At 47.7% G+C, this 282,854-nt stretch overlaps 10 protein-coding genes across 16 annotated transcripts in view; 3 read left to right on the plus strand and 7 right to left on the minus strand.

Moving 5' to 3' along the window:
- Nucleotides 1-1,038: 1,038 nt before the first annotated feature.
- On the minus strand, nt 1,039-5,084 carry AS3MT (arsenite methyltransferase). The gene is made up of 11 exons (XM_059477204.1): nt 5,050-5,084; nt 4,671-4,711; nt 4,039-4,166; nt 3,782-3,932; nt 3,573-3,709; nt 3,334-3,403; nt 3,020-3,101; nt 2,802-2,933; nt 2,564-2,706; nt 2,053-2,187; nt 1,039-1,244 (listed from the first exon to the last, which is right to left on the minus strand). Coding segments are annotated over exons 1-11 (1,125 nt in total). The 5' UTR covers nt 5,051-5,084; the 3' UTR covers nt 1,039-1,139.
- A 613-nt stretch (nt 5,085-5,697) lies between these two features.
- BORCS7 (BLOC-1 related complex subunit 7) lies at nt 5,698-8,907 on the minus strand. The gene is made up of 5 exons (XM_059477047.1): nt 8,762-8,907; nt 8,322-8,384; nt 7,826-7,869; nt 7,388-7,408; nt 5,698-6,928 (listed from the first exon to the last, which is right to left on the minus strand). The coding sequence occupies exons 1-5, from the start codon at nt 8,900-8,902 to the stop codon at nt 6,877-6,879; spliced, it is 321 nt and encodes a 106-aa protein (XP_059333030.1). The 5' UTR covers nt 8,903-8,907; the 3' UTR covers nt 5,698-6,876.
- An 814-nt stretch (nt 8,908-9,721) lies between these two features.
- LOC132076247 (steroid 17-alpha-hydroxylase/17,20 lyase) lies at nt 9,722-13,192 on the plus strand. Its single transcript, XM_059477229.1, has 8 exons — nt 9,722-10,045; nt 10,532-10,670; nt 11,186-11,415; nt 11,619-11,705; nt 11,796-12,005; nt 12,235-12,404; nt 12,491-12,594; nt 12,839-13,192. Exons 1-8 carry the CDS (start codon nt 9,722-9,724, stop codon nt 13,105-13,107), a joined length of 1,533 nt encoding a protein of 510 aa, XP_059333212.1. The 3' UTR covers nt 13,108-13,192.
- Nucleotides 13,193-17,858: 4,666 nt separating this feature from the next.
- On the minus strand, nt 17,859-76,980 carry WBP1L (WW domain binding protein 1 like). 3 transcript variants are annotated; one of them, XM_059477033.1, is made up of 4 exons: nt 76,862-76,980; nt 32,420-32,522; nt 21,563-21,724; nt 17,859-20,176 (listed from the first exon to the last, which is right to left on the minus strand). In XM_059477033.1, the coding sequence occupies exons 1-4, from the start codon at nt 76,946-76,948 to the stop codon at nt 19,437-19,439; spliced, it is 1,092 nt and encodes a 363-aa protein (XP_059333016.1). In that variant the 5' UTR covers nt 76,949-76,980; the 3' UTR covers nt 17,859-19,436. The 3 variants fall into 3 exon arrangements, with proteins under 3 accessions (XP_059333016.1, XP_059333017.1, XP_059333018.1); XM_059477034.1 differs by lacking the exon at nt 76,862-76,980 and adding an exon at nt 42,246-42,454; XM_059477035.1 differs by lacking the exons at nt 32,420-32,522; nt 76,862-76,980 and adding an exon at nt 61,597-61,657.
- A 3,046-nt stretch (nt 76,981-80,026) lies between these two features.
- Nucleotides 80,027-87,090, minus strand: SFXN2 (sideroflexin 2). The gene is made up of 12 exons (XM_059476844.1): nt 87,003-87,090; nt 85,813-85,985; nt 85,338-85,508; nt 84,349-84,447; nt 84,121-84,196; nt 83,958-84,043; nt 83,221-83,281; nt 83,056-83,122; nt 82,470-82,519; nt 82,133-82,182; nt 81,846-81,893; nt 80,027-81,455 (listed from the first exon to the last, which is right to left on the minus strand). Exons 2-12 carry the CDS (start codon nt 85,971-85,973, stop codon nt 81,356-81,358), a joined length of 969 nt encoding a protein of 322 aa, XP_059332827.1. The 5' UTR covers nt 85,974-85,985; nt 87,003-87,090; the 3' UTR covers nt 80,027-81,355.
- Nucleotides 87,091-87,357: 267 nt separating this feature from the next.
- ARL3 (ADP ribosylation factor like GTPase 3) lies at nt 87,358-117,521 on the plus strand. The gene is made up of 6 exons (XM_059476845.1): nt 87,358-87,426; nt 97,434-97,577; nt 98,677-98,793; nt 102,886-102,936; nt 104,900-105,085; nt 113,472-117,521. Exons 1-6 carry the CDS (start codon nt 87,424-87,426, stop codon nt 113,517-113,519), a joined length of 549 nt encoding a protein of 182 aa, XP_059332828.1. The 5' UTR covers nt 87,358-87,423; the 3' UTR covers nt 113,520-117,521.
- Nucleotides 117,522-124,312: 6,791 nt separating this feature from the next.
- TRIM8 (tripartite motif containing 8) lies at nt 124,313-154,635 on the minus strand. Its single transcript, XM_059477521.1, has 7 exons — nt 153,489-154,635; nt 152,546-153,201; nt 128,636-128,731; nt 127,615-127,848; nt 127,213-127,244; nt 126,528-126,643; nt 124,313-125,865 (listed from the first exon to the last, which is right to left on the minus strand). The coding sequence occupies exons 2-7, from the start codon at nt 153,113-153,115 to the stop codon at nt 125,258-125,260; spliced, it is 1,656 nt and encodes a 551-aa protein (XP_059333504.1). The 5' UTR covers nt 153,116-153,201; nt 153,489-154,635; the 3' UTR covers nt 124,313-125,257.
- A 17,005-nt stretch (nt 154,636-171,640) lies between these two features.
- Nucleotides 171,641-253,943, minus strand: SUFU (SUFU negative regulator of hedgehog signaling). 3 transcript variants are annotated; one of them, XM_059476870.1, is made up of 12 exons: nt 253,745-253,943; nt 247,971-248,105; nt 230,317-230,453; nt 211,581-211,723; nt 209,177-209,262; nt 207,032-207,104; nt 202,270-202,423; nt 200,670-200,781; nt 190,003-190,137; nt 188,399-188,537; nt 175,328-175,396; nt 171,641-172,136 (listed from the first exon to the last, which is right to left on the minus strand). In XM_059476870.1, the coding sequence occupies exons 1-12, from the start codon at nt 253,924-253,926 to the stop codon at nt 172,047-172,049; spliced, it is 1,455 nt and encodes a 484-aa protein (XP_059332853.1). In that variant the 5' UTR covers nt 253,927-253,943; the 3' UTR covers nt 171,641-172,046. The 3 variants fall into 3 exon arrangements, with proteins under 3 accessions (XP_059332853.1, XP_059332852.1, XP_059332854.1); XM_059476869.1 differs by having other exon boundaries at nt 202,270-202,426; XM_059476871.1 differs by lacking the exon at nt 253,745-253,943 and adding an exon at nt 250,938-251,063 and having other exon boundaries at nt 202,270-202,426.
- A 1,938-nt stretch (nt 253,944-255,881) lies between these two features.
- ACTR1A (actin related protein 1A) lies at nt 255,882-270,295 on the plus strand. Its single transcript, XM_059476634.1, has 11 exons — nt 255,882-256,002; nt 261,618-261,682; nt 262,575-262,650; nt 263,392-263,517; nt 264,303-264,427; nt 264,730-264,946; nt 265,846-265,938; nt 266,679-266,853; nt 267,273-267,334; nt 267,705-267,745; nt 268,117-270,295. The coding sequence occupies exons 1-11, from the start codon at nt 255,955-255,957 to the stop codon at nt 268,217-268,219; spliced, it is 1,131 nt and encodes a 376-aa protein (XP_059332617.1). The 5' UTR covers nt 255,882-255,954; the 3' UTR covers nt 268,220-270,295.
- A 639-nt stretch (nt 270,296-270,934) lies between these two features.
- The window catches only part of MFSD13A (major facilitator superfamily domain containing 13A), a 14,650-nt gene continuing 2,730 nt past the window's right edge, over nt 270,935-282,854 (minus strand). For 2 of the 3 annotated variants that reach the window (XM_059477535.1, XM_059477536.1), the window contains 8 exons: nt 278,311-278,579; nt 277,782-277,861; nt 276,531-276,980; nt 275,655-275,772; nt 274,600-274,696; nt 273,691-273,862; nt 272,947-273,140; nt 270,935-272,739 (listed from right to left, as the gene is read on the minus strand). In XM_059477535.1, coding sequence (XP_059333518.1) covers nt 272,486-272,739; nt 272,947-273,140; nt 273,691-273,862; nt 274,600-274,696; nt 275,655-275,772; nt 276,531-276,980; nt 277,782-277,861; nt 278,311-278,475 — 1,530 coding nt within the window. In that variant the 5' untranslated portion in view covers nt 278,476-278,579 and the 3' untranslated portion in view covers nt 270,935-272,485. The remainder of the gene's footprint in view (nt 272,740-272,946; nt 273,141-273,690; nt 273,863-274,599; nt 274,697-275,654; nt 275,773-276,530; nt 276,981-277,781; nt 277,862-278,310; nt 278,580-282,854) is intronic. The other variant, XM_059477537.1, reaches the window with a different exon arrangement.

A 282,854-nucleotide genomic window follows, 5' to 3' on the forward strand; every position in this document is an offset into this window, starting at 1 on the left:
AGCGGGGATCTCGCTGTGGGTGCAGCTCTTCCCAGGCAAGTTGAAAGGCCATGCCAGGGACTCATGCCTTCTTAATGAAGGGATTTGCAGGTAGGACCCCTCCTCACCCCACCTGCTCTTCCCTTCCCACTGGGAAGGCTGCCTTTGATAGCAGGAGCTAATTGCTGCAAACCTCCCAGTATGAGCTGTTTGGGGACTTGGAAGAAGTCTTTGTAAGTAATCTAGGAAGAGGGCTGGGGGTGGGGTGTGTGTATTAAACAGCTCCTTCCTCCCAAGGTCCCATCAGTAAGGTCATTCCACACAATTTCAGGTGTCCTGAACACCTGGACCCTCCTCAGCCACTGCTACTGCTATGGCAGAGCGTCCTTGGCATTGGCCTGTTTCTTTTTGAACCCAAATTTTATTGGGTTCTGCTTCTTAACTTCCCCCATGCCACAGCAAGATGATGCTTAAATGGCAGAGATAGGAAATTTGGCCCCTCCTGTAAAATTACTGTGTGAGGAGGGGTGGAAATGGTCCTTTATTTCCAAGTTTAGCTGTTCAGCAGCCCCCAGCCTTTCCCAAGCACCTTCTGTGGGCCAGGTCCTGTGGGATTCATGCTGGGCAGCAGGAATGCAGTCCATCACCTCCCACCACATCCTAAAAGCCCTCCCATCTTGCTCTTTGCCTGCTGTGGGATGCAGCTGGATGTGTTTCTGCTTTTCCAGAACTGCTGAATTTCCTTGCAAAACTCTGCAGGTGAGATGCCTGCAGGGACTCGGGGCTTTCCAACTAGATGGAATCTGGGGAAAACAGAAACCTCAGTGGTGCTGCAGAGGGAAAGAGAGAGCAAACCCCATCTCCTGGAAGAGGCTGCAGGGCTGCAAGTGAGACAGAGACTGTCCCTGCCTGTGTGCCCAAGCCACACAACCAGTGTCAGCCCCACAGTGAGGGGACTCACAGGACACATCCTCACTGCAACCAGGCACAACCTGCCCCACCAGCCCTGCCAGGGAAGCACAGCACCCACGGCCCTGTGGCAGCTACAAACACACAGCCTTTGAGCTCAGACATGTGTTTATTTGCTCTCCGGTGGGAGGCGTCACTGGGGCCAAGGCCTCTCACTCCACTGACTTCCAACAGGGGTGTAGGGACACCACTTAAGACTGAGCAGCACCCTGGAGACCACAGGTGCCACCAGGACACCTGGCAGGACCTGGGGCTCTCAGCCACTCCAGCAGCTGGAAGGGATCACAGATCTTCTCCTGAAGGACAGAGAAAAACCCAGGGCAGGATCAGGCCAGTGGGAAGCAAGAGCCACCTGAGAAAGTGGCACTTAGCACTTCCCTAGCTATCATGGGGAGCAGCCTCTGGGTCACTCCAGCTGCTTTTTCCTGCAGCAAGGAAGAAGCCAAGAGCTTGCCTGGGACTTTGGCTCTGCTTTTATCTGAGAAATGCCTCCTGCTTGGACAGAGTCCTGAGAAAATCTCCCCTTCCTAAGCACAAGGCCGTATTTCAGGGATACACAGCTGCAGGGTGTTATCTCCCTTGTATCTCCTGGCCCATCTACAGGCTGCAGGAACCACCAAGGAGAAGAGATAGGCTTCCAGCAGATAGAATGCTTTGTGCTGTAGGGTCAGGGTTGGCAACCAGGGCCAACCTGCTCTTCCATCAGCAGCCGGGAGAGCAATGGACAGGAAAAAACCATGGGGATGGGCCATCATCTCCCTGGGGCAGGCTGTGCACAGCAATCCCCTCAGAGGAAGGATGACTCCCCTTGGGAGACCTCAGAGAAGTCCAGCTGTCAGCCTCAGCAGTCCCCATGGACATGTTGGGGTGGTGAGAGCAGATCCCCCTTTGGAGGGCTCCAGCTTGGGTAGGGGTACAGTTTGTCCTGACTCAAGCAGCAGGCACCACTCTTGGTGTCCCATGAGCTCCTGCCCAGCCCAGAAGGAGTCAGGTGTCTTGGTATCATGTGACAGCCCTTCTGACACCTCATAGCAACTCTGATGGCCTGGGACACCCATGTCCCAATTCCTCCATGTCCCAGGCACGGAGCTGCCCTCTACCAACCTTCAGTCCCTTGCTACAGCAGCCCTGTGGTGCTGCAGCATTGGCTCCACCAGCTCGGATCAGGAACTTCTCTGCAAACCTGGAGCTCTGCAAGATCGCAGCCATCTCAGCATCCACGTTCACCACCTCTCCTTCCTGGGGACAGAGGAATGGTCACAGGTCTGGGGTCCTGGTATGTGTCCCAGGGGACTCCAGACACCCAGCCAGATGACGGGGAGAGTGAAAGCAGGAGCACATCTTGGCCCAAAATCTGAAGAAACACCCACAAAACCCAAGCATCAGGCTTCAAACCATGCTGGGAAGCCACCATGGGTGTCCTACTTCTACTTTTTACCACAAAACAATGCATGCATCTGCCTCCCTTTGCTGGACATTTGCTCTCCCCTGGGTTTACACAGCCCCTCGGCTCCCCCTCCACCAAAGCTTGCCCCCCAGATCACAGAGGATGCTGCTGAGTAGCAGCTTCATCAGCTTTAACTCTTCCCTAGAGCCCTAGCCTGCCTCCCCAAACCTTGAAGGTGAAGTTGGCATCAAACACCAGCTCTCGCTCGTGCCCCACGATGCCGCCATTGTAGGTGACCTGTGCTGGCCCGGTCCGGCTGCCAGCCGGCACCTTGAACAGGCGGTAAGTCGCAGAAACAAAGCGGCAGTCGCCTGCAAGGGAGAGGTTGGTGGCTTGGCCACTGAACACCTGGGCTGGGATGCCAGCAGAGCCTCCCAGAGCTGGCACTCCCTGGCTGGATCCTCACCAACAATGCCCTCCAGCTCCTTGTCGCCAATGGTGATGGGGCTGGCGGTGACCAGGCATGGGGGACTGAACCCCACCTCCTCAGCAATGCTGTACAGGTCTCTCCAGTACAGGGCTCCTGCCAGGCATTCTCCTGGAACGAGACCACAGGCATGGGGGATGCAGGCAAAGGTCCAGTCGCCCCATGCCATGTCACCCCCGTCCCACAGCCCTGCGCACCCCACAGCACCCGGTGCTTCCGGATGGTCTCACTCAGGCGCTGGCTGGCATAGACGTCACTGAAGTACATCTCTCCCCCGGGCTGGAGGGCAAGGAGTGAAGGGAAGCCTCAAGAAGCAAAGATACAAAAGGGGCAAGGAGAATTGGGAACCCCCTAATCCTACCCTGCTTGGGACCCTCCGCAGAGGCGCCCTCCCCTGACCCCATCCTGCATCCATGCCTTGCCAGATCCCATTTGCTACTTCTCAGTGGCACTCCAACAACAGAGCCACCCCAAGCCTGCTTTGCTGCCACAGGAATGAGCCCACCATCACCTTCAGCACACGAAAGGCCTCCTGCAGCACAGCCCTCTTGTCAGGGGCAAGGTTGATCACACAGTTGGAGCTGTGGGGGAGGAGACCAAGGCTTATTTGCACGCTCTTGCACATCTGGCTTGGGATTTCCCTTTTTCTAACACGTGCTTCTGAAGCAGTGACCCATTGGGATGCAGACCCAGCTAACAACCCCAGGAAGCAGCAGGGCTCGGGGTGACTGTGCCCTGCATGGCACCTACATGACAATATCGTAGCTCTCGTCAGCCAGTCCGGCATCACCCAGCTTCTCCATGTAACCATGGAAGAACTCCACATTCGGCTTTCGGTAGCCAAACTTATCCGTATGGTAGGCAATGTGCTTCTTGGCCACCTCAACCTGGCAGGAGGAAGGGAATGATGTGGGGGGGCTGCTGGAAGGGTGAGAGGGAGCCCCAGGTCCGTGCCGTACTTGGCCCTCGGTCATATCTATGCCGGTGACGTGGCCCTGCTCCCCAACCAGCTGGCTCAGCAGGTAGCAGTCCCTGCCGCTGCCGCTGCCCAGGTCCAGAATCCAGCACGATGTCAGGCACTCAGGGATCACCAGACCGCAGCCGTAGTACCTGGGTGGATGCTGAGCTGAGCTGGGTGCAGGTGCCCCATGGCACAGCCAAGAAGGGGCTGCAGCCCATGGGGATGCGGCAGTGGAGGAGAGACCCTGGGGGTTACCTGGCCACCACCTCCTCATGGATGCGCTCCAGAGCATCTCTCACCAGCTTGGAAACGGGCCTGGCTGAGGTGATGCACGCATTGGTTTTGAGGTCCTCTGACTTCTGCAGCTCTTTGCCATAGTAGTCCTGAGATGGGAAGGACAGAGGCCACTGAACTGTGCCAAGTTGAGCCCTGGGAGCTCCCTATGTTCATAAACATGGGGGCCATGCCTGCACTCAGCCTGTACACGTGTACATGCCCTCTGGCACTGGCACTCTCATTTCCACCTAGCCAAAAACCACGGTAAGATCAGGCATCCCTTTGCCCCCATCCTCCCCAGCTCCCTTTGCTCACACGCATTGATGTGCTTGTGCAAGAGGGAATTCCCATTTTCAGTAAATTTGCAGGCTGCAGCCACCATTTCCCTGGCTGAGAAGGGTAGAGGGAACAAGGGCAGGGAAATGCCAGGTTGCTCCACCCCCCATTCCTGTGTGAAACAGGAGCAAAGCTGCCAAGTCCACCTGGAATTTTTATCCGGGCCTGGAAACAACCTTTACCCTCTAATGGCAGCAGGAAATCTAGCACAGCCCAGGCATGCACCCCCTACCCAGCTGCCCCATCCCTCCCCAGCTCCCTTCCACACTCCTCACCTGCACCTCCTGGTGGATCTGCTGTCCGATGGGAGTTGCCACTGAAATGGGAATGTGGGGCTGGTGGCTGACACCACAGAGATGGGCACCACTCCAGGTCCTCCCAACAGTTATGAATCCCCCTCTTCCCCCAGATACAGCAGCACTTTTTGCTCTCTCCCAGCAGAACCCTGAGAATCCCCCCAAACTTGCAGTCTAATAGGATGCCCCAGGAGGCACCTGACAACATCCCTCCACCCCAAAAATCCAATCCCAGCTACCCCAAAGAGATGAGCCCCTAAAGCATCCCAGCAGGGTAAATCCCCCTACCCTGCTTTGCAGAGCCCTTGGCCCCAAGGGCAGCCCCAGCACCCCCGGCAGAGGCCCTGGGCTGTCTTACTGCCTCCAGTCGCAGGGCGCCAGTCGGACTCTGCCCAGCTCCTCCCCAGTAGCCTGTGCTATCCCAGCAGCCCACACGGCCTGGAGCTTGGCTTCCATCCCAACAGTGGCTCCTGCCTGCCCAGGCCCTTGGCACACGGCCCAGCAGGACACGGGCACAGGCACGGCGAGGCCGCTGGCTCTGTGGGACATGGGCACGGGCACAGTGAGGCCGCTGGCTCTGTGGGACATAGGCACACAGCGAGGCCGCTGGCTCTGTGGGACATGGGCACACAGCGAGGCCGCTGGCCCTGCTCCTGTGCTGAGCATGCTGCCATCATTCACGGTTCTTGTGGCACCCACACCCCCAAAACCCACCTTGCTGCTTGTTCCCCAACAGCTCTGCATCTCCACAGTGCAGCCCTGTCCCTGCTTGCCCCAAAGGCAGGGAGACACAAATTTAATGCCACGGGACTGCTGTAGGCTCTGCAGAGGACAGGACTTTGGAAGAGACAAGCCACCTGCAGTAAGGTCACACTGCCTCTGCAAAGCCCTCTGAGCTGAAGCAGAATGGGGGATCCTGGGGGGGCAGAGACCCACCATCCATCCCAAAAAGTCTCCTCAGTGCACAGGGACCACTAGAAACAGAATCCAGGACAGACTGCTGCAGTTTGGTGGTGTTCAGGACAGGTTTTATTCTCAGCAAGAGAGCCACAGGGAAAACTCTCATTCCCAAAGTGCACCTGCAAAGCTGGGGTCAGAATGTCACCCAAGGCAAAAATACTGGCAGGGATGGTGAAATCTAGTCTGAGAAGGCTCTGCAGCACAGGAACCAGACTCCAGCAGCATTCCAACAGGAATGTGGCAGGCCCATGTCAGCTCTCAGCCTGCCTGCTCCTATCAGCTGGTGAAAAGCACACTCAGGGAAACAAGTGCTTCCCGTGCACTCCAAGTGCTCCAGATAAGTGACTCACTAAAAACAAGACACAGTATTTATAGCTGGTCCTGGATGTGAACAGCTCACTAGTCTTCAACAGAGCAGCGTAGAACTGAGCACACCAGCTCCTGATGCTCTCTTGCCTGCTTCCCAAGAAGGCCTTTGGATACCTTCCCAACCAGATACAAACACACACCACAGCCAAGGCTGCTTCATCAAAAGCTGGAGCAGCAGCTCAGGAGAAGGAATGCACTTGAAGGCCAAATGCAGCACATATGGGCTGGCAAAGGGATGATGTTCCAAACTCTGGCAGAGAGGAAAATAAGATAACCTCTGAGGAGGATGATGGTCAAACCACATCCAGCTAGGCCACTGGCAGATGTGTATGCTTAGGTTCCTGGTTTCAGAAATTCTGTGCTGGGACTGGCACCTCAGCCTACACTGAAGTACCCCTCCACCCACCCAGGCACTTGCAGCTCACACTGATTAAAATGCCCTAAATAAACTGCACTCTGTGCCACCTCTGTGGCTAAATACAGACCAGTGGCAAACTGCAGGCACCTGCATTTAAATGCCATGCCTCAACTCTGCATTTCTTGCCGAGGGTGCTGGGGTGGGCTGAGCACTTCACGCTACATGGGAAGTAAGCAGACACAGGGATTATTGGGAAGAGCAAAGTTTCAGGGAAGTTTGTTTCAGCCAGGTGCAGGTGTGCAGGTGAGCATTCTGGAGCAGAGGTGTGGATGCAGGAACACGAGAGGAGGCCATGTGCCCAGCAGCACAGACTCTGCACCTATCCCAGCTGACATCCAGCTTCATCCAGACATAGTTCTGAGCCCCAGGGGCTGGAGGAGGGAGAACACTTCACTCCCTCAGTGCTGGTTGAGATTTCCTCAAGCCTTCAGCTCCCCTTCATTTCAGCAAGTGACTCAGCTGGTCCTGAAGGTTTGACGAGCGCTCAACGCTGGGCACCAAGCAAGAGGAGATTCATGGTGAGATCTGCTCCCAGACTGTGCTGTGCTGCCTGTGCCCAAGGCACCAGAGCAGCTCTAGAGCTGATACTACAGCAAAGAGAAACCCTGGGGTCCCCTGACCCCCCTCTGTGTCCCCACAAAGGAAACCTCACTTCATGCACCCTGCTGTACACAGCTCTGCTCCCACCACCCTTATCTCCTCTCACAAGCAACCTCACATGCTCTATCACATCAGTGGGCAGGAAGGAATCAAAGGAAGCTTGGGTATGAATCCCATCTCTTCACTCAAATTCCCATTTCTTCACAATACTGAAGTGCTATCCTGCTGGGCCAGCATCTGCCTCAAAGGCAGATGCAAAAACCTTTCCATCCTGCTTTCCCCCATCCAACTCCATCACCTTCCCCTTTCTACCCTCACAGCATGTTCCCCAGGTCCTCCCAGAACTCACTTCTTTTGAATTGCTTCTTGCCTGGAGGAGAAAAGGAAAGAAAAAAAGAGCATTAGAAAAACAAAATCTCAGTCATGATTTATGTTATGCCAAACAAGGGCTCAAGAGGCAAAAACTCCAGGATGTTTCTGGATTAAGTTCTGGGGGACAGAAGCAGCACTGGCTTCTCCTTCTTAGTCCCAGGTGCATCATACACACGCATGGGAGATACAGTGCATGGCAAACAGGAGACAAAAATTTCAGCTCCCACCCCAAAACAGCCTGGAAGAGGGCTGGAAAATTCCAGCTCCAAGGCCTGCTCAGCTTTGAAGAACTGCAAAAGAGGGATCAGTCTGAGCTGACAGCTTAATGCAAAGTCTTTAAGGAGAACAGAGAAGGACTGAGGGATCCACTCAGCCCCCAAGAGAGAACACCTACTTACTGGTGTCCCATACTTACTGGTACTGTAGATGAGTAGTTATTATGGCCATTTTTCTTAAACTCTGTGGAGAACAAAACAAAGAATGAATGCCTACAGAGATCACAGAGCAGCTGTCCTAATGCCCTGGGCGTTCCTCCAGCACAGCCACCACTGTATTGCTGTACTGCCTCCAAAACACCCTCACTGGTATCTGTCACCAGTGGCACACTTCCTTCTCCTTTCCCAGGGACAGGCAGAGACACAAGTGCTTTATTTCAGCCCACAGTGCCTCAAGCTTTCTGTCAGAGAGGGCACAGCTTGAGGGCTGGCCGGCCTGCAGGACATCAGGAGTCCAGCAGCACTGGGTCTGAGGAAGCACTAAGTTATTCTGGCCACCAGCCCTGCTGCCTGAAGTCATGTATCTGACTCCAGGGCTCCGGGAGCAGTTGTAGCACGGCTGCAAACCATTCCTACCACCCTCCTCTCCTCCCGTCCCCAGAAACGCTGCTGCTCCAGCACAAGAACACAGCTTACATCTTCCGAGTGCAAGATGGCATCTTCTTGCATCACCATGTTTCTGGCAGCTTGACCCAGCAGCTACAAGGCAAACGTACAGAGCAGGCTGAGACGCTGCACCTTTGCGTTTCCCGAGGCCCCCGTGACGGCTGGCAGGGTGACACTCGGGGTGACACCGCCGTGCCGTGACAGCACATCCGTCGGGAGCGCCTGAGGCACCGCTCCCACCTGTCCCCGGGACAGCTGGCGGTCACCCTCCCTCCCGCCTGCCACCGCCGGAGTCCCGAGGCGCTGCCCAGCCGTGCCCGCGCTCCGCTCCCGCTGTCCCCGTCCCTGTCCAGACACAAGGATGTGTCCCCTCCTCGGACTACAGCTCCCAGCGTGCATTGCGCCGCCCTCCCCGCTCCCAGCTCCGCTCCGGCCCTGTAATCGGCCGCCCGCCGGCACCCACCGCTCACCTCGGCGCTACGAGAGCCCTTCAGCACCTGCTTAGTGAGAGCGATCACGTCGGTGCCGCAGCTCGTCACCTTCTCGGTCAGGAGCCCCTTCACCGAGTGGCCAAAGCGCGCCTGGGCATCCGCCGCGCCCCCCGCCGCCATCTTGCCCCGCCCGCGCCCGCCCCCGCCCCGCCTTTCCCCGGGAGCTGCTACGGCGAGCGCCGGGGGTCTGAAGGCTCGGGAAGGCGCAGAGTCCGCGGTGGTCGGGGATGCTGCAGGGAGGGGCTTCAATTCCCAAAGGACTCCCCCAGCACACCTCATCGCCTCGGCACGGACACCCACAGGCTGCCCAGCACTGACAAGCACAGGCCAGCCCTGATCAGCCTTTCTCAGCCCTGGCCGGTACTTGCCTGTACTGACCAGGGTTCACCAATAGTACCAGGGGCTGACCGGCGCTCACCAGCATTGCCAAGCGCTGCCCAGCAGTGTCCAGTGCTACCTGCGTCTCCCAAGCATTGACAAGAACTGATGATGAGGGATGCTCCGCGCTTAATATTGCTCAATATTTCCAGTGCTGCCCATTCCCTCCCAGATCTGTCGAGGCGCTCCCTGGCTGGGGATGGATTCCAGTGCCCCGCCAGACCCCCCAGCTGTGCTCACAGCACCCACGACAGACCTCGAGCTGTCCCCACACCCCCGGCCCACCACAGGGCCCTGGGGATGGAACCCCAAGGACGGATCCGACCCTGGGCATCCCCTGGCCCCCAGTGCTAGAAGCAGCTCCCCCAGGGCGGCCGTGGCCCCGCTGCCCTCGCCCCCCGCCATGTGCCCACAGCTGCAGAGCTGGCCACGGGCCCAGCGCTCGGCTCCCCCCTCCTCGTCCCCCCGATAAGGAGCCGAACCCGCCTCAGAGTCAAGGAGACGACCCCGCCGCCGCTATAAGGGCCCCCCGCGCGCCGCAGCCCCGCAGCCGGCCCCGCCATGGCGCTGCTGGGCGCCCTGCTGCTGGCCCTGGCCCTGCTCTGCACCTGGCGGCTGGCGCGACGGAGGGACACCCTGCCGATGGCCACGGCCACGGGGCTGGGGCGCCCACGGAGCCTGCCGGCCCTGCCGCTGGTGGGGAGCCTGCTGCAGCTGGCTGGGCACCCCCAGCTCCACCTGCGGCTGTGGCGCCTGCAGGGCCAGTACGGCAGCCTGTACGCCCTCTGGATGGGCTCCCACTACGTGGTGGTGGTGAACAGCTATCGGCACGCCAGGGAGGTGCTGCTCAAGAAGGGCAAAGACTTCGCCGGACGGCCCCGCACCGTGAGTGGGCAGCAGCTCTTGGGGACCCCTTCCCACTGTGGCGTGGCGTGAGGAGGGGGACACTCCCAAGGCACGCAGCGGGGTCCGTGTCCCCTCCCCATCCTGCCTGCAGCAAGCCGGGGCAGGGCGGCCCCTCCGTACCCTGCTCCCCAGGTATTCCCCAGGGTTCCAGCCCTGTCATCCTCCGTCCCAAGGGTGCCTGTTTTCCCTGCGGCTGGCTGCATCCCTGGGCACGGGGATATGGGTTCAGGTATTACCTGTACCCCATAAGTTCCCTGGGCATCCTAGAGCCCCTAGCCTTCACATCTGTCCCCGGATCTCTTTATCAGTCCTTGAGAGGGAGAAAGCAAACCTCATGTTCTGTGCTGTGCCTGCCTGCATTAACCTCTAGCTCCCCGGACCATTTCTGGGATGGGGTGAGATGATCGTCCCTCCCCCGCGGGGCTGCCCTGCAGCGGGATGACCCTGGGACTGCCTGTCCCTCAGGTGACCACGGACCTGCTGTCCCGGGGGGGCAAGGACATCGCCTTCGCCAGCTACGGGCCCCTGTGGAAATTCCAGCGCAAGCTGGTACACACTGCCCTCTCCATGTTCGGTGAGGGCTCGCTCGCCCTCGAGAAGATCAGTAAGTGCCTCCCCCTGCCCCAGGCTCCCTCCCAGCTCTGGCTCCCTCCCACGCTGTACTTTGTCTTCTTAAGTGCCCCGATTCCCTGGGAACGAAGGAAAGACAGTGGCTCAGCCTGTGTCCCCTGGTGTCCCCTCAGCCTGCCAGGCAGGGGCTCTTTCCCTCTCCTTATATGCCCTGTACTTTACCAACACCTCTCCGTGTGTTTTCTACACTGAACTTTAGTTCCCCTCTCTCACAGATGGGGAGACTGAGGCATGGAGCCAGCTCCCCACTCTGCCCAGGACATCCTTGCACATCTCCATTCTCTCTGCTCGCCCCCCCCACCACCCAGCATTGTCCCTTCTGCCCATCCCAGCCTCTCAGGGCCCAGCCCTGTCTGGGGGTGCCCTCTGCAGGCTGCACACGCTGTAGGAGCAGGGGACCCCTCCTTCCAGCCCCCCGCTGCCCCTTCCCCCCCCTTGGCTTAATCACCACTCCCTCATCACCCCTGGCGTGGCTCTGCTCCCCCCCAGTCTGCCGGGAGGCCGCGTCCCTGTGCGAGACGCTGAGCGCTGCGCAGGACACGGCCCTGGACATGGCCCCCGAGCTCACACGGGCCGTCACCAACGTGGTCTGCTCCCTCTGCTTCAACTCCTCGTACCGCCGGGGGGACCCCGAGTTCGAGGCCATGCTGGAGTACAGCCAGGGTATCGTGGACACCGTGGCCAAGGAGAGCTTGGTGGACATCTTCCCCTGGCTCCAGGTGAGCAGGAACATGGGCACCGCCCATTTCTCTCACCTCAGATGAGAGGAAGAAGCTGGGATGTGTCCTGTAGGAGCACCCCTGAGTTAGGAACATCCCCGTCCCGGTGACCCACAAGAGCCAGTGGGCATAGGGTGACTGCCTGGGGGCTTGCAAGGGCTTGGCTGAGCTGCAGACTGTTGTAATGTGCTTTTCTCCCTCAGATATTTCCCAACAAGGACCTGACCCTGCTGAAGAAATGCCTCCAGGTCCGGGACCAGCTGCTGCAGCAGAAATTCACTGAACACAAGGTGCCAGCAGGGCCAGGATAGGGAGATGCTGGAGCTGGGGCGGTGGGCACTGTGCCCAGGACAGCCTGGCTCATGCGTGTCCCTCGGCAGGAAGCTTTCTGTGGAGACACTGTGAAGGACCTCATGGATGCCCTCCTGCAAGTGAGGCTCAGTGCTGAGAACAGCAGCCCTCTGGAGCCAGGGCTGGAGCTGACTGATGACCACCTCCTCATGACAGTGGGGGACATCTTTGGGGCCGGTGTGGAGACCACCACAACTGTGCTCAAATGGGCTGTGCTCTACCTGCTCCACTACCCTGAGGTAGGGTCTGCACTCCACAGTGGGGGCTTGGGTTCCTTCCAGCACCAGGGACACCATGGGGAGTTTTAGGGAAGGCAGGTGCCAGAAGAGAAGTCAGGCTCTGCAGATAAGCACGATCAGGCTGTGGGCACTTCTGCCCCACACAAGCTGACAGGATATGCTGATGATGCTGGGTGCACAGGGCATCTCGCTCCCTGGGCTCCCACAATGGTCTTTGCTTTCCTCCCAGATCCAGAGGAAGATCCAGGAGGAAATGGACCACAAGATCGGCCTGGTGCGTCACCCCCACCTCAGCGACCGCCCGCTGCTGCCCTACCTGGAGGCCACCATCAGTGAGGTGCTGCGCATCCGGCCTGTGTCCCCCCTGCTCATCCCACACGTGTCCCTTGCTGACACCAGGTGAGACCCCCCTGGATGGGGCACATCCAGCTCATGGGCAGAGACTGGGCAGGGAGCCACTGCCTCACTCTGTGTCTGCTTTGCAGCATTGGCGAATACTCCATCCCCAAGGGTGCCAGGGTCATCATCAACCTCTGGTCTGTGCACCACGACGAGAAGGAGTGGGACAAGCCCGAGGAGTTCAATCCTGGTGGGTTGTGTGATCCTCATCCCCTCCTAGGCCAGGGCATGGCCGGGTGGGTGCAGCAGGAGAGGCGGAGGCCTGGGGGAGGCTTGGTGCTGGGAGGTTGGATCCTGATCCTGCTCCTGCCTGCCTGGGGCATTCACACCTCTTGCTCCTGCAGCTCCCAGGAGGGACACACATGGTGAACTCGGGCAGGTCTCAGGCAGAAGGGTCAGCCTGCTGATGCCAGTGGTGCCCCTTTCCCTTGCAGGCCGCTTCCTGGATGAGCAGGGCCAGCACATCCATTCACCCTCACCCAGCTACCTCCCCTTCGGAGCTGGGATCCGTGTCTGCCTGGGAAAAGTCCTGGCCAAGATGGAGCTCTTCCTCTTCCTGGCCTGGGTGCTGCAGAGGTTCACACTGGAGTGCCCTGAGGACCAGCCCCTGCCCTCGCTGGAGGGCAAGTTTGGTGTCGTGCTGCAGGTGCAGAAGTTTCAGGTGAAGGCCAGGCTGAGGGAGGCCTGGAGAGCAGCCTCGTGATGGGGAGGAGCCCTGGATCCCAGGCAGGGGGGGTGGGACCACAGAGGCTGCCCCATGGATGGGGGGTTATCCTGATAAAGCTGTTCCAAACACAGCATGGCTCCAGCTATTATTTGGGCACGAGACGGAGGACAGGGTTAAATTTGAGATGTGTGGTGGCCCCACAACTTGCTGGGAGCACTGGGCTCAGCTGGGAGGCTGTGGCCTCTCTGCAGCAGCGTGGCAGCTCCTGCCTGCTCACTATCCTGGGCACTCCCTGCCTGGCTGGATTTTGGCCATGGCTCCAGCAGCAGCAGCAGCAGCACAACCTTCCTGTAACGCAAGGGGCCGTGTTTGCTTTGCTTTTGCCAAAAACTACTGTGCCATGGAGGGCAGCATGTAATTAGGTTTCTGGTTCTCTATTACTTGACCTCTTAATATTTAACTAAATAGCTGCACAGCCATGGCTCAGGGCCCCTGGAGGGAAAGCAGCCAAGGCAGAGGGGAAAGCCCCACAGAGCCCCAGCACAATGTGACACCCCAGCCCTGCACACCCCCTCATTTTCCCCCTGCCTTCTCTCTTGCTAACAGGCAGGAAAACAGACATCCCCACCACTGAATCTCCTGCTCAGTGTGTGTGAATTCTTTCAAACCCTCAACACTTGGCTTTCATGCAGCCCCTTCAACACCAGCATCAGATGCCAAATGGGTCCTGTCAGCCTGTGGCATGAGGGTGATGAGGAAGGCAATGCATTTGCAGCCTGGCATAGCACTGGGAGCATCCTCCCTCCTCCTAGTCCATTTTCCTGGGGGCTCAGGTTGGTAGGGAAGAGCTGGAGGAAGAACTGCCATGCACATACCTGTCCCAAGGGCAATCCTCAGGCTGATTTGAGCAGCTGACCCACCAGAAGCTGGTGCACAGAGTCACTGATGGCTTCTAAGGGCTGAGCCCCACATACCCTCCTACTTTCCTGCCTGTTTCCATCACACCAGGGATGCCACTACTGGTGTGTAGTGGCAATCCCTCTACTTCTGCTACACTGTATGGGTGAAGGGGGACAGGGCTCAGAACGGGCTTTGGGAAAAAACTTGGCTAAACCTGATGCCCTAGGCTTCTCTGGGGATTGGCACCTCCATGCCAGCACTGTCCTTCCCCTGCCCCAAATCCTGTCACTGGCAGCACACACTGGCAGGGAGGCTCTACTCCAGTCTCTTGAAACATTGCGATGCCTCCAGGAGCATCAACAGGACCTCCAGCACATTTGCACCCCTTTGCCAAGGCATTTGATTTTCCTCTTGGTAAGGGAAAGGATTTTCTCCTTGCCAAAATCAACAAGGGGCTGACACCTTGTTGTTTGCCAATGCACCCACACAAGCGCTAAATGCACCTTGGGGCAGAAATGGGGACCTCTGAACCAGGGATGTTTCTAACCTGGAGAATGCCTCCAGCCACAGCCTCTTGCAATCCACCTTTCCCATTTGCCAGGGCTGGCATGTGCTGTCCTAGGCTGGGAGACCAGCACATGCTGCAAATCCCAGCAGCCCAAGCTGGGCCCTGCTGCAGGGTGTCCTGCCCCCCACCCAGCCCACGTCCTCCCCACCAGGAGAAGATGCTGCTGGGGAAATTCAGAGCCCAGAACCAGCTGCCTGGCACTTTGTGAGCTGGTAAACAGCCCCCGGCACGGCTGCTCCCTGCTCTGGGAGTGGGCAGACGCACTGCTGAATCACCCGGCTGGTATTTCTATCCTGACAGCTGCTCCGGGGCTGTGCTGCTGCACCCAAACCCCTGGCTGCACCAGAAAGCTTCACCTGGGCCACTGGCTCCAGCTCCCTGAGGCAAAGGGGGTCTGCAAGGGAGGAACTGGTGACAATGGAAAGAATGAAGGTTTTTCATTTCCACACTGTTTCTTGGGTACACCATGAAGCACATGCACAGGTTGCTGAGGGCACTGGGCAGAGCAAGCCCGAGCCTTTCCATTGCACAAACTCATTTTGGGGGGCACAGCCACCCTCAAAGCACTTGGCTGACCCAGCTGTGTCACAGGGCTCAGCTCAGAAGCCCTCCAAGTTTGAGAGGCTTGTCTTTGCACCAGGCACCGGCTGGCCCTGCACTGTGCCGAGACTGACGGCCAGCCCAGGAGGAGCAGGAGACGCTTGGAATACCTGCGGGCTCTGCACCGGCTGCGGGGCCAGGAGAGCTGAGTAAGCACAGACCTCAGGACACAGCTGTTTGCCGGTCGAAAACAAACGGAGAAAGGAGCCGGCAGCCTGTGCCCCCCCCCCCCCGCCCCGGCACAGAGACTGCAGCGCTTGCACCACCGTCGCGACGGCCCCGAAGCGGGCACCCGTCCCATCTGATAAAAACAGATCTGTGCTGCAAGGATGGGGGGAACCAGCTCTGACCAAGAGGCAAACTCATCCTGGCCTTCCCAGGCTGCCCACTGTGGGATGCTGTGGGGCTTGCCTGAGCCAGGGGCTCCCTGTCTGCCCCCTCCCGGCCTGGCTTTTCCTATATAAACTAAAGAAAAAAAAAAAAAAAAAACAGCAGCAAAAGCCTCCCTGGGATGTGTTGCACTGGTGGTGATGGGGGGGCACGAAGCAGCAGCCTTTGGGGAGAAACACTCACTCAGGACAGCAAAGGAGTTTATTCACTGGAGTTGTGCCCCAGCTCCCTGCCAAGCTCTGCCTGGAGCAGGTCAGGCTGGGATGAGCCCAGCCAGGGCATGCAGAGAACCAGAGGAGATACAGCTGGGGAGCCCTGGCTGTGCAGAGCAGAACTCAGAACCACTGACTTACATCCCCGAGTAGTGAGGGATGCCCAGGGAGCCCCAGAACTCAGAACCACTGACTCACATCCCTGAGCAGTGAGGGGTGCCCAGGGAGCCCCAATCTCCCATCACTCAGCAGAGCAGCCTCATGCTGGCAGTAGAGCTGCTCATTCTGCTTCTCTCCAGGCTTCCTGCCCCAGGAAGCTTTTGATGACTGTAACACAGAGGCTTAACTGCACCTCTGCTTTCCTTAGCCTCCAGTTAGGCAGGCAAAGCTCTGAGAGCAGGCTGCCAGCAAGCATCAAGACACAATTCCCTCCTCGTCCATCTTCAGCCAACACCCATCCACAGGGTTGTACAAGCATGCAATGATATCTGGCAGGAAGATCACACCAGTGCTCCCAGTTAAAGAGTTTGCATCACTGCAGAGGTGAAAAGTCCCTTGGAAACACCAAGGAGATGCTGCAGTACCCACTGATCCCAGGAGCCCCCTTTTGCCCAGGGGACACTCGCTGAGCCACCACACTGTGCTCTTCACCTGTCCCCAGGCAACATAACCCCAGCCCACCACGACACCTGCTGGATCCTTGCCCTCCCAGCTTCAGTGGCCAAAAAACATTCCATGTAAGCAGCTCCACATGGCCATGGACTCTAGCAAAAACAGACTTCAAGGAGTACTGGCAGCCACACCTAGAGCACATTGTAAGCAGAACACTGAACACTAGATTGACACTAATTTGCTGTAAAACCTGCTGCATTATTGCAACTCAGTTTGGAAAGATGCATTCATGACTCCCAATAAAACACCCCTTATAGCTGGGAATGGGTGGGGTTTGGTGTTCCAGTGCTGGAGATAACACATCTGCCCATGCCCTCACACTTCCAGCATTTTACAGTGTGCATTTGGAGAAGAGCTCTCTGGGCCACACTAGCCTCCTACACAAACATATATGGGAGGGTTAAGCACCTTTCTAAAGCTCCAAAGGTGGAGCTTTGGGAGTCCTCTGCCGCCTGAAGAGGCAGCAGCCAGGGTATATGCAAGGAGCTCACGTGCCCCATATCCTGCCCTGCACCACTCCTTCTCCCCATACCAGCTGCCCCTTGGCTGCAGGTCTAAAATCCTAAAGCACTGAAAGCCATTAACAGTCCTGCTCCTCAGACACTTGGAAGCTGAAGAGACATGGTTTGTGCCCCATTTATTTATTGTTTCTAAATGCCTGAAAAACCTCCAGGAGTCATAAGAGGCACCACTGCTTCTTCCAGACTTTTTAAAATTAGACACATCAGCTTGGCTTACTGGTACTTACCTCCATGTCCAGAGGATTCTCCTGCCGTTAGTGGGATGGCAGGAAAGCAAATATGGAGATTCCTTATGCCACATAAATGCTGACAAAGGGTCCCCCACTGGCACAGGACCATCCCCAGGACTTACAGCAGTAAGCCCCATTCCTTACAGACTGATGTCATTTTTTTAGCTTCCTCTGTGGTGCAAGGAACAAAACCAGGTGCCAATATGTACAGAATTCCTGGGGCTGGCGCTGGGGATCTTTGATTATCTTCTCAAAAGATACATGTGGTCAGTGAACACAACTGCAAGTGACCAGCCCCCACGCAGCCAGGCTCTGGGGCACATGCAGCCTCTCTGTCACCACTCATCCAAGTCTCCAGGCTCCAGACATCCAGGAATGAGGTCTCTTGAATCCAAATCAAAGTCCTTCAGTTTTAAGAGCACCCTAAGAACCAAACAGAAGAGCTGTCCTTATCTGCTGTTCTAAGGAAAGAGAAAGGCTGTGATGGGCAAAGGAGTGAGATTCTTCCAAACCTTGTAAGGTAAGAGTGCGCTCCTCAAATGTGCAGGTAAAATGCTTGCATAAGCACCACTTCCCTTGCATTGCAGCCAGCCAGTGCCAACACACCTCCAGGTAAAATAACAAAACAAATCCACAAACTAAAGACAAGATCATGTTCTTAGCTCACAAAATGATACACATACACATGGACAAGTTATCAGAAAAGGCATTATATTTTGGTTTCCACCTTAGTTAAAACTGATTTTGGTTTTCAATCAATCAAATCTGAGTATGTCCAAGTTCAGGTTTCAATGTTTTTTTCCCCATAACAGTAATGATCTGGACGACCATAATTATAAAAGGGACAGGGAGAAATCCCAAGAACAAGTTACATAGTCTGAACTGTGCTCTCTTCCACATGAGCACTCTAGGGAATGTTAGTTTCAGTTCTTCCTTTTTTTTTCTTTTTTTTTCTTCCTTCAGGTTGTTACTAACAAAACTCTCTACTGTTTATTAAAGCAAAGCTACAGTAAATTCTTGCAGTCTTACAGCAGGTTTTCATATTACCAGTAGGACTCGCATGCATGGATTGCAGTCACACACACACGCTCACAGACATTATACAGTAGCCAGTTGCCACCATAAAAAAACCGAAAAGAAAGAAAACAGACATTCATTTCTTTAAGTGGTCATCATTAGAATCGCACCAAATTTTTGGATAAAAAAAAATACTGCACAGGTCTTCCACATCTATAAGGTAAATCATCCCTTTCACAATGGACGGAGCTCTCATCTCCATTTGTTCAACATGCATCGCTAAAGCTTGAAGGCACGCTGGCCAAGGAGAGCCCTGTTCTTTTGTCATCTGAACTCCAGTGTGCTGCTAGCGGGGTGCAAAAAAAGGACAAAAATAAAGCCAAGCCCTTTTGCAGCACACCGGGAAAAGGTCATTTGGAGACCACAGTACTTGGAAGGCAGCCCAGCTGCCTGGATTCTACTGCTAACTGTGCTCTTGGAGGCATTGAAGGAACACACTTGTGTTTAAAAATGACACATAAAGGCAAATTTCTGCAAACCCTTTATTTTCAAACTGCCTAAGGTACACTAACACTCCTTCTAGAAGAAACTGGTCCTTCAGTCACCAGCCTCAAGTGGGAAACTTCCTACCTGCTGTATTAAACACTGAAGCACCAGAGGTTATAGGGCTGATGTGTTTGGGCATTCACCAGCTTCAGGGAAACTTAACATTAGGAAAGAAAAAAAAAAAAAAGAAGGAAAAAAGATGAAAAGAAATCCCCAATGCCTCAAGAGCACTATATCAAACCAGAACTCTTGGGCTACTGACTGCCGGCACTGTCAGAAGCTGCTTGCTTCTGGGAAGACACCTGGAGGTTGAAGCCTTATGGTGATCTGGTATCCTCCCAGGGTGAGATTTGCTGAGTTTTACTGATTGCAAGATAAAGCAGTGTTTCGGAAAACTAAAACCAACAAACTCATAATAACCATCACCAAAATCACCGTTGGAAAAATTCCATTCTTTAGAAGGTCTCATTGAGAAACATCAATCCCTGCTCCACGAAGCAGGGCAGATACAATTAACAAAACCCAGAGTGACCCGTCCCCCACAAGCTGGGCCTTCAAGGTCTAGTCCCCATATTATATTGGAGGGGAGAAACAAAAATAAACAAAAAAAAGAAGGTTGTATCACCTTTTCCTCCTGTTAAAGTTTTAATCCTCTTATTCCATTTTTATTTGTTTTTTTTCCCCCGATTCTCCCTTCCACTCTGCCACCTTAGCTGGGGGAGTTATTGGTACAAGAGTTTGGAGAGTCCTGCTCATTTATTGTGTTCAAGAGTACACACACCGGCTGCCGGGGCAGGTGGTGGTGGCTGTGCTCGCGGTGCTGCTCCTCCGTGGCACTGAAAAGCCCTTCCTCCTCGTCCCCGTGGGGACGGCCGCTGCAGCTGTCACAGAAGTCCAGGGGCCCGTCCAGAGCGTCATCGATGAGCCCGTCAAACTCTTTGAGGTCGTCGTCGTGGTGGCCCCGGTTGCACACGCAGACTTCTATGCCCGAGTCGCCGGTGAAACGGCGCTGCCTGCCCGGGGTCTTGTCCTTGGCGTCGGGAATGGCGCTGCTCTGCTCTAAGCTCTCAGAGCTGTAACCTTTCAGCAGTTCCTCCTTGCACTCTGTATCCTTATCAGGAGCAGCCCTCTCCACGAGCTCAGCTCCCGTGCTGGTGCTGCCGGGCTCGACGCTTTGCATTTTGGTGACGGCTCTCTCGTCCAGCACGGTGCTGGAGGGCTCGGAGTCCCCGCGGCCGGGCGCCCCGGTGCTGTCAGTACTGCTGATATTGCTGCTGGGTGCTGCAGAGCTGCTCTGTGCTGGCTGCAGGGCCCTGGGCGGGTCTGGGATTGTGCTACTGCTGCCTGCTGGGACACACTGCTGATGTAAGGCACTGTACGGGGGCGGGGGGGTCGGCGGTCGGTTCACCACTTCCTCATAGGGAGGTAGCAAATAGTTTGGCAAAAACCCTAGAAGTGGGAGGCAAGGAGGAGAAGTTATTTCAGGAGCAGTTTATCTCAGGAAACAAGTCACTAATACAGGTCAGTATGGCATTTATCACCTACCAGCACCTTCCCACTGAACAGCACAACAGGCTCTACAAAGGGGTGCCAGAACTTGTCTCAGGTGAGGTGTGGCATGTTTTAGAGAAGCAGCAAACACGGCAGAGGAGGGCACCATTACAGGAGGAGATGGACACAACTGGGAACAGCAGCCTGATCTCCTGGCTCTCTATACTTACCAGGCAAACCTCCCTGGACCATGTACCTCAATACAGCCCCATAAACCACACTGGGGAATGGCCTGTGTTGGCTGGAGGGAACAACTGCCCAGCCCTCTCCAACACTGCCTTCTCAACCGAATTTCCACTTTCAAGAGCAAAGATTTCATCTCACAAAGCATTATGCAAATATGAAGAGACATGGGCAGTTACAATGAACTTGAAGATCCTGGCTTTTGGTTGCTGTTTTAATGCTGGATTCAATTCTTCTGGTGCAGTCAGAATAAATTGGCAGTACTGGCAAAAGAGTTTGGCTTATTGTACTTACAGCCTTTCAAACCCATGAAAAATTTTGTTTATTTCTTAAGAGGCAACAAAATAGTCTATATAGACAGAATGTACTTAAACACTGGAAACATTTAAGGGTAGCACTGCAATTTTCCATGTGCAATTGCATATCCCTGGGGCTGGGGAGGGAAAGGCTGCTGGGGATGATTTCTGAGGTGACTGCCAGAGTTTAACAAGAAAAGCGAGTTCATACATTCAATTCAACAGTCTGTCAGAGGAAACTCAGCTGTGGTACCTCCAGTCAGAAGGAGACTTGCTGCTCTAGCACAGCACAGCAGAACACAAGGAGAGCACAAAGTGATTGTACTTTCCCTGAGTTGTGGGCAACAGCTCCTTCATGCAAAGTCCTAGGGCTGCTCACCAGCAGTGTGGCCTGGGAACCACAGCACAGGGTGGGAGCCAGCAGAGTCTCTGCTGAGACTCCCCTTTCTTCCAGCCTGTGTGACCAAATTTTATGAAGCCACATCTCATACCTCACTCCCACCAGCATCAAGTCCAGGCTGGAAAGGAGGAGTCCTGAATGACGTACGTAAAGAACCTTTGCAGAAAAACACCCAAGGAATCCCTACACTCTCAGGAGTGGGTGTGAAGGTGCTGTAGTTGGTGTGGTTCAACTCCAGACTCAAGGGCTTTCAAGCGCATCCAACACCATCTCCTCTCTGCACACCATGGTGAGGCAGCAAAGCCCGCACAGCCTCTTGCTGAACCCAATTGCTGCTCCCTCCCTGCACCTAACACAGGCCCCGGCGGCTGCCGTGCTCCCCAGGCCGGCAGTGTGAGTACGTACGGAAATAGAAGGGCAGGGCTGAGTAGTTGTGCGCCTCCCGGTAGGCGATCAGGTTGATCTCGTGCTGCCGCTGCTGCGCCTGCAGCCGGTGCTTGGTGCGGCGGTGATGGCAAACACAGCAGCAGCTCAGGATGATGATGATGGTCCACACCAGCCAAAACCCTGCAGCAGAGAGAGGACAGTGAGTGTTAGCCATTGTGTCAGACCTGCATCCAAATGCAGGACACCCCAAGAAGCCAATGGAGAAGATAATCTGAAAGTCTGGATCTGAACCGGCACTGCTCTAAAGGCAGAAATATGTGTAGGCCAGGAGGCTTCAACACTGCCTGTGTGTGACACTGTGACTCCAACAGCCTTGCCACAAATGGATAACTCTCAACACACTTTGGTACAATGTATGTTCAATAGGTACAAGTCTGGAGAAGAATCAAATATGGAGGGCTCCCCCTCCATTGCTCCTACCCTTTGGTTACCATTTCTTCTAGCCAAAAATGAACAGAGCTGTGAATAGCATTGAGCTTGCCTCCCACAGTCACTTTGGTTTGAAAATAACAATCAAGACACAAAAGACACTCTGCAGATTGACCACAGAAGAAGAGAAAAACCCCAAGCACTATGTTTTGCTTTTGTTTGCACTGCTCTTTAATTTCCAGCCCAAATCTTTCATTGTTATGTTTAACAAAAACATGCTCTTTTTTTCATAAATGTCTCAAAATATTTTTAAAACTTATTTTTGTATTCAATGTCTTAAATTATCCAAAATTAAATTAAGCTAGCCTCCCTCTCTGAATCCTCAAGAAACCTAACTTCTGCTCTGTTTGTGGTCATGGCTGGTTTCTGTGCACTGCTGTACCATATGTACACTGCTCCTTAAAAGGGAATTTTAAAACACCACTTCCTGAATTTTACCCACACCCTCCAACATGTGGAATAACTCTCCCTTTCCACAAATTTCTCACTTGCATGCACTACAAAATGTTTCCGAGACACACTTCAAAAAACTGGAACATCCACTCCAGATTAGGCTTTTGTTTCCTGCAATTGCAGCCTGCAGCTTGACCTATCCCCAGTGTCCGTAAGCTCTTTTTTAAGCTCAGTTTTTGCATCTAAAGATACTGGGAGCACTTTTCCTTTAGAAACACATAGGCTTGGCAGCGACTGCTCGCTAGAAATCACAACACTGTTTTCTTTCTGTAACACCTCTGCCACTCTTCACTATTCCCCAGCAGTAAAAATGGAGATTCCTAATGCCACAGCCCATTTTCAGGCAGGCCAGTCTATCCTGTGGTATCAAACTGCTCTTCTCTCTCCACTAAAAACCTCTAGTCATGCCTTTACAATATCTTGATGTTTTCAGCATCCCCTGCTGTGTTTGCTGTGTTTTCTCTGCTAAGAGCTAGGTGGGGAAAGGTGAACAGTTTAGGAATTTGAAGAATGAAAGGCATATTGCTCTGGCTCAGGACAAAGAGCAATTGTATCATCCATCTCAGAGACCTGCACTGGGCTGCTGCAGGGGAACTGGATGCGCCATATCGAGTCTCTGAGCATTTTGAGTGGGGACTTTCACCTCCCTGTGTCGTAACCCAAATTCCTCATGTATTTTGGCACAGCAAACTGAAATCTCTCTCCTGCCTTGTGCAATCTATTTCCCTATTCAACTGGAACCTGCCTTACCACCAAACTTATCAAAACCTTCCATCAAATGAAGGTGTTACATATTCTCCCACCCCCCCTTTTTTTTTCTTGGCTGGAAATGAAGGTTCCTGGGTAGTTTCTCTGGCCAGCCTGCTCAGCTGTACCATGCTGATCAGAGAAGAGAGTGAGATCTTCACTCCAGAGAAGCAAAGAAAAAAGTACTCAAGATGCTCTCTACACTTCCCAAACCAAAACGAGAATGTGGCCACTGACCTCTGAATACCCTCCTGTTTCTAAAAAAAGCCTTTTTATATAAACTAAGAGGAGTGATCCAGTCCACCCTTCACTCCAAAGCCAAACATTTGCAACAATTTCTGTAGCCTCTATCACTACCAAAATCTTGGTACACAAATGCAATACTTCAACTGTCTCACAGTTTGAAGACTCTCTCCAATAAATACACTTTATTTCTCGCTAAGAGACTGTCCCTTGGCTCTTGCTTGCTGAGGAAGCAAGAATACACTCATCAAAACCAGGTCATTGGCACAGCATGCCACCATGCAGGCCTGCAGTTCATCTTCTAAGTACTCCTTATTTTCAAAGAGCAGTCCATGATCATGAGTTCAGTAACAATGGAAAATTACACCCAGCTATCCAGGGATTTTAGCTACAGTTATGAAAACAGATGCTTTTTAACACATTTGATCAAGTCCTTTCCCAAGGAGTCTAGATGCAATGGTAGTAAGCAGCACTTAATTAGTTAAGATGTCCTGGAGAACTGCCACTGTTAAGCAATCTCAGCTGCAGCAGCCAAATATTTCTGCAGGGAATAACTGCTCCCACCCAAGCCTGCATCCAGAAGATTAAAAAAGTATTTCTTTAGAAAACTTCTCTACCCATTCCAAAAAAAAGTCCCAAAGTGCTTTGCACACAAACTGATGCACAAGCTCGGAGTAGGGGTCAGAGTAAGCTCAGCCATTCCTGCAAAGAGGTGTGGCAATTCTGTTAACACGCAGCAACAACACACGACAGCTTAGGATAATAAATTAATGTTGGAGCCTACTGAAACCGCAGGTGGCACTGAAGTAAACACACCATAATTTAGTGCACTGCAATTTGGCCTCGGTGCCAGGAACAACACCTTCATTCTCCTGCAAAGGGTCTGTGCACGCTCGCAACTGTGAGCAGATGAGATCTGTTGTTTTTCATGAGAACTTCCAGAAAAAGAACCCACTAATACCACATTATTGCCTGGTTTCATTAACCACTGACACTTCCTAGAGCTTCTAGGAATTACTCAAGCCCTGACTCAGCATGAGCCTGGATGGAGGACTCAGCACGAGCCTGGAGGACTTGCCTGGATGATCACAGGAGATAGCAGCGTGTGCCCACCAGAGTCATTTGCTGGCCTGGCTTCTGGCTTCCTCTCTAATGGCTGTGTCCCCACCCTGGCACCCAAGAGCACGTCTGCCCTGCAGGGCTGGAAAGCCCCCAGTGCATTGGAAGCAATAGCATGGGACACCCATGGGAGCTGAGGCACATGAGGGGCTCCCTGGCTGTCACTTGGGCAGAGGTGCCAGTGCTGGGAGAAGGACTGGGTGCAACTCTGGTTGCAAGCCCAGTACCAGTGCAAGTGCTGGGAGTTCAGGGCCCCCATAAAAAGCTCTACAACACTCTCTTGCCAGGAGTTTGGGCACAGCTGCAGTTTTGGCTGCAGAACAGAAAACTGCAAAAGCCTAGAAAATATATAGTACGGTCGTTTATTTGGAATAAAGCTATGCTCCAAGGCCAAGTGCAATTGTAAATATTATGTCTAAAAGTATGGAGTGAACAGTGAAGATGTTCATGACTGAGCTGTGCATTTGTACACCTGGTGAGGGCTTGGCTTCAAACCAGCAGCAGGGAGGTAAGCTGAGCAGACCACTGGCGTGTGCAGCCAGCAGCTCATTTGGCAGGAGGGGAATTGCAAATTCACCCAAAGACAACAAAACATGAGCAGGAAACGCAGGGGCCAAGCAGAGCAGCAGTGCACACTAACACCTCCTTCAGGGTAAAAACAGGTACCAATTCTGCCTTGTGATGAAAATGGGTAAGATCTATGGAGGCAACTCAAGTTTGGCATTAAAAAGCCTCTAAAAGCCAAGTAAAACTGAGCTTCTGGTTGTGTTCAATGTTCCCAAAAGCATTCACTGTTGCCAAATGCCTTCCTCTTGCTCTTCAAGAGTTTTTTTCTTCCCAAATGGATATGAGCTGTTTCTCATCAGCATTGTGTTGAGTTACCACTGCACTCACTGGAAAAGGAAAAATGATTGGGAGACACATTCTGAGCCAAATTCACCATTAAATGTCTGATTTGAGAGTATTTTCCACAGCCACCTGGCAGTGACCACTGGGAACAAAAGCTTATGGCAATCTCAGCACAACATGACAGATAAAAAAACAAACAGTGACTTTGGAAATACAACTTCTGATAGATAGCCAGAGCAGAAGTAAAGTACCAGTCTGGAGTGAAACAGGCACCAGGAGACTGCTAGACTTGAAGGCAATTTCAGTCTTGCTCTTGGTTCATGAAGAGTCAGAAGTTGCAACACTCTCCAGCCCAAAAACAACTGAGTCTTGAGAATCACTGCTATCGATATTTTTTTGTTAATGGCGATGCCTCCAAATGGACAGTGATGGAAGCAAAGGTGAAACAGACACAGCCAAGGAGTTGATTACTGCCAAAAGATTTCCCTGCCAGAGCACCAAAACCTTTAATGAAAGTAAAAGAATCAGCACCAATCTGTAAGCTCAGAGCTGTAAGCCTGACATGAGCAGGAAGCTCAGGAAGTCAGAATGGAAGCTGCAAAAACACCTGGGAATGGAATTAGGTCCCATGGAAGCCATCTCTCAGAACCAGAGGAAGTACTGAAGAAAGAGAAGGCTGCTGCTACATTTACAGAATTCTTGGGAAAGGGAGGCCCATCACATGGTCATACACCAGAGATGCTTCCTACCAGCTGTGAAAGAACATGCTTAATGCTTCAAGAAAAACCCCTTCTAGGACACTAACCATAGTTTTGATCAGACTTTACAATAAATAAGAATAAAACAGTTTAATAATTAAAAAAATCAGAGCAGTCCTTCCTCATGAAAAAGGAGGGAGCAATGTTTGCTTTGATGCTGTACTGTATTTTCTGCCTGGGATGTTGTCACCAGCAATGCCGTTGAGGGAAGCTCCTTTTATCCTGTGCAAAATGGAAAATGTTTTCTGGAGTGTTCCAAGGGTATGAACAGAGAAATTTGCCCTCAAGTTCATGGTAAACTTGGGCAAATGCCATGGCTCTGTTGGCAGGAAATCCCCGAAAACCAAGCCAAAACATACTGCAAAGTGCCTTTGTGTCTGCCCGACAAGCATCTGGATAATAGCTTTGGCTCCATGAGAGCTGGTTCTGAACAGAAGGAGAGGTGGGACAATCTCATTGACTAAAAAATGTCCCAAATGGTGGCCTCACAGTCAGTCATGGCTGGAAAAAAATTGTCTTCACAGGGCCAACACTATAATCAAAAAAGGGAAGAGAAATTTACTTGGTACCACAACCTGGATGCGCTGGGGCCTAATCGTGTCCTTTGGCAGAGGGGTCACATCATTTCCTGCCACTGCAGGCACAAGCCTGTACGAGCCAACCCTGCTGCTCAAGAATGCCAGATGAAGGATCCAGGCCATAGGCCCATGAACATTTTAAGAAGGAATAAAAGAAGCCGCTGAATGACGCGATCCTCTCCTGCCTGTCCCAACCATACCTCCTGCTGCTTCCTCCACCTCTTCTTGTGCCGGCACAAAGTTGTGCGCAACTGTGGTTTGAACTGGTTTGAGGAAACCAGAGCAGGTTGAAACTCGTTTGGCAAACACAGCAGCAGCGGCAAGAGAAAGACTGTGACTTTCAGTGACAGTTTTATGTTAGTTTAAGTCATTGGAACTGCAGTCCCAGCCTGACCTCATTGTAGGAAAAAGTTACTGAATATTTGTAGAGTACAATGGCAAAAGAAAAAAGCTGAAGACATCTCCAACTCCTGCTCGCTTGCTCCCAAACTGGTAACAAAAGGAGACACACGTTAACTGCAGCTGGTTTCTAGTTTTCAGAATAGTGCCCACTGTACACCCACTGCAACGAGATAAGATGAAAAAACAAAAGTTTCAGAAAAATCCTTATCCCATTGTGCAATGAGAGTCAACGTGAGGCAGTAAATCTGCAGACACTGCTTTTATGCCTCTCTCCTAGGGAGGGAGCCTTCCAAGGGCAATTGCTCCCATGCTCCAGATGACACATTTTTAAGTCCAGTCCCCCCCAAGACACCAATGTTGGTAAAATGAATGTTGAACAATAGTCTAACAAAGACCAGAGTGGAACATCCAGCTGAGACCACGTCCTGAACATCTGGGAACAACAGATCTAGGTACTTGGTGACAAGCTGGGTTGGAAGTATGTAGGGCAGGGGGTGAAACAACACTAGGAGTCCTCTTGCCTTTTTTCCAGGCTGTTTAGCACAGCACAGGTGGAAGCAGCCACATAGGGCAAAAGTCAGTATCTGCATAGCCAGGCTATGCCAGACAGCTTGCCTTCTGCTTTGGATCCGAGAATTTTACTGAGCCAGACCAAAACAAACTTAAGGTGATTTGGCTGTCTGGATTAGGCTACAAGAAGTCCAAGTAAATCAGGAAATAACTCCCTCAGTGAGCCTATTTATTATAAAGAGTTTCTGCATGGTTGTGACATCTGTTGTTTGCCCTATACTGTTGGTGAGGCTTTGTCATGGCAGGGTTATTGCTGCAGCACAGCTGAGGAAGAACAGCCCAAGGGGAAGTTTGAGACACCTAGGAAAGAGAAGCAAGTAGAAGCCTGGGTGAAAGGCAAGGAGCAGCAAAAATCTTTCTTTGAAAAAGGATGTGGGATAAGACAACATGGGGTAAAGATGAAAACATGGGACTGGTGCATAGTTTGACTGAGTGTTTTGGAGACTGCAGCAAACTCTTGGACATGAATTCCTATTATAAAGCTGACCTCCTGGAATATGTACGTGGTACAGCAGTTGCTTTAGTTTCAGCAACTAAGCAGATCCTTGCCAGAATTTCCTGGCAGCATGCTTTTTGGGAAAAGAACTGTCTAGCGATTCCAAGGGGAAGCGTGCAGAGATGAGCAGACTGCTCAAAATCAGCAAAAACACTGACTGTGCTGCTTGCAAACAGAACATTTTTTCCCATACAACTCTTCTACTAGGACCTAAACAGTCAAGATCTTTTTTCTTTTTTTTCTTTCAGAAACAGAGGGGCTCAGTATCTGCTAAAAAAGACAAAGAAACAAAACAGGCACAAGCAATATATGAATGCTCACTCATTACCAGTGCTGGGCTGCTGTACAGTACCTACATCACCCAAGACCAGCTAAAGTCCTCCAACTTCTAAATCCTCCAACTTTTTGCAAGCAGTGAGCAGCTGCCTGTTTCCATGCTCCATGATTCCTGAAGCATAGTGTACTATTTTTCCAACCACACAATGAAATATATTTTCTACAGCTGTGCTTGCTGTGTTTAGAGCCTCTGGAATAATTTAATGATTCCAAAGGCCAGGAGAGGCACAAGGATGGATGTCAGCAGACCTGGACTTAGTGTTCAGTCCACTTTATACTCTCAAACCTGGCAAAATCCAGAACCTCTGAGCCTAACTTCTTAGCCTGCAAAACACAGGAACTGCATTCCTCGATTACCTTCTCACTTGTATTTCGAAAAGTGGTATTTTGGAATGTCTAAGCAGTAAGACACCTGTCAGGCCTGGAAAAAGGCCAACATTGGAAAACTCCAGCAAATCACAATCACATCACAGAGACCTCAATAAAAACTGCTAGGAAGCAAAATCCAGTGGCAGCTGCCATTCTTCCCCTTGGGGACCATGAGTTCTCTGGGGAGTCCAGCTAAATTGTTCAATGAAAATGCTGACCCAGCTCATCCACCACTCAAACATCTTTTCCTATGTGAGGAAATGCAACAGTAAAGTACATTTTTCCATTTTATTATTATTATGTTCGAAGAAAATAAAAAAGACATAAAGCAGCTTTTGCCTCATCAGGCTACCAGCTACCAAGCTTAAGAACTAATTAGAACTTTACATAGTTATTAGACCTATATCTGTAAATCTGAATATAGTTTTATTATTTGGCAACACAGCACTGTTTTAATTTTTTTTTAAGAGGTGGGTGGGGAATCTGAACTGGGTTGTTATCTAATTTTAAACATAGGCTGTCCACCTGCTTGGCATATCATATTCTCCATTCCTCCACTCCACCCCTTAACAAAATAATACCTTGATTTTACATCCTATTCCACTACCCTCAACGACTGGTTTAAAATTACCACAATCTTACTTGCTGCCTAGAATTGCTGAGATCAGCCATTTTCAAAGACAAACTTCCCTCAAATTCCGTAACAGGGAAAAAGGTCCTTTTTACAGGAAAAATTCCAAGTGGCCACAAAACAGGATCATGTTTCAGAACACATGTCCACCAAAGACCAACTAGTTTTCCTTTCCATTTCAAATGCCACCCTCCTCTGCTTCTTCTTCCCACAAAGCTGTGGTGGTAGATAAATCCAGGATTTAATTCAACAGGACTAGCAAGAAGGTCTATTTTCAGGCACACAAAAGTCTGAAACACACACATTGGTGGTCTGAGAAGGTCAAGAGAAGCAAAAGCTTCTCAAAAGCTACTTCAGTACATGCATATGTTGGTTAAAATCGAAACAGAACAACCGTGAAGCCACACTTAAAAGGTGCTGCTATGTTAACTGCTCATTAACCAGAAGTTATTATTAACTTTTTAAAAGCTGATCTATTCCCAAGCATGTAATGCAGTTGCTCTCAACTGCTCATATTAAGACTACTCACATTTACTATCACCACTTTTCACCTTGAAGGCCTTCAGAGGGCCTCAGCATATGTACCTATCAAAGATGCTCCACAATTGCTGAGCAGCTAAGCTCTCAACCCCTAGAATATGGGTTTAAAGGACATGCTCCCTCTATGACTCCTTCCCATCCAAAGGAAACCTTTTTCTTACCATTTGGCAAAACAAGCTTTGAAAACATTAGCTGATTTTATATCAGTGTTGGATGTTTGCCTGAATTTGCAAAAAGCCTAGAAAACAGGTCTTGTGTTTTAATTACTTCCCTCATTTTGATGTGGTACACAATGCTCCCTGTGAGACAGAAGAAATGTGAACACACAGAAACCTATCTCCCCCAAGGAACCATCCAGCAGTGTGTGTGACCAACATGTTTATTCCATGATCTCACTGTGACCTGTGAGTCTGCTCTAAAAAGAAGCCTTTAACATTCTGCCTCCTTCTAACAAAATCTGGTTTTGTCTTCCAAGAACTTTTATGATGCAGCCAGGCACTGCCAAGTATAAAGACAGTGAAACCATCCCATTAAAATGGCAGGGGGTTACTGCTTGGACCAGAGTGTTTGTATGCAATCCAACCAAGCCTCTCTTTCAAGATGTCCATGGGAGAAACATGGTGACCGTGCCACCAGTTCCACTGCGCAGCTGCACTCCAAACTGCTGCTCAATTTAGATCCTGCTTGCTAAGGAGCCTGTGAGCCTCTGCACACATGCAACTTCTTCTAGATTCCCACCCACACAAATGCAAAACCCGGTTTGACCTTCCCCACTCTGCCCTGTCCATGCATCCCCCTCTGGCCTGAAAAAATTCCTGCCATCTGTCCTGCCTGGGCTGCTGACTGCTACAGTCTGATCCAGGCACTCCAAGGCTCCAATACAGTCACGCCTGTTTCTCAGCCTGCTACAGTCCCTGGAGCTGCCCATGGCTCCCTAACCTGAATTGTTCACTGAACTGTTTGGACATTTTGGAAAACAAGTCTGCTGTAAAAGGTCTGCAATACATTAAAATCCTGCCATAAGTATTGACACAGCAGCCACTGGAGTCTGAGCACAGTGTGTCTTGAAGATGCTTACTACAGAGTCCTGTTCAGTTTATAACCACATCCCCCATACTTCACTGGCTAATTTGAGAAGTAAAAGCATGTTTCTAGACTAAAGGATGAAGTGTCAGCTATTCCTGTCCTTGGATCCAGGTTAAGTAACAGTCTTTGTACGTATAACACATTTCCACACACAAGCTACTTTGGGAAAGTGAAACTGTGGGCACAACAGAGGGATTAAGTAGAAATCATAGTTGCATAAAAACTAGAAGATACCATTGGGTGTGGTAAGAAAGTATCTCCAGTCTCTAATGTAGGGGTACAATGTTCAGAGCACCACATTTCCAAATTCCAGGAGCAGAGACGCCCTCCCAGCCTAGGCTCAGGACAGTACAACAGTACAACATCAATGTTCAACTTTTTGTGTCCCTCCTAGAGAAAGAAGACACCATCAGACTGAACAAGCTTAAGTTTTCCTTTAAAACTCAGCATTTATCACTTTCTTATGCTTTCAACTTCCCATTTTTCCATATATCTTAATCAAGTTTTGCTGACCACCTGCTCTGACCTCCCTGCTGCCATCTAAGGGGACTCAGCAGGTACAGTCACTCAGCCATTTGCTGGAAACTTCGCTATTTTTAAATCTCACATTTTGGGAAAAAGGAGGTAAGAAGGGTTGCAATGGGCAATGTGTGATCCTCACAGTAGAACATTCAGGCACTGCAAACCCACAGGGTTTACCCAAGACTCTCTCTGCACAAGGACTCTGAACGGTCCTGAAGAGAATAAGCACACTGGCCCTCCTCCTTGAAAGGACATCTTTAAAAAGATATACCAGATTTAAACTTGTTGTGCTTGCCAACAAAACCAACAGATAAAACCATGAAACCAATAGATAAGACACTGAATTAATTCCCTGTTGAGTGTGTCAAGCTCTAGTGTTGTGTGTATGGCATTTCTCCCTCAAGCTGGTTTCCTTGCTCCTGTAGAATGTCATCTTGAGTACCCAAATCAGTGAGAAGAGCAAACAAGAGTGGCAAGATGACCCATTACTCCTGAGAAAGCACCCACTGTGACAACCCTATTTCCTTGTCTCATCACATCAGCTCTGGATTGTGCTGCAGTGAAATGCAAAGGCAATGCACAACAAGGGCTGAATACAACACCCCAGGGGACACAAGCCAGACCTGTAGTATGGTACAAGAGCCATGCAGGTTAGGAAGGGAAGCCATACAAAATGGAAGGACTTACACCAGAGTTCATAGTAGTAGTTGCAACACTGGGATTGTCCACAACAGTGGCCCGTTTCACATATGTAACTTTGATTGTTGACACCCATGCAGGTTTCCTTGTCCTAAAATTAAACAGACACACTTTTAAGATGCTTTGTCAGTATCTTTTGTAAATGTTTTACTTGATGATCTGCAAGCATTTGAAAAGTACAAGTTATGGTCTTTGGAAACTCTAAAATACATAAGGAGGTTAAAAGACATCTAAGGACCACCAAAAAAACAAAGGACCATTCAGAAGAAAATCCCCATATCTCCAAACCCATGAGTTACACTGTTTTAGCATCTAGTCAGCACTGCTGTCTCATTATCCCTCTCCTTTTCCACTAAAAGTTACCACAGTTTGGGAGCCAGGCATTCTCTTAGAAGAAGAGATGACATTTATTCCACATTGTACACAATATCACTGTATTACTGGGGCTGAATGCCAAGTGGAGGAAAAGCATTCATAAAGGGAACATCATAATTTGAGAAAAGACTGCTTGGATTCATTTAGATCTAAGTGATAATTACAATATGTTCCTGCAAGATTCCTATCTAAAATGATTTCTTCATAATTAGCCATGTGCTTTATGGAAGATCAGCATTCCTGTAAAACTTCTTCCTGGAATAGAAAGTAGTCCAGAAGCAGAGCCAAATCAGCTGTAGCAAATCACCCAGCAGGTCCTCAAGACACCTAACATGGAAAAGGTCTATGCTGTGAGGTCTCAGTTCCCCACATGGTGCACCACTTCTTAGAAGTCTGTGTTTTCCTGCTAGTCTGAAAATATGGCTGGAAAAAAGTATAAAACACAAGAAAACAAAAGCATTTTACAGGCAGTGGTTTGTACATCCTCTATTAGGTTTTGGAGCAACCTGTGAGTTCAAAGAACACTATGGAATTTAAGAAACAAAAAAATTTGTTTCTTAAATTAATTAAATAATTTCTTAATTCAATTAAAACCACTGTAACAAAGTTTTTATTGTCACTTTCTTTCACTTGAAGTCTATTTCAAGGAAACGAAAATGTGGGTAGGCTTATACTGAAAGCTCTGTTGAAAAAAAAATAATTTTGGAAGTATCAACTTGCAAATAAGAAAACACCAACCCACTAAAGCCCAACAAAACCCCACCAGTAGGTGACAGGGATGCAAATCTGTGGATCCCAGCACTGGCTGAACTGCACTATTCTTCTCATTTATGTGAGTCCACCACAGCCACACTATTCACAAACTTCTATGGAGCCACCACACATGCAAAATACCAAGTGCATTTTAATGCTGAACCACCTCACTGAACAAGTCATGTGAGGCAGCAGCTTCAGTGCAGAAGAGTCCTGCACTACGTTTTCAGTTTATTCGGGGATCTGGAGGAGAACAAGCACTTCCCCACCACACAGCACCCTGGTTGGAGCCACATCTCACCAACACAGGTCTCTCACCTAAGCACCCAAATTACAGAAGCAACATAACTCCTGAGAGCAGAACAACCTCCTGCCATCTTTTCTCCTAAGAAGTCACACCAACTTTTGATCATGTGAGGGCACAATTCAGCTAACACAACTCAGCATATGATGTACTGCTTCCCGTTCTTCCATGGATAGTGTTATTTCCACAAAAGGCTCCAAAAACCACCTTTAAAATGCACCCGAAGAGGCAACAAGCTGGAGGGGTCTGCCTCTATTTTTCAGGAAGAGGCAAACATTTTGCTGGACAGACCAGTCCAGAACTACTACAGGCAGCTAAAGAAACATTTGGTTCTTGAGATGTTGGCATGCCTTGAGATGTTGGCATGTCAAAAGTAAAAAAAAACCACCATTTTCCTATACGGTAAAGAGGTGTTTCCATCTCTAACTGATGGCAACTATTAGGAGACTTTGCTGAGCCAGCACAGAATTTTCTGCTTCAAGCCTGCTACTTATTCCAAAAATAGTAATTTTAGCCAGCAAAAGAACTAGAACTAGGACACATCTATTATCTGCTCTTATTAGTTTATTTACATTTTTCCTCATTTTTGTTTGCTTTGCAGAGCTAATGTAAGTGATGAACAGCATAGATTTTGGCTCTCATATGAAGACAATTGAGAAATTAAGATGCCATTGCAAAACTGCAATCCTGTTGATAATGCTCAAGTCAGAGAATGACTAGCTGAGGTTTGTGGTTGTGACACATGAAGATCAGTGTGACCTGTTGAACCAGCAAATGAATCACATGGAGCTGGTGAAAAACCAGTCTCACAGTGCCATTTTATGATCTTCTCTGCATCACCACACTTGATCCATCCTTGACCACTTCTGGCTTACTCCCCAAAAATTTCATCCACTCAGTTTTGCCTACTTCAAAGAGTAGCAATGAGGACCAAATCAGTGTCTTTGGGGAGCAGCAACTCATAACATCTTCAACTATATTTTTCCCACTTAAAAACTTGGAGCACTACTGATTTCAGAGACTTTCATCGCACCATCCTTTTATTTGAACTTACTGACTCCCTCTTGCCAACTTCATTATATTTGAAATGACTTTTCCACACATGCTTACGTGCAGGGCTGCTCCTTGTTAACCCAGCTGGCCAACACGTGTCAGGACATTCTCAACAGAGGATCCTGAGCAGCTAGGATGGTGTTCTGCAGGTTCCTCCTGGAGATCAAGTCTCAGGCAACATCCTGCTTCCCATCTAGAGCAGAGTTTATATCTTACTGCCCATTCTTTATACACTGACCAAGACAAATGCTCTTCCCCGCTAATGTACATGTGCTTGTACCTCCAAATAGTCCCACAGCTGGGGTTCTGAAGTCCTTGCAGTACCACCAGCCACACTCCTCAAAGTCAAAGCAGCTCATTTTGGAGCCTTTCTGCTGACCTCTGCCAGCTCAGCCACCAAGAGGCTTTTGGGAACATGGAGCTGTCAGACTTGGGGGCCACATGTCACACCCAGAACTGTCACCCTTAATTCTGTGACTTAATTAAGTCACAACTTAATTCTGTGAAACTGTATTTCCAAACAGTTTCACAGAATTAAGGAAAAATTTGGTTTGGAAAGGATCCCAGCAGGTCACATGGTCCTACTACTGAATGGCATGGCTACCTCTTAACACTGGGTTACACAGCCTGGCACAGGGAAAGAGATAAAAGGTAAAGGCCACAGATCTTCACAATTAGAAGTCTACTAGGGAAAGATTCTGGCACAGGGAGAGCATTGTTTTGGGATATGTTATAGGTGACTCCTTTGGAACAAGTGTTTGTCTCCTTTCCTCTTTTAAGTCAAGACTCATTTCTGTGAAAAGCTGAGCCACTGTACAGTTTGCTCCTTTTCTGCAAGTCAAGGAACAGGTTATGTAGAGCCACCCTGGCCATGACAGAGACCATGACACTCTTTGTTAGGAAATTTCTACTTACTTCCAACCTCTTGGATCTGACTTCACTTTCTATTTAAATCTCCGGCTGTACTTTTCATACCAGCAGCATTTTATTATTTCTACTTCCTTCTCCCATGCATTCTTTGTGTGATAGGCTGCCAAACTAACTACTTAAGATATATCAGCAATACAGTTATCTAGAGTCTAAATGTCTCCTGGAAACAATATCCCAAGTGCTTGTGCTATGAAGTGTACTATTCCCTTTTTCACACTAAGAGCCATACACAAGGCACAGGGCTGAAAGAGTAATTTTATAGATAAAGAAAAAATAGATGGTGGAAAAAACTCTCATAGAAGCAAAGCTGGAGCAGTCATATTTTATTGACCTGCCTTTGTTTTTAACTTCCACTGCAAACAGCACTTGTAATGGTAATTTTTAGTCATTCTTACTAGCGTGGAGTTTCTATTAAACTATTACAGAAGGGTTTTGCAATATTTTTAAGGTAGCCTTAGGAAAACAAGGAAGGGGGAGGGCTTCTTTCCAAAAGCACTTTCTTCCCCAACAGCCAGTGGCTATTACATTCCAGAGTGGGCTTCCCTGCTGAAGGAGAGTCTCGTTTTCTTGTTGTCCAGGCAAGCAAGCACATCCCTCCCCACCATCCTTTGTTCAGTTAACTGTAGACGCCTCCAGGCAGGATTACTAAGCAGGATCTACATGGGTCTGCTCTCAAAGAGCATTCAGCCCCATTAGAGCAGAATAGTCTTGTTTCACAACTAAGAAGCCAGAACATGCTGTTCATTATCTCCCACCTGCAAATCCTAGGAGATTCCCAGTTAGTTTCAGGGGATTCACTTTGTTCTGTAAATCAGCACGTACCCTAGGCTGCATGTTGTATCACTGCCTCCTGGTACCACCCTAGGAGTTGGTCTGAGAAACTGGAATCACTCAGTCCCTGACACACAAAAAGCCAGAGTGTTTGGGAGAACACTGCAGACGTGGAGCCTGTGTTCCCTCCCAGTCCAGTTCAACAGAAACAATCTGTGATATGTGGTACAGGCTCTTGTCATGAAACTGGTTGAGCTGGGAAGATCTTACCTGGTGCATTTTGAGAGTCTCTTCATATAAGATGGGGCATTTTGGATTAGTTTTCACATGTCATAAACTTTATAAAGTAACAGTGAATAAGATTCTTTTTCTTAACTTATTTTCTTGTTGATATATGGAATTTGTGATAAACCCACAACCATACTGGCAACTCTGCCAGTAGTCCACTTTTGCTGTCAAGTGCTTTTACAAATAATCCTTAAAATATCCAGCAGCGGCAGATATAAGAGAACTCAAGGCAGTGATGTATGTTGTCACATCTGAAGCCACAGCAAACAGAAACGTCAGTGCCAAGGAAAAAAGCCAATTATTCTCTTCACCTTCCACTCAAGTATTAGACCTTTACTGGAGGTCTGTGTGACAAATTAAAGGTCAAAATCTGGGGCACAATCAAGACAAGAGCCATTCGTGAAGGTCTGAAGGTTGACTGTGCTGCAAGGAAAGATGGAACAGACCTCCTTACCCTACTTTTGTAAAGGTTCTCAGTGGTAAATTGTTGGGTTAAATAGCTGTAAATCTGTTAGGATTTACTATGTCTGAAGCCAATGTTGGATATGAAGGAAAATAACTGATTGACAGTGGAGTTCCATCATAATAAAAGGATCAAGGCACTTCTCTCTTTTCTACTCTCAAAAGTCAGCAGTTAACCTGGGCACATACTGTTGCTAAGTCAGAAGGGAGAAAGATGAAGATGAGCAAATTCCAGGCTAGCATGGCTCTTTTCCAAGCTGAAAATTAATATGTGCAACTGCAGCAACAAACATCACAGCCCACACTCAGAAGTGCATAGTTGGCAGCTAACAGCCTACAGAAGTTGACTCCTCAGTTGACATTAATCAGGTAACCAAAACCAGCAGCAGCCAGTATCACAAAATCTAATAATCATTTTAGCTTTTTGCTCTGTCTCCTCTTTCCACAGAAATCCTGACTCTATTACCCTAAATATGAGCACCTTTATATGACCTCAATGTGTCATTCAAACTGGCAGACTGTCCATTCATCCTAACCTTGGTAATACCCTGGGAAACGCTTGGAAATGTGACTTGCATTTACTTACAGCAGTTTATAGGCCATTCCTGTCTCCTACTATACCCAGTTTTTTTTACCTACTCTAATTCCCTAATTTCTCCAAATTTCACTACAGCATTTGCCAAGGCACTACACAGCAAATTACTATTTTAACAGGAAGAGATGGAGAGTTACTACAGGATGAGAGGAGTAACTAAAGGCCTGAATAAGAGGAATACAGACAGAGGGACTCAGAGAAAAGCCCAGCAACAGGATGAAGGGAGACTGCCAAAATGGCATCTGCAGAAGGGCAAGATACAACTGGTTTTAACAGGGCTTGGGCTCCACGTGTGACCACTCCAGACCTTCTGATTTCACAGCTCTCATAGGGACTTTGGTAATAAGCATCTATTTAATAACAAATCAAGATCCTGACCTAGTTATTTCGGTAATCTCATTAATTGCAGGCAGCAGTCCCTTGCTCTCAGTACCCAGCCACACCCAAAACAAGCAGGATGGATGTAAGCAAGTGACACTATCCTCAGAAAAATGCATTGAAGTTTGTATTTTGAGTAACTCACAATCAGTATTTGAACCATATATATTCTTTAAGCATTCTGAGTAACAGAATGGAAGTGGTTGTCAGTATATTAAATATGTCAGAAACAACTATTTGATATCCACTATTTACCAGTTCCCACTAGGCTGTTACTCAATCTCACATATCAGACTATCACTAGTGTTGGTTAGCAAAGTGCATCAGCAACAGCTCATGAGAATGCAAACACAGAACTACCAAAGAAAATGATCTCTGTCTGATAAGGCACTTAAGGGGTAGTAAGTTAAAACTGCTACTGAAAATACTAGGTTGGAATGCCCAATCTTGCCACAGGGTTTACAACAACTCCTGGTTTACCAGCAGCCCCCCAGTTCCTAATCAAAGTTAATCTTAAACTCAGGAGATCCTTTCGGAGAAGGACAGCAGGTGGGATCACAGCAAGGACAGGCAGAACTGCTGGGGAACCCGGGGTCACCAGGGCATCTCAGGACCCACAGACACCAGTGTGGCTGAGCCCTCAACCAAAGCCTCCAGACATCTCCTGCCTTCACAAACATTACACCTGTGAGTCCTCTGGAACATAAAAGCAAAAATCCACCATCTGAGCAAGTGTCATGCCTTTGGTGGGTTCAATTTAACAAAAACACCCAAGACTGCCACAGATGAAAGTGGCTTTGACTGCTGGGAGTTACTGGAACCTCAAGTGCCAGGCTCTGCCAGCACACCAGGGGATAGATTCCTGTAAGCCTGCCTTATAACAGACAGCTGAGGCCAAGAAATAAATCAAGTCTGGACACTTCTTCTTAAGTCACCCACCACAAATTTTGTTTTGCGGAATGTGGGGGAAAAAAGTGTAGTAAGTGCAAATATGCAAACACTTTAGAAGTATAATAAGTGGGGGAGGAATGATGCCCCTGAGCTGTCTCAGGCACAATAAAGATCTCCAAAATGGGAATTCTAATCCACAACATTTATTGCTTCACTAATGCCAGCATCAGGAGAATTATATTTAGATCACCATGATTAATCAGCCACAGCAGACCCATCCTCACCCCCAGCAGATGCAGAACCTCCAAGGTTTTATTACCTTTATCTGAGGAACAAACTGGTTTGTTGCATCCATTTATCCTGAAGAAATACTCCAACTATCTTTAAAGGGACACTCTCCTTTCACAGATCATGGACACTTTGATATATTTCAATAAGAGCTGGTTTGTTTCATTTTTGTTTACTGCAAGTTTCAATTTCAGATTCTGACAACTACACATTAGTGTTTTAAGCACCATATGTTTACTTCCTCACTCCTTGCTAGAAGCTTCCCAGCTGCAGTCCTCAGCCCTCTCACATTAAAGATACACACTTCTAGACTTCTAGGAAATTACAGCTTTGAGGAGGTCATCTTGCACTTTGTTGGTCTAAACCACCAAACAGAAGACCATGCTGAAAACCTCAAGCAGTTAAAATTAAAACCGAAAGCATTTGGAATCCAACTTCTTCTTTTACTCTTTTTCCTTTTTCATTTCTGCAGTAAACTAGGCAAATGTATTTGAGCTACCGTCTCCAACCTTAGGAGGAAATGCTCACTCAAAACTAAAAGCAGAGATCCCCTACAATCATGTTTCCTTGGATGGGAGCTTTAAACACCCACACTGCACTGATGTCATATAATGCTGACCTAGCTTTTCAGGCATTTAAATATCATCCTCACTGCAACAATAAAAAAAACCCAAATCAACCAGACACCTTACTTTTACCAGGTGTTTGGCAGTCCATCTGCAATGCTACAATGCTGCTGGCTCCCAAAGAAGAAATGAAGGCAGATCCAGGGAAAGCAGCTGTTCAGTGCAGTCCAGGGGTGCAGAGCAAAGGGTGCTGGTCCTGGGGAGCCAAAGGTCTCACTCTGATCCTTCCACCCTCACACACAGCTCATGGGAGGGCACCACACTCAGCACCTCTTCCCTGAGACTGCAGCCCAGGATCAGCATCCCTTGCGTTGAGTGAGAACTACAAAGGGCATCCCAGACAGCCAAGTGTTTACAGTCTGAATGCACCAAGTAAAAACCAAGACACAATGGAGGTGCTGAGATGTTCCTGAATTCCTCCCCTACTTTCAATTAAACAGTACTGTTCAGTAATAATCCTTGGAAAAAGAAATTTCTGAATAATATTTCCACGTAGGACACACTCACAAACACTTTTTTTTTAAAGATTAAAAATTATTAGAACTAAGAAAAGTGCAAGCAGCTCTTTCCCACTATATCCTTTATCAGTGGATAAAAATAGTCAACTTTGCTCTTGTGTTCTTGAGGCAACACCTTTTCTTCCTGCTTCCCGTAAATGCCTCTATTGATGCCGAAAAGTTACCCAGCAGAGAAAAAAGTACCATCCATCCACTGAGACAACCAGATGTTCACTGTTCCAGCAAATGCAGCCAAATTACACCTAACTTCTACTTTTACACCTTATGCAGCACCCCAGCTGCACTGAACGTATCTCTAAAACAAAATGGATTATTTAAAAACAGGAACTTTAGAGAAGAACACATCTGTGAGTCTCAAGCAATCTCAGCATTGAAGCAGCTACATCTCACTGCAATTTGAGAGTTACCTAAAGCCATTCAGCCTTTGTGCCTGAATTTCCCCCTCTGGTTCAGTTCCTAGTTTTTAAGGCAAGTCTCTTTGCTCTGAGTGCTAACAAGTGAACTATTATTTATAGCTATTGCACCAATCACAGAAGGTCATTGTGCTAGAGGTAGTTTCTTATGTAAAACTCTTTCGGATGGGGGGGGAGGGGTGTGGGGGTGGGGAGAGAGCTGCATTTCACCAAAACTGAACTGATAAGGAAAAAGAGACAGCACTGTTTACTCAGCAGCGCGTCGAAGCCTTTTAGCACTGATAAACAACTGAAAGTAGGTGGTTTAAAGCATGTTATGGTCCAATCTCGACTTCTTAATGTTAAATTAGAAACTGCAAGCAGCACTCTGATATAATTCAGTATTTATTGTGGATTACAGATCACAGCAGTGCTGGAAAGAGTTTACAGTTAGATTCTCCTACAGACGTGCCTCCCAAACCAAAAAAAGGGCTTGCTCTCCCCAGCCTAGGAACACATAGTTGGCACCTCCTCCAGCAGAGAGCAGCTGGGCAGTTGCTACCATTTCTCATTCCACTCGATGTTACCAGCTATTAAATTATCCCAAGTTTCTTGTTCAAGCTCAAACTCTCGCAAAACAATTTTAAAATCACCAAGCTGTGGGTCACAGCATGTTGCCATTTTCCATTTGGTGCCTTTTGTTAGAGATGGGACACACACACACGTATATACCTCTCCCTGGGTATTTTCTGGGATTTTTTCCCTGGTTTTTCTTTTTTTTTTTTTTTTTTATCCACAGTTTTACATACAAAATAATGCCTGTACAAGAAAAACGTTCAAAGTTTGGCATGTTTTTAAGAAATGCAAACGCAATTTCATTTAAAGGACTGCGGAAAGCACTCTAAAACCGAACGGCACAAAGAGCCTCCCTGCTCAAAGCCTCCAACAACAACAAGGAAGTTCCTATCCCCGGCTCACAGTTTTGCTCCTTCCTCGCTAATAAAAAGCGTCTCTCACACAACTGTGCACTCGGATCACACACCACGGGTGGGGAAGTGCTGATTGTACAGTTCCGTTTTGGGAAAGTCAGAAATCATATCCTTAGAGGTGGGGGAAATAAACATAAAAGTAATCGGTCACATCCTCCACCTGAGCAAGCAGCTCCCACCGCACTTCAGCCGGTTGGTTACCTGTCTGAGACCCAGGAGGAAAGGCATTCTGCAGGCTCATCCTCCACGCCAGCACATGGGAAGGCAGGAATTTAAAGCCCCACAGCAACCATTTCTTCATCTGCTGTGGGCAGCCCGCTCCTCCGATCCTATTTAAACCAGGGCTTCCTCAGCTGGGAATGCTAAGTAAACAGGGTCCTGGGACACTGCACGCACTCGCTGGCTCCCCCTCCTCCTCCTCCCACTCCCTGTGACATATCTCAGACGCAGCCCAGCCGGGGTGTTTGCAAGGGGGAAATGACATCAGGTCGGGCAGCTCTGAAAAAAAGCCCCAAAAAACAAAACAAAAAAACCCTACCCCAAGCAAAAAAACTAGAACAACCCCCCAGCACAAAAGCACACACATACAAAACCCCCAACACAAACAAAAAAAACACCACGCCCCCACAAAAGGAAAAGAAAAACCCCACCAAAAGGCAGCCCTGATCCTTAAGAGTGCTGAGCTGCTGGGTGACACCAGGCAGGTCGCTGCAAACGGGACCTGTCAGGGAGCCCTGGTGGAGCAGAAGTGCAGAAGCGCTCTCCTCCCTGCTAAGGGGTGCTGCAATGGAGGGCGATCTATTAAAAATGTTGTCATCAGCCACCAGCGTGGTGATGATTAAATCTCGCTAAGCAAAAATAGACAGTTCATCTATTTCTGAGGAGAAAGTCAAGTTTGATGGTGCCTGCTGGACAGCACTGGAGTCCTAGATGCCACCACAATTGTTTCCCCGAGTACCTCCAGACCCTGAGGACCTGGGTAATCTTCACAGATTCAAAGCACTTCCCAGCCACCTTCTGCCTACCACAGTTCCACTTTTTCTGACTCATAGCACCGTTCAACTCTCAGCCCCTGATAACAGCTGTCCCTCTAAAGAAACAGCAACAACTTCCCTGATTTCAGAAGGATCAGGATTGGACCCTTCCAGCATCAGACAGGTGATGGGAAGAGTTTCAAATCCACCTCTCCCCTAGGAAAATCTGACTAGCCCTGTCAAAAGGTTTCTCATTCTACTTGAGCTCATTTCACATTTTCATGCCAAGGGGCAATTAAGCCTTATAAACAAATTTATCATCCGGTGCCCAGGATGGCATGTCTTGTTTGTCCTCCCCCAAGCAAGGAGTACAGCAAGTTCCACAGTGGTGCAGAAGATGACACTGCAGAAGGTAATCTAAATTTAACTTCCTTTTCTACCTCCACTTTGAAAGTTCAGCAACCTCTTTTTTTGTGCTTCTCTTTAATCAGCAGCTGTCCTCGTCTGTCGGAGAGGGGGAAGTTTGGGACACCACTGCCACTCCCATGTGCCCCAGCAGCAGCTCCATGGATATTTGACAGAGGACAAACTCCCCTGGCTTTTGACCTCTTTGGCTTTGGAGTCCAACAAATTAAAATAAATGACAAGGGAAGGAATATCGTTTTTTTGCATAGTGAATTCACTGAATGCCTTTTTTAGTACCAGTTTTATTAGTAATTTCAGTACTTCAGGAGAGAGAATCACATACAATTCTTGCAAATGCTAATTAGAAACGAGAAAAAAAGAAAAGAGGAAACTAAAAAAAAAAGCAGAACAGACACCCCTTGCCACCCAACAGCTATACAGCTTTCAGCAGTGTCAGAAAAAGACACCCATTTTGCACATGCCAGAACCACTCAGTGACCACCACTGCTGCCTCCTCTCAGTCCAGCCCAGAGTGGTTTCCCAAATGAGAACCTCACTCTGTGTGTCCTCTCCACAGCTGGACTGGGAGACTACACACAAGCATTACTTATTTTTACACCAATTTCAAGGTACCATCTAAAAATGCTGTTTAAGGGTAAGCACATCCCTGATTTCCCTAAGAGAAAACAAGCAAGGAAGCAATTTCCTGGAGGATACAAAACATCAGTGTTAAATAGCATCAGCCAGGCAATGGGATTTTCCAGCTTTTGTGCTCTTGGATCAAACTAACTCTCAACCTTTGCTTTTCCAATTCTATGGACAAACAGCAGTGATATAAAAGGGCAGCTTTCTGTTTTAGTAATCTGTTCTGTGGCCTTGCACTGGCCTTTGAAACATCCGATTTTGGCTGTTGCTATCCAGAGCTGTGGACCAGGCAGATCCCAGGGCTGAGCTAATGCAGCAGTTTCTAAATCCCTACTGGCAGAAGAAATCTAACTTTAACCACCCGCCTCTTCCCCAGCACACACTCAAAAGGCAAAGCATCATTCCAGATCTAAGACAACTTGTGAAGGACTATCAAAAGCAGGAACTTGGCGGAAAAGCAAAAGCATCCTAATTTATGTGTGAATTTAGCAATCCTGGAAAGACTGACACAAAAAAGGTGGTTTGCAAGCAGGCATTACCACATTGGACTGCAGCAGGAGCAGCCACCTCTCTTGCAGTGACAGCAGCCAGTAACATGCTCCACAACTCTGCTATAGGCGACTACGGAAAAAACCCTGTAGAGGGACAGAAAAAAAAAAAAGAGCTGGACAAGGTAGCTCATACCCTTATAAAACACTAATCAACACCCTTAGAACCTCTGCAAAACACCTAGGTTCTCCTAATCGTTGCAATTGCTTTGGATATACCAACTGGTATCCTTTTACCCCCTTCTCTTTTAAAAGTTCATAAATTCTTGCCCCAAAGCACTGCCTGGTGGCAGTGAGTTTCATAGATGGTGGTTGTGAACAAATAGTTTCTTTCATCAGGAATGAATTCACCACCTTCTAATTTGACTTTCATATTATTAGCAGGTGGGAACAGAAGTCCTCATCCATCTTCTCACCCATTCATTACTCTGTACCTGTTAGCTATCTTCTTATAAAAGATATCAATCTTCCCTATCCTCTTAATGTAAAATCTTATCCCAAAGCCTTCAGCTGCTCATTGTCCATTTCCAAAACCCTTCTAATTTTCTCCTGCTCTCGGCTTGGGGGAAACCAGAGCTGAAATAATAATTATTTTAATGAAAGCAAGAGCAGCTCTAAGGCAGAATCAGGACGGGTTCACTGCCTTTACACAAACCTGGAATTTAAGATCTGCAAAGGCTACACAAGAGTGCATCTATCTAAGATATAATGACAAAACACAAGTTTTTTGTTTGTTCACACAGTTCCTCAATAAATGACTCTCTTGAGGGCTCTGAAAAGTCAAGACTAATGTCAAGACAGATTATGGGATCTACATTACTTTCAAAATTTGCTTGTTCAGGCAGCCACCAACCATTCTTTTTTGGCATGTCAGCATGGATCCCACCACAGAAAAATGGTGAGCAAGTTTCTACTGGAAAAGAGGCCTCTAGGCATTACCAGCCTGTAATACTGCTCCAGAACATGCCATCTGCCCCAAATATGATGTCCAGCAAAGGATGCTGCTCAGTACCTTCACAGGCCAACACTCTGTGCCTCATGACCTCAGATAGAATGTGCAAGTGAAACACATGATGGAAGTTGTTTGGGCCATTTCAGAGTTGCTTCCCATGTTTGATGGGAGATGCTTGCAAGCAAGTCTGATAACCAAGCAAGGTACAGTACTCATTTTGATACACCCTGAGGAGATCCAGTTGTGATAACACAATTGCAACAAAAATTGATGTTGTGCACCTCAAATCTGTCAGGCTTGAAGCATAGGCTGCTCTCAGTTGCTCCACTATTACAGTCCTAGGCAGAGAGAGGTTTTGAACAGTAAATACAGGTGATGTGTAATATCCTCCATTTAAACTTTAATACCACAGTTCTGCAGCTACATACACAGGTTGACCATAAAGTTGGAACAATTTTATCTAATTATTCTTCCATTTTCCCCAGTGCACTCTGTTATTTTCATGTTGATAAGAGGAGTATTTCTGGAGCACCATTTTGTTAGTCAGCCTGCAGCCCTGGGTGCTAGGACAGAGACTTGATAAATCTGGCACACACTCAAAACACACTGTGAAAGAAGCAACCTCAACGAAGGTGACTTTACCTTTCCCCATCCTGGGGATAAAGAAAAGAAAAAGGAAAGAAACATACAGAAAGGTGTAAAAGCAGATCTCTGTTTCTCTAGAACAAGACAATATCCAGGAACAACTGGATATTGTCTTATTCTAGAGAACAGCTAGGCTCCATCTTGACAGCAAATATTCCAAAGGGACTAGTTTGCTAGCAAAACTAGCATGAGACACTGGAAGATGACCAGTGCTGGAAGAGCAATGCAATGCTAAATCTGCCTACAAACCATTTCTGTCTGCCCACCTGTGCACTTGTAGATCCCTGAAGAGTGAAGGGCAACTTCCCCACCCCAATGATAGCACTACAAGAACATGATGACTTTCCAGTGTGAGGGCCAGGTGTCCTGGGTTCATGTAACATACAGCATTGGCACTGCCTACCAAGAATGCCATCAACAAATTCCAGAGGACCAAGAAGAAGAGGTCAGGCTGGTAACCTCCCAGTACCTGCATGACCTAGAATATCTACTCTTTTGCTCAGGGGACAAATGGCCCAAAACAAACCTTTCACTCTATCTAGTATTACTGTATTCTTTACGAGTGGAATAAAGTGGGTCCCCCAGTCCACATGCACTTCAACTAAAAAAAAGAACACTGACTGGAGTCATTGCATTTACTGTTTTTCAGGCCTAACTGTCTTAATCTTTGTTAGAGAAAGCAAAGAATAATTTCAGGAAAAGACACCATATCTGTTGGAACCGGCGTGTGAGTTAGCACTGCAACCAGTCTGATGGATCAATAAATTTTAACGTGCAACAAAGCACAAGGGCTTGCAGTGGTAAGAAGCTGTGCCTCTTCCCCACAGACCATCACTTCTGCCAGCTCAGTGATTCAGAAGTGCAAAAAACTCTTGCAGGGACAGTGTATTTCAACCGCACTGCTGTTACCTGTCTTTCTCTCTGAGTAACTGGTTGATCAGGGAGGATGAAACTCTATGCTTTAAAATATTCTCAGTGTTACTGAGAGCCCCAACAGCAACAGTTCATGCTTGATTCCAACTGACTCTCAATTCCGACTGAATCCCAAACAGCCATTGTCAGCCAAGCAAGCACAAATATGTGCCACATCTCCACCCAAAAGCCATGTGTAAGCCCTGAACTCAAGTAGTGTGCCCCACAGAGGAAGCCACTACCCACTCCATCATCTGCTATTTCAGTGAGAGCTTGTCCTCCTCTTCACTGCTCCTTTGTGGGTGAAGAAATGCCAGCAGTAAAGCACTTCCCTTTGCACTTTCGTACAGCAAGCAATCCTTCCTCTGAAGCTGCATTTTGTATTAAGCTATCCTAAGGGCACTCAGGGAAAGGGCAGGGAGCAGACAAGGGGTGGTTGTGGAGGACATACCCAAGAGGAGTCCTTTCCAAAACCCGTCTGACAGAGAAGATAAAAGCAACCACATCCAGGCTGTTCAGACACTCCTGCCCACTCTGCTGTTCAGCTGATGGGAGAGTGGCAGCAATGAAAAGTTCAGGCTCTTCTCTGAGACCAAAATAGTTTTTTCTAAGTGTAGCTTGAGGTTTCCAAGCTACAACCTTGTTCCCACTGCTGTTTCTCCATGGAGCAGAAAATGATAGCCACAGGTCCAGCGTGCTTTCCTTCACAGCAACAGCGCTGTGGCCAAACCAATGCAACTGTAATGCCAAAGTCTGTGTGAATCATCTACTTTTGTGTGACCACTCTAACACCCACACTGCCATCCAAGCCCAGGGGTGTTAAAAAAGCTTCAAAGTCCATCACTGAGGCACAGAGGTACTAAAGGCTTGAAAGTGCCCTATTGAGAAGTGATGCTAAGTGCTTCAAAAAAGATTGGGTTGATTCTACCCCTTTAGCATTCCCAGGTTTTTGGGTACCTGAAATGCCCAAATGAAGATGTCAGGCTTCACTTTTAGTCTGGAGTGTGTAATGAAGTCATGGTAAAACCTACTCAGCTTTCTTCTAAGCCTGCTGGGAGGGGGAGAAGGAGGAGGGAGTGGAGAGTTCAGCTGTTAAATATTTGAAAAGACTGCCACAGTGTATCCGGGGTGGTACAGGGACACCAACTTGGCTCCCTGCTTTTTGGCAGTACAGCTCTTGTCTTCCTGATGCCCATGTATGCAAACAGGACTTAGGTAACGGCTCAGGAGGAGAGGATCTGCTCCAGACAGGGAAGAAGGCAGAGTCTGCAGACAGTAACAGGATCCCCTAAGCACAGAATTAAGACGGTAAGCGTCTGTTCTAGTTTTAGAGTCTTGCACCATGTGGGTACCAAAAATACAGTGTGTGCCCTTTGGTCACATCATAACAGACATGCATTGTCCCAGAGATGCTTTACCAGCACAACCTTGATGGAGAACTTGGATGCCCTACTCTTACAAGTGCTATTTGATTTCTCTACAAATGACAGCAACTCACTATTTTTAGTGCTCATCTCATGGTTGCTTGGCGTTTCCCTTGGGCCTCACTTACCCTTGTTTCACAGCTTTGGTGCCAGCTCCCACGAAGCATTTTTTTGATGCCAGAAGGGATCATGCCAAGTCTGTCTGAGTTGATGCCAAAATGGCAGCTGGCTTTACTGTTGAGACAGGATTTGCCAAAACTAACAACACTAGTGCTGGGGTTACTAGAATTGACTTTAAGGTTTTCATCTTCCTTACTCTTCTATTGCCTCTAGATTCCATGGGGTAACACTGCTCTAAATATCTTTTGGGGTCCTAGAAGATGGATTTTTTCATCATAGGCCAAGTCAATAGGCAATTATACAGCAGACAGTCTTAACTTAGAGATCCTCAAAGAGAAGGATACTTTTATACATGAAGCAATTATCAGCACTGCTGCTGCTGGGCCCAACTACACAGGCCAAGGCCTGCTACAGATAAGGCAGGGCATGAACTCTCAGAGCCTGCAAATGTGTTTATAAAGAACCTACCACAAAAACAGACAATCTGGTGAAGATAAGGGCGGCTACATGATTTACCAAGATATACCTACGACAGAGGTCTGGAGTGCACAGGAAGGTCAGGGATCTGCCAAAATGCATTACATTAACATGGGCAAGAAGATAAAATCCAAGCAAGTTAATTGCCCTTTGCCCCTTTTGCACTCTCACAAAGTGCCACTGCGTGAAAAGCCAATATTCAGATAAAATCTAGTCTCACACATGATGCACAAGCATGTTGGTTATGGGAAACACCCACAGAGATAGGAACAGATAGCAGACATGATAGGCAATCACACGTGCAGATGCCTGTGATTTTAGGTGAGGGTATCCCTGCAAATTACAAATGTGATGTTAACCTCTGTTGCTTTTCTTATAAATCTAAAACCCACACCTTGCTCAGAAACAGTGGTGTTAAAAGGGCACCTGATGGCCCAAAGACACTCAGCTCTTGCTTCAGGAATAATGCATTGGTTAACCTGACAAGAGGTAAACAACTGGTTAAAAAACTTTGTCATCAGGTAAGACTTTGCTGGGAGGATCTGTTATGCATATAGTCTGGTCAGATTTCTCTTAAGTTTGTTGGCCTTTCCTGAGCATAAGTTTACATCTTGAAGAAGTTTAGAAAAGCGCCCCTCAAATCCCAGCAGTCTTGTTTTCTGTACCTTGTTTTACAACAAAGAGGCTCTTTCATTAAGTTCTGAGAATTACATTTCTTCAGCAGAACACCACTTCTATGTAGCTTGAACCCATTTTTGGAGGAACAGATTTTTGGGAAATCCTTCAGAAAAAAAAAAACCAAAAACAAAAAACCAAAAACATCAGCAACCACCTCTTTTTGAGCACACTGCTGGATATTATGGTTTGGTAATGTTATACTACAGAGCATAGGCTGAGGTAAATGTCCTCAAGTTGCTCTCTAGAAATGTACACCTTCAAGAACTTTTTATCCCTGGACTTTTCCTTCCAGGCCCTGCTGTGCCTACATGTCCACTGATTAAATGGATTCTGGTTTGCAGGAGACTGCATTTACAGTACTCAAACTACAAACAACTGCTTTAACTGAATCTTCTTCCTCTTAGAAAACACAGGTGTATCACAATATGGTATTCCCAAAATTAAAAGTCTCTCAATTAACCCAATGGGCTGTGCAGTATCTGAGTTTTACAGGATTTCTGTTATCTAGCAGAAACACAAACTCATTCTTACAGCCCCACGTAGGCTGGGGCTCAGAGTTTGGCACAAGCATGAGGAAAGCCCCTCCACCCACACAGCGTGGTGGTCTGACTAGCAGACAGACAGACTTCTCCCCTTCCAAAATGAAGGGCACTGAAGATCACATTTCTTCACACAACCAAAACAAAGAATGAAAGGAAATCACAAGTTTCACTATTAAGAAAGCTCAATACCACAAGCATTTAAAAGATCACAGCAAAACAGTATTAAAGACATCACTTTTAAATCTCTAGACAAAACTCTATGAGAGCTATTCAGTCTTAAACTCCACTCCTAAAAACTTCCTTAAAAATGCAACTTTATGGAAAAAATGCTTCAGAAAACCACATTTTAAACAAAAGATTGTCTTTTCTAACTTGAATTATTGCATTGCTTATGATCTCTCCAAGTATGTGAAATTAAAAAATGAGTAAACAAAAGTAAGGAATAAATCAGCATTGTGTATGGTTAAGGGCAGATTCAAGCTGAGTTCACTGGTATCTGTGAAAGAGAATAAAATATAAAATACCTTAAAGCCTAATCTCTCTCCTATTACAGTACAGGTTCTGTTTTGACTGACATCTTTACCAAGAAAACAATAAAAGCCCCCCAAAAGGCCACCCACTTGTCTGCTCTGCCAACCAGAGAGCAGATGTTTTGAGGGAGCCCTCAGAAAACATGGTGTACACGAACCAGAGCTGATAGATGTAACTTTCCAGGTGCAGACAAAGCTGGTTCCAACCAACCATACAGGGCAAAAAAATCCAGTGCCTCCCATCACCAGCTTCACCATCCTGCTTCATTTTCCCTAACCACAGAAGGGTGACAGCACCTGACGTACCAGAACCACTAGGCTCAGAATGAATTCACTGCTATTCTTTCCATGCCCCGCAGAGCTGCCCCGGCTGCCCAAGCATTCCTGGCGGCTGGGCTCGGGCAGAGCCGCCCCGGGAAGCCCCAAGTTATGTAAGGGACAGGCGGCGGCGAGGAAGCGATGTCCCGGTGTCGCCTTTCAGCTCCGGCCCTGGCATTGCGCAGTTTGCACTTTGCTGAAGCATTAAAGGCACTGGTGGCACCTGCAATCACAGCCAGTTTCTAAATTTCAGTGACAAACCTGCTGGCCAGGAGGCTTTGCCCTTTCAAGGGCAGACACCTCCAACACCCTGTGGTCCCACACATCTTCTTTTCTGGTATCTGTAGGGTTTTCCCCTTAGGTGCACCGCATGTGCAAAGCTTATTTCAGAGAGTTCAGTAATTAAAAACTTAATTCAGTTTTATTTTGGGAAGAAACATTGATAACCACAGCCTGCCTTTATGGGCATTATCTCATCCAAACTGCTATGTTTTCCATTAATGCTTGTTATTCCACTGGAGGATAAAGTGAACACTCCCCTGGCTGCACAGAGCAGAAGAGGAACCAGATGATCCACACGGTTTTAGCTCTTTCATGCACTTCTCTGCAGCAAGGCTGCAGGAAAAGAGAGAAGATCAAGCACTTGCTTTCTCCTTGCTCAGGCCTGGCTCCCAGACATGCATGTGCTCTAGATCACAAAACCAGTGGCCTTTTACTACTGCAAACATTGCTGCTTTTGGAATTCTCCCATAGCATAAACCAAGTGTTCTGTATGAATCAGTATTTAAAAAATCAAAACAGATCAAAACCTGATTGACATCCTACCTTTTTACTGGAAAGTTGTTAGTGCTAAATTAGAGTGACTACAGCAAAACAGTGAATGTAAAAACACCCAGAAAAACACCAAAACAAACCCCCAACTAGCAAAATATTTTCTTCTTCAAAAGGTGAACAATATATATCACCCTCAGCACCCAGAAAGCTCACTGCCCTGTGGGTGACTGTTGAATGAAAAAACTCTAAGACAAGGAAATATTTTCAATTTTTAGAAATACTCACTTCTGACACATCACAGGCTCCTACAGTAGTATTTTTCCCCTGAAAGGGGTAGTTTGGGGAGTAGAAATTCTGAACATCTCCTTTGGAACACCAGCACACCAACCCTCATTTCCTGTCAACAAATGAGAAAACTAAGCACCAATTTAATTTCAGAGACCTAACCTGCACCTTGTAAAGTCATTAGACCATTAAAAAGACATCTTCCAGGTAAAAATACATAAAGAACTTAGGGACAGACAGCAACATTTGTGAGCAGGATTAAGTTACAGATTTAATTACAGACTGACCATCAGACTTGTCCTCCTTTCAGCACTTGTTTCTTAACACAGGCTTCAAAAGTCAGGGCTGTTTAAAAATCAAAGAGGCAAACCCAGAGGCACCAGGCTGTCAAACTGCTCTGGGAACGATTCACTGCACCCAAAGCATCAACATTTCTCTAACCTATTCTTAAGGCAAGTGCAATCACTAGAGAACCCACTGCCTCAACAGGGGATGTACTCCTGTGCTTGATGCCCTTTAAACACAAGGTTGCTCTTTCCCATTAACATTAACTCAGGCCTTAGTGCAAGATAAGGCAGTATTTTTTTTTCTCCACTAAAAACAAGACACCTGATCGCAGGGATCTTCTTAACTTAGCTCACCTGGAAAATTGTTCCATTCTTCTATAAGCTGCTTCCAGAAGACAGAAGAAGTCTTTCTTTTCTAGACTACAAGGATTAAATCATGGTTTTACTGGTTTTCTCACTCTGAAACTTAAACCCATCTTAAAATGTGGGATCCAAAATGGGGCATATCACTTACTAGTGTGGAGTATTACAAAATACCGTACAGGACAATTCTACACTGTTAAAGATTTGGTGAGTTTTTTACTGGAAGAACTGCATTCAATTTCTGGTCTAAAACCCCAGACTATTTCACTTTTTCCACTGCGAAATATTCTGCATTTTTACTTGAGGAGAAGTGAAATAGACTTCAGGCTATTTCACCAACTTGTCCTCCTGTTTTAAAAAACACACACCAACTTCCATCTGCATCTCAAGTGTTTTCTCTTAGTCTCCCAAACTGTTGGCACAGAGGCAGAACAAACCCCTCCAGGATCCCAGTCACCACCACAGACACTTCTCAGCAAATATTCATCACTGAAAGGACCCTCCTGAACACAGACCCTCACTGAGTATCCCGGAACCAACGTGCTGCCTCACTCAGGCTGGGCTGTAAAATATCCATTGAATTAACCAAATTAAATTCATCAGCCTCCTCCCATGAAGCTGTTCCTGATAAATCCACACTGTTCATTTCCTGTTATCTTAGAGATGCTTATAAAACCTTCAGGGTTTTATTCTAGTGCTTCAATAGAGACTGAAGCACTTCACCATTTTCTAACTTTTTCTTATTTTTTTCCTTTTATCTGATCCCCTATACATTTAGTATTTCTTTCCATATGTGCAGATTTACAACTAGGAGTTTGTACACTTTCTGTTTGGGGGTCTTTTCCCTCCAGAACCAAAAAGAGCTGCAAACACTTTCAGTCTGTATCAGTTACTGAGTTATTGTACACTCACTTCATTCATTAGATTTTATATCAATACCTTTCTTTTTCTTTTTTTATATCTAACACTTTTTGCAGAACCTTTTCCTAAGCCTTTGTGTGTTCCTTACTAGCTGCAATATAATTTTTACACCAAAGGTAAATGATAAAATCGTTAAAATTTTTACTGTCCCTTCAGTTTTAGATGGCTGGATTTAGTAGATGGTTTTAACATCAGCAAAACATAATGAAGATGATAATAAATTTCAGAATCCTTTTCAAATGCAGGTCTGGCATGCAAAAGAAAAATGTTAAGAACTTTTACCACATATTCATCTTTGGAAAGAATTCAGCATAAACTGACAGCATGGCTTTATCTTTTAAAAGTGTCAACACACAGTGGACTGTCTACTGCAGTCTAAGCTCACAATGACTTGAAGTCAACATGAGGAAAAATAAGTGACCATCAAAAATGTCCCAACATTCTTGGGAAATTCAAAGCCATGCAAAATCAAAAAAAGTTAAGCCATCTTCTGTAAATGTAAAAACATATTAGTGAAATGGAACTTTTATCTGCCAAAGCAAGCCAACAGAACCAGTGCATTCAGTGCCTCCACCATGCACCAAAAGAGACCTTCAGAGATGCCTGAAGGATTCAGACTGGAAACCAGATGCATAAGAGAGACAAATCAAGCAGCTTTGTTGTCAGACAAAGCACACTGGACCAGGGTGAATTCTCATACATGCAACTAGTGCATTCTTGAATTGTGCAGTAAGATGAAAGTCTCTGAGCTGTTTTGTGCTCCACAGCCCTGTAGCTCTGCACAGCTGAGCCTCTCTACTTCCCATTTCAAGGCAGGCTGGAGCAAACACAACCCTGCTGCTTCCTCATTAGCATGAAGTGATGTAGTCAAATTGTCTGCAGACAGCTTTTGAACTACCCCAGGAACAGCCAGGCCTCCAAAAACTCAACACACACATGGAAAATGCTTCTTCCTAAACTTCCCAAGAGGAGGAAGATGCAGCAGTGGCTCCTACAGTCCCTGTGCTGCAGGTAGCTTGGGAGTGTCTGCAGCTTAGAGCAGTTCTCACCAGATTCTTGTTCAAGTCCTCCACTCTTTGCTCTCATTTAGATGACCTGGAAGAAATTTTGACGCATGCAGATGCCAAGGCCATCCCTTGTGAGCTGAGTCCTTAGGTATGAGAAATGCCACCAAGTCAGGGGTTTGACTGAGAGCCCAGATCTTGCTGTAATGTGATAGCTCTGCCAGAGCCATCCTGCCAGGTCTATTAAATCCCAGTATTTCATAAAGTAACAGTAGAATCTGAAGTAAGTTTAGTTTCTGAAGGACAGAAACACCAGTTTCTGGTGGTCTGGAGGTTTTGTTTTATTTCAGTGTTTCCCTAGGTCAGGTCAGCTGACCACACAGGCAAGGAGCACAGGCTGCTGCTGCACCACTGCAAATGCCAAGCATTCAGTATGGGCAGTCAATGCTAATGGCAGAACAAAAGACAAGACCCTTTTCCCAAGTTCAACAGTCCCCCCACAGACCCAGCTTTACTTGGATTGTGTCTAGGAACAACCATTTCCTCACAGTAGAGACAGATTTATTCTTGGGCAAAAAAAAAAAAAAAAAAGTGGGGAGGGGGGGGTCAGATCTCTCAGAGAGACTCTGGCATCTTCAAGAAAGGTCAAGAACTCACCCCCAACGCCTCTAAGCCTTACGAGGAATGAACAGAAATTAAAGAAACCCTCTATCTATTCAATAGCACAAATTCAGACATTCTGTCAAGATCTGAACACTTTTACCATGTTTTTTTCCTAACACAGCCTGGGGCTCAAAAACATTCTTAAACATGAAGGTTCATATAAATTTACCAAATTAGAGTCAGAAAGACTTTCAAATGTAATTTACAACTCAGCCAGTCAGCAAAAACATGAAAGGGCACTACCCAGTAGATTCCCCCAGTAAATAAACACTCAGAGCAGCATCAGAATTTGTTCTGCAATAATGTCTTCATGAGACAGTTGATCTTTAGTGATCAAGGAAGTTGTGGATAAACCTCAAGACTGAGAATGTTTTCGGTGCATATTCTCATTTCTCCCAAGGGAATCTTGATCTTCTGAGGAATATTAACATGAAGTATGCAAAACATTTTATGGACTGTTTATAACCTAATGACTCCAAGTGTAACCTTAGATGTCATTCTGCAAAGGCTTAGTCATGTTCAGCAATCTGAGCAAAGGGAAAATGCTGGAGCCTCTTGGGCAGATCACTTTTATTGCTCCTTTAGCTCTGTACAAGCAGTTTCACATAATACAGTTAACTTATACTGGTATCAGCAAAACACTGCTCAGAATCAAGCTGACATAAAACTCATGGTTACATTATTAACTAATAAACTCCTTCCAAGGGCTTGTGTTTGGAAATATTTCTTCACATATACAGCCAAATCTGAAAATGCAAAAGATTCTTACTTAAATATTACTTAATAGCATTCTTCTGAAAAAGATTTTGAAATAAATACTGTAATCCTTCAATAAAAGACAAACATTCATACTGGTTCATACTGGGTATGCTTATTGCAAATCAAGTTACCTTCCTGGAAACTAGTATGTATTTGCTAAATGAAAACAAAGCATCTCTTATGGCTTCACAATTAGAATTTAAAAAACAGATGCTACAGGAGTTAGTTTTCTTTACAATGTTACTTTACCAGTTGTACATCTTAAAAACAAGTATTCAAGGAGAAAATATTGCCACAATCTGTGAAGTTAATATTTATGTTAAAAATACTCATGGAAGAATCTAGCTGTTTGCTTTCCAGAAGCCACTATCTGGTCTCTCCTATTTTTCCAATAAGAAGAGGCCTCTGCAGAATTATAAATAAAGCACTGAAACCTCCATGTGACTTTCCCATATGCAGCTTTTCAACAGCCAAGTGATTTCCCCTATCCTATCCCCACTGTTTGCATACTAAGGCAATGTTTGCCAGGTTTTGCCAAGTAGAGAATTTTTAAGCCAAATTTGTAAAACGAAGAAGATAAAGATTTTGTTAATATCCTCTGATCAGAGATAAACATCATAAGGAGACTTAAACTATGGAGAAGAGCAAGAGAAAAAAAGATTTTACATTTTGCCATCAATTTACCAGGAACGTCATTGTGTCAATGTAGAATATGAGCATGCCAACATCAGCTTCTCTGAGTTTTTGAGCCTTACATGTAGCAATCCCACTTCTGCATATGTTCTGAGACATAATACTCTTCACTCATTTAACAAACAAGCAGATCTAACCTGAAAGGTGGAGGAGTTAAGAGAACATATCAGTTTTATTTATCTAGGGCTACTGGCAGATGTAGCTGACAGGATTTTCCTGCCTGTTGCTTTTCTGGTTGCCTTCATTCCCACCACAATATCCAGATATCTGAAAAACCAACATCCAAATGGCTCTCACATCCAAAAAGCTTGTGGAGGTGACTGAAAACCAGGCTTCCAGTTTTCTGAAGGGTGGCACCCGTGACTACACCTACAAGGAACAACACAGCTGATAATTCTGATCCAAAAGGAGATGGCAGGCAAGGCTCGAGCACTTGTACCAGGAGAGGAGAAAGGACTGCCTGCCAGAGGAAAAAGCAGAGGACAAAGTACAGAGCTGGTCATCACTTGAACAAGTAGGGCAGCCCAGCAAGGAATGCAGGAAAGTCACCTTCCACAGAACATTAAGATGCCATGTTAGACTGAATGCCCCACAGCAGAAGTCCAAGACTTATTCTTCCCAGGACACCAAAGTATCTCTTTTCCAGTCTAAGCTGCAGCACAACATTCATTCCCACTGACCTCACTTTTCCCCTTGCATGAGGAACACACCCAAGGTGCTATCTTGATCAATGCAATCACAAAAGGTTGTTCATTACTTGCAACAGTTCAGTAAAGCACATCTGGCAGTATGACAAAAATCTGCACAGGGACACCTTGAAATTCTCCTGTTCTGTTTTATCAACATCAAATCCCACTAATATCTAAACACTCCTCTGTCTCCAGGAGTGCAAGAGCTGTGGCTGTGGGCTGGTGACAACCTGCAGCTTCACTCCATGTGGCCCCCAGCCTGTGTCACGAAAGTCTGGCACCAAGACTTGCATGAAGAAACTGCACACACAAAGGGGATGGAAAATTCTGCTCCACCCTCAAGAAAGGCATTCTCTGGTCCTGCTTACAGCCTGAAAAGTGAGGGGCAAGAGGTTCTGTCTTTACTCTCCACAGTTGTGTTCAGCTGTACTTGATGCCTGCACTCCTCCTAAGTTTATGTTTACTTCCCATTGACAAATATGTTCTTCTGCAGTCTGTTTAATCTATTTTCAAAAAGACAGGTAACACTTTTTGGTTTTTTACATTAGGCAGGTTTCTTGTGCAAGAAAAATTATGACCTCTATACAAAACATAACTGGGATTCCAAATAACTGGTCATCCATTCTCAAACTGTATTGGGCTTCATGTCTGGCAAAGTCACTGTTTTCTATTCTTTCCTTTTCTACTAGCAAAAAAAGAACAGAATTTACTATATCAGAAACAGATGAAGTCATTAATGTTTATAGAGAACACCTATTACTTTACATTACACAAAAGATTTGATGTTTCATTTTTCATTTGATATTTTTCATACTAGTTCAGTATTAATATTTGTATACATACTGAAAACAAGGAGAACTCTTAAAAGTTCACAGGGTTCAGAAGAGGACATTCTGTGATTTAGTTATTTGCAGGTAATAAGAGAAAACAAATACAAAATCATATTGTTTATGAAAACTAGCAATTGTTGATGATGACCATGGTTTTTTTAGGGTCAATCTTTGAAGAACTGGCAGTAAAAAGAAGCATCTTCCTTTTATTTACCCCTGTCCTATACCAAATATCCATACTAAAAATAAATTCTAAAACCAAGACAACTCTATTTTCTTTTATTCTTCCACAGTATCAAGGAGACTGAAAGCATAATTCACTCTAATAATTTCCTGTAAAGGAGGATTTCATTGTCAACTATAGTAAGCAAACATCAGATTTAAATTTTCCCTTGCAACTTGCCAATATTCTCATGACTCAGCTTAAAAAAAAATGGTTTTTTTCCACTTCAGTAACTTTCCTCTTTTGGTCTCCAGCAAAAAGATGGATGACAATTTAGAAAGATTCCTAGCCATGCATCATTTCTGGCTGATATCAGTAACAAGCCAAAAAGTAATCAGAGATTTAAAATACTGGCAGAAATAGTTTAGTGGTTGGTATTCCTTTGATAGCAGAACTTCAATACTGCCTTTATAAAATCAGCATCAAAAGAGATGCAGAAATATGTACTCAGTGCTTCTGACATATTTGATTGTAACTGGACATTCTAAGTAGGAAGCCATAAACACACTACCAACAGCCTCTGAGAAAACCAGCAACATGGCAGCAATAAGTGGCATCAGGATTAAAAATTAATTATCTCATCATTTCTCCCAAAGTGCCAAGAACTCAGATCTCCACATGACTGAAGACTCTTTACAGAGTAACCACACATGAAAACACATATTCCAGGCTCACAGGACTGGAACCCTCATAACAAAGTGTCACAGTGATGACTCAAGTTCTATGGGCAACTTTTTTTTTCATGCCATTAAATATCTAATTTTTCTGTCTCCACACCTCACAATCCACTTTTTGTACCTCAAAATACTGACAAAAGTTACCAGCGATCTCCCATGGCATGAGATACATGGGAAGCTATGCAACAGCCTTTGGGGTGGGAAGCCAGCTCAAATCTTAATTTCTCAACTCAGGAGCACAAAGAAAAGAACACTTGCACCGGCTTTCACATCTCTCTTCTTCACATCTTGACGTCTCTGCTAAGAGATTCTAACAACCAGGACACCAGAATTCATACTTCAGCATCTTCAACTTCTTTCCTGAAGGACTGCAGCTATTGATTCCTGACAACGTTGCCAAGCTGGTCCCTGAAACAAGCCAGAGAGCGCTCAGGAAACAGTCAGGAAAAGGCTGGAAGAAAGAGGTGCATGCAGGCAGATCCCAGCACACAGGTTGGCCCCTGACTGCAGGGATTAGCAAGGCTTTCCATATCACAGCATATCTCAAAGAGACTGCAAGGATTTCCCAACTTCAGAATAACAACTCAAAGAGGACACAAAGAGGAACTGGGAAGCTGCAAAGGCCTGTGTGGCTGAACTGAACACCTGAAGCTCTCTGCAGCCTGGGCAAGGTACAGTCCAATGTGTTATCACAAGTACCAGATGTTACTCTACAATGAAGTGCACACTTCTTGACCAGAAACCTGAATTTAGAGGTCAGATCTAGCAGTGCAGCTTTGTACAAGGATTCTGACATGAATGCTAGAAGCAATAAACAAGATAGAAAGAAATAAAAAAAAGCCAACCAACCATCATTCTTTAGAAGAGCAGCTGCCTGGAAGAATTTCAGAAATACTTCATCCAAAAGTGTTTCAGTTGCCATTCAAAATACTCTCCCATTGCATTTTCAATTTCAAAATCTCTTTGCCTTCAAAGTCTGTATCCTCCTATATTTTATTCAAAAGCTTTTGCCATTTAAAAGTCATAGAAAAGCATACCAAAAATACCAGACCTGACTAAATGCATCCATTTCTCTGTAGCCTTTATTCCTTCTAAAGCTCCATGTGTTCTTACAAGCATATACAGATACACAAGTCAAACAGGATTTTCTGCTATAGAAAGATCTGCTTCTAGTGTTTATTTTCCACTTGAACCGTAATTTTGAATAGCAGATGCTCCAATTTTAGTTTAAGCAAGTAAACATAAATCCTGATGAAAGGCATTAGGGGTATAAAACTGCCCATTACCTCTTTGGACTAGATTTGAACTGGTGACCTAACAATGTGACACTCAGTAGTTCTTCAACTGTGATCACAGAGATTTGCATCAGCAAATACTTAAATCCCAGGAGACGATACTTCCTTGGGAAGAAAAGAAGTCTTCAGAAGTAAGAGTCTACATTTGTGCCATTTTAACAAGCAAGAAAATACAAGTAACAGTCACTTGATTCCTATGGGCTTCTAGAAGATCCTGGTATTACATGTACACAACACATGAATTTGTACCAAAAGCCAGAACTTGCAAAGTTCAGCATTCACTACTATACAGGGGTAAACACAGCAAGTCCCAATAGTCTCTGTCATGGCTTTAGAAATTTACTAAAAATGAAGACACATTTTGTACAAAAATGCACAAATAGATCCACTTTGAGATTACTTACTAGGAATTAAGGTTTTCACATTCTGTTCAACTGCACCATGTACATCTGCAGAGCCTGGCATCATAACACCTACCCCACCAGAACTATCCAAGCTCTTTGCAATCCAGGAGCCTTGCATCAATATCCTGGTGCTGTGGCAGTGCAGGTAGGTGCAGGTCCCAATGAGGCAAGCACACACTCCTCAGCTGGTTTCAAAGAGGATCAGCTGAAGGCAGCTACCACTTCATCTTGAAAAGAACCATTCTCTGATATTTTGTTTGGGTGTAAAAATTTCACAATGGTACATGTGCCAGCAAGGCAGATAGAGCCAAAAGCACAATTAACAATACCCAGCAGAGGGTAGATGCTGTTTAACATTTTTCAAAAAGTACTGCATATGTGCAGGTGCTCCATTTCACTGAAGAATCTCTAAAGCCATCTCCTAATCAATAGTAGTATTTTTAATCTCCCTGATAAAATATAATACTCCCATGAACAGCCAGCAGCCCCTCTCCCCATCATATATGCAAACTCACCCACAAGTGTGACCAATCCTACAGAAAGGCTCTTGAGAAGAAGCATCTGTACAAACAGCAATCTGCCTGCCAGGGGATGGAAGTCCTTTGCTTGGGTTTGCTTTGGAACTACAGATGTGCTTCAGCTGCTCTACTCTCCTTCAGCCATCCCAAAAATACCAGCCAAAACTGTCAGGCCATCCACATGAAGACAGTCACGTTCTCCAGTTGGCATCCAAGAGGTGTGCAATTAAGGACTTGCCAAGAAAAGGTACTTATCATAGGTAATTTTCACAATATCACACTAGCATTAAAATAGCTTCAAGAAAGGAAAGAAAAATGTAATAAAAATTACAAAAGCAGGTGATAAATCTTCCAAAAGCGTTCAAAAAGATCGCAGAAAAAGCTTGTAAGGGTGAGCAAATTGATTTCATAAACATGCTTCTGATTAACCCTTTCACAGCTTCAGAAAGATACCATCTCTGTTGTTCCCAAGCACATCTGCCAGAGCTTGCCAAGGAAAAAATGAGCAAGCAGCTTCAAAGGAAGGGTGAGGTACCTATAGCAGTAAAGCCTAATCCTTTCTGGGGAAACCACGCAACTCAACTTAGTCATAGAAAATGGGATTAGAAATTCTAAAACAAAACAAACACAGCATTGAAGGAATTAGCAGTCATCCCAAAATCATGTTGAAAATATTGAGCAACATTTAAGTAACAACTTTTGTCAGGGCTGATAAAGAGAAGTAAAACTAACATCTTTGACAGGAAACATTTAGTGGATGGGGATAGGAACAGGATATCTGTGTCAGCCCAAAACTTTACACACTGGATGATGGCTTGGCAAAGAGCAGAGGTGTCTGAGAGCACCACAGCCATCACCACTAGAAATTCAAGTGCACAGACCCCTAGAAAAAGGTTTCTGTGATTTGACCATAGGAAACATGGCATTGATGGAAGCAGACAGTGCTTTGACAATAAAGTGATTGCTCATGTGCAAGGCCAGAGGGAGAGTCTCTGGGGAGCAATTGGGGAAGCACAGCCTTATTCTTTCCACAGTTCATAATGTCATTCAAACTTATGTATACAAGAATGTTGCAACTGCTCAAGTGATCATCTCCACTAGCGTCACACACATGGCAGAAATGCAGAGGTCAGGATTTCTGAGGCACTTCCCCAAGGAGACAGTTAATGTGACTTTCTGAAGTTCCCCACGTTTCTTGCACTGGAACTTCCTGGACATCAGTGTTGCATATTTTCCAATGCCCAGATCTAACCCAAATTACATGTTTACACAATCCACATGAAATTCAGTTATGACAAATGTGTGTTTTCATCTTTGAACAAGAGCTGATTTTCTAACTTAAGACAATCTTTCTAAAATAAACCATGTCTGTGCATAGGGTCAGGGTGCCTGGAGAGATCCTAAAATAATTAGTTCAAGTGAGCTTCCCATGCCTTCTCACTGCCAAGCAAGCTTCATTAGCAAGTACCAAGTATTCAAGTCCTGATGGCTTCAACAGATAAAATAGAGAACACAAAGACTTGCATAAGGAAAAGGAAGGCAGTGGAATAAAGTAGATAAGCAAGGAGAGAAAATAATACCTTGAGAAAAAAAAAAGGCAGACCATCATGATCTAAGTGCTAATTAAATCTCCTCCCAATTGGTAAATGAATGTGACCATAAGGCATGAGTCCAGTCTAGCAAGAGAGCATATTTCTCCTTTGATCATTCTCTGGTGTCAATGGAAACCAATTGGGGCTTGAAGAGATACCAAGTCATTGAGAGATGACTATCTAATTTAGCACACAGAAGGTGAGTGAAAGTAAATTCGAGTTTCCACCCAACATCTTCAGGTGTGGGACTATCACTTGCATTTAATGAAGTCAGAGCACTCAGATTTCAGCCACCTCCCTCTGCTTTCTCTCTTCACACTCAACAGTCTCTTCTTTCCTAGATATCAGGCTCTTCTTTCCTTTAGAAAGGCCTCCATGCTTCCCTCTCTCCAAAGTGAAAAGAAAACAGGACAAGACAGCTCACATGCAGCTACTTCTTCATGCCACGCAGCACAGGGCTGTCCAAATTCAGGGCAAGAGCAGAATCACTGTGTTACCTTTCATTTACAACTGACACTGCCATGTGAGTCTTTTCTCCCTTGCAGTCTCATAGATCCCAGCAGAGCCCTGCAGAAGAGTGACCTTGCAGCAACAACCAACTGTACAATAGTAGGAACAATGGGAACCAGGGAGATCGTAAACCAAAAGCTGTGGTAGCTTTGAGTGGAGGAGTTTGGAAACTGCTTATCTAGAGTCTCTGCAGGGAAGGCAAAAAGATATATAAGGACCACCCTGCAGAGCCCCTCTGAAATCTCAAAGGTAACCATGAAGCCAGGAGAACTGCACATGAAGCCAGGAGAACTGTGAGAAAATTCAGCTTCTACCAGTAGCAGTAATCCAATCAACTAGCAGAGCCTCTTTGGTATACCTAGACAAAAAAAAAAATAAAAGAAAGAGAAGATAGGACATTTCACACTCTGCTCAGTATCTTGGAAGAAGAAAGCAAAGAGGGGATTTTTTTAAAGTACTTGCTTAGAAGTTTTGAAGGAAAAGAACATCCCCTAGTTTTCCTTCCATATTTAGGCTGAGACTTTTTCAGTATTTCCACTGTTGCGAAACAAAACACAGAAGAAAACAAATCTTCTTTGACTACACAGAAGTGCCAACCAGAAAATAAGCCACAAAAGCTTGTATAAATACATGCATATCCCAAAAACCAGATGCACCTATCAAAGCATTGTTTAAAGCTTGTCTGAGTTGAGAGTGTAACTGAACTCTCTGTACTTGTTGCTAAGAACAATTTTACACAAAATAATAACCAGGATTCAAACCAAGTAAGAAATAATGAACTTGGGTTTAATTGGTTTGCGAGAAACCCAATTTGCAAGTGCTATCCTTAGCCAGCTATTGAATATGACTGAGCCCAGAAGGCACTGTGATGAGTGACTTAAGTGGAGGCACCCTACACCCACCAACATTCCTGCTGAATGAATGTGAAATCGGCAAGAATTGCTTTTATTTATCTTACTAAAAGCATTTCTTGGAAGGGCTGGAAAAATTTATTTCAGATGGATTTTTCAGCTGAGAACAAAGTTGTATTTATTATAATTATGCACTCTCCAGTGTGGCCTGCCTTGCTGAGAAAGAACATTAAATTCAGCTGTGCACGAACGCATGGAAGTGACCTTTTTGAATGAAAATGCTGCAGCAAGAGACTTGTGGAGCATTCTCACTAAATAACCTACTGTCTGCAACTTGTAGATTAGTGCTCAGACCACTGATTTTAGCTGCTACTTACATGGGCACAAGTCCACATGAGGTCAATCACGGGGTCAAGCTGAGAATAAATCCTGTGTGCTGCAGAATACAGTATAGAGAACTGTACTTGCTCTCCAGTCCAGTATGGATTTATGAACTTTTGTTAACCATGATGTAGAAGCATAACATTGCAAGGCACTTTAAAGAGGTCTTTTCTGCAGGACACCCAGTGTTCACTTTATATAAGAGGATCAAAGGTGTTATTGACACAAAGGGAACAAGCTCTCACTTAATTGAGAGCAACAAATGCAAAAACGAACACCCACCACCCATGCAGAAATAGCCTGCTCCTTCTTTGTGGAAGGACAAGGATTATCTGACAGACTTCTGCTCCATGGAAAGCCCACACACTTGGGGAGAAGACAGGTTAGCACTGAAGAACTAGCAACTTAAACTAGAATGCTCATTTCATCACCAAATGAAAGGTGAAATGTAAAACACCAAGAGTGCAAGACACACGCTTGTTCAGAAATTAAGGATGTCATTTCAGTGTGCACATATAAAATGTCCCACTTAGACCCATCAGATGATCTTACTCTTTGCAGAAAGGTTGGGTATCTCATCCGGTGAAGAACTTAACACAGATGTCTGAGCCTTCCCAGCAGCTGGGCAGTCAAATTCCTGGTGCCAAAGAAAGCAAGGCAAGCTTTCGTGATGACGTGCAGGACATCTCATGGGCAACTGGAAATCATTCCTCTGCCTGCCCAGCCCAAGAGCATCCCACAAGGATCAGGATCTGCTGGCAACCTGCTCCAGGCTCCCTCTCCCTTTCACTCCCAAGGTATGCTCTCGTGGCAGGCTCTCATGGTTCATGGCCATCTGAAGATTTTGGTATGCAGTTCAAAAGCCTAGAAAAGAGACTACCCTGTACTAAGCATCCAGAAGTCAAAATGCAGCTGTAAAAACAGTTTGTGCTGCCAGTTTGGGTTCTGCACTCCCTTTTCAGATTCTGCATTTGCATTTCAGCCAGCTCCCACTGCTCTGCTCACTGAACCTGCTGCTTTGGTTCCAAATCTCCATCTCTGTGTGCTGTTGTCTCCAAGGGGAAATAAGATACAAGAAATTCCATGTTTTGACTTTGTTACAGAACAAATTAACTCAGCTGCAAAAAAGGAAAAGCTTTCACTTGAAGGAATAGTTTTCCATGCACAAACAGAGCACATGCAATTTGTGAGGGGCACTAAAGCTCAATCCTCATGTGTCTTCACATGTTGATTATTTACAGTAATGCTCTCCAGATAAATAGAAGAACAGTCTCCACTCAAGTACAGAAGAAGCCAAGAACAATAAAACTGTATCTTGACAATTAGGTAAAGTTTGACCATAGTACTTGAGGGCATTAAAAACCTTTGGACCAAAACCTTGCAGAAGAAAAGCAAGTGCTTCTTAGTTAACAATTAATAATTTAGACCTGAAGACTTTTAGCCAGACATCCAGCTGAAGAGGAAAATTACACACTATTTATACAGCCAGTACCACACAATCCCCTAGAATTTTGATACAAAAAATACAGTTCATAGTACATTTGCCATTTTAATGTCCACACTGTAGATGAGAAATGTGAAATTACTTTCTTAATATCATGTGGTAAGCCAAGATCACAACTGAAGAGTTCTTGCAAAACTACTTATTCATCAAAGGGAGTACATTGGGGTGTTTAAAAATATTTTAGATAATATTTATAGATTCACTCTAAAAAAACCCAAGACTAAAGCTAAACTCCAAAAATTTTCTACTTTTTCCCCATTGTTGCACTATCTTTTGGGTTAAGTAAACTAGCAAGGCACTTCACCTTCGAGAGCCCTCATAATAAGCATATGCAAGATGCCTGCCGCCAGGATAGGGAAAAAGCTGATCAACACAGAAGCAGTGCAAGACTTGTAAATGAAGACATTATTAGGTTGAACCAGATAAAAGAAGTATGTTTAAGGACCATTTCCTTAATTAGAGACACTAGTTAAAATCACAAACAAGTTTTACCTTGCACCCTGTCCTGAAGGAAAGTGCCTTCAGAAGGACGGTTGGCAGGCAGCGCCCGTGTGAGAAGAGCCACTGATAGTAAGAGCTCTCAGCAAAAGAATACAAATAAACAAAATCTAGGGTCATTCATTTCAGAGTCTGTCCCAGCTTGTGAAGTGCCACTAGAACTTAAGGTTTCCAGACTTGTAAAATTAACTTTTTCTGTGTAATGATAAAGGCTGCCTCAATAGCAGCACTCAGCCAGCCTACAGATAATACTCATGCAAGGTACACAGTTTCATAGACACAAATAAACCCTCCATTTGTTTGGTTCCAAAAGATCAAGATGGCCCACACCATCCAGCCAGGTCACTGTAAACATCTCATCTAGTGCTGCTTTCCTCCCTTGAAGATCTCTACATTTTCCAGCTGAGGCAAACTGTTCACTGCCTTGCATACCCAGATTTAGTCCTGTTTTATTAGGACACACTGAAGGTACTTAATCCATTGGTTGCACTTCTAAAATGTTTTAGAGTAGGATTACAGCAAGAAGAGTTTTGGTTATATACTGTTAGATAACATAACACAGAGAAGAAACCATCACTGTCACACTTTGTGTTGCCCAAAGTTTATCTGCTCTGTTAAAGGCTGTGAAAAAAGAAGATTAGTCTGAGCCTCATCCACACCAGGAATACAGCAAGCCCTTAATTTCACACCAGCCTGAAGTCACATGCCAGCAAAGGTGAAACAAGGCAACAATAGATTTGTCTGGCCCTTAAACTAAAGTTTTCCTGGCACAATGCTTCTCAAAATATATATATCATGCTGAAAATAAAGGAGGACTGCTTCTCCAGCTAGTTCATCTAAGAAAGCAGACTGCAGGTTTTAGAAGAGAAAATTATTGCTCCAGAGCTCCTGAATTCATCTTTGGCAGGATGATCCTTGCACTTTGGAGTCAAATGATGGGCCTAAGAGCACAAAATAGGTCTGAGGAGAAAAATCTCCTAACTTTTGTTTTGACAGCGTAACCACTGGTTTAGTATGAACACAGACTCTGGAAAGTAGAGATAAAAAGAGCAGAAAAGCAAGGAAGTCAGTAAAAACAAAGAGCCACAAACATGAGAGTGATATTAATAACCCAGCATGTGAGATGCAAAAATTCCTAGTGAGATGAGTAGGGAAAATGAGCAAAACAATGAGACAAAAGGAAAACAATACAGCTAGGAAAAAAAGTAGAGGAAAATAAGAGCTTTTATTTTTGACACAGCGATTTAAGATAGGCTCTGTCAGAGTCCAAGTGCTAAGTGTCAGTAAATGGAGACAATCAGCAATGACAGATGTCTGCAAGCTTGTTTTATCTAAGCTGCAGATCACAGGAGGCTGGAGAGTCAAATGCAAGCTGTTTGTGAAGTTTGCATCTTCTAAAAAGACAGAAGTCAAAAAGGACAAGGTAATTTGAAGAAAATTCAACACAGGCTTAACCCTCCTCCTTTCTCCTCTTCGGCATTCACTGTAAAGCAGTCTGCAAACAAATGAGGCAACCACTAAGAAAAAAAGGAATTCATCATCACACAGGAGACCCAGACATGAGTCATGACTTTCACATGTATTCAGGTAGTTACATGCATTCCAAGCAGAGTAAAGGTCTTTCAGATCAAAACTGAGGAAAATTCTTTCCTTCCACCAAGAAGAGAGGCAAGTTTGGTAATTTTACAGTTACAATTGATACACAGGATGCGATGAAGTCAGCCCAGTATGAAGTCAGCCCAGTGTTGTGGCCTTGAAGACTGCCTTCTTCAAAGGTTTTGTTCAGTGTTTACAACACCCCTGTACTATGCCCACCACCTCCTCCAGCCCTTCCCTTACCTCCTGGCTCATTCTGATCTCAGCCCCCAGTTAACCATTTCATTCCACACCAGCCACTCCAAATTCTTGTTTAGCTCAGCTCTAAAATTTGCTTTTACCGACTGCTACCTCTGTGGGACAGATTTTCTGCCCACCACCACTGGGATGGCTGTCACAGGGGATAATTTATGCAACAGCATGGCCTGATCTTCTGCTGGAGACAGAAGACATGCAGTTCCTGTGGGTTCCTGTCAGCAGTCATCCACCACCTGGGATTTAAAGGGGATCTCAAACAGAAAAAGAGGTTTTCAAAACAAACAAGTGACTTCTGATACGGTGTAAACAAATAAAAAGCTTATTACACAGAGTAAGGAATACAGAACTTAGAAGGAAGAGGACTTCTGCATATTTTGCACACTTTCTGTATCAGGCCTCTGGTGTGGCTGCCACCATTACACCACTGTTTGACTGGAAGTATTATCTGAGACTGTCTTTCTTGATTATCAGCTCTGATTCCACAATAAGTTTAAAAGAAGTTCTCTTGTGGACAACAGTACTTGACCTGCTGGTCCTATCTTTGTGCTGGACATGAGAGAAAGGAGTGAATCAGTTCTGCTCACTAAAAAGCCTTTGCACTGTCTGTAGGCAAGTCATTAATGGTCAAGTGTCTTCCCTGCTTCCAAAGGAACACTTGACACCTTTTACACAGGGAAAGCTCAGCATGGCTGGTGAGATTCCTGGCAAAACACACTCTTCATAGCTGCTGCTACAGCTTATCAACCTTTTCACCTTCAATTTGCTCTTTAGCCAGCAGGAGAAAAAATGAAAAATAAAAGTATCTGTGTAACCACTCCCATAAATGTTTTCCACAAGGCTGACTGACTTTGCAGGCTCACAAACTGTGAGCTCCAGTGGAGGCTCTGGTAAGAGGCATGGCATGTATCACGTCAGTCAACCCAACCCAAAAATTTCCCAGTGCTGATAAGCTCACTAGTGTAGCTTCTCACTCAGTGATCCCCTGTTTGGTTGGTTTTTTTAAGGTGTCTTTGTGCCTACCTGTTTCCAGGAATTCTGTTGAAATTTTACGCATCTTTGAGGTATCTTCCTATCAAATTTCATTCAGGTTGGTCAGCAGCTTCAAAATGGATGGGGAGATGGACACTGATAACTACATAAAGCTCACCTTCTTCTGTGAACTATCTTCTTTCATTAATAAAATCCATTTTCCTGCTCAAGTCACTCTCTCCCTTCTCCAGGACATTTAACAAATGTCAGTATCTTGACAAGCTCCCTCAGCCTGAAGTAGAGCCAAAAGAGGGTTAGTTTCTGCTTTTCCCATGTTCCCTCCCAGATATCAAAAAAAAAAAAATCCCCACAAGCAACAAAACAAACAAAAAACCCCAAACCAAAACACAAAAAAAACCCACCCAAACCCAAACAACCAAATCCCATGGACCTCCACTCAAATTGCCTCTGAAATTTTTATTACTGCCTTGCACACACCAAAACTAGAGATGAAATAAAAACACATCACCATTAGAAGTAACAAATTTCCACCTCATAGTAATGGAGAAGACTAAAGAGGAAAGAAGGGAGAATCCTCTTCTTTATTGCTAACAGATCTCTCTTTTCCTGAGTTTCACTCTTTCCTCTGCTAGTCCTAAAGACTGCTGTCAAGAATGCAAGGTCTTGATTCTTTATGAAAAAAGGAAAGGTCCCTGTTGTCTCTTATTCCCTAAACCTAGCACCCTGCAACTTGTCAGTCCCAGCAGCTGCTTGCCACACCCACCTACACCTCTGCAACCCATTGTCAGCAAGAAGCCATTTAAAATGCTGCTGGCCAAAGCTCTGTGCCCTCAGGATCTGCACTGGGAATCTCCTCTCAGTCACTTCCTCATAAGCTTCCTGTGCACTGTCAGTGTTTGGATTTGGCTTACAGTGTGCCAGTATAAAAGTGCTTGGGAAGAAGGAACTGTCAGAAAACTGCATCTGAACCTCCTACACAACCCAGTTCTCATGTCCTTTTTTCTCTGACCAGTTTGGACCAGCCTTGGGCGATGCCAGGTGGAGGGATACTGGCTCAGCAGAGAAGGCCTGCAAACAAGCAGCACCACAAGGTGTCTTCACACAAAATAGTCTCTCCCTTCTATTTGCAGGTGTTGTTCAGGGCAGAGCATGCCAAGGAGCATTGGCTACATTGGCATTAAATGGTTTGTCCTGTTGCATCAGTCTGCCACCATCACCTACCTCACTTTGCACCTAGCAAACCCCTGCATGTGAACTGCTCTGCTGCATTCCAAAAGCAATTGCACAGACCACAGCTATCATCTAAAAATAATACTGGAGGTGGTGATCCCACTGATAATCACATCATTAGTGAAGAATCAAGCTTTTCCTTGTCCAAGCAGAAAAACAGCAGGTCTCTGCAGTACCTTGAGCCTTCCTCTGCAGTGAAACAGTATCTACTGCTGAAATCATGGAAAAAACTTCATTTGTGACTGCCACACCAACACACTTCTTTTAACAAGCAAGGTAAGGGCATGCAATTCCTGCTTGGCAAGCCTGTCCTCTCCAGCCAGCTGTTATTTCAGGTACGTTTGTTACGTGCACTCTTCACAGGCCCAGCCACACAATCACCTGTCACAGCTCCATTGCCACAGCACCCAGGTGTTGGCATCTCAACACATCTCTTCTTAGCTGTGGGCTTTCCAAACACACGTGACAGCAGGGGGATGAGGGATCCAACTTCCCTGTCAGCATCTCTCAAGGAACTCATACAAGAATACCATCCGTCCCCCCGAGCTCTTTTCCTCTGACTCACAAGCACAAACCAAACCCTGGCATAATCAGGCTGCTCTGCAAGGTGCAATGACATCTCTGCCTTGCCATGACTAATGGCCCTTCCAGGACTGTCACCAGCCCAGCCTCACAGACAGCTTTTAAGATCTCTGACAGGCTGAGTCCTTTCCCCTACACTGCAAAAACAGCAGCACAGCTTGCCTGCTTGTCTTGGATTCGTTTGTTTCATTCTGAAACAAATGCAAGCAAGGACTCTGTAAGAGACATAAAGTCCTTGGTTATATGCATTAATAAGCTCAGAGGATTCCTATGCAGCTATCCAGAAAGGGCAAATGCTTACCCTGTAGAGCAGGGCAGCTCAGATCAGAGGAATATCCCCAAACCTGGTACCAAGTACATGTTGTCAGGGGCAGAACAAAAGGCCACATGCAGCTCAGCATTACTGAAACTGCTGGACATGCCTGACAAGGAGACCTTTGCATAGACACAGCCACAACCACAGGGCACATCAGTGACAGCACTGCATGGAGAAGTAGGCCACAGGATCATTAGCCCAACAATAGCTTTTTGCCACAAGCAAAAGTCTGTTCAATCCTGCCAGTCATCCCAATGTGACTTACAGGGAAAAAAGGCAAAAAGAAAAGGTGGGCAGTTTGCATTTACTAAATATAATGCCCATTACCTCAGAGGATGGCCATATGGAGGATCATAAAGAAACACAAACTATTACCAACATTAGTGCCCTTCTAATACCACAGAAAGACAAAGGTGAACATCAACATAACACCACGTTAATACAGGCTGACAGAGCCATATAAAAGAGCAGAGTTTCCATTTTTGCCAGCAGAAAAGCAGCTGTTTAAGATGCTTAGAGGAGCAGCCCTTCTGGGAATGAAAGTGAGGGTTCAGTGGGTGTTTTGGCCAGGTCTGAATAACTGCTGTTGAAATGTGGCTACATCCATCCTCTGCCTCCCTGCCACTGGCAGATGACCACTCTGGGCAGGAGCTCAGAGCAGAGCAGCACCTCATACAGCAGGGCCACTGCTCAGGGACTCTCAGCACTGGATGCTCCCACTAGCCAGATGTGGCTGACCTGGCCCAACAGGCTTGGAGGATGGAAAAATGCCCAACCATAGCAGAACAACTCTGGCAGATGAAACCTTCCAAGTTCCCTTCTCACACACAATTCTGCAACAGCTCGTTCTTAAACAGGTGCTAGCTATATTTTTCTTAACTAATATTTGCAGGGTGGCAGAGAAAGTCTCAAAAAGGCAATGACAGGTCCCAGTCACAGAGATGTCTTGACTTCTATGAAGAAATCTGCCACTCTCCTCCCCAGGGTTCACTGGAGACATTTTCAGACCTGGCTTTCCATCTGCTGCCCAGCTGCAGAGATGCAAGTTGAAAGTCTTACAGAATTTTGTGTAATTATGAGTGCAACTCTCAAACAAAATTTAATCAGCAGGAAAGTGTGCTCTACAGATGAGACACCAGAGTGCACAGTGGTATAATCATCACAGAAAGAGCAGTCCTTAACCCAGCCTGCAGTTATTTAGAGGTTCCTGTTCTAAGCAAGTGCATCACATACTTTGATCTCTGCTGCCTCCTGCCAAAATCGTGGATATTAGCAAGCCAAAAAAACAAGAGTCTCAGAGAAAGATATGGCAGACAAAATACATCCTATGGTACACAAGCAGCTCTCCTCCTGAAGGAACCTGATGCATTTCAGGAGACACATAAGTGGAGTTGTAACTAATTACCTTCACCTTAATGAAAAACGTTGTTTTAAATTTACAGATGAGAAGCCTGTTACATGAGGATTGAAACTTGGCTGTTCAGTTCAGACTACCTGAAGTGATGCTCTGAAAGGGCTGAATCCAGCCAAAACCTTGGATGAAGCATGGTAACTCCACATTGGTGCAATCAGAGCTGTGGTCACAGAAACTCTGTGTGACAGGGGTGTTAGCCACAGTGACAGTCGTGCTGAGCTGTTCCTTAAAGCAAGGATCTGTCCTCTTTGTCACATATGATGAATCATGCCTCAAGTCCTTCAAGCAAACTCTGTAATTTGGGATTAAATCGGTCTTTACAAACATGCTTCTGCCAGATTTTGGCACAAAACCAGCTTATTAGAGAAACACAGATTCCACAGACTTGTCACATAGTTAACATTCACTTAAATCTCTTGTTTTTAAAGACAACAACAGTTGAGAAAACTATGTGATAATTAAGTTGCAGGCATGGGAAGCAGACAGATTATTGAGACGGTCAAATAACATTTATCCTGTCCTGTAGAGACAAACTATGATAGAAAAATTATTAAAGTTTAAAGTTTTTCATTACAAATTTTATCAATTTCATTTTGAAATATATTAATTTCTTATTTCCTTCTGCCATAAACCGAGAAGCACATAGCTAAGGTGTGCTGCTAAGACTCTACTTCTAAGCTGCTACTGAACACAGCTAGATATCTTCTTCCTGTGATGTTTATCCTGATTTTATTACAACATAATTGGAATACTTCTGCCTGTAATTTACTAATAAATGCTTCCACTCGAGTTAACAAAGTTTCATGCTCTGATTACAAGTGAAACTGCAATGAATAGTCATGGAGACAGATAAACCTGGACTTGGGATAGAAGATAATATAATAGCTCATCATTTTCTCTGCGATCCACCTTAGTTAAAAGAAAGGTCTTTGACAATCCTGGGCAGCCTGGACTTATTTTAACCTGAAAAATCAGACACTCCTGCAGAGCACAGTGTGTTCTCCTGAATGTTTGTTCAGTGCTAGGCAGTACAGCTCCACCTCCTGAATTATTTAAAGGACACATTTCTTGCAGCCCAGCCTTAGCCCACCAGGTCTGTGGTACAGTTCTTCCAGGCGAGGGGACACACACCCTGAGCAAGCAGCTCTCCCTGACAGCAGAAGCAATCAGGACATTGCAAATGTCTGCAAGGTAATGGAAGTAGGCAGCAGTCACCAGAGGCAGCAAGGGCAACAGCACTGGAGAGGACAAGAGACAAATGCTGTCAGGGTTTCAGGGAGAAACACAGGAACCTTTGGTGCAGAGATCTTCCAAGTCCAGCACTGCCCCGCTGCAGGTCTTCTCTGTGAGCTCACTGGCTTGCTGTCATGAAATCAGGCTCTAAGGCAACACCAAAGCAGATGAAGTTTTGTTACATGCTAATTTCTCAAGATCCTACGTTACCACGCTGGTTTTTGAGTGGGCAGCTGTCAATCTCTAGTGTGCTGTGAGATAATTCCAGCCTTTTGATAGACAGAGTATACATTTAAGATCTAAAAAAAGCTGGGAGAGTTTTATATAGACAGACTAAGGAAAGGAAATGAGTAAAAGATGCATTCCTATCCAAGTGCTCTTAAAGAAAACGTAGGCAGCCAAACCTGTTCTCCCCCACTCTCATGTATTGTACCACTCAAGACATATTATTTTAGGATTATTTCTGGTGCACTGACTAGAGAGTATATCCACAAGTCACAAATGCCACTATTCCACATGCAATCCAGATGTACAATTGTTTCCATGCCTTCCTCCTTTTTTCTTTCCTTCTTTTCTACTTCCTATTTGTTTGACTAATATATAAACTGTCTGAGGCAGGGAGCATCTTGCACAGTCTTCAAAGCAGGTATGACATTTTTATTAGCATGTATAGGGTTGCAGAGATTCACAGCTACCATACAGATAATCCTACCACCTGACCACTGCTCACAGCTGGGTACCACAACAACCAGAGAGCAAAATGGTTCTGAGATGTGCTTGTTTACGTTTAGTTTATGTACCTCAGCCTGCAGGTGAAATGGAGCAAGCACCAGGACTTCCATCTATTAAAGGCAGTTGAGACAATGTTGAAAACACACAGTTCAACACAGTCCTGCATCTGGCTCCCTAGGGCAGGAACAGCCAAGCCTTAGCCTCAGTGTGGCTGAAGAGGATTTGGAATGGCTCTACCAACAGCAAATTACACAGCTTTTAAAGTAGATAAGGTGCTCTCAACACCTAGAAAAGAGCAGAATTCAAAAGATGCATAACATCTGTAATTATAGACAAACTCCTCACCTCCTCCTCCTGCAGAAGTGTTGAGAAGTATTTCAGTGGATGCCTTCCAGAAGGACACATCCATCTGCATCCCTTTGACAATAGGCACAACGCACCCCATGACACCTGTGACCTACAGTCACAGCTCAGCATCTCATTATCTCTGACCTTCAACAAATGCAAACTGCAATTTGTACTTTATACAGAATACACCATATCAAACCAGAAGTCATCATATTCCATCCATGCTCTCCAAGGGGTGAAAAAGGCATAAGGACTCCATGAATTATAAGATCCAGGTCGTGCACAGGTTGCTTGGCCGAGTGCAGTCCTCACTGAGCATCACTGAACATACACATCACATCGAGGTGGGATAAGTTACAGGTGTCTACACTGCTGGACTCAAGACCACCACTGGAGATGTGAACAGTACAAATTGCAGCATAGACATGAGACAGAGTAAAGAGATGAAAAAGAGGGAGCAAACTTCATTAAAACCCTTCCCCGGCATGACAAAAGTAACCGGGTGGTCAGAGCTTATGAAGACAAGGCCTGGTTCCTCTCATCCCAGCTGTAATAAGCTCCCTCTTCCTTCCTGCTGCTGACAGGTTTGAACCGAAGCTCCTTCTCCACTGTTCCTGCCACGGGAAGACCAGCTCACCTGTCCTGGGCAGCACCACACAAGTCCCACTTTCCTGCTGACCCACCTCTTCTGTCCCATTGCCACCATCCAGCTCACTCTAAACCTCCTTCAGCCCTGTCCCCTCACAGGTCACCTTGCTCCCTGTCACACCTCCGAAAGATACCTGCACCTCCACCCTCAGGCCCCTGTGCACCTGCCAGCTCCAGCCTCCTGCCCTCACTCCAGCCACCTTTCCCTTGTTGTCCAGTCAAACACCTTTCTCCTTCGTCCTGCAGCCACTGTGCCGCACAAAGCCCCTGCAAGCGGCACTGCCACCGGTGCCTGGATCCCTACACCACCTCTCCAACCCCACGGCACACAGGAACCCCCAAAGCCAGGGCTCTGCATCTCCTCCAGCTTCACTCCAGTCACGGGGCTCCCCAAACCTTAGGCGGGCCCCCAAGAGCCTCTTCCCCCTGGCACCTCACGCACACCCGGCCAGCCCCGCCGGAGCCTCTGCCCCAAGGGCCGGCGCAGCCCCCGCAATCACAGCCGCCCCTTTTCCCAGGGGCGCAGCCCCCCGGCACGGCACGGCGCGACCCCAGACCCCCCGAACGGCTCCCCCCTACCTGGGCGGGCTCCGCGCCGGCGGGCAGCCCCTCGGGCAGGGCCTGGAGCAGCAGCAGGGCCATGGCGGCGCGGAGCCTCCTCGCCATGCCCCCCACCCCCCGCTCCCGCCTCCCCGGCCCGACTGCGGCCCGGGACGGGAGCCCAGGGGCACCCCGCGCCCGGACCCGCCCTCGGCACTCCTCTATTGGGCGGCCGGCGCAGCTTTCCGCTTGCCATTGATTCAGCGCGATGTCGCTTATGGCAGAACCGGGAGGGGCGGGGTCTGCGTGTAGGGCGCTGCCATCTTGAGTGTGGCACAGCGAGGCGGAAACCTGAGGGCGCACTCGGGCCGCCATGTTGTGAGTGGCGGAACTGGCTGGAGAGGGGTGCGGGGACTGCGCGCACACACACACTGACACACAGACAGACCCACAGCCTCCCTGTGGCTGCCAGGCACTCATCCTCCATTCAGCTGGTCACTCCTGCTCAGCATGAGCCTTGCTCAGCCTCCTCCCCAGTGCGCTCACATTGCCCCAAACCCCAGCAGCCCGCCCGGACCTGGGGCACACCGGGACATGGAGCGGGGGCTGGCATGGCAGCAGCGGCATGGCTCTGGGCTCAGGGCCTCCAGAGGGTAGCAGTCTATTGGTGCCAGAGGGTAGCAATCTGTTGGTGCCAGCACCACTGGCAGACATAAGCAGCATGGAGAAGGGGATCTGCCCCTATGGCTGTGTCCCAGCATGTCCCCACACAGTGATTGTCCACACTCCCAGCCGGAGTGGGGGCATCTTGAGCACTGGGCATTGATTCCCAGCTCGGCAGAGACAGCCCATGCTCTGGGGCAGTGTCAGAGGGTTTCTGCACTGCCGCTCCCAGCAGAGTACCAGACAGGCTTCATGCCGGATTGGCATGATGAAGTTCATCAGATGATCAGATAACACATTAAGAAAGGCCAGAAAAAATAATTGATTTAGCAACTTATCTCCTGCCCTGGCTTTTTTCTATCCAGATCAGCTCTCCTGCCTGCTGCTAGTGTGGGCCAGCAGGCATTCACCTGTCACACCTTCACCATGCCCTCTCCTCTTCCTGTGGCAGCCAGATCCCGGCCTCCTGCGGCCCTTGGGACTGAAGACAGTCCCTTCCTGCTGGGATTGCCAGTGCTTGAGGGAGCCCAGCAGCCTCCCAGCCCCTGCTCAGGCTCTGCTGCACACCAACGTGGCATCTTTGGTGTGGTTACATTTGAAGTGAGGTTGTAAATATGCTGGAACACTGACATTTCCGCCACACACAGTTATTGAAGGAGCTTTATTCCTGTTCCCAGCTAGCCCTGAAATTAGAGGCACAGCAGGGAGAAGGCATGGAGATCAGGGAGCACAGGCCAAGCTCAGATCAGGTGTGACTCATTGTTGGAGAGCAATTAACACTTGCTGCTCTTCCCAAGCAGGGATTCGTCTGGCTCTGACTCTTTGCAATGAGGTTTCCTTCCTGTTGCAATGGGAAATGGAGGCCAGACTGGCCACAGCTTGCAGCAACTCCTCTGCTCCCCAGTGACACCAAGGCAGGCTGCAGACTTACTGTGGTTTTGGGGAGGGCTGGCAGGCTCTGGCTGCAGTGGCCATGTCCAGAGTGATGTGAGCTGTTGAGATGACTTGAATCCTCGGGGGGAGATTCCAGCTACAACCTAGAAACCCTGCTGAGCTGAACTGTCAGCTGGCATAAATCCATGCTGATCTGAAGAGGGAATCCACTGCTCTAAGCTCAGGGAGGCGGGAGGGAAGCTCTGTCTTGAGCATGGCTTGCCAATTCTATAAGCCCAGAGCAAACCTCTTACTCTGTCCATAAGCAATAAACTGCACCATGTCCCACTCCCCAGGGCAGGGGAAGAGCTGATGCAAGATGGCAACAGCACTTCAGGGGGTCTCTGTGCTCCACTGCCCCTCAGGGCAGGAAAAAAGGAGCAGCCAAACAGCTGAGGCTTTTCTTCCATGGTCCCAAACTTGGCTTCATGTGGCTGCTGCCCCAGAATCACTGCACAAAGAACTCCCTGCCCTGCCAGGACCCCTCCAAACTGCCAAGGCAGGAGGGGTGAACAGCAAGAACAGGGAAAAGGCAGTTTTTGGGTGCTACAGCACATCATTTGACAAACATTGCCATGCTCCCGAGCATGCCAGAGTCACCTTGGTCCAAAAGACTGCTACAGGTACTTTTCTGAAAGCCCTCACGGCTGTTTTGGGTGTAGGACAGGAGCAGTGTGAGCTAAGGACAGTCTCCTTGTGGCTCCTCTCCACTCCCAGATGTCACTCCCAGTGACATCTGTTTTATTTCATGTGTTTATCTATTACTTTAATTGTGCTTTAACAAGAGATCTAATAATGCCCAGGGAACAGATATACAAGTTTTCTTCTTTCTGTTCTGCTGTTAATTCTTTCAGAGCTCTTTTACAGCTTTCTAGGAGTAGCTACATGTGGTTGGAGATTATCCTTTGCCTGTTGCAGCTTTGGCAGGAGTAAACCTGCTGTGGATACTTCAATAAGTACCTTTTGGGTTTGGCTGCTCTCTCTGAAGGAGCAGAATGTGTCTCTACTTGGGCACATGGCTGATGTGAGAATGCTGCTGCCCTAGAGATCTGACACATATCCCTGACTGGAGGGAGGAGCATGGATCATCCACTGGGCCATGGGACTCTTGGAGCAGCCATGATTGAAAGCAGGGGCTTTAGGACTTGGGCTTCTTTCTCCCCCAAACTAGGCTGCAGCACGCTCATGCTGCTCTCCTTTGGGGTGGGAGCAGCCTCATGGCAGACCCAAGATAGCACCATGAAACTCTGCCTGGCCATAAACAGCACCCATGGGTGTAGGAAGGCTCTCCCAGTGTTACCCTCTCAGGCCCCAGAAGAAGATGACTGTCACTGTGAGCAGAGCACAATCACCTTTGTCACTTGCCATGGGACCTTGCAGCCCCAAGAACCTCTTGGGGAAGGCTGCCATTGAATGCCCCAGGGTTTCAGAGCTCATGCCATCCCTTACACTCTTCTTCCTTCTCCTGGCCCCTTTGCTCACCCTCACCCTGATGCTTGGTCAGTCACAAAGCCCACACTACTCCCTTCCAAAGCAAGCATGAGACCCACATACCAGCCCAGCCCAGAGAACCAGAAACAGAGATCAGCCAGAAGCACAACCCACAGATGGTTTTTAAAAATCATCACATTTATTTTTCAACCTTCCTCTGCTGTTTGCAGTGCAACAGCAGTGACTGAATTCAGAGCCTGAGTGAATGCCTTGACAGCTCTGTGACAAGAAAGAGAGAAGCTATTGGAGAGTGTTCAGTGGAGAGACAGAAAGATGATGAGGGATTTGGAGCATCTCTTATGAGGAGAGAATGTGAGAGCCAGGTCTGTTCAGTCTGGAAAAGGAGAAGACTGAGAGGGATCTCATCTATGCATATAAATGTCTCAAAGGCAGGTGACAAAAGGATGGTGCCAGGCTCTTTTCAGTGGTGCCCAGCAACAGGACAAGGAACAATGGCCATAAACTAAACCACAAGAAGTTCCACCTCAACATGAGGAAGAAATTCTTTACATTGAGGATAGCAAAGCACTGGACCACGCTCCCCAGGCAGGTTGTAGAGTCTCCCTCTCTGGAAATACTCAAAACTCACCTGGATACATTCCTGTGTAACTTGCTCTAGTGACTCTGCCTCAGCAGGGGAGCTGGAATAGATTACCTCCAGAGGTCCTTCCAACCATAACAATTCTATGATTTCTGTGTCTTCTTCCCCATGTCAAAGGGGGCACAGAGACAATTGTTCCCTAAAGTTGCAGTTTCATGCTTTCACTGTGGGGACCAGAGATGTAGGACAAGGGTGACAGAGCTCAGAGGAATGAAAAAAATTAGAGCTAAAAACAATTAGCTATTTCTTTCCTGGCTTGTGGCAAACACAGAGTGAATAGAACCTGAACCTGAGAGCAAGGAATGCACAGTCCAAGCATTGATCTCTGGACTTTGGGATGGTGAGTCTCATGGTGCAGAGAGAACTGGTCCCTTCACACCTGCCAAGACACGATCCATCTCTTGGGAAGAGGCTACTGTGGTGGTTTAAGGCAGGAATGTGGTTTGGTTGCTGGTACAATGGCAGGATATCTGCTTTTAGAGGTAGAACTGTGCTCTGAGCCCCAAGGGAGAGAGCCTCATGCCTCATGGGGCCAAACCCAGTGAGGCCCAAACAGGCTGGGCAAAAGGAAGGCACAGGAAGCACAGGCATCCCTCAGGGCAAGAGAGACATGGGAAGGCTGAGACATGGCCAGCAGCAAATGGGCATGGGTCAGGACAAGCCAAAATGCTGCAAGCTGGACACAGAGTCAGACCCTGATTCTACAGTGGAAGAAGGCTGCAGAGAAGGTGCTGGGTGGGGGTGCAGATCTGGGCTGGACTGTCCCTCTGACCCTGCTCAGGGGATGTGGGAATGGTGGTGGTAGGAGGCCAGAGGGGTGTGATGGCTCCTGAGGTAGTCTCCATTCACAGTCCTTTGTTAAAATAGACATATGGCACTTGGTCCCCGTGCTTGGCCATGATACTGTCACGCAGCTCCACCTCAAGGTCAGCCAGTGCAAGGGAGCTGTGGAGAGGGAGATACACACTGAGAGCCAAGATCCTCCTCTCCAACCACCAGTCAAACCACCCTCCCTTCCCATTGCCATTTGAGGCCTCTGCAGTCCCTGAGATCTTGCAGGCTCTCGGCAAGACCCACCACCCCTCCCTCCCAGTGCTGGAAGGCAGAGAGCTGCCCATGCAGCCAGGTATCCTGTTGGTCCCAGCACAGAGCTCACAGAGCAGGGCAGGCACATGTTTTCCTGCTGCCCTGGGCACCAGTGTGTGTAGGCAAACACTGCTTTGGGTTGAAGGGTGGGTGCCCATCCTGCTTCTCCTGGGATGGGCAGAGAGGAACTAGGGAAGGAGGAAGGCTCCCAAGATCCCATGCAGGAGGGGGAAGCAGTGGAAGAGGTACCATCGCTGGGGGAAGAGGGCACAGGCTGCTGGCACCATGAACAGGAGGCTGTGGGACAGAGAAGAGCAGAGATTAGTCCTGGGAATCCCAGCCTGTTTGCCCTCCAGCCACAGGGATTTCAGCCCAAGAAGTGCTGCTCACACCCCATGACTCCCAATAACTGGGGAAAGCCCAAGCTGAAAGGTAAGCAGCTTTGCTATTTCTTCTGGGAAAGAAGTATTTTTTCAAGCATCTCTTTGGAGCCATACTCCAGGCACTCACAGGTGACTGAGCAGTGAGATACTTACAAGCCCCCGCAGAGCAGCACCTGCAGAGGCCCATGGAGAACCTGGATCCGCTGCAAGAGAAGAGCCAGGATTGAGTCCCTGGTCTCACCACAAGACCCACTCACAGGGTAGGCAGACTTCTCCCCTCAGTAGGACTGAATGTGGTGTGCACCAAACCCTGCCACCCTCCCACAGCCTCCCCATGTCACTTGAGAGGCCATTGGTGTATCAATGACTGAAGTAGGGAGCAAAGCAAGCCAGGCTCTGCAAATCTCCATTTGATCCCCAGCATATCAACAGCAGATATGGGCTGGAGCACCACAGAACCCACTGGCTGAGAGAAGAAACATGCACTCACCTGCATGAAGGTGAATTTCTCCAGCCGCTCCATGATGATGGGCAAAATAACTAGGCACAGAGAGCAAAGGTCAGCCCAGATCCCAGAACAGCTATCCTGCTAGCCAGCCTGCAGGGCTGTCCCAGCAGGACCATCCACCTGGAGGCCATGGAAGCAGCTAGTTATGCTGGGGACTGCTGGGTGTTTGCTGACAGCAAGGACCTGACATGAGACCCCCACACATCCACCATTGGGGCAGCATGGTCTGTGATCCTCACGCTCCTGCCCTTCCTTCTGGGCTTGCAGGATGTCAAGGGTCTCAGGAGCAGAGGGGGTGCCAGGCTGCAGGCTGAGGGGCTAGGGTCAGAAACCACGAGAGAAGCATCCTTATGGGGCCAAACTGCCCCCTGTCTTCCAGGCTGTGGTTTGGCATGGAGGGGGCTGGGGGACCTCTGATAGGAATGGCTGGATGAGGAGAGCAAATGCCACCTGGAATGCAGGGCCACCCTCCCTCTTTTTCATGAGGGAAACTGAAGCAGGGAAGGGCACGGTGGTGGGTCCAGGAGAGTCCCCAGTCCAGCTGCACACCCCCGTGCCCCGCACTCACTCATGCCCGGTGCTGCCATGGTGATCCTGGAGAGCACAACCTGCGCGATGCCCTTCACTGCTGCCCTCTGCAAGCAAAACCAGCAGGTGAGCCCCGGCAGCGCCCTGCCCCAACCCACATCCCCATCCCCAGTGCCCCAACCCGCATCCCCATCCCCAGACTCACCCTGGAGCGGCCGAGGTCGTTGTTGTTCTCATCTGTCACTGTGATCCCGTTGATGATCTCCCTGAAGGAGATAGGCAGTCGTGAGTGGAGGATGGGATGGTCGGGAAAGCATAAGAACACAGCAACGGGGTGAGGGGGTGCCAGGGGAGTCCTCTACACACAGCAGCCCCAGATGCCCCCAGGGCACGGGGCTCCAGCACCCCGGGGCACCACGGTCCCCAGCCCAGCCGATGCTGCCATCTTCAGGGCACAGCTGTGAGCAGGATCTGGCCGTGCTAGGGACAGACACTGCCTGGATACACAGCTGAGCCAGGGCACAGTCCCTCACACAGTACCTGAGCTCCTTGTGCCCTGACTTGTGGGGAACCCCGAGCAGCAGACACAGGTCAGCACAAGGACCCACACTGGGGTGTGCCAGCATCAGGATATCATGGACTAGGGTTCTCCCATGCCATGCAGGAGATCTTTGGGTTTGAGGGATCTTCCAGCACAGATTCCAGAGCAGCTATCAGCCAAAAATCCCCCTCCTGCTCTAGGTGGAGGCTGAGCCATCCCACCCAGCACCCTCCACCACAGACACAGCACTGCAAATGCACAGACCCCAGTTCACCCCTCTCCAGCTCCCAGGAGGGGAATCCAAGGCAGGGAGGCCAGGCAGTCCAGGAGCCTGGCTGCCACCAGCTTGCCTTTGGAGGGAGCTGGGTCCCTCAAGCGCCCCAGGCACGTGTGACACTTACTGTTGCCGCATCATGGGGATATTGACGCAGTTGGCAGCAGCCACAGCTGCAAAGGGGACCCAGCGGGCCAGCAAGGGGGGCGCTCGCTGTGGGAAACAGGCTGGCATCAGCATGACAGAGCAGCATGTGCCCAGCTGCCCTACCTGGCCCTAGCCTGGCATACCTTGGTGTAGAGGTTGAGTCCCACTGCGGTGGCCAGGGCTGCACTGGTGGCCGTGACATAAGCCACCCCGATTTGCCTGGACAGCGATTTCAAAGAAGGGAGACAACAGAATCACCAATTCTGACTCAGCCCCGTTCCCTCTGTGCCCAAGACACTGCATAGAGGGTCTTTACAGGGCATCCAGAGGTGCATCAAGTGGGCACACGGCATCCTGTGGGGCCCGCTCACCTCAGGGAGATGGGGGAGGCAGCGTTGCGGTTGGTGTAGTTGACAAAGGCATTGAAGGACTGGTTCACCCACTGCCAGAAAACCACTGCAGGCACTGTCCTGTGGAGGGAAGGGATGGGAGAGCACCCGAGGGCTGTCAGGGACACCTGGCCTGTGCCCATGGCCAGGCTTGGCAGGGAGACAGCCAAGATGCCTGCAATCCACTCATCATGGTGTCTCCAAAGGGAAACTGAGGAACTGTGGCAAAGTGACAAGCCAGTGGCAGAGCTGGGAAATGATCCCAGGAGTTCTGGTTGCCCTGGGGAGCATAGGAAGGAGGGGCCCAGTCCTGCAAGGCACTTGGGCAGGGGTGGGAGACACAGCTCTCAGCAGAGTGGCAGCCATCCTCTGCTGGGCTGAGATAAGCCTTTGTCAAAGCAAGCAGCAAGGAGGGGACACATGGGGACAGAAGTGGCTCTGGGGAATGAGGGTGCCTGGGTTTCTACTGGTGTCTCAGGGATACTGGTGTGGGGCAGGAAGGGACACAGGGAGCACACTTTGGAATGCAGGGGGGTGGAGAAGGGAAAGGCAGGGAGCTGTCAGCAGGAGCTGGGGATGCTGAAGCAGCCTGGCCTAGGGGCACATTTGGTCCTCATTTCCAAAGACTGCTATGGGCTACAGACCAAGAGCAGCAGCCAAGCAGGATGTGGTTGCATTAATCATTACAGGAGCTATGGGAAGAGCTCAGCTGAGCTCAGGGTGAGGTGAGACCATTCCCAGCCATGCCAGTGGGATCTGTGATGCTTCTACCAGGTTGGGTGCTGGGGACAGAGCCCAGAGACATTGGGCTCGACCACAGGACACAGGCAAGCACAGCAGCCCTGGGCATGCCCTGGGCAGCACTCAGCCCCAGCGGAGGCAGGCTGGCCGTGCTCTGGCCTTGGGGGAACTTGAGAGGGGCTGGGGGCTGTCAGGGCGGTGTCCCCAGCCTGGTGTACCCAGGAGCTCACCGATAGAACTGGAGCATGCAGCCAGTGATGGCCATGCCCCCCGGCACCTGGAAGGACATCCTGCCAATGAAGTTCATCTTCTCACCGCTGTCAGGGTGGAAGGCTGAGTCGTACAGCTTCTTGGCATAGAGCAGCTGCTCCTGGCTGCTTCCTGGCGGCACCAGCCCGGCCCTGCAAACCCAAAGCCCATCAGGGGAAGCTGCACAGACCCGCCAGCACCCAGCACTGCTGAGGCACAGAGCTCTGGGCACCATATGAAAGGCAGAGGAAACATCTCCTGAGAAGGATGCATGTCACAGCTTGAAGCTCCTGGGAGAAGCCTGGGAAAGCCCCCCAAAACTACTTCCAACAGATGTTACATCACAGCATACCTGCTTGAGAATGACTGCCTCCATCCCCTGCAACACTGCACAGTGGTTGGGATGGCCGTGAACACAGGGATGGCACCTGCCCCATTTGTACCCCTGCCCCTCACCTGCAGCTCTCCACCAGGGCCTTGGCTTGGTCCAGCTCCTCCTCTGACACCAGCACTGTCCGAGGGTCGGTGATGTTGAGGAAGTGCTTCAGGCGCCCCACGAAGGTGCTCTGGTCCCAGCGTGGGGAGTCGATGTTGAAGCTAGGGGAAACTGTGGCCATCTTGGGGTAGGTCTGGGCAGGGGAAAAGGCCGCTCAGTAGGATCCTGCCTTGCTCGCTCATTGAGTGCATGCCTGCCATGGCCACAGGAGCGGTCAGCTGGGTGAGAGCCATGGCAGGTTTATATTTAACAGGACAACTGGACTTTCAGCAGCCCCGAGCCCAGGAGGCCCCTGCACTCCTGCTGTCAGCAGAACACTGCAGTCAGGACGCTACTTCACACATCACCCTGCTTGCCTGTGGTCACCCCACTTGTGCTGCACCCCACACCCCCTCCTCGGGGTGGTATGGTGCTGCACAGCACTGCAGGGCCCAGCTCAAGCCTCCAAAGGCTGCCCTGCAGGCGCTCCTGTAGGGGCACTACTCTGCAGCCTCCGAGTGTGCAGACGGTGCTGTGCCCCCCACAGCACCGTCCTGCACATCCTTCTAATGCTGCTCTGCACTGCCATGGCATTGCCCTGCCTGCTCCCCGGGGTGCTGCACCACATGCCCACAGTTCACAGCACAGAGTCACAGAAAGAATTAGGCACGAAAATACTTCTGAGATCAACCTATGACCAAACACCACCACGTCAACTACAGCATGGCTAACCTAGTGCCTAACCCTAGCCAAGTGCCATGTTGAGTCTTTACTTAAACACCTCCAAGGGACTGTAACCCCACCATCTCCCTCAGCAGTCCTTTCCAGTATCTAACCACCCTTCTGTAAAGAAACACTTACTAAAGTCCAACCTGAACCTGGCACAGCTTCAGACTATATCCTCTCGTCCTGTCGCTGACTGCCTGCGAGAAGGGGCCCGCTCCCACCTAGCTACACCTCATTTCAAAGGTAGCTGTAGACAGCGATAAGGTCTCCCTGAGCCTTTTCTCCAGGTTAAACGCTCCCAGCTCCCTCAGCCATTTCTCATAAGACTTGAGCTCCAGACCCTTCACCAATTTCCCTGCCCTTCTCTGTAAGGCACAGCACAGCTCGACACAGCCCCGGCTCGGCTCGGCTCGGCCCGGCATGGCATGGCACAGCCCCGGCACACCTCCAGCGCGGCTCGGTCACGACTCGACTCGACTCGACTCGACTCGGCTCGGCTCGGATCGGCTCGGCTCGGCTCGGCACGGCACGGCACGGCACGGCACGGCACGGCACGGCACGCTCCGCTCCGCTCCGCCCCGTCCCGCCCCAGCCCAGCCCCGTCGCGTCCCCACGTGTCCCACCTGCGCTCCCGGGCCCCGCTCCCGCCCTCGCGCCGCTCACCGCCCCCGCGCTCCGACGCGTGGCCGCTCCCAGCCAATCTCAGAGCCCCGAGCGGCCGCGCCCACCGCCCCCGGCAGGGCCGCCCCAGTACGCGTGCGCCGTTCGCGGGCGGACCCATGGCTGGCCCCTCCCCCGGCGCGGGCACGTCGGCGCGCGGGTGGGTGTGACGCAGTTGCCCATGGTAACCCCGGGCCGCGCCGAGGATGGTGAGCGGGGCGGGGGCAGCGGGGCCGGGCCCGGGGCCGCCGGGGCGGGCTGAGGGCTGAGGGCTGAGGGACGGGGCCGGCGCGGCCGGGGGCGTCTGAGGCCGCGGGTGATCCCCCCGCGGAGCGTGGGGTGATGGGGGCCGGAGGGTCTGTCGGGCCCGGCCGGGCTCGTGGCAGGCACGGGCAGGCCTTGGGCCATGAGAGGGGGGGCCGAGGCGATGGAACCAGGGGAGCGAGCCACGCTCTGCTGGGTGCTGCCGGGCAGTAGGGGAACAGGCAACGGGCAGTAGGGGAACAGACAACGGCAGAAACTGATGCACGGGAAACTCCACCTGAACACAAGAAAGAACTTTGCCGTGCGGGTGACCACACGCTGGAATAGATTGTTCAAAATTTGTGGAGTCTCCCTCAGTGGAGATATTCCAGAACCATCTGGACACGATCCTGTGCCATGTGCTCCAGGATGACCCTGCCTGGGTGGGAGGTTGGAGCAGTGACGGACTGTGGTCCCTTGCAGCCTGCCCCATCCTGTGACTGTGTGACACCGGCCTGGGGTCTGAGTGCCACCTGGACATCCAGTCAGGATGGAGGCCTGGGGCTGGGCAGGTTCAGGCCCCCATACAAAGGAATGAGAACAGGGAACGTTTGGGGCCTCCAGTCATGGAAGACCCTGGTTGGGGTTGGGGCTCTGGCAGCACACAGATGTTATGGGGGACACAAAAAAATGGTTGAGTCCTAAAAAAGGCAACAGAACTGGTGAAGGGCCTGGAGCACAAGTTCTGTGAGGAGTGGCTGAAAGAGCTGGGATTGTGTAGTCTGAAGAGGAGGAAAGTGACAGGATAGGGGGAAATAGCCTCGAGCTGTGCTAGGGGAGGCTTAGACTGGACATTAGGAAGAATTTCTTTACAGAAAGGGTGACTGGACAGTAAAGGACTGGCCAGGGAGGTGGTGGAGTCACCACCCCTGGAGGTGTTTAGGGAAAGATTGGAGAGATTGTACATGGCACTTGGTGCCATGCTCTAGTTGACGTGTAAGTATTCAGTCATAGGTTGGACTTGGTTATCTCAGAGGTCTTTTCCAGTCTAATTGATTTTGTGATTCTGTGAATCAGGTCTAGACAGGGGCTGGGAGGCTCAAGGATGCTATGGGTGGCTCTTTGTTGGGATGGAATCAGCATGCCTGGAGTTGATTCAGTCAAGGTGTGAAAGGTGTGATGGAGGGGTGGGTGCTTGGGAGGGCTGGGGACCAGGATGGCAGTGGCCTGAGGAGGGAAGGAGCAATGGAAGAGCCTGGCAAGGATGGAAGGCAGTGCTCAAAGACTGCCTGTGAAGAGTCTGGGAGCATCTGTGACTCTAAAGGTGCACTGGACAGCCCAGCCAAGGTGGGAGGAGGCAACCCTGAGACTTGGATCCTGTCTATAGAAATTGAGGGAGCTGGAAGAGAGCTTGCTGAGGTGGAAGGGCTGGTTTTTGATACACAGCCTGAGAAGGGGCTGTGTATCAATCATGGCAAAAAGAGACTGGATGAAGGGGTTAGGTGTTCAGAGATGTCCAGGACAGAGTGCTCAGGGGCTGAAAGAAGACTGCCAGTTGGGTGGGATGGGCAGTCTGGTGAGTCAGTGGGAAACCCCAGTCAGTGTTTGGCTGGCTAGGATAGTTTGCTGGGATGTTGTGTGCTCTGGGGTTTTCTGCCATGGGCTGGCACGATGAGGGACAGTCTGGGTTCAAAAGAAGAAATAAGAATAAACTGTGGGAAAGACTGGAAGTGGAGTTTTGATGTTGATGAGAGAAAGAAAGATCCCAGGGAGAAAAGAAGTGTTGGAAGAAAGAAATAAATTATTTGAGAGGTACTAGCAGGGATTGAAGGGAACAACTGGGTCTCTTGGGTGGAGGGCAATGCTGGGAGACTGGTGAGGGTGTAGTGCAGTCTAAATTGAGGTTGGAGGAAGGTTGGATGATGGACCAGGGTCATGCAGGTATTGGGAACAATTTGGGTTTAGATGTCAGAGTAGTTGGGGTGGGACAAGTGGGATGCTGGCAAAGTGCAGTGAGGATCACAAGGAAGGGTTGGAACTATGGGTGAGGGGTGGTGACAGAGCTGCCATGGATGTAGAGCCACTGATGAGGATGCTGCATGAAGAGAGAGCACAAGCAGAAGGCAATAGCAATGGGGAACAAGCTTTCCCAAGAGTAAAGCCTTATTTTGTCCAGGAGCCCTCTGGACATAAGTTGAGGATTCATGCAAGTAGAGGGATTCATGCATGGGAAGAGGTGTAAGCAAGAGCACCAAAGGCAGCTTCTCATCTTCACTGGGTTAAGTCTGGCTGCATACCTACCTGCTGGGTCACAGAGAAGGAGACTGAGATAAAGCCTGTGGGATCTGCTCTATTTCAGATGGGTTGGTGATAGGGAATGTTACACCAGGCACCAAAGCCATCACAGGGTGGACATCTGCTGTAAAGATGAGGGCAGCTCCAGCAGTGAAGTGCTTTGTGGGACACATTTGGCTTGCAGCTGCCAGATCTGCTCTTGTGCCTTATGATGTCCTGATAAGCTGCTGTAGTCTGGGATCTGGCTGCTCTTATCCAGGCATTTGTGTGCCGAGAGGATGACTGGGTGTTCGCCAGTGCTCGTGTTATTTGATACAACATTTTACTGCCTCTTTGTCTATTTTCCACTTCTTGGAGTTGTTTTTTGAATTATAGCCTCTCAGGCAGGGTGGGTGGCACTTCGGGGTGCCTGGTGGGCTGGGTGGACTGGACAGAGGACTGGAGAGCAATGTGTGGAGAATCTCTTTAGATTCTCAACTTTCACTAAAACAGAATAATCATTTGTGGTAGAAACCCTGAAACAGCAGCAAATACATCCAAAGCAGCTATGGCAGCCTGGGGGTATGGGTCAGCAGTCAGAAATCATCCAGACAGCTTGATGTAACAATTTACTGCTTGTCATATGAGCTGTGGTAGCTGCCTGTGAGCACGTTCCTGCCATGTCCTGATGGCACTGGAAGAACTAAAACTCCCCTCAACGACTGCTTGCTACAACTCCAGCGCTAAGAGGGTTAATGCTGAGGTTTAAATTATTTCAGTGTTCATCCAAGTGAGTAAGTACAGAGGGGCAGTGTCTTCTTCTGCAGAGCATAGGAGGATTTCTCACAGCTGTGGGGCAGGGGTGGTGGAAGGTCATAGTTGGAGCACAGAGGGAAGGATGAGCCATAAAACTGCAAAGCATGAGAGATGTGTGGAGCTGGAAGTCTTTGGCACTGCTAAGCAGCATCTGCAGCGGGCGCATGGCAAGGGCGAAGGGAGGCTGCTACATGAAAGGTTGTGCTGCTTTCCAAAGTTTAGAAAATGCTGTTTGAAGCAGAGCTTGTGGCTTCCTCGTTACAGTAATGCTTCCTATTGTCACTGAAATAACAATCTTTACCAAGAGACGTGGTATGTTAGTGATAGATGCTGGGGCCAGAGGATGGCCAGTGTTTTCTAAAACCATTGATTGAAGATGACATCATTGTGTCAAAACCAGATTTGTCAAAGTGTGGCCCTGTTTTATAGTTGAGGAAACTGAGTCACAGAGTGCCTAGCTGACATAAGGCACATCTGGTGAAGAGGATAAAATAACAGCATAGCTAAATGCATAGTCAGGCATCTTTCTCCTGGTCTTGAGCTCATGTTTCTAGGAAAACCAGCATGTATGTCTTGCCTGCTCTAGGCGTACCTCATACTTAGAAATTCTTTATTTTGTCCCTTGTTCCTTGGTAGTAAGGCTCTATTTAAAACGGCCCCGTTAAAATGCTTTCAAGTATTATAAGTGTCTCACTACTTTAGTTTTCAGTGCAGTTCAATGTCCTGATTTTTAGTTTGTTTTACTGATTGCTGAGAGGTTGATATGAGAAATCACCTGCAGATAGGAGAGTATACCAATCACTAGCAAAGACTTTGAAGTTCTGAAACCAGACAGAGACTGCTGACATTGTCCAGTGCTGAGCATTGGCTCTTCTCTGCACAGGGCAAAATACTTCTTTCAAACCTGCTGAAACCAGAGGAGTTTGATTTTAATTATGAAAAGAAGATTCATGCTGGTATTGGTTTATGTATCAAACTGGAAAGTGCTGTGTGACCTCTTTGACAGAAAACTACATTAGTAGGTTTGAGCTGGAAAAACTCTGTAGGTGACTCGACTCCATTAAATTTTGGATTTCAATGCAGGAAAGAAAGTCTGCATTGAATGACACCATATGGTGGAGACATGCAGTAAGCAAATGATTTTTGGGAGTTTTGCCAGAGTAAGAAGTATTGAATAAACTGAGCTCAATAGATTAATTTACTTCGGTTGTATTTCGAAAAAGACTGGATGATTTTATGACCATTAGTGACATTTGCAGTTCTGCAGCCGAAGATAAAGGTAATCAGACGTCATTCTTCAGGGCACCAGCTAATCAGTGCAGTTGTCAGAAAGGACTCCCCTCCTCCAGCTCTGTGTGTGCAGGATTGCACCCTGGATGACAAATGTAGCCTCATATATCCACTGTGCAAGGCAAGATATTTGGCTCAGCTAAGCCCCTCGTCCTTCCCTGTGTCAGCTCCTCCTGTGTGACTTTCTGAAATCATCACGTGTACCCTCTATCTTTAACTTACACTTTAAAAATGGTGAGCTGCTACCACATTGCTTAACAGAAAGCAAATAAATAAATTGGTGCCCAGAGCTGTGCTAGGTGCTGTGCCAGCAGAGCACCAAGGTGCTCCCATGCCATGGAAATACGGTCTGTCTGGGGTGAGAGATAACCAACTGATACGAATAAGTAGAATCCAAGACAGGTTTGAACTTGACACATTTGCTGCCTAAACCTCATCAAGGATTGTAGGTGTGGCAGAGAAGGAATTAGCAGAAGAATCATGGGCTGGTTTTATGGATATTTTGTGAGGCTTCTCCCACGGTTGTTGGAAAGTCACAGAAGTTTGAGAATAGAGCTCAGCAGTGCTGGGGAGCTGTGGGGAGACAGGAGTTGTCATCTTGATGGCAAATGTGCTTGGCTGAGATGAGTCTTGAGGATAAAGTGACTTGTGGTTGCAGTAGTAGGGAAGAGGGCATCTCTGCAGGGGTATAGAGATGGGGAAAATGTGATTGTAATGGCAGGCTGAGCTGCTGAGCTTTGTGGCTCTATTGCATCTTGGTGAAGTGAATTGATTCTATCTAAATGTCCACATCTAGTAGATAAGCAATTGGTGGTGACTGAGGGTGACTTTATTTTAAATTCATTATCTGAGCCTTGTGGCTAATAAAGTTAAACAGAATACATTTACTTCTCTTTCCTAATAAGAACCAACCGTGCTTTGCAGCAGCTTGCGGGCCACACTTTTTATCCACGCCCCGTGTATCCAGCCCTCAGTACAAGGGAGAATTGTTCTTTCCATTATGGCTTTATATTGCCAATCTGATACAATATTTAAACAGATTATCTCAATGCTCTGTTTGTCCCAAACCAATTTTTGCTTTGTCCTGTAAAGTGAATCTTCCTTTCAGTGGCTTCTGTGGTACAGGATGTAGTTACATGCATCAACTAGTTCAAGAGACCCATATACAGCATGAATAAACCCACAAAACCCTTAGCTAGGACTATAAATGTCACTGTATTTTTATATATGTAGGATTTTTTTTGAGAGAGAGAATAGGATTACTACATGCAGCTATAATTGAAAGTCCTTTGATAATTTGGTGGGTATTTTAAACCTAGCAATGATATACTTTCATAAAACCACACATCCCTGTTTTCTGAAGGATGTTAATAAGATGGTTAGCTTTGCTTTCATGCTCAATGTGTTTATGAGTGCTCTTACCCATTTAGTTGCATCTTTGAATTTAATGTCCCACTCTGATTTCATAGTAATTGTCAGGAGTCTCTTTTTCTTTATTCTATGTCCCCGCTCACTGTCTGGAAAATGCAGTCTCCTCATTGCTGACCCCATCAGTCTGTCTCCTCACGGTGCTTGTAAAGAAAACCCTCTCCACCAAGGACAAAGATGTTTTTAAACAGGCCAATCTGATATAAGACATAGTTTGCTTAACCCAGAGGTGACCAAGAAGCGGATGCTGGCTGACTGTGCCCAGCCTTGAGTTGCTCTGTCTGGCTGCCCTTCTCCAAAGGCTGCACACGCTGCCATGCTGTGCTGTTCATTATCTGAGCAGCATCTGCAGTTCCCTTCTCTGTTACAGATGCCGCAGTCTGCTTAGTTTTGTGCAGCTGACACGCTGCCCTTACACTCCTGTGAGGCGTCTCTGCGGCTCCTCAGCCAGCTCACATCCACCCTGGCCTGCTCAAGACTTGTCCTGCTTCTCACCCTGGACACTCCAGTGAGCAAGTGCCACTGGCCTGGCTGCTGTGCAGTCATCCTGGGAATTCTCCCTTCTCACTACTGGCTAAGTCCCAGCATGAGACATTTCTTACCTGCCCTGTTTCAAAAATCTGCTCCTCCTGTGTTGTTTCTGTGCATCCTCTTTGCACCACATCTTCCCATTTCATGGCTTTCTACCTGACAAATCCCATGAATAGCAAGGCATTGCTTTCTGACTCTCCTCAGCCCGTTAGTTTCAGCATTGTGTTTGCCAGCAGAGGAGTGCTTGTCCATCAGTGTGTGTGCAACAGGGGCTGCTTGTCCCACATCATGGTGGCATGCAGCAGGGAACTCTGCTGAGTTATTTTTTCCAGTCTACTAAGCTGTCAGGAAATGCCTTCTGTCTTTCTAATCAGTATACTCACAAGATGAATTAAAAAAAAGTAAAAAGAAAAAAATGAGAAATGCATCTGGACATGGCTTTCTTTAGTTTTAAATCTTTACTAACTACAGGGATTCACATTTTAAATACTATTTACAAAATAGTAACAGTCATGGGAGCCAATACTATTATTTGGCTCTTGATTTAAGTTGTATATACAGACCATGCTGGCAGCTACTGAAATAAAGTCCACTTCTCTATGTTGGCTTGCTTGTCTTCCAGCCTTTTAAATCAGCTTACTTTATACCTTAGAGAATACTTTTATTTCTATATATATCTTCTCTTCTATTGGCTACCCCTGATAATCCTGTGATCAGCCATGCAGCAGTGTCACTTGAGTAGAATATGGAACGATGCTGATCGTTTTCTCATAGGCTGTCATACTAGCCCAGAAATAGCATCCATCTACAATGGGAGAAGCTCTATTAACATTTACAACTGTTCCTCTTCCCGACCCTTGAGAATTGCTCCGTGGTAGATAAGCAATACTTTGTAATACATTTCCTTGCGCTCAGTATTTTGGAGTTGAATTCTGAAATATAAAGGCACCTAATCCTGATCTGCTCTGGGATACACTGCTCTGCTCTTAGCAAGTGGAGCTGTGAATAGGATTAGCATTTCAACAGCTTCTTTTTTTAACTGTGAGCAATAAACTAAAATAATAGGGCCTGATTCAGAGCTCTCCAAAGTCGGCAGTGGTGCTTTGGCTGATGTACATTGGCTTTGGGTCAGGCCCATAAGAATGGCAAATTCAGTGTTTCCCTAGAAAGGAAGGAGAATGTGTGAATTTTAGAGTTCCTGCTCCTGTGGAGTCTGTCCACACTGAGCTGAAATCCACAGATTTACAAGCCAACAAACACAACTGTAAATTTGACGGCAGGTGAAAAGAAAATGTGTTGCTAGTCATGCAGTTAAAACTTGTGCTTTTTAATGATGTCAAGGGCACTTAGGACATGCATATAAACAAGTAACCACTAGAGGTATGTTTGCTGCTGTTCCTTTTCTCTTTCCTCAGATGTGTGGAAGTGCAGACCATCATCAGGGCAGGACATGGGTTGAGCCCTATGGCCAGGGAGATGAGCTGTCAGGGCTTGCAGTGACTGGCTGCACTGAACACAGCCCTTCAAATTCATTAGCCATGGGCCCATGGGTGAGAGCCAGCTGTGAGCATCTGGCCCTCAGGGCCCTGCACGTGGTGTTACAGGCCTGTACACTTCAACTAAAAGCTGTTTGGGGATTTACTGTGCCTGTGCTGGTGCCTGTACTGAGCCGGCATAGCACCCTCTACCAAACAGAGCCCATTTCTAATTCTCAGCTCTTGAGCAGGGTCTGGATTCCCAGTTTTTTACCTGCCTATCATCTACAAAATAGGTGATACCTTGAGCCTGCTTATTGGGCTATTGCAGATTTGCTATTGCTTGCACAAGCTTTGAATTTCTGAACCTCAGCTTTCCACAGTGCTTTTTAAAAGCACAGCAACAGTAGCAATCTTGCAGTTTTTTACACATACCTTTCGAACCCAGTTTTACTAAGTTCTTTCTCTCCTCCCTGTTTCTTACACATCACACACGTTTTGTGAGCTGTAGCTGGTAATTTAACAGAAACCCATTAAATTACTCTGAAATCGAAAATGCTTGCAGGGGTGGATCAGATGTCACATGCATTTGAATCTCTGGGTGTTACTAAAAGCTTTAGCATCACGACCTGTGGTGCCGAGTCCTTCCCAAAGCACTCCCACCTGGGAGCAGGGAGGTGAGCAGTCAGAAGCAGCATTTGCAGAGTGGCTGAGGTTGGGAGTGGGCAGAAGGACACTGCTGGAGACAGTTGTACTGCGACGTGCAGCTCTTTATCCTGAGGACAAGTTTCTGATTGCCACGATCTGGAGGGGATTGGGAGCAACCTTCAAGGCTCAAATAGTCCTTGGCTCTCAGCAGCAATGTTTAGAGGGTTTAGTTCCTCATAGCAACAAAGCACTTCAAGACATTTAACTGATTACACCCTTGCAGGTCGACAAGAAGCATTTTCTCCATTTTGCTATTGGGAGAACAAAAAGGTTTGAGATGTGGGCCCCGTGGGCTCAGGTTTCTGCTGATATTTGAACTTTCTTCCTGGCTCTTGGTTTTAGTGGGCTTCGACAAGGGAATTGTCTGGGAGAGATGGAACAGGAATGCTGTGAGGGCTTCAGAAGGGGCTGTAGGTGTTGCCTGGATTTTCTCAGGCGAATTAGTAGCAAGAGCACCTGTGTCCACAGGCAGGTCTCAGTGTGGTGGGTGCTTCTTGGGCTCTGAGGAGTCCCTGACACGCAGGGGCTGCAGAGGAGTGTGGCAGCGTGCCAAAGACACTGAGGCATTCCTGGTGTCACAGCCTGCTCCTGTGCCCTTGGCTGCAACTGTCCCTCTCCTGTGGGGTGGGCTGGGCAGTGAGAGGCAGGCGGTAGCAGGGTGATTTGCGTCTCTTGGTTATGTACCAGGATCCAGAATATTTTTCCAGCCATTTTAGAGAGGTGCTGGTCTCTGACTGGTGGCACTGACAAAAGCTTGGGTGTGCTGCTATAAGGTGCATGTTTGTAAATGAGCTGACCTGCATATTCTGTTTCCTAATCCTGAGTGATACTGTCAGCTCAGAGAGCTGAGCCTGGGTAATGACTGGAATCCACTGTGCTTTTCTTAGTGAGGATGTGTGGTAATCTGAGGTAGTTGTTAAGTGCTACATCCTGAGAATCACAACTGCACATGCCCCATGGGTTCAGCGTGTTTTAGACAGATAAACGGGGTTTGAGATGACCAGGGTAGTTACTGTAAGAACCAATGTCAGGTACATTGTAAGCTGTAGTTACCTAGGAGGCAGATCAAATTAATGGGGTTTTCCCTCTGATTAAAGTAATGAAGAGCTTGCAAGGATGTGGTCTGCAAGCTTCTGCACAGGATATGCATAGGCACTGTCTCCCTGGCACAGGGAATGCCAAACAGCTGTGTGACAAGAGCAGTGCAGCCAGCAGGGCACCCCACTGCGTGACATTTGTGCTGTCTGAGACCTTGTTGGTACTCTGAGATGGAAGAAAATAGGGGCAAAGGGAGGAGTAGGAAATGAAATGGGAGTAAGGACTGCAGAAAGGTATTTAGGGTGTCTTGGGAACCACCACCAAACAGAATCCATTTCAAGGTAGGAGGGTATAACATTGTGGGGGACGTTGGGGTGGGGAAATAACAGCTATGGTCTCTCTTGTGCATTTAGGGTTTACTGTCAATCTTGCGCAAACTAAAAAGCACCCCAGACCAGGAGGTGAGAATCCTCCTCTTGGGACTGGATAATGCAGGCAAGACCACACTCCTGAAACAGCTGGCATCAGAGGACATCAGCCACATCACCCCAACACAGGTGAGGAAGGCCTTTCCTTCTTGAGGCAGTTACTGTGGTCCCACCTGCCATGTTATACAAAGTGCTCATGATTGTAAAAGGGGGAGCAACTGGAGCTTGGTGCACCATTAAGTTTGTGTCTTTTCTGCCTAAGAGAAGGTTTCCTGAAGGAGCCAAAGAGCTTCAGGCCACATTGGTCAGGTAGTGCAAAAGTGGATGAGTGCTATGGAGTTCTGCAAAAGGCTTTGGCATGGATGAGACTTTGTTCCTGTTGTCCTTGCCAAACAGGGGACATGTAGAGTGGATGCTGCAGCACTGGACGAACCCTTGTCTGTTTACATCTTTCACCCAACCAGCTCCAAGGGTTCTGCATATACCAGTGCTCCTCTCTAATGTCTCTCATGCCCTTTGGTTGAGCTTTGGGATTGGAGGAGAGTGATGGCTCCCTTCAGAAGCACTGCAGCATTGCTCCAGAGGAGGTTGCTAGAGAGCTATGGGATATGCTTCCCCCCACCCTGTAGCTGCCTCCCAAAGCTCCCAGACCTGGCACCCTAATTCCAAGCCTTGGTCCCCTGGGTGGTGTGGCAGTGTGTTGCCAGCCCACACCACATCCTTTTTTTCTACTTGAATGCGCTTTCAGTTGGTGCTCTAATTGATGAAATGGACCCTTCAGACGTGCAGCTGTTGCTCTTTTAAGCCCAGCATTAGCTGTGTCGTGTCGAATTGAGCTGAGACCTCTGGCTTCATATTAGCTGTGACTGTCTATTCAGCTTTCACAAGCTCAATCTTGCTTCCCACAGTGCTCTTGTTTTCTCCTTATCTGCAGCTCTCCCACCTCTTCCTGCACCCACCCTGCTGAGCTGTCTCAGGGCACTAACTGCATCATATGTCTCCATAGGCATGACAGCATCAACCCTTGACCCAAGAGCACTGACAAACTGATGGTTTAGCAGCTGCTTTTGCTGGTGCCTGTCCCACAGCTGATCCATCTTTGTGGGTGCCCAGCCCATCTCAATGCACATTGCAGGCATGGGATATATAAGGTGTTAATGTCTGGCTATGAATATGCTCCAGCCATTCAGGTTTATGCTCTATGTGGCTTTGTTTCTGCTCTTTCCAGGGCTTCAACATCAAAAGTGTACAGTCTCAAGGCTTCAAACTGAACGTATGGGACATAGGCGGACAGAGGAAGATCAGACCATACTGGAGGAACTATTTTGAAAACACTGATATCCTTGTGAGTATTGGCTGCAGCTGAATGCTGTGTTCATGCAATGGCTTTCCAAGGTCTCAGCCAGAAATTCAGAAACAAGTAATGTAATGTCCCAGCCCTCAGTAACACCATTGCCATTGTAACAGGAGTTATTCTGAGCTAAATGGCAAGATTGGTTGAGTGCAGTAAGAAAAATACAGTTATGTTTGCAGAAATCATTCAGTTGCATGTTTTTACTTTCACAGGATGGTGCTGTTTATAGCCAGGTCCTTTCCTCTCATCTCAGTCTCTTTCAAATGAAAGAACATTAATAACATGTACTTTACCCATCTATAGCTCCTTTCACTGGAGACTCTGAAGGCCTGTCGTGGGCATTAGTGACTTAAACATCATGTGTAGAGGTAGGTCAGTGTGGTGCCCTTGTTTTATAGGTAGGGAAACTGAGGCATAAGAATTAAATGCTTTGTCTGGCATCAGATAAGAAAGCTTCTGAGTGAGGGACACAGAGAGACCCCTTGTCTTTTTCTCCTTTAATTGTAAGGCTGTCTTTTAATGGTTTCGACAACTTAGCTGTAATTACCTTACAATTAGCTACAGATGACCACAATTACATTTACAGTGCAGGACCTTTGTTTTTCCATGCCAGAGCACATTGCCCTGGGACCCTCCAGGTGCTGTCTTGGCTAGTTTCAAAGATCACCTCTAGCATGCATCCACATATGCCAGGATGAAGGCAGACTGGGGGCTGCAGGCCTCTCTCTGCCTCAAGCACTATTGCCTGTGGGAACAGAGAAAAACCAAGGTCTGCAGACTCCCATGGGAAAGTAGGAAGCTCTCTCAGAAGGACACCATTCCTCCCTCCTGTCACACATATACTCAGTAATGTGTCAGAAGCTTCAGTGCACTTGCATGGAAGGATTAGTGCAACTAGGAATAGGACTCTGTTCACCAAGGCTCGTGTCCAGTTGCTGAAAGGCCTGGCTGTGCCTGCAGGCTTAGAAAACATTGTCCAAATGAAGCTATTACTTAAATGTGACTAGTAAACCCTTGATACTCTCTTTTGCCAATCTTCATTTTTGAGCCTTAATTTGGAATCCGAAGTTCAGGAACAGCTACCACTGCAAAAACCCAGCTGATTGCTTTTGCAAAGAGGAACTGTGAGATTTTTCATGGGGTATGATCTGGGTTTGAGAAACGAGCGGGACACACACTGTGCTCCTCTGTGGCTGTTGAGGACAGAGATGGTGTGGCTGTGAGGTGACTGTGCCTTGATTTGGCCCAGGCTCTAGCGCTGTGGGTGGTGGGGAGGCAATAAGTGTGCAGATCAAGGTCAGCCCTGCAAAGCAGCAGCATTGGGATCTCTGCCTGCTGTGGCAGGTGCTCAGGATGCAGAGGCTGTGCAACCATAAAACAGTATCTGGAAGACTGCTGGCAAAGACAATAAACTACACTGGCCTGTTGCCTTCCACCCTTCCTAGCGTGTGCTGCATGGGAGGTGCAGAAATAAAGGTGAATTTGAAGACTGAAGGAGATGAAAGCAGTTGTTTTCCCTGCCCCTCTCTCACCCCAGTTAAAGCAATGTACAGAAAAAAAAACTGTTCTTATGACTAAGAAAATGGGTGGATAGAAGCAGAATCAGTTTGGGGGAAGCAGCAGTGTGAATTCAGAGAAATAGCTGGTGCACCAATGGACTTGAGTTCCCCTAGCTGCACTTCATGCTGACACCCAGTCCCAAACTGGGAGATGTTGGCATGTTGGGGCAGTGCTTTGCTATTCAATACACACCAAAACTGGGATCACGTGTATGCTGATGGCTTGCTGTGTCTTCTGCCAGTCCTTACCCCTGTTTTAACCAGCAATTTTACCCTCTGACAAACCTGGTGCAGATTGTGCATTTATAAATTGAGCCAATTTATCCCTCATGCTATTTCTTCATCTAGTCCCACCACTTGCAATTTCTTCCCAACCCATTTATTCCAGGCTGTGTTTTGGCTTGTTTCTCAAAGGAGGTACCCAGCTTTACAGAAATTTCTTTCTCAAATCTCCATTCTCCAGCATGGTGTTCCAATTGGTAAACTATGTTACCAAGCCCCACAGGCAAAAACAGCTCTTGTGTGGCCTTGGCCATAAAAGGAGGTTGGACATGAGATACACTACAGTTCCCAGGACCCCCTGCTTCTCTCTTCCCCTAAACTGCATTGCATAAAACAGAAAGGACCCTCTAAAGAGTATTAAAAAGCAGGAAGTAATTACAAATTCAAATCCATGCAGGTGCCTTTGAATGAGAGCTTGGTCTTGCATCACACACCTGTGATATTTGGAAGCTTAACGCAGGCAAATAAGGTGTGGATATCTGGCTGATTGCATATTCAGACAGGCACCTGCAGCTATTTGGCACAGTGCTTGCTGGTTTGGAAGTAGGCACTCGGCACATACTTTGCTTTCTCTGTGCTGTGCTTTTGTGGCTTTTGCCCCAAGCACTGTTGTATCTAGTTCTCATCTTGCAAAACAGCTCCCTAGTGAGGAATGAGCAGTGCAGGGGAAAGCCTGGCTGGATGGGACCCAGAGCCATTCCTTCCCAGTTAGAGAAGCACTGCAATATGGAAGGTGCTGCCTTTCAGCTCACAAGCAGCACTCGACCATTGCATTCATGTGTTGTGGACTTCCCCAGAGATGGCCAGAGGGAGGACAGATGACAGTCCAGTCTCTCCCCAGAACACAACTGCCAGCCCTGCAGCTTCTGCCTTTCTTTTGCTCTGTGTTTCCTACCCTACATGGGATGCACAGGGGTGGGTGCCTGGTAGGGGCGGGGAGGCCGTGTGTAGCTGATGCAGTGTTGGTGCACGTGCTGGGGATCACACTGCAGGGAGAGGCCTGTGTGTCATGCCCACGGGCTGGTCCCCATCACGTGGCAGTGGGTGCGTGCTCTGCTGACGCATCCCCACGCAGCTGCGTCCAGCCCTGCCGCGTCCCCCAGCCCCTGTCAGTGCACATCAGCCCCCCAGTGATCTGCACAGCGGCTGGGAGGTTGCTGGGTTACCTCCTCAGGCCTCGCATACAGATTTTCCTGCTGCGTGTTTGGTCCCATTTCAAACAACTCAAATGCTGCTCATTAAGAGTGCCTATAGTTTAATAGATATTGCTGCTAGAGATCTAGAGATCTTCCCTCCTCCTACTATTTGATCAAAATTATCCTAGAAGCATGGAGTCTTATGCTGAGACTGTCTGCAAGGATGCCATTTATCTTGATGGCAGGGTGCTGTGCTCATCTATTCCCTGAAAACCAGGCTGACACTTGCTCCCTGTAAGCCACCAAAGTGCATGCAGATGACATGCTAGCAGCTTCAATCACTACTGATGGGGAATGGCAGCAACTGGAAGCAAAATGCTCAGTGTTTGTCACCAGTCCCATCCCTGTCTGCTATCCCAGCATCCTTCTTCGAAAACCTTCATGTATCAAGCAATGAAAAAGGAATACCAGTCTATTCTTGCCTGCATGTTGTACTGAGGTTCCCCATTTTTTTAGATGGCAACTGAAGATGGAGTCTTGCAGGCTGAATCCAGCCTTCATACCCAACCACCCTCTCCAAGAGGCTACAGTAGGATTGCCTGATGGAGACAGACTCAATGTCCCCAGCACATTCATGTGTCCCCTGAGTGCCATTGTGTGCCTTGGTGGCTTATTGAGGAGGTGATGCTAGAGAGCAGCACGGCACAGTCACACCAGGCCAGTGTTTGTATACTTTGCTGGGGTGAAAGGCCATGTCTGGCTTCTCAGGTTTTGCCCTCCTAAGGTCAGCTTCAGCTTGTAACAATAAGTTTGAAACAATACCAGCAATCTCCCGTTCTCTTCAGATAATATATGCTGTGGTGATGGTGACAGCATCCCAGTACTTCTGCCAGCTCCTTTCTGATTCTACCCACATGGTTGTCCACTCCTCTGGCATTAAAAGAGATGGTTCCTCTCCTTTCAGAACATCAAGAAGTTTTCTCAATATTTGCTGCAAATAATAGCAAGGATCTTTGTGCCCAAAAGTGTAAACTCACTTAAGCACATGCTGCTGTGGAAGAGTGTCTTCTGGGAAGAGTAACTTTTCCTGTCATTTCTTTTTTCAGATCTATGTCATTGACAGTGCAGATAGGAAGAGGTTTGAAGAAACAGGTCAGGTAAGTTACTTAAGCCCAGCTTCCTTTGAAGTGACTCAGTGCTTCTGAGTGCCCCTTGCTCACAAAAGTTAGGAAGAAGATTTTGTTGTTTATGAAGGAAATTTGCATTTCAAGAGACTTGCCTTTCAACGTCAATACAGATTATTTTGGTAGATGTGAAACAAGGAAAATAGGTAGCCTAATTCTGTTTAAATAGAACAGTGTTCATTAAAGTTATACAATAATAGCAAATGGAGCCTAATACTGAAAGCACAAACTTCTCTAAGTCCTTTAAACCTTGCCAAACCAAGACCCTGAGGAATCCTATTTTCTTATTTACGAAACCGAAATGGAAATCATATTGACTTGATTGTCTTTTGGATGTAATTGTAAAAAAGCTAAGAACTATCTAATACTGGCCAGAAAATAAGATTTCCATTTTACAAAGTTCTAATGTTTTGTAACATTTTTTGGTTTAAGTTGGAGCAAAAATAGGACTTAAACTTCACTGTGTAAAATTCTGAAAGTGACAGTGTCCCAAAATAGCTAGCAATAGATTTACCCCACAGAAATGGGAGATGTAGATTAAAGCCTTCTGTTCTGCCTGATTTCAAGGAGATACTTGATCTTTTGCCTCTCAAGTCTCATGGACATACCCCAACAGCAGAACTGTTGGTTGTTCTAGGGGTGGGGGAATCTTTCCCCTGCTGGAGCTATTTCATTTTATATCAGTAATTAAATATTCATTGGGCAAAAGAGATAGAAAGGAAGCAGCAGCTTAGATCACTTGCCTGAGTCAGGCGGAGCCAGCCTAAACCCCTCCTCATATTTCCGCAAACACTTTTGGTTTCAATAAATCAGCCATGTCAGATGAAAGATCTATTTTGTTGAAAATTTCCCAGCCAGTTCTGTTTATAACTCCATCCTCTCATCCTGGCTTCCAAACCAAACATTGCTTTTGAGGGGGATGGAGTTGTATTTCCACTGCAGTTTAGCATCTCCCCGACTGCACTTGTTTAATCCAGAAGTTTCTATTCAGTGGATAAAAGATGTTAGAATGTTATCTGAGAGCATGAGATCTTTCCAGCTAAATAAGGAGGCCACAAAAATCTCCTATACTCATCTGTCTGCAATGCCAGCAGTCCCTACAGGTTCATGTTCTGCTGAGTTTGTCATATGTTCCCATAGGGAAGCGACTTGAAACTGAGTGCCGTTTTCACATGAGACCATTGCACAACCTAGACATGAAGTATTTCTGCCACCATTGATCCACTGCAGATTCAGATCTGAGCTATTAAAAAAATCTTTTTGAGTCAACCAGTTCTGAATGAACGAACCCATTTTTTAAGATGCCATCCAATTTGTGCTGTGCATATGGAGCCAAAATTCAACTATTAAGGCTCATCTAGCTTGTCTTCAGCTAATCAATGCCTTCAAAATTATCAGCACTTTCCTGTGGGAGGGAGATTTCCATTTTGGGGGGGAGGTCGGGGTTGGGAAGTTGTCTCCTATTTAAATTGTAGTGATTAAAACTTCGAACAACCCCTTGAAACTCATAATGAGCAAAGATACCAGGGCCAGTGTGAGTGGTTGCTCAGGTACAAATCAGGTCAGTCAGGCAATAACTTAAGACAGATTCCTCATACTGCCAATGTACTTGTTGTTTTTTGCTGTTTCATCAGTTTTGGTCTACTGGGATCAGAGACTGGTAAAACATGGTGTTGTAGCCTTTAAGGCAACTGCTAATTTCAGACCAAAATTAAGATTTTTCTAACCTGCAATTGGAAGAAATAGCTTTTGAACCTTGGGCAGAGATGATTGTATACATTTTTGCTCTCTTGTAATAAGATCTAGGTTTCACTGGAACTCACTCTTCTAGCATTTGCCCTAAATATATTTCTAATTAGAGACAAGCATTGGTGGTTGAAGATTTTCTTCCCTTCCCTCTCACCATCTTCCCCCCACTCCCTTGTAAATGATACAGGAGCTGGCTGAGCTTTTGGATGAAGAAAAGCTTAGTGGAGTCCCCGTGCTCATATTTGCCAACAAGCAGGATTTGCTGACGGCTGCCCCTGCTTCGGAGATTGCCGAGGGACTGAACCTGCACACAATCCGGGACAGAGTCTGGCAGATCCAGTCTTGTTCAGCTCTTTCAGGAGAGGGAGTACAGGTGAGGCTCTGCAGAAGGCTTGCTGTGCCAGCAGGCCATCTGTAAGAGATTGCTGATCTGCAGGGTGGGGTCAGCACAGCCAAAGCCTTGCAGTGCAAAACGCGGGGGGTGCGTGTCTTGGGTCCTGCGCAAAGGGAAGGGAGAGCTGGGGGCCCTGGGGCTCTCTCCATCCCTGGTAAAGGGGAGAGCAATTGCTTCCCCACCCAGGAGCCCTTAGCTGGCCCAGATGAAGACATTGATTTCTTTTAAAGAGACTGCTGTCAGGTTAATCATTCTCACAAAACAAATTGTCTTTTACTATTAACCCTTTGACTGGTACGAGTGTGCACTCTAGAAATCTGATTTACCTTTGCTACTGATGTCATTTGGCATTTTACTAAACCCAGGCACCAGGGAGAAAAACTGATCAATTTTTCTCATCCAGAGAAATGCTAGAGTTGCACATGGAGCAACAACCACTTCTAATGTCAGCATGTGGGGCAGCAAAAACACACCGAGGGGTCTGCACTGTGTCCCTGTGCTGAACTGTAATAGTTGTGTCTTGGGCTCCTGTGCTGTAGTCAGTTCCTGCGGTATAGTAGTTCTTTGTAATGTAAATGGGACCTAGGTTTGTTTATTTCACTCTTAGGTTTTCTTGAATTAATGAGGTATTTGCAGAGCTCGAAATCTGAGTACTCCACTGATATTTAAAGAAACAGAATGGTGAAGACATTTATCTTCACTGCAGTTTCAGTAAAACCTTATTTGCAGATGCTACAGAGCAGTTCAGAATAGTGAGATCTCAAGCTGAGTATGAAGAGTCACAGAAGCAGCCCTCCATGCTGAGTGGACAGTAAAATGGCAGATGAAATTCAGTGTTGACAAGGGCAAAATAATGCACATGAGAAACAACAATCCTAATTATAAGACGATGGACTCAAAATTAGCTGCCATTACTCAGAAGCAGAGCCTTGGGAACAGAGCTCATCAAAGGCCAGAGAGGAAAATTCAAACACTGGACAATTACAAGAAAACAAAGAAGAAACATCTTTTCTAGCAGGTTAAAGTCATTGTGAGTCCATACCTTGGATATGACCTCTAATTCTGTCTCTGCCACATTTAAAAAGGTTTTAGTAGTAATAGTAGAATCATAAAATCCTACAAAAAATTAGGTAGAAGGGTCTTCAGAAGATCTTCAGACCAACTTCATGTTTAAAGCAGGGATAGCTGTGAGTCTAGGGGAGGTTGCTAAGAGTCTTGTCCAGTCAAGTTATAAGTATATCTAAGCATGTAAATTCCATATCCTCTCTAGGTAACCTCTTCTAGGCTCTTAACTACCCTAATCAGAAAAAAATACACTCCACATATCTGCTTAGAATTAGGAGAGATTTGAGGATCCTCTGTCAGGAATGATCAGCAGCACAGAGTGGCATCTGTATACAGGGATAATAAATAAATTAGGACTAGCAGTTTGTAAGAGAGAGGACAGAGAGTGGGAACATCTTCAGGATTTATAAAATAAGGTATAAAAATGTCAGATAGACTGTATGCTATTTTTACACTGCTAGAGGAAGAGCGTTCCTGATGAAATAATCAGAAAATGGTTTAAAAGAAATAAAAATAAGTGCTTCTTTGCAAGTGGCATAATTAAATTCTGGATCTCATTGGCACAGGATGTTGGGGAGACCAAAGGTATCAGAAAAAAAACAGTATCAGAAAAATACTTAAATGAATTTCTGAAGAAGGGATGTGCAGGCAATGGCTGACCAGTAAGATCTAGAGGCAGCTTTTAACTGAGGAACTGAGCTCTCCTCAGATCCTGAATAATTTAAAAACACTCCCTCTCTGAGCTTGGGCCATGAACTGGGAGCAAAGAACAGAGTAAGGCAGATCCTGTTCCTACATGGTCTTTCCCCTGGCATCCAGAAAGAGGATGCTGGCCTGGGCCTGTAGTTAGCTAAGCTACAAATTCAGCTATGTTGTAGCCAGTGTTATAAAGGGCTTCAGCTCTAATCTCTGCTCTGAAATTTCTAGTCCAAAGAAATCTGACCAGGAAAACAAGGCTGCAGTTGACAGGGTTTCAGGCAAACATAGGTTGCCTTCCTACCCCTTCAGGCCCTTCTCTAGGTTATGGAAGTCCAAGGGAGCTAGTAAAGAGACAGATGAAATTCAGAGATATGTGTTGGATGTGGAAAAAGTAAATGATACAAAGTGTCACGTTCTGTTCTTGAGCTTTGAAATGTGCTTCCTTCTCAGGCAGATTTGTGGGGTCTCTGGAGTGGGCTGCACACTTCTCCACTGACAGCACCTTCTTACTGTGCCTCCTCCCTGAAGCACAGCACATCCCTAATCATCCAGTAGTGCAAATACTCAGTCCAATACCCTCTGCCAGGGAAATGAAATCTGCTTCTGCATTCACTTCCAGAAAGTAGAAGACCAGAACTAAATAAAAGTATTTGCAGGCCTATGTATTTTGTTCATCATGCTTATCTAAACAAATTAGTTTAGATGCAGGCTAGATAACATCCCACTTTGTTGTAGTCAGTCTCCTTGTCCTAAATACTTCAGTTTATTCCATAAATGATTATTGCAGAAAAGTCAGGAAAGTCGCAAGCTCTCTATAGCTTATGGAAGAAGAGCCCCTACTTTTCTCTTCGGTCATAACTTCAGCTCTGTCAAATCAGACAGCAAGAATGTCAAGTACTCCCTTTCCTTGCAAATGGAACAAAGTGTTTGGGGAGATGGCTTTTAAAGTAAACCCAGATCAGCCTAGGAAAAAATAGTGTCTTCAGTCCTGGGATGTGAAGGAGAGGTCAAACTTTAGGAGAATCAAAAAACTTGTTTCAAGAGTGAGATTAGGAAAGATGTTTTTGAGGACTGTGGTGCACCAGGGCCACAGGTACCAGAGGCTCAGAACAGGAGCTCTCCATATGTGGTTAAATCTCAGGTCACCGCTTTAAGGACTTTGTTGAGAAATGACAATGAGTGGCAGCAAAATAAATGGAGTTGGGGAAGCATCAGGTGTTCAGAATGAAAGCCAAGGAATGAGCACACCAACCATTGCAGGTGATGGAATGGATTAGCTGGAGTAGAATTGGAGTCATTACTGACAGATCTTGCAAGGAAGAGTGGTGGCATATCTTCTACTGAGCACATGCAGGAACAGAGTTCATATGGGAAGATGTTTGTGATAGCTTGAAGGAAGAGCAATGAGCACAGATAAATAATGCTGATACATGAAGGAGAAATAGTTTGAAGGTCATTTAATTAGTTTAGCAGCTAGCACCATCGTGTATAGAACTGGGTAGTTAAGACTGGGGATTTCAAGGTTAATGAGATTAGATTATGGTTAATAGAATGATATAAATTTAGAGAATTTAACTATTATTTGAAATGGGTTATTTAATAAAACTGTTAATTAAGGGGGGAATCCATATAGTCATCTTCTCTTTTAAAATTAACCATTAGGGACTCTGGAAAAGGGGCCTAGCAGTGTCCTGAGCAGGCTCAGAAGAGAGGTGACTGGGTTAACTGGAAACTCCATGTAGTGTCTCTGGATGCCAGCTGGCAGCCCCTGTTATGCCAGCTGAAGACTTCATTACCTCCCGACTGGAACTGTGGACAGCACTTGTCTTGCTAATCAGACTTCATGGTGCCATTGAGGCTTTTTCAAGCAAAATGTCTTCTTGGGTCTGTTCTTATCCTCAGCCCCAGTTAAAAAGCAGGAAAGCCTTTTCTCCTTGCCACAGCCATCTGGGCTCTTCTTCTGGAACGGGGTACTGACCAGCCTACACTGAGACCTCAGCAAGTGAGGGAGGCGATTACTGATGACAGCAGAGGAACATAAGGGAACTATTGCCTCACAGTGACTCTGGTGCCATGTAGGCTCTCTTGGGGTATTTGTGACCAGGTCTCAAATTGTAGCCCTTGGTGTGCAAAAGCTGTGTACATTTCACCCTGGCCAGCCAGGGTTGGTGTGAAAGCAAACAGAACCCTTCTGCTTTGCTGCCTCCTCTCTTGCTGAGGTGTTATTTAGGGGCCAGGGTGTGATATTAAATATGACTTAAGGCTTGGGACTGATGTGTGCTCTGTAGCTTGTTTCTTTGAAGCAAGATTCTCCAATCAAGGCAGCAGGAGTTCAGCCTGCCCTGAGGAACTGTCCTCCAGAATGATGATGCAGCGTATTGTCCAGAGTCTCCCAAACATAATGACCCTCTGGAGACCATTAAAAGCCAGTGAAACTGAGAGTAGCCACTAAACTTTTCCAATTTATGCCAGAGCCCATCTGGCCCCAAGGATTGTGGGGAAGGCTGAAGCTCTGTCTCTTCCCTGGCTGTTTCAACCTAGTTGAGAATGAAGCCCAAGACCTAAGTTATGTCTGTGCTGCAATTCAACACTTTCATAAGGGCAAGATTTAGAGCAGGACCATCCCTGGGAGATACCACATACCAATGAGGTATCTGCAGAGCTTAGGTTTAGTCTTAGCTAGGAAAGGCTGGATAGGGATCTCCCACATCTTAACAAGGTTCTGGAGCTATTTGTAAATATGATTTAAAACCAGTTTTGATGACTGCAGCTCTCCTGGAGCAGGCAGAGCCTGTGCATGTTGAGGAAAAGCAACCATGTTTCCAGATTACACGACAATGTCTTCTGATTTTTAAGTAGGGTAAGGAGGGAGTCTACAGGGATACAAGGTCTCAGAGGACAAGAATATAAGCTTTCACCCAGGCAAAACCCAATGGATAATGTACTGGCAGGAGCCAGCCTGTATGATCACCAGAGGTGCAAGGAAATGACAGATAATGAAGGCACAGTCCTGGCTGTGCAGAGGGAGAAGAAAGTGACAGTTAAAATAACGCATACCAAAAATGCTAGAGATTGAGAATTTTGCACTTGCCTGACCCAATTTGTTATGGCAGACAGAGGATTACATGAAAGGATTAAGCTTTTCTGTCCTTAAGGTCACATTAGGGGTCACAAGTTTGTGGCCTTGCCTGATCCCAGGCTTGCAGGGGAGCAGAAATCGTCAGGCTTTTTATGGGGTGGAAAGGACTTGTTCGCTGTGTTTGAAGTCAGATTACTTCACTCCCATAGCCATAAAGCTGATAATGCAGAGAATAAGCAAGCAGTGGGCTAATCTTAAGCAGGACTTTTTATTTCTCCCAGGGAAGGCTCTACCAGTACTTTCCCAAAGGGCCTTGGAGTACAACTCCCTTGGCACAATAGCAGATGGGACTGCAGCAAGGCGGGGTTGTGTGAGCAGCATTTCTCTGCAAGGAGCGTTATCCTCTTCCCTGGGGTTCTCTCTCTTTGCTTTGGTAAAGTTTACTAGCTGCTTGTTAAGGAGCTAAGAGAGGCAAAGCTGTAAGATCTGAAATCTTTCCCTGGCTAAGTTTTCCCAGGGTTGACTTGAGGCTGGAATACTAATATTGTATCCGCCTCAGTCCTCAGAGTACCTGCCAATGTTTCTGTGTCTCAACAAAGCAGCACAAGGACATCTATCAAGATCTAAATGTTACTGTAGGGATTATACTTTCTTCACAGAACCATCTTTTAAACATGCAGATATAGGGACAGAGTGTGCAGGGACAAAGGATGACAACAGTTGACTCCTTGAGGACTTGACTCTTTCAAGCACTGTTTCCTCCTTCCCATGTGCCTTTCCTATAGCAGCTCTTTGTGTTTGTAGCAGCTTCCCTGGATTTCTTTATCTTACCAATGCTCTGTCCTGCTTCACACCATAGGTAGAAAAACTGCAAATGTACCTTTTAGGTTTTTTTGCTTTCCATTGCATTTGGTATTCTCCAAAGCATCTGGGGACACTGCAGAACAACACTCCCCTTAAAAAAAAATTTGCACCAGAAGCTGCAGATGTAGCTGAGGAACGCATCTCACATACACCTTTCTGATACAGCTGAACATGTTAATTTTCCCTTTATCACTGTCAGGCAGGGGGATATTTACAATTAAATGTGATATTTTCCTGTCAATTAACTCATGCCAGAAGAGAATTTTTAAAATCTATTTCTGCTTTAAAAGTTTGGTGACCTACTTACGTATTTCAAGCGTGTTTGGAGTTCACCTTTCCTCTTGCATTTTGCTATGTCATTCTCTTGCCCTCGTTAAATGCTTCATGCAGCCAGGCTCCCAGCCATGGTAAATCCCATCATAAACTCTGCTTTATGACCCTCGCTGCGCTGGTGCTGCAATGGTCTGCCTTTCTCCTTGCCCAGCTCCCCAGTGGCAGCAGGCAGTGTTTTAATCACTGTGAATTCAGGTTGTGGTCAGATTAGGTAGAAGATAGGATGAGTGTTTGTTGTTTTGCAGTGATGTATTGTTTCTGGGATTACTGTGCTGAATAGCAGAGGGTGTCAGCTGATATTTATTACTTTAAGCTGTCTCAGCTGTTCTGGTTCAGCAAATAAACCTACATTCAAAATGAATGAGGAGCTCTGCTTGCCTTGTATGCCATGATGTGTGCAAATGTGATTATTGCTTCCAAGGCAGGGGAAGCTGAAATCATTGTGAGAGCATTTTTAGTTATTTATTTATTTTTACTCTTTGCAGGCAATCATGCAGATTTCTAAAGCACACAATCAAGTCAAAGGCTTGACACCTCTCCTTCCAGCCCCATTGTTAAGCCCTGGCATTCCTCATGCTGGGAATCACTCGCTCCCTCTCTCTCTAAAGTGATAAGCTTTAAACCATGCTATTGATTGCTTAAGGCATTACATGTTTTACACCTAGGTTATCAGTGTTATTGAAAGGGGAAGACACAAAGCTACCGGGCCTTAAAATGAATCTACCTCTCATCTTTTCCCATTTGCTCAGAGGATTTCAGACAATTTGTTTTACACCGATCTCTGCTGGGGAGATAAATAAATGAAACTGGAGACACCAACCCTCCCCAAGGTTAGAGTTAGAAGTGTTATTAGTGTAGGGCCTCATGTGCACCCCAGCACAAACTGGGCTCACTTATTCTTTATTTAACACAGCAACAAGGGCTGATTTCAAAAGTTGCTGCTCCCCTTCAGATAAGAAGTGTCACATAGCACAGTTATCAAGGTGAATTGGTATTTTCAAGTGAGAACCTCTCTGCTTCTGATTAAGCCCTGAGGACTCCCTCTCTTCTCTCTTAACTCTTTAGCTCCCCTCTGACATGGCCACCACCTTTGTGGCTGAGGGACAGCATAGAGGCACAGCAGTGAGTGTCAGCTCACCCAAAGGGCCTGCTGTACTCTGCCTTGGGCTGCCTGTCCTTGGAGAAGCTGAGCTCCTTGGCAGCCTTTTGGCACTCTGGGAACAAGGGAATAGGAAATCAGCAACACTGCTACCGTAGGGCTACCAGTGACGTTTGCCCAAAAGCTCTGACCTTTCTTAGGGTCTAACTAAGGTTGTTGTGGTAATGATACAAAAATGACCACTGAACATAATACTGAAATCCCTCCACTCTGAACTCTGAGGTGATATTTGACTGACTTCCAAACACAAAGATGCTGCTCCTCTCTCATCCCCAAAACCCTACCTTTTGCCTTCAGCCTCCCTATCTGCAGAGATACCTCGTAGACAGGACAGAGGTAAGGGATTTGATGGGACACAAATATGAGGAGACTGTGCATCTTGCACTCCATTGGGCACATCTCCTAACAGATAAGTGACAGGAGCAGATGAAGCTTTGGCTTTCAATAGCATATCCTGTTCTGGGATCTCAGCAATAAATTCACAAATCGGGTATTCACAGCACAAGTGTTGCTGTCCTGCTTGCACTGGCCAGAGAGCTCACCCACACATTTTTACAGAAATACGTTAAGGAGTATATCAGCCTCTTAAAACAGGACCACAGAGCTTCTTACTGAACCCCTGTGGGATCACTGAGGGCCCATTTTCTGTGGGGTCCCTGAGAAACAGGGAGCAGGGTCCAGGTCTGGTTATTGCAGTGACTTTCATGGATCTGGATTTCAAGGCTTGCAGATGAACAGAGAATTAGACCTGTTTTCTTAACAGGGGGCTGACTGTGTAACAGTCTCCTAAAATCCAGTCTCAAAGATAAGATGACTTGCACAAGATTACACAAATCATCTGTAGCCAAACCTGGAACAGGGTCTTCATCTGCCACTGACGTACCTTGACTGCAAAGTGATCCTTCCTCGTAGGACCTACACATAGTGATGTGATGAGAGGATGATACTTTTTTATGGTCAGATGAAAGATTTAATAACCTCTGTGTGACAACATCTACCAAGCAAGGAAGCACTTATTTTTTTAACCCACAGTGGTTTTGGGGACAGAAGGGCAGGCAGGGGGTCAATGAGGCAGCAGAACATGATGCTTGCAGAATGGTGGTGGGGTGGGCTTGGGGGATTCCTCCTCCTGTCGCTTGACTAACGTTACTTTTCTCTGTCTGAAGGACGGCATGAACTGGGTGTGCAAAAATGTCAGTACTAAGAAGAAGTAAAGCGTTCTGAGCTGCATGGAAATGGAGGAGCGGTGGGAGCAGAATTCTAGCCTGAAAACACTAATTTGCTGCTTTCTGACCAAATGTTTTTCCATCTGTGCACAGCTACAGCTGTTAAAAGAAAAAAAAAAAAAGAGAGAAAAAAGGGAGCAACGTTGGTTTAAACCTACTGCTGGATTTGGAACTTGACCTGCTCTTTAGTATCAATTTTTTTATCCCAATAAAGGAATTACATATTTCCTCCCTATGCATAAGTAGTATTAAATGTCTGTTTAGCAAGCAAGTTTGTAAGCAGAAGCAAGACTGATTCAGTGTGGAGCAGAGGGAGTGGTGAGTTTCTGTAGTGGCTTAGATGCATAGGAGCTGCCCTAATAGGCGCGGTTGCTGAGGACACGCTCGGCATCAGTCACAGCTTCCCCTCAGTGACAGATAAAATGCAGTTGTGTTACCAATTGTGGGTAGTTTCTTAAAATAAAGCTGCTAAGGAGTCATTTGTGTAACAAGGGTAGAAGACTTCCACATATTCCTATAGCCATAAAAGAGGAGTTTGATGATAACGAGGCACTGTTGCATTGCGACACCGCTGTAGAAGGGAGAGAAGGGTTATATGTGTATAATTGAGGCTCTTTGCAGTTGGAATAATGCAGGATGAGCGTGCCTAGGGCTTTTCTCGCAGCTGAAGGAGAATTTAGCCCAGCATTTCACCTTGAGCCAGCAAAAATGTTACTCCTCCGTTCAATAAGTTCCATATGTAAGATTAGTCTTCATGTTGAACAATCCCTGTTGATTTTCCCTTGATGTTAAGGCAACTCTGCAGGAAAATGCAATTAAGTCCATGATTACTTTCTAGAATGAGATATCAGGTCCCAGGTTTCCTTCTTTGAAATGTGCAAAATGTATTCTCCTACCCTACCAGCTCAGCATGCCTTGCCTGGCTCTTCCAGGGCCTCGGGGGACTGCCCCACAGCAGGCTGCCTGTCCAATGCCTGAGGTGCCCCAGCCTGGTGCTGGCTGTGGATTGCCCGGGTGGAGGCTGAGGATCCTGGTGAACAGCAGATGGGAAGTGCTCTGTAAAACGACCATTCATTCTTCCCCGGGCTGGCTTCCCTTTAAAAGGACACAGTTGCTGAAATGGGAAAGAGAATGTGATTTCCACCTCCTCCCCAATTCAAATCTAGCCCCACACTGACAGGGGAGCGGGAGCGATTAGCACGCCGAAGTAGCCATGTCCTGCATGAAGCGAGCTTGGTGACTCCTGGGCCAGTTTCTAATGCACAGATGGTAGAATAATCCCACTGCCCTGCTTGCCAGCTTTGTTTGCTGCCTGCCTGCGAAAGGCCAGAGAATGACTGGGGACTGCCTTACCCCTTCCACCTCCTGGAGACGGACGGTGGCGCAGGATGGGAGAGCTGCATGTACTAAAGCATGTGGCTTTACCACGCCTCAGCGAGTTGACTCATGGACCCAGGCAGACGGCTGACACCCCTGGAGCTCCCAGCTCTTTTCTCCTCCCTTCCCCTGGACATCTCCACCTCACGGCACAAACATCTGCACTGTACGTGAAGCAGCCCCTGGCTGTCTGTGTGTTGCAGCCTGGCATATTAAAATCAGCTGGGGCACATTCCAGGTCCCCCCATACATCAGGATGTACAGTAGCGGTTCAGGGATGATCTGTGTGTAGTTCAGCTGTCTTTGCTGTGGCTGGGGGCACAGGGACAGCTGGGACAGCAACTGCTTTAGCAATCCAACTTTAATCTGCCTGTGTCCGTGAGTCAGCACCCTCCGAGTGCATCTGTCTCCAGCAGGGAGGCAGGACACGCATGCCGGAGTAGCAGAGCCTTGCTTTAAAAACCAGACGACCGGGGAGCGGGGTGCGGGGGAAGAGCGGGCTCAAGTGAGCTGTTAAGCAATCGCTAATGACAAAGTGACACAGCTCCGGCTTTGCATGGATTGAGTAAGGAGTCATAAGATGAGATGTTCATTTAAATGCAGCTTGCTCGGTAACTTCCCAGCTGTGCAGGCTTATCGGGAACTCTGCAAATTTGAGTATGGCATGTTCCTGGGTCAGTCCAAGGAGGAGAAATTCATCCCAGCATCACCTTTTCCTTGCAAATAATGCATTTGCCTGATGCAAGCAATGTAAAGAATTACAACCCTTTCCTGTGGGCAGACTTGTGCTGGCTGAGTGGCAGAGCTTTGTGACAGATAGTCCCCAAGCTTTGGATTTGCCCACATTGCAGTGGGACACATTTGCCCGCAGATGCAGAGGGAAATGCTCAGATATCTCTCCTCTGGCCCGGGCAGGACAGGGCAGAGCACCCTTTGGAGCTCAGGCTTTGATCTTTCACACTTGCATGGGACTTGAGTTGGTGCTTTCCTGCTCCTTACTCTTTTAGCAGTGGAAAACTTAGTCTGTGACACTGCACCAGTTCCACAGTTGGCTTCCTGGAGCTGAAAAGAATCCAGGAGGGTAATGTGGTTTTTTAAAGTCTCATGTTGGTTAAACTTGGAAATATGTGTAAAATAAATATGTAGTAATTTTCCTATCACTTTAGTTGGGAAGGAAAAATTGCCTTATTGAACTCAGGATCCAGAAATATTTGCTGGCTCATTCATTATGTTTACTTGTAGCCACACATATTGGCTGCTTGCATCTGTACCTGCCAGAGTGTCACCTGTAACCCAGTAGTTAATTTGGTTTTCCCGTGCCAGGTGGTAAGAGAGGAAGACCGTGATAGAGTGAGCTGTGCTGGGAGGATGGAGGTGGGGAGTTAAAATGACCATGTCTTAAGTATATCATCCTACAGTGATGGCTGTAAATGTTTGTTGTATTGTAAACGTTTCTCTGTGCAACCTGGTGAAAATGCGTAAGAATTTGAGGTTCTGTTCACTTGCTCCTCCTTATCTGAATGTATTTACATCTGCTATGGCCTCTGCAGGGCTCTCTGCCCTGGGCAGCACCTGGCTGAAAACCACCTGGACAAGTGTCTGGGGCCAGCCAGAAACGCCTGCCAGCGATCAGTGCAGCCGCTGCCGCTCTGCCAGCCCTCAGCCCCGCCCTGGTTTGTGGCACACGCAGGGCTCTGTCCTTCCAGCGCTGTCAGCTTCGCCCTCCTTTAAACTGAGGCGGGGGGAACCAGGCGGCTCCTTGCTATGGGGGGAGCTCTGCCACACGTCCCATCAATTCCTGGATTTTTTAGCCAGGAGGGACCGTTGTGTTCCTGTTTCCTGACCTCCCGCGTAACGCAGCCCGTGAAACCCCTCCCGCCGTGGTGACCCGCGGCTGAGCTGAGCCCCTGTGGTAGGAAGAAACCCCGCCGTGATTTAAAGGCTCCGAGTGACAGGCAGACCTCGGGACGTTTGTCACAGGGGTTAATTCCCTTCCCATGCTTCACTTTCACATCATTAAATCTGGTTCTACCTTTGCGATAGATGAAAGAAGCCTCTCCTGCTCCTGCCCCGTTCGTTCCCTGGAGGGGAGAGGTGCCGGAGAAGTGAAATTCTCCAAGGGCATGTCAGAAAACCTGAGTCCAAGCCCCTGCTCTGATGTGAGTGGGGTGTGGGGACTCATGTCCTCCCCCAGCTGTGGCCGTGTCCTCCGCTGCAGCTTCGCTGGAGAATGTCTCTCCTGCCCTTGGAGGATGCTTGCCAAAGCCTCTTGCAACCTTCTTCCATTTGCCCACTACCTATGATATTTCTTGCAGATTAATGACTTCTCCCTCTGTCAAAACTATAACTGGTCACCAGACTCTTTTTATGAAGTGTACTGGGATGAGACCAGCCCACTCCGACATGCTCACTCTTCTCCAAAAGCAAAAGATGGCGGCTGTTGCATTCCCTGGGCCGGCCAGGTCCACGCAAGCTCTTTCTTTTATGTTCCCTTTTTGTATTTCACCAAAAAGGGATATTTGCAATATCTGCTCATGTTGTTACTCAGTGTATAATTTAGATGTCTTTGTCAAAAAAAAAAAGGAAATAAATTAAAATTTAGTAGAAAGACAACTGGTGTTTGGGGGTGATCCTTTTTTCTTCAGCAGGTTCATCTTCTGCCAGGATTGTCTCTTCCCAAGGAACTTCCAGTCAGGTCACAAAGCTGCTCTTCCATTGCTCCAGTCGCACCACCAGAAATGATTGCTGGTACTAGAAGTGATCAAAACTGTTGAAGAAGCCTTTTTCCTTTGGATTTTCAGTATTCTAAAGCTATCAGAGAAGTCAGCCAGAGAGAAAGGGAAACTCTGGGAGGACCTTCTTTTTTCAAAAATTGTGTTGTAGGTTAAAAAAAGCATGTCGTGAAACACATTCTCTACTGACCTGGCAGGAAAAGGGAAGGGGAAAAAGAAAAGCAGCAAACTCTTTGGGTTTGGTTCGGTGAAATGAGGTTGGGAGGGGGTTAGGAGGGAGGGAAGCAAATCTGTTGCTTTCCAGCTAATCTGACTCATTACTGTTCCTGCAACACCCAGATGGGCCAAAAAGCAAGAAACTGTTAGAACTCTTAAAAGCATCAGGTTCCTCCCTGCACAGTCACAGTCAGGATGCCTGGAAGGCTGTCAGAGCCACTGGAAAAAAACATTATAGATGGTCACACTTTACCTTCTTTTCTCTTTTTTTTAAGGCACGCTTTATACTCAGTCCTGGTATTTTTTCAGGAAAGTAGGAAATACTTTTTCATCTTGTTTGCCTAATGGATTGGATGTGAAAAATATTTCTCTGGCAAGTGAACACCCTGAGAGTTGTTTGACTTGTCACAGCGTTATGTATCGGCCCCTGCGGCCCCCGGGCCCCGAATGGCTGCGCTTCCCCTCTCCTGCTGCTGTTTGGGGTGGGATGTGGTAATTTATGGGGAGGCTGCGTGTGACCTTGCGTGCGTCTGCTGGAGTGAGCCGCGGGTCCCTTCCCCGCACAAGCCCCGCTTTACAGCCGCATGATGAATTTAGTGCTCCCGAAAGGACAAGGAACCGAGCAGATTGGGCGTGGGGAGGAGGAAAAAAGAAAATAATAATCTGCAGCCTGCAGGAGAAAAAAACACTGAGATTTTTGTTCCTCTTTGACCAGTATTTCCCTGTTTATGGCCTCGCAGCCCCGGACGCCCGCCTTTATCGGAGCAGAGGAGTGCTCTGTGGCCGCAGAGCCGGATATTTCAGCCTCCGTGTTCTCGCTGCGTTGGCATTCCCAGCCCGGCCGTGCTCAGCTGGGACACGTTGGAGCGGGGCAGCTGGACTGATGGCCACGGCCGTGCTCCAGCCCACCCACCTGGGCTCCCACCCAGGCGCTGGCTGAAGCTTTTTTCATTTTATTTTGTTTTGTTTAAGTGGAAACAAGCTTGCACTGCAGCCTCGTGATTGGCTTCTGCCAAAATGGCAGCTTCGGGCTCAGTTGGCTGAATTTGGGCTTGTTGGATTTTTTATTGCAATCTGTTCACTTATTACCCTTCCCAGCACCAATTGGAAGCAAAACTTCTAAAGCTGTGGTCAGGCTGTGCCGGTGCTGGGAGATGCTGTGAAAGGCTTGCTGGAAACAGCATGGGGTGGGGAGTGCCTCCTCTGCATTTCCTATGTATCTGTCTGAGTGACATGAGTATCTGTATCATTTTTAATGGGAAAAGGGAAAAAAAAATCACATTCAGAAGAGGAAGGGTTGGAAGGATCCTCTTTGCTTGCAACGTTCCATGACTGCCTGTCTCTGAGCTGCAGCCCTCCGAGCGGCACAGTCAGCCAGCCAAACACAGCCTGAAGTAAATAACCCTCAGAGGAAGGGGAACTGGCAGGTGGGTTAGGCCCCAAGTCCGAGCTGCATTAGGAGCTGGCAGGAACGCCCTGCAAGTAAATCACCTGGATGAGAGATATTTTTAAATAGAACATGTCCTTGCTGCTTGGCTTTGCAACATTTGTGCTACCAATGGGAGCCACAGCCTGCATGCTTTAATGCTTCTCTGTCTGGCAGGAGCTTGGGGTGCTGAGGGGGACGCTGTTGGGGACAGTGGGTTCCCCCCTGCCAAGAGCATCACTGTGGGCTAGGACACTGTGCTGTCCCCAGCCTGCGACAGCTGGGTCCCAACTGACAAGACAAAGCCCAGCGTCTTGGGGTGGCTGAGCCAGCTGTCCTGCCCTGGCTCCATCACCCTCCCTGATGTCAGACAGGAGGATTTATATGTATTTTGGGTTCATTTTTATAGCTGGCACCTGTGAGGCCAAAGCCGGGAAGGGATAAGCGAAGGGGCCTTGCTGTGAGGGGCTGTGTTGGTGGCAGGGGCATGGAGAGCTGCCCTGGGGTACAGCGAGATGGGCATGGCAGCCTCTCTGCACCTGGGGACAGCGCTCGGGTCTGGGACTGGGCAGAGAGCTGGGCCTGGCTGGCGGCTGCTTTGGGAGCTGGGGCAGGAGCTGCAGCTCTCACAGCCCGGGGGGGTTGGGAGGGGCCCTGAATTGGGTGCATTCAGCGTGGCACAGCTGGTGTGGGCTGCGGGGCGGGGGGGCTGCAGTTGCTCCTGACACTTTTGCCTCTGAATGTGATGATAAACTCCCTTTCCCGATTAGCGCTGATCCCTCTGCCTCCAAAACAGTTGGCCCTAATGAACATACGGCCCAACAGCTGTAAGCGGTTATACATATGCATGGATATATATATTTATCCCCCCCCAGCCCATCCATATATACTGGAGATCACAGCTGTTGCTATTCTTCCTTGCAATGCAGATCAGACGCTCTCTCTCTTTGGAGTCTTACTTGACCTATTTTGCAGGCGCAAGATTTTTTGTGATGATGATTTCCCCAGTTGGTGCTTTTGATTCTGCCTGAAACATCTTGATTGAAGGCAAACAATGGCAGCTCCGGCAGCCGGCAGCGCCCCGCACCCACGCGCCGCCCCGGCCCCGCCAGCCGCCACGCGCCGGGGGGGCCCGCACAGCCCCATCCCATCCCATCCCATCCTCTGGTGCCACTGCCCTGTGCCCGCGGGACACGGCTCTGCCACCGGCCCGCCATCCAGGCCATGCAGCCTCGACCTTGAGGCTTGTCTGGTGTCCCCATCCTCTGCCCGCCTGCCCCTTCTCAGCCCTGAGCCTCTTCCCGCCAGCTGGAAACTGCTCCACTACCCCAAAATCTTGCAAATCATGGTGGTGATGTCCCTTGGGGTCCCAGCCATAAGACCAGAGGGGGAGACGGTGCCAGAGCTGGCAGGAATATCAAAACCCCAGTGGCTGCTGTGCAGCATCCCATGGGTGATGGACACCTTTGAAGTGCAGTCTCCAGTGACCCCCTGCCTCTGCTCACTGCTTAACACAAACTTTCGGGGCTGCGAGGGAGACTCCCATGTCCCTGCAGCCCTCCCTGTCCACACAGGGTGCCCCAAAGAAGGGCCTCAAAGCCACCACATCCTGGCAAGGAAAAGCGGCCATCCGGGCGCACACAAAGCCATTTCTTGTTTGTCATTTTTGTTTGAAGTGTGTCCTTCATCTGGGTTTCTACAGCAACTGGGAAGTTGCTATCCTGGCCCAGCTGGAGGGACTGAAGCAGCCAGGGGAACAGAGCAGGAGGGCAGGAGGCAAGGATTGAGGGCAGGAAGGGAAGAAGCAAAAAATCAAGTTTCTGAGAAGTGGGGCTGTATTTTCCACCTCCATCTTGGAGGAAAATACAGCAGCTGGGACAGGATTCCAACTCTATCCCTGCCCCTCTGTCTCCAGAGGCAGTGCAGCCAGCTGGGGCCAAATCAGGGGGTGTAAAACAAGCAGCTTTTAGGATCCCTTCAGGTAAAGAGTAGTCTGCTGTGTCCCACATTGGCTGGCCCTGGCATGGCTGCATTCTCTTAGCCCCTGTGCCAGCCTGGGTTAAAATGAAACACACTTTTCTAAGAAGAAAGCAACAAAACCCAATGAAACTCCAGTGGTTCATCTTAGGCAGTGAGTCTTTTCATTTGTTCATTATGAGATAATACCCAAATCTGGCTAATTAATATTCCTGCATATTTTCCAAGGGGTGATGAGGTATCTTAAACATCTCGTGGAGATGGGCTTTCATATTTATAAGGTTGATGTGCAAACTTAAATTGACACTGTCTAAATATACCCTCATGTTTAAGCATGCGGCTTTCTCTCCCAAGGCAGCAAGGGCTTTCCTGGGGTGCACACCCTGGCTGGAAGTGGGACCTGGGGCTCTGTGGGTGAGAGAGCTGCCCAAAAAGGCTCCTGCGAGGCAGGGTGTGATGTTGTGTGATCCATCATTCCATAAAGATTGGGATTTGTGTTTGCTTTGGTAACAGAACAGAGCACAACAGGCACTGACCCAGTGGGGTCAGTGGTGCTTCGGGGTGAAGGATCAGCGTGAGCACCCACACAGCCGGACGTGCTGATGGGTACCAGGCAGGGCCTGCAGCTTCCTGCAGAAACCCTTCTCCAAGGTTAAAAATAGGAATGGGTTGAAAACTGAAAGCCTGGTTTGCGTTCGCCCTCATTATGTTGATTGCTTATTTACATGTATGCAAATGGAGGAAGAGGCAGCAGCTCCTCCACCTGGGGACCCCTTGGCACAGGAGACCGTAAAGCCCACCAGGTAAATCCCTGCTGAGGGCTGGGCCACGGGGCTGTGGCCCCTTCCCAGGATCACCCTGAAAGCGAAGCATCAGCCCCTCTTGCCGTGCCGATCCAAGGGCTGAGCCTCGTGCTGAGGCCAGTGGCCAGTGGCACGGTGGTTACAGCAGCCATTGCCTCCCCCCTACCCTGCTCCACCAGATGTGCGTGTCCAGCTCCAGCTGTTCCCCATCAGCCTCCCCCGTGCAGCACCGCCAGCTCCGGGATCCTTTTTCCACCAGGCCCCTTGTCCTTCATCAGACACCAATTTGGTCTCGCCCAGCTGCTCATTTTTCTTTCCGCCGTGTGACATGTTTTCACCTGGCTCCTAATCCGTCTCTTTCCATTCACAACTCGAGCTGTTTATGGATGTGCCTCTGCTCCCCCTGCTCTCCCCACCCCCCGGACAGAGCCATCCATCAATAAAACCCCACTGTGCCCCTGAGCCTCAGCGCTTCCCCTCCCAGGACACCAATATCCCAACAGCCATGGGCACACATTCCTCCTGCTGCTCCATGGGGTGATCCCATGGGGCCATTGCTTTCCTCCTCGCCCTCAGCAGCACATGGGGCTTGATGGCACTGATGGTCCTGGAAGCTGAGGCACCCAGGACACCAGGGGACTCTTCCTTGATGGGGGGCAAGAGAGGGGCTGTGGCCCCTCTGCTCGGTATGGGCACCCACTCTTTTAGGGCTGATCGCTCCAGCGAAGGTGTGGGGTGAGAGTGGCCCATGGTGGGGACAGTCCTAGCTCTTGGGGGTCACCCTGAAGGAGGGGGGGCTGTGCCTGTGTCTCCCCATAGTAGGTGACAGGTGCTTTAATGCCTGGGGTGGCAGCTGCTGCTGTCACAGGAGGAGGCAGCTGTGCCAAGGAGGAAGAGTTTGATGATGAGGAGGACAGCTGGGCAGTCAAACCTAGAGGCACCAAGCATAGGGGCCATAGCTGGGGAGTGCCCTGGGGTGGGGGGTGGCCCAGGCTGTGCATCAGGGACCCTCCTCCACAGGGAGGGACATCACTCATCTGGCCTGTATCCTCATCACCCAGGGCTCCTCTACCCCCCAGCAGCCGGCCCTGTGAATGTGGAAGGGAGACATCACGGGATCCCTGTGGAGGTTGAGAGCATCCTGCTCCCTTCTGCCACCCTGGAGTGCTTTGCTTTTGACTGAGAAGCAAACCCCCAAATATCCCAATGGACGGGGGGTTTCCTGAAGAGCCCGAGCAGGAGAGGGTTGAGAAAAACCCAGCAGGACAGCAGGGCTGAGCTGCCAGGCTCTGCAGCCTGTGCGTACAAGAACACACAGGGGCAAGAGATACTGGCCCCCGAACCGAACACTGCCTGCGAACTTGTCCAGGGTTGTGCTGCCACCTCTGTTGGAATGGAATGGGAGGAGTTAGTGAGAGGGTCCCCCTCCCTTGAACCTACTGTTCCCCTCTTTCAGCTCACTGAGACTTTCTCCCCTTCCCAGTTCCCACTAAAGTAGCACAAGGGGAATTCAAACTGGAACTAAACCAGGGATGTTTTGCAACCAAGGAAAAAATAAAGCAAGCTGAACCTGAAGAGAGCAGTGGAAATCCCCTCCTGCCTCTAGGACACTGCTCTGTTTTATGAAGTCAGCCTCATTTTCCCCAGATGAAGATCACCCCTGCACAGTCCCAGCCAGGCCAGCCCAGGCCCCCACTGCACATCCTGGACAAAGGTTCCTCCTCGCCCTTCCCAGCCTTGGCTGGGCACAGAGGGTCCCCAAACCAGCCCGGGGTGCTGCCAGCACCCACAAAGCCCCAGGGGCAGCGGGGCTTTAGGTGGGGATGAAGGCTTAAGGGCTGGGTGCCTGGACAGCAGCACAGCTGGCATGGTGGATGCTGGCAGAGTCAGGAAAGCTGCTGCTGTCCCCAGCCCAGTCCCCATCCCACAATGGGGATTGTTCTGGAGCCCATGGGCAGGATGCGGCCTGGCCGGCTCCGTGCCTGACTCACATCCTCGCTGCCTGGGAGGGAGCTGGTGGAGAGCCCTTCCCACGGGGCTGGGACACGGCGTGGGCACTGGAGGGGACCCTGTCCGCACCTGGGACCCGCTGCTGCCCCATGGCCGAGCTGCTCCCTCCCAAGAGCCCCTCTGGAATCCCCTGCCATGGCCCGGGCCCTGCGGGACTGGGCAGTGTTTCCTGCCCAAAGCAGTCGGAGCCTCCCTCCGGAGCTGGCGTTCCCGGGGGAAGAGCTGCAGCAGAGCGAGGCATTTGCACTAAGTGATCACATTTATTTGAATATTTTGCGTGTGTGTGTGTGTGTGTGTGTGTGTGTGTGTGTCTAAAATTGGTTACAGAATAAATACCTGTGCCTTATAGCAGGAAGTCCACTTTTTTTTATACAAAGTGCTTGTTACAGGAAGTTGCATCAGCGATATGCAGGAGGGGAGTGCGTTTTGGTCACGCTTCCCCTCCTGAAAACTAGAACAGATTTTTTTTAATTTATTTATTTGTGGTTTTTTGTAAAGTTTCTTTTCCCTTTTTTTTGTGCATTAAATTTCCTGCCATTGTGTATTTACAAATCTCTGAAAGAAGGAAAAAAATGCCAATATGCATGAGAAGTGGCCTTGTAACACAAAAAAAAAAATCAGCCTTTAAAAATAAAAAGTAACAAACCCAAAATCTACAAGTATCATTTCATACTGAATCAATGATAGATTTTTTCTTTTTTTTTCTTTTTAAAAAGGGAAAGAAAGGGGTGGGGAAAGGGGAAAAACTGAACCAAACCAGAAAAAATGAACTTGGAGAAATATGAAGAGAGAAGGTGCCATTGTCCCTTCTGAAGTTTTCCAAAGGCAGAGAGGAGCGAGGAAGAGCACAACGCACAGACCCAGATGTCCGACTGAAATCCCCATCAATTTCTTCTCGATAATTTCTCCCTCGTGTTTACCCAGCGAGGGGCAGGAAGGACTTCCAGAATTAAATAAAAAAAAGGCATTAAAATGAAAAAAAAATTATTTCATTTTTAAAGGATTAAAAAAAAAAAAAAAAGGAGATATGATAGAACAACCCTCCCCAAAATCCTGGAGGGGTGTGAGGCAGGGAAAAAATTGGGTTTGATTTAAAAGGGGAGGGAAAAAAAAAAAAAGCCAAACCAAACCAGACTTTTCTCTCTGAACACGTCATCGAGCAGGACTCTCCAGAGAGTGTGACGGTTAACTGGTGACGTAGTGTTTGGCCGAGGGCTGCCCGTAGACCCTATAGAAATCCTGCCGCCCGTGCTGCTGGGATGCGTCAATCCATTCCCTCACGGCAAGTCCCGGGAGTGACTGGGGCACGGCGGGGGCGGGCGGCAGCGGGTGCGAGTACTCCTGCGACGACACTGTCCAGGGGAAGTGCCCCGAGCGCGGGTAGGGCTGGTGCCCGCTGTGGTTGGACACCGAGGAACAGTAACAGTTATCCACGGAGCAGACGAGGATTTTGCGCCCGCCGTACTGGGAGAGCACGGACTGCTGAGATGACGTGGTGTTGGGGTAGTGAGATGGGTTGAAGACGGAGCCCGAGTGCACCGGCTGCGGGCCGCTAGGAAGTCCAACTATGTGCTGCGTGGAGCTACAAGGCACCATGGCTTGTGCGGACTGCCCCTCGCCGGCCGAAGCGCCCTGGCTCATGTACTGGCTCGCCACAGTCCCGGACGATGGCTCGAGGAAGCTGCCCTCGGGAAAGGCGGTGGAGTGCTTGCGCTTCTCCGCGCCGGAGTTGCTGACGGTGCAGGGGTACATGGGGATGCTCTGCAGGAAGGGGACGGGGGTGCTCAGAGGACCTGTGGAGGGGAACAGGAGAGGGGGATTGGATTAAGCACAGCGTGGCGCAGCTCCAGGGTGCTCCGGCCCCAAGACCCACGTTCCAGCCCCACGTGTGCAGTGGCAAACCATGCACGCAGCCCTGTGCAGGTGGACTTGCAGATTCAGTTCTGGGCCCTTGGCAGCAGGCTCGGAGCAGCCCCGGGCACTGCTCTGCAAACAGCTCATGAACACAGTCCCTAACAGGAGCAGAGTGGGACAGCCTGGGGGATAAACACCAGTCCCCCAAGGAGAGGACTGGGAAGGCTCCACAGGACGTGGTTTGCTCCCAGGCATTGGCTGGGGGCTGTGGGACCATGCCAGTCCCTGGCTGTCCCTGCCCACATGCTGACCCCCATCTTTCCACTGACTTTTCCTGGCAATGGCCAAACCCCCAAAAGCTCTGTATTTCAGGGTTTTGTGTAACCCCAGAACACAGCTATTTCACAAGACAAGGAAAATGCCCTGGGGAGAGTCAGGAACTGGCTTGGTGACTCTCCCTGCTGACTGCAGAGGGGCTCCAAGGGGTCCCTGCCCCAAAGAGCTCTCCCCACCGTTTTGTACTGGGATCTGCAGGGCAGCCAGCTACGGATACAGGAGGTAGTGAGGTTCCATGCCCCTACACCTCTCAGGTTTCACCCACCTTCCAGCAACTTCCTCAGCTGCTTCTCCTTCTTGGCAATCTCGTTCAGGAAGAGCTTGGAGTTGAGGTGGCCGATTTTGGGTGGTGGCAGGCTGCCACCTGTACAGTTCTGAGTTCTGTTGGGGATGGCAGGCAGAGAGGTGTGAGTTACAGGGTGAACTCAGGAGAGGGACAGCTCCTCCACTGATGCACTCCTGGAGCCAAACCCCCTCCCCAGGGTAGAGGACAGAAGTGAGCTGGCTGTCTCTGGCAGGCAGGACCTTCCCTGTCCAGTTTTGCTTGAATGTCCCCTGCCAGGGCACACCTCCTGCAGTCCATGTCCCCACTGCATGGCCATCCCAGCTCATCTCTGCTCTGCTAGTGCTGCCTTTAACTCCCTGCCCTGCCTCTGCCCAGTGGAGCTGGATGGAGCTCTGCATCCCAACCCTGCTGGTCCCATCCTCTGCTCTTCCACAAGCACAACACTGAGATTCTCCTAGTCCACGGGGAGGACTCGATTCAATGGCTGCACGAGGGGATTTTTTCATCCTCACAGAGAGAGATAGGGAAGCTGAGCATGGCACATGCCTCTTCCAAACCCTGTAGCATCCCTGGCCCTGGTCTTCCTCTGGATATTGTGCTGCTGCCACCCCTGTGGACATGAACACACCCTTTTCCCCAAACACGTCTGTTCCGCAGCGCTTACCTGTCCATTAAGATTTTCACAGACTTGGTGTTCTAGAAGTGGAAGGAGAAGCTCTGGTCAGTAAGGCCAATCCCTGCCATAGTGGCCATGCCCCCTTTCAGTGTCAGCTTCCATGGCCCCCCAGGGGGGGACAGTCTGACCATGGGCACTGAGCCCCCTTTCCCCTGCATGGGCTGCTCCAGCCCCATCTCCAGCTGTGGCACCTCCTCATTTGAGACCAGCACTGAGCCTGCCTCACTTCTCCTTGACTTCTTCCACCGCTGAGCACTCGGGAGACATCAGCCAGCCCTGCCAATGTCGCCATTCTGCTCCCCACCACCCCCCACACATACCTAATTCTTCCCACACAACCAAGCCTCTCCACAGCCCCCGTCCCACCCTGGCATGGGCAGCTTGTCTTACCTTCATGAAGTTGATGTCCTCAGTTTTGTCAAACATGACCTGGACAGAGCTGAGGAGCTTCTTGGCCTCCTGCATGCGCTCATTGAGGTGCAGAACCTGGGCCGCGTTCTCGTTGCAGAACTTGGCCTGGGCCTTGTCCAGGATCTCCATGGTCTTCCGCAAGTCCTCATCCAAGATCTGGTGCATCTTCTCGTACTGCAGGCGCACCTCATCCTTCAGCTGGTTCACCTTCTCCTGGGGAGAAGAGCAGGGTCAGTGCTCTGTGCTCTTTGACCTCTTCCTGGTTGTTCCAGGACACCTGGGTCCTTTCTCAGTACAGAATGCAGCCTGAAAGCTGCACCCCAGCTCTGCTCTTCAGCAACACCCGGACAGCTCAAACCCTGCTGTCAATTCCCTCATGGGAGGACTTCTATGTGCCAGAGACCCAACAGGGGCACTCTGAAGGTTTGATTGGTTCAGCAGATTCCTGGACTTACTTCCTGGGATCTGTGTGGGGATCAGCTCCAGAGACCCAATCCCAAGGAACAACCTGCTACACCACCAATGGAAGTGTGCTCTCCTGAAAAATCCCACCCATCCCTATCTGCATGCCCTTTCCCACCTTCATCCTCATCCTCAGCCCCATCCCAGGCTGGAGACACTTCATGTTCCAGAGCCTTTGCCTTCATGCTCTGGGAGACCGAGGGGCTTTAAGGACCACAGGCACTCCCTTCCTGAGAAAGGCTGTGCTGAGCTGAGGCAGGACGTGCCATCTGATATTTAAGAGCAACCTTGTTCCTCGTCTCCCAACTCAACCCAGGGCCCATGAGGCCGCAGAGCAGCTCCAAACACTTATTTTATTCTTCCAAAATGATGACTGATGACACTGAAATGGAGGCTGGAAGTCTGTCCAGCTACTCCTCCCCTGCATGTCTGCCTTCCTCCCTGCCCACCTGGCCCCTGTGTCCCACGAGCTTGTCCCCCTTGTGCCACAGGGGGACAGTCCCTGGGACTGGCCGTGGCAGGGTGAGGCACTGGTTACCTCGACCAGCCGCTTGTCTGATTCCAGCTTGTAGAGCTGCTCCTCGATGTCCTGCTCCCGCTCCTCCAGGCGGTCCTGCTGCTTCATCAGCATCTTCTGCAGAGAGGAGAGAAAGCAGCATCGTCAGAGCCCAGTGGCTGCATGTGCCAGTGAACATCAGTGCTGCCCACACTGGCTCTGCCCACACGGTTCAGGAGGGATGGTGCTTTTACCCAGCAGGATGCCACTGCCAGGCTGAAAGCCCCCAGGTAGCTTGTGGAGCTGGAAATTTGGTTATTTCAATGGCAGGAATGGCAGAGGGGCTGCCTGTGCCAGGCTGTGTTATCGGCTGCGCTAGGTCCCCTGGATGGGGCAGCACCTCAGGTAATTTCTGCAGCCTGGTCAGTGGGGTTGGGTCAGGGCCAAGCCCTGGGGACTGTGGGAGCACGCAGAGAGGCTCATCCCCCAATAAGGCAGTACCATTTGAGGCCCATCACCCATCGCCAGCAGGCTCCTGTGAGACATCACCACCTCCCTCGCGCTCCGTACGCCACGCCAAATCCTTTCTCCCTTCCCCGCCTCTTTGACAAGCCCCAGAGCCAGCGTCAGCGTAATCTGGAGGGACAGAGTGAGGAGGAAAGGAGCCTCCCTCCGCCACACTGCCAGCCCCCAGCCCCACTCCTTGGGGCTGGGCCTGGGCCATCCACCAAATAACTGGGACAAAACCTTATCCCCAGCTATCAGCACGAGCGCCTCGCTCCTGCATGATTCCCAGCCTGGAGAAACCCACTGCCCATGAGAGAAAGGCTCCATCCCTGTGAGCAGGAGCATGGCTTCCCAAAACACCCCTCAAAATCAACTCCAAATATTTGCCCTTCGTGTTTACTGGGTGGAAAAGCCAGGACACCAGCGGGGCGAGGAGAAGGGCTTCACCCGGCACGGAGATGGGGCGTTTGAGACTCAACGACGGGGGCGAGATGGAAAGAAACCGGCAGCAAGAATGAATTTCGAGGGGATTATTGCTATTATAAACCGCCACTCGGGAATTTATAATCAAGTAATTAATTCCTGGACGAGGCGGGAGGGGGAGGGTGGCAGAGGCGCTGCCGGGATTAATTGCATTGCAGGGAAAGGCTGTCACCTCCGACTCAATTCAGGAGCAGGAATGCGAAGCCTCCTCCCTCCTGTTGTTTTTCTTAAGGTCTCAGGCACCTCCAGCCTTACTGTCACTGGGCTCCTACCACTAATAATAATGAGGAGCTAAAAAAACCCAGCTTCCCACTCACAGCACACTGCACATGCATGCCCAGGATGCACATGTGTGCACCCACCCAGGCCCATGCAGACAGACACACAGACAGCACATCCACTGAAACAGGGCTGAGAGGCAGTCACAGCAACGCAGACCCCCAGCCCACGGGGGGACATTTGCTGCGCATGCCTACAGAAACACAGGGGCCTGCAGCATCCACGGGCATCACTGGAAGCATCCACACTGAGAAAGATTTGAGGCATATATTAAGAATCTCATTTTTTCATTGTAAAATGATTGTTTTTTGTGCTGCAGCAGCAGGAGGCTGCAGTCCACTCCCAGGTTTAACACGGTGGGAACTGAGTTCTGGAGAGTGAGCGCAACACCACTTGCTTGAACCCTGGAGAACCAAGGCAGGAACTAGGTCCTGTGCCAACAGCCAGGCCTGAGTGTGGAGCTGCTGGGGGTTTCTCTAGGGTCTCAGACAGGGTTTTGGGTCAAGCACCAGGCAGAACTGTGGAGCAGGTGGACGACTGTTGTATTGCACTAAACAGAAAACAGCCCTGTGTAGGTGGGTTAAGAAGTGGCAGGCAACAAGCCTGCTCCTGGACTCCAAGGAAAGAGATTCCTTCCAACATCCCTGCTTGCAGGAGGCCAGCTGAATGTGGGAGTTGGGCAGGTCGTGCAGTGCAGGCTGAGCTGCTCACGCCCCATGCTGGGCAGCCAAAGGACACAGCGAGCTTTGCACCGAGCCCTTCCCTACACCTCCCTCCCTGCCACAGACTCGCCATCTCCACCACAGACAGCCAGACCCAGCCCACACCAGCCCACCAGGAGGACAGCCAAGTCTAGCCAGGCCCCCAGGAGCAGCCCCATCCTCAGCCTGACTTCCCTGTCTGCCAGCTGGGACAGGAGTGGGTAAAAAACATAGGACAGGATCCCTTGCTGGGCACAGAGGCCAAATCCCCATCCCACTCTGTCATACCTATCAGGTATCTGACATATCAAGGGCAGACACTGCCCTTCTCCCTGATGCTGCTGGGATGCTGTAGCAAGGGAAAGCAAGGTTTCCCATCACTGGCAGATGCCAGGCAGGCAGAGGCCACCCTGGCAGCCCCACTGGTCTGAGAGACCCCAGAGGGAGGCACCAAACAGCCCGGACACGCACGTACCATCGCCCTGCAGCTGCCGTGGCAGAGCTGCCAACCTTTGTGTTTTGTAACAAACCTCAGACTGCTCCACTCCAGGAATCATGCAATTATGGGAAATCACAAATATACATATAAACATATGTAAAAATAACTTTATATATATACATATATATATATATAAAAGTTAATTTAATATCACCTCACAGCTGGAAAAAGTGACCAAAATCCAACCTAAAGCCATAGAAATCAGACAAAATAGAGGACATGCAGCGCTTTCTTTAAACCTCATACTTGAGCCACTCTTTTTTTAGGGTGATTTAAAAACTGTACGTGCCTGGATTGCAGCGGAATGGGAGGGCTTTTCACCCATGGCAACAAAACCTTAACAAGACACTAGGGTATGAACTACCCCTTCTGGATCCGAGGGGCAAAATCTCAATGTCTATGCAGCACAGGCTGAATTCCTTAGGTATTTTGAAAAGGAAAATATATCCCTTCCCCTTCCATCCCCTCCCAAATCTGGCATTTCTGAAGTCATGAACTCCTCCTTCTCCAGGATCAGAATTTCTCAGGGTAATTTCTCATATTTCATGCATGACCTTGATGCTGGGAGAGCCGAGGCTCCCTCTGTCCAGGCACCCTTCCCAGGCTGTGCGCAACTCTGATCCCAGTTTGTCTTTTCCGAGACACGTCGCCAGTTTGCGAAACGCATACTAAAAATGCTTTTTATTCCAGCACCAGCTGAGAGTGAATTCATCTCATTAATTAATAAATTAATCGGTGGCTGGGGTAAGTGGCTGGTCTACCACGACCCTGTAGGCCCCCGTGAGACTGGGCTAGTTCATGGACACCAGCTTATTCTGCAGCAGATGAACACAATCTCCCTCCTCCTCACAGAGTAAAATGAAGTGTGGGTACAAAAGGGAGCTCCCTTTTGCTCCCATACAGGGAGCTTGCAAACACACCATGGGCATCAACTCTGCAAGGGAGCTGGACCACCAAAGGTGGAAGGACAAAGGAGGGGACACTACCATTCACTTCCCTTCAGGAGAGAGGGTGCACTCCTCCCCTGCAGGCAGAGGAGAGTGATTCCTGAGCACTAATTGTGGCAAGTCAGATGGGTTTGGGGTACCAAGGTCATGCACTGGGACTGAAACACAGCTTGGAGGGACATCTCTGCAGGAAGCAAAGCAAACATTGCAAGGTCTCATTGCAGGGAGGATGCACACAGCTGGTCCCCATGGCACTGTGCTGGGGGAAGGCTTCCTGACCATCGCTATCCACAGCACTTGCTGGGAGGAAATCACCACCAGGGAAACCACACCCTGCCTGCACCTTACTGCACCCCCTGCTCAGAGGGAGTGCAGTAAGGTGCAGACCATGCACTGACCCCAGCTCCCAGTGGCTGCCCCAGCATGGGACACATCCACCCTGCCAGGCAGGGCACAGGGATATGTCTGCTGGGGGACAGGGCCATCCCAACAAAGAACTTCTGCAACATTAAATGCCTGCAGCCACAAGACAGGAAGATAGCAATAAAGAGTTTAGCAGCTCTGATGATACTGGGCACCTGTGCTGCTCATCCGAGAGACACTGCATGGCTGCACCACCACAAGCCTCAGATGTGTTACAAACATGGGTCCAGCTCAACCAGCTGGGGAAACCTCCACTGTAAATGGGGGCACTGGGGTGTAGGAAGGAGCTCACACCCACCCAAGATGTCCCAGGCAGGGAGCAGTCTGTGGGCACAATATTTCCCCTGATTTGTCTTAGGCTGGTCTCAACACTGTCCTCTCCCAAAGGGCAGAGCTAAGCCTGTGCTCACTGCTGAGCCCACAGTGGATTATGGCCCTGCCCTGCCTGAGGCTCAGCACTCCCCTCATCTCCTCTTTGCAGCCCCCAGATGCCCATTGCCCTGGGGCCAGCAGCAGGGCAGCAAAATCCCACGACATGCCCCAAGGTTTTGTGTTCCCTGAGGCTGGTCAGGGCCTTTGTGTGCCTCCCAGGGAGAGCTGGCAGGGGACAGCCTCTGGAACCCCTTCCCTGGGGGCTGGAATGCTCACCGGCCCCTGCCCAGTTCCCAGCAGGATCAGGAAGGAGCCTGGCAGCTTCACCAGAGGCAGAGCAGTGCCCCATGACCTGCTGAGCTGCTGTGGCTTTAAACAAGAGCTGGAGCAGTGAAAAGCCTTACTGTGTTCACAGGGCAAATGGAGCCCATGCAGCTCCTCTTGATGTCTAATAGGCACTGTGCATCCTTCAGGGCCGTTCATCTTGCAAGAGCAACCGAGTGCCCACACCCTGACCTGTGGGATGCTTGCAGGATGCTAATTCCCAATAAACTCTGCTGAAACTGTCTGTGGGTTTAGAGGGTACTACAGCAGGGCAGGTGGACAAACCACAGGAGTGCACAGCTCTAATTCCCATAGGAAACTGGGGGAGCAGAGAGCCAGCCTGCCCCACAGATCACCTTTAACCACAGCTGGACAGCTGGCCTAGGACAGGCACACTCACTTCTCTGCCTCTCTCCTTCCTCCTCCTCCTCTGCGCCCAGGCCTTCCCCTCGCCGCCAAATCTCAGCCACTGAGTGAATAAGGACATTGTTTGCAGTCACCGGAAAGCGAGAACGGAGGGAGCAGCTTGGAGCGTGAGGGGCAGGAAGGGTGAGGAGGAGGAGGAGGAGGAAGGTGGAACCGGAGCGAGGAAGCTGCAAAGGGCAGATGCCTGCAGTGGGAATGGCTCCAGACACCTGCAGCTCAGCCCAGGGACCGGGATCAAGAGCCCCCATTGAGACACATGTCCCAGCACGTTGCTGGAGACGGGCCTGAAGTCACAGTGACTGAATTTTAATGCACCAAAAGCCCTGGGCCAAGGAGGCGAGTGCAACCTTTCGCCTCCCCAGGCCTCCCACACACAGGCTTCCCTCTCGCCAGCCCCGCTCCACTGTCAGCTGGACCATTTTCTGAGAAAAACCCACGTGATGAGCTATTTTCATCTCTCCTGAAAGTGTCACCCCACCTGCTAACACATCAGAACCCTGACACTGTGTACATCTGGGGCACAGCACCCCACTGCCCCCAAAAACAGGATCTCACATCATAAGATAATGCATCATGCACTGCCACAGCCCAAAGCCCTGGAGCATCCCTCCCACCCTGCTGGTGGTCTCCTGCTGACCAGATCTAGGCAAAGCCAGCTCTTTCAAACTCCCCACAGCCCTCACAACACTCGCAGGAGGCAGATCCACTTAAAGAGGCAGGAAGGAAATGCTTTCTGGCTGGGGTTTCATCTTGTACACATTTACAGTAAGCACCAGGCAGGAGGGAAGGTCTCCAGCCAGAGCATGAGGTTTTACCTCCCCTGGCCAGCCTGGAGCAAACAGTGCTCCAGGCTTTGGCTTTTCTCACAGTGCTCCCTGTGCAGAGATCAGGCTGGTTTATCCTCAACAGGGGAAGGAAGAGTGGAGGGGAACAGCCTGAGATATTAATAGCTGCCCTTTCTAGGAAGGGCTGGAAGTAGCAGCCATGCAGTGAAGAGGCACCAAAGAGACCCCCTTTCCAGCACTGAGGGACACCTGAGCACCAGGAGAGCTGGTGCTTTGTAGAAAAGGGCTGAGGGCCAAATAATCAGCTCCATCTTGGGGGAAGAGGATGTACAGATGCTTCTTGCAAGAGCAGCTCTCTACCCTGTTGTCATGCTGGAGTGGGCAAGGATGCCTCCTGCTTGTCCACATCACCCTGTAAGATGCTGCCTGGCCTCTGAGCCTTCCCTGGAGAAGAAACCATCAGGTTTAGACCCATGTTCCATCTCCACTGGCTACCCCACAGGCACAGCCCCATGTCCCACCTCCTGTGCCCACCCCAGCACAGGGCATCCCTGCAGCACAAGTGGCACACAGCAGCTGGTTGCTCCCTTGGACCCATGACTCATGACTGCTGAGCAGAACCAGGTCAGGCCTGGCTCCTGGGGCATCCCAGGACAGTGGGCATGGCAGACCATATTTCTCTCCATGTCCCTGTACCAGAGCAGATCCTGAGCCACCAAAAGGCTGTGCCAAAGGCTGGGACAGCTCTTTCCCTTGTTTACACCTAGCAGAAAGGAAGAACTTGTTAATAAAGAGAAAATACAAGGCATTGTGTTGCATGAGGCCAGCAGCAGGATTTCTGGAGGTCAGGAAATGGGGACCTATTGTCAGAAAGCAACCCTTCAGGAGGATCTTGAGAATGCTAATTCACCTTCCTGGGCCTCTGTGCATCGCCCTGCTCACTGCAGCCTTGGGAGTTACTTCATGCTGTGCCTCTCACACAAATGGGAGAATGAGGCTGGGGCACTACCTAAAGGGTCTGGACCCTAGCTTCAAGCCATGGCCCAGCTGCCACTGCTGTCAGTGTCCTTGGAGTAGGAACGAAGATTTGCTCCGAGAGGAAAAGGAGGATAAGGGAGATTAAGGGGCAGAGAGATGAGGCCAGTGGCTGGAGACACATCACCTCTCCACCAGCAGCCCTGCAAGTCCTGGAGGAAGGAGCCTTCCTCATAACTGGGTATGAGGTGATTCCAGTATGGATGTTGTACCCTTCAAAACAGAGGCTCCCTCCATGCAAAGCATAATAGAGGCAGTGAAAGCAAGGTAAACTGCCTATGCCAGATTTGGGGCTCCAGACTCACTCATAAGATGGAGAAAAGGGGCTGGAAATGCACCAGGAAGACAAATACCAGGACAAGAAGCCAGTTTGCATGCCGAGCATGCAGCCAGGTGAGCCACGACTGATGCTGCTGGCTCCACAGGACAAAGATGAGCCCTGGTGATAGAATCATAGAATCATAAACTCATTAAGATTGGAAAACACCTCCAAGATCTTTGAGTTCAACCTTTGACTGAACACCACTTTGTCAACTAAACCATTAGCACTAATGGTCAGGTTCAGTAATTTCTTGAACACTTTCAGGGATGGTGACTCCACAACCTCCCTGGGCAGCCCATTCTAATGCTTAACCTCCCTTTCAGTGAAGAAATTCTTCCTGATGCCCAATATGAACCCTCCCTAGCATGGCTTGAGGCTTGTCCTTGTCTTGTCACTTGTTGTCTGGGAGAAGAGGCCCATCCCTACCTTGCTACACCCTCCTTTCAGGCAGTTGTAGAGTGATAAGGTCTCCCCTGAGCCTCCTTTCCTCCAGGTAGCCCCAAAAACACCCCCAGCTCCCTCAGCCACTCCTCACAGCACTTGTGCTCCAGACCCTTCACCAACTCTGTTGCCCTTCTCTGGACTCACTCCAGCACCTCAGTAGTTTTCTTGCAGTAAGGCGTCCAAAACTGACCATGGGATTTGAGGTGCTGTGCTGAGTACAGGGGAGTGATCACAGTCCTGGTCCTGCTGGCCACATACTGCTACACAAGCCAGGATGCCACTGGCCTCCTTGGCCACCTGGGCAACTCCTGGCTCATGGTCCTCAGCTCTGTTTCTGCTGGGCAGCATCCAGCCACTCTGCCCCCCAGCCTGTAGCACTGTGTGGGGTTGTTGCGATCCAAGTGCAGCATCCAGCACTTCACTTTGTTGAACCTCATACAACTGGCCTTGGCCCCTCGATTCAGCCTGTCCAGATCTCTCTCTAGAGCCTTCCTAGTATTAAACAAGACTGGTCTCAAAACTGAGCCTTGGAGAGCCTCACTAGTGACCTGGCCAGTAGAGCCACTTCCTGCCCTGTCCCTGCCAGGAGAGACAGCATCCCATCAGGGAAGATGCTCCCACACTGTGTCCCAATGCCACAGGGACAGCAGATGCATTTGGGTGGTGCAGGAGCAAGATGGTGGTGCAGCCACCTCTGAGGGCTGGGGCTGCAGGCACGACCAGGCCCTCAGGGCGCTGAGGAGCTCAAGAAATTTAATTTCTCTCTGCTGGGCAGGGAGGGAGAAGAGATCCCCATCCAGGCCTGGGTGTGAACACAGCCCACCCCAGGCAGCTTTCAGTGGGAGGACAGCACAGGCCACATTGGCCTGGGAGTGAGGAGAGCCAGGGAGAGTCACAGGGCTCAGCTCAGTGTTTATGAAGGACAGGGTCTGCATCATCTTTGCCACCAGGGATGCAGGGGAGGAGCTCTTTTCACCACCTCTTTCAGTTTCAGGGGGAAAATGTACATGTTTAGGGCTGCTTATAAATGAGTGCCAAAATTCACCTTGCTGCTGAGCCATCTCCAGCACAGGGCTCTGGCTGCAGGCCCTGGCACAATCTGCCCTGCCCAGCACCAAATGCCCTTTGAGTAACCAACTCAGGAGCACCAGCACTGGAAACTGCAGGGAAAGCTCAGGGTTTGTGACCTCCCGAAAAGTTCCAGACGCCCAGACCCAAGTGCCTTGAGCAACTGTTTCCAGCCACTTGGGAGCTCAGACTGACACCAACACCTGGAGCACAACTGTTCCCCGTGATCAGCACTGCCTTGTGCTTCATCCCTGCCATGCCGGAAAATAAAATCTGGGGCCTGCAAGTGTATTGAGTGGGATTCACCAGATTTCACAGTTTTTCAGAGCCTAAAAAATCGTGTAATAAGTCCTGCCCTTTCTGTCTTCAGCACACTCTGTGCTTGTGGTTTCTCAAATGCTTCAATCAATTTATATGGACATTAGGGGGGGCCTACAATCCTTTTCTCCCTCATGTCTTTTTTCATACATCTGCCCCTTCCCAACCACAGATACAGATAAAAATTTAATCCAGAAAAAAAAGAGCAGTCTGTCTTTGGTGGGATCATCTCCCCCAGCTGGCTCTCAGAAGTGCTCTGCCAGCTCCAATGGTGGCAGTCTGGGCAGCAAAGGGAGATAACGCAGTGCTAAAATTCAGCTGAATCAGAAAGTCCTCACACCAGTCCTATTGCTCGGACATATCATTTCTCAGTTGCTCCTCCAATAACCCCCACAAAAAATTCAACAGGCTTTGGCAGCACCCCCAATCCTGCCTCAATCTGTTGCTGTCCCAGTCTTGTCTAGCTCTGTTGAATTCCAAGATCTTCCCAATGTCGACAAAATCTCAGGGTCTCAGCCAGTTGTTCCCAAACTGTGGCTGGGGGAATGGCTTGCCTTACAAAGGAGCCATCCTGCAAAGACCCATCCTATTGCTTGGCAGCAAACCTACCCCATCTGCAAGCCCTGCAAAATTGAGAAACCCTCACTCCCCCTTCCAAATAAACATCTTGGATTCAAGATCCAGCTGGCCTGTGTGATCTCAGAGCCTTCTCCCTGCAGGGGTGAAACACAGCCAGCCTCTTCCACCCTTGCTCCCACTGCAGGCTGAGCAGCCTCTCCCCTGCCCAAAGACCTCCACTCTGCACCCATCAGGCTGAGTCCTGCCATGGGAAGCCCTGAGCTCTAAACAACAGCCTCTTTGGCTTCCCACCCCTGTGATTTCTAGTTTCTGCTCTGGAGGGAGCCTGGCATGAGGATCTGGAAGCATAAACAGGTTTTATGGAGAGCTCAGATACCTCTGAGGGGCAGAGCAGCAGCAGTATCCACGTGTAGCCATGTCCTGGCCATGAGACCACTGGCAATGACCTGCAGCCACGTGCCCCATCAGAGTCTCATTTGGTGAGCCAAAGACAAGGGGTCCAGCTGCCCAAGGCACCTCTCCAGACTCAGGCAGCACTAGAAAGAAAACCCTCCTTTGATTTAAAGGCCATGATTTTATTTTTTTTTCCTCCCAACTGATCTAGTTAAACTTCCAACCGCTCAAGGCTATTTTAATTTGTACTGGTAAGTTAAATCAACACAAACAAGGACAGAACAGGTTTATATGCACGTCTATTACTGGCCTGCACCAACTGAAGTGCAGCTACATTTCTCCAGGCAGCTTTTTTTTTCTCTAATAAAGATAAGGGGGACGTTTTTGTGCACCTCCAACTGACAAATGGAGCCTGAAAGTGAATTGGGAGTCAAAGCCTTGAGGAAAGTCAAGGTGACTTATGCACCAATAGGCTGGATTCAAAGAGCTTTGCAAAAATGCAGATCAACTAACAAGATTTATAAAACTTGTTAGGGGCTTAGAGGTCGCTTAATTCTCAAAGGTGCCAAGGAAAGTGCCTGACTTGCAGAAGGATGGATGGGGCTTACAGAGGTGGCTATCTCAACCTTTCGGTTGCTTCAAGAAAAGCGGACTCAATTTCTCTTGGAAATGAGGTTTTGACATGCCAAAATGTTTACTGCAAGCCAAATGATAGGCTCCTCCATCATTTACTTTAAAGAAAAAGAAACCAAGTCTTGTTGCTGCAGACAACTGTTAGAAACATCTACTGAAAACCACAGCAGAATCTGCTGCTTCAGCTCACCAGCGCCAGACACCACCCAGAGGAGTATGAGACCAGATTCAGCACACAAGCTGGAAAAAACAGAAGCGGGGAAAAGACTTCGCACTTGCACAGCTCCCCTGTGCCTGGCATTTTGCAGGCTGGAAGCAGCCTGTCAGCACCTGTGGGCAGCCAAGGAAAGGTACAGCGAGTCCATCCACCCCAATGACCATGACCACAGTCTGCTGAACGCCAAGGACCCTCCATTGCCTCTCTGCAGGGCTTTTTCTCTCACCAATTTTTTTTTTTTTTTTTTTGTGAGGTGGTTGTTGAGAATCTGAAAGCCCGGATTATAATCTTTATGAATCCCATAGTTAGATCGCGCTGAACAGCAGCCCAGCAATACCAGATGTTCAAACAAAGCTGCCAACCGACAGCTGTCTGCAGCTTGCAGCGTGTTTTTACTTTAAAATGCAAAATGATACCAATCTATATTAAAAGAGAGACGTTCAGAGCCTTGCGATAGCAGCTGAAGCCGCAGATATTGCTCTTTCACGCAGGGTGTGGCAGCAGAAGGAAATATCTCAAAAACTACTGCTTAAGCCACCCTCCCAGCCCCCCCCAAATCCTGGCCCCTTTCCTAATGGGAAAGAGACTCACGTTACTGCCTGAGTGCCGTGAATGTACCAGTGCGTGTCCAAACAAGCCAGCAAAAAGAAAAATGCAGCATGAACAAACAGCGTCTAACGAAGGATGCCAGAACGAATCTGGGTGCTGCCCACACCTGGCCCTCAGCAGCATGGGGAGGACAAAGTGACACATGGGGGGATGGAGGGAACCAGTCCTGGGGTGGAGGGTGCAGCCCATCCTGCACCAGTGATCAAAGTGGGACAAGAAATGTCCCTTCTGGCAGCACAGCATTGCCAGTGGAAGGGTGGGATGGAGGGGCATCTTCCACTGCCCCAGCCCCGTCTGCCCGACGTCTCACCTCAGGTTATCCCACATCCCTCTAAAATACATAGGGATGCTCTGGTCCCACTGGAGAAACTCTGCCTGAGTCTCCTTGATGTGAAGCAGGCTTTCAACTTGCATTGCTTTGTACCTTTACTTCTTATGCTGGCTGGGACCAGCACAAACCCTACACCCTGCAACCTTTTCTGCACACCAGCAGCTGGAGAAGGCAAGAACTGCAGCTCAGCCTTGCCCCTCATTATTTCTCCCTCTGGAAATGCAAGCCACCCACAACAACCACATTTTGGGGATGGCAAGTCCTGAATACAGTAGGCATGGCACAATACTCCTGGCTTGCAGGAATTGTGCAAAAAGCACTCTGACTTACTCGAACGTGACGTCCCAAATCCCCCACCAGCCGCGATCACAGGAAATCTTTGGGACCTGTCCCAGGGCTGCCTCATTGTGCTCCGAGCAGCAACAGCATGAATGAATCATGCTCCTCAACGTGACACCCAGCTCCCAGCAACTTATTCAGGACCAAAATATTTACGTTGCAAATGAGTAAGAATAGGACCAGATCCCCTCCCCAGCCTGGCGACATAAAAAGGCCAACCTGGTCTTGCAGTGAGCAAGTGGGTGGCAGAAGGATAGGAAAACAGGAGGCAGAGACCAGTCCCATGTCTTGCAGCCTGAATGTGCCCAGCAATGCTGAATCAGAGCGCTTCCCAGTTACAGCAAAACCCCAAAGTGGCAAGCACCAAGACTACAAATCCTGTGGTACCACGCTCCCTCCGGGTGACAAGCGAAGGAGCATGCTGGGACCTGTAGTTTCCAGACAGCCAGCAGCAAAATGCCATCCCCCAGTAAACACATCTCAAATTAAAGTGATGCAAGGCCCCCAAACTCCTGGCAAGGTGCCAGCAGTGGCTTCCTGTTGGCAGGCACTTGGCCAATTCCCATGTGTTGCAGTAGCCCCCTTTCAAGAAGAAGCCAAGAGCCCACACCCCACAAATCCCCTCATCGCTGACCTGCAACCTGCTCTTTCTGAAGCAATGTGTCTGCATGGATTGCAGGATGCTCCCAGAGCTCTGGTGCAGCTCTGGCCCACAGGAGCTGTCAGCCCTGCTCCTGCCTTGCTGTTGAGCCCCTCCACATTTGCTCCATGGCACTGCAATGCCAACCCCAAAGCAGGACCCTGCATCCAGTGCTGGTCACACATCAGCTACATAAAGCCCACCAATGCATCCCTCGAGGGGTCACATAAAGATGCCACTGAAGCAATGAGAGTCTTAGGCAGCAAAAAGCAACACACTGGTGTGGTGTTTTCAGGCAGAACAGCACAAGCAGGCAAAGCTCCACCGAATCACCATACCAGTAAGGCTGGGGACAGTCACCTCCCCCCCTACAGGATCCCAGATGGGCACACAGCTACCCTGGGAGTGCTGTCACCCTGTGCTCCAGCAAGAGCAGACCACACATCACATCCTGGGGAACGTGGCACCCCTCTCCTTGCCCACTCACCCTCCCCGCTGCGGAGGAAATTGTGCGCCCGGCTGATGTCAGGAGGCATCACTTCACACAAAGGCCAGGCTTCCTGGCGGGGAAGGGGGGGGAGAGTGGGGAGGAAGGGGAAGAGGAGCCTGGGGCAAAGGCAAACAGCATCTACAGCTCCTTGTGTGCGCAAAAGGGGCAGCAGCAGGGGACAACATGGCCCCTTCTACTTCAATTGCCCTTGCACTCAGGAAACAGAGGCAACATCATATTTCCTAGTGCCCTTCACAGGAGCCACAGCAGGGCCCTGCCTGCACCCTGTGCACCCTTTAAGAATACACTGAAAAGAAGGGACTCAAGTTTATTTTAATTTGCTCCTGCAAATAAATCACTCCCATTTTCTACATGCCCGGCTGTGGCTGTTGCTAACCAGGGGACACAGCTCCCTGCTTAGCACCCAACCAGGAGAAAAAACAATTCTATGACAAGATCTAACATCCGCACCCTCAAAATCAGCACAAGTGTGCACCCCACCTGTCTCCTGCTTATGGGTGGCTAAATACTCATGGTACCCATTAATTGATAAATACAGAGAAAAACAACACATTAAGGACCAAAGGCAAGAGTAATCAGCAGCCCTCATTTCCCAAACTCCTCTCCCCATTATGCTCCTGAAAGCCAAGCATCTTTCAAAATATGGCCTATCATGGTACCCACATCATCAATATGACCTCCTGCTTCAGCATCTCCTCCTCTACCTCCTGCAGTCCCAGCTCACTCCCAGGCACTGAAAGAGGCCGGTGGCCAGCACCAGACTACGTTGCTTTTGTCTCCAACTCAGCCACTCTCTCAAGGACAGGAGCACTCTGGACCAGCTGCACAGGGACCAGTGAAGAGGGCTCGGCTGTAGGGGATCTGCAGGATATGGTCGATGTTGATTGAAAAGGGAAATCACTGATATTGCAGAGGGCAGCCAGGGAAGGTGGATTTTGGATGTGGGCACCGCGAGGGAATAACTGTAAAGGAGCAAACCCTGCTGCTCTCCTTCAACGTGCTGACTTGTGCTCCTAGGAGAAGGCCTGTCATTGGTTTTTAATCTCACCCGATTACGGACCAGCCTTTGACATTATTGATCTCAGGCCCCTGAAGTATCATTTATCTTCTGGGTTTGACTCGGCCATCAGAGCTCGACAGCTCAGATCCCAGTCAGCTCCATCCTCCCAGGGAGCCAAGGGAACTGCTCTGCACAACTCCAGTCCTGCTGATTCACGTGAGCCATATTTGACACTCAGTTTCTATCCTCACATAAGGTGTCTTTCACTCTCTGCCTACCTGGCATGTCATCTTCTGACTCAAAAATCCAGCTCCTCAGGTCTCTGGCAGACCAGCACTGCTTCCTCAAGCTTGGCAGCCCAAGGTGCCTCTAGTGTGCCCTGCTTCTCCCTTTCAGTTTCATTATCCTCTTTCAAGGAGGAAGCGGTGGAGGCACAAATGTTATGGGATGTGCTGAGAACTGCACAGGGACTGGGGGAGCAGCGCCAGCAGTCAGGGTACAACCAGAGAAGCCATTTCTAGCTGTGACCCACTGCCATTTTCTAGAGCAGAAAGGACCAACAATGGTAGCTCCTCATTCCCTGGTGAGATTGTACCCACAGAAAAACCAGGTGGATATTGTGGCTTTGTGGTGGCTTCCCCTTACCTGCCAGCCAGCACAGCTGCCACAGGGCCAGCTCATGACTTTTGCTTGACCTTCAAAATGTCAATGTCTGCTCCCTCCACCAGACCCAGAAGAGATGGGCTGACGGGCTCCCTGTCCCCTGGATACCTCTATCCCCCACCAAACTGACAGACGCTCCCAGCCTCCAGTGTTTGGGAAGCACAAGATTTTCCTCAAATGCCTTTGTCAACAGTTACTGGATGCAGCATGTACATGAAGGCTGTCTTTTCAGATGCCTCCTGTCTCTCTCTCCTGCGAAGCCAGGCCTTGGTTTTGGGAAGGAGGAATATTTCCTGAGAAGGCTCCAGTGGGCAGTTTTAATGCAGAGAGAGAGGAAGGTTTAGTTTTTGTTCTTCACCTTGTTATCATTTATCATATTGCTGAAAAGCACTTTGGCAAATGGAGATTAATACCATGTGCATTCCTAGATTGTAGCAGGAACCAGCCCTGGGGAGGACCAGGGGAGGAGTACCTGGATGGGATGGGGGCAGCTAGCAGGGTCCATGCAAGGTACCATCACCAGCAAAGAAAGCTCCAGTCTCCAGGATTGCTTCCCCACGCTGCCATGGACTTCCTGACTCCTAGCAGGTCTCCCCACCTCTGCTTACCTCTAAACTAGGGTAATACCCTGACTTCCCATCCAGACTTTAGATTGTTGCAGAGATTAAAATGATCTTTATTTCCCCTGTTCTAAGTAGAAAGCTACAAATTCCTTAGCTGGAAGACAGGCCTTGGCTTTACCTGCTGGGCTTACATGCTCAGGAATTGTCTTTGGAAAGGGATGGTCTTCACACCAGGCACTATTTCCAGTTCCCTGCCCAGATGCCCTGTTGTGCAGGATGCCAGCAGGCAGAGGCAGGGAAATAGCCCCCAGATGTGCTCTCATTCCCTTGATGGGGGCAGGCTCTGTCCCCACCCCCTACAATCAAACTACCTCTGACTAAAACAGAGCTCGCAGGCCTCAGCCACCCAGTAACAACAGTGCAGCTGTGGCAGGAGAGCTGCAGTAATTCCCCCCTGGATCTGGCCACCCCCATCACTAAGGGCTAGCACAATACCAGAGGGAAGGGGGAGCGCAGCACCCGCCCCCGCACTGTCCCCAAAGGGTCTGCGAGGGGGACAGAGACCTCGCAGCACATTTATTCCGCTCCATCCATTTGAGAGGCACGCTTCAAGGGGCTTTTTGCCGTCAGAGGCGAGTGCACCAGGACAGGAAAAGAACAAAGGGAGGCACCGGCACCCCCAGCCCTTTGTCTGAGCGCAGAGGAGTTCACCTGCAGGGAAAACCTGCTCCCACCGCAGAGGCGGCAGCTCCACATGGATTCAAAGGGGGAGAGGGATGCGGCCCCCCCTTGCAGCGAGAGGATAATGAGCAGAAGGACGCAATCACATTACCCTCTCTCTCCCCTTGCACAAGCCCATTACAGTGCACGCCAACCCCCCCGAGTTACCAACAACCCAACAACCGCAACCAGCAATAAAAACCATTGCCACAGAAATATCAACCCACCCTCCAGCGTGATCGATCTGTGTCTGCGTGTGGCCCAGCACCAAACCCTGGAGCTCGGCTCCACCGACCAGGATTGACTGGGAGGGAAGGGGGTGGGAGACTAGTTTCCAGGGGATGGGGTTTTAAAGCCACACAATAACTGGCTCAAATGAAGGTTTAGATTAAGCTGTCGTATGGCAAGGGAAAACACTGCCTCCATTAGGACATGCGGGATTTTCTTTCCCTTTCTCCAAAGCTACAGCTCTAGGATGAAGCTTCCAGGTTGCCCAGGCAGGGAGAGGAGAATTGGGTGATGCCGAGCAAATGGGGGATCCTGAACAGGGAGAGATGGGTAGAGGGAAGAAAAGGCAGATCAGCCCCAGATCATATAGTCGGCTGCTCTGACAATGTTTACTCATATTTCAGAGAGACACAGCCATCCGGAACATCACTCCCTGCCAACTGCCTCATCTGGAGCCATCCACAGCTCGGCTCTTCCCAGCCCACTCCAGAGACAGCCCCCCCCATCAAAGCATCCACACAGCAAGAAACTGAAAAAGGAAAGGTAGGGGGAAGAGAAGAAACAGAAAAATTAAATTAATTCATGTTTTGGGTTTTTTTTAACAGTTCTGGTACATCATCTCAGCAAACAGATGACTTGGAGTGCAACAGCACCGCTGCAGAGTGCAGGGCACTGCGCTGAGCTGGGAACTTCTGCTCATGTTACCATCACAAGAGAATCACAAGACAGAAGAGGGACAACCATGATGCCCTGGTGAGAACAGGCTGAAGCTGTCCTTATCAGAAAGGATCCAGGACTGAGAACCTCTTCCCTGAGTTCATCTGGGAGACATATGTAAAAACTTTTGCGTGCATCCAGAGTCTCATGCCTGTGAATAACCACCCCTCCCTCCATATTAGGGACCAGACATCTCCTCCTCCCATTCCCAAGTGTGCTGGATATGGCTCTCCCAGGAAAAGGAGGGGTAGCTGCCTCTGTCCTTCCGTGGAGGAAAGGGAAGGGCAGGACATCCCTGGTCCTGCAAATTTCACATCTCCCCACCAGTCCCCCAGCATCTTCCTCACCCTCTCTTCCAGCAAACAGAGGTTCATTGCAGAAAACTGGCTATCACTGCAAGCAAGCTCAGCAGCTCCGAGTCCTCTGTGCCATCCCCCTTACTTCAACCCAACCAGCATCTCCTCAGCCTACAGGCTGCTGATAAATGCAAGAAGTTGACAAAGTCACCAGAACCTAGCCCAGATCCATAGCATATTATTTTTTTAAAAGCAAAAAAGCCAGGCCAGACCAGATTCTGCCCTAAAGCTTTTGTGGCAAAGCAAAATCCTGCTCCAAGTGTTTATTTATAAATCTGTACATACATGTACATTTGAATTCTGACAGAATTAATTCTGGCATCCAGCTAATTCAAAGCATTCCTCCCCCATCACACTACTGTTGCAGGCCAGCCCTGCACAGAAGCTGATTATAAAATGCTGCACTAGCCAGGCATTTCTGCAAAGGCTTGTGCTATTGAGCATTCAGTCTTTCCTTGCTTGGCTATTTCATTGTTTCGGTGTCGATCCCTCCTCTCTTGCCCTGTGTTTCCTGGTTACTTTTGTCCCTGCTCTGGAAGCACTGCTGCTCTCAGCCCCATTTCAGTGTCAGATTGAAAAAAAACCCCAAAACAATTACATGAAATTAAAGAGAAGAAAAGAAGAAATTATCACCATGTACCAAGATTTCCAGCAAACAGACAGGTAATGAGCAAAAAATAGGCCAATAGCTGCAAGCAAGCGCAGACAGATCTGGGGACAGAAAGCCTGCTGCCCGCCTCCCAAGTACAGCTAAGAAATCCCTGTGTGGTCACACGCTGTCCTCTGGAGCAGAGAGGAGAGAGGTCAGGGCAGCCAGCACTGTAAGAGCCTCTTTATTCTTGGGCAGTTGCACGAATCTGATCACTTGTGCCCTTTGTGAGACATGGAAATCTGCCTTCTCCTCCCACCCCCTTCGCCAGCCCCTCTTCTGCTCCTCCCGCTCAGATGGGGACAGAGGCAACTCCTTGGCTCCAGAGGCAAAGACCAAAGCAGCAGAGAGGCTGTGGATGGCCCTCTGGCAGGAACAGGCCTGGATCAGCACACAGGAGACCTTGAGAACAGCGCTTTGCTGGAGCAAGGGGAGGGGAGAAGAAGGGAAAGACAGTCCTGGGGCTTGCACATTCCTTGAAGGGCTCACCCAGACTCCCTCATGTGAGGCACGAGGCCGAGGGGTGGAGACAAGTCCAGGGTGTCCCACTGCAGTTCATGCCTCTCCTACTTCTCCCTCTCCATCGTGCTCATGGGCTTAAGGAGAACGGCACGCTGATCGCCTCCATGCCAGCAGACACATGATGCTCACATAAATATCACACGATAGATTTAGATTAAACAAGTGTCTGTGCTAAGTTCATTACACCCTCATCACCAGACAAAGCTGGGCTTAGACTTCCTAGCTCAGAGACCAGACCACAACACCTCTGTCTGAGGGGCTCATTCAAAGTCACGGCTGAGGGAGGGCTTCAGGGTGGAAAGCTCTAGGTAGGCCAGGGCAGTCTGGTGAGCAGGGCTGTAAGCCTGGGCTACATATTGTTGCTACTCCTTGCAAAGCAGCTCAAGGTCCTCAGGTGAACCTTTCCTTATCTCTCCTCTTTCCACCTCACTCTCCAAGCTCCCATCCACACTGCATTGTTCCCTATGGGAAGAGAGCATTCTCCACAGCAGCCCCTGTCCTACCCCTTTACCAAGGCTGTCCCCTCCACACAAGTCTCCTTCCTGCCACCCAAGCCACCAGGCTGCCTCCCAGCATTCTCCATCTCTGCTGTCACTTGGATTGACTCTACACAAAAGACTTGCAGCTGCAGGTCTGGAGCAACAAACCACTGGCAACCTCACGGGCTAAGGGCACAGAAAATGTTCAAGCTTAGCAGGAAAGCAGCAGGGAAAAGCCCTTAATCCAAACCCTGCGGAGGCAGGAGACTGCTCCAGTTCAGCCAGAGATCTGGGACTGCCAGATACCCACTGCTGCTTGGCCAGCAAACCCAGAGGGGTTTGCAGTAGAGTGGCTCAGCGCCCCCAGACCACTCTAGGGCAGCTCAGGCTGCTACAGCTTGAACTGAAATCTGCTGCCCCTGACAACACGGAGCAGCAAAGCCTGACAGATCCATGTGGTGAGTGGCACGGAGCTCAGGAGCCAGGCTAGGTGGGTGCTGGGATTTCTGCCACTGCCCAAGGCCCAAGAAGTCAGTGCTCATCATGGCAGCGTGACCAACTGACAGCATCCCAGGGCACAATGATCAGCCACATTTAGGAGCATGTTCCTGGGCAGGAATTAGGGCATAAGCAAAGCCAGGGAAGGAAAGACCTGGGTTAGGCTGACCTAACCCTTGGGCTAGACTGGCAGTTCAGCTCTGGGGTGCTGGTGGAAGTTCAGATGGCAGCCACAGGGAGAAGGTGCCCATCTCCTGCTTCATAGGACCTGCTGCAAAAGTTGTCTGGGGACTGGGAATGCTCAAAGAGTGCCACAGCAAATGCCTGCCAGGCACCAGCCACACCACCTACAGCCACGAGAGCTAAATTAGCACTCAAGCACTCGGGCACTTGTACTCACAATGCCTGCAGTGAGCTGCGTGCCGTGCTCCTCATAAACAAGTCATCTGGAAAATAAGTAAGCCTGTAAAAATCCAGTCCATCACAAGTTACCAAACCTGTTTCAGAGTAAAACAACCTAGAGCAGCTCATGCCAGAAGCCTAGTAGTGAAGCTGATATCGAGCTTCCCCACCAGTAGGACTCCCTTGGTCCCAGCAAAACATCCTGGCACTGATAGCAGCATGGGGATGCCATGTAGGACTTTGTGGCGGCCAAAGCTGGCAAAGTATCAGAGTTTTTGGTACAGACTTGAGATCCATCTCTTCCTGTGCTCCTACCAAGCACTCAGCTCTCCTCCTTCTCATAATTTAGAAAGCATGAGTTGGCCTTATGTGGGGTGCTGCCAAAGAAGAAAGCCCAAACCCACTGAACTGCAGATGGAGCCAGCAGCCCGGTCCCTGTCCCCCTGGATTTGCTGAACATGCACAGCTCCATGGACAGTGCTGGATGCTGCTCCTACACACCTCTGGGAGGATCCCCAATGTTTTCCTCCAGGTCTCAGCACCACAATGCATTTTCTCCCACTTAATGTTCAAAGCCACCAGATATCTTCAGAATATGAAGGGATTTCTAGGAAGCTAGGACAGGGAGAAATTTGATCTCCTTCCCCAAAAACAAAACAGAAGCAGAGGCTCTCTACCCAAGACATTTCCACTGGTGGCACCTCTAGCTGAGGACGGGCAGCTGGGAAACCTCTGAGCAAGCTCAGATGTACCTGGCCTCAACCAACCATGTCCCCCACAAAGACAGGGCAACCATAGTAATACCCCACAAGTGAGTCTCTTTCTCTGACTGCTGACTTCTTACCCACACTCCAATCCCAGCAATGTATTTTCCCCCTTTTTGGATGGAGAAAAAATAAAAAGCAACACATCAACCTCGCACTGGAGCAACTTTCTTTTCCAGCCTTAGAAGCAGGTTCCCCCATGCAGGCAGGAGGCACATGGCTAGGGCAGCAAAGGCAAAGATGGAAGAAAAACTGTTTCATTTTGAGACCTTGAAACAATCAAAATGAGAAGAAGTGAAAAAAAAAAAAGAAAAAAAAAAGAAAAGAGGGTGCCTTGTTGGCTTTTCTTTCCCCCCCTCTCCTCTTTAAGCACTACAAAAACAGGAAACAAAGGAGAAAACATCTCACGGGGGGAAGGGGAGGTAAGCGCTTTATACGCCCACGAAAGAAAGATTAACCACATATTTTATTTACTGTTTGTATTACAGTTGCACTGTGGAGTTCAACTAATTCCGAGCCAGGGCTCTGCGGGTTTGTGTAGCACCTAATGCTGAGCGGGGTCCTTCCCCCAAACCCACCAGGCACATGTTCTGCTTCAGGCAAACCCTGCACGGACACCCCCTTTCCTCTGGCAGACATCCTGCTCCAGCCTCCTTCACCCAGCCAGAGCACTCCTGCCCCACCTGCCAGCTCAGCTGACAAAGTGCTGGTGCTGTCCCCAAGGAGTTTTGAGCCCCTTTTCCCCTTCAAACCAGTCTGTAACCAGGGGTAAGGTGCCCTTTGAGGCAGGTTGGCAACACAGCCAGAGTTGAATAAATGCTTAAAAAGCAGAGTTTATGGGGAGCATGTTTGCAGGCTCCAGTCCCTCCTCCGGACCACGGGGGACATCCCCTCCACAGCAAGTTGGCGTTGCAACCCCCACACTTGCGAGTCCCTCGCACCAAGGTCAGGGCTCTGATCCTCCCAACTTTGACTCATTTCTCAATTAACGGCTTTCTGAACACAAGCCACACATGGAACAAACCTCTCACAATGGGGCCTCCCCCGGACCTCCCAAGCCCAGCGTTACTCATCTGCCCCCCAGTCCCAGTCCATCTTTTCTCGGGATGCTCCGAGTGTGGCTCACCACCGCTGCAGGGTGAGCAAGCAGCCAGGAATCCCGGGCCCGGCTCCCGCAGGCGGGAAGCAGTCACCAGCTGAGCTCATGCACCCTAATTCGGGAGCCGACGAGGCGAGGCCACCTTCCTTGCTGGCTGGCAACCGGCAGCTTTCAACTGGAGACCCAGCCACAGCCATGGAGCAAGGGCTGGCAACCTGCTGGGTGCTTTTCCCAGGGGCTCATCCCTACTCCAGGCACTTCATGGAAGAAGTGATTCAACTATAGGGAGGATCCTTTGGGCACACCGTCCCCCAGCTTGGTGCTGTCCTTCACTGACCCAGACTCCGTGCACCCAACCGAGCCACGCGTCCAGCGGGAAGAGACAAGCTTATCATCACAGAGAAAGGAAATTAAGATAACGTGGCGATGGAGGTACCGAGGGATTTGGCCAAGGTCACAAAACAATTCCATGGCTCTACGATACAACTGTCTAACACTTTTGGTGTCTGGCCACATATCCTAAAATTTCAAGCCGGGGCCAAAATCCAGCCTAGGCAGTGGCAGGTTTCTGCCAGATCATTAGCAGCGTGTATCCGCAAGAAGCGGCGAACATCCAGCCATAACAACAGCAGCAACAATAAAAAAAACATGCAGCAAGAGCAGGAATAAATGAGATCAAAGTGTCCTGGAAAAGGACCTGGAAAAATAGTTTCGGTCCCTGGCTAAGGCTCCTGGGAGATGCACATGAGAACCCCATCCCAGCCCTGCACAGCCCTCCCGAGGTGGCTCCCCACCCTGGCAGAGGGAAACCAAAATGACTCCCTATAAATAGAAGCAGAAAAGCACTTCTCCAAAAGACTGACTGGGTCTTTCCCCTTCCAGCGTGTGTGGCGGAGCTGCTGGCACCTCCACGGAGGTCCCTGGTTTTCCCCGAGAAAACCTGGAGAGGAAAATAACCTTCCTGTGAGCTCAGGCTGGCTCCTCTCTACACAGAGCTGCATCCCCCCACCCCACTCCCAGGCCTGGCCATCCAATTGGAAAGTAATTATACTGCAATTTTTATTTATGACTTCTTCGGTTTTTTTTATTGCTAAATGGTGACTCATTTTGGCAACATTAAAATACACAGGAAATCATCCCCATTTTACAGTAATCACCATTCAATTCATTGTTAAATATTTATTCGGCAGACAAGCGCCGAGCCTCTTTCGAAGGGTCGGAGGGGGAGCGAAGGGGCAACCCTGAAAAGGGGGAAGGTGGTAGAAAGGTCAGGGCAGGGCTGGCCGCAGGGCTGGTAAATGCCCGCCAGAACTGGAGGGTGGGGAGCCAGGGGTGAAAGCTCCTGCCAGATGGCCTGGCCAAGAGCAAAATACAGACCCGCTTTCCCTCGAATCCAGCACAACAGCCCAAGCTGCTCTAGGGAGAGAGGCAGCCCTGTGCCCCCCAATAAAAAAATCACATTATTTGGCCAAATCCCAAGACTGAATCCCCACCAGTGAGACGTCATGGGTCTCTGACACGTCATGGGTCTCTGACACGAAGCTCTTCCATTGCCAGGGGGAAGAGGATGGCGGCCACCGGCCCCAGTGGGAGGCAGTGGGAAGAGCAGGCAGTTTGACATTCACAGGCCTTACAATGGACAGGGTTTGCTCCTGCAGCCGCTTTGTCCTCCCAGGAAGCCCAATTTTGGGGTGACTCGACCTCAGCTGCAGGCAGCCCTTCTGCCTTCCCCCAAACAGCTGCATAGCCCAGCACAAACCTGGCAGACGACCCCTCCAAACACCCCTGGCCCAAGACTGCAACCCTGCCCTGCAGAGTGCACACCCAAGGGGCTGTAGGACCCACAGCTCAACAGCTACAAAGGCCCTACAGCACAGACACCTTCCCCGAGGAGCCCCCCTGGCACCCACGGGCTCCGTCACTGCTTGGCTGGGAGGCCACCCAACATGTCTGCCACAGGGGGACCCTGGGCGGAAGGAGGAGCAGTGCCAGGATGGATTTTGTGTAGGTCCTACACAAACACAGGGGAACAGACATGGCAGGGAAGAGGGTGACTGGGCAGTCCCCAGGCTGGGCAAACCCGAGCGCCCAGGATGGTTGGACTCACCCGGATCTCATTGCGGCGGATCTCCACGTCGCAGACCGAGTGTCCCTGGTGGGCCCCGCTGTAGTAGCAGCAGAACTGGCAGACGGCCACCTGCTCGGCCTCGCAGTGGTACAGGCGGTAGGCGTTGTGCTGGGGGCAGCTCCAGGCCCTCACGTCCTCCGCCTCCACCAGGAGATGCCCCCGGGCCGTGGAGGGCTGCTGCAGGTGGGTCTGGACGTGGGACTGGCAGCACGGAGCCTCGCACCTCAAACAGATCTTCTGGGCCGGCAGCGGCGGGCCCCGGCGGCAGAAGACGCAGTGCAGGACTGAGGGGGGCTTCTCCAGGTTGAGGGAGTTGAACTTCTCCACGATGTTGGTGAGCTTCAGGTTCTTCTCCAGGTTGGGCTTCTGGTTGTAGGCCTGGTTGCACTCCGGGCACCGCACCAAGCCCGACTCCTTGGCCCACGCCTCCCCGATGCAGCCCCGGCAGAAGTTGTGCTTGCAGGGCAGCTGGACCGGCTCCACAAAGACATGCAGGCAAATGGGGCAGATGAGCTCCTCTTCGAAGCAGTTCTTCCAATTCTCGGCCATCTCTGCCGGCAGCTCTGTCGACGCTTCCCCCCAGCCGCTTCGGTCGCTCAGTGCGGTCTAGGGGCGGACGCCGGGGTCTGTCCTCCCTGAAAGGGAAGGCTGAGGGTGAATGGACAGGCTCCCCCCTCCCCGCAGCACACGCCATAAATAATAAACCGCAGCAGATTTTAAAATCGGGGATAAAATAAGCTACAGAGCAGCACTCTAGGAATATCCGGCAAGAAAACGCAACGTCCCCATCACTTCATTAAAAAAACAACACAAATGGTCAAAAAAACCCCAACACGATCCTGTTGGACTTACAGCCCGAAGTCCTAATCACCCCTAAAAGCCATTTGCTTCTTTTTACCCCAGAAGGTGAACTGAAACTTACCAAAGGTTGAAAAAAATCCATACAAAATCCAGCAGCAGAGTCCAAGTTCCATATAAAGCTCCTAAATTTAGCGCTCCGGATCAGATTTTTCTTTTCTTAGGTTTGCAACTGACATTCAATATTTTAAAGGGACTTTTGTCCCCCACCAAACCTGGCCAACAGCTGAGGGCAGCGACTCGCTCGGGCTTTTTTTTCCCCTTCCCTGTATTTCTCCTCCCTCTCCCCCTGATGGGAGTTGGGAATCAGAGTCTTTTAAAGGAAACAGATCAAAGGGTTAAGATCCAAAACGGGAAAAGGAGGAAAATTAAAAAAATAATAATAATAGCGACGATGACGATGGCGGAAAAACGAATTCTCTCTGCGGCCCCCGAGATTTGCTTCTAAATCGGAGGAGCAGCAGGGGAAAAAAGGAAGAGGGGAAAAAAGACAAGACAGGAGAAAAAAAAAAAAAAAAAAAAAGAAAAAAAAAAGAAAAAAAAAGCTCTCTCGCCTGCTTCGAGATTGCGAGGTCTTGAATGGGAGAGCTCGGTCATTCAGAGCAAACGCCAGCCCAGCACAGCCCGCCCAGCTCCTCCAACGCTCCCGGAGAGGGATGGGAGAGGGGACGGGCTTTGCCACGGGGGGTTCTGAGCCCCGCGGACCCCAAATCAACCTGCTCTCACTTCCCACCAGGGCTGGGGGGAAAAAGGCGCCCGGAGGGTCCGTCCTAGCCCGCTCTCATGGCCGGCCCGGGGGTCGCAAGCCCCAGACGGCAACAATGCTTCGGGGCGCACGGACGGCGCCCGAGCCGGCGGCGGAGCGCTGCCTTCCCCGGCGCGGCCCCGCCGGGAAGGGGCGAGGCGGCGGCGGGCAGCCGGGAGGAGCCGGCCGGAGCGAGCGGTTCCGGGAGAGCCGAGTCAGCTCTCAGCCATCTTGAGCTGCCCAGCTGAGAACGGAGACCGGGAGCGCGTTAAAAATAAAATTAAAAAAAGAAATAAATTAAAAAAAAAAGAAAAAAAAAGAAGAAAAAAGGGTATTTAAAAAAAGAAATTATAAATAAAGTCACCAGAACAACCCTGCTCCCGGGAGCCACCTCCTCCGCCTGCCCAGCGAGGCTCTGCGGAGGGGCTGCGGGGCCAGGCGAGCCCGAGCCGAGCCGAGCCGAGCCGTCCCGTCCCGGCGGGGCCGCTCAGCACAGCCCCCCGCGTCCGCCCCCGCCGCCTCCTCCAGCCATCTTGGGGTCGCCCTGGGCGCCGGAGCCCCACGCCCCGGCTTCCTCCCGCCGCCCCCGGGGAGGCGGCCGCGGCCGGGGAGGGGGGGGGGAGGAACGCGGAGCGAGGCGGGTGGGGGCGCGGAGCCCCGCAGCGGGAAGGGGAAGGGGGGGCGGCGCCTCGGGCTCAGCCCCGGCGCGGGGGGCCGGGGCGGTGGCGGGGGGCGGGCGGGGCGGCCATGGGGGCGGCGGCCGCGCGGATCGATCAACCGGGGAAAGGGGTGCGGACGGGCGCGCCCCGCCCCGCTCGGGAGCCGGCCGGGGTGGGGGGCGGAGCGGAGGCGCCGGTGCCGGTGGGTCTCGCCGGGCGCTGCCGCCGCCGCCGCCTCGGAGCTGCTGCTGTGCTGCGGCGGGAGCAGCCCCGCCCCGGCCGCGGGACCGCCCCGCGCGTCACCGGGCACCGCCCCCGCCCCGCCCCGCGGCCCCGCCGCCGTAAAAGGGGACACGGCCCGCGGTGGAGCCCGGCGCCGACCGCCGCCAATCTCCACCGGTCTCCGCCCATCTCCGCCGGTCTCCGCCGCTGCCTTCGAGGAGGCCGCGCTCGGCATGTCCCTTCTGGCCCCTGCATCGGCCGTAGGGCCCCCCTGCCCGGTCACCGACGTCCCTGCGCGGTCCCCGCTGCTCAGGGTGCCAGCCCGTAAAAAGGCAGATTGCCTTGCAACCAGTGCACATCTGGGTCACAGCTGGTGCTGGGCACCGTCCTCATCGCCGTGTACAACTTCCTCGCGGCGAGAACAGGAGGGGCAGGCACTGGTATCTTCTCTCTGGCAACCAGGGACGGGACCTGAGGAAATGGCCTGAAGTTGTGTTAGGGGAGGTTGGGATTGGATATTAGAAAAAGGTTCTGGTTGGGCACTGGAACAGGCTCCCCAAAGAAGTGGCCATACCACCAGGCCTGCCTGAGTTCAGGAAGTGTTTGGAAAACACACTCAGGCACACTGAGGATGTTTAATTCTTGAAGATGTCTTGTGCGGGCCAAGAGTTGGATTCGATGATCCTTCTGTGTCCCTTACAACTCAGAATATTATGGGATAAGTGCCCTCAAGAGCCTCCTATGTCCTCTTGGCTGGCTTCTAGATGGGCTGTTACTTTGCATTTAGATGCATTTCCTCCCTGTGCAGAGCCACAGCCGTTTGTCCCCTGGGGTCTTTCCCAAAGCAGAACCCCTAGCACCTTCTGCCAGAGCTTGGGGCACAGAGGTGTCTCTGTTAACAGCTCTCCCACCAAATGTTTCCGCAGCTGTTTTGCGGGACACTGTATATCTAACCCCTGCCATATGTGCCAAGCTGCTGGGAATAAAGCACGTTGCTGGTGGAAATCCATTTCGCACTGGCAAGAGCATCAATGGCTCAAAAACAAAGTATTTACATCAAAAAATTATCGGGGTCTACAGTCAGGTTTGTGGTGGATTGACAAGAGGGCAAAGGCTCAGTCAGCAGCTTTGGGATCCAGCCCAGACCTGACCCTTGGGTGACGCTCTCTGATGGCAATTTGCCTCTGGGAGGGATTTAGCAGGAATTCCCCATCTGCGGCCTCAAACGTCTGAAGACACCACTCAGCAGTGTCTGCTATAGCACCCTATATCCCAGTGCCTTGGACCACCCAGGGCAGCCTGCTGGAGGGATGAGCATTCCACACCACTCCCAGTATGGGGATTATCCAGGTCTTTCCACACTGTGTTTTACAGGAACCCCTATGCGTAGACAGGCCCTGCCTAGAGACACTCTGATAAGGAGACAGTGATGGCTTCTGCTGGGGCTCACCCCGTGTCACCCCTCAGCCACCCCCCTCCATCCCTGCCCTCCTGGGGCTCAAGTGAAAAGGGAGCGGTTTGCCGTGCAATTCCTGTGCCAGGCCTCAGAGCCCATGGGCTGTACCTCTACTGCAGGGTTTTACAGCCAGCGGCAGCCAGGGCTGGTGGGAGCTGGGCAGGGCAGCATGAGATGTGTCAGAACTGCAGGCGACTGGCGGAGGCCGTGTGGAGGCAAACCTCTCCTCGAAAAGTCAGCGCAAAACTATTCATGACTCTCACTTCTCTATAAACACACACTGTACCAGACAGCTTCCAGTGACAGCCACCATCCCCACCCCAGCCAGTACAGGGGCTTCTCGGGCCCCCTGTACTCCCACTGTGGCTGTGCTGGGAAAGCTGGTTGGTATTTACCAGTACTTAAGAGAGGAAGGTGGATGGGATGGGGCTTAGCCAAGCTGAAAGATCCACCCTACTCCTGGCTGTGAATCTCTCTGCCCTGGGACTGGCACTGGCACTCTGTCATCATACCCACATCTGGATGATGCCATCTCCCTGCCCATGCCAGAGAAACTCCCTTGGCAAGGGAAGCCCCAAAGCCAGGCTGGGCATTGCAGCCCTTCCACAACCAGTGGCAGCTGCCTGGAGGAAGGCAGTAGACAAGGCCCCCTCTGCCTACACAGCTCCCAAACCCCTTTCTGACAGTGCTGGCTGGCTGATGAACACCAGCAGGAGCAAGCAGCAGAAAGCCTGCCCATGCTTCAGTCTCCCCTCCACCAGGATCTTGGTGTGGGTCCCAGACCATGCCAAGGGGCCACAGAGGTGGTTTGTAGCTGAGTGCTGGTGTTCATCCCTCAACCTCCCCCAAGCCTCAGTTTTCCCAGCCACTGCCAGGCCATCATTCCCCTTTCCTGAAGGGAGACCATCATCTCCCTTCAGCAGCCATTAGTCCTGCTCTGGAAAGACCACTTCCTGCCCTGTCTCCCCAGTAAAGTGTCAGCATCTCTGCTGAGCCCTCAGTGAGCACTGGCTGGGCTGCAGGTACCCCCTGCAGAGCCACAATGCTCAGGCACTTGTCACTGGTGTCTGGCATTGAGGTGGCCTGGGATGTCCCTGGGCGCAGGGATGAACTGGCTGCTCTGTAGAGCCAAGGTACCAAACTCATTTTAGTGTTTGGGGCTTGGGACCCTGCTGAGCTGATGGTAGAAGAAGAGTGTTTGCAGAGATTTACAGAGAGGTTGGCTGTTAATGTGACATCATCCCTGTCTGCCACCACCCTCTCTTGGGAACACTCCTGAAGGCTCTGGCACCCAGCCCTGCACCTTCCCCAGAAGCCTTGAGCCCTGTGGAAGTGGTACAAAGGGCTGTGTTTCTTGGGTCATTTATAACTCAATTAACCCATCAGAGAAAAAACATCACTCCCCTTCTGTCCCCTTCTATGTCAGGCTGTTGAGGTGGCTCCCTGTGATGGAGAAAGCTCCCTCCACCTCCTCCAAGTGATTAACATGCTGAAGTTTTTCACTTAAGTTTTAAGCTGGATTTAAGGATGTAAGGAACTTGCAGGGTGGCAACAGTCTGGTTTCCAACACTAAATATGTCTGCTGCGGCCATCCTCTGTTCCTGTTTGGGGTGGAGGAGGAGGGAAACAGCCCCATGGAAGAGGAACAACGCAGAGGTCCCCATGTGACCTGCTGGCCCAGCCCAGGACACACCACCAACATGCACCACTTGTGCCCAGCCATGCCATGGAGTCACACCTGTCCCTCACACACTGTCACCTTCCGGCTGTGGCATCCTCCCAGCCCAAAACCTTTTGAGAGAAGATGCACGTGTGTGTATGCAGTGTGTTTGCAGGGGAAACCTCCTGTCTCTGATATTAATAAAAAGGGACCAGAAGCAGGGTGTGCAGCCCGGTCCCCACAGCACACAAAGCAGTTTCCCAGTCCCACAGGCACTGGGATCCAGCGACACCCACATGTGACACTGGAAGCTGGGAGCAGGTCTGGAATGCTGTGCTGGGTGCAGGGATGGTGATGCCCTTGTTGGCCCCGTGGGAGAGCCTTACCCTTGTGCAATGGGTGTGCAACTGGGGCTCCTCTTGGGGCAAAAATGCTGGGCTTTCTCCCTTCCTCCCTGAGCCTAAAGCATGAGCCAAAGTGGGTATTGAGGGTTGGCCAAGGGGAACTGCATGTCAGGGTGTTGGAGGGGAGCTCTGCTTTGGTTCAAGCAAATCTGGGGTGTAACAGCCCAGTCTGAGGTTGACTGGCCAAATCCAGGGGTGCACAGCTGTGGAGCAGGGATGATGCTCCAGGGCTCACCCTCTTGGCTGAGCTCGGGGTGCTGCTGGTGCTGGTGAGTGCGGAGCGGGCCGGCAGCTGCGGGGCTGGAGCAGGGGGAGCCGGATGAGGGCCAGTGTAGTTCCCTGCTTGGTGGGGTTTCTTTCTATGCAAATGCCTGGGAGCAGCTGCCCTGCCGGCGTGACTCATTTCCTGCTCTTGTGTCACATTCTGGTCAGGCCAGTTTGGCAAAGGCTTTCTTCTCTCCCTCCCTGGCTTCTCCTCCTTCTCTCCCCAATGCCGAGGGCTGGGATGTGCATTTGCTCAGTCCCTGGCAGGATGAGGCAGGATTTTCAGGAAACTGCGTCAAAGCCACAAAACCTCCATATATATTTAAAAAAACCCAAAACAACCAAACAAAAAAATCCAGCACAATTTTCTCTTATTCTTTTTTCTGAGCACGATGGAGACTGGCGGCCAGACAGGCTCCTCCGCTCTTCTCCCTCCTGGGGCGGCTCCTTCCCCTGAGACCCAGCAGAAAGCTGTAATAGTTTGCTGGGTGGACAAGGGGAAAAAATGCAGCTTGGTCTCATTTTACCTTCTGCTGCCAGTTGTAGAAGTGCTGCCAGAGCTGGGCAGCCTTTAACAGGGCATAGCTGGCGAGGGCATCTGGGGCAGCCACCATCCCTGGGATTTGCCCACATTTCTTTTTCCTCAGCAGAGCTCTGGGCAGTTTCACCACTGCACTCTGACAAACGTACTGGAGGGGGTTAAAAGTAACTCATCTTAAAAGGGGTCTGGAAAGGATGGTAACAATCGATGACAGACCCCAGTGTGGTGAGTCTCCCACCACAGGTTGGGAAAAGGGAAGGCCATTCCGGCAGTGAATCCCTCTGGCTGCTCCCACAGTCTGTCCAGGCTGGTACTCCCCAAAGCCCAGGCTGTGCCACAGGTAGAAAAGCCATTTTTTGAGGCATTTCCCACCTGATCTGTGTTGTAGTGGTGAGGTCAGTGGTGAGGTCAGCCTCCCAAATGGCCATGTAAATCCTCCTGCCCCGGGGCGCTTGCTTTGCTGTGTCACCATCCCCTGGGTGCAGGGACTCACACAGAGCCCCTCTCTGTCCCCAAGGCCAGGGCAGAAAGCAGCAGCCCTTTGCCTTGAGCCCGTGGCCACCAGTGGCCCAGTCCTGCACTGGCCCTTTCCCTGGCGCATCCATCTCTGGCCCAGCATCCCACACCACAGAGAGGCATTTCCCTGAGGGAAAGATGGAGCTCCTCAGTGCTGCCAGCCCAGCAACAAGCCTGCGACATGAGGATACCAACCTCAAGTCTGATCATGGGAGACAGGATGGGAGCAGGATACAATCCCACCACCTCCATTCCCATCTGCAGTTCCATTCAGCCACTCTCCCACCAGAAGGCCCCTGTGGTCCCTGCCCAGAACAAGGTGTAATTTTTGCAATCTTCACATCAGTTTCTCAGCCCTCCTGTTCATTTTCTGCATGTTCCCTGCAATTCAAGTCGGCTCCAGCCAAATGACCCAGTGCCACACACCTGCTAGAAAGGCCCCTGCCAGGGAGCTCTTGGGCTTTCCTGTGAAGGGCAGAGCATCCAAGGCTGCCATGCCCTGTGCAACCCCAAACCTGAAGCCCCAAAGCCAAGTGGTGCCACTGGGCTCCAGTTTGGTGCAGCTGGGGGAAACTGAGGCATATGAGGGCAGGGGATTTCTCCAGAGCTGCGGCCCATGCACTCACTGCTACTGGGGTTTAAACTTCCTCTCAGAAAGCTTAAAGGTCTGTTTACCCACAGTGAAGGGAAAAGCAGGAGAGCACTGGTATAAATTAGGTCAGGAAGCATGGCTAATAAACTGTCACTCCTGGTTGTGTAATGGGAGCAATTATTGGTTTAGGTTTTGTTAAGACACCAGGAAGGAAAACACGACCTGTCTGGGGGCAGGAGTGCGATGGCAAACAAAAAAGGAGGGTCCTGTTGACAGAAGGATGAAGCTGCTTTTGTGTTGGAGGCATTTCTGTCTCATCCTGGTGTGTTGGCAGCCTGGGGCTTGAACAGACTCCTGCATGGGGAATGCAGGGAGGGGGTTCCCAGCTCTCTCTGTGCTCTCTCCTTCTCCCGGGCACCCCAGGGCTCCAGGGTCTCTAGGCAGGTGGTTTTAACCCCTCTGAAGTCTCCCTGTCATGATCCACTCTGCTCAGCTCAGCGCTTGGTACTCGCTGTCCCCCCACAGATCCTCCTTTGGGGACCTGTGGGGACCTGTGGGCAGCAGGGCCTGTGTGGGCTCTGCAGGAAGGCCTGGGAGAAGTGCCTGAGCTCTTTCTGCATCTGATGGCCCTCCTCTCCCTGCAGAGCTGCCAGGCTTCCCTTGCTGCCCACCACCTTGTGCTGCCCCTGCTCTGCTGGCAGCCAACACCTCTCTGTCCATCCGTCCCTCCCTGCTGCCAGTCTCTGAGGAGAGAGACTGGTGCTGGAGGTCACCCAGAGCCTGGCCAGAACAAACTGAGAACCCTCCACAAACAACATCCCAGGGCCCTGGCAAACCTGTGGTGGGGACACCCACATCTCCTCCACGGGTGTCAGGAGAGTGGGAGGCTCCTGGAGTGAATCCAGCTAAAGCACAGCACTAAGGAGGGGCTGTGGCACCTGGCAGCCAGGGTTAGCCTTTAACCACCCAAAACATGTCAGAAAGGGAGAGGAAATTCTTGAGGCATCTATTAACATAAAAGGAGTCATACTTTACGTACGGTCCCACTTATGGCTTATAAATGATTACTGCACCTTTTAATAAATGGTTAATCAAGTGTTAGAGTCCAAACAAGTTGATGGGTTGCTTATTACCACAGTTTATAACCTTTTATGAATGCCTTCTGTCGATGTGCTTATAAACATCCATACCACGTACTTCTCATGTCTTGACACGTTGGTCACATCTGTTTGAAGTTTATTAACCCTTGAGTTGCTTGCTGAGGGCAGGCTGGGGGTATCCTGCTGTTGCTATGTATCAATCTGTGCAGCTCAGAGGGCACACCTGCTCCAGCTGAGGGGCGGTCTGGGCATCCCCCTTCATCCAAAAGAGGCTCCAAGCAGGATGCAGCTGCATCAGAAATAAGTTGGCAGTGGGGTGTTGCTCTCGGGGGTGCATTTGTTTTTGGCCACCAGGACAAACAGCCAAGGGAAGTCAGTGGGAGATTCTTCCTCTCTTGAAGTCACCGAGCCGAGACAGGACGTCGTCCTGGGCCGCCCGCTTGAATCAAAACCACAAGTTATTGGGCTCAGTGCAAGGGGAATGGGGGAAATTCTCTGCTCTCAAACACAGGAGGTAAAACACGATGATTTAATGGGCTCTTTTGGACTAGAAACTCACGGAAACATCCTTGGCCATCACTGTTCCTGTGCAGCCGAAGCCCCCCTCCCACCCTGTTGCAAATAATGAAATGAAACTTTCAACAAGCTGAATAATCAGAAAACAATTTTCCAATAAAATCATTCGCTGAAATCTCCTTTTAAGGCAAGGACTGGGATTCCAAGTGCCGAGTGTGTTCCCAACGCCTCGCAGCATTGTTCAGCTGGCTGTGCTGGGGCTGGGCAGGCTGCCACAGCGCCCTGTGCCCCAGGGATGCTCCCTGTCACACAGCCCAGCCACCCCTCCACTCCTGAGCCCCTTTACCTTCATGTTTCCCCTTTTGCTGCAAGCTTCTGATAATATTCCTGTTCAAAAAGCAAGTGGGGCATACGAGATGCCATGGCCCCACGCTTGCTCCAGCATTTCTAACAGCCACAGAAGGGATTTGTGCATTAAGCAGACAGGGATGATCCCAGCCTGGGCAGCAAGCTGGGTCTCCCAGGTCATCTTGGCCTTGGACACTCCTGGAGATTTTTTAATATCTAACTATGCTTTTTCCTTGCTCCCTGCTGTCCAGCCCTTCCAAAGTAGGTACCCCATCTCCTGCAGCAGGAACATCTCCAGCACGGGACAGCCCTGCTCACTGCCCTCCAGCAGGTTATGGTTTGTGGCCAGAGTGTAGAAAGTCCGAGGAAATGAGAATGCTGAGAAAGGGCATTAAAATACTCCTCCCCTAGGAAAAACAAAACCAAACCTGAGGTATGCTTTCTTGGAAAGCCACTGTGGCAATGGCTGCTGCCTGACATGAAACTGCAGGCAGTGCTTCCCTGTGGCAGGTGAGCAGCGGGGCATGGAGGGGACAGGGGGGACAAAGCCTGCACTGAGGCCACTGTGGCGGAGCTGCTGTGGCCTGTCCAAACACTGCTTCAGTTCTTGTGAGCGATGAGGTGACAGGGCAAGGTAATGTCATTTTTTCCCCAGTGCAAACCCTGCCTGACAGCAGGAACAGTTGCTCTGGAAGCTGTTTGGAGAAGCTGGAGCTTTTAGGCAGGCCGTGGGTGCCTATACAGGGAGCTGGGGCATGCAGGGGGTGTCCCTACAGTCTCCTCCCACTCCTGCCAGGTGCTGGTTTCTTACGCCAGACCTGAGGCTGTGACAAGCAACAGGACAAGGATGCCTGCTGGTTCCCTGGTGTCCCCAAAACTTGGCTGGGGGTGCTTGTCCTGTGCCAGAGGGAGGCAGCAGGATCTGGCCAAGCCTGGCTGCTCTGGGACCCTCTCCAGCCATGGCTTGGCCATCGGGCCCCCAGGAATACGGGGCATTAACATGCTGGGTCCTGTGCACTGGGCCATGTCAGGAGCTTCTCCTCTGCACCAAGGTGCTGCTGTGGCCAGTTGTGCCACAAACATCAGCTGGGAGAGACAGCAAGCAGGAGAGAAATGAGGGGAAAAGAGGGAAAAAATACCCAAACAACAAAACCCAAAGGGACATGGTGTGCTGATCTCCTGTGAGTCCACATTTCTGGGTGTTGTATGACACATCCTTGTGGTGCAGGGGCCTGAAGCACGCAGAACACTTCCTTCCCATGTCTGCACCATCCTGCCATGGGCTAGGGGACATGCCATGGGACGGGGATGTGCCATGGGAAGGGACATGCTGTGGGGGTGATGCTTTGTGAGGGGCTTGGGGGTCAGAACTGTTCCTGGGTGCCCAAGTCCAGTCACGTTGGCTCTGTCCTGGGTGGGCAGGGAGCACCACAGGAGTAGGAGCCCCTGCTGTGAGGATGCTCCTCTGTTCCACCCATGGGGGCCCATCTCCCACCCCGCTCCATCTCCCTGTTCAGCTTCACAGGTGCACCCTCTTCCCCACTGAGGTTCCCAGCCACTGCCATTCACTTCTCAGATGGGAAATGAGCCCCAGCCCTCTCTCTACACTCCAGAAAAAAAAAAACACCAAGAGAGGAGCGAAATAAACAAACAAATCCTTCCCTCTCCTGGCTTGGCATCTGCTCACAGCCCTTCCATTATTAATTAGAGAAGCTGCCGGCATTATTAGCAACAAACCGCTCCTAATGAAGTTCAGAGCCGCAGATCCAGGAGGGGCTCCCAGACACTGCTTTTCAGAAACCTTAATTAAATTCACTGCCCGAAGGTGCTTTTGGCTGGGGTGCAGGCAGAGCAGCGAGGCTGCCTGGGCTGGGCACGGCCGTGCCCGTGGTGGGCCCTGGGGGAAGGGTGCCAGCAGGCGAAGGCGTCCCGCTGTGCCACAGCTCCAGGGTCCCCCCCGGATTTGGGGCTGAGCAGAGGAATCAGCTGGGATGCAGCGCTGCAAAGGGGGTACTGCCTGGCCACCACAGGAAAGGAACAAGTGGATAGTTTAATTCATTGATTAAATTTACCAAGTGGCTGACAGTGAGGGTTGCCAGCACTACGTGGGGTCCCTTGCTGGGATGTGTTAAAGGGGCAGCCCTGGGCTTGTGTATGCTTCAAAAACTGGGAAGGCAAGAGGCATGAGGGGGTCTTGGGCCAAAGAACCAGTTGTGGGTGGCCTCTCTCCCCGCAAGCCCCTGTCTGGGTAAATAACCTCACTGGGGAACTCCACTGACCATCAAGATTTCCCCAAGTGAGATGCTGAAACCTTACCAAGCTGAGGTTCTCTTTGTCACGTCCAGCAGGGCTGTTCTGCACTGGCAGAGCTTGGAGATCTCACTGCTTTGCACTGGGGCTGGGGCAGTTTGTGTCTGGATGCAGCTGTGGGAGAGGTCTCAGGAAAAGGACGGCTTTCACTCCAAACTTCAAAGGAAAAGAAATCCTTGCAGAAACCCTTTCTGCTGATTGCTCCCCTTTTGATGCAGGGTGGGCTGAGATAACACCTGTGAAGAGCAAGTGCAAAACCTGCCTAAAGCTGGGTTTTGGCTCTCCATGCATCCTTTCCTTTCCCTGTCATCCTTCCTCTGAGCACTGCAATCTCCCTCCCCCCCTGCCCAGATATTCCACCCTTTTTCTCTGGCCTTAAAGGCATTTATTACTGAGGAGTGTAAAAAGATTACTGCAAAATCGTTCTGTGTTACTGGGAAATCATTGCAACATTAGCTCAGTAATATTTTTTCATAAGTGTTTGCTGTGTCTCTTCTCCAGCATATTCAGTCTCTGCACACACATCCACACCCCCACAAGTCCCACTGAAGCCAGGAGGCACTTGGCAGAGGACAGGAACACGGACCTGACCTGACACTCACCCCAGCTCCCTCCTTCCTGTGCTGGTGGACGAGGTTGCCATCTCTCAGCCAACTGGCTGCATCCTTGGAGCCACGTGCAAGCACTCCCTACTCCAGCTTGTCCAAAGAGCACGGAAAACCCTGCCTGTCAGGGCACTCAGGCTGCTTTGACTCAAAGGGTTTTGCCAGCAGATGTTCATGGAAGATGCTGAATCTGGCAGGTCCCGGGACCAGACATTTTGCTGAGTTTTTAGGGGAAGAAAAGATCCCTTTCCCTCCCACACTTGTAGTCCAGAGGTCTGGGCAGGAGACTCCGCTTCCCTGGGAGCAGGGAAGAAGGTGTCAATGAGGAGAAGGAGCTGCCAAAGGAGTTGCAGAGCTGAGCAGGAGACAGTCAGTCCCACTATGTTGCCCGCAGAGAAGGACACTGACAATTCTGCAAATACCTTTAATGCACTTAGAATACACGGGAGGAAAAAAAATGTTTAGTGATTCACAAAAATATTACAAAAAGTCACGTGCAGGCGAAACACACCCAGCACTGCAATAACAATGTAAGAATTTACATTAGAAACTAATATAAAATATTTAAAAACCTCTGCTAGTTTAGCTTTCTGTTTGTTTTTTGTCTTTTATAAAAAAAAGGAGGAGGGGAGAGGGAAGAAAGGCCATCTACAAGGTACTGGTACACTGGCCACAGAAACACAGGCTCCTTCCAGCCCCGCTGGGAGTGTCCTGGGGCTCCTCCATCCACATGACCCCTGCATCTGCAGACCACACACACACACCCACACACACCCCCAAACATACACACATGTACATGCCTGAAGGACAGAAAAGCTCACCCCAAGGCTGCAAGGGCAACCCCAGAGGTCAGGGTTTGCTGTGGTCCCAGTCACCCATGTGTCCCCTGCCCTGGGAACCTTGCCTTTGCTCCCATTCAGCACACAAAACAAGTAGTGTCCCCAGCAAGAGGCAAAACCTCCATCCCTTTAAAAAAAGGGAAAAGTTAAGGTGTCCAGCCTGGTCTGGACAAGAGAAGGGTTTTGAAAGAGTAAACTTGGGTTTGGAGCATGACTGGGGCCAAACTCACAGCACCAGGACTACAAGGCTGGATGGGTGCAAGGAGCATCCCAGTGCAGGAGCCAGGGCACCACTACAAGCCCCTAGCAGGATGCTGCCTGCTTCCATGGGGCTGCAGATTCCCACTTTGGGGAAAGCCAAAACCCAGAGCTCCCCAGCCTGTGATCAGTCCCTACCAGCACAACATGGCCACTCACACCCACCTCCCCTTCCTCAGCCCCTGTGTGTTTTGCATCCTGCTTGCTTCTGTAGAGAGACAGGCCCAGGAGCCTTGTCACCAGCACCAGGGAGCCCTCCTGCTCCCACCCTGCTCGGGGCACTGTCACCAAGCTGTGTTTGTGCAGGACCCACCGCACACGGTGACAGCTCGGGCCCTCCCTCCCTGGCCCTCGTGCTCTGGAGTTTCCGGAGCCGCACTCTCGCTGCAGTTGGGCCCCAGGGAAAGGAACAAAGGAGCCATTTTCATCTCCAGCCTCGTCGGGAGCCGAGGGAGAGGGCAAGAGAAAAGAACAGTGTTTGCAAAACACGACAATGGGCAGGAAATTTTCTTCGGCCTTTTTGAGGTTGGGTTTGTTTCTCTCTCTCTTCCTCTTTTTAAAGAAGGCAGGCACAGCATCAGAACAGTTTAAAAACAACCAGGCCCTGGCCAGCCACATTTGCCATGTGCAGCCCTTCCTGGGCTGATGATCCTCTCCTGCTATCAGGGCTCCACAAGCAGGTGAACGATGCTGTGGTCTTCCAGCAAGGAAAAGGGGCGGGGCAGCCCCTTCACAGCAGACTAGAAATGACATTTGTGAACTGATGTGCCACTTATGATGATTTTATGGTCTGTCAGCGACTTTAGGGGAAACAGAATCATGGTAGGAATGAAGAGGTGATGAAGCACAATACACGACAGGTTCACTGCCTGTGAGACAAGTCGATACGGGACCACGTTTACAGCACATTTGCAACCTCAGGCCTATTCTCCATTTGAAATTTTGGACTCATGTCAAACACAAGGCTTGGGTTTTTTTGAAAGAAGAGAGAACAAGCAGACACTGCACAACAGAAAATAATGTTATAAAAATAGTGGGTTTGAAACAGAGCTTGTTAGGTTGAGGGACTTTAACCCAGCTTTAAAATCTTAAGAGGTGAACGCCATAGGCAAATGTGGATTTTGAGATTGCTCTGGATAGAGTCTTGCTGCTGTGCAGGCTGGCATTTATTAATAGGGACAGATGCACAGAAAGGAATTCTTGGTTGCTTGACAATTCGTCTGCCCCTGCAGCTTCACTCACAGAAAAATTAAGGCACAATGTGTTCTCTCACAGGAGGGCAGCCACCCAGTCCCTGGGACATGGAAGGGCTCTCCTGGTGCTGGAACCCTTCCTCACCTTGCCCAGATGGAGCAGGGACTGAATACAGCCCCAAGACTTGATACAGTGAAGCCAGAAGGCACAAGGCCATGCTCTGGGCTAGGGAAAAACTGGACACATGGTCTAAGGGCTTGCTCTGGCCTGAAGCTTTGCTCCCCACTTGATGTGATGCTGCCCTGCCCTGGCCAGGTACAAGCTGGCAAAGCAGGACATGGACTCTGGATGCCAACCTAGGAGGAGGGAAGAGCCAAGCATTGCTTTCAAGTGTTTTGGGTTTTTTAAAAAAATATTTCTACTGGTCCCAGATGAAAAACAACACAACCCTCACTTCTCCCAAGACCATTTGATGACCTGATGGTGTAATTTCAAAAGCCATCCAAGAGCAACTGAATATTTAAAGAGAAGAGCTTCAGAATATAATTTCAAATCACTGTTGGCAATTCCATGTAGAGTAAAACCAATATACACCATCCTCAAAGAATTAGACACAGCAGGCACCATCTATCTAAGCTACTGAAAATATGGTTACAGCAGCTACAAGACTGACTGCTCTGCTCAGATCACACCCTACATACTTTAATACTGAAATTATACATTCCTTGTCCTGTTTTTAATCAGAAATTGAGAGAGAGAGAGTAGTCCTGGCTTTTAAGACTTCTCCTGTTTCAGAATTGCTGTCACATGCTGGATTTTCAAGGCTCTTCATCTTTCCAAATATCTGAAATGACCTGCATCGCCAGATTTTCTCAAGAGAGAGAAATCCTGTACTCACTGCTTCTAAACAGAAGGCTTTCATTTCCATCCAGGTCTCTGTCTTTAGCCAACACAAGCCCCACAGGTTTCGGGTCCATACAAACCTGCTTCAGAGGCCTTCTACACAATCAAGAAAAAATCGCCACCAGTGGTCCTACCATCTCATCAGGTTTGGGCTAGAAAAACACCGTGGTATTTATTAGCACTGATGACTTCCCTCTTTCAAACTACTTGCTCACTAAAATACAAAGGTTTCTTTTCCATTTCATTCATACACAGACATGCCCTCTTGCCCCAAGATGAAAATGTCCAAACTTCACATCTCATTTACTTGCCAGTGAGTAAGCCTTTGGCAGGGTTGCAAACTTGATGTGAATCGCGAGAGGATGTTCTGTGGCTGCCCAGCTCTTCAGGATCCTGAGTAACTGCAACTTTCTTACTCTTAGATAAGTTGCTGAGAGGCAGCAACATGACCAGGGAGCTTAACGGCTGACTTTCACCAGGTTCTCATAGCTGCTCTAACAATAAGACACAGAATTCTATTTTAGCAATTATTTGTCTAATATTTCCCCCCTTACCTAAATAGGAAGATTTCACTTCCTTCCCTTCAAGCCTTCCCCCCCTCAATTGTTATCTGGCTACCAGCAAAGATCTGTGAGAAAGTGTCTCAGAAATAGACATTTCTGGCATGCCACCTGTTCATAACTCAAATACACAGAACTATATATAAATACATGACATGGAACAAAAATACACACACACACACACATAAGGATACTGGGTGGATTATCACATGCATTCAGCGTGCTCCCTCTGAAGTCAATGGAAACCCAGCCTAGAGCATCTGATGAGAGTAAATACAGTGAGGAAAACACTTGCATGAGAAAGGCAGAACGGGAGCATGAGCCAGCTTGGAGGAGGTGCTTTCCCTGCATACAGCACCAGATCCCTGCCGTGAAGGCTCCAAGAGTTCATAGGGCAGGAGGTCCCAAGCTTTCCAGATGTGTGTCAGGGCCCAGAGAGGGTCTGATGGACTTCTCTCTGCCCCATGCTGATCTCTGCAGGAATAGCAACAATTGACCTTCCAAATGTCCCTTCTCCACCAAGATGTGGATTTTAAACTCCTTTTAATGAGAACTAGCATCTGGAAACAAGGAAGAGCAGCCAGCATCGTGGCAACAGGCCAGCTCTGCTGCAGCACCCCCAGCAAGCTCGTGCAAGAGCATCCATGGGCTACTGTTGGATGGCTTTGGGACAAAATTGTAATTGCTGCCCTTGCCTTTTCCCCACTGCCACAATTATCTGTTTGCCCATTATCTTGTGGTGGGACACTTGGGCACAGTGTTTTTGAAGCTGGACTGGTAGGTTTTCATGGCACTTTCCCACCCACGCTGTCCCTTGCACATACATCTACAGTGCAGAAGGGACACTTAGTGCTAACCAGGACAATGAAAACTGGCCAAGAGATCCCATGGATGAATGCAGCCTGCCACAGCACAGAAATCACTCTGGCTGGCACATGCAGATATCTGAAAGTTTGTTCTTTCACAGCAGGATTTTAAGATGATCCTCTGAGTTCAGACAAAATGACAAACTCATTTACATGTAAATTGCTTTCATTGCTTTGCAGAAAGGAAGGTTCTGCAGAGCAGTGTTGGACCCTGCATTTGGCCTGCCTTAAATTATAACATAAAAACAATTATAATAATACAAATACTACTTTGTACACAAAGCACGCCCTCCCCTGCAAACCCTGGCATGCTTCGGTAGGTCCTACAGCCCTCTAGTCAATAGTCACCCTCTCTGCACAGAGAGACATTGAGTGACTTGCCTGAGGCCACAGAGGAATTCTGTAGCAAGTCCAAGGAGAGCTTTGTGGCTCCTAGCTCTGCTTCTTGACCAACATTAACCAGCCTCAAATATATGCAGAAAACATCAAAGCTGACTGTGCTGGGAAGAAATTAAATCAGAAAACAAACAGAAAACCGACCCCAGGGTACTGTGAGGCCTCCTGGACTTTGCTGTTTGATCAGGGGAGTTAAGTGTTAAAAGCTTTTGTTGTACTTGTATTAGAATCACACAGCAAGTGCGCATAAACCACCAGTTATCTTGTAGGCAGAAAGGGGTGGAAGGACAGCTGCACCTCCCCTGACAAGGAGTGAAGAGTTGTCACCAAAAGACAATGGGCAGAGGAAGGCTGGGGAATATGCATCAGAAACATCCTGCAGCAGCAGCAGCAGGGGGTAAAGCTGCGGTGTTTGCTGCAGGTATCCACAGGGCCAGCAGCTGATGCAGAGACACAACCTGGCACTGAAGAGACCGACTCCTCTGCACACTCCTTTTGCTCCAAGGAGGAAGCCACAGGGATCTAGAGAGTGTCTTTTCAAACTGGTTTTGATGCTTTACAGTTCAAACCCATCTGAAAGGAGGAAGGTCAGCAACAAGAGCCACCACAGCGAGGCTAGAGGCTAGAGGGGAAAATGGAGCTGCACTAGGGCACAACCCTGCTGGAACAGGGAGAATAGTTGGCTTCATTGAGGCTGAGACTCCTTTCTGCTGTGCCAGGGCAGCAGAGATCTCCACTTCACATGCTTTCAAGCAGCCCCCCGATCCTGCAGAGCTGCTGAAGTTGTCCCTGTGAACAAACGATCCTTTCTAGCTTCTCAAATTCTGTACAATAGCAAGGAAAAAATACTTGACAGTATCTTTTTAAAGATAAACACACTGTAAACAGGAGATCTCCCCCGCCCCGGTAGCTTTCTTCCTCCTGCTTGTGCAAAACCAGAGGTTGCGACCTTCCCTGGGGTTCAGGCACAAGGACAGGATGCACGAGAATAAAGTTGCCTCTGTTTGCAGTGATACCATAGCTAATAGCACCAAGACCAACACTTAAAACATGCCTAATTTGAGGGCAGGGAGGATCTGGATTTGTTTTTCTTGACTGAACTAGAAAGTTCATCTTTAAATCTGTTCAGCTTCAAGCATGTGAGCTTTTGGCCTCCTTTAAACAGGGGAAATACCATTCTGTTTCTAAAAAGAAAAAAAAATAGCACATGGAAGAACAGTTCTGCAGTCAGTAAAAGTTTGGCTAACAAAAGGACTCCAGAGTCACGTAAAGAACATTTAATCCATGGATTATAGGCTCGCACCTGGCAGAAATGTATGTGTAAATACAGGCGTGCAGAGCGTCTACACCCTGGGCTAAGGCAGAGGGGAGTTCTGCAGCTAGGAGAGAGAAAGGATCCTTACTACTAATTTTCATAGTTAAATATTTCTCACTCGCACTCACACATACGCAGGCTGCTCCCAGAGAGTTCAGCCTTGGGAAGGATAAAGGAAAGGGCTCAGTTCAGTCTGGGCTGGTGCTGAGTAGCTCCTCTTCTGTTTGCAGTGGTTGTGCAGCAAACTCTTTTTATTTGCAGGCAGAGTTTTTACTGCATTAATTATCCTGTGAGTCACTGGGTAATGGACAGTAACTTGGCTCTCCCAGTTGTTAGAATAGTGTAATTCAGCTCTAATGCAGTGGGTTGTCGAACACGGCATCTGGCAAGATGGAAACTTTCAGTTTCTTTTCAGGCCAGCTGTACTCCTTTGGAAGTTTAAACTGTAAGACAGTAAAGAGAACCAATTAATGCATATCACTACAATCTGCACAGAAAAAACAAAATTGTTGCAAAGGCAGGCAGTCCCATGTTATTATTGTTTTTTAAAACAAGAGGCCACTAAGAAAACATTTCCCCATCGGTATGTTTTGGACAGCAGTGGACATTAGATAATGTGGCCTGTCTCAGCTGCCAAAGTAAAGTTGTGAGCTTTCAGCCCAAGTGCTGTTTATTTCATCAGATGAATTTTGGAGGGTTTCTGGCCCCATCAATATTTCCAGTTCCCAACCTCTCGGAAGATTTACAGCAGAAGTGTCTTCCCTCCTATCTAACCATGTTCCTCTTCTTTCACCCAGCCCAGCCCCCAGAGCCCACATTTGCTTTAAAGGGAGTCTGAGGGCAGCTTTAAAACCCCTGCTGTTCAGAGTGGAATGTAGGTGAGCCATCAGAGCTCTCTGGTGACAGGCAAACTGTGCTGCCCTGGCTGGGGAGAGCCAATGTGCCTGCACAGCATTCCTGCTGCAGTCCTTCCCACTTCTGGCACAAAGGCCTCACAGAGCCCTACAATGCCTTCTGCTCACACAGGCACTCAGCTGCTCAGGCTGTTTTGCAAACACTGGTTGAAGCACACAGAAGGGAGATTTTTTGCCCCAGTCTGGTTTACACAGCACTGTCTGTGACCAATGTTTCCCAAACAAGGCAAGTCCACTGGTCCCATCCTGATGTCCCTGCTCGGGCTAGAAAGTCACCCCGACATGAACCCAAACACAACCAATTCAGGGACAGAGCTGCAAGGAGCCTTACCACCAACCCTTCTCACAACCACGTGACCCGTGCCCAAGCATTCACACAGGTCTCTCAAACACAGCTGTGGGGTGGGGGTGAAGGTGTGGGGTGGAATCTCTTAGGCCACAAATTTGCCTCATCCACAGCTGAATGGCAACCAGTTCTGCATAGGCATTTTATGCAATCTCAGTGGCCAACCTAAGGACCCAAAACACAGCTATCCCATGGTGGGGGGATAGCTCTGGAAGCCTGTTTGCAGGCTCATTTTGTTTTCAAAACTGTACTGCATCCAGTGTGTTGCACTGCCTTGCCCTGTGATACTCCCTGACACACTGATGGGACTCCCAGGCAGGAATCTTGTAGGGACCCAACACCACCAGTGACAATCTGCCCTGGAAGTGGCTAATTCAGGATGGTTATGGATACAGTGGTCCTCTCCTAGGAGAGTCCTCAGACCCAGAGCAGCAGTACCATAGGCTTCCCAGGGCTGTTTGGATAAGAGAACTGGTACAAGGGGTCAGTGACTGGAAATCATCAGTCTTTATCCAATTACTTGTCTTTCTTTCCATAAGCACCCTGTTTCTGATGGGCACCAACACAGGCTCAGTGTGAGGCTCCTGCTAAAGGAGATCCCCTCCAGCTGCCTGCTCCACAGCAAGGGTGTCTCTAACATGAATCTGCTCCTGACCTTGCTCCATTTGCAGCTGCCCATGAGGGTAACCTGCAGTTAGTATCCATTGACCTTAATATGTTGGTTGTTCGTGGTCTGATCCATGATCTGGGGGCACAGCAGGAGGATTCTTCAGGACAGAGGCTACCACAAACTCCTGTTTGTTATCCTCTAGGAAACAAACAGCTCAAGTCCTATTTATGTTTTTCTATAAACTCAAGCCCTATGTATAGCTTGCATCATGTACTCTACTGGCACTGCACAGCGCAGGGAATTCTGAGTTGCTGTCTAGGACATGTGAAAAACATGTAAAGATACTCAGACAGATGATTACACTTAATTTCACTTAACACAGGTGGTTCTTTATGTGGCAAAGGAAAGACTCCTCACAGTGCTTCATTCTACCACATGAACATCATCAGCAACAGTCAGGCCTGCTGAGGAATGCTTTCAGTTGGCCCGACCCGGATCCTGCAAGTTACAAATCCTTGGAGGAATCTGGATGCTGAAAGATCACATTTCATCTCAAGTATTTTCCTTTTTATAAACAGCAGTGGTTCCAAAGCAATCCTCTTGGAGAAGTCATCCTTTGCATTTGTTTGTTTTTCACTTTTCAATTCAGCAAAGTCACAGTGAGTGGGAACCAAACACCCTGTTGCTGTGCCAGGAGCTGCCATGCTCTTTGTCTCAATGGACAGTGAAGGAACATGAGCCGTCCAAAGCCTTCACTAAAGGACCTTCAAACCAAAGTGCTCCTGGGCTTCCATGTCACTAGCAAAAATGAGCTTTGGATTAGGTTTAACTGGATAAAAGCTGGCCTGAAAGTCACTGCACAGCCAGCAGCATGCTCCCCTCACTCACACAGTGAGGAACACCCTGGCATTAAGTCAACTTTGGATTAAACAATTAGAGCCCTGAGATTTTTCCTGGGGGGAGGGGAGCAGAGCAAGGGATGGGAGGGCTGTTTTACAAGCCAAGGAAAGTTTCTTTAGAGTCTGCAGGGAGCTGTAAAAAATGGGATTAAAAATATTACATGTCATTTCTGCCACTGATCTTTGAAGTCAAGCAGAATATTTATATGGCATGCATGGGAGACAGGGTGTTAAATGTTCCCCAGGAAGAGATCACATGGCAGTGGGAAGTTTAGTACCAGCTTTATAAAGCCCCCCTGGCTGTTGCTGTAATGCTTCCAGACTGGTGATGGTCCTTCACACACCATGCAGGGCCAGCAGGTGAAGGCCAAGTAGCAGATGTGAAACAGCCCTGCCTGCTTACCAAACCCACTAAAGGAGGCCCATACAACAGATTGTTCAAAAGTATATGTGCTACCACCACTTTCAGCCTTTCTGAAAGCAGGGAAGGTAAAGTGATGTGCTAGGAGCTGCTGGTGAGGACTATATCTATGCATGGCATGGAGGAAACCCTGCCACCTGGCCCAGGGGCTGCACTGCTTTCATTTGGGGTGCCCAGATACTCTGCTGGAAGAGATGCTGATGGAAATCAAAACACAGAGTCTCCCTTAATACCTATCCCTGTCTTGTATTTCTTGCAATCCCTTCTCTCAGTGCCTCAGTAGTTCACAGCAGAAGTTAACAGTGAAGGCTTAGCATGGCCTCAAGTCTATGGATGGGGCAGGGCTGCAGCCTGCAGGCTGAGGGGAGGATCAAAGACAAGCTGCAGGATGGGCTGAGCTCTCTGGGACAGTACATGGAAGATACAGGAATGATGCAGCCTTACTTCCTCTGGAGAATTCAGATCTTCTAAATCTTCCAGCATTCTCTCTACGAACTCTTCAGTCAATAGGATCTGCAAAGGAAATACAGTATATTATGCTTTACACTCTTAGTTTTAGCTAATTGCAGGAACAGTATGAATTCTGCATGGAGCAGACTGTACCAACTCACTCCTTCCCATATGTCCTTCTTTACCGCAATACAAAGGTTTGAGGGCAAGGAGCTCCTAACTTTGTCTTCCACCCCAACCACTGAAAAAAATGTTGAAATTACACAGCAATCTTTTTTGACCCTCAATTATCTCCCTCGGTCTAAAATTAGAGGCTTGGCTTTAGACAGAAAGAGTGGGGAAAGAGGAAAAAGGGTCAAGACAACAACTGTTGGAGAGACAGTGGGAGACAGCCACTTTCATCTGATCCATTGAAGTCAAGCTCACAGTTTAATCAGGAAATAGCAGCATAGGAAGAGACAGAGATCCATACAGAGCTGGTGCTCTGGGCATGGGGAAGGGCCTGACCCCAGTGCAGCACATTGTTCACATGAACCAGATGCTGGGTATGGGAAGTGTTCCCAGAGGTGCCCATGCAAGGTACCCCCATATTGTGATGGCACATGCCCATCCTGCATGCCTGTGCTGGAAAAGCTTTTGGCTCATCTCAAAGCAGGCTGGCAAGCATGAAGCAGTCCAAGAAAACAGCTGCTGTCAAGTCAAAAGTCCTGGATGAGGACCACGACCCCAGCTCCATGGAGTTCCCCAAATCACAGAAACCAGAAACATCATGGGGGAAATCAGCCCTGGAAATTCAAGCAGAGGAACTCCCACCCTCTTTAAAAAAATATGTGATAGGCAAAAGCAAACACATCCTGCCCTCTTCACAAGAGCCGCAAACGCCAGAGCTCCAGGCAGGACAGCTGGCTTGGCACAGGAGCAGAGACGGCCGTGCAGGACCAGGCAAACATCCCCACGCAGTGAGGGGGCCTTGGAGCAGCATTCCTGGGAGTTAGGTTGCAGCAGCATCCAGTGGATTATTATTTCCATTTTAGCCTACAGGTTTGTTTCTTTCCCTCTGCTCCTTCTTTCCTTCCTCTGGTCCACCCTTTCCTCCTCTCTGGCATTATTTTCCACCCAGAAGAGCCCACCATTCCCATGCCCCCTTTCTCACCCTTCCTCTCCCTGTTCTTCCTAGCCATGAGCCCTGTGCTCCAGAAGAGGAACTGTTCTAGCACCAAACAGTGGTGAAGCTAAGTAGCCAGTTGCACTGCTCTCCACTTCACATGTGGAAGAGGGGCAGCCAGGCTGTCCCACTGCCCTGCAGGAAGGCCACCTCCTGTGCCCACTGGCTGCTTAGGGACAGTGGAGAGTGAGTGACTGCCAGGATGTCATGGGCAAGTGGAAGCCTCTGGGCTCCATTTTGGCAACACATAAGCAGGACTATTGGACAGAAAGAGAAATTGAATACTCTCGTCTCCCTTTCTTCTTTTTTTGGGCAAGACAAGAGATCCAAAAACCACTAAATCTAAATCCAAGGTGTCTGCAGTCCTCTCCCATCCACATTTGCCACACTGCTGCCACTACACACAGATTTCCTGGGGGATGATGGAACCACAACCTCCCCTCTCCACTACATTCCCCTCTTCACTTAGCTTCAACCTGCAGCAGGCTCCAGGCCAGGGTTTATGACCAAGCTGCTCAGCATGAATGCAGGCACCTTTACCAGGCCTTTCTGATCATACCTTGAGCCTGAAAAGCTCTGCTTCAGCTTGGAGCCAGCAGCTTGCTACTTTGGACAGGACTCTGCAACCTGGCACCAATCTGCAGACTGGCAAGCTGAGGAACATTGCAGTGAAACATGCAGTGCCACCGCAAACTGCTGCAGTCTCCTTGCAGGGGCCTGCAACTCTTCTGCCATTGAACTGGAGACACTCATTTGCTGGCTGTTTGCAGGAGGAGGAGGGAGAAGTCTGTCCCTGTTGGAGGCAGGAGGGCAACCTGATCACTCAGCTCAGGAGGAAGGGCTGGGTGGGGAGCTGGGGCTGTGCTCCGAGAGGATCGCTTTCTGCGGAGGTGCAGTCTGCAGTGGGGTGAGGGAATGAAAACAATTTGGCAGACATCAAAATCTACAGAACAGCCGGAAAAAGGAGGAGGAATTGGTATTCACAGCAATCAGGCCAGGAGGAAATGAATATTCAGCCATCCACGGATGAGCAAAAATGCCAGAGGTTGGGATGGGTGAGAGAGCAGGAATGAGGAGCTGCAGCTTTGGCAGGGAGACTGGAAGTCAAGCACAGCAGGAAGACCCCTGGGCACTCCCAAGGTGCCACAGGCAGGAGAGAAATGGGAGCCACATGTGCAAGGCAGCCAGCTGCTCTGAGGCTGCGGGAAGATAAGATGCTGGGGTATGCAGGGGTAAACAGCAAAGGGTGGAGAGAATGAAAGAGGGGACAGGTCAGGTCTTGGCTAAGGACAAACCTACATGGAGCAGTGTGCCTAGCATCGAAACTGGGGTACAATGCCTGAAGATGGCTGAGCCTGTCAGCTCAGCTCACTGCCCTCTCTCATGAATTTTGGTAATCCAGCTGAAATAGAAGCACAAATTCCGCTGAGGCACTGAGCTGAACTGGCTCCCTGAAAGGTCTGACAAGTGGAGCGAGACAGGAGACCACAGCTCAGCTCAGCTGCATTTGGGGGCTCAAAGCAATGGCAGCCTGCTCTGTGCAGCACATGAGGAAAGATCAGCGCCTTCTGCAAGCCCTGCAGGGACAGTTAACTTTGGAGGTCAGCAGGTGTCACAGGTTGCAGTGACAAACTGCTGCAGTGACATTCACACACACAGTGTGTGTCTCAGAGCCTGTCTTAACAGTCCCAGTCAGAAAAAAACCCACCCCAAATGCTACTACCCCACACTGCTGGGGAGACCTGCCTTCCTTCCTGGAGAACAAGGGACACTCCAAAGTGCAGGTGTAACCAAATGTACAAACAGCCATGTCCCACAACACAGGAAACTGGCACTCTTGAGGTTCTCCTGAGCATGTAGGGGCAAGGCATGTGCCAGCAGGACACCAACTGCTTAAGAGGGCTTGGAAGCAAGAAATATTGTCATGCTGGATTCACGTCTAGACAAGATTCTCCTGTTAGAAGTAGCCCAATCAAAACGGCCCAAGGGCACTAATACCTGTGCTCATATATAGATCAGGCTGCCATCCCCACCTGCAATTAGCTAAACCACCTTTGTGCTGGTGAGTGAGTCTTATGGACAAGGCTGAGAATAAATCCAATCCTATCTCAGCACCCCTCACTCACAATATTTCACATTTCCAGTTCTTGTAGCATGCCTGCTCCTGCACAGTATGATACCCCATTACATTAACACACACACACACACACACACACACACACATTGTATGTGCATGATATTAAAGGTGACATTCCCAGCAAATAAACATGACAGACTGCCATTGCTCTAGGCACCTAATTTAATTTCCTCTGGGATTTAAACCTTAGAAGCTCAAATTAAACAAATAGGCCTCACTCACTTTATACTTCAGAACTGAATCTGAGTTTTCCTCTGATGCTGTTGACTGATCTTATCAACAGGACACTACACAGAGATCACAATGATGAAGCAGCTTATTCCCTTCCCAAAGGAAAACAGAGCCCCACTGTTGTGCTGCAGCCATGGGAAAAGCCGACACAATCTGGAGGGCAAACGAAGCCATCCCATGTGCACTGAATGAGCCTCTTCTCCCATGAAATCTCTCAGCTGGTGCTGAGGAAGCAAAGGAGCAGTCCCGAGCAGGTGTCCTGGGTGCTGCAGCAGCCCAGTCTCACAGCACTGTGTTTTCACAGCCCTGTGCAAACACCCAGCCTGCCAAAGCTGGTCACAGGGTGCAGCTCCGCCTGAGCAATGGCTGTTTGCAGTATGAACAGTGAATGGCCCTGCCAGCCAGCTGTGGGTACCTGAAACAACTCCTTGGGTGCTGCACAGTCCTGCTCGCACCAGGATCTCCCAGACCTGACCTAGAGAGGCCTGGACATGTGCTAAACCACTGCCAGCAGATCTGGATTCCATTTGCTCTGTGTTTTGTGGCACTGAGTCATGCTACAGATGCTCGGAAGATGACAACAGCCAGAAGATAAGTCCCTGTTTTCTATCACAGGTACCTACCACACAACTGAAGTACAAAGTTTGGGTTCTCAGCACTTCACTAACAGCTGCAAATGTCCATACATGTTCAGAACACCAGGCTAGGCTGTCTCATTCAGGTGGATGTGCTGAGGGAACACATGCTGTCTCCCTCTCGTGGCAAGTCTCACCTGATGTTGCTGAAATCTACTTCTTATTCACAGGGCTCACCTATGGGTCACCTGAAGGAGTTTGTGTTGAAGCTTTCTGTGCTGAAGCTTTCATACTCACATCTGGCAGAGAAATCTGTATCATGACTTGAAACAAGTACTCAGCTGCAGACATATGAAAACGGATGAAATCTAAAAGTGCACACAAGATCCTGGGGCTCCAGATGAGTTTGGCTGACTTTGAAAGCACCTGGTGCTTAGTAAAACATTAAAGATTTTATAGTCAGCTTACAGGTACCACCCCACAGTTAACTCCCCATCTCTCACTACAGGGTTCAACGCTGCCATGAGGGATTGACATTCTCAGCTCAGGAAAGGCTCCTGGGGACAGAGGTCACACCAACGCTCTGATCAAGGAAGAGGACAGAGACTCTGATCAAGGAAGACTCTCAGAGGCTGAGATAGGAATCAAGCTGCACCTCTGTCCAACTTAAGGAAACATGCTTTGCCCAGGGCAAGACACAAGCAAATAAATGGCCCAGCTACATTGAAGCAGAGGCTTTCACTGATAATACTCAGTTTTCTTGCCTACCTAGGAAAAAACCAAACAATCACACACTTTGCCCTAGTGCTCTATTTGCATTAAACACTGCAAGTTGCTTTTCTAGCAGGTTTGTCAAAGAAAGGAAACCATGTTTTATTAGTTCTGGACTTAGTACAGAGCTGCCCTGTATGTCCAGCTAGAGAAGGTGAGGACACATTGCAATAAACCCTTATGTAAACCACACCAACCCTTGTAAGAAACTGTTCATCCATTGGTGCTATCCTAGAACAGGTGGAACAGTTGTATCCTAAGCCAAATCATCTGTTACATCTGCAAATATCCAGCAACTTTTATGAGTCCTTTCCCCTGAAAATGTTTCAGCTTAATTCTTGTTGTCAGCATAGCAAAAAGTTAAATTAAACTGTGTCAGCCTTTCCCAGAAAAACTTCCACCAATAAAATCCCCTGATGGGAGGATTGTGTTGTGCCACAGGCAGCCCCTAGCCCATCTCTCTGCTCTCTCCTTGACCTGGCTTCTTTGCACTGCTTTGCTCAAGCTGCAAGAGGTTCAGAGCAGAGGTCTTGTCACCTTGTTCTACGTCAGGCCAGCCCTGACACTGTCTGAAAAGGCCACCTTGCTGCCTGAATCCATCACAGCTCTCACTACAGCCTCAAAGGTACCAGTATTGCAACAAACACTTCTGATGGGAAATTCCACTGCTGCTCTTGCAGGAGATTCACAACCCCCCCCCCGTGTAAAAGAGAAACATCTACTCACAGATGCCTCAGGGACCCTATTGCTTCACACCATGATGTTACAATCCCAGAAGAGGAAATACAGGATGACACTGAAAGATTTTGACCTTGTGGGATCTTTCCATGACATTCTTGGTCACAAGGTTGATCCCGAGGACCTGAGCTCCTTAAAGCCCAGACTGATGAGATCTATCAGGCAGACAAGGCTTCTTTGATTCAATACATAAAATTTGGCTCAGCTGGGGAAAGGGCTGTCAGGGAAGCCAAGACAACAGGCAAATCCAATTCTTTCAGAGAGAAAAAGCAAAGGAAGAACAGACATTTCAAGGAATGCGCTAAGTGGGTGGAAGACAACCTACACAAAGTAGCCAAAATCAAAGTCTCCTTTGAATGGTAAGGGAGGGGTATTAGGTGGCAGGATAGACAGCCAGTCAGATTAAGAAGGATGAAAGAACCTGACTCATCCAAAACTAGCCTGGACAAAGTACTAGAGAACATGCTGCAGGAGAGTTGACATTGGGAAGATTATCATGTTCTAACGGTGCATTTCTACCCCAGATGAAATGTCTCATTCAGCTGTGAGGGAGAAGAACACAAAGGGATAATGCAATAAGATTTTGGGGAGTGTTTGGAGTACATGATAAACTTACTGAAAAACTGCTAGCTTACATTTCCAGGACCTGCTCAAGAATTTGGGGGAAGCCATTCAAAACATTCTGAAAAATAATTTCATGAGCAGACACATAAAACTGCTTTGGTGAAGAGCAGGCCGTAGTTGTACACAACTCAAACCAGCTTGTGGGTGTTCCTAAACTCCCCATGCTAGGAATAACACATCTATTCAAGTGTGGGGAGACCAAAAATCAAGGCTATGTCTTCGTGAGAGGACATGACCCATAGCTACCACTTACAAGTGAGCATCTTCAGCATCAGAGTAGCTCTTTCAAATGTTGCTTTGAACCTCTGTTGCTGCCATTATGCCAATGTGCATAAATGATTTAACATGTGGTTGAGCAGAGAGAAGAACCAGATGTGCTCATTTCCAGGGGAATGTCCTGACTCTACCGGAACAAAGTCATTCTCTTGTGCACTCTGTCTCTGTGACTAATTCAGTGTTTTATATGATGTGGAACAACTCCAATTGGAAGAGCTGAGGAAGAACCAAAATACCCTATAGCTGTGGTGCCCATAAAGCAAAGAAGTAGGAACTAAGGGGTTCAAATTTAAAAAAGAAATAAAGTATGAGTTTCTCATATCCTATCCAAGCATTATATCCCTTAAATATTGATTAGAGAAGGCAAACTCCTAACATCTCCAGCCCTATTCTGCAAAACCAGATTTTTTTCCTGTTTTTATTGAAGAAAACTTTCTTATTTCTGGTTTCATTCAACATAAAAGGATTTTATTTCAGCTTTTGGTCTCTTTAAGGCTTTTGTTTCAGCAAGAAAAACTGAAAATATTTAAAGATTGGGCTCAGTCTGATCTTCTTTCCCAGATTTTTCACTTAGGTTGCCAAACCAAAAGAATGGATCGTCCCCCATGACCCTGCTCACAGTAATCCCCTCTCTGCTGTGACTGCCAGCATAGATAGCACATGTTGATAGCTCCTGCATGCTGGATGCTTCCCACGGCTTCCATGTACCTATCCTGCCTACAGGCACATTTAACATTTTCTATGAAAGGTTTGACCTTGCTGTCCTAAGCCTCAACTTATTTTTCCATGCTGGATGCCTTGTTTTTTGATTTTTTTTTCTAAAGGTTTTTAGGGAAAAAGGAATCAAGAGAGGTATTTTGGAAAAAGTGTATTTTGACAGTACTAGCAAATTCATATGATAATTTTGTTGGCACGAGAACACCCCTTATGAAGAGGGTGATGAGGATTAGCAAACCAGTGTTCTGGAGGACAAGGGAAATGCAAATGCTTTGCTAAGTCAGAAGTCTCTGAAAGTACTGTTTGCCCATAGCTTTCATGAGGAATGAAGAGTCCTCCCTCATTGAGCACATCCCAGCCCAAGGCAGCTCTGTCCCAAAATAGGGCAGAGGTAGCTAAGGAGTGATTTTTCCTCTAATCATTCCTCTGAGAGGCGAGGGATTGCTATGTCACCAGGCACATCAGGACTAATGGCAGGGAAAGTCTCCAGCACTCTCAGTGTTTCTGCTGGAAATCAGACCATGTGGAGGAGGAGGAGAAGGAATTTTCCATCTTGAATGAAGGGGAGGAGAGGAAAGCAGAGACAGGCCAGGATGAGGGGAAGACAAAGACACAGAAAAACAGGATGAAGGGCAGATCAGTTGCCAAAGCTGGGGACAACAAAGGGCAAGGAGCCTGGAGAACCCCATTTCCACAGCCCTAACATCCATATGCTGTCAGATGGACATTGGGGACCTACTGGCAAGGGAGGTGAGTAAAGAGGGCCCCCCAGCAGTGTCTGGTGCCAGAGGATAACACCCCACCACTGCTGTGAGCTCTTCAGCTCACACAGAGACACTCACATTGTGCTGAGAATCAGGGGGTGCCAAGTGCCAATGATCCATAGCCTCCACCTGCCTAACAGGATTAGTCCCAAACCCAAGTAAATTACCTGGAAAAAATACCCTCTGCACTCAGAGATGAGTGACATTGGGTGTACAAAACTTTGGAAATTGCTGCACAGAAATGATGCCATGCTAATTTGGCACCAGCACATGTCTGCCTCATGAAACAAATCTGTAATCACAGGATCACCTGCAGTTTTTCTCCAGCAAGACCTCTGCCCTGCTCAGTCCTCAGGATGGTTCTGCTCCCTGAATGCAGCATTAGTCATCATTTCTTTTCATTATCATTCAACTTGCTTCTCCATTCTCTCCTACTCTCTTCCCCTTTATTTAGTATGCTCCATCCAACTACTGCCAGCATGGATAACACTGGAAGTACCTAATCTTACTGCCCACCACTCTCAGCCTCTGATGTGCTTGGCCTCACATTTCTGCAAGGCAGGGAAGTGCTGTCTTCAGTACAGCAGATGGGGGATGGAGGCTCAAGGAAGGAGAGACTTAAAAGTCACAGAGAAAATCTGCAAGAGCAGGAAACTGAACATGGGTCTTTGACCACAGCTCCCAGGCGGAATCCCTGCCCCAAAGAAATCCTATCTCTCTCCTGACCTGCAAGAATAAATTTTAATCTCTTCCTGAAATTGTTTCTGCCGTTCATCTGTGGAGAATGCCTGGCAAGCACTGAATTCATTGCATTCTTCACAGGATGATTGGAAGAATGTTCTTCTGAACAGACATAGGAAAATAAGTGAAGAAAAAGTTGAATCTGAATGTCTACTTCTTGTGAGTGCCCATCTCAAGACTTGCAGATTCTTGTTTTCCAGTCCACTTAGTCCTGTGTAGCACAGAGGTATGCACAAGGGAATTCCTCCTGACCTCCTCTTGTTGCTGGGAACACAGATCAGAATCAGGTTTGAGCTGGGCATCCAGAAAATGAGGAACACAAAGTCACTTGCCAGGTGAGAATATTTTAGCTTAAGACTCTGGAATAAGAATCGTAGAGGCAGGAACAGGACCCAGTTCTCCAGGGCAATGTTTACCAGGCTTCACTATAAGACTACTGTGATTTTTTGCAGTTACCTGCCTCATTCATTACACACTTTCCAATTTTAACAAATAAAGTGGGAATCCTATAGGAAAGAGTCTACTTTACTCCATGCTCCTGATCCATCCCCCAAACATACTGCATCTCTGTGCAGTGAATGAGGCAAGCACACTCTGTTAAAAATGTGTATGATTCTTCAATTAGATATTGCATTGAAATGCACATGTGTAACAGGGGCAAGGCTAAAGTGCAGAGATATTTCTTACATTCTGTGTGCTAGATTTTACAGTTAACGAGGACTCTTTAACTATAGGTTTGTTTTTACTGCACTGTATTGGCTTGTATGTCAGAGTCTGCAGTAGTATCTGATGCGTAACATGCACGTTGCACATGATCAAAGGCTTGAATGTCATCTTCCTGCCTAGAACAATGACTGCCTAAAGCAGCAGGAGCAGAAATTATCTAAAGGTAGAGTTAAACAAACCTCCTTCTCCCCTCTGGGGAGAGTAAGCAGTCCAGGTGAGCAAGGCAGGAGGGGAGAACAGCCTGCTTTGTGCTAGACGGGCAGAGAGCTCCACATAAAAGCAGAGGAGCTTTGCAGAAGCATGTCCTGACTCCCATCACTGGAGACTTAATGATGGTAATTCCCAAAGGATGATGCATACTGACAGGCTTTGACACAAACTACCCCAGGATAATATTAATATGTATTAAAGGCTCAGGCAACTTTATTGGGACAGGCTTGATCAGTAACACATTTCAACAGAGCGTCTCTATCATCTGTCGGAACAAAAGTAAGGGAGGGAGAGAGAACACACGCACAACCTCACCTTGCTTTGGGAATGTTTTAGAGACAAACAAGGTCAATCTGTGATGAATTGCACACTTGGCACAGCTCAGATGTTGGACCAAGGACGCTCCACCACAAATCTGAATGTCACCGTGAGGCAGTTTATGTTGGAGTCTGTCTGCATGATCAGCATCCTTAACCCTCCAGCATGGGCCAGACACCTCCTGCACAGCCTTTCCCTGTGCTTCTGGAACATCTACCCCTTGGAAAGCAGAGGAGAGGTGCTTAGGAAGCAATGTGGGGGCTCCGCAGTCACAGCACTGGAGGAAGGGGGAGTGGAAGAAAGAACCGCGGAAGCCTTTGATCATCTGTAATGTTAATTCAAGTGTTACACATCAGAGACTCTGCCACAGTAACTAGCATATAAACAGGAGTCTAGTGTTAACAAGGAGGACTTCTTGAATATGTTTGTACATTTCTGAGTTAAAGCAATTTCCCTACTCAACAATACATGACATAGTGGAAGGAGTTCAGAAATAAACCAGCCTAACATGCTTAGACCTTTAATAGAATTTAGCTTCTTAGAACTAATTAAATGTTACTTAAAGGAAAAAAAATTCCAAGTACTTGGGAAAGGTGCCAATTTGACAGCTCTGGAGAATGAAATAATCTAATCATCCCCAGAGCATGGGCAGCAGCAGGACAGGCTTCCCCTACTAACATGCCTCAAATGTGACCTGGAAAGACTGTTGATAGAAATGGGGCATACAATCTCTCTGGTCTAATGACTCCTTACTTTTTCTGCTGAGACTGCTAAAATGGTTCCCGCTGAGTACTAGCTGTGGTGGCGATATGGACACCTGTCTGGTTGGAATGGTGCTGGGACCTGCCAAACTCCTGTCATTTGCTAACCCTCCACCAGAGCCCAGTGACTCTCAGCTCATTGCTCAGCCCGGGCAGCGGGGGCTGATAGACAGCAGCTGCCCAGCCTGTCCCACCTTGGACATGCTCCACTCCATCCCACAAGATGTAAACAGGAGGTACTGTGTTTAGTCTGCAGGTTTGGGCTCTCACTGCACCAAAGCTTAGACTCAAGAAAAGTAAGTCTCTGGCTGCTGCAGAGTTGAGGCTGGGATTTTTAAGGCTCTTATTTCTACCCTAAGATAGGGAAAAAGTCCACAGGAGGAAAAGCTTGCCATGTCTCCTCCACAGTTCCTCCATTTACTTGTCTTTGCAACATGCCCCTGCATTGCAGTAATGTGCTTTCAGCCACCAATTCTCCTTGGAGCTCCTTGCTGTGCCTGGGGTCCCAAGCAAGGGAGGAGAAAAATCTTCTCTGGGCCTTGCTGTGAAAGCTTAGCAGGGCTTGCCAACTCAGCCAGCCCAGGCTGCAATGGACTAAACCAAACGCAGCTCACCTCCTTGGAAATTTTATGCACAACAACTTCTTTTACTTCTGAAGCAAAGCCACATAAACCTCCTCCTCCCCTGGTCCCAACACCACAAGGAACGGCTGAGCACGGATCAAGTCTTCCCTTGCATACTAAGCCAAGAGTCTCAGACACTCCCACATCTCACAACCGGGTGCTACTCCTCTTGTCCCAGGCTGCTTTCAGCCTCCCTTCCTCCCCCTTCAGCCTGTCCTCCTTTGTACTCAACACAGGACAGGGCAGGGGCCAGCAGCAGAGCTGCTTATGTCAGACAAGAAGATCCAATGCATTGGCCTTGTGTAGGAGACAAGTGAGGGAACTTGCTTCTCCTCCCTACCATCTGAGCCAGCAATACTTCACCTTTTCATCTCACCTAACCCAAAAATCTGACACGTTTTTCAGCACCAAAATAAGAGGCATGAAAACAGGCCGGTTCATAAGGGTTAACATGTCTGTATGGTGACATAATTATTGCCATTCTTCACTGTTTAGAGGTTACCTGACTACTCTACACATCAATATATTTCAAGATGTGATGCAAATGCAAACAAACACCCATGTTTGGAGTTAACACAGTCACAAGATCCTGTGTATCATATGTTGGCAAGCACAGGAACCAACAGCAAATGACCCACCCTCAAACCTGACTCTTTGCTGTTAATCATTATAGGAGCATTGCACTTTCCAGTCAGAACAATCAAAGCAGGCTCTTTGAAAATCCCTGCACGAGATGGGTCTGGCCGAGATCAGCTCCTTTACAAGTCATACAGATTCCAAGGTATGATGTCCTCCAGACCTACGAATGCAGACTACAGAATGCCTTGAAAACAAATCATTGGAAGGCTAACTGCAACACTGCAATGCTGAAACAACCCCCTGTCTTCAAAACAGAAGGGGAGGCAGGAATGCCACAGTTGCAGTGAAGGCAGAGACATACTGCACACACAGTCCCTCAGAAATGGGCTTTTCTGCATTAACACATTCCCTCAAGATTTTTTTTCCACAATATGCTTATAACCATAAAGAAATTCAAGGGTAGAACAGCGCTACACTGTCAGATCATTAGTGCATCACTGCTCTAGGGCTGACCCTCGACTTCAAGCAGATGGGGATTTTCCAGGGAAAATCTGTGACACCAAGAACATGTGGGTGCAAAAATGTGTGGGTGCTTCAAGCAACCACAAGCTTTTATCAAAGAATCAATAGAAAAGAGCTAAAACTGAAAGGCATTGCTCTCTGTGCTGCTCTCCTGTTAGGGATGATCAAACTGAGATCTTGGCTCTGCAGGATCACAGTCCCACAGCTTTCCAGCTCTTCTGCCCTGGCTCCATTCTTGTTTAGGTCATTCCACTCTGCCTCCCCAAATTCCTTTCTGGAAAAAATCAAGAATAAATACAGTCTGTAAAGTGTTCACCGACTTCAGGAAATGGATACTACTGTATTCACAGATGATGTCTGAATTTTCCAGCCACTTATCTTTTTGAGTTCCACCAATATAAATAGCAGCATTTCACCATTATTTTTTGAGGTCACAATTACTGAAAATATTGTGCAAGAGCTATGAGAGATATTGCAGTAGAAAATACAGGTTTGTTACTCTTTTAAACAACATAAGCCCTTAGCAAGATAATTTTTAGGTCACAGTAAAGGAGGAAAGGGGAAAATCAGGAGACAGGTTTTCTCACTTGTAACCAAGGTCCATGGGCTGCATAGGGGTGCTCCTCTGTAGCAAAGGCTCCTTCTACTCCCGTTGATACAAATGTGATTGCTGTATCTCCTGTAATACTTTTATATGTAAAGTGCCGTCCATGTAAGAGCCTTCCCCTGGGGAATTAAACACATGTGCATGAGTTGAGAGGGCATGCACAGCATTCAACACAACTTCACTATTGCTTCTGCCATCAGCATGGGAAACTATTTTAAAGGCAGCAAATATATATTTTTCAGGAATATAAGAATGATTTACTCCAAAAAGCAGGTGATGAGCCTCCTTCTGAGGCAGCTTCCCCCTTAATCTTAGGACCTTGTTACAGACCTAGAATCAATTAAAGCCACTTCATGCCTATCCCCATGATGAGCTGCTGATGTATGTAAAGGCAGGGGACTGACAGTTTTCCAGCAAGATGGAAACTACAGAAGAGAATTCAGACTCCACAATGTGTGGGAATGTGAAGACACATTTCTAAGAAGGCTCATTTCTGTGACAACACCTAGTAATCAATTGTACTGGTGTTTGACAAATGTCACCTGTATTACTTAAGCAAATGCCTAGAAAACACACACACAGTGTGTTTTGACCATTTACATGACCATCTACAGTATTACTTCCTTTGCATGCAAATGAATGCATTTTCATTCAAGGGAAAATCATGGCTCTGTATTTCAGCTCAGAGCATCTATGACACCCATGCATGGCTTCTAGCATGCAAGAGGGAGAGCTTCAGGTAATATATTTAGTGCCTACCAGAGTCACAGTTGCTTGGTGAGTTACTGCTGGTCAGATGAGCTAACTGATCAGGACAGACTGTTCACACATTTGTGATGTAAAATAAAATATGTTTGCATTGCATTAACTTTCCCATTGGTTTCTCAACAGGCCCAGGCAAGTGTGCACCTGCTGCTGATAACTCTGATACTACCAACATGTAACTCATTAAGCTAAAGTAACTCAATCACCTACAATCATTTGTCTTGACACGACAGTTCATTTTTATCTTAAGATACTAGAACATTTGCACAGGGATTTTAAAAATAATGCTGGCTGAAATTATGGAAAACTAGAAGCCAGTGATATGCACAGACTGAACCTTCAAAAGAAAATGTGTAGAGTATGCACACAATGTGTTGCTCCTTCAGTCATGTGACATAATTTGTCTAAAATCCGCACTTGTATGCATAAACTGATTGCAAACAGGTTTTGCACAACCACTTATCTGAGTCCATAAGTCAGAATGAATAACTTAAGGATTTCTTTGACAGAATATGTTAAGACATCCCTTCTTTATCACAGGGTTGCTAGCATTAGACTAATAAAAAAGCCCCTATACTAACCCTGTCCTGCTTCGGCACTCAAAAGACACTGGAGGATGTAAAAAGAATGAGAAACAATCTTAACATGATGAGCATAGAATCATGCAAAGAATCATCTGTTTTTAATGTGTTTTGGCAAAATATCTAAGCTCTGGCCTTTACAGACCCATTGCATGCATGTCTGTATGGTGAAACAATGCCACAAGGAAAAGCAGCGTGTCAGCACAGGCTGTGGAGGAGGATGGCTTTGCTCACTCACCTTAGACAGAGCGGGATGAGCGCTCCGGACTCCTGGTTGAATTTCAGGTGCACGCTCTCCAACTGCCTCGTGCGGATCAGCTCGTGAGGAATGATGGCTGCTGAGCTCTCGCTTTCCAAACTGTCCTTACGGCTTCTGAGAGAACAGACAAAATGCACAGATTCAGGATTCCAGTACTGTGTGCTATTTTGATGGCAAATATGGAAGGATTTGGGGAAAAAACTGTCATGAAGACAAAGACACATCTGAGTTTTCACCACTCCTGCAGAGACAGAGCCTCACTCAGACTACCAGTCCCAGCATGCAGCTCCTCATCCTGGTTTGAACCTAGGATCTGAACTGATGCATATACATGGTGCATCTCTTCCCAGTATAAAAAAAAAAAATTAATTTTCTGGAAAGAACTGCAGCAAAACTAAAGTCTCCAAAACCCCAAACACTACAAAATGGTTCGAAAGAATTACTACGTGTGTCCTTCCTCCTGCTTTTGCTTTATCTTCAGGATTTTTCAGGCAGTGGCCTGCAGGAAAGACTTGACCAGTCCTTTGTGCCTTTTTTTTGCACAGTTCAACCAAAAGGCTTTGAGAATCTCCTGGTTCATCCAGCACCAAATGCAACAGCCAGAAGAAAAACTCTCCATATGACAAGTAGGAGATTCATAGATTCTTCTGCCTTGTAAGTCAGGCTGCTTTAGGACAATAGTAACTTTGCTTTCTTATTCCTTCATTTCTGCAAGACCAGCATATTCTGAAGCTACAACATGGTTATGTTGTTACATGATTAGGAACTTCGCCAGACCAAATCCTCTAGATAATAAAACGATCTATCTCAAAATACTTGATCATAAACACTTTATATGTTCAAAGAGCACCAGCATGATCCCTTACTTGACAGTCTGGAACAAAGAATAAAGGACAGGATGGGTTATGACTTTAATGGATGACATGGACTGATGAGAAGTGTCTGATAAGTGGTTTATATTCTTGTCACCTGGCATTCTACAAGAATTTAACAGAGGTAAGACTTTGTTAAGATAGTTTCTACAGTACAGAATTGCCAGAGGAGAGGGACAGGGAAAGCAGGAGGGCACTGAGATTCCACATTGCAATGTACCTCCATTGTGCCACAAGAACCAAAAGCCAAACAAGGCTATCAAGCTGTGGTTTCATTTGGGAGCATTGTTAAAACAAGCCTGGATCCTTCCTCCATCCAAGCTGAACTGTCTTTAGTGTACATCTGGAAATGATTGTAAAGAATCAGCTTCACCATCATGAGCTGACCTAGATGACACCTTTACTTGATTTTACCTTTGAGAGCTGTCCCAAAATTACTCCCACCAGCCACACACACAGCAGTGCAGTTCAGTGTGAATTTCAGTGCAGATCAGCCTGTTGCTTCTGCCAGGTCACCCAGTCCCATGTGAGCCCTTCACCCATGCTGCTGAGTACCCACTCTGAAACAGCTAAACTCTGATATCTCATGGTCCAACCTGAAATACACTGCATGGCCAGGTCAGAGACATGCAGAAAAAAAAGATAACAGAGCAGCTCAGCTCTCTGCAAGATAAAAACTGTAAAACATGCCCTATTTTTTTCTTTAGCAACACACAAAAGTAGTAATGAATCCAGCAGGGACATGGTACATCAGGCTACAGCTTATGCACAGGGTGGGCTGATGGACTGACAGTCAGCAGAGTGTCAGTTTAGTGGATTAACCCTGAAGCAAAGACACAACATGCTTTGTAGTCTACGTGTGGCACTTAAAGTTGTGTTTAATCTACTTCAGCAAACATTTTATAGCTCTTTCTAGGTGGGGTCTTCAAAGAGTGGAGCAGGCCAGCATTTTTCAGGCTGATTACCTGAGAAGTGCAGTTACAGTTGATTAATGATCAGTTGACCTTAAGCTAAGCTTTGTCTCAACTTCCTTATCAGATCTTATATACACAGTGAGCTGTGGGAAAGTCAGCCTGTGGTCTCCAGCTTCCAATCATTCATTTATCAGCCCCTACCAAAAGGGTCAGCCATTAGCAACGCATGATTTTCAGACAAGCCATAAACTTGCACTCCCAAATGCAGTTCCAGAGTTTAGGCACTGTGGAGTGGATCAGGAGTTTTACAGCAATGTTACTGCTACAGATGAGAGACTGTGCCCTGCTCACCTGGACTAAGTGTGCCGGGCATGGGGACATCCCAGAACAGCCTCACAGGCAATCCACGGTGTGAGATTTGTGCTTCAGCAGGACAGAGAGCTGCAGGACAGCTCCCCACAACCCTGGGCTCCAAATCCCACTGAGCTGAAGGTGGGTTTTTAGGTTTCCACTATGCTAGCCAGTACAGCTGCGAGCACAATGGGGCTGCAGTCCGGAGGGGGAACAGCCTCCGGTTGTGAATGCAATAATAGGAATGACGACAATAATTCTGGAGGCAAGGGGCAAAGCTTTCTGAGTCTTATTAAAACCAGCAAATGCTGTTTGTCATTACATGCTCAAGAGAAGATGTTGACTAATGTATAACTATCAAATGGAACTGTCATGACTTTACGGCTGTCAATAATTATGACTTCACATTAATAAGTAACCAGCCCTTCTGTCAAAAAGGTGAAGCAAAATGATAGTTAATTCTGTGAATGACATGAAAGGATTAATCCTTTCCAAAATACTCATACTCTGTGTCTCTTGTTTCCCTTCAGAGGAGCTCACACAATTTCAGGTATTTAAAATGAAGGGTGAAACTCCAATAGCAGAAACCAAATAACCTTCGGTCTAAGGTAGACCTTTCTAAATAAGAATTGCATATAGTGGAATGCACATAACACATTAGGAGGTCACAGTGCCATCATTTTCAGGGTTGGAAAAATGTTGCATGACATGGGGACTAAGAAAGACCCAGTAAAATTCTCTCTTTGGGATTGGAAATCCTTGTGCTGACCCTTCCAAAGGGTGATCACCCAAATGAAGGGTCAGCAGGACCTCTAGGTTGTTATTAATAAAAAGCTCATATCCTAACACACATTGACATCCACAGCTTGTAGTTTTCAGACTCAGAAAAAAAAGTAGAAAAAGTTTGCTTTCTAACACTAACATCCCTGGTTTTACGACTGTCAGTTACCCGTAAGTCTTTGCTTCCTCCACCCCATCACCAAATAAATCAGCAGCAAGAGTCAGTGGAGTTTTACTTGTTATGACTAAGATCTAGCTGACTATCACAAAAAATGTTGCAAACTTTGTCTATGCCAGATTTAATATTTTGTCCAACCCCCACAAAAAAATTCATGTTTCTCAGTGTCCAGAAAAAACAACTCTGCAAAAGCCAGGGCTGCTGCATTAGGAAAGGCAGCAGATTTAAATGGAAGCAGCATGCCGGAAATGCCCCAGTTTAAAGACTGCACATCTAGTGTTTTGTGAAACTGGAGGGGAGTTGGAGGAGATTAAAGCGCATTTCCCTCTGATTGGGAGCTTGTGGGAGGTGTAAACGTGGGCAGTTGTCAGATTAATTCTTTAGATGATTACATTCTTTTTGTTTCTTTAAAGCTGTTTGTAGTTGGGTTTGATGTCTCCTGTTCTGGGCAAGTGTATTGCTGCAGTTACCAAGGTGACTTTAGCTGACTTTCAACTATTTTTTCCAGCTTCAGTTATACCAGTAGTCTGCTTCTGGGTGGAGGAGAGAGGGAGGAAATTATGTTTGTTGTTTTTTTGTTAGGTCTCATGAATGCTGATTAACATGAACTTAACCAAAGCCATAGTTGATTTTTTTTTCTCTTTTTCTAAGAAAGAGAGCATGATCAAGCCATTGTAAAGGTGTCCAGCGCGGTCTGCAGCTTCCCCAGATCTGTCAACAAGGGCAAAGGTCCTGAGGAGACTCTATGTCCCAGTGTGCTGTGCTCCTTCTTGATGTGAGAAGGCCACACGCTGGAACCTGTAGCCTCCCGGGGGCCCTCTCTTTGTATTAAAGATGAGGGTGGCTGCAACCTGCTTAATTTGATGCCAATTAGCAGCAGCCCCTGGGGATCCTGGAAAATCGCCAATGCAATCACTAGGTTGCACAAAGTTTGGATGTCCCCTCCTTATAAGTCATGTTTATAGCAACTCCTCAAGCAACCACTGGCAGTTATTTTATGGGATTCAAGAATAACCAAGTTGATTGGATTAAGAAAGGTTTATTTATTCTTGCGTTTGCGCTTTGCTTTATGATCAGAGGCTTGATCTCATGGATCTGTCAAGGAAGGAAGTCTCAGTTCCCCTCCAAGCTCTGTTGCTGATATGGAGCATAATTTTGCTGCATTTCCAAGCTACCTTGCCAGGTATCGAAACCACAAAGGACATGCTGTTGGAAGCTGGCCAGGGCAGGGGCCCTTTCCAGGAGTGAGTGCCCACTGCCTCACTGAAGTTAGTTTCTGTTCTTGCTCCTTGCTCCCTCCATATAAAATTCAGTACTGTGAGTTAGCAAATGCAAACCACCAGTGCAGGCTTGCACAGCTGAGAGAGAAAGGTCGGGCCACTTTTCCTTTTTTCCCCTCCCGCCCCCTCCTTCCACTCCCCCTTCTTCCCTTTCCAACCGTGGCTGTTTCAAACCTCCTCACTCCCTCATGAAGATATGGTCAAAGATCACTTAAGTGCCAACAATCTTTCAGTCTCTTTCCCACAGTCTCCCCTGAAGGGCAAACCAGCAGCTGTGGGAAAGAGCCCTAAGCACCTTGGCACACAGAGTTCCAGCACCCGTCAGGCATGCACAGAGGCGAGTGCAGAACTGGGGAGGACATGGTTACACAGTTCCTGCCCTGGTCACACTGAGACAAGCCCACTCCGAGTGCTCAGACTTGGGTGCTCCTCAGCCTGGTTAAACAGGATGGTGACGATGTTCTGTGTGCATTTCCTGGCAGGGAAGGGCTGCTTGGACAATGCCAGTAGCAACAATCTTCTTGCCACTCACATATCCCTTTGGAAAGCTGCATAATAACCACTGTCAGAGCTTGCAGGGGCCAGACTGTTCCAAGACCTGCAGCTGAAGTGGAATTGAGAGATTTAAGCTGTGCCACTGGCACCCTGCAGACTCATGAGAGAAGTCAAACAACTCTTTTATGCTTCAGGTTCCTTGCCTGTAAAACTGAGACATTTTTCCATGTAGGGACGTTGCAAGGATTAAGTCAATGTTTGCAAAGCACTTTCGGATTCTTAGATGGGGAAAACTATGCAGGAGTGCAAATTAATAGCATGGTGACTGCTTTGCACTTCTACTGACACTGGTTTTCCAGACATTTACTTTCCTAGTTTGCAATCCTGTCACCCAGCACTCAGCCTCACGCTGAGAGACACTCCCTAACGTATATTGCCTCCCTCCATTCAGCATTCCTGACTCAACCAGCATACCACTGAATGGCGACTCGATGAGAGAGCATGCCTAAATAAGCAGGACTGGATTGGAAACTTACTGCTTAGTGGTTGCAGAATCAGAAAGCCTAGCCAGAACCAGACAGCTTCAGAGAATGCTGAAATGCTCCTCTTTATGTAAAGTTTGCCTCCAAGAACTGAAGACAGGAAACCAGCTACAAAGACAACAGCTTCCCTCTGCCCAAGCAAAGCAGAATGAAAACCCAGTGCAACTGGGAGAAGCAAAGTGCAGACTCGCCTCCAAGCAAATCCTACATTTTGGTATTACTGGCAGAGCTTCCTCAGAAACGCTGCTCAGATGGAGCTTGTTAATGTGCACTAACCCAGTGTTGCTCCATTTGTGTGCCCTATTTACCAAGAACTCCAGGAGCAGTGGACTCCAGCCCTGGAAGCAGTGCCACTATTACTCATGTGCTCCAAACCAGGCACACCATGTGATAGTCTGGGGTTATCCCAGGAGGAATTCTGGACACAACTCCTCCCTCTTCCCACGAGGGGAGGGCAACCACCTGAAATGCTCAGAGTGCAGAGCTCCAGCAGGTCACTGCCAGGACAGTCCTGCCAGCCCCACCTGCCGGAGGGTTGTTCCCTACTCTGCCAGGAACCTGCCTTCATTTCCTTGCACAGCTGGAAACGGTTCAGGGCTGGATGGAATTAGCACATGGCTACAGGGCTACCATATGTTCAGGTTTCCCTAGACTCAAACTCTCTTTCTGCCTAGAAATTGAATGCAGATGGGACTTGAGGTTTCTGTGGGTCCCTGGACAAATGGGACATCATACATAAGGGACCAGCACAATTACCTGGGAAATCCCAGACAGAAATTTGAGAGTCAGGCATGTGAACCACACCACTTGATCCTTCTTGAGAAGGGGAAGAGTTATAAACAGCAGAGACATGATGGAAAAGTCTTATCAAATTAATACAGACTTTGGAGACCCTTTTCTATCACTCAAACCTAATGTTCAGACACTGGGGTGTGCGTGGGCACACCTGAATTCTGGCACAATGAAATGCAACAATCACAGATAATTTTAGCTTCAACACATGCAGTAATGCAGTGTGCTAGCACTAGGTTTCTACTCCATGCCTTGACTCACAGTGGAACAGTCTGAGTCAGCCAAGAGGCAGAAAAACATCAATTTCAGCAATGCTGCATGATCAAGGGGGCCCTTGAGGGGTGGAAAAGGTCAAGAATTCCCCTATCCCAGTGCTGGCTCTCACTGCAACTGTGGCAAATTAACTCTGCTGTCCTAATCTGTAACATGGAGATTCTACTCACCTACTGCACAGGAGAGGACAGAGCTAATTACCAGAGACAACCAAAGACTCGGCCCCAGAAATTATTACATCAAGAAATTAAATAGTGATCGAAGCAAGACTCCACAAGTGTCACTGAACTTTGACATCTGGAGCTTCCAGCCCACTGAGGGCTTGACAGCAGCAGTGTTTAGTCTGACATTTAAACATCCCCTACGGGTAACAGTTCTCTGTATCCAACAAGAGACAATCTGCACGACTCAGAGGACTGGGAGCTTTGCTTTTCTGTGTGTCTCAGCAGCACCTACTCAGCTGATGGGTCCTAAGAAACAAATAATGTGCCACTGAAACTCACACTGGTATTCATGCACGTCTTATTTCTCCAAGTAGTAACTGAGAGTATTCAGTTACCTATGTTCAAAATGATTAGTCATGTTTCCAAAGATTAATTCACATGTTCCTTTGTTAATACGTACAAACTGATTTAATGGCTGCTTATGAACTGAGCCAACAGTCATTTTGAGAAACAGATGTCCAATGCAGTTTTAAGCTTTAAGTGTGCTTTAATTCATATCCTTAGGAGAAAAAGGGCTACACAGTCTACAGTAATAACACAAATGAATCAAAGTACTACAGCTGCCCAGCAGGGTTTTGACAGAAACCAGCTTTTTCTCAAAGGAACTTTTTTTTAGGACTCTGGGACAGTGAACAACTGGTAATAAGCATGCTTAACATGTCAGTATATGCTTTGCCGGAGCCAAAATACTGAATCAAGTCCTATCTGCAACCAAATAATATGAGGTTTTTGCATAAGCACTGGAAACTCTAACTATACAAAGACTGGGAAATCTATATGGAATCTGGATCCTCTACATTTTATACAAATAAATATTCAAAAGCTTGAGTGTTTCTGATACTATTTGTGATGCTGAATGCAGAACAGGTTGTCTGCTTTAAACCTTGATAGATTATTGTGTGTGGGTGGTAGGGTTAGGATAAAAGAAAGGGAAGAAAGCTACTAGGAAAGCAGTTGGTGGTTGCAAATCCATGATAAATAAACAGCACATTCCTCTTCTACACAAAGCCCTTAGAGTCTGTGTCAGACTTTAACATCCTACTGTCAGCTGGGTGCAAATTTGACAGCCTGGGGTTCTGCAGCGCTCCCTACAGAAAGCAGATTTGAAACAATTTGCCATGCCCCAAGAGAGTGTTTTGGTCAAGTTCCTAAAGAACTTCTAAATGCACTAGTTATTCACAGGACCCTTGCAAAGAACCACAGGTTTGATTTTTTATGATGTGGTGTGTACAGTGCAGGATATGATTACACACCAGCCTGCTTCCTGTCAGCCAGCACCTCGTAATCATTAACATATTTATCCTTGTGGTGCCTCAAGAAGATGACATTGTTATTAGTCCCATTTTATTGATTCAGAACTGAAGCTCAATAGCTAAATTACTTGCCTTTGATTACACAAGATTTACAGCACAGGACAGACCTGAGTCCCAGCCCTACCAGGACCAAGCAATGCAAGCAAGGATTGCACCAGAAGGACTAGATCCATGTACAGAAATGTCCTTCATCTCAGATGCTCAGGAGTTCTATGGAAGAGTTATAACTGCACTGGGTTTGTGCCTTTTGTGTCTCAGCCTTTACCCCTGCAGGTACCTGCAGGGAACATGGATGTAGATACATTACTGCATGCAAAAGCTGAGCTCCTAAGTTGCATTCCTGTGCAGCAGCTGGAGATGAGAGTTTCCATATCATGCTCTTGTACTTACTGCACATTGAGCAATTTTGCTCAAATGCATGAGACATGCTGAGACAGTGTGTTAAGGAAGGCGGAAACATAACAAGATCTTCCTCTTCTGCTTCATCTATACCACACTGTTCTGGAAAATGTGTTGACTGATCAGATTTAGCCACAGTAAGAGTAATCATCAGGTCTGATTTAAGTACTAGTTAGTCAGAGGTTGTAAGTAAACACTGCTTTCCAGCACAAACCACCCCTTTTGGTATGGTCAATGCACTGAACAAGTCCCATTGTATCTGCTACATGGAGAGGAGAAACAACTGCACAAAGGAGAAGAAGACCTTTCCCAAACTCCTCTCAAAGCAGCATCTAGTAAGATGGAGGAAGAAAGTATCAGGACACACTGCTGTTTTAAGCTGAGATTTCCCCTATCTCTCCAACAGTATCACCACAGTAACACAGCTGTCTTTCCTTAACTGAAGTACTTATGGAGAAACAGGTGACCCATCAGTTTCCCCAGTGGCAACCATAGACCTCAGAGAAATGTACTGACCTCCTAGGAGGCAAACATTGGGAACCAGCCATTCCTGCCACTCAGGCTTCAGGCAGGGTGAGTGTGCAGCTGCTGCAGGTAAGAGAGATTTGCAACAGAGAGCACTGTTACAGATGTGAGGCTCTGAATTTGACCTGCCTTCTTCCGTCTCAGAACAGTTAAAAACCCAGGTAAATATTTGTGTGCTTCATCTTAGACCTCTGCTAACCTTTCACCACTCTGTCTCAAATGTATCTCTGTTTATCTCACCCTGAATAACGTAAAGCTCTCTTATCTAAGCATCAACTGCCTCCCAGCATTAAGGCTTACCCATCAGCTACCTCCTTGACCTGACGTGCACCCAAAATGTTTGTGGTCACCCTCAACCACTGGGGACTCAGAGCTTACACTGGGCAAGCAGATGCATGCAGGAGCCCAGCATCTGTGAGTACTATCCCTGCCCAGTACTTCTGAGCTCTCCAAGGCTGGGTGTGATTTGTACAATTCACATGGTACAATTTTATATTTATTTCAGTGGGACCGACCAATGGTCCAATGTGACCAACCTGCAGGCAGAGAAATACTCCTCAAAACCTGAGTCAGATCAGAATTTGACTCCATATAATTACTATATGGCAAAAGTAAGGTTATTCCTAAAGCAATAATAAAGTCACTTGAGATTTTTTTTAATGTAAGTACCTATATCTCATATTACATATTAGCAAAAAGAATCAGCATTTGACACATAATACTTCCCCCAAAGGATTAGGCAACTCATAAACATTCATTTATTCGGCAAATTGGAAGTCACTCACAAAATGGAACAAGTAAGGACAGTAACAAGAAATATTTTTCTCATGAAATGTTTGAATCAAGAATGAAACAGGAATTGAAACAGACCAGGGTACTGTCCCTGCCTGGCACTACAGGGAAGTGCTGATCTCATGCTGATCTTTACTCTTGAAAGCAGAAGGCAGAGATGTTCATCAGAGACTAAGAAACCAAAGGAAATACCAAGAAGAAAGAGTGCAGCAAAGATGTGTCTTTCCGTATCATTTAGATGAGAACATTAAAATTGATGGGAAGGCACTGAAGTCTAAGAGGGGAAGGGGAGAAGCCCAGAAAGACAGACATACAGATAATAGATTCACTTAAGTCAGAAGTTACGGGCCACCCTAGTCCCACCTAAATCATCTGTTAGACTACTGCTATTAGAGACCCAGGTGTTATTGGCATGTAATTACTGACAGAGCCCACCTGTTTAAGCAAGGCAAGATCAAAGTCACTTAAAAAGAAAAAGAAATCAACATTTTAACTGAAAGGTTTGTAATTATGAGCTTGAAAACAAAATATTCAGGAAAAAACATCAGCAGTCACCTATGCCACCTACCTCTACTGATACCATAGCACTTTTCAGCACAGTACTTTTTATAGGGATCACTCCAGTCTGAATTCAAACACTGAAGACCATGAACAGCAGGTTCTACAGAGCAGTCAGAGCCACTGTGCATTAGCACAGTTTGTCCAAAACCCCTCTAAAAAGCTGCCCTCCTGAGTACTAGCCCATTTATCCACCCTGAACAACTCTTCTCCACCCATCTTTGCGCTTTGCAAGTGTTCACTGCCAGCTTTCCTCTCCCCTTGCCAAGTCCTTTCCCACTCCACCTTAACTTTGTTTTCCATGCTGAGCTCTTTAGCCTCCCTCAGCCACCATGTGAATGTGCAGGGTGAAACTCACGGTGCTCGGTCGAGGTTCAACCCATTCTGTCTTTGTGCATTGATTGGAGGTAGGACAGGTTTGCTGTTAATCTCAAGCCCTCTCCGCAAAGTCTCCCTGATTTGCTCTGTATCTGCAAAGAGAATTTTTTAAAATGATTTAGAATCCCCAGAAACAACATGGGCACAAGAAGATACCAGGTGTGTTTCATCTAAACTCTTCCCCTTCAGAAAGAAGTGTAGAAATGTTATGGGGTAACACTTAACTGCACTTTCCTGAACTTCCTTATTTCACTTTATAATGTCAGATTGAATTCCCTTGTTTGGGCTTCATTGTTACGTCAGGCAAGGAGAGCTGGAATCTTTGGTACTGAGTCCTCCTGATGAAGAAATTCTGAGTAGTTTTGTAAATTTTCATAAATGAGGTGTTTGTTGGTTCTCTAACTCTCATAGAACCTCCTGACACTTCCAAACCTTTGTACTGGAAATAATTTTTCCCATTAGGCATAAGAGGAACTTATTCCTTTCCCAGATGAATGTATGAAGGTTTCCAAGTTTTTTTGCAATTGGCTTTGGAAATCTGTTGATTAATTTACAACAAGATTCATAAAGGGAGGGATTTTTATGCAGGGCAACCTTTAGCCTCAAGCTCACATCTGAAAATAAGCTGCAAATTATGCAGTTCAGATGCAGTCTTTTTACTTCTGCCTTTTTCTGAAACATCTACTGGCCAAATACTTTCAATAGGAAGCTTTCCTGTGTTTCTTAGAAGTTTCCTCATTTATTTTTGAGACACGTGAGAATTAGGTAGAGAAAAAAAAACCACAAATTATTTAAAAATCTTTTGAAGAATATACAAATTTCATCATGTATACCTCTCTTGAGCTTTTCATTTCAAGGCTGAGGCAAAACAGCCTTTTTAGATCTAGTGCAGTTCAAAATACTTGCACAGAAGCCAGAAGACAGGCTGTATGCATTAAACTAATTTTTACCATAGATTTAAGAACAGATGCCATTCCTGTGGAAACCACTGTTAATTCCAGGAAATCTCAAGCCCTCAAATTTTATGTTGCTTCACCCATTTGAAAGGTAATATGCATAATTTCAAGCCTGTCTAATGGCTATGACATCTCTACCCTGAGAAGGCATCTCACTGCAAAGGGAAACTCCACGGTTTTTTAATTCTTCTTTTTAGAGTTCTGCATTTGCACAAATCCTTGAGCTCAGCTGCAGCAATGTGCAGAGTCAGTCCAACTTGCTTCCCAAGAAGGGATAATGTTAATAAGGAAACACAGCCTGGGAAAATGCAATTGCTTCACCTTGCAGGTGTTTACAGTCCTGGTTTCAGCAGGTGCTCAGTTTAAGTTTGCAGATTCAGATTACAATTTGCCTAAAAACTGAAAGAAATGTTTAGATAAAATAATGCCAAGAACTCTTTTCCTCTCTCCTGCCTTCTTCAAAGAGGCCAAAATCCATTTTGCTGCCCTGAGACACACCAAGCCTCCCAATGGCAGTGGAGTTTGTTATGAACTCGAGGATGCAGCATGGCTCAGTGCACTGCCCAGACCCAGCAGAACAGAAGCTGAAGGGCCACGACAGTGACTTGGCCCAGGACCTCTCACCTTTCCCAGAGAGCCGCCGAGGCTGGGTCCCAATGCAAATGCTCCTGCTGTCTTCATCATCCTCTGGTGGCCGGCTCAGGTCATCCCAGGCACATTTGGCACTCACTCCACTCAGGTTTGAGCCATCTGTCTCAATCCCTTTGTCGACTCTCTCCTGCTTGAAAAGATTCAAAACACCAAGACATTTTTTGAGCGTGGCTTGAGCCTGAGTTGGAGCCCTACCATGGCACAGCCCAACCTTCACCAGCTCCTGCAGATCCCCTTTTGCGGGCAATTCCCACTCTCTGGAAATTGTTGTTGTGTCACACTCTGTTGTGTCAGCAAACAGCAACTGCACATTGAGCCAAATCAGGAAGCCATTCTGAATAAAACAAACCTTTTCCATAGCAAGTTGGTCTGAAATCCCAACCTGTCCCCACTGCTTCACTATGTGCCCCTGACAGGCACAAAGCAGGGAGAGAGAAAGGTGGAAACCAATGGCCTGGGGTGTGCAGGATTGCTTCTTTCACTGTTAGCACTGATTTACACCAACTTGAAATATTTAAGACACGAAGCACAGCTTGGCAGTCAATCTCCTATATGTCAATGATAACAAACCCCTGAATAACTAAGGTTCTCTTTCCAACCTTACCAAAGTGTCCCACAATGAAAACAGCTCATAGAGAGACTCATTCACATGGGTTCATAATTTGCAAACTGCCCAGAGAATCCCTGCTTTCCAATGTGCTGGGGTGTCCCCATAAAGGACAAACATGCAAGTTTGGACGTGCAAGGAGACGCAGGTCTGTTCCCAATGTCAAAGCTTTTGCATAGCTTTCTCTATTGGCAAATAAACAAATTCCCTCCCTTGCAAGCTGGACTTTCTAAGCACGTAACCAGTGTTTGGGTTTCAGAAGGTGTCACACACCAATCATAAGCAGCTGGATGCTCTCAGGCACCAGGCATTTTCTTAAGGACATGTGCATCTGTTGCCAGCAAGACTGCCCTAAGCTACAGCCAAAACTTCTTCAGGAAGTTCCACCTTCTTGGACACGGGCATCAGTCTGAATTTCCACCTGTGACCCACAAGGGGGTAATGTTGAGCCGAACAAACTCGGGGCTGTGCTACACCGAGGAAGGACTGGCACCTCTTCCCTGGCACCGAACCAGCCAGCCTCGCTTCCCCTTTTCTGAAGGGGTGTTGCCTCTGGTGCTGCTCAGTGGCACCAGCAAGATCTGCATCTCTCTGCACACATCTGTGTCACCTCGAAACACAGGCAGTCCCAAGAAACTTCAAAGATTTGAGGAGAGAGCAGAGTGGTGTCACACACAGTGGGAGAGGATCTCTCCAGCCCATGTAAGTACCCTCTGGCGTGACATTGCCACTGAAGAGGAGATTGTGCGAACATTTTGCTCTTTGCAAAATCCGTCCCCAAGAAACAGTTTCCAGACGAAAACCTAAACCCATACACATCCCTCCCCTTGCCCAGCTGTGCATGCTGCACCCTGGGAAGAGCATTGCCTGTTCTTGTGACCATTCAAGAGAGGATTTGAGCAGCTCAAAGATAAACACAAGCATTCAGGGTGTGGTTGCACAGCGGTTTAAATTGATGTAATTTGCAATGACTGCAGTCCCACCCTCCTCCATGTGCTCCTATCCCTTCCCTTGAGCCAACTCTTTTTTTTTTTTTTTTTTCATCTGGATCACCTCCCAAAACCCTCTCTTTGGCCCAAAATTGAGGTAGGAGCCTGTCGCTGACTGCAGGATCAGAGCAGTCTTGACTTAGACTTAAGCATTCAAGAGACTGCCTTTCTTCTGTTTTTCTCCCCTTGTTATTAGGATCTTCTTCCAGCGTCAGGGGAAACTGGCTTCTTGAAAATGTAATAGGAAAATCTGAGAAATAATAAATCTGCTGTGATTTTCTTTTGTTTTATCCTAAACATAAAATTAGTTGTGTCACCCAGAAATAGAAGTTGTGGGGAAAGAAATAAAAATACATCCGTTCCTACATATGCAGACGATGCTCTAAGTGAGATTTAGCACATGGCTCCTTTGGGAACCCTCCATGGTGCTCTGTGAGGACCCAAATGAGCTGGCTTGGGGAGGTGTAGCTTGTCAGCAAAGTTATTTTTTATCCCAGTCATTGGGGAAGCATGGGAGAGCCACCAAACCTGCTCTTGAGCACGGAGAAGAAGAGGCCAGAGGGCTGTGAGGCTCTGGTGGGATCTGCTCCCCCATCCCTGCAGCCAGGGCCCCACTCCCAGGCAGACCCTGTGGACACAGTGCAGAGCCTCGGGGAGGGGGAAGGACTCTCATCTGCAGCTCAGCTGCCTTGCAGAGCACTTCCTCAGGGGAAGAAGTGCTGCTCTGTTGGCATCCCTCGGAGATCAAGGGGAGCTGATGGAAACGAGCTGGCTTAAGGCAGCCTAATTTGCATGCCTGTTTCATAATGTTTGCAAGTATTGATGTTAAAAGGGGAAAAGTAAAAAAAAAACCCAATCGGTGTAGACTCATAGCTCTGGCAATGCGCAGTTCTACCCCACCTTTAGCCAGCAAAGATTTGCCTGGACTGAGGAGCTGTTCTTCCTTCCTTGAAAGGGCAGCATGAACAGGAGGCTGGAGAAGCCCAGGGCAAAGGAGGTTCGGCTCTTTCCTTCCTCAAAGAAAGGATATTTCTGTCCCATTTTCCTCTCAGCATGTGGGAGGGATGCTCTGAGGCTCTAAGTCATTGATCCCTTTTTAAACGAGCCAGAGCACTGCAGTGTGACCTGCAGAGCGACAACCACAACTCAGGAAATTCAAATCAGCTTTATTCTCTTCTGAGATATCTGCTAAACAGAAGCAAAGCACTGAGAATCGGCACAGAGCTGGGGACCGACAGGAATTGTTTGACAGTGCTGCCAGGGAAATCTGAATGGCCTACAGGGAAGCCTGGCTGAACAGAAAACAGCCAGCGTTGCCACAGTGTTAATTGCCGACATCCTGGGATGACATCTTAGTTGGGATCCATTCTCAGCAACTCCGAACAGAAAGTACAGCTGCTGCTGCCAGGGCTGAGTTTAGGCCTCAACCAATTCCCACAAGACACAATGCAGCCTCCAAACAAGCTCTGCCTGCTTCCCAGGCAGACAACATGCTTGCTGGCTCCCAAGAAAGTTGTCCAGTTTCTCTGCCTGTTCCCTCCCTCCCCTCCACCTCTCTTCCACTGCTGCCTTTCTGGTCTCACACACCCTCCACCAACACCAAGAAAATGACACTTTATCCTTTCCCCACTAATTAGAGCAGAAGGCACATGACAGGGCTGAAGGCAGCCTGGCACAGCCTTGCTCCCTGCACTCAGCAGAGGCTCTCTGTGGGACTCGGGGGCAGATTTTGCTCTATGAATCCCTGGGCGCTGCAGCAGCAGAGCAGGAGGGAGGTGTGCACACACACACACCTGCCCATCTGCACTTCTGCAAGGACAAGAGAGAACAGAAACAGGAATGTGCTCCATGTGAGGAAGTCCGGAAGGACCACAGACATAGCAGCTTTCAGCAGCAGGACACATTGGTGAGGCAGAGGTACTCTTTTATTTGCCTTAACTTGCCTTGGCTGACTCAGATTCCAGTAAGCTGAGCTATTTTTCATTTACAGTAAATTGAAGAAAACCTTGTTATCATTAGGAATCACCAGTGTGCAGACAACAGAAACACCTCCAGGAGGGGAGAGGGCAAGGTTCTGGAAAGTCTGAAAACTTTATGGGACTTTCAGTTGTATTAGCTCCCACATTGTGGAACATTTGAGGAACATTTTTTTGTGTTTCTCAGACTGGGGTTATTCTAGATGAACAAATCCTTAAAACCAGTAAAAGTAGAATTTGGTTTTGTTCTTAAGCTTTCAAAGTAAAAGATGCTGTGATGCAACTGAGAATAATCAGATACAGACATGCAGACCATAAGCAACTGCTTGTACAAAACATGCACATTTGCACGTGCCCTACCAGGCTGAGCCATAAGTTCTCTGTTAAAGGCAAATACTCAGTGATTCACTGAAACATGGCCAGCATCACACTGGATTTGCTGGGGACACATGCACTCCAGTACCATGTATTCCAGCTCTGCTGAAGGGATTGCAGAACTGTCTCCCAAATGCATGGATCAGGAGAAGCCCACAGTACAGTAACCTCTTCATAGAGATACTATTCTTATCTTTAAATTTCAGAAATTAAATTGAACTCTGAAGAAGAAGGGTTAATATCTCTTTCTGCATGGATTATTAATAACTGCATGTGGTACTTTTGGGTTCCCATAATTTCTCAGTCCACACTAACTACTTGGCCTCAAGTGATATCCTACAGGAATGAACTACACTATAACATTTGCTATGAAAAAATAGTACTTAGTTGGTTTTGAGATTTCTACATGTTATATCTCCTTACACTTGCACATAAAAGGAAGGAGGAATTTCCTGGTGTACCATTCCTAAATCTTGTATTATTCTGTCCTTCATCTTCTTTCTTCCTCCTTTCTAAAATATCCAATCCAATATCTCCAATTTGGCTCAAATTGGAGATTCCATTTTCCTAGTCACTCTTCTCTATCTTTCTTCCTAGAGTTGCCATTCATGTAGGACTGGACAAAATCCCTCTTGAACCACCTCTAAGAGGGCAAAGAGTTTCTAAGACTTTTCCAGGATTATTACAAACATCGAGAAGATGCAAGCACCTTTACAGAAAATATTAGAACTGTTGTATAACAGCTGGCTGCTATAAGAGACATGACATTTTATAAACTAAAGACATACTTGCAGATGTGGGTCAATCTCGAATATGGTCTCTCCTCTTCGCATGTCTGTTATCAGCCAGGGGCCTCCAGCTCTACAAAGAAAGACAGGTAATGAACCAAATAAGCCTTTTAATTAGAACTTTCCAGCAAGGTCCTCAGAGTGGACCTATACTGCAAGGAAGCACAAGATAAGGGTTTAAAATAAGCCTAGAAACCCCTCTATGTGGTGTATACATCCCACAGCATGCATTTGCCCTTTACATTTTCCAAATAAATAAATAATAAAAGCCCTCCATGACCTAGCAGTTAATCAGCTCACGTCTGGCAGCACCCAGACATGCACAGCAGTCAGGACTGACACAGGCTGTTGTCCCCTGTGCAAGCCCCCTTGCTCACACAAGGCTGAGAGGGGTTTTAATCTTACAGGAAACGAACTGGGACTGAGAAGTCCAGTGTAGCCTGAGTCAAAGAAAGATGGGCAAGGCATGGAGTCAAGATTTATTCCTCTAATACATATCTAAGAATACAGCAGGGCCCCAGTGGGACTGCACTTTTTGCCAAGATTTGCAGTCACGTTCAGTACCACAAAGAGCTTATTGCTCTGATAAATACTATCACAACAGACATTTTGCTCAGTTGGTACTTCATGGCCAAGTACTCAGAAGGCTCAGGGAAATCTTTGTTATCATTAGCAATAAAAGTTGGAAGGCTCAAGGTGTTTCTCAACAAAGGTGATAGGAAACAGATTACTGTGAAGATTAAATACTCAGAGACTTCAGTTGGGTCATAGTGCAGCCAGACTGCAGAAGTCAGCCTTAGATAGTGCTTTTCATTTGAAGTAAAAACTGAAGTCTTTTGGAACTGCCCTAAAAAAATTCATTTTTTTCATGAGATACTTTGTTATTGCGGTCAAAAGCCCCCTCCTCTGGCCTAGTTTGTGTTAGTCTCCTAAAATATCTAAGAGTTGGAGCAAAAAAAGTTAATATTTTACAGGTTTTCAGATGCATGGATAGCCACTTGTTTTTTCACATCACTTTGGAAGTTGTGAATTATTAACTGCAGGGGTGTGACCTGCCACAGTTCCTCACTGGGGTGCAAGAGACTTTTACCCCAATTCCACATCAATGGCTTAGTAGCTTGCAGCTTTGCCTTCAAACAATGAACATTTGGGTCTCATTTTTTACCTTGGAAAGGTGCTTATACCACAGCACAAAAGCAAAAAACCAACATGAGAATAGACTGAGGAGAGAGGTGCTGTATGTGTATTGACTTAGAGGAGCTAAGGGAGCTGCAGGCAGTGTTTATTGTCTCAGGACCCAGAAACAAAGCTTACAGCTGAACAAATTCACTCTACTCTAGTGTATTTGCATGAATTATCTGCACTTGTGCCTAAAAGGGAAAAGTTCATGTTGAAAAAGTCCAGCTCCTCCAAATAATCAATCAATTCAAGGCTATTGTGACACTGGAGAGTGTACTATTGTGCCCAGAAACAAATATTCAGAACTATTTTGCTTTAAAAAGTAAGGCTTTTTGAGTTACAATCACATGGCAGTAACTTCCACTGAATTTAAAAATGTTTAAGCAAAATACCTGCAAGCCAAAAAGATTTAGCTGCACCCTGACAGCAAACAAGCATCAACATATCATTTACCATTTAAAACCCATCTCTTCCTCAACCCACTATCATCTTTGTTATTTCTCCCATGGCAAAACAATTAACTTCACTTTCATGAATGCTCCTCCTGCTGCAAACTAGCCCACCAAAAGTGGGCCAAATTTGAGAGTGACTTTCTCACTTTTAGACAGTACTTCCAGGCAGTTTTGTAAGCCAGACCCTCTCCTTCCTTTCTTTGAACTAAACAGCAAGGTCACCAGTAACAGTTATCCCAGGAAGAACCAATGAGAAAACCCTGCAGGCATAAGAGGAAGGAAATTAAGCTTTCAAGACCTCATTCTCTTTCACCCTGAACATGTGGACTTCCACATGCATTAATTTGCCATCTAAGTGTCTGTGCATGAGAACAGATTTGCAGTGAATTCCCATCTCTTGCTACAGTACAGATTAAATAAATTCCATCAGCAAGTTAAAGATTGTTAATAAAAATATACAACTGAACTGTTCTCTATAGAAATGCTCCCCTGTATGGGCTATGTGACCACTTACACTGGGACAGTCCGAAGCAGTTCCAGAATCCCTTGACCATTCCACTGCTGAGCTGCATGCAGTTCCTCAGTGCAAACCCCAACAATCTGTAATAAATAACAACAGACATACTAAACAAGGTGGGAACCATGAAAGAACTGTGGAGAAAACGTGCCACGTGGTACTGGATCAAACAATGCACATACAGAGAAGCACCATTTCTTTAATCTAACCAGATATGCTGGGACAAATGGAGCCTGAGACAACAGTGGGATCCCACAAGACCTTGTTCTCTCTCTACACTTACCATGTGAAGCGCCCTGGTCATGTAACATTTAATCTTGTAAAGAGTGTGTGAATTTAACAATGAAGAGGGTCTGGTGACAAATCAGGGTTTATACACTAGTCTTCTTGACTTTTCAATCAAGTCCACACAGACAGGACAGAGCAAGACAGGTTAGGGGCTGAGCACATACAAACACTGCTCTGTCATCCGACTGCTAGGGGCAAATGCCATACTGCACAAGCAATCTCAGCCAGGCAAGGGAATTGCTGCCACATGGGATTGCTTTGGTGCTCATAAAATCCTTGACCAACTCAGTTTGCTGACTGGTTACATCTTACCCAGCACCATAAAGTAAAGCTGTTTACACACCACATAATCCACTTGTCACTGCAGGCAACTGCACACTTCTGCCTTCCTGTGTAATGCAGGATGTGTTTGCTTTTCAGGATAGGAGCTGCCACACTGAGCAATACCAGATGTCTCTCTAACAGCAGCTGAGATCAGCTGCTTCAAATGAAGGGGTGAAACACCCTTCAGCTGATAGCAGAAGGCAGTTTCTTCCTGCTGTATCAACCACTAGTTTGTGCCTTTGAGCACAATGTTTCACCCTGAGATGAAAAATATTTTTGCCACAGCCTTCTATTTTCTTCCTCAATGTTCTTAAGTCTTTTCCAACAACACTGAATTTTTTGTCAAAATCTGTTCAACTGATGTTTTATCAGGAAAGAGGAAAACTGGAAACTAAGCTCTGAAGAGCAGCAAGCAGAGTGAAGGATGTGCCTTCTGCTGTAGGCACATAACTGCACTGATAGAGATCTGCGTGGAAAACCCTCATGTCAGCATGCACCAGCTCTGCACACCCCACCTCTCCTGCCCCTTGCACAGTTCACCTTGTCAGGACCCAGCCCTTGGAGGTGCACTTCATCCCCACCCATCTCCCAGGCTTCCTCCATCACCAGCCTGAATCACCCCTGCCTCAGGACACCCCTCCCTGGGCCTTCGCTCACTAATTACATACAAACAGCAAGACTCTAAACAGGAAATTATTTTGCGTTCTTTCTTTGCTTTTTGTAATCATTTATCCTCATGGGTCAAAATAAATTCATAACAACAAGCATCAAACAAAGGGGAAAACCAAGTCAACTGTATGTGTTGTGGAAGATTAGAGGCCAAGGGCCTCAGGATGCAGCAAGCTGACTGTTCTTTGATTCAAGACAGCTGGGCACTAAAGAAGAGATGAGGACTAACACAGTACTAACTGGAGAATTAGCCAGGGATTATCCCGCTTAGCTTGGCTCTCTGTCTCTCCTTCCAGGTCCCACAACTCACCTTGCACTAATTAATCTCACACCCACCTTGTTGTTGTTGATAAAACACAGACATTTGGGCACCTCAGAAAAGCCTTGCAGAGCACTTGTCTTGTGTAGGTTTGTGGTAACAGAACTTCCTTTTACATGTTGCAATTACAGCCAAAGACAAATGGGAGCAACTAGAAGCTTAAATTGTAAAATACAGACACTTGCATTTTCCCACAGGATGGAAGCTTTTCCACAGAGCATGAAGAAATCAGCAGTTGGCATAAACTATGCCACCCTTCCACTAAGGCTATTAACCCAATATGCAATTTAAAAATATCCAAAGCAGCTCCTATCTAAGAAGCATCGCTGAGAAAGACTTTGGGAAAGCAAGCAAACCTGTTTGGCCACAGAAGCTCTCCATGCTGAACAGCAGAGTTAAATCACAAGGGATTTTTTTAGCATTTCTTTTGCAAAGCAAACCTGAACCTTTCTTAAACAGTAGATCAATACAGAAAAACTCAGCCTCTAAAGAATCTTTGTGTCAGTACTGCAAGCTACATTTCTGCCATTTAAGTACTGCTAAAACAGCTCCAAGTCCTGCTCCAACTCTTCTCTTCCTGGCATTCAAACCAGTGGATCACTTATTAATATTACTATAGAATTAATTTTCATTTATCTTTACATTAGCTTTTAAAACTGTTTCTCTCAACATTTTTTTTCAATGCTCATATTTGAAATTGAAGACAGGATAACAAGTATCTGAGTTACATAGCTCAAAGCAATGTTAGCTGCACTGCACGCCCAGGAGGTGGCAGTGGGAGCCACGGTGGCTGGGCCATACCTGTAGGAAAGTGACCACCCCAAAAGGAGTCTGCACCGGCTGCATCTGGGGGTCTTCTGTCAGCAGCATGTGCTGGATTCGAGACTCACTGTTGTCCAAAGGGCTGTGCCATGACACGTGGTCACCGCTGCAAAAGGTGTTTTCTGCAAGGAAAGAAACAAGAAATATTTAGTCTGTGAAGTCTGCTAGAACATTCCTTCTGTTGGCAGCTCTGCTGAGCCTCTGAACCACCTGAAACAGAAATGGAGTCTCTTTGAGTGATCTGAGTTCAACACTGATTTCAAAATTGCCCACTCTTGAGTCCTGTGGACAAAACCACCATCCTATTTTGATATTAAGCCCAACAGGAAATACTAGCAAATAAAATTACCTGTCTCTCATTTACTACTAGTCTTCTTTTTTGAGAAGGCACAGAAGGTCAGCAGGCCATAGTGGATGCCCATTGCCACAGCAATTCACACTCTTAATTTGCCACAGAGAAAATATTCTCAAATGTGAATTAAACACAAATACTACCCTGCTATATTTAATAAAAATTCTGCTGCCCAACTTGTGATAGTGTAAGTCAAAATCACTCTCTCTCTCCATTGTCTGGGCGGCTCTGGTGCAGAATTAGAATTAATATGTTTCTTCTTTCCCAAACAATGAGAAAACCAATAGGCTATAAATTTCATTCTATGTCAAAACAGACTGCATCAAAACAAGGCAGGCATTCCTTTCTTTTCCTCCCCTCCTACTTAGAAAGACAAAACCCCAGATAATCCCATGTTCCACAGCTAGTGCATGCCAGAAGGCACACCAGAACCCATCTGTCTGACACAGCCCCATCACAGGAAAGGCTAATGCTTGCTTTCTGAGTGAACTAGAAGTAAAACAACCAGCCATGACCACATTCACAGCAATTAAAGCACAATCCATTTGCATGCAGTTCCTGGAGCTTGTGTGGTAATGCTGCCTAGCTGACTGCTTTTATCTTGGGTCTTGTGCTTGTCCAAGCAGAACTTTATTGTACATACAAACAAACAACCTGGAATCCACATTCTGCCCTCTGAGATAGGTGTAGTGCTCCAGGGATGAAGTGAGTACTGCCTGCCTGCTTCCAAAGTGAGTGGCAGGCCAAGTGCCCCTCTCCTTGACCAAGCTCATCCATGAAGGCAGTCTGGTCTTGTTGGAAAAGAAATGAAATTTAGCAAAATATTTAATTATAGTGAGTTGTGTGTGAACTGGTTTGTTAAAAAGTAGTTTTGCAGCCGTTGAAAGTGTGTGTTGAGTTTTGTGTGTTACCTAGCAGGTAGTCTTAGAGATTTAATAAATAATTAAACTAGTGCAAGAAAGTAAGAATGCTAACCTGTCTAGAGGCAGCATACAATGCTCTTAGAATAAGATAAGCAGAGGATTAATGATCTTGTTTGTGAACCAAAGAATGTATCACAAGGAGTCTGTGACCAGGCAAGGAGAACAGAGAACTGTTTCTTAGAGACTAGGCAAGGGGAACAAGAAACTGTTTCTTGGAGACTTTGTTGTGAATCGCATGTATAAGAAGGAAGCACCCATACGTGAATTTGGGGGCTTGGACTTTGAGACGTGAGTCCCCCAGTTCCCCGGGCCCTTAATAAAGCACCCACAAAACTTATCCGAGTTTTGTGTCATTTATCAATCAGGCAACAGTCTCTCCCAAGGCCACACTTAGAACCCAGCAGGAAAGGAGGCCTTGCCCACTGGAAGAGGACTAGGAATTCCAGTGCAGACTGGAAAACAGAGGTTATCTGAGTTGCTGTCTGTCGAGACTGGAGCATCTTCCATGCTACAGGAGCAGGATACAATTCAGAGAGGTGCCCTCCCCATGGTCCTGGATCTTCACCTAACCTTCCCACATCACCTTCCAAACACATTGCAACAGGACACCCCTTAAACAGGGCTAATAGAAGAACATGGCAGTGTCTGCAAGAGCAAGAGAAAAACTTTTTGAATTGCCAGGAATTGCAACTCATTCCCTGTCACATTAAACAGCACCACCAAGGAACTGGGTGCTTGTACACCCCATTGCAATAATTGTGCATCAGGACCAAATTTATTATTAATAATTCCTTTAATGACAATTTTTAGTAAAAAAATCCTTTCAGATCTTTTTTTCTCCAATAGACATTTTTCATTGCCATGACAAGCACGGGTTTGTGCAAGGGCAGCAAAGGCGGGATGCTTCAAGGGAGCCCTCAGCAGCAGGCAGGTAAACTCATGAGAGCTCCCTCAGAACTGTTCTGGTTAAAAATATTTGCAGTCCTCTCCCTGATGAGGAGCTGCTGGCCTACTCCTGGCTGTAATTTTGGGCAACTCAGTGTATCTCCACTGGGTGTCCCCATTGCTGTGGGTTTGAACATCTTTATATATGTTTTTTCAGATGAATTTCCTGGACAGTTCATTTGATTACAAATTAAAATAAAGTCTAACTATCATAAGGAACTTAGCCTGAAAAATGAGGCATGTAACAGAAGGGCTGTGATAAGTAAGGGAATGTTTTCCTTAGTTAAAATTAGGAAAGAAAGAAAACATAGTGAATGCAAGCTGCTTCAAAGGGTTTATCGTTATGTACATTAAATTACACGCTTCCAGCTCTGGAACTGAAAGGACTGGTTCCAATATTACTTTACTTTTAGAGCTGAGGAAATATAAGCAGAAAAATGAAAAATTATATATTTTCTTAGTATCAAAATCTGGTTAAAGAAACAGCACTTAGAATGTTGCAAGGGATATCTTGTGATCTTTTCCAAGTTAGACAAAATGTGGCTGATTAATTTTTTTAAAATGATAAAAACCTCTCAGTCACAGTTTTCAGGAATGAAACAAAGCCACAAAGAGCTTATTCTTGGGCCCTGTCTTTATACCACAACATTTTGCCCATCAAATGCTCACACAATTCTATGCTGATCGATCGCTGCATTTCACTGTTGGTGCTGCTTCTCCTGGGAAAGCCCAGCCCGGTTAGAGCAGGTTTTCAAATGCAAATGTCTCTGCTGGAAATCCACCTGTTTATAGCCATGTGAACACTGAACACTTAGAAAATCTCCCTTTCCCTTGCATACACACGAACACCACAAAATTCACACTGACTACTCAATTAAATCACACCAAAAAAATTCTGCAAATAACATGAAGCCAAATAAAAACCGGTAGGAGTTCAAGAAATTTTGTATTACACCCCGAAACCCAGCTTTCCACTTGCTGCATTGTCACCCATGGGGGATGTAAGATCAGCTCTTGTACAGAGACCATTGCAGCACTGAGAACAGCCTGGATTACATAACTTGTAACCACAAAAACTAAGAAATTACAGAAATAAAGGGCTACATAATAATTTCTATTGCCTCATGCTGGAAACAGGGAGAGTATCTGGTATCCTCCCTTCCTACCTTTCACATTCATGTTTTCAAAAGAGTCAGGGATGAGAACATCACAACGGGATAAGTCTCGTCTCCTTAGGTGACCACAGCAAAACCAACAGTCATCAGAAAAAGTTCCAGGACATGACCAGGTAATTGTCAAATCCATATAACAGCTGGCAAAGCACATAAATTATCTAGCCATCAACAGGAGAAATTAAAAGCAAAGGAACTAAAAGAAAATATGTTAAAAAGTTAAATCCAAATTATTTTAGCCTATGGATAAATTAGCAAATCCTCAGGTGTAAACTAAGGCTCTGATTTACTGCACACAAGCTGACTGCTGCTGAATACTTCTGCCTCGTGGTAAACCTGAGGTGGCTTCATGTTCCCTCCATGACAGGATGAGCTAAGGTACCCAATCTGCCCCAGGATAAATTCATATCCTTCAGCAGTTACCATGGGAGCAGGGGATGTGTTGTAAATACACAGCCTTGCTCATGGAACCCTCTGGGACTCTTGCACCCTTCCTGCTTGGAAGGGGCACTAACTAACAAGCCTTAAACCTAGCACAGCAAGGTGACTCATCCTCACAATTTTGAAACTGGTTCTTTTCCTGCAAGTTTATGTTTTAAAAAAAACACTGACTTTTCTTTCTTCCTGGTGAGGATTGCTGATTCCATGAAATCCAACTGCTTTATAGGGAGGTATTGATTTCATAAGAAGTCAACAAGGAAATTATTAAAACATTTCAATTCAAACTTACTATTTTAGTTCATAATTTATAATAGCAAGTCTGAAGTCTCTCTATAGCTCTACAAAAATGAAAAGTCTCTAAATCTGCCATAGACCAGCTCTTATACTATTCTATTATGCAAAAGCAGCAGTTATACCAGACCACTCTGTTAAGCCACCCATATTTTGAAGCCTTTAAAATGCCATTATCAATTTTCTTTTACAGCTCACATAAAGCAGGTGAGGTTCCTTCATGCAGCAACAGTCATAATTCAGCAGCACAATCTCTCCTAACTTTACTATCCAACTGCTCCGTAATGAGAACTGGGGAAATAACTCAGAGGGAATCATTCCACTGTAGACTAGTAAATTTTCTTTGTCTAACTTTGCTCATGTATTTTCTTGGAGTGAATTCCTCCTCCCTCCTTTAATTTGACTAAATATAGCTCATGCCTAAAGAAATAAAACCAAGTCATATTCTTGGCCTCAGGATGTTTCATAAACATTATAATGCATGCAATCTATGCTCAAGTGGTGTTACCTAGCTCTAGAGAGAAACACAGATTACTTCCCACTGTATTTTCAATTCCTTTTTAAAACCTGTCAGTTTTCCATATATGGGATCCTGCTACAAGTCCTTACTCCCTTAATCACCGCAGGGAGTAAATGGAAAAGGACAGCAAACTTAGAGAAGTACCAGGAGCTGAGAGAGAACTCCATCCTAAAGGCAGCTCCAGGCTCAAAGTGAGTCAGGGAACATCTCCAGTGAGCTGGCTACCCTGCACCCAGAGCAGACAGCAAACAGTCTTTGGGCATCTGGGAGTCCAGTATCTTCTCTTGCATGTGCATTGGCAGCTCAAGGAGGAAAGCAAAGAGCTGATGCTGTTCCACCAGCAAGAAGACAGCAAGGCAACTTTAAGCCTTTCTCCAGTCCATGCAGACTCCTGTCCCCAGCCTGTCTGGCTCCAAGACAGTTCAAATTGCACCACCCTGGTTAATCCAGAGGCCAGAAACTTGTCCCGTCTGACACGGTCCCGCCACATAATTCTTGAGATAAATTTTAAAATTAGAAGAACAGATTTGCAGCCTGATCATTCCTCTGTATCTCTTCTAAGACACCTCCTCCTTCCAAATGCCAGCTAAAATCAGCAACAGAGGGGGCTGAGTAAGCAACCAGATAAATCCACCTGGACAGGGTGTTACAAGTTAGAAGCTGATACAGCACAGAGTGGGAGAAGCCCTAAGTACACTAACTACATTTGCTTGGTGTTGGCAAAACAGCCACTCATATCCTTCAAGAGCATATTTCTGTTTCCTCTGTTTCTGGGGAAAGCCAGGCCATCAGTACATGGTCACTTTATTTGGGAATTTTATTTATTTATATGTGCAAGATGATGCTGAAAGAAGCAGTCCTGCTTGTCCCCTGCAAAAGCAGGGCCACCTGGATCATGCCTTCAGAGCAGTGATGTTGCTTAGCTATGCTTACACAATGCTTGGCAATTCTCTGCTACCTTGGTCTAAAAATAAAAGAAAAATCCAACAAAAAAACCGCCCCAGTAAATTTGCATCAGTGTGTGGCATGGGGGATGTTGGCACACAAACAGGATGACCACATCCCTCACAAAGCCAGACCTACATTATCCACAGTGCTCAGCAGTGTGAAAACTGGCTGCTCTAAGGGCTACAAACCTGACTCGGAGATCTCAGCTAAACTGCAGGCAGCGAGTCACAGATGTCAGCCTGCATAACTCAGAGAAATTGTGTATTTGAGGGCAAAGAAGGATTTTAACTCCATGACTTATGGGTGCAGGAATGTTAAAAAGGCCCCCAGTGAATTCCTGACCAGCATGACAGTGATGCAGCCAGACATTTAAATTGAATGCAGCTTATCCAATACTTACAGAAACAACGTAATTTATTGCATTGCCATTACCCCATGTATGGTGTGTATAATTTATTATATAAATGCATTTTCTCCAATACATTTTTAATGTTCAGTCTGGCTTTGTGAAAAAAAAGTAATCTGGCAATCTGTCACAAGTAAGATTTGATGCTGTTTTTCAGTACCATTTTGCAGACCAAACAGCTAGAATTAATTGAGAGAAACTAAGGGCAAACACAGAGTCCAATGCTGAAATGTAATAGCTATATTTTTCACTAGACCTAGTTAATATATTTCTAACTAGCTCAATAATAAATATAAGCATACATATAAAGATTTTAGCTATAATAAATCAATACAAAAGCTAAAGATGAAATTTATGCCTAAGTATCTCAAAGTAATACTGTTGTTGCAACTCATTATATGGATGAAAAATTTTTAAAAACAGAGTATTAAAAAAAAAAACAAACTTTATTTAGACTCATTTGCCAGCCACATTAAACTGGATAATTAATGCTAAATTCAGTCTCAAGATTAGTTTCCTAAGCCACAAAGAACTGCACACATGGATTGGTAAAGGGAAAAATTAATTGGGATATAATCTGTGGGGCCCACTGCCAGTTAGTTTATAATTTTGTTTTCAAGTCAAGATGAACATGTTTTAAGAATATACAAGGAATTAGCAGAATCCAAGCTGTGATATATTTGCATTATGTTTAAAAAATGCTTTTCCTCCCTGTTTTTCTTTTTCAGTTCAGTTTTGCTGCCCCTTATCTCCTGCCTTGGGAACAGGAGCTGCCCCAGCCCTGGCACTCCAAAGAGGTGCAAATTCACTCAGTGCTGCTGCCTCCTGCAGACATGCAGCATAAGAGAAGATCCCTTAGGAAGAATTAAATCCCAGGAATACAATTAAACAATAGCTCCACTGCAGGGATTCAAATTGGGCTTTTAGAAACAAGGGGCCTAGATAAAAGGTTCCTTAAAAAAAATAGCAGGGAAACAACCAGATTACCAATACTGTAAGGACTGCTTGACCTCTGAGGTTTGAAGACAGTTTCAGAAAGCAGAGAAGCGTGATGCAGTTTATTTTCTAAAAATTGCTCTGCAGGTTGAAAATACAAAAATGATTACTGCACAGCTCCAGGGTGTTAAGTCTGGAAAATAAACAGCCCACACAAAAGAGCCCAATCAATTTATGCAAACATAGACAAACTTATTTGATCATTTAATTCTTTGAACTGAAAGCCCAATGAAGAGCCTCCCACAACTTCCCAGGGTACATTACCAGCAGGGCAAGGTGATTCTTCACTTATCTGTGTTGTGCTTAGAGGCACCACTACTATTGGCAGTGGGATGATGGAAAATGTGTTCTCACTGTACTGCAGCTTCTACTGATGGAGTTACAAATACTGCTTTTCTTATCACAAAGTAGACTCCAGGCACCCAGATGCCTTCTGCCACAGTGCAGAGTGCAGCAATATAGAAAAAAAAATAAATTTAAATGCTATTGTACAATAACCAATTTGGTTCTGAGCCTCTTCTACCCCCTGTTTTCCAAGACATTTCTTTCCATCCCTTACAGATCTGCATATCTGGCTTACTCCTTCTTCCTGCCCCATGCTACGTGTGTACACAATTTCCATGACTGCAAACTCTGGGAATTTCTCAGCAGGCTCCCAGCAAGTGACTCCAGTGCCCAGGGCACACTCCCACCCTCTGCAAGTGGTGGGCCCCCTGTCCTCTCCCTGACTCTGCACAGCCTGCTCCTCCAGCCACCCCCTCCCACACTTTCTCTCCTCCCCACAACTGCATTCAGCTCCTCCACTCTGTTCCCCTCAGGCTTCTGCAGCTCTTACAAACAGCAGGAGCAGGCACATTCATCGTGTTTGGTGTCCCCTCTGTATAAGCCCTGTCCAGGGCAGGTTGCATCTCTCACCTTGCTTTTGCAACAACACAGTTCTCACCCATCTGCAGATTTATCTGCATGGCTCCCTTCTCCAGAAAGGGGAAGCTGGAAGAAGGCATGGCAGCATGAAAGGATTTAGCTGGCATTGTTGAGTATGGCAGAAAAAGAAAATGAACACAGATGTGAGTTGCTCCTCCTCAGTCCCACAGAAGTTTGCTGCTCCAAGCTCTTGCTCCTCTACACCCATCACTCAGACCCATTGCCCTTGGGTACTGCAGGGTGCTTTCACCTCCCCCAGTCTTCCATTTACTTTCTCCATCCTCCTGTTCCAGCAACCATAAGGGAGCAGGAGTGATGTGCTTGCTCTAGGTCAGGCAAGAGACCCTTCCACCCCTGCCCAGTAGCACTGCTACCAGTTTTCTGCACCCTTCACCTGAAGGAGATGCATTTTGCAGCACCCCTTTAAAGGATAGTTACAATGGTAGTTACATTGTCAAAAGTTTCAAAAAGTGAATAGCCTCAGGATGGGGTGGAGCCCCAGGAGCCAGAAAGGATATTATACAGCAGGATCTTCTATCAGATAAGGACTCAGCTCAAAACAGGTATTTAATACAGTTTATTTACACATCATGTGGTCCCACATGACCAGTCTGAAGAGATACTTACCTGTCATTTACAAACTTTATCCTGAGTTCTGGCACAGGAAAGCCAGAATGTTTTACAGTTACCTGAATGTTTCCCATCAAGGTGCAACTAGAACAAAGACTGGTGCCCACAGCATTTGGCAACCTTTAAATGTCCTCAGGGAACAGAAGGGAACAGAACTGCAGCAGGGAAAAACTTTTTTCCTTGTTGGACCTCCTGCATACCTGCACATGTGCAGGCCACTGAGAAGGGAGGATATTTAAATGGACCCATGAGCACCATTAGCTTGTACAGTCACTTGTGATCTTCCCCTAGATATGCATCTATAAGACACTTCTGTTGAAGAGCTTTCAAGGAGCTTGAAGGAATGCAAAAGCAGGATCTGCCTTTGAGGAACCCAAAGAAAGGGGAGATGGTCTGTGAGAAAACATTCACAAAGTTATCACATTATAACCCTTTCAGAAAAAGGTTCTAATTACTCAGGCATTAGTTCTGGGACTTGTAATAGACAAGAGGGCAGAGGTCTTCAAGAGAGCACTGTGTCATGTTTATCAGTGGTTGATTATTTTCCCTTAAATTTTCAGGAATTTAAAGCTTGCACAGGCCAAACTTTTGTTTTACTTTGGCAAAGCAGGAGGCCAAAGGGCAGGAAACAGAAAAACTCTGCATTCACACATACTTGCAAAAATAGTTACCACTGAGCTCTACCAACCCATTACGGCACTGCAAGAAAAACACACTTATTCCATTCCAAGGGTTGTATTTATGGTTCAAATGCAAAATGGACAGCCTGTTTATGGAGCATCATTTGAAACACCATCCCAAGTGTTCTGAGAACACTCCTTTAAGCCCCTAATTTTAAATCAAAAAGCACAAGAGTCCACTTCCCTCAGGTTCTGGGCTGCCCACAACCTCTGAATATTCTCTCCCAGTTTCTCTTTCCCACCAAGAACAAAACACTTCCCCTGCTGTGCCCATTTGCTGCCTCCTGGCTAAGCGGGCTGCTGCAAAGGATCTTTGGCTCTGAGGCTGTCAGAAGATGATCTGTAATGAGCTCTGCACACTGCCACTCTCACAGGCAGAGTGGGTTAGTCAGAAAGCACAGTTTGAGCACCACTTGCTGCACAGATCTTCAATAGAATGTGTAAGAAGGTGGATATGTAACAGTGAACCCAACTTCCAGCTCTGCAGTTCATCTGCAGTTACTCTACTCTGCAGTTTCATCTAGCATGGGCTTGGCAGCTGCCAGGGAAAACACAGTCCTTTTCAGAAGGCTACTCAGTACGTGTAACCTTCAAACTCTCCTCTGTGCATCCCAAACAATTGCACACAGGCAGTGAGAGAGGATGCTCTTGCAACTGCAGAACACTCCCTCTGTGTTGCTGCTTTCAGCTCCTCCATAGGAGGAGGCAATACTGTTCTGTGCAGAAGCTTTTAACTGCTAAAGCAGTTGCTTCCGTTTCCCAAGAAAGGCTGGGTGGGACAAAGACCTTGTATATGAGAGGCCAAAAGACCTCACACCAGCAGGAGGGGGAGTTTTCTGTCTTCCCTGTGCTGTTTCCTTTGTCCTGCATTCCTGCTTCAGTACAGGGGACAGAGCTTTTATCCAAGGCAGGGCTCACCAAGCGCAGCTTCTCCCCAGATTCCTTTATTCCAGCGTTAAGAGATATTCTTCCTCACAGAGCTTGCTGGTCTCAGCATGTGGGCTCCTCCTCACTCCCCTACAGTGGGGAGGCTCTGGGTAGGATGGAAAAAAAGGCTTCCTGCAGAGAGCTTGGCTCCCCTCCACTTTGGGCAGAAAACAGCCAGATCAGTCCTGATCTTGAACTGCAGCCGCTGTGGATAAACACCTGCTTGGGGCCAGCATCCAGGCGTCCCTGGGCATGGGGCCTGCTGGCTGTCCCTCTGCCACTTGGGCTGCTGCAGCAGCCCTGCACAGAGATGTGTCACACAGCTTCCTGCAGGTCTCTGTGCCAGCTTCTTCCCTCCCTCCCTCTCCCAATAGCAGCCCACCTGCAATATGAAAGCTAAAATAACTTGTGCATTTCTTAGTATAACCATGTATCAAAGTTACAAGCCTTGGTGCTCTGTCCATCCCCGACCCTTTGAGAGCAGCACCAGGGCAGATGGACTGATGTAAAACACAGAGAGAAGACAAATTCCCACCCGCTTTCCTTTTCCTTTTTTTAAAATAAAGTAACTGAATGAACTGTACTGAACAGCTGAAAAACAACAAGCCAAGTTCAGTTCCCAGGCAGGAACAGGACATGAGCTGACAGAATTAAAAGGGACAGCATCAGTTGAAATCTCGCCAACTCAAACTGGGCCTAAACCTACTTTATCTAAATTGCAGTAGCAGCTACAAACAAGCCTTCTCTTTCAGGCAGCACTGAGATCCCTCACTTACTGCCTGGAAATACTATGTAATCAGTAAAGCAGTCTAGGGGAAGACAGCTTTCCTTCTGTTTCAACAAAGTCTTTTATAAGCAACAAAGGCTTTCTGTGCCTTTGCTCCTGGCAAAGTCTCTCCGTGCCTTAGTGTGAACCTATCCTTTGGGGCTGGAGAAGGTCAGAGACCTGTTCCCAGCCAAGAACTAAAAGCTGGAGAGACAACAGTGGCTTCCACAGCAAGACACAGGAAATAACCATGAATCCAGACAAACTGCAGAAAAGGAAAAAAGCCCAAACTGTGGGAGATTAGAGAGGTAGGGAAGAAAATACTTTAATTTATATTATATAACCAGCTTAATGACAATATAAGACATAGACTTTTCATCCTCCAAGTAAAATGAGAGTGCAGGTGTCCTTGGAAACTCCTGGGGTTCCAGTCATGCTTTCCTACTCCCACACTTGAGACTGGGAGGAGCCTCATGCCCAGCCCTGCTTCAGAGCACCCGTGCTAATGAAGCAAAAGGCGATGTCACTCAGCAGTGGTGCTGGTCCCTTCCTCTCATGTTCCTGGGAAATCATCCTGCACTTCTCAAACCTGGCCAAAGGGCTGCAGGGGCTTTTCTATACTACAGCTGAATTAAATATATGGGGAAGAGATTCTCTAGTGTTGCCTAAGGTCCTAGCAAGTCACAAAGGCCAGAAAGATGCTACTTGCTAAAACCATAACAAATAAGCAAAAATAATGGCCAGCTTATCCCATCAGTGGCTGATGAAGTGACAGTGCTCCAAGGCAAAAGGCAGGGCTGAGTCTGGCACTGGGGTGCCTCCACCATTGTAAAGGGGCAACACCTGCTGGAAACAGGAAGAGAAGTCAATTCAATGTAATCCCACAAAATCTAAGGCCATGCAACTCCATTTGTGCTGCCAGGAAGAACAGGCACACTACACATGTGGTGGCATTCACAGCTGTGTCCCTGCTCTATGCCCCCTCCCAGTTTACCACCCACACCTGACAGCACTCTGATGAAGAGAGGAAGGACAGGCCACCAGCTGGTGCTAGTTCACAGCCAGGGAAACCTCAGCCATGGCCAAGGCCACTGCAAAGCTACTTTCCAAGGACTGGCAAGCTTGTGCCTCTGCAGCCACCCACAAAAGAGAGCTGGGTAAAATCACAAGTGAGGATAAAAGCATTGGGCTCTGGAGGTCCCAAAAATTACAGTCATACAAACTGACTTAATATTAAGCTTTACAAGCCTGCAGAGAGGACCTGCATTACTTTAACTAAGGGAACTCAGATCTACAACAGGGAGTAAAAAGGCCAAGTCTATCTGCAGCCAGCACTTCGCTGCAACGCATTTCACAACAATTTACAAGAGTTACATCTGGCGATTCTGTTGCCAACAACCTCAGCAATGCCATCCAGCTCCAGAGGAAGCCAGATACAGGTTAGGGACCAAAGCACGAGCTTGACAGCTGCCTGTCGTGCCCAGCTCATCAGCCAACCACTCTGCACGCCAGCAACCGGTTTGTTTTGTCAGCCAGCACATCATTTGGTACCACTTACAGCACGTACGTCCCAGCTGGAAGCTAGGGGATGTGACAAGGCTGGCTTAGATGGGGGAGGGATGGGAAGTACTGGGGAGGTGAGCTCAAAGGCAGCACTATGGGGAGAAGGGGATTTATTGCACCAGTGCAGGACACTGCACAAAAATGCAAAGGCCCGGGCTCAATCTGAGCTGCTGCTCACAGAACAGCTTGTTTTATGGGAAACATCTAAGAGGAATTAGGCTAAAACCCAACCAATTTCTCATGGACCGCTGAATAACTATCAGATGATGAGAGCTTTTGGCCATGACAAACTTGGGTTAAATTGGAACCAGTGACTTCATGTTTCCATACCCCTTTGCAGAATAAAGGCACGCAGCCCCTGCACACTTGGTTGAGTGTCCTGTTCACCTACAGCAATTTACTGTGCTACAATTTCAGCATTCACACTGCAGAACAGGTTCTGTTGAATTGAAATTGATGTTGATTTATACTTCTTTGTAGAGCTAAAAAACACAGTTAATCTCCATACAATTTTAATCTAAAATCCTGGAATACTAGAGAGGAGACAGGCCAGCTCTACACTGGAAACGGGTCAATATTATAAACAGATGATAGAAAAAAATATATATTTTCCAGAGCCATAGCAACCAGAAGAGAATAATAAATCGGCCTGGGGTTGGGAAGAAAAAGATAAGGGTACAGTCAGGGAAAAATGTGTATGAATTACTGGCACATTTTATTTGGCTTTAGTCATCCTCCTGGGAAGAAATAAACAGCTTTACAAACAAGCCAGAGAAGCTTCATTTGTATTCAAGGAAGCAAGGAGTTTGTTTTAGGTTTTGAGTTTGGTCGCTTGTTTTGGTTTTTTCCTTTTTACACACAGAAACTGGCCTGTGTCAAGAATGTTTGAAAACATGTTGGCAATCAAAGAGTCACTGAGACTACTCCTCTGAAGCTTTCTGGACCCCAGGAGATGTGAAGCCAAGGCCTGGGGGGTATGGCAGGACAGCAGGTGCCAAGGTACCTGCTGGCTCATGGCTGCAGGTCTGTGACCCCCATCAGATCCCCTAATCCCACTGAGCCTCACTTTCAATGTAAGAGTGATAGCTCATTCACACACTTGTTGGGACAACGTAAAAAGTCTCAGTAGTATCAAGGTAATGAACATTCATTACTTCCTATGTAACTTACTTTCTTGTGATTTATTGTTGATAAATCCATGCTGGAACATCCATTATTCTGTGGATGCTTTCTGGATGGTTTGTTTCTCTTAGCAGTTTATTAAGACCTGAAATCTGATTGACCACTTAGAAACGTTTTTTGGTGGGTTTTTTTGTTTTAGTTTGGGTTTTTTTTGTTTTGTTTTGTTTTGGGAGTTTGTTTTGGTTTTGATACAGGTTTTTTAATGGGATGTGAAGAACAGTATTTGCCAGTTTTCCAGTCTCCTGTGGTGCTACCTGTGTCCCCTAAACCAGCAGGGGCTCAGCCTGCTCATGCTGATATGTTCTGGGGTAAATGTCATCAAGCTCAGCCAACCTGCAAGTTTCTAACTCATGGACATGCTCTTCATACTTTGGGCTCATTCCCCACCACAGCTTGTGCATTGTGGAGAATATAACCATGACATATGCCACATCATTATTTTCAGGCTTTCTGCATGATGAGTTTTCATGACCATTTCTCCAAACCCATACCTGACAGCTGCAGCTGTTTTCTTTCAGGCTAAAAACATGGAAGCAGCAAGAGTTCAATACACACATGTACTTGTTCCCATGCTACATCAATATATTGCCCTCATCACACATATCAGACAGACCCTTGAAAACAACATAAATTTATCCTAGAGAGAAAAAAAAAATGCAAACTTTAATTTCAGGAAAACACAAACCATAGTGTGGTGATTAAGGGTCTTAGTACTGTAGTACATGAAGAGTTAACAGTTGTTGTAAGCTCTGGATAAGCTTTCTGTAGGAAGAGCGTTTCTTCCTTTTCACTTGAATTGAAGTATAAATTTGTTCTACCATGAGATATTTGCAGTACACCCATGAACCACGACAAGCTAAGGTCACAGAATTGTACAAAGTTTCATTTTCAAGGTTTGAAGGTTTGGGGATTTTTTGAAACTAACAGAGTTGGAATTTGTGGTCATGGTCAAACAGTGAAAAAATTAAGAACAGATAAAGCCACAAATAAAACTCTTTGAGACTTGAAAGCTTGGTGTTGTTGAAGGAGGGTAAGTACTGCCCTTTAATCAAAAGCACCAAGCGCTTGTTACAGTGAACAGAGAAGCCAAGGCTGAAAGAGGTCTGAAATTCAATGCAGAAGATTGCTTTTCTAAAGCACTGCCACAGTGCAGGAGAGAGAGAAACAAAGGAATGCAACACTCATTTGCCTAGAAACATTTGTTAGAAAAATCCATCACTTGCAATGAGACATGCTTTGCAATTGCAATACACAGGAATAATATTTAGGACAGCAGTAGCTGCTAGGTGAATATTCAACTCAGTCATCATCACCTGAAAATGCTCAGGCTCAGCAGGAGTATGACTACACCTTACTCTCCCCCAGCTTCAGCTGGACTCAGCAGCACACCTCTATGATAACTAAAAAGTTGGCTTTTATCAAGAGATAAGAATTTAGCTCTTAGTACAGCTTTCAGCATAAACAATTTTCTGACATGCGAAAGTGCTTGGAGCCCATCCAAAAAGTTTCTGCTGATTTTATTCTTTTTCTTGCTCCTTGTTCAGAGTGGATTCGTTAAGTTTTACTTCAGTTGTTTCAGTTCTTCAAATGTTTTTAAGGCTACTTTGGAGTATTAAAGATACACCATAGTTTTATTTTTTTTAAACAACTGAAGAGGACGACATTAAAGTACATACACCAGAGTTAAACAACACTTCCCAGAGTTTCATTTGACAAATGCTCTAAGCACTACAGTCAGAAAGAACTTGAGCAAAAAGAAACCTTTCATCATGTAAAACAATGCTGTCATGCCACAGCCTGCTTCATGCCCAATGGGCTTCAGAAGAACCAACCCTTCAAATACTTCACAGTTTTAAAGTTTCAACATCTGAATAGAGAAGTCCTGTAAAAAAAATGAGAAAAAACAATGGCAGAAGCTCACTTGGCTCTGCAGAGTGAGAATGTCAAACTGGGGAAATCTCTACCAGGCAGAAAAGAAAGTAACACTGCTGAGGACTGGGTGCCTGATTACCCAGGAGTGACATAAGGGAGAACTGCTCTGGACACTGCCATTCTGAGACAAGACAGCTCAAGGGAGTAGAATAAAATAAAGCAGGACACATCAGATGTAGAAGTATTGGAGACTCTGCAGAGCAATGGAGTGAGAGATCTTTGACTAAATTAGAAAATTACTGCATCTAGCTGTGGTCAACTGGCATTGGCCTGAAAGATCAAGAAGAAACATGATAAAATAGGCCCCATTACAAGTCTTACTTTTAAATGCATAATCTTCTCAGGATTAATGTGATGTCTATTATTAACCAGATGATTTTAGCCTGAGAAAATTCTTTCTCAAAGAGATATGTGATAATCAAATTTGTACTAAAATAAAACTAGAATTTTTTCACTTGTTGCACAGCATACAGATTTGTTTTATACAAGGCAAGGAATGGTTGGTAACAGTCAGTGACAACACACAGCTGCTTGCTGAAGAGTATAAAGCAGCATGGAAAAAAAGGCCCCAAATCCAACACTTCTGTGATATTTTAAGGAGCCTTTGCAGGTCACTTGTCCAGCCTCCCTATTAGAAGTGGAGCCATCCCCAATGCTAGATCAGGACCAACTTAGCTTTGTTGAGCCATTCCTGAACCTTTCCAGGAATAGAGTTCCAGCACCTCTCTTATAAACCATTCCCTGTCCTTTGCCACTCTCCTTGTGAGCAAGTTTTCCTTGAAGCTATTCCAGGGCCTCCCATATTGCAATTCAGAGCTGTAGCCCTTTGATGTACTACCTAGGGCTTGACCCCACAATCTTGTAACTACCCTCCCTACAGCTGTAGGCTCCAATTAGAACACCCTGCACATTCTCTTCTCAGGCTAAACTGGCCCTGCTCCCTCCAGCTTTCCTCACGGCTCACATGCCCTAGAACCCTGACCACCTTGAACACTCTCCAGTTTTTCAGTATCTCTTAAAGGCCAAAACCAGGACACAATATTTTAAGCAAGCCCTTCTCAGTGCCATGCCAAAGAGGTAATAACTTCCCTCTATCTGCTGCTCATGCTTTTCCTAAGGTAACCCAGCATGTGGTTTGCCCATTGTATGATAAGCATGGTATTGGCTCATACCCAATTACACAGTCAAAGAAAGAAGTCAATTTATGATTCATACACTGTTGTTTTTCATAAGGCAAATTGAAAACTAAACACCCAGAGGCTAGAATCCAGCAGCATGGATGAGTTTCAGTGTGCCTGTAAAGAGTCATGGTGGATATAAAGTAAAAAGCAGCATGGATAAGCAGAAGATAACACAGGAGGGTGGTTCATGCCAGATTGATAAGCATGGGCACAACCAGTCTTTTCATTCTAAGAACAGTTCTTTGGCTTTGAGGTTCAAAAAGATGGGACTACATTTTGGCAGAAACCAAACAAGGGAAGTCTCTGCCCTGATTGCCAACTTAATCACCAAGAAGTTTGCCCTTAAGTACCATTCCAAATCCCATTTCACTCTGCAGACCTCCTCTCACCAATGAAAACATAGTGACCAACAAGCAACTGCTGTGAGAACTGGCCTGAACTAGGAAATTTAAAATGTTTCAAATGGGATGCAGGATATTTAGTATATGTTAACACATAACACATACATTACTTTGTATCTAAGAGGGAGACTTTAGATTCAGATGTTTTCTTCAGATCCTGCAATCATTGCATAGAAAATGTGAGTATTAATTCATCCTTGATGGTCAGTAGCAAAAAGCTGCTGCGCAATACAATTTAGGCAGGATGGGAATTTCAAACAATGTAAAATATCATGACAGTCTCATAGATTTAGATGCTTAACAGTTGTAAAAATCAAGACACAAAAGTGAGACAAATTTTGGATGGTAACTGGGGAAGACAGCTACATAGCAAATGTTACAAAAAGACAAGCAATAATCTGGGCTGGCACTGAACTATGTCTACCAATATTTAGAAAAATACCCAAAAGATTGGCACTACCTCAGATTTGTCATAGAGGTTAGCAGAGCAATCTTGTTCTTACCCAGACCTTTTTCTTTTGAGACTCTTCCAGCTGACTGAAAATCATCAGCAGAATCAGAAGTTACTGAGCAATTTATTAACTAGTTCAGCAGGTACAAAATGCTACAAATTCAATAATCATTGATTTACAAGGTACTTTACCTGTAAAGGACCTCAAATTAACTTAAACATGTTCTTTAAATATTGTCATTCAGATCTTGTGATGCTGGAAAGTGCCTTTCAAGTACATTAGCCATCAGCCATTGCACAGGTTTTCATGTGCTGGCACTAAAAGTAACATTCAATCTGCTGATGTAAATGAAACTATGAAAGAACAGTGCAAGAAGATGGTTTGTAGGTACCCTGGTTCCCAGTTTTCTGGCAATTCTCCACCAGCAGTAATGATTCACAACTGCTAATTCCTTGGCCCTCCCAGCCCTTAGCATTCCTTACAATTTTTACATTTTCACATCTCAACAACACCATGTCCATATGCATTGCTACTGCTTGGCTGCAGGACCACGGGAAGGGATTTGCCTGTGATAGAGCTCCAATGTTTTTGGAAGCTCTGCTGAGAAGTGAGACCTTATCAGATGGCTGTTCCTCAGCCATTCAGGATAATCAAATGTGTTTTTCTTGCTGTGAGAAGATACTGGACGTGGCACTCAGTGCCATGCTTTAGTTAATGAGGAGGTGTTAGGTCATAGGTTGGACTTGATCTCAAAGGTCTTTTACAACCTAGTTCATTCTGTGATTCTGCAATTCTGTGAATCCAGCTATGCAGGAAAGAGTCACTGGGCAGACCTCCTATAGTTACTGATTGTTGTGTAACTTCAGCTTTTAGATACTCAGGATTTGCAGTAACCTAAACAACAATTGGTTTTGTCCCTGCAGGTCGGGCTGCAGGAAGGAACACACTCTTTTGGGTTCCCACACAAAGACAATTCCCAAAACCTGACTGGGTGGTGGTGAGACAAGTGTCACACCCTGTAACAGATGTGGCCTTTCAGAAGCAGAGCAGGAGGAAGCAAGGCCTGTATTGACCCCGTGGTACCTGACTGGAAGACGTATCTGGCCAAGCCTTGCATCAGCTCTGCAGGCCAGGTGGGCGGCGCCGACTCCCCCGTCTCCCTCTTCAGCCGGAACGTCAGCTCAAACCCAAAACCACTCGGTCCATCTGTTCCTGTAAACCTGGAGGGAATGAAAAATAAAAACTCATGACACACTTGTAACCAGAGCAGGATTGAAGATTGGGACCATGGAAAAAGGGGAAGCATTCTCCTCACAGAACCAGCCATCCAGGGAGTGGAATCTGGACCCTGTGTTCTGTAACCACATGTGCAGATCTACCTGACTGATACAGGACAGTGGCAGCCTCACAAATGCAAAGTTGTATCTTGGACAACCAGCATCCCTAAAGTATTTTATTAGTTTCACATATCAGTTAGTAAAGGAAAAAAATAAATATTTCTTAAAGGGAGAAATAAAAATGCTTCAAAGTGGATAATTTTCAAGAACTGATTCCAGGAAAAAAAAGCATAAACCAGAAACTGAAACACATTATGAATGGGTCAGTTCTAAGAAAGATCAAAGTTAACAAAAAGCCTTCGAGCTGATGTTTCACAGCTATAGTTTTTGGAAAGTAAGACGGCTCCCTATTGAAATTCCTCCTTTCAAGGCATGTTCTGAAACAACACAGCTTTACTTCTAATATGAAATGAGCTAGAGTTCAGTGGGCTTTTTTTTAACCTCTTGGATTTCTGCTTCCCAAAAATAACCGTTTAAAGAAGACCACACATGCTTTACATTGATCCATACGAAAATTACTGAATAACAGAAGTGTTTAGGTGAGTATCCATCAAATCTAAAGCAACACTTGTATTTAGGAGAACATTGCTGGTCACAACACACCAGTACTCACAAAGCAGTAAAGCTGACAGGCAACATTACTTAAATGGATTTGTTCATATGGCAGTGTGACTCTTAAACAGAGAATTACTATATAAGAAAAAAAAAAAGGTAAGGAAACAAGCATTAAGCTACTTCCATGCTAAGATTTTTTTTTAAATCCTCAAAGATTCAAGACATACCTTCCAAAGAACACTCAGAAAATGCAGCAGCATACAATGCTTATATTTTCAAATTAACTGTTAAAACTTAGAAGAATTTTATTTGCATCTAAGAGATTTTTATTTAAAGACTTAAAATGTTTTTGAATAATTAATGGTCACAAGTTGGTGAAAATACAGGGAAAATTTAAAAACATGTAATTCACCTGCACTTTGCAGCTGTTCTGAGGTAACAGTCAATAAAGTAAAAATCTTTGATCTATTTAATTTTAGCTTGGTAATCTGGTTTTGAGGAAATTGTGACATATGTGGCTTTGAATACTCATGATTACTTTGGAAATACTTTATGCTTAATTTAGACAGGTCTTTCATAGAAAGAAATATTAATATTCAGAATGTAATTAGCATAGTAATTTTATTAGTATTTTTGCCAAAGGTTTTGCTTTTGTTATCCAATAGCCAAGTTATGCAGCTTGGCTTCTCTTACAGATATCCTTTTTACTGCAAGTGCTCACACTGGCCCTAGCTTCAAAATTGTGATAAGGATGCATCAGTCTGCTAGTAGAAAGGCAAGTAGCATGGGAAATTATTTTTCTCAATTAGAAAACGAAGATCTCCAGATACATGTGCCAATGGAAGACAGAACAAATGGCTTATCATCTCTCACAAGGACAGAGATACTCCTCAAGCGGAAACACTCGGTCCTCGTGGCAGTCTTCTCCTTTCGGAGTAGGTCTCAACTGCTTAAGCATTATCTTAGGAGGATGATAAGAAGCTGGACAAAAAACCCACCACACCTTGCAGGCTTGCAGATTTTCAAACTTGTGCTTCTTCCTGTAAGTTCCAAATCCCCCCCCCCCCCAATTTTCCAGAAAATTTCTAGAAAATCAATCACTGTCACCCAGCCAGACAATGAACAAGCTAAAAACCCTAAGAATATTTCCAGAACAGAAAGACCAGACCTCATTTCCCCCCCAAAAAAATGGGTGAAAGGGTAACAATACACAGATGGAAGAAATCTTGGTAAAGCCCATGGAAGCCATGAACTCTTCCACAGACCTCCCCACATTCTCTGCTACCTGTACCTGCACCAACCTGCTCCCTTTCCAGTGGAAAGCATTCCCAGCAGGTCAGCCTGACACAACTCCTGTGCCAGCTGCAGAGGCAACATGCTTTGACTACAGCCTTTGATCTACAGAAACTTGATTCTGGCACTATTTGGGGCTAGTTTCTCTGAGAGCTAGGGAAGTGAGGAATGAGATTATAGCTTTGGTGTAGGTTTTTCTGGTCATGGTTAGGTTGGCTGGGTACTTCTGTTGTTTTGTTTCTGTTTTTTCGGGTGGTTTGTTTGTTTTTGGGTTTTAGTGGGTTTTTTTGGCTTTTGGGGGGGGGGGGGGCAGGGAAGGGTGGTAGTGGCTTAAATCTGACGGTAACCAATTCAAACTACAGCCAATTTAGAGCAAGGACTTTGGAGCTTAGTTCAGCATCTCAGCACCGAAGTGCTTTACAGGTAATTTATTCAGTCAAATTCTTGCAGCACAGCAGTCCAAAAGCCTCTCAGCCTTACAGTAAGATGATGGTCTGACATGGAACATGTGCAGGGAGAAAGGCTCAGAATTTTTTTATTTTGTATCCCTGCATGGCCCTGCTACATAGACTGAAAGCTGCAGTACAGCATTAAATTTCTGTACTAACAGATCTGAATATTTCACATAGTTTGTTTTATGTCTTGGTTCTGGTGAACCCTGGAGTTTTGAGTGAAAGTTTCTTCTAAACACTTCTAAAACACAAGGGGGAAGTGGGGGAGGGGAAACCCCTATTTTCCCCCAAAACTAAAGATGCTAAGTATAAAGAGTCTACATGGACTATATTGTGCCCACCACCACTTGGCTCCCTCCAACCTAAGGGTACATCACCTTTTTTAGCCAACCCAACTGCAAAGCAACTGGGTAAGTTTTCAGAAAAATAAACACTGATGGAAAAATTCTTGGCTTGCTGCATGCTCACTGGCACACATCAGATAGTTTAATATTATGACTACAGCAGTAATAGAGGCTCTGGTATCTGCCAAGTCAAATCCAACCCCATATTTAATATTAAAACCTTATTTTGTCAAAAGAACAAAAATAAACCTTTCAAAAGCCAAGGTCATACATTACATGCCATTCTTAGGTTAAAACTCCTGTTATCTGTTCAGCAAATCAGCTCAGCACAAACCACACTGCAGCACTGCGCATACGCTGGAGGAGCCTGCCTCGTTCCTTTAATGAGGTAAGAGTTTCACTGATCATGATATTTAGTTCCAGCAAAAGAATCCAAAGAAATAGAGGCCCCTTTATTTACAGAGCTGTGCAACCAGGCCCCCCTGAGCCCCCCACCACCCCACACTCTGCCAGGCCCTCTTCTGAAACCACACACAGAGAACTGAAAAGCTGCTCCCCTCTGCAGCAGAGTACCCAGGACGTTTTTCACATCAAATAACCCAGCTTAAGAGGATCAAAAGCCAAAGTAGCCCTTTGCTTTAAAAGCAGCTCTGAAAACCAGAGGCTTTTCAGTTTAAATCAAAGCTATATGCCAAAGCATTTTCATTATCACTTTTGCAAGGAAGAAGGGAAGGTTTGCTTCACTGCAGTGCAAATGGCAGTATTTCTGCAATTCTGCTTTTGAAAGCTACACAGCTCTGTACAAGGAGCAGAGTGTACTAGGTGTTTATTTTTTTGAGAGTTTAAGAGTATGTGCATATAAATATATTAGGTGAACCAATCCCTGGAAACGGGAGTTTACATAGGGAAATCACTATGATTATTTCAGCCTGAGAACAACAAGAAAGCCCTTTCAGGCTGTTTGGGGATAGTTAGGACTGCACTTTCAGAAGTCACAGCTGCACTCCCAACAGCTTCAGAGAGATAAACTGACTCTCTTCTGGGAAGCAAGGTCACAGCACTCTGGAATGACTTGTCTCAGACTCAGTTTTCAGCTGCCTCAACACTACTTTTGTGAAACCACTTAAGATGTCTTTTACTTAAACTTCTTAATTGCATCTTTCCACATCTTCTACACAAACAGTTACCTGTTCTGCTGCTGGTGAGCTATTCTGATACCATTTTGAAGGCTGCAGAAATACAGTATCATTACATTTCTAAATCTAACATCAGAAAGAGATGCTGGTATTTGTATCAGGACCAATTTTAACTGTGTTAAAATTGATTCCCATCCCACCCACCAAAAACTCCTCAGCAGAATAATTGCCAATCTGTAGCTTTCAGTACTCTAGATCAGCTTCTTGGGATCTTTTCAAAGTGTGAGGAGATGGTCAAACCAAGGTGACAGACAGGATCCACCACTCTGCCTGATGAGAACAAAGCCTGACACCAACAAGAAAAAGCACTTGGGAGTCCAATCCTAAACACTGTTTTAAGGCTGCAGAGCTAATACCTGTCACAAAAAGCATCAAGGTACCCAGCGACCAACCTCACAGGTCCTCCCTGAGAATTACTTAAATCACCTGAGACATGCATCACTTCCCTTTTACTGCCCCCCAAAAAGCAACACAAAGGGTGGTCTCCTGTCCACAACCAAAGGAGAAGACTTCAGCAGCCACTGAGCTAAACACTTCAGTCATTATCTTAAAGAAGATTATGCACAGTCAGTCTTCTGAATTCAAGCTCCAGGTGCATTGTGCAATTTCTACCCACCATAAGCAAATGACCCTCAGATTTCAGAGCTTAAGGGAAAAAGAAAAAAAAGGAAGAAAAAAAAAGGACCCTACCTAGTGCTTCCAGCATCTTGCCTAACAGGAAGCAGTTGTTTTTAGTGCAGCTGTCAAACAGTATAAAACTCTCATCTGAGAACCCCAATAGCATGCTGGGAGGTTCCTGTAAAGCAATTCCATTAGAAAATAGGCACAGCAACCCCTTTACATAAAAGGCTTAAAAAGTATCCAGAAGAGTAATTTCAGCCAAAACCTACCTGCTTACTCACATATTCTCCTGGATTGTCTCCTGACATTTAAAAAAGTATTAATTCATGTAAAAACATGTAAGAGAAGCAAGGGGTTGTTATCTGGATGTCAGATGGTTATCTCTTCAGAGTACTTAGCAGGAAATTCCATGAGCTCCTGCTACTCCAAACTTGCACACACAATCTTACTGGACTCCTTCGTAGCTTGATTTAAGAAAAAACTTCATGCATAAGCAGGACAAATATAAACATAAAATGAACACATGCTCAAAGATTTCTGTTCATGCAAAATTGCTTGGAAAGTGAGTGACACGGGGCTCAGAGATATCAGTCTGTAGCAGCTGCTGCTTAGAGCTTGCTCTTGCAGTACATCATATCAAATGTGTAAGCCATCAACCAAATGGAAAACTCTTCTAGAAAGTTAAATTGTTTTTAGAGATTTATTCCAACATCTAAATCCAAACAGATGCAGAGCACTCACTCTGAAGTTATTTGGAGGAGTTTCTCAGCTTTCTGAAAAACTCATGTAGATCCACTTAGAAAGCTTACACTGAGACAGAGCTGAATAAAAATTTGTGAATTGATTTGTGCTGGACAGTATGTAAACAGAATTGTGTTTCACTGAGCTACCATTCAATGAGGGAAAAGCTGTTATAGGGCAGAGGGGGAAGAGGAGACAAGGTACAGTCTCACTCACATATACACAACACTGATTTCACAGATTTTACTATTCAGCTTCTTTAAAACTCAGCCAGTTACAATCTTGGCCCTGAAACCTGGAGACTCACAGTTTAGATTTCGTTTTTACACAATTGTCTCTGTAAATAACAAATGTTGATACAACAGATAAATTGTTTTTTCCTCTAAACCTACAGAGTCAAGTCAACCTTATTCATAATTCTGCAGGCACAACTGTTTTATATAGTGTCACTAGATAGCGATCAAACTCTGGAATCAGACCTAGGGATTTGATCCAGGGAACTCAGCCCTCTGAGAAAGCAACTGGAAACTTTTGGAGGTCCCTTCCAATCCAAGTGATCTACAAATCATCGTGGCCAAGAACACGGGTATGAACTTCTGCTACTTATACTCTGTACGCAGAACTGCACTTGCAGAATCCATAGCTAATAATTCACAAACACTTGAGTTAAACTAATTTTGACAGAAGTGGTTCCTAAACTCAGCTCCTGTCCAATCACCTAGGAAACTGCTCCTAAACTATGCTATCTCCAACCTTGTATGTTAAAGTAAGCCACCATTAGTTTTCTGGTCACCTAAATGTGCTGGGCTGCAAGTTAAGGCAATCTGGGGGTTGTTTCTTTGAGGCTCTGCTGTCCATGCCATGAAAGTGGTACCATCTGGAAGGAGAACAAGATCATGCTTAGCTGCTGGAGGTTAATCCCTTTGAGCTCTAGAGGCTTGGAAGCATTATTGTCTCATTCTGGAGAGTGCCAACATACAATCACACCTGTAGGGATAGTGCTTGCAGATCAAGGGCAAAAGGCTGCAAAGGCTCTATCAGTGCCAAAGAGATGTATCTGCCTCATTATTAACAGGAAACTTCAGAATACTCTGAAAGTGCTCAAACAGCATCCAGGTAACCTAAGTTTGAACCTCCGATCTGCTACAAACTTCTCATCCTCAACAAGTTACTTAGGGATTTGATTCTCAGATGTAAATAATGATAGTTCCCTGCTTCAAAAAGTAATGTGACACACTCATCATATAGGAAATGCTTATTATGCTCCATCTATCAAGGTCACAAAAGCTGGGAAATTAACTCCACATTCTGCACAGCATGGACAAATACAGAACATGGGAAATGACTAAAACGACCAAATGTGAAACAGGAGGTTGCATGGGATATGTCACTCCCTACTCCAGCAAAAGATGTTCATATGAGGGCAGTTTACACTTTATTTTCTCTATTTTATGGTGCCTGGATGTAGCTATACCAGTAAGTGATGATTTATTCTCGCATTACAATTATAGCTAAACTGACAAGACCAAACCAGTTCCTCTTCATGATTTCCAAAGCAACTTATTAAAAATAAATAAATCTTTGTGCAATCAAGTAACTAGACTACTGACATGTGTTTCAGCTCAAGGGCTCACACATTTCCCCACAGAGCTATTCTGGCTTTCCACTTCATGGCCAGCAGAATCAGTCCCAGCCCAGGTGAGATGTTGAGAGCAGATTCTGAACCATCACAACCAGCACCACAAGTGAGGCTACGCTTCCTGACAAAGAAAGTGCAAACAGTTTCACTGCAAAAGCCTGGGAAGTTGCAGCAGACTCGCATCATCTTAATGCCCACTGAAAGGATCTGGAAAGAAAAACTAGGAGTACAATAAGGATTTACTATTGCATTCACAGAACAAGAGTAAAGGCACTAATGAAAAAAAAAAACTTATCAAGATCTGTAACATTTTACTTAAGCTGCCTATTTATGCTGCACTTCAGAACTACTCATACTTTGTTTCTACAAGGCCCAGAAGAACAGAGCTCTCATTTGGCCTGAGCTGGAGGTGATTCTGCCAGCAAAGCACACAGTCACTGCACGACACAGTGCATTAGACAAGACAAACTTCCATCTGCACATGGATCCCACTTCCTATTGGATCTGAATCCTCAGCTCTGACAGACAGAGAATGGCAATACATCTCCACAACTTCACCTAAAGGCTCAGCTGCAACCTCACCAGGCAAGAGAACATGAGCAGAGGGCTAGTTGGAGCCAGCGTGGCTGGGAAGAGCAGCATTGTTGTGTTTGGTGAGCAGCCGGGAACAGGGCACCAGCTCTCCTTGCAGTGTCTGCTGGCTCCCTCCTAGCTGCTACTGTGGAAAGTTCTGCAGCTGCCGGAGGAACCTATTCTCATAACAAAAGTGCCTTTCAAAAGCAGTAGGGAGGGTGGAAAGAAAATGAAAAAGCCCTCAAAGCCACTGACAGCTACAGTTAGTATTTTTCAGCATTGCCTAAAGGTCTCAGGCAAGGATCAGGACTCCAATACCTTACGTAGAATATAAACACTGGTGTTTCCCATTACTTTCCTGCTGGCTTAAGAAATATCATGCAAGAAGGAAACTTCAGCATATCCTTGAGCACACTTTTAGAACTCTCATACAATTAAGTTCTCAGCTGTGCAATAAATTAACTTGGGGCATAAAAGGTATTCAGGAGCTTTTATGAGCCTGAGATCCAAAAGCCTGCAAATAGGTTGTAGGCACCCATGGCTGGTTGGCAAAATGCTCAATGAGAACCAGCAAGGTGTACCTGCAGCCCAGGAAGTCAACTGTATCTGGGGCTGCACCACCAGAGGTGTGGCCAGGAGGTTGAGCGAAGTGGTTCTGCTCTTCTACTCTGCTCTTGTGAGATCCCACCTGGACTGCTGCATCCAGCTCTGGGACTCCCATCCTAAAAATAACATGGATCTGTTGCAGCAAGTCCTGAGGATGGCCATGAAGATGCTCAGAGGACTGGGGACAGGCCGAGAGAGTTGGGCCTGTTCAGCTTGAAAAAGACAAGGCTCCAGGGAGACCTCAGAGCACCTTCCAGTCTCAAAAGGGCTGGAGAGCTGGAGAAAGACTTTTGACAATGGCACGAAGTGACAGGACAAGGGTGAATGCTTTTAAACTGATAGAGAGTAGGTTTAGATTAGATATTAGGAAGAAATTCTTTACTGTGAGGGTGGTGAGGCACTGGCACAGGGCTGTCCAGCAGAGCTGTGGGTGCCCATTCCTTGAAGAGTTCCAGGCCAGGCTGGATGGGGCTTTGAGGAAGCTGGGCTAGCAGGGATTGAAGCTAGAAGATCTTTATGGTCCCTTGCAACCTAAACCCACCTATGTCTCTCCAATCCTGATGGATCTCGAATTCAATCCCTGATCTTTCACTTCATCAGCTATAGAAACCCACACAATTCTGCCTTCCTTGGTGAGCTGTTACATAGCCTCTTTTCATTGCAAAGGGTGCATTTAAAAATATACTGATGAGCACCATGAGAGATCTTAATCAATTAAGCAGGCAGCGAAAGGTCCTTGGAGCTTGAGCTGTAATTCCAGGGAACAGAAAGCACTGGACTGCTGGTGAAAGACTCCCAAAAGGGAAACATGAGACATCTGCAATGAAAAGTCTACTACAGATTTTTTTTTAATCTGCCTTTAAGTGTTAAGCTTCTCCTGCAAGACTATCTTTCCTTTGAAGCACTTCAAACTTCTAGGGCTTGTGAATATTACATAAACTCTATTTGTTGTAAGATAATGTCCAAAAGGATAAAATAAATCTTTGCCTCTTAAAAATCAAACAAAGGAGTAAAGAAAGTGTCCTTACCTCTCCACCCCTTCAGTGGCTCCAGGCTTACCCCTAAGAATTTTAATAGTGGCAAAATAGTTTTGCTTCTTGGTCAAACCACTTCACTTATGGAAACTGCAAAACAGCTCAGCTTGTCTTTCAATCAGAAGCAAAGTTGGGAGAGACATGTCAACTTACAGCATATTTCAGTATTGCCTACATTTGAGTGCAGCAAGCAGGAACACTCTCTTCGTGTTCCTGACCACTTTTGGAGGAATAACCTGCCCAGTAAAAAACACAGAGATCAGCATATAGCTCATCACAACCATTCTGTTAGAGAAAATCCCCCATTTATCTCTGAACACTAAATACTTTGCTTTTCTGCTTAATGTTACTCTTCTGGGTAAAAAAGGAATTCAAGGCCCAGAGAGATATTATTTTTGCATAATAAGGTTATACATATGGATTCAACTTAGCTAGGAAATGTCAACTTAAGACTTGTCTTCATGAGGAAATTTACTGTAACTAGTCTACCAGTATAATTATATTGCTGTAGTTCTACTGGTAAAATTCCCCTGTTGAGCCTTATTCATAACAACAGCTGCCTTTATGGTTTATTTTTGTCGACTATGCCAAAAAAGGCCCCTGCTCCAGAAAGGCCACAACAATTTACAGGGAGGAGGGGAAGGAGTGGTGCCAGTGTAACTGGAACAGTAGAAAGAATAACAGTATAGAAATGGCATTATTTCTCTATACAATGAATTATTTGATCAAAAAAAAAAAAAAGAGTGAAATACTGTAAAAAAAGTATACTGCACATCAGACCTCATGGCAGGTGAGGTATGTGCCAGTTTCGTGCTTCATTTCATAGCTTTGGTAAAGGCCCCCAAGACAGACACTGCTCTGCATCAGCCCCTCCCAGTGCATCCTTTTGTTCTCGCCTCCTCCCAAAGTGCTGCAGTGCATTTTCCCAGGAGTACTCTTTTCCCCCCATTCCTTTATAGAAGCAATGCCTTGCCACCCAGCAACTGCCCAGGGCCCCTTTGACTGACCCTCCAAAACAAATGGGCATTTAAGACCAGTCCCTCTGGTTTACAGTTTGCATCTCAGGGACCAGGGATAGCTGGAAAGCAAAGAGTACTTTTTGCAAAAAGGATTTTAAAACAATAGCCCTTCGCTTCGGCAGTACAAGAATGCTGAGCTAGACAAAACAATGAGCCATCTGTGCACTCTTCCCTCCTTCCCTTGTCTGTATCCTCTGAGCTTAAATCAGAGCTCCCCAAGAATGGCCGAGTCCCCCTTCACCTCCGCCCACCCTGTTTACATCCTGAAAAAAACAGTTTTCTGGCCTATTTTTTTCCTTTTGTTCTTAAGAGCCCTTGCAAAATCTTCCTTTAAACCTCAGCCCTTTGTCAGGTGGTATCCCATCTACCCAGCTTTGTCAAGTGATGAAAAAATGCCTCCCACCAGTGATCCGTTCCTTGTTTACCATCCCTAGAGGCAGAGTGGCACTCAGGAGCCCTACTCACCCCTTTGTCCCAGGAAGGCAATACCATCTGAATGGGAGACCACCAAGATTTGCAGCCCTCTTTTGTTAGCCTGGTGTCACTGCCTATTGGGCCTTGATTCAAAACTGAGATGACAGTAGAGAGGCAGCTGAGTTAGGTCATCACCACGGAGCATAGGAGAGAGAAACACCAATAGCTCAAATTCCATATAAAATTGGTAACTTTATTATCAGTGGTAATTTGTTGTTACCAATTATAGTCAAAGACTCATCAAGAAACATGCACTATTCTAGTACTAGTCAAGAAGGCATGTTCCTAACACTAAAAATGCATTGAGGAAAAAACAAAGGGGATTAGGTATGAATAAGAGCCTTCAGATCTATTTCTTCAAACCTTTATTTTGTTAGTATCTCTATTCCAGGCAGCAAATGGATTAAAAAATGTCAATGAATGTCAATGATCCCACAGCTGGAATGGCTGCACCGCTTAAAAATACTTCACCCTTCACGTTGCACTGAAAAAAAAGCTGTTTTTTAATTCTTGATTTTAAAAACATCATAAACAGATCTTTATCACATAAAGCAACCTTTCACTAGAAGACCCAGTTTTGATCACCAGTTGCTTCTCTTCCCAGCAGGCTGAACTTGCTGGGAGAGCAGAGCCTGCAAACTCTCCCACATCTCCACTCATTGGAGATCAGAGTAAGGAAGCCATGTCTCAGATCAACTCTCCTCCAATGTGCCAAGATCATAAATGTGGAAGTTCTGTTGGCAAAAAAACCACCATAAAATCATCCACTTTGAGCACTATGCCCCTTCCCTGCAAGGCAGCAAGAGGCTCATCCTAACAGGATGCAGCAGTGGAGCACATACCCACAATCGAACAGGAAGCAGTGTTTGCCTTCAATGCTCAGCACTAAACCTTCTTCCAATCTTTCCCCGCTTTTTTTTTTTATTGAAAACAGTCTTTCTTGTAAATTCAACTACTGTGCTGCAAACGTTAAATGAATTTCCTTCAATGCTTCAAAAAAACATTCCAAATCTAGCACAGTTCAAGAGTGGTCTCGTCCCACAGCCCCTGCATGTAAACACAGATAGACCGCAGCCCAAAGCAGGCTGCTCTCTGTAGGTGGCCCACATCTTCCATTTCATTAAGGGTACTAACTACCTCCAGCAAGTGACATTTGGAAGCCAAGTGCACTCTGCCTTGGAGGAGGAAAATCAGATTTCCCTGCAGTGACCATAGCTTCAGGGGAGGTCTGCCTCCAGCAGTGAAACACAAGCCTTAGAGGGTTCTGGTGCATGGCAGCCACTGGAGGGACACCCTCAGTGGGACATAAATAGGCATGATGGTTTAACTTGGTTTTTTGTAATGTTTTTGTCTGGGAAATAGAGAATTGAACCCTACGTGATCACACTTGTGCATATGTTTCATTAAAATGTCTTAACTCATTGGTCAAAATCAATCCAGTCTTTCAGAGCAAGAGTTGTCCCAAAAATGTCACATTTCTGCAAAGTATGCAAAAACAAATAGCCTGACAGAAGCGAACCATCTACAGGTATTCCCAGTAAGCAAGTTTAAGTAGAACCACACTTGTATTTCCAAAGAATCCACAGAGGTGAGACTTGTTAAAAGTACCTTAATTTTAAGAAAAGCTCATTCTAACTCATATCTTTATAGGTATGAAAAGAATCTAATCACAAAAAAAATCAATTAAAAGAGATTTTATTGTGCTGTGCATCTAAACGACTCTTTCCTACTCTGACAGATTCTCAAATAAACTACCATTGAAAGAAAACACTTTTTTTTTTGTTACAGAACTCCCTAATTCTATGGCCTCTCCCTTTGCACTCTGCCGTGAACCTTCCTCTCTCCCCTCTGCCTCAGACAGAAGGCCAAATGAAAAAATAAGCATTACATTTGGGGTCAGCCTTTGATAGGCAAACAAGACCTGGGAAGAAAAAGGAAGTCCAGAGTATGGTGCCCACCTTGGACCCTCTCTCCTCCAAATCCTACCTCTTGTACTGCTTTCCTAAACTGATGCTCACTGATATCCTCTTCCATGTAATTCTCTTCAGCTGGGGCAGATGCTTCACCTCCAGCAACCTCTCAAGGTAGACATGCTGAACTTTACAAATCTTACCTGAAATATGGATCTGCCACCTCTCTCTAATTTACCATCTTCCAAAAGGCCCTCTGTTTTATCATGAAAACAAAGAGGGGCAGAGTCACTCGCTACCATTTTAAAAGCATTCAGTTACCTTGGAGCTTGGTGTAATATTTCAGCAGTGCTTTAGGCATGTGGTTTATAAAGCACTTAGGGACCCATTAAATAGCAAAATTTAAGGCTAAAGGCTGGCAAGCTGAGGGCAGTGAGCTTTTAAATTTATGAAAGGCTACAGAACTAAGAGGCCACTAAAGTGATAGCTGTCAGCACCACTCCATCCTACATTCATGCAGGTTCAAAGGAGAAGCCAGCATGCACTCAAAAGAAAGAGAGGACTCATTCCAACTTCCAGGCTATTTTCTAAATACTCTTTTCATCTCCTTTTATACTCAGAAAAAGCCTTCCAGAAAACATCCACCCCTCTGCAAGCCTTGTATTGGTTACCTGATCCACTTTTGCGCTCCTTTTTCTTCCTCCCAACTCTAACAAGCATCCTTGCCCTTTTACAAGTTAAGGTCATTCAGAGGATCTATACAAGCAAGCAGAACACAAGCTGGACTGAAGATCTTGAAAGGCTCCTGCTTACCCTCACCTTTAATAGGGAGGCACCACCCACAGAGACAACACGTTATCCCGGCATGCACTGCTCCCTCCTGATCCAAATGGAAAGCAGCACAAATCAAAAGGACCACAGCAAGTTGGAACCTGTTGTCTCAGCGGGTGGTACCCTGCATCTGTAATAGAGATGAAGGCAGCTGTAATCTCTCTGGTTTTATGCAAATGGGATGCTGCACTTCGGCTCCTGGCTAGGGGCCAGGAAAAAAACAAAACCAAAAAACCCCAAACCCCACCACCCTTGTCAGTATGAAGCTGATATAGTAAACATCAAAACACAGTTGGCATGTCATTTTGTGGGATGTGGGAAGACCACAAATAAAAATCTTATCTCAATCTATCCATAATTTAAGCCTTACTTTCTATTTCAGCTCTGAATTACAACCCTGCAATTTTAATACAAATAAGACTATTCAAGGTGTTCAGGAATTCTATTGCATCATGGTTTTCACTTTCCATGCACTTTAAAGTGTTCAGAAAATGAATGAGCACTCAAACTACAGAACAGTTAAGTGAAGATTCAAACCTTGGCCTTAGAACAAACTGAAATCAGAAGCCAGTATGGCAAAAACATTTTCCTTCTTAGTCCCTGGACAGCCCTGCAAACCTGTGCCAGCACAATCTGGGGCTGGCAAACACTGTGGCACCATTGTTATCTGGTCCAACCTTCCTGCTCATGCAGGGTAATCCCAGAGCACATGGCACAGGATTGTGTCCAGATGGCTCTTTAGTATCTCCACAGCCTCTCTGGACAATCAGTTCCAGTGCATGGTCACCCACACAGTAATTAGGTTCTTCCTCATGTGCAGGTGGAATTTCCTATGCATCAGGTTCTGCCCATTGCCTCCTGGGTCAGAGACTCCTGAGGGAGTCAGCGGAAGCTGGCATTGTCACTGATGGAGTCTGAGTCCAGCTACACCTGCTGATGCTGCCTTCCTTGTGCACCTGTTCTCCACCAAGGAAGAAGTCACCATAATGATTGTAAACTGCAGGAATGATCTGTCCCTTGACCTCACTGATGGCCTGGCATCAGAGCACAAACTGCCAGCTGAGGCACTGGCTTTGTGCAGACACACAGGGACATGCTCCTTGCTGCTGGCATTGCTGTGGGCAGCTGCTGCCAGCAAGGGGTGGAGAAGAGTGCAGGACTCAGCATCTCCTCTCCCACAACTGCACTGGCCACATGCCTCCTGCCAGCAGGCTGCACACACTCACCACTGCAGTGCAGAATCTCTTCAGAATGCAAGAACAGTCAGAAATAAAAGGCCCTACTTTAACCCTGCTGAATAGATTCAAGAAGTCACACGTTTGTTTTGATTAGAAAGAAGATAGAAAAAGCTAAAAATTGAGTATAACTTGCAAAAACATACTGGAAGGATTTCTGCTGCCACTCAAGTTGTGCAACATGCTCAGCTGGAGAGACTTATTTCCATGCAAGCAGCTTGGCATGAAATCCCACTGAAAGGCCTGTGGTTCCCTAATGCTGTCATGACATCATGATTTAGGATTTTTAGAGCTATCAGCTCAGTACAGCTGGTGTCATGGTTGCCATTATACCATGAAACACTGAGGGGTTTTAAATGAAAAAGGTTTCCTTGCTTTAAATTCTTAAGATTTCTTCCATCTTATTCTACAGATTCTTAAAACCAGACTGGTTCTGTAAGCAGAGTACAGCTGATACGTAAGCAGAGCAGGAAACAGTGCTGCTTTAACTGAAAATAAATCTGTCAACAAGGAGGCACAGGGAGACCTCTACTTCAGACTTTTCAGGTTCTTATTAAAAAATATAAATTAAAGTCAACATTTTCACATTATTTGCTACATCTGTTTGCTATTCCATTATAAATAAAAATACGGGGCCTCCAATTCAGTGTTAGTCCACTCAAAAAAATCAAAAAGTCCTTTTCATTTAATACTGCATTATAATTGTTCTAAACTTACTGTATTACCATGAGAGGTCCACAAAAAGTAAGCTACATGTTACCCAAACTGGGCAATTAACAAGACCTTTGGCAGTGTTCTGTCTTTTCCTTTCTAAAATATGAAGGACAGCAAGGCTATGGAAACACATCCTTGATGTAAGAATCCTGCTGACTGTCCCAAGCAGATCCAGCTCTGCACTCTTTGTAGACAGCTTGGAAACAACAAAAAAAAAAAAACAAAAAAACCCCAAAAAAAAAAACCCCCCAAAAAAAAAAAAACCCAAAAAAACCCAAACAAACTCTTTCCTGTCTCCAGAGGGCAGGGCAATTGAACAGTGCCACCCTGGTTTTAAAGGAAATATACCAAAGATTTAAACAGCTGCCCTGCAACCCCATGCTCCTGCCAACCATTCGACAGCACACTTTACCTGGGACAGCAGAATCCCAAAGCCCTTCAAGCAAAAGAGAGACATATTTTCTTAAACAAAGCTTTATTAAATTCCCTGTCAGAGAACAAGAACCTCCTGAGTGCATAGAAAAATCCACTACATTCCTACAGTGTGCACCCAGGGCCGGGCTGGTGACGTGCAATTCCCACAGCCATCAAATTTCCAGAGCAGTTTTAACAAACAAGAATTGCTCTTGGGAATGAGAACTGCTGATGAGGGCTCAGCTCATTTGAAAATCTTCTCTCAGTAGTCTACAGTGCTCACATACCAGCTGGTAACTTCAGGTTCAGTGTTTAGGAGATGAGTAGGTCTTGACAGCTCTACCACATGCACAATTGGGACACAAGGTAGACCCAACCTACTGGACAATACTATCAATATTAAATACTATTAAGCTTTGTAGCTCCAAGAATGAGGCCAAATTAAAGGTGACAGACTGCAGACAGCTGAACATCTCAGGGCAAGTGACACAAGGACAGTGCTGTGGAGCTGGGGGTGCTATTCCAGCCAGAAGGGAACACACACCTGATCTATGAACAAAAGTACCATGTAAATATCTACATGTTCACACTAAGATCTCTTGGGAGGGAAGGAAGCCTGAAACTTCATTTCTTTCACTTGCCCTACTTTTCCTCCCAAACTGGGGTTTGTTGTTAATTGTTGCTTAAATGTCCCAGGCAGATCTCTTTGACATTAGGGTCCTGTATAAACTCCAGACTTGTTTTCTGAAAAATAGTTCTGTAATCACAAATACAAGGAGGAAAAAAAACAGAAGAAACTGCCTTGAGGAATGGGTAAAGTTAAAGAAACTGCCCAACTGCTGCTGTTGCAAGAGAAACTTTGATGGAAAAAAAACTGGTGGCTGAATCTTAACCAAGACAAACAAAAGGAGAAAAGCTTGTGTGAACAAACTGGAGCCTTTGCTGCACCATTCATCAAGGACATTTATCCTGTAACTATAACACAGTGCAAAGATAATTTCTGTAAACAGTGACAGCAGAAACATTGTGCCATTTCTGGCTGGTTAAAAGACCATGCTCACAGCCCCAAAATCATGACGGCCTGGCTACTGCTACTCACTTCAACTGGAGTTAAGGAGTAGGGTCAGCTAATGAAAGAATAGGGTTAGCTCATGCTGCCTGCTTGGTCTAATGCAAAGTCCCTGCTAGAAACTATTCATACCAGCAACCTAAGAAAATAATTTAATTACTGGAGAAAAGACAGTCAAACAATTAGAGTTTTTGGCTTCTGTTACACAAATTAGCACTTTATACAGCAGCCACTGGAGTGGCAGTCTGCTGACAGTAACACTGCTGTGCCAGCAACAGCAAAAATCCCCTTACAGCAGTTTTCCAGAGGAAGGCATTTAACATGCACAGGGAGAGGTCAGGATTTAAGTGTACAACCATAACAGATTACAGAGTGTGAAAAACACAACAAGACAGACAGTTAAAAGAAAATTTCCCAACAAGTTAAAAGAAATTTAAACAAAAACCCACTTAACACTGAAAGGAAATATACTGCATTCAAGGCCTGCAGAGGGGAACACAGAATGTCTTCTACATGCAAGCACAGGCATATGTCATTGTTTTTGAGACCAGGGCTGGGGTGTTCTCAACAGAAAACCAGCTGTTCAAATAATATGAGCAGCAGGACAGGGTTTTACCTACACACCCCCAAAATGCAACACAATACTCAACACACAGCTACAGAACCTAAATGACACTTACTCATGTACTCTGTTGTCTCCATACAAGTCACTTAACCCAAAGCTGACGTAGTGCCAGTGCTCAGGAACGTTCAGTGCTGGGTTTCCCAGGTTTCTGTACATGCTAACATAGTCCAGAGGGTCAGGTCCTCCCAGCCTGCATGAAAAACAGAAATATTCGTACGTAAGTTAGTTCACTCAAGACAAAGGGTAAGTCTCCCCAGGTGCTAGAAGAGGTTGTACAAAGACCTGGTTTAAAACAAAATTTAGAACTTTCAAATTACCTCTAAAAAACAAAAAAAAAAAAATCATGAGGAAGGTTAGGTTAAGTCCAGAAAGCTTTGAGCACAGGAAGACAAAGTACACGTGTGCAACATGCTAAAAATGTTTTTAATGTTAAAGCATAAAAACCTCTGGAAAATCATATTAAAGCTTCCACAAAACACAAAGAAAATTGGAAAACTGTACTAGTAAAAGAGCAATGGCTGTATCTGCATTGCAAATTCTTAATTCAGTCCAGAGGCACATACCTCAAAAAAAGTGATGCTATTCCAAGCAGACTTTGAAATTACTAAGTTTTGAGGAGAGTAATCCATACTTCTGAACACAGACAAAATAGTTCAAACAGCAGAGGAGAAAAAATTGATTCAGTAAAACTAGCAGCAAGACTTCTAAAAATACACCACTTGCATTAACCATGAATGAGTAAAAAGTACCACTCTACCCTCTGCATCAGCATTAGAATGGCTTCCTTAAAAGAACATAACTCAAAATTTAATGCAGCACAGGCAGGTTATGCTACAGAGCAACCAGCAAAGCCTGCAGTCGCCCTTCCTGCTACAAGGCACAGGGAATTGAGGCTGTGTGCCAGCAGAGAGCAGAGCACATCCTCCTGCCACTCACATCACCTCTGTCTGAGCAAAGACAGGACAACTCCCTGCTGAAGGAAGGAACATGCTGGACTGTGTTGCTGTTTGCCCTGTCAATCACAAAACACCTACCACAAGCAGTTTTGGCACAGCTGAGCAGCTGTTTAACCACTTTGTGCCTACAACACACTGTGTCTTCAAGTAGAACTCCAGGCTGCTCCAAACAAGAAAATCCAAACTCACACGACCCTATTCACTGGAACAAATGATTCTACACATCAATTCCTCTCATGTCTATTGTCTGAGACAGACCCTGACACAATCATCTGCAGGTTGCAGGGCATGGCTGTCCTTCCTTCACTTGTCCTGAGGGTTTGTGTATCATGATACACAGTCTCCATGGCTGGAGAGATGGATCCAGCCCTAGTGACAGCGAGACACTGTTTTATATTCTCTGCCCTCCTCCTGTTGCCCAACTTTATCAAGTCTGTACAAAACAGCTTATCAGCTTGGTGTACTAAAAGGCCTCTCCGCAGGTGTGCTGTGCTGCCTTGCTCCTACTGCTGCTGGCAAAAAACCAGAGCAGTTGTCTAACATGACTGACTTTACGTAGGATAGCTTCTCTCTCCTAAGTCATATATTGCCATCATGGTGACTGACACCAGTTGCAGCTTCTCCAGCAGGTCAGTCAAGGATGCAGCCCAGGATACTGGGGCAGGACAGAGGGGATGAGCAGTAGTGGCACCCAGTAGTGGCACAGGTGTCCACTGTCAAAGGCTACATCAGAACAATATGCTCATATGACAAGTGGCATCCTCACAGCATAAAAGGCAAAGTGGTGAGCAAACACGGGGAGAGTGCATCAGACCCCAGGATGGAGCTGAGTCTGATCTTCAGTAGACACCTGAAAAAACCTGTTTTCAAAGTCTAGCAATAGTTTGAAACACTCAGGAAAAAACAAGTCCCCTCTGACACCCTTTTCTCACCTGTTCCCTCTCACTGGCATCAGGTCGCACTGGAGGCTGAGGTCTCTACCAGAAACACCCATCCAGGTGGCTCTGTTCAGAGCAAGGCACCTATGTCCTGGCCAGTGCTCAGCCCTCCAGGGATCCATGACGGAAGCAGTCAGATGGAAGCAATTCCAGCCAGGATGGTCACTCACCCTGGAGGAGTGGCAGTGACCAGCAGCAGCCACACACAATTATTGCTGGACTGGGAGGATCTGGAGTGAGGGAGGTTCATGCACTGATCAATGTGAGAGGTTAGTCATGGTCAGAGCAGCTGTGTGGGCTTTGCAATGAAGGGAACACTGCTAAGCAACCAGCATCTCCTACATAAAGAAAATCTGCTTCCAAACTGGGTTTAATAACACTTTAGAAGTCAAACAATCAATGCTGGAACACTGCTGACACAGGCACTCTGACACTGACAACACACAAGAGAAACCTCTATACTGCCCTTTTCAGGACAGGGACTATTCCATGAGCACATACTTTTCCCTAGGGCTACTCAAACACAATTGTCAGGTCTGATGCAGATGGCAAGTCCTGCCTAGGACAGCCCCAGGCAAGCCAGACACCTCTCCCTCACTCCTGCCAGCAATCCTGTGTTTGTCTCCAAAGGCCAAACTTTTCTGGAGACTTGCAGCACCAGACCACCAAGAGGTGGCCACAGCAATGTGGCACCAGGTGGCCTGGAGGAGCTGAGCTCAGCCCTGCCCAGATTTCACTACCAACTGGTTCACATGCTGCTCAACGATCCAGCCACACCATCTTTACTCGCTGAGAAATCTCACTTGGAAGAGATGTAGACTAAAAGCTTGCAGCAGTGACTAATTAAATTCTGAACAACACATATCCAAGCCATATACCTATCCCAAAACCACTGCAACTGCACAAACATCCAGCATGAGCTTTAAGCCAGCTACCTGCAGCACTCAGTAGCACAGCCATGGCAGTAATGCTCACCAAGGGTTAGTCAGCACAGATATTTATCCAGTTTCGGTGGCAGGTTTCACTGCTCCCTGCCGGCACTGCTGAGGTACATCCTCCTCCCGCCCACGGCTGCCGCGGCAGGGTTCGACCTTGTATCACAATCTACATATCAGTACATGCACTCACACAAAGAGCTGGAAGCGTTGGAGGATTTTATTAGGAAGGGCCCAACTTCAAAGCCAGAGGTACAGCACAAATTTGTTACATTCTCTATTCATGGAGCTCATTCAGGAGCAGGAAGGGCAGCCTCAGGGGAAACCCTGTATTTGCATCTGCACCAAGAGTCTTCTTTTGACTGATGTTAAGAGCGCCCTGAAGTTTGTGTGGAAGAAGAAACACAGAGGAAAGAGACCCACAATGGAAAGACATCGGAAAACTCCTAATTCATTCACCCTGAAAAGTCCTTAGTGTATTGTCTGTAGCCACTTCCCAGCAGCTGACAATAGGATTGCTTTTCACAGCTACCTTTTGACAACCTTTCAGAAGTAGTCTGTGATTCCCAAAAGGCCGCAGACCACAGCTCACTGCACAGGTTTTTGAGAGTATGGCCTAAATTTAAGACAGGTGATAAAAACCCAGTAGTGGAGCCCAAATTATGCTTATTTCAAAACCTATCACAAAAAAAGAACAAATTTGATTTTTTCACCAGCAATTCCACACAACAAGATATTTCAATTTGAGATACTCTACCATATTTTATAATTAAAGGGGATACTGGATATCAACGGACAAACTCCATCGTGGGGCATGGCCTTCACAAAAACAGACAGAAACTCTTCCAAGAAGTTCTGACTGGATCCCAAGCTATGCAAATAGCATTTTAAAAGACTAGTTCCATTAAATAATCCACATGGCTAAACCCCTTTGTGCAACAGGCATGGAGTGCTGCAGATTCTCCAACGTTACACAGTTAGGATCTGCTCTGATCTGCAAGCCAAAGACTACAACTTCAGCTCCCCGAACAAAAAAAAACAAATTGCTGTTAACCATAGAGAAACTGATACATATAATTAAAAGCTGATTAGTGTTACAATATTTCTCCTAAGGCAGAGAACTTCATTCAGCCATTTCCTCTTCTAATTTAGCTAGCGAATAGCTGGCAGCCCAGGCAGAGTAGGAGAGAGAGTGTTGTGGCAGGAGTCGTTTTACCAGACATAACAAAACCAAGCTCCAAGTTTCACCCAACAACAGGAAAGAAAGAACTTGTGGCGCCCATGGAGGCTTTACCTCACACAAGCATTTCCTGCCCAGGACAGCAGTAGGAAGCTCACCTTTACAACAGAAGCTCTCAGCTCTCGCTGCTGGCTGAGCTAGCAGCTGGAGGAACCACTAAGTGGAAAATGCCAGGATAAACAGGCCTTCACATTACTTCTTACTTGTAATCTGCCTTCACTGCCAGCAGTAATCATTTTAGTGTTTGAGCTCCAACTGCAGCAAAACCCTCATCAATCCCTTAAGCAACAAGGTTTCTTCCCAAACAAGGGTCTTTGCCATTCTTCACTATAGACCTAAATTTCCCTCAACCTCCACAAATCCTACACCACTATAGCCAGTATGCTTTAAGCTGTTGATGGAAAAGAAGTGCTAACGTGACTGGAAACACTTAATGAGTATCTAAGATTACACATAAGTGTGAAAACAGACTGATCAGACCACCACCAAAGTACTGATGTGCACAGATGACTAAGAAATTATTTATATTTTGAAGTCTCAGATTTGCAAAATCTTATGTCAGTCCACTGCGCCATTTTAATACAATACTCCCCTAGGCAATAAAGGCTAACAGATAAACTTCTTGCTAGAATCACTTAAAAAACTACACTTCTGTGGACAACAACAGCAATAGCTTTTTGTTGTCAGAGCAGCACACAGGGAGGATGTTATTCTGCTGTTGCTCAGGACTCAGGATAAAAACATACAGGTTGAAATGAGCTGTAAATAAAGAAGTTCAGCATTTAGTTTTTTCAAGTGCTGGGGTAGGGACTGGCCAATGTCATGTAAAGCAAACTTTCAGGGGTGATTGATCATGTTCCTTAGCCCCAGAAGAGGGGGCTGAGCAGCTAAGCGACAGCAAAAAGCAAAAGGAACTCCTCTTCACACGGGATTAGATGCTAGACACTTATCTTGATAGCTAAACATCCAAGAACTTCCTTCATGCCACTCTCCCACATAAACAACTGCTGTTCCTGGTGTCAGACACTGTGTCAGCAGAGACTCTGCACAGCAGATCCACAGTCTGTGATAAGGCATGGCTGTGTAAGGCCAAGCGAAGCTGGCACTGCCCCGTGGGCTGTATGGGTACACAGGGCAGTGTCCGGCCTGCAGGCTGCAACAGCGGCTTCACTCTGGTCAGTGCTGCCACACTGGAACCCCAGAATCCCGGCCAGAGACAGAGCTCCTGCCGCCTGTCCAGGGGGAAACTCCAGACCCTCACCTTCTGTGGGAACACCTCCACTGAGTAACACGCCCTTTTCCTAAGATCTGTCCCAGCTGGGGCCTTCATCAGCAACCCCTCGCTCAGGGACTCTCCAAATCACCCCAGAAACCTCAATGCACTCTCCTGATTTCAGTGCACACCTCTCTAGACCCTTCTCCTACTGCCAGCACATTCTCCCCAGGAGCCCCCACCAAACACACGCCCCAGGCAACCGACTGCACCCCCAATCCCTCCATCCCCAACCCGCTGCATGTCCCCAAAACTCTTGCACCTCACCCCTAACACAGGACGCAACCCCCAGTCCCTCTCCCCTTGCTGCAACCCTCCCCAGCCCCTCCAGGCTTACCCCGTGCAACGTCCCCAGCCCCCGGGCTTCTCCCAAACCTCTCCCGCTCCCACCACTCCTCCCAAACCCGCTCCTATCCCACACAAGGCGCCGGCCCCACGGCTCCCCCCGGCTCCACGCAAGACCCCGGCCCCATCCAGGCCGCCTCACCAGTATTTGAGGATGGCGGTGACCTGGAGCGGGTTAGGCTGGTCGGGATAGAGACGGCGGCATTCGCCGTAGATACCGTGCAGCCCCGGCGGGAACAGCGACGGGAAGGACGCAGACCCGGACCCCGAGCCGGACCCCGGCCCGCCCGCGGGGGGCCCCCCGCCCGGCCGCACGCCCTCCATGTCCCGGAGGCGGCTGGTCCCGCCCGTCCCAGTTGGTGCCGAAGCCGCTCCGCTCCCGCCAGGCGCTCCCGGCCCGGCCCGGCCCGGCCCGGCCCAAGCGGCTGCGTGGGGCCGCGGAGGAGGGGCGGGGCCTACTGCCGGGCCGCCTGAGTGACAGACCAGCTCCGCCAATGGCGGCGCTGCGCGGGGCTCCGCGCGGAGAGGGTGGAGCCCCCCTGCAAGGGTGGCGTGAATGACAGGACCGGCTGACCAATGGAAGCTCGCGGCCCGGAGGGCGGCCGCGCCTCTGCCCCCGCCCCTCGCTGCCTTGCGGGCGCGCCCCCTAGCGGCGGCGCGGGGGCACGCGGTGGGCGGAGCGATGGCCGCGCGAGGCGGTGGCGGGAACGCGGAGCGGGTCCGGGGAAAGCGGGAGATCCCGCCCCGGGGCAGGCCTGGACACAGGGCCGTTCTCACTGCTGCCTTTACACCTCCTCCTGTGCTCAAGGAGCACTCCTCTCCCCGTGCCATCTCTGTGTCTGTAGGGCCCTTGCAGGCAACTGGAAGCTGGCAATGGGTGAAGTTTGGGGCTCACACTGACGATCTGGCTCATTCCTGAGTCGCAACTACAACTGGGGCCATGCAAAGCCAGGTATGTACATGGGGATGGTGTGTGCACGATAGTCCCACACACCTTTCCTAGAGCAGGGTCCTGCTTGTTAATCAGCAAATAGGAAAAGATGAGCTATAGAATGCTCAGAGGAGAGGGTGGGAGCTCATGCTCGCATTTCTCATTTAAATAGGTGAGAGTTTATTCTAAAAACATTCATGACACCATTTGGGAGAACACACATGGTCAAGAAGCTGACACCAAGTGACAATCCCCTGATAGAGGAGGTGAGCAGTTGGTGTCCTCACTTCCCACAGTGAAAAATGTTTCACTTGTCCTGTTACTGTGATACTCCTTTTTGTGACATCTGCCCGAGTAGTCAGCTACAGTCAGCTGAGAAGGTGAATGTAACAGAGTATGTATGAAAGGCTGTGTTGGCTCCACACACCCATAATGAGTGTCACCTGGCATTCACTGAAGTGATACAACGCTACCCTTAATTTAAACCCCTCAATCCTGTTGTACAAAAGCTCCCTCTTGTAGACTAGGGGAATGGGGAAGGTTGCTAAAGGTAAACATCTGGGATGAAATTTATCTACTGGGGCTAAAGCTACGAACTACAAGAGAAAAGTCCATGTGTGCAGGAGAAATGTGGGACAAGATAGGTGAATCAAGCATTCAGGTGTTCCCACTGGCATGGAAGTCCATTTTAATTAATTTCAAGACCCAGAGTTTCAGACATGGATTATTCCGAGTGCCTTTAGAATACTTAGTCAATAGAAAATGACAATGTGTTCATTGTTCAATACTGACATGTTCATGATGTGCATTCTTTATACTGACACTCTTGTGTGGCTTTCGTGCCTCAAAAATTGAGAGAAACTGGTATTTCCTGGAGGGAACAGATGTGTTATGACCAGTAGTTCGTAAAGATGATCACATGAAATTATGGGACAATAAAAAGCTTTCCTTAGTCATAGATCCCAGCTACAGAAGTTGATGGGATCACCTTTTTCTCCTTTCCTATTAGAAAAAATTAGGCGAGGGGAAATCTATTAAGCATAAGCCAGCCAGTTGCGATGCAGCATTCTTGGTGGAAGTACCCAGCTGTCTCCTGAACGGCAACACCCACCGGTTTCTGGGCCGTAGATGTGTCCGCAGAATTCCCTTTTTCCGCTCTCCGCCTCCCAGCACGCCCCGCTCCTCCGCCGGCCTACAATTCCCAGCATGGCTCGCTCCCGGCGCCGGCCTACAGCTCCCGGCATGCTCCGCTCCCGGCGCGCCTCCCCGCTTGGCTCTGCGCAGCGTCGGACTACAGCTCCCGGCAGGCGCCGCGGCGGCAGGAATACATCACCCAGGCGGCGCCGCGTCGCCGCTCCGCGCATGCGCCGCCGAGGGCTGGGCTGTTGCTCCCTCACGGGCGGCTGCGGCGGGTCCTCGCCATGGAGTCCTACGATGTGATAGCGAACCAGCCCGTCGTGATAGACAACGTGAGTGCGGGCGGCCGCGCGTCCCGGGAGCGGGGAGGGCCCGCAATCCCTTTGTCATCGGGGTGGCCGCGCCCCGCCCGCCGCCGCCCCCCCACATCGGCCGGCTCGGCCGCCGCCTCCGGTCCTCTCACGGCGCCATACGGCGTCCTCGGGGGGCGGGGCCGCTCCGCGTCGGCGAGTCGCGATTGGCTGGGGCGACTGGCAGTCACCTGCAGCGGGGCCGCTGCCCAGCGCTGGGGGGGCGCAGCCCCCGCTGCCGCCAAGCTGCCGCTGGTTGGGAGGGGCGGCGCGTCCCCATTGGCTGAGATAGCTGTCAGTCAGCGGGGCAGCCCTCTGCTACCTGCCGGAGCGGGGCGGGACCGTCGCCAGAGCACCTGCGCTCATTGGCAGCTGCCGCTGTCAGTCAGGCGGGGCTTCCCGTCCCGCCCCACCCCTCTTTGTGCCGGGGGGACAATGCGGGTGCCGGCCAGGCCATGGCCACACTCCCAGCGTGCTGTGGGGCCGGCCTTGGCCAGGGTTCCAGCGTGCTCCTGGCAGGCCGTGGATGCACCCCCGGCAAGCTCTGGGGGTGCTGGCGCTTCCCTGGGCCCATGCAGGACATGGAGCTCTCCAGCCAGGCACCCCTCACAGGCCCAGCGAGACAGAAGCCTTGACCTCTTGTACTGCCCCTCCTCCAGCGCATCCAGCGCAGTGGTCACAACAAGGCAGTGCCGTTCCCAAGGCATGGATTCCCGTGCCTTGGAATGCCACTGCTGACGGATCTGTGCCCAGGGTTGCATCAGCGTAGTGTGGTGGTGCAGATGGCTGCTCCAATGTGCTGATGCTGCTCATTAGCACAAAGCAGACCTTCAGTCTGTGTGTGTAATAGCTCTGCGGGAGATGAATGACAGTGATTCCGTGCCTCTTTGAGGTACTTCTGGATACAGTTCTGATTTGCCCCATCCATGCTGCCCTCCCAGGAGGAGGGACCATCCAGGAAGGAATGGGAGGGCCTGTCTTGGACAGAGCCTCCTTCTGTGTACTGAGTCACAAACCCGTGCTCCTCCCTTCTGACCTCTATCGCCAGTGATTGAGATTCTGTTGTTTTGAAGAGTCAGTACTGTGCTCCATTCTTCTTCCACACGCTTAATTTCTCCTGAATTTTTTTTTGCCATATGAATTTGATTTCTTGGCCTGGCACTTCTCAGCCTATTGCTTTAACTCTCCATAAGGTGAATAATTGTAGGTCTCCGATAAAGGTGGTTATTCTTTTGACTTTTTCTTTATTATGGATCCTAAGTTCCTTTCTACATCTTGAGCTCTCTGATACAGTTTTGGCTTTGTTTATTTCCCTGGAATTTTACAGCAGAGGGATTTGGGTTAGACATTGAAGGAAAGCATCTAATAGAAAATGAGAGTAAGCAGTAAAATTGACTATGTTGAGAAAAACATGTATCTTCTTTATTGAAGATGTTAAAAAATGCATTGGGTGGATTGTTTTTAGGAATGCCTGTATCAGCCCTGATCCTGCTGCGTTGTTGAGTGATTAGCTAAACAATAAATTTATCTCTAGGTGTTCTGGCACTGTGACGATCACTTTGTTGAGCTACTAATGTAGTAGCAGCCTATATTTAATTTCAGCTTGTCCTTTTGTTATTTAGTGCAGTGATTGCTGCCTCTGCCTCAGACCTGAAGGAGGGCTCATGTGCCAGCAGCTGATTCTGTGTCTTTTTTCATTTTATCAGCTGGTCTTATAAAAGCTGATTCTTGTTCTTGCTTCTCTGATAAATGAGTTTCCCCCCCTTCCCCTCCCTGTACAAGAACAGAATGGAGCAGTTGTTGCAGCATCTGCCTGGAACGCTGGCAGGCTGTGGGCCAAGGAGGCTCGTGGTGACACTGCAGTTTTCACTCTTTGGAGTTCAGGCAGGATGGGAAGTGGAGCTGCACGGAGCAGGTACCACTCTTGGCACTGCTGTTCCATTACTGCTTTTCTGCAGAGAGCTGCAGCACCTTTTGAAGGCTGAATGTTATCCTGTCTCACATGCCTGTGTGTGGGAAGGGGGAAGTGAGATACTGAGCTGGTGAGAGCCAGACCCCTCCAGTCCCAGCCCTGCTCTAGAATCTCAGTGTGTTCCAAAAGGACATGAAGTTCTGTAGCTAAAAAATTAGCAGAGAGGGTTTTTTTTTTCTCTTACAGCACATTGCTCTTAGCTGTATGTTTTCAGCAGGGAGAGCTTTGTAATGTACAGTGGGAGGTTGGAGCTGTACCTCAGCACAACTTTATACTCTCATTGTCTAATTTTTAAGAGTTGTATTCCCAACTGCAGTCCAACAAGCTCTCTCTGAATGGTCTGGGGGCCCTGCTGAACATAATGCACATGTCAGTACTCCAGCTGTGGCCTAAGTCAGTGCAAATTTCTTGACCTCCATGGAACATGGAATTATCTCTTGTTTGCCTTGTAGTCTAAGCGGTGGCATTTTATACAGCTGAGCTGTCAGCAAGGGCTGTTGTGTCTTTGGTTTGTTCTTGATCTTATAAATTCTGTATCAAATAAAACAGTTTCACAACAATATGAAATGTGCACTCTCCATAGAAAGTGCTACATGGAAGATTGATTGGTGATTTCCATTTAAATTTGAGTCCTAAATGCACCAAGATGAATGAATCCATAACCAGTTGGCCACAGAGCTAGTAGATGAGCTATGTTCAGGAATGAGGTATGTTCAGTTCCTTCATGACACTCACAAGAATTTTTAATGAATTTATCTTCCTTGACCTCTACATTTTTCTTGTAGTTTTTCTTCTTTTATTCTTTTGCTCTGATTGATTAAAAAAAAAAAAAAGATAAACTGCTGCCAGATAAAATGGAATGAAAATCCAGCCAGGATAGTTACTGGTGAAAGTATATAAATTTTTCAATTTTTTAAAAAGTTTTAATAAATCAGAGTTTGTAACAGAAGAGAAGGTGCATGTGTTTTTGCTTATTTGAAACAAAGATGAAAAAACAGGTCTTTAAACCTCCTGAATCAGAGTTCTTTCAAAATGTAAACATTTTCCTCTCATTGCATAGGAATCTCAAACTGGTCTATAATAAACAGATTTACTCAGTGTGCACATATCTTCAAAGAAGTAAAATGTTTTCAAGAAAAATTGAATAGGTCAGAAAGTGCAGGCAGGTCTTTGTAGTGCAGAGATATCAACCAGCTGTTCTTGGTCTGTTCCCAGGCCCTTGGAAGCACACTTGTGTTGAAGCCCCATCCCACCGGCACATTCAAAGCAGTCCTTTGTCTTTGACTCCAGGCTGGAGTTCTGAACTCCCAACACATTTGGTTAACTTTGAACTTCAGTATGTAAATCTTAAAATACAGAACTTGCTGGGAATCTCACCAGGACACGCTGGGCAATTTTTTGGCCTGACATAAGGAAGTTTTAATCTCTAAGTTAAAATAGGAGCATCATTGTTCTCCTGAAACCAGTTCCCTGCAGCAGAATGTGCTAGCAACAAGACTGTTCATAATCCTGAACAAAATATTCACTAAGTGCAATATTCTAATTTGGTTACATTATTTTACTGCATTTCATTCAATTATTTTTCTGCAAGACTTGCCACAGGATGGTATTCTTTCCCAGGCAGAGAGTTGTTTATAAACTATGATAAGAAAAATCAAAATAGTGGTTTTGGTTTGTTCCTTGTTTCACTTTGAAGGGAATAGCCAGAAGAGAGTCTGTGTCAAGGGAAGTCTTTTTAACACTTCACCTGCCACTTTGTCACACTGACATCAGTTAGTGCAGACCTTGGGATGCACCTGGAGCTGAGTCCCTGTGTGGAAAGGAAGTAGTTAGTCCTGCCCAGTTGGCAGCTTGGGCGTGCTCCTGGAGCCAGCCTGGCTGCAGGTGTTTATCAGGAGACAAAGAATTCGAGCAATCTGCCTTTCATATGCTTTATAAATAGCTGTGTCTGGTTTGCAGAGTATTCCTGACACTCCTCTCCCACAGATGTGTCCTGGCAAATCTGACTCTGGTGCTTTAGAGGCAGGAGTGTCCTGGCTCTGGTGGCAGAGTGCACACTCTGTGCAGAGCCTGACATCCTTGCTGAAGCTGCTGATGGAAGTAGCTTGGCAGCAAACGCTGGACTGTGAACGGGAGAGGCTGGGGCCACCCCACATTCCTTTCTGCTGAGCCTGCTCTGGCTGGTAACCTCTGGCACTGGGAAGGCAGCATTGGAAACCACTGCAGCCAGGGCTTGCTTGTCAGAGCCCTGAGCAACTCATCTGGCCCCAGCCTCAAAGCAAAAGTGGTGGTGCTGACCCATGCAATGGTGGTGAGAAGTGGAAAGCTATGGAGGAGCTGTGTTGCTGCTCATTTTAAAATGCAGTGGGGTAGCCAAAATATCTTTTTGGCCTCCAAACCAGAGCATTCCTACTGCAGAGCCCTTGAGAGTGAACAGGCACTTGACAGGTCACAGCTTTCAGTGCAAGCTCACACACACTTTGCTCCCACCATGGGCTAAGCAGAACTGTTCCTTGTTCTGTAGAAGAGCTCGTGCCCATGGTAGGCTGGGATTACCAGTGAAACGGCTTATCTGAGGAGATCCTATGAAAATCCACTCCTTAGCAAAACTTGGGTGTTCCTGCAAGCTGCTCATTGTTTCAAGATGTCATTCCCTTGTGCAGGGAGAGGAAATGGAGGAGGGGAAGGAGTCAGCGCAGATCCAAGTTGATGATGGTGTTCCAGGATGCTTCCGCACAGGGAGTGAGAGCGGTGGGGCCAGATGCCCGGCGCTGACTCCCTGCCAGGGCCTTGCTGTGGCTGGTGTTACCCACCCTGTGTTTGCTGCTTTGAATGTTGCAGGAGGCTCTTGGATCTGTGCCTTCCTGACTGCCATCTCTCATCTCTTCTTTGACTCCTCTGAACAAGCTCTGTCCTATCAGCTGTGCTTCCTGCCCCCAGCCTTTCCCCTTGCAGTGTAACTGGAACGTTTGTCCTTTCCCAGTCACAGTGTGGGTTGGTTTCCAGTGTCTTTTCTGACCACACTTGTGCCTTCTTAGCGTTAGCTAGTTCATCCACTGTCTGATCATCTTTTCCCTATTTCTTCTCCAGTCTGTTTCTCACAATTCTTTGCTACTTCCTTCTCTGACTTTATCTGCCCTCCCTCCATCTTTTCCAAATCTCCTTCTGAGAGGCCTGTAGCCTTCATTCTTCCAGTGCCTCCTGAAGCTGGCAGAGTTCAGTTGTTCTTGCTGGGCTTTCTGGAGTGTTCTCCCCCCAAAGGTTATCTAATATCAATAGACACCTGTGGAGTGTGGGTTTAGCCTCCTGCACCCCTCATGTAACCCTGGCTAGAAAAATACTCGTCCATACAGGGTGTTTGGGTGTGTGCAGAGCAGTACCAGGGTGCATGGGATGGTTGTGCCCTGTGAGATGTCACTGCCAGACAAGGTGCCGGTCACTCCCTCCAACAGCCAAGCTGGCACTTCCTATCCCCAAGCAGCCTGGAGAGCCAGTCCCTTGGGAGCTTTATTCCTAGTAGAAAGGAGAGCATCTGGCAGTCCTGATGTACTTTGCTGCTCCTCTAAAACTTGTGAAGGTGATGGAATGAGTGCTAAGCTCATGTATTTGTCTCTTGCTTCCACAGGGCTCGGGTGTGATTAAAGCAGGTTTTGCAGGCGATCAAATACCAAAATACTGCTTTCCTAACTAGTAAGTATTCTGCTGGTCTTGGCAGCTTCTTAGTACTGTGTACCAATTCTTTGGTATGTAGAGGGGAAGAATTGCCCAGTTTTATGAATGGAAAAATTATTTATTCTTTTCTGCCTGCTGCAGAGAAGCATCAGGGAGATGAGAGCTCCACTGTTAAATATTTTGAGATTTTTGGGGACATACACACACATCATAAAAGATGATATCACTTTGTCAGGCTCAACACACAACCAAAGCTGTAGGATCCTTTAATCTTCACACATGAAGAAAAGGACCTGGAAAAAGTAAAATTTGGCATAAGAAGTGTGAAGACCTTTGTATTTTCTCAGTGTGTGGTATGACGTCTTGATTCCTGACAGACTTTTTTTGTGAGTTTTCTAAGAGTTTTGCCAGGATGAAGACAGCTGGAACAGGAACTCTGAACAGTCACTGGCCTTTATTTTCAGTGTGGTGGGTTTTTAGTGAGTAGTTTTGTGTTCTGAGCAATATGTTCTGTATGGGATGGTGGGTCATGGGACACAAATGTCTAATCTGAGAAGTCTGCTTGAGGTCTGGCAGCACATGTGGGTCCAACACCTCAGACAATTGCTCAGTCTAGCCATGTTCATCCCAGGCACTGTTGAAACAGGTGAGTCCTGAATAGTCAGTGAAAATATGGCCAGACTCAGCTGGTTTATGTCCAGCCAGTTCAGAACTGTCTACAGTCTGTCCCCTTCACCTCTGATTTCTGAGATTAGCTCAGAGCAAACCTGGGTCTGTTTGCACCTGGTAGCACCCCCAATCTCACCCACTGTGAAAGTTCTGGTTAGGACAGAGAGAAGCACAAAGTATGCAATCCTTGGGTGCATCTGAGCTCTTTGTAGAAGCATTTACTGTGTTGTCTCTGTTCTAGTGTGGGCAGACCAAAGCATGTTCGTGTCATGGCTGGTGCTTTAGAAGGGGACATTTTCATTGGTCCAAAGGCAGAGGTAAGAGCACCTGTACACTGCACTTGTCCATGTATCTCAGTGTGCTGCTGTAAGGGGGGATGTGGCAGCTGGGCTGTGGTTCTTTGGTATTGTGTAGGTCCAAAGAGTAGAACAGATTGTCACTTGCATGTGTGTCCAAGGTGGAATGTGAAGCCAATGTCAGCCAGTCTGCAGACACAGGCCTTTGATATATCTCTTTTTCTTTTTAGGCTGCTTTTAGCTCTATATGGTTACATACTTTTGACTGGGAGCTTTAGAAATGGACCCTACTCAATTGCTGTGTATCTCCCTGTTGTGGGCAGGAAGCTTCCCTCCACAGTCCTGCTTCTGTCAGCATGTAGTCAGTTGTGTGGTCACATTTCTTGAGAGTCCTTCAAACTGCATTCCCCAGTAACATCCTATTATGTTTTTGTTTTTTTTTTTTTGTGTCATGGCTGATCTGGTAGTACAAAGATACCATATGATAGGTGTCTGTGTGTGTTGACTTTAAAAGTGTTTTGATGGAATATGCTCTGCCAATGTCAGATGTAGACATTCCTGCTTGTATGAAAAGGCCTTGTCTAGGCTTGGCTTCTCTGGGAGAGATGTTTGTGATGAATGTTCAGGTTTTGCCCTGTATGCTATAGATAAGTTATCTTTTAGTGGAATCAAAACTGTAGGTGAGTCTGACAGTAAGTCACAATGCTCAGAAGTGGGATTGTTGGAAGCTCTGATGCTCTCTTGTTCTTCCTGTTTGCTCAGGAGCACAGAGGTCTTCTTGCGATCCGATACCCGATGGAGCATGGCATAGTGAAGGACTGGAATGACATGGAGCGCATCTGGCAGTATGTGTATTCTAAAGACCAGCTCCAGACCTTCTCAGAAGAGGTGAGAGACCACATTATGGAAAGGCACAGGCATCATTCAGTGTGTGTAACACCAGGAGCCTTGGAACTTGGAAAGATTTGGGACTTTTCCTTTGGCCTTCTTTCTGAATGTGTGTCTGTTGCTAAATTAGGTTCTTTCACGTCTCAGGAGATACTGCACAAGAAGTGTCCAAGCAGAATTCTTCTCCAGATCTGATGGTCTGGCCTAACTGAAAATCTGCCTTTCACATTTGCTATTCACACTCTCTCTCTCAAGATTCTACTCTTGGCCAAGTGTTTCTGACTTTTCCTGTTCTGCCTGCACATCAGGCATATCCACTCAGCAGTGACATGAGTTGAAGTGAGGAAGGAGAAAACCACAGTCCTGTGGTCTGGAAGGATCAGACCAAAAAATTATTAAATCTCTGAGAGCAATCTAAGTTGTGGAGTAGGAATATTTCTGTCTGCCTGTGCTGAAAGACCATATGCCTTCACCCTTTCTTAGGGTGTGTATTTTGGCTTATCTGGCTGATTTTTCTCACTGAGAGTCATCCTACTTCTCCTTCATGGGTCAGAGTTACTCACAGAGAAACTTCCTAACACTTCTTCATAACTAAACCAGAACCCTGCTGGTCTTCCAACCTAATAGAGATTATTCAATCTAATACAGCTCAGCTGAAATTACTCCTTTGTACCTGCCCTCTTGTACCAGTGGTTCCTAAAATGAATAAATAAGCAGAAACATTTAGGAACCCACCACTACTGCCTCCTGGTTACTGCAGCACAGCTCCTTCTTCTTTTTCCCAGCATCCTGTGCTGCTGACAGAAGCACCCCTAAACCCACGCAAGAACAGAGAGCGTGCTGCTGAGGTGTTTTTTGAGACCTTCAATGTGCCAGCACTGTTCATCTCCATGCAAGCTGTGCTTAGCCTGTAAGTGTCTTTCATCTTTGATTTGTGTTTGTGGAATGTTGCCATGAAATCCATTCTACAAAAAAATCATGGAAGACCTCACTGATGTCTTCCCCGATTTTTCATGCAAGAACTGAAACTCAATTTATGTAATAAAGAGTTTACAGGAAATTTGCTGAACTGCCAACAGAACTTGCATTTTGAGGGGTTTTTAGGCCCTGTTTTATATGAAATCTTTGCTTCCTGAGTTGAGTGTGGATGTGCTGCTTGTCTGGGCTCACTTTGAGTTGCTTGTTCTGACTTGAGCCTTTGTCCCTTGGTAGCTACGCGACCGGCAGGACCACGGGAGTGGTGCTGGACTCTGGGGATGGCGTCACCCACGCGGTTCCCATCTATGAAGGCTTTGCCATGCCTCACTCCATCATGCGCATCGACATCGCTGGCCGGGACGTCTCCCGCTTCCTGCGCCTCTATCTCCGGAAGGAAGGCTACGACTTCCACACAACCTCTGAGTTTGAGATTGTCAAGACCATCAAGGAGGTGATGCCCTGCTTTGTTTCTGTGTTTGTCCAAGAGGGGATTTCTTCTCAAGGGAAGTTGTGGCTTGTGAAATCTGGTGGGAAGTTTCAGCCTACCTAGCTCTGCACCTAAATCCATTGGTAGAGGGAGTCCAGGGCCACTAAGATGATTAAAGGACTCTTACATGTGGAAAGGCAGGGAGAGCTTGGACTGTTCAGCCATAAAAAAGGTTTGGGGAGAGTCTCGTTGATGTATATAAATGTCTGAAGGGAGGGTGCAGAGAAAACAGAGCCAGACTCATTTCAGTGATGTCCAGTGACAGGACAAGATACACGAACTGAAGCACAGGAGGTTCTGTCTGAACATTAACTTCCTTTAGCATGAGGGTGACCAAGTGCTGGCACAGTCTGTCTAGAGGGTTGTGGAGTCTCTGTCCTTGGTAATATCACCTGGATGTGGTCCTGGACAGCCTGCTTTAGGGGACCCTGCATAGACAAGATCATTTGCAAGAGGTCATTTGCAACCTCAGCTGTCCCATCTTCTGAGAGAGTTGTAGTCAAAATCACATTAATCCCTGTTGAGAGGCTGTTAACATGGAGGTGAAGATGGGCTGGTGGTTCAGAATTAAGTTTTGCATTTACCTGTGCTGCAGTTTTTCAGGGTCTGATGATGGCTTTCAGTAGTATTTGCTTCCCTTCATGGAGTAAAATCCATGGCAGCTAGGGATCACAAGTGGGATATTGCAATGTAGTTTGCCTGTTGTGAACCTTAAAGTTCTTTTCTCCAGCACATAATACTGTTGAAATCAGTCTCCCTGAAGGGATATGTGGATTTTGATTATTAGTAAGAAAAACATTTTATCAGAGGCATTTGGGTTTACCCATCTCATCTCTTTCTCCTTGACTCTGTTTCCTCTCCAGCGTGCCTGCTACCTGTCAATAAACCCCCAGAAGGATGAGACTCTGGAGACTGAGAAGGCTCAGTACTACCTGCCAGATGGAAGCACTATTGAGGTTTGTAAAGACCACTCTTAGAGAATTCCTCATGTGAGGCACAGGGTTTCCAGAAAAGCTCTGCAGTGATGGGAAATTTCATGCAGTGTTAGGTGGGAGGGGATAATTTTAAAAGATCATAATTCATCCTAGGCTGTTGACTGGGCACTAGAATCTTTAAGGAAAGAAAACTTTACTAGAAACCTCACAACTTCTGCTAGAAGTCCTGGGTAAGGATGCAGTGTAACAATGGGGACTTTGAGCTGTTTGAGAGCAGGCTCTGATCTAACAAACTTTATGCAGGTCAGGTATGGAGTGTGAGTAGGTGTCAGCTCACTAAATCCATCAGTGGTTTTATATACAGTGCCTTTTGTCCTGCCTAGAATTGTCTCATGTGCATTAACAGTTGACTTGAAGAATTAGGAATACTCCTTAGAGGACTCAGCCCAGTACAGAATGGTTGAAAGAGAGGAAATACAGGTTTTACCTCCACTACCAGGGCTGGATTTGCTCCCTTTATGCCAGACCTGCCGTATGGGGCTGAACAAGTTTCTTCATCTCTTTCATCTGCAAATTGGAAATGGTGCCCTTTGTAGGGGTTGTAGTTCAGACTGGCATTCATTTGGTATCTAGTGATGCAAAATGAATGTTCAGGAAGTTTCATTACTCTGAAGCTTCACCTAAGAAAGGCAGGCCCATCTGTAGGTAGTGAAGAAAGCCACACTGTTCTCTTCCCTGTGTCCTAACTTCTGCTCTTGCAGATTGGCCCTGCCCGTTTCCGAGCCCCAGAGCTCCTGTTCCGGCCGGACCTGATAGGGGAGGAATGTGAAGGACTTCACGAAGTGCTCGTTTTTGCCATTCAGAAGTCAGACATGGATCTGAGGCGAACGCTGTTCTCTAACATTGTGCTGTCTGGAGGCTCCACACTTTTCAAAGGTTCCTGCTTTTCCTCTTTCAGTGTGCTGTGACATACCTGATCTCGCTTCTTTCTCATGTGAAACTGGGAAGATAACCCAGATCACCCAGTTTGTCCTCTGGGGTGAGGGCTGTGTAAATTCTGCTCTATCAGGGCATTTACTTTCTAATTTTCTGAGTCCTAGTCATACCCTGCTGGGTATGCAGGACCCCTGCCCTCGTACATCACTTTCTGGGCTTTGAAGTCTTTTCCTGTTTTCCTCCAATCAATACCTGTAGAAGGACTGAATAGCTGTGTTTATTCCTGCTGCTGTAGCTCATGATATCTGAGACTAGATACCAAAAAGGACTCTTCCATCTTCTAAGGTTTCTTTAGGTCTCTGATATGTGAGAGTTCAGTGGTCCTAGTCCTCACACTGCACATTTTCTGTCTTGTGTAGGCTTTGGTGACAGGCTGTTGAGCGAAGTGAAGAAACTGGCTCCGAAGGACGTCAAAATAAGGGTAAGAGCCATCTCTTTTGGGTTTGTCACTTACCAAGTGTGTTGGTCTGTGACCTTGAAAGAACCTCTCTCAGACTGCAGCTGCCATTTACTTCAAGTCAGAAATGCCTTTCCTGAGACACTCACATGCCCAACAGCATTTGCTGTTGCGATGAAAATCAGTTTGGTTTCATCACTGAGAAGGTGGCTACTCTGACATGACCCCTGTCCAGGATTCTGGACCAGAGTGGTTGTTTTGGAGGCACTGCCAGGTGTCTTTCTGTTGGGAGAGATCACATCCGTGTCAGGTGCTAGCTGGCGTGAAGTGTGGGCAGTGTGCTAGGATGAGCAGACTGAAGCTTGGGGAGGTACAGACTGATTCTCTCTTCCAGATATCGGCTCCTCAGGAGAGATTGTATTCCACGTGGATTGGGTATGTATGTGCTGCACAGCAACACATTTTGCTGTGGGATTGGGCTGGGGAGGCACAGCCCAGTAGCTCTCATGTTGTTATCCCAACTGGTGCTGTGCATCAGGGTGGTTGTGTTACTCAGCTGGGCAATGCTTGCTGTGTTCTTGAAGCAGCAGTGGGAGGGGGCAGGCGGTGCCAGGCTCTGTAGTACTGGCACATTTGAGGATTGTGGGAGAGGGAGTGACTGTCCAGAGAATGTATCTGTCATGTGTAACTGAGCACCTTACTGTCATGGGGAAGTGTCATAAAAGAAACAGCCCATCTCTGCAGAGACACTATGAAAGTGTCCCGAGCATTTTCCTTTAACCTGTAACATGCCTGTCTCTCTGTAGTGGCTCTATCCTGGCCTCTCTGGACACCTTTAAGAAAATGTGGGTTTCGAAAAAGGAATATGAAGAAGATGGAGCTCGTGCCATCCACCGAAAAACCTTCTAGCCCTGGGACCTGTCCTCAGTCTCCTCCGAAGACTCACTTAAACTCGCTTTTCTGAGTCCGAGTGTCTGAGAGCTGCCTGTGTGTGTGTGTGTGCGCCAGCATGCCCCGATGTCACTGAGCAAAGATGACAGCAGCAGGAGGGTTGTATTAGTACTACTAACTTCTTTTTTGTTTTGTTTTATTTTTTTTAATGGAAAGGAGAAAATACCAATCTACATTTCTCCAAAATGGCCCATTCCTTTTTCATTTCAGTCCCTTATTTTCTGTATCACAGTCACATCTGTCATTGTAAAACAAGCAAAAACAAAGGGAACAGCTTATAGAAACTGCCTGGCAAGCCAGAAGGGAGCCAACCACTGCAGACTGCTCGTGCAGGCTTTAGTCAGCCTGACTGCAATGCCTGGATTGTCTGGAAACACATAGCTGAGGCCCCATAGCTACTTCCTTCTTCAGCGGTGTCTTCACCATCAGTAAGTTTTTGAAGTTGTTTTTAATATATTTTTTATTAAGAGAAAGCACATTCTCAGCAGTTAAGTCCATTTGCCCCCACTGTTTTGGTGTGTGAGTGTGTGTATGAGTGTGTAACTTCTTAAACTGATGTGGGGTCTGCACCACAGCTGGAGAAGTTGGCGATAGGACTTAGTTTGTATTGCATGGAGTAGAACAAAGCAAATCTAATCAGCTATCATTGTACTAGACGGTTATTCTCTCGTACCTTGTTTTAAATACCTTTTCTCCTCTGGAAGCAAGTACCCCGGAATGGGCGTGAAGGCACTTGTGTGTTCCCCCTCAACCTGCCAAGATTTACAGTGCTGACTTCTCGTGTTCTTTGTAAGAGTCGAGGCTGTTTCCCTCCTTCCTGCCATGTCAGGGCAAAGGGAGCATGTATTCACAGCCAGGCATGACTCTTGTGTACTTTATCCATTCTGGGGCAAAATAATAATTGGGAAGGTGCATTGTAATGTAAGAATTGTTTTATTTATTGAAATGTCTGAGGATCTCTCAAATACTGACCACACCACCTGGGAATTACGCTTTGGGTCTTCTTTGAGCACCTGTTGCCCAGCTGCCCACTGCTCGATGTTCGCACTGCGCACAGCACCTGCGCTTAGCGGAAAGGCCAGCCCTGCACCACCCCGTCCCTGCTCCTGCTGGTCACTGGGAATGCACCAGGGGAGGGGACAGCAAAGCGCTGGGAGGCCGTGTGGGTGGCATGTGTGTGAGCAGGAAGTTGTCCTGCTGGCCGTGTTCTGCACTGCAGTGCCTTTCTGCTCACCTGCTGGCTGCTTTGCTTGTACTGCTCTAACAGCCCTGGGCAGCCTGCAGACCTGCTTGTGTTGGGGCATGCCACTGTTCCGGTTTTACTTGTGCATTATTCGGTGCTCTCTTTTTTTCCTATTAGTTTTCTGCAGAACATGGCAGTAGCAATGGAGCTGGACTTGGTGGCAGTTCCTTCCCGTTTCTCTCTTTTCTGTTCTTTGCCACACATCACCTTTGGGTCACTCTCAGGTGCAGAGATGGGGTAAGAGCTGGAGGATTGCCACAGAGGTGAGGGAAAGGCCAGTGCACTGCCCCAGCTGAGATAAACATTAAGAAGCAGCCAGTTGCCACTGCAGGAACCACGACAGGGGCTCACCCCTGGGTTTGGAGAGGCTGTAGGCAGGTGCATAGGGTGGTCTCTCCCAGCTGAGACTAGGCTGCTTGTTCCCCTCGCCCCATCGGAGCAGACTGTTTTTTAAGCAAGAATCTGTCAGAAAAGAGCCATCAATGCTCAGCCTTCTGCTGGGAAACTGGTTGTGTTCTTGCTGATTTGCTGCAGCACACAGAGGGGAATTCCAGCAAATTCCTCTCCGTTCCATTACTGTGTGCCCCAGGCAGTGCTCTCCATCCCCCCAGCCCCTCCGCTGGCCTTGCAGCAGCAGTGCTCCATTTTGTAACCTGCAGTGACTGGGCAGGACGGTGCTGTCTCCAATCTAGCCATTTGTTTGGTCTGCCTGACTGTTCCCTCGCACACTGTCCAAACCATGTTGCCTGGTGGTGCCCAGCATACTTAAATAAAGTCATTCATATACAACACTCAAGCCTCCTGGCCTCCTCTCCCCACATTTGCAATTTCAAGGAGGTAACTTGTGTTCTCTTGTCTGTGCAGAATTGTTGCTGGCCAGACTGCAAGGAGACACCATCTTTGGTCCAGGATTGCGTTCCTGGTCTGGCTTTTGTGGGAGGAGATTCCTGGGCTGCAGCCATGGTGTCTGCATCTACTCTCCTTTACATGTGTTATCCCTGAATCTTCTGTCACTGCAGACAGGTGAAAGGGTGGAAGAGGGCACCCTGGGCTGAGAAAGGGTGATGCCACTGCTGTTGTGAGAAAAGCTGGTGCTAGCCCAGGTGTTTGCAGAGATAGCAGTGAGTAGTTCTCACAGGGAAGGTGGCACAGTGCCCAGTGCTATGACTGTCCCATTTTGTCCCCAGCACCCACTGGTGTAGGAACAGGATAAGACTAACTCTGGGCTCTTCCAAAGCAGCAGGAGTAAGTGATGCCTCCCTTCAAAGGCAGGTGCTCCCCTCTGCCCCCTGCAGAAACAGCCAAGCCTCAGTGCAGTTTTGTGGAGAAGGAGCTGTCCCCTTGTCTCCACCCAGCCACAGCTATGTCCCCACAGCACCACATCCACCCAGCCAGGATAGAGCCACTGGCTAGAAGAAAATCATCAAGCATTTCAGAAAAAGATCATCTTTAATTTATGAAATGGAGAATCATTCTCAAACTTGGTCAGAAGTTGCACAAATTACTTATGATTGAACCAGTAAGAACTACAGCAGCCTCATGGCAGGAATGTCTTGGTCCAAGACAGAAGGCAGCCATGTCCTGAGGCAAGATGGCAGGCTGGTGGGCTGAGACCCCAGAGGGAATCTGGGACTAAACAAAGAACATCCCTCAACGTGCAACAGCTTCAAACACTGCCTACCAAGCCCACCTTCCTGCAGCAGGCAGGCACAGGCTTTGGCACATCCCTTCTCCCTGCCCCCAAACACATTACAGGGATTGAGGAGTCACTCCCTTGCCTCAGGGACCCCTTTGGTGATTGCCTGTCAGTCTGCTCTCAGCCAAAACCAGGGAGACCAAAGCACCTGCTCTCCTAGGGTCCCTGGCTCAGCAGCTCTCTGTGACCTGCTCTCAGCAGGTGAGATGATCTAACTTGGGTGCTGTTTCTAGCACAGAGGAGCTGAGGTGTCTGCCCCTCCCTACAGGGGTAAAATCCCTGTGACTGCCCAGTACTGTGTCAGACAGGCTCCAAAGAGCAATCAAAGGCACAAAAGCAAGACCTGGTGTCTCCTTCAGGCTGTGCTCTCCTGCCAGAGGGCAGGGCACCAGGCTGCCTCACCAGGTCACCTGGGATTGCCCTGGGCAGGGAGGCACTTCCAGTGGCTGGATTAGGGGCTGGCTCCCTGACCTCACCCAGAATTGGAGGGGGCTCATGGTACAGCTGTGTGACAGCACTGAGTAGTAGGGGCTGTGGAGGGCAAATGAGGAATAAACACATGCATGGGATGCCCAGTGAAATGATACAGCTCAAGGCTCTGAACTCAGTTTGAGCCCAGCACCTTTTCCAGGCCAGCAACAACTTCCTCTACAAGGCCACAGAGAAAGGAACCTCAGCATAAAACAGCACACCCAGCACATCCTGGCTGTGCAGCATATTGTCTTGTGAACAACAAATGCTTAAGAATGGATTTGGTCCAAGAACCACAGAACTGCTAGTGGGAGGGTTCTACCAGTTACTGGGAAAGGCCTTCAAGGTCCTGTCATCCCTGCTCCTGTTTGACAATCACTCCCTTGGTCACTTGGTCCCTCAGGAGCCTTCCACTCCACAAGAGTGAAAGGCTCTAGTGAAGGACTCCCTGTACAGTCTCCTGCTCAGCTGCAGAGGCTGTGGCTCCCTAGAGTCATGCCCAATGCAGAAAAGCACATTGGGGATGTGTCTGTTTTCTAGCACCTGCAACCCAGCACCTCTTTACTGGAATGAGCAGCTCTCTGCTCCCTGGGACTGGGATAAAATGTTCTTGCTCCTGAGATCAAGCGATCTATCTCAGGCCCCTCACATGCTGGACCTCTCTGCTTTCCCCAGTGATGACCACCTGGAGTGAACAAACATTGGCATCACAGCATTTCACAGCTGAACCATGAACATCAGGCTCTCTCAGCCCACCATCCCTGCCCTCCAGCACCAGCCTGGAACCAGCAGCATCCTGGGGGCTCAGGCACCCTTAGATTGTTTTGACCTCTGGTGCTTGGCCTTGTGTCAGGCTCTGCCGCTGAGCCTTCACCACCTGCAGGCGCTTCCCATGCAGGCTGAACTGTGACCAGCTGAGGAGCTGCAGCAGGGCGCACGCGATGGGCACAAAGACCAGGAGGTAAAAGCAGCCCTGGCGAAGAGTCGGCTCCAAGGCCATGGCAGGCTCCAGCTTCGGCTGGGCACTCACCACGTTGTTCAGGGGGTTGCGCTGGAAGATGTCGTAGCCTGGTGTCAGAGAAGAGTTTGTGAGAATGGGGCTGTGGGGATGGATCTTTGTCCATTCTCTTTGAGTGACCAGCCGTGGAGATGCAGAGACCAGGCACAGGTTAGCAACTGAAGAGCCCTCTGCACCCACCCAGGGCACAGCACAAGGTGCCAGACACTGAACTCTGCCCTGTTCTGCTCCACTGCTCTCCCCAGGAGCATCCTTACCTGTGTACTCACAGAGCAGCCAGGTGCCAATCAGAGGGGCGAAGGTCTGGCCCGGTTTGGTGACCAGAGCCACCATCCCAAAGAGCAGGGCTGAGGCTGCCTGCTTCCTACGGTTCAGGACTAGATCCTCGTCCACCAAATCAGTGACCACCAGGTTGAGTAACTTACAGGTCCCTTCTGTGAACACGCGGTTGCTGCAGAACAACAGGCAAAGCACTGAACAGGACTATCAAATGACAGGACAAATGTGACAAATCATAAAAAATGGCAAGGGTTGAAAAAGTTTCCCCATACTTGAAATAAGAATTTCAGGTGCCCTTGTTACAGAAGAGGAACACCACTATCAGTAAGACTTTGTACCTTGCAGAGACACCTCAGATCAGTCTTGACCTCCCACACAGACAGGCCTGGGGACAGGACACACTGGACCTGCAGCTCACAGGCAGCTGCAGCACACACCGAGGGCTGCAGAGGTGAGAAGCTCTCAGCAGCTGGCAAGTGCATGTGCAAGCTGCCACTAGTCCTGCTGGTCTGTGACCTCCTGAACATCACTGCCTCCCTCACTCTGCAGCAGGACAGCCTGTGAACTCTGCAGTGAGCTGTCCCATGTACTGTCAGAGCTGGAAACCACATGGCCTATGTATGATCCTGCCCCCTGTTCCCTGACTTCCACTCCTCTTCTTAGAACAGGGACAATGCATTTTGCTTCCCAGGAAGCAGAGGGCAGGGGAAGTGCTTGCCTACCTGGCAATGAAGATGCAGAGCAGATACACCTGATCAGGTCCTGCCAGGAACATGACAACACTCAGAGCCAGCTTCAGGAAGAAGAGTCCTCGCACCACAGCGTAAACCCCATAGCGGCGGCAGAGCGACAGGAAGTAGAGGTTGTTGAGATGGGGGGCAATGTAGGAAACACCTGAGCAGAGACAGATGCAGAAACAGCTTGATGGAGTTTCACCTTCCACCATGCCCCCAGACATGATACCAAGAGAGACAGAATGGTTGGCTATTGCCAGCAGGACAATACAGAGCAGCTCCTCTGCATATACAGAACATACATATACAGAAAGCTGCGGCAGATTTACTCCACGGCTCTGTGGCACAGCACACACTTTCCTACAGAGGGAGACCTTCTTCCATCAACCTCATGGACAGAAAGGAAAAAAAGACTTGTGCAGTGTCATGCAGAGGCCCTGGAGCAGAAATGAGAGGCAGGACTGCCTGACCAGACCTGGCCTGCATAGAACCCTCCCAGGGTAACTCTAGCACCAATGCCCACATATCTGTGGCAGCTTGGAAATGGTCTGTATGCTGCAGAAGGGATGAAATTTAGGGCTGTGTTCTCTGCTGCATCCTGAGAACACTGCATTCTGCAGCCTCTAGTGCTCAGAGCAATATACCTCTCTGGAGCCTGGTGTCCAGCACACCAGGCTTGTCCTTAATAGAAAAGGCTCTGAGTTACTTCTGTGCCCAGGAAGGACACTTCAGAGGTCCCACAGAAACATGTGGGGTGCGTGCATGTGTGAATCGTACAGCCCAGAGTCCTGCATGTGAGCACACCTCTCCCCAGATGGAGCTTGGGAAGGGCAAACCCAGACTTGGGCCAGGTCCTGTGTAACTTAGCCACTCCCTCCAGTCCCACCTGAAACTCACCAAGCAGGAAGGATCCAGTAGAGACAGAGATCTGGTCTGACAGCAGGTGCTCCAGGAACAGAGGGAAGAAGTTGCTGTTAAAATGGCAGTGAAAAACCTGTGAAGGCAGCATGCAGACGAGCTGGTCAGCAGGAACAGCAGTGAGAAAGAACAGAAAAAGCTAACAGCCCTCTGGGCTCTGTTGTCCTAGGAGCCCCATGCCAAAGGATCATGCAGGACAGGCCTGGAGTACTTCAGCAGAGCAAGACCTTGGCTGTGACATTTCCGACACTGCTGGCTGAAGATTGCAGAGCTGCAATGCCATCAGCTATGCCCACTTTGTGCCCAAGTCATCCCCACTGCCCAGCTGTACAGCACAGTGCTGCTAGGACAGACAGGGCCAGCACGTGACAGCAGGGACCAGAGGCTGGGAGAGACAGTGGCATGGCAGGAGGGAGGAGGCAGCCGGCAGGAGGCCATAGGTAAGGCAGTGAGGCTTGAACACAAAGATGCAGACCAGCATCTGCCTGAGGGAAACTGAGGGATCCTCAGGGAGCCATGACTGCAGCACACAAAGCTTGGCAGGCTGCCTGCATTTGGTAGTCATCACTGAAGAGGGTGAAGAACAGAAATGATAAAAGCCAGCTGAGAGATGGATCCAGCTGGACAGTGAGAACAGTGATGTGAGCCTCAGGAAAACGGAAAGGGAAAGGAGACTGTGCTGACAGCTACGCCAGCAAACAGCACTCCTAAACTCATCCCCTCTGTGAGCCAGGCCCTGTGCTTCTGCACCCCATATGGGCTGCACAGAGCTCATCAGCCCCCATAACCCAGCCTACGCTGCAGAGAGGAAGGGGCACCCCACAGCTTGCTCAGGAAGTATCCTCAGTCACAGGCAGGGAGAGTGGCTACCAGCTGCTGAATCAGCCAGCATGTGCAGGAGGCTCCAAGAGCAAGTGGGTGCTGGGAACATCTCTGCCTTTCCTCAGGAACTTACATACTGCTGAATCATCCATCTCAAAAAGCCAGAGCCAGCACTCATCCTCTGAATTGCAGTGTGTCATTTCTGTGCCTACCTGGACGAGATTCACGCAGACAAACCAGAGGAAGTTGCGATGCCGGGAGAGCTGCTGGAGATACTCTGCCAGGGTGATCCTCCTCTCCTGGGGGACGGAGAGTTTCTCAATGTACAGCCTCAAGGAAAAGGAGGGATAAAAAGCAACCATAAATCCCTCACACCAAGACAGAGTCACCAGCTCTCCCTGTGTAGATGCAGAGCTGTCTCTCCTCAGCCCCCATCCTGACCTTTCATATTCCTGGACCAATCAAAACAGTGGAGTCTATAACTTGATTGCCATTCTACTATACGTTCCTCTTCCAGGTCCCTGCAGTTAGCTCACCTGGCAGATCTCATCAGGATCTGCTGCTACTACAGCATAATGCTGGCAGCTCATAAGAGATGACAAGTGAGGCAGCCCAAGGAAGGAGCTGAACAGGGAAAATCAGCTTGGTGTGGCCTACCAACAGCCCAGCCACTATCAGGCAGCTGAAGTGAGTGACAGAGAGAGACATTCACTTGTCCAATTCCACAGGACATGGGCAGCAATGCGGTCTCATGCTCAAGCATGAATGCTTTCATAAGCTGCTTGTGACATTTCACCACTCACAGGCCTCACTGGGTTCTCTAGATATGAACTCATTTTGTGTTCCAAACACTGGATGGCCATATAGCCAGTTAGGCCTCTGCCTCCAGTTTGGACTAGGGCTGACACAAGACAGTTTTGTTCTATTTTCAGAGGAGCCAGTGTGACAGCTGATCCTGAAAACTGTATCAATAGACAAGAACGAGAGATAATTAACAAATTTTGCCTCATTCTCGATCTTCTCACACATTTAGTTTGCTGCAGATCGATGTCAGGCCTTTTTCCCTGCTGAGAATTTGTGACCCTTACTCTTTCAGGGTTGATTCCTGGTCCCATTTTGCTTTCCCATCAGCCTGAAAACGCTGGCGGAGCAGCTGTGTGGACAGGGTGAAACCAACAATGGAGCAGAGGGCCAGTAGGACGCAAAATATGCGGAAGGAAAAGAAGTCCTCCTTGTTCCACACTGCATAGGACATGAAGACAGACAGGGAGCCTATGGCACTGAAGAGGGAGCAGTAGAAGTTGAGGCTAGTCCTGTCTTTTGCTGAAACAGCCAGGTCTGCAAGCAAGGCGTTGTGATGGAGGTCAACCATGGTGAGAAAACTGTCGTACATGCAAAGGCAAAGGAGGAACTGCAAACCAGGATGAGCCCAGGAAACCCAGAAAGAAAGGAAAGAAATGGCAAAGAGCGGGCCATTGTGGCTTAGTGCTCTGAGTCTCTTCAGAACTACTTCAGGGGACGAAATCTCTGCTCCTGCCCTGCAACAGAAGAAAAAAAAATATTTTACGTACCTGGACAAAACCCAGCATGATCACATATTCTTCCTCTCCAAGGAAGTCATGTAAGTGGCACAGACACTAATACAGCTTTTGTTCAAGTAACAACCACCCACATCAGATACCTTTCAGCTAATAGTGAAAACACTGAAAATATGGGTTTAAGAAGGCCAAAAAGGGATTTTTTTTTTCCAGAGCATTTGTCTCCCTGACAATGCAGTACTGTCTGCACTTTGTGCAATGTAAATGATTTTCATGACTTTTTACTAGTTGCAGGAAGTCACACCACTATTTTCATTACAATGTTGACATAAATACATGAGAAATGCTAATGGCCAACAAGACAGAGCTGTCTTGCCTTCCATCCTATAGAGTTGGGAACAACTGGTCTAAGGCATTCCATGTGGAAATAACTGTACTTTTCCCTCTTGTGCCTCCCAAACCATGTACAGACACTGTCTAACACCCCATTAACAGGCTTGCTCATATAGCAGGGGCTTGAGATTTTAGATGCCTATATTTTAGGTTCTGCACCACTCACAACTGTTAAGGGTTAGGGCCACATCCACCCAATAAGTGTGTGTGGCTTTCTCTAAAAAGGCAAGTACTGAAACAACATTTACGAGCACTGAACTTCAAAGATGCCATGAAAAGGAGCTATTTAAGAGTTCCATGCCCAGTAAGCCATTCCCACACCATCATTTTAAAGCTGCCAATTTGACATCATCTTCCCCAGAGACTAAACAACTTCCCAGACTCTTCTGAAAGCAGAACTTCACTTACTGCTGTGTGCTAAGGAATACTCGGTCACTCAGCCAGCCAAACAGAGGGTCATTGAGGCTGTTCCAGATCAGAAACACTGTCTAGGAAAGAAAATAGGACAGTGAAACCACAGGACAGCTCTGTTCTGTCACCAAAGCAAGCAGTGCTGAGCTGGCATGGTGAGCTAGCTACCAGCAGGAACTGTCCTAGCACACCTTCCCTGCCCCATTACCGCTGTATGATGCCCCTGCCTGGGGCAACTGGCAGTAAGGCCAGTGGTTTTCACTGCCTGTGAAACACCCCAACATCCCCAGAGGAAAGGCACTCTTTAAGAACAAAGTTTCTGCATTTTTTGTCCCAGCTTGTTCTATTTTTATATAAGTGGGAAAAACTGAAAAGCCCAAGTTAGTACTTGGAAGGCTCCATTGCTCCCTCTCCAAAAGGGAACACTGCTGTTACAACTAACAGTTTTCACATTTCTAGCAAGGAGCAGTCTTAGTTTCAGAGTTTCCTACTTAAAGAGTGCAGAAGCCAATGAAAAAAAACTAACCTCTCCTATCCAAAAGGACAGTTTATCAATCTTGTAAACAGAGACGAAGGTGTCCACGTAGTACAGGAGGAACACGTTGTGCAAAATGGAAACAAAGAGCGACAGAGACCCATAGATCACTGCAGTGGGCAAATGGAAAAGACAAGCCAGCAGTCGCAGCCCCATGTTGTTGCAGTCAGTGTTCAGCTCCTTCAATCACCTCCATTTCAGGTGAGATGTCTTCTCCCAACCCCTACTACATCTTTGATGGGGCCAATCCATTGTTGCTCCTGCAGGAGAGAAAAAAATAAATAAAATAAAATGAAAACAGATTAATTTTCTTAAATAAAGGTGAATCAAGTTAATTGGTAAATCTTTGTATGCAGCAATCAGAATTTGTATTGTTTTGAGGAGCTGCTACAAAGTGGATTGGAGGAGATTTAAGAGACTAGAAGCTGTCTGCTGCACTAAAGCTGTTTCATTAAGCTGAAGCCAGGCTGTGGGCTCCTGGGGGTATGGCTTCCTCCTCCTGAGCAGCCTGCCCTGTCCTTTACCCTGTAATGTTCTTTGTTATCCAGCAAGCAGACAATTAATCCAGCTCTTTAAAGGCAAGGTCAGAGGAAGAATCAAGCCAGACAGCTGCAAACAACAAAGTGGCCTTCAGACACCAGTGACACCTAGTCACTGGTATTTTTAGGTACTCACGTAAATTTTTATCCAAATAAAAATGACAGGAGCTGTGATGTAACCTCACATGTGCACAATGCTTTCCCCAGGCAGTCACAGCTTATTGCACCTGGGCTGGCTCAGACAGGAGTTATTTATGGTGAGCAGTGCTGCTGCTTTGTGGCATGAAGAGACACAACCAAAACACAACTGCAGCAGGCATGCTGCCATCATGCAATAAAAGTAACCAGAAGTGCCTTAGCAGGTTTCCAGCTTGTCTAGGAGTGACCTAAGTCTTAGGACCATAGTCTGAAGTAAAGATGCTTTGGCTGGACAGCAATATACACAGAAATAAAACACGTGGACACAGCAGCCTTAGGCCAGAACAAGTCGCTGTATGTTCACAAGGGCTGAGTGTGAGAGGAGGACTCCTCACACCTGCACTGACTGGAGCTTGTGGCCAGGAGCTGGGGCTAGAAATGTTCTCTTGTGCTTTTCAGGCTGAGCCCTCTCTCACATGCCAGTTGCTACAGACCCAAGGCAAAACACAAGGCATTTATGTGAGACATAAGGGTTTCTTAAATCAGTACAATCAGTGTTGTTGTTATCTTATTGTATTTCATATTTCTGGAGTCCCATCTTAAAGTCCATACCTTCTTGCTGGTCCTATTATGCAGCTCCTCTCTGCAGCACAGTTCCTCATGGCTTCCATAGGGGCTCCTCCTGGGCTCTCGGCCCAACCCCCTTTTATCCCAGAGCCCTTCATGAGCTACAGCTGCTACCCAACCAAGGATCCCACAGCTGTAGCTCATCCAGAGCAACAGGACCCACCTATCTAATACATAGGACTCTCACTACATATATATATTCACAAGGACTCCTTTATAACAATACATATATTCAGGCCCCTACATTTCCCCCCTTTTCTTTTAACAATTTTTCAATTACACAGTTACAATATCCATATCTGTCCCAGCTCTCAGGCTGCCACAGCTCTCAGCTGTCCTATCTTCCACTGTCCCAGCTCTCCGGCTGCCACAGCTCTCGGCTGTCCGGGGGATTCCATACCTAATACATATATTCAGGCCCCTACATTTCCCCCCTTTTCTTTTAACAATTTCTCCATTACACAGTTACAATATCCATATCTGTCCCAGCTCTCAGGCTGCCACAGCTCTCAGCTGTCCTATCTTCATCTGTCCCAGCTCTCAGGCTGCCACAGCTCTCAGCTGTCCTATCTTCATCTGTCCCAGCTCTCAGGCTGCCACAGCTCTCAGCTGTCCTATCTTCCACTGTCCCAGCTCTCCGGCTGCCACAGCTCTCGGCTGTCCGGGGGATTCCATACCTTCTCCTTGGCTGCATGTTCTTTATCACGTCGGGGTCACCAATTGTTGTTGTTATCTTATTGTATTTCATATTTCTGGAGTCCCATCTTAAAGTCCATACCTTCTTGCTGGTCCTATTATGCAGCTCCTCTCTGCAGCACAGTTCCTCATGGCTTCCATAGGGGCTCCTTCTGGGCTCTCGACCCAACCCCCTTTTATCCCAGAGGCCTTCATGAGCTACAGCTGCTACCCAACCAAGGATCCCACAGCTGTAGCTCATCCAGAGCAACAGGACCCACCTATCTAATACATAGGACTCTCACTACATATATATATTCACAAGGACTCCTTTATAACAATACATATATTCAGGCCCCTACATTTCCCCCCTTTTCTTTTAACAATTTCTCAATTACACAGTTACAATATCCATATCTGTCCCAGCTCCCAGGCTGCCACAGCTCTCAGCTGTCCTATCTTCCACTGTCCCAGCTCTCCGGCTGCCACAGCTCTCGGCTGTCCGGGGGATTCCATACCTAATACATATATTCAGGCCCCTACAAATCAGCTTCTCCAGCCCATGCCATCATGCCCTGTTCACAGCACACACATGAAGGGTGACAAAAAGGTTGTTATCTTGGCACTGTCAAAAGCAAAATAAAGGGCTGTGTGCCACTCCTGTTTCAGCCCTCCAGGGTCTGCATTCACCCACCTCAGATACATCATGGAGGCTTTGCAATGTGGGATAAGACTGAACACATAAGAAATAGGAACCTACGCACCACACCATCCTCTTGGGCTTGCAACACCAGCTGCAGCAAGTCCAAGCAGGAAATCAAGCAAAAGAATAAACGTCTGGGTATGAAACCTGATGAAAGGCCAGTCCCATTCAGCATTTCCCTGAAGCCATGAGCCTGACCACTTCTAGGCAAGATTAGAAAAGCAAAAATAACCATCTGGTCCTCCTAGGCCAAGGAATTCCTCATAACTAGTTCAGAAGAAGCAGGAAGAGCACTTGTTCCAATCAATTACATCACTAGATTGAAACTGCACCTCGCTCCACTCCCAGCCAAAGCACTAGACCTCAACTGGATCCAACTGCAAAGCCCTTGTGGAGCTCAGACACCATTCTGCATCCCTGCCAGGCCAAAACCCATGGCCAGAAAAAAAGGAAGACACTGCTTGGAAGAGAATTCAGCCAGACAATGAACCTTTATAGACGTAATTAAAGACATACAAGCCTCAAGGGGAAATTTCATTTTGTATGGTCAAGAATTGGAAAGGAGTCACAATGTGTAAAGACAAAGGTTAAGAAGAAGGGAGAGTTCAGGCAAGAGGTAAGTCCTCTGTCTCTCACCAAAAGTCTTCTGCAGAAGACTGACAGAAGAGCAGAAGACATCAGAGTGCTGGGCCCCTTCATGGAATTGTCAGGACACAAGAACTGGGAACACTCACTGTAACTAACAGGAAGTCAGCTTAAAATATTTCTTTACCTGGCAGGTAGTAAACACCTGACATTCACTACCAAAGGATATTAGAGAGCTGGGCAGCAGCTTCAAAGGATTAGACAAATTCACAGAAAACAGCTGTACACAAACAGCTACTAAAGGGAACAAGGCGGGGAAATCTCCTCTAACCGCCCCAAGCCAGCTGTGCAGGCTGGGGATGGACAAGTGGAAAGGCCATAAATGGTGCCCACACATATGCTCTGCCACCGTGGGGCAGGACATGGGGACAGACAGACTAACAGTGTGACCTACTAGGGGGATTCTTATCCTGGCCTTGCCTTTGCTATCCAAAAGCTGAGTGAAAGCAGAGCCTGCTCAAGACTTGGTCTCAGTGCTGCACTTCATGCTGTCCCCATCCTAAAAGTGCTTCACTGAGCACATGCTGCACAAACCACAGCTGTTGAAATTTCCAGAGACACCTCATTTTGTCATATAAATGCTACAGCACTGTTCAAAGAGGGTGAAGTTCCACTTCCTTTCTGCTCCCTCACAGATGTGCAATGCCTCCAGCCAGCTGATATTTGCCAGTGATGTCACTTTTGCTAGGATAGTCATTAGGTCATTTGATGGATATTTTTCCACTCCTCATCTGCAAATGTGCAGTTAAAAGGAAACAAATCACAGTTGTCTGTAAAAAGCAGATTTCACTTCTACACCCAAAGCACTGTTACTGCCACACTGGTATTTTCATAACCTTTTCCTTGGGATGGAGAATTATTCATGGAGTATGTCAGAACTTTTCAACATGAGGCTGTGAGAAGGAATGGGAAAGGGAGCTGCAGGAGGGAATAGCCATCATTCATTCACACTGAACCTCTAACACAGTCATAAAGGAACAAGCTCATAAATTAAAAAGCAATGAGTCTTTATTTGAGAAACTTCCTCCTCCGCATTTGACATCTGGCTCCTGCCAGTGACGTCCATAGATCTTATCTTCCTGAGGAGGATGTTGGAATACTGGCTACCAGGAAAGCACAGCTTTTGTTTGAAAGTGCTGGCACACAGCTGTGTCTGGAACCCACCACAGCTTGGGGCTCACACATGTGCTCTAAGTTCCTAGCCAGCT

This window comes from Ammospiza nelsoni, chromosome 8 (genome assembly GCF_027579445.1).
Source record: "Ammospiza nelsoni isolate bAmmNel1 chromosome 8, bAmmNel1.pri, whole genome shotgun sequence".
In the NCBI taxonomy this organism is placed as follows: domain Eukaryota; kingdom Metazoa; phylum Chordata; class Aves; order Passeriformes; family Passerellidae; genus Ammospiza; species Ammospiza nelsoni.

Excerpts from the sequence above, each read along its gene's own strand:
- AS3MT (XM_059477204.1), bottom strand. Across the intron at positions 4,167-4,670 it reads AGATCCACCAGGAGGTGCAG|GACTACTATGGCAAAGAGCT; the intron begins GTGAGGAGTGTG and ends TTCCCATCTCAG. Across the intron at positions 3,710-3,781 it reads TAGATATGACCGAGGGCCAA|GTTGAGGTGGCCAAGAAGCA; the intron begins GTACGGCACGGA and ends TCCTCCTGCCAG.
- SFXN2 (XM_059476844.1), bottom strand. The coding sequence starts at position 85,973 with ATGGCCACAGTTTCCCCTAGCTTCAACATCGACTCCCCACGCTGGGAC. Across the intron at positions 83,282-83,957 it reads ATCCCCATGATGCGGCAACA|GGAGATCATCAACGGGATCA; the intron begins GTAAGTGTCACA and ends TATCTCCTTCAG. Across the intron at positions 81,894-82,132 it reads GTGCTGCTCTGCGGGGGCTT|CCTCCTGTTCATGGTGCCAG; the intron begins GTAAGTATCTCA and ends TCTGTCCCACAG.
- ARL3 (XM_059476845.1), top strand. Across the intron at positions 97,578-98,676 it reads GCCACATCACCCCAACACAG|GGCTTCAACATCAAAAGTGT; the intron begins GTGAGGAAGGCC and ends TGCTCTTTCCAG. Across the intron at positions 98,794-102,885 it reads TTGAAAACACTGATATCCTT|ATCTATGTCATTGACAGTGC; the intron begins GTGAGTATTGGC and ends TTCTTTTTTCAG.
- TRIM8 (XM_059477521.1), bottom strand. The coding sequence starts at position 153,115 with ATGGCCGAGAATTGGAAGAACTGCTTCGAAGAGGAGCTCATCTGCCCC. Across the intron at positions 127,245-127,614 it reads AGGACATCAACTTCATGAAG|AACACCAAGTCTGTGAAAAT; the intron begins GTAAGACAAGCT and ends TTCCACTTCTAG. Across the intron at positions 126,644-127,212 it reads GTGAAAATCTTAATGGACAG|AACTCAGAACTGTACAGGTG; the intron begins GTAAGCGCTGCG and ends CATCCCCAACAG.
- ACTR1A (XM_059476634.1), top strand. The coding sequence starts at position 255,955 with ATGGAGTCCTACGATGTGATAGCGAACCAGCCCGTCGTGATAGACAAC. Across the intron at positions 264,947-265,845 it reads TTGTCAAGACCATCAAGGAG|CGTGCCTGCTACCTGTCAAT; the intron begins GTGATGCCCTGC and ends TTTCCTCTCCAG. Across the intron at positions 267,335-267,704 it reads CGAAGGACGTCAAAATAAGG|ATATCGGCTCCTCAGGAGAG; the intron begins GTAAGAGCCATC and ends TCTCTCTTCCAG.
- WBP1L (XM_059477033.1), bottom strand. The coding sequence starts at position 76,948 with ATGGCGAGGAGGCTCCGCGCCGCCATGGCCCTGCTGCTGCTCCAGGCC. Across the intron at positions 32,523-76,861 it reads CCGGCGCGGAGCCCGCCCAG|GACAAGGAAACCTGCATGGG; the intron begins GTAGGGGGGAGC and ends GTTTAATTTTAG. Across the intron at positions 20,177-21,562 it reads AGCCCTGCCCTTCTATTTCC|GGTTTTTGCCAAACTATTTG; the intron begins GTACGTACTCAC and ends TCCCACTTCTAG.
- LOC132076247 (XM_059477229.1), top strand. The coding sequence starts at position 9,722 with ATGGCGCTGCTGGGCGCCCTGCTGCTGGCCCTGGCCCTGCTCTGCACC. Across the intron at positions 10,671-11,185 it reads GCTCGCCCTCGAGAAGATCA|TCTGCCGGGAGGCCGCGTCC; the intron begins GTAAGTGCCTCC and ends GCTCCCCCCCAG. Across the intron at positions 12,006-12,234 it reads ACCTGCTCCACTACCCTGAG|ATCCAGAGGAAGATCCAGGA; the intron begins GTAGGGTCTGCA and ends CTTTCCTCCCAG.
- SUFU (XM_059476869.1), bottom strand. The coding sequence starts at position 253,926 with ATGGAGGGCGTGCGGCCGGGCGGGGGGCCCCCCGCGGGCGGGCCGGGG. Across the intron at positions 202,427-207,031 it reads AGATTGACCCACATCTGCAA|CAGGAGAGAGTCGACAAAGG; the intron begins GTATGTCTTTAG and ends AATCTTTTCAAG. Across the intron at positions 200,782-202,269 it reads TCGGCGGCTCTCTGGGAAAG|ATACAGAGCAAATCAGGGAG; the intron begins GTGAGAGGTCCT and ends TTCTCTTTGCAG.
- BORCS7 (XM_059477047.1), bottom strand. The coding sequence starts at position 8,902 with ATGGCGGCGGGGGGCGCGGCGGATGCCCAGGCGCGCTTTGGCCACTCG. Across the intron at positions 7,870-8,321 it reads CCATCTTGCACTCGGAAGAT|AGTTTAAGAAAAATGGCCAT; the intron begins GTAAGCTGTGTT and ends TGTTCTCCACAG. Across the intron at positions 6,929-7,387 it reads CAAGAAGCAATTCAAAAGAA|CGTTGAGCGCTCGTCAAACC; the intron begins GTGAGTTCTGGG and ends CTTGGTGCCCAG.